General features: G+C 40.3%; 3 protein-coding genes, 1 long non-coding RNA gene and 2 pseudogenes across 8 annotated transcripts; 5 read left to right on the top strand and 1 right to left on the bottom strand.

Annotated features, from left to right (window-relative positions):
• Nucleotides 1–12568: 12568 nt before the first annotated feature.
• LOC136693725 (uncharacterized) lies at nucleotides 12569–15546 on the top strand. The gene is made up of 3 exons (XR_010802097.1): nucleotides 12569–12601; nucleotides 14210–14287; nucleotides 14849–15546. It is a non-coding gene; the product is annotated as an uncharacterized lncRNA (long non-coding RNA).
• A 2255-nt stretch (nucleotides 15547–17801) lies between these two features.
• On the top strand, nucleotides 17802–26009 carry LOC136694879 (uncharacterized; annotated as a pseudogene).
• A 25199-nt stretch (nucleotides 26010–51208) lies between these two features.
• On the bottom strand, nucleotides 51209–266417 carry LOC136693778 (zinc finger protein 420-like). Of its 2 annotated transcripts, XM_066666933.1 has the most exons (10): nucleotides 264394–266417; nucleotides 263673–264287; nucleotides 257913–258990; nucleotides 240612–241665; nucleotides 196174–196188; nucleotides 142207–143581; nucleotides 120204–120209; nucleotides 116507–116862; nucleotides 86368–86373; nucleotides 51209–52899 (listed from the first exon to the last, which is right to left on the bottom strand). In XM_066666933.1, the coding sequence occupies exons 3-10, from the start codon at nucleotides 258947–258949 to the stop codon at nucleotides 51643–51645; spliced, it is 5106 nt and encodes a 1701-aa protein (XP_066523030.1). In that variant the 5' UTR covers nucleotides 258950–258990; nucleotides 263673–264287; nucleotides 264394–266417; the 3' UTR covers nucleotides 51209–51642. The 2 variants fall into 2 exon arrangements, with proteins under 2 accessions (XP_066523030.1, XP_066523029.1); XM_066666932.1 differs by lacking the exons at nucleotides 86368–86373; nucleotides 116507–116862; nucleotides 120204–120209; ... (4 more) ...; nucleotides 263673–264287; nucleotides 264394–266417 and adding an exon at nucleotides 64183–64270 and having other exon boundaries at nucleotides 51209–53338.
• Nucleotides 212775–217751, top strand: LOC136693786 (zinc finger protein 135-like). Of its 2 annotated transcripts, XM_066666945.1 has the most exons (3): nucleotides 212832–212900; nucleotides 214287–214360; nucleotides 215121–217751. In XM_066666945.1, exon 3 carries the CDS (start codon nucleotides 215470–215472, stop codon nucleotides 216457–216459), a length of 990 nt encoding a protein of 329 aa, XP_066523042.1. In that variant the 5' UTR covers nucleotides 212832–212900; nucleotides 214287–214360; nucleotides 215121–215469; the 3' UTR covers nucleotides 216460–217751. The 2 variants fall into 2 exon arrangements, with proteins under 2 accessions (XP_066523041.1, XP_066523042.1); XM_066666944.1 differs by lacking the exon at nucleotides 214287–214360 and having other exon boundaries at nucleotides 212775–212900.
• A 4979-nt stretch (nucleotides 266418–271396) lies between the features above and the next one.
• On the top strand, nucleotides 271397–273782 carry LOC136694878 (HMG domain-containing protein 3-like; annotated as a pseudogene).
• A 4234-nt stretch (nucleotides 273783–278016) lies between these two features.
• On the top strand, nucleotides 278017–281942 carry LOC136693789 (uncharacterized). Of its 3 annotated transcripts, none has more exons than XM_066666952.1 (8): nucleotides 278017–279473; nucleotides 280368–280418; nucleotides 280521–280565; nucleotides 280658–280719; nucleotides 280835–280878; nucleotides 281114–281146; nucleotides 281298–281371; nucleotides 281473–281942. In XM_066666952.1, the coding sequence occupies exons 1-8, from the start codon at nucleotides 279465–279467 to the stop codon at nucleotides 281863–281865; spliced, it is 711 nt and encodes a 236-aa protein (XP_066523049.1). In that variant the 5' UTR covers nucleotides 278017–279464; the 3' UTR covers nucleotides 281866–281942. The 3 variants fall into 3 exon arrangements, with proteins under 3 accessions (XP_066523049.1, XP_066523048.1, XP_066523047.1); XM_066666951.1 differs by lacking the exon at nucleotides 278017–279473 and adding an exon at nucleotides 279725–280152 and having other exon boundaries at nucleotides 281301–281371; XM_066666950.1 differs by lacking the exon at nucleotides 278017–279473 and adding an exon at nucleotides 279725–280152.
• The last annotated feature ends 6416 nt before the right edge of the window (nucleotides 281943–288358 follow it).

Genomic DNA, 288358 nt, shown 5'->3' with positions numbered 1-288358 from the left:
CTACTAGTTGATAAAAGTTTCTCAAATTATGCAAATTAGCTCAGCATATATGTGGGCTGACCTATGATACAAATTGCAAGTTAGTTTGTCTTAAGACAAAGAATCAGAGTGAAAAAAAATCAAACCATCTTTAGGCCTTAGGGTGTATGAAATAGAGTTCAACATGTTACACTATGCTATAGTGCCACCATCAGACCAAGGAGTGTCATTTTCCTTGGCCGAGTCCTTTCACCTGCTGTACCTTGCTGCCAAGTGTGGTATTTCTGGACCTTACGGTCTTTGCTCCACATTGCATTTGGCATAATTATGGCGTTATTTTTGTGCCACAATTCTGCACGCGCGCGCGTGGATATTTCGAACGAGCAAGAAGGTTTCTGCGCGCGCGCGGATATTTTTGAGTGAGCAAGGTTTCTGCACACGCGCGGATATTTTTGAGTGAGCAAGAAGGTTCCTGCGCGCGCGGATATTTTTGAGTGAGCAAGAAGGTTCCTGCGTGCGCTCGGATATTTTTGAGCGAGCAAGAAGGTTTCTGCACGCGCAATGTCTTTGACCTGCGCGCTCGCTACACACTTACAGCCATTACAAAGTGCCTCAGATTCAGCCAATCAGAAACGTCAAATGACAAAGGTCATTTCTGATTGGATGGTTTGACCGCCAAGTGGGAAGGACATACAGGCCGGAGACCAGTAAATAGATGGATACCGGCGAGTGGAAGGTTATGGCTAGGGAGAAATCTGACAATGCCCTCTGAATGGCAACAGACCAGTGCACCACAGCCAGACATTTTATTTTATATTCATTGAATTGGCCACAATGTAGAGTTTTTATCCTTGTATTTACCTTGATTAACTGAGTCAGCAACGTAGCTGATGTGCTAAAAACAATGTACATAATGTAAATTAGTGCTAGCAACGACGGTAAATGGTATTGCAACGACTGTAGAAACTACTTTATTAGTAGAAGTACTAGTACTAGTACTATGCTATCTGGATCGGTAGTTACCAACATACAGGGCTAGCTGATTGTGTAATGCTTAAATCTAAACAACTTCCTAAAGGAAGTTTAATACTGCAATAAAGTTAGCTTGCGGTTTGCTATTTAGAACTCTGTTGGCTATAATTCTGTAATGTAGTAACGTACACCTGCATATATTAGTGTGTATTTGATTTAACTGTGGTTTAAAATTTATGTATAGCAAAATAGTATTTCAGTTTTTTGCCGTAAATATTGGCAATGTATGTAGACTTAATAACATACAGGGGAATGAAAGGAGGGTGAACTGAACCCACCTGGTCTGTGAAATCTTTCTGTATTTTTTTGGTCTTTTTATGATGAACTCAATAGAGCTTTCCAGAGTTTAAACCTATTTGTTCAGTGTTGTTTTGTGTGTGTGTAAAACTCAGGAGGGTTGCTCAGGTAGGTTGATTTAAACCTGCCTTCCTCTCTCTACATGAACAGTTTGAACTGCAGTATTAAGCTTCCTTTAGAAAGTTATTTACTGCTCTCCGGCCTGTATGTCCTTCCCACTTGGCTGTAAGTGTGGAGCGAGCGCGCAGGTCAAAGACATCGCGCGCGCAGAAGCCTTGCTCCCTCCAAAATATCCGCGCGCGCGCAGAAACCATGCTCCTTCAAAAATATCCGCGCGCGCGCAGAAACCTTGCTCACTCAAATATCCGCGCGCGCGCGCAGAAACCTTCTTGCTCGTTCGAAATATCTGCGCGCAGAATTGTGGCACAAAATTAATGCCATACACAATACCTCAGACCCAGTGTAGTTCAGCAGAGCAGTGTAGTCTTAGACTGCCATCTGCTGGTGAGAAGATTTTCACATATTCTTACTCAGCCATGAATGATAGATCTGCATATACAAAAACTTTTGAGCATGTCCTGCTATGTGGATATCTACCTAACATGGACATTTGTGGTATCATCTGAAGCCTAAGGACTTGAACTTAAAAAAAAAAATAAAAAATTCATAAGTTCAACTTGTGGCTTTCAGGCCCCTCCCAGTAACAGAAATCCAACATAAACACAAAAACAGCATATAACTAGTTATTGTACAATTGTAGCGCCTGCTTTTGGTGGATTGTAGTCATTGTCCCAATAAAGATACTTTTTACATTTCTGAGTTATAATGGGTATAAATTGCTTTATACCGATCTGGCAACCCGTTTGGCTGTTTCTGTACCCGTTTGGAAGCTGTTTTGATCGCTCGGGTTTTCCTGTTTACTCGTTTCCATTGTTATTTCTATATTTATATCTGTTTTTATAACCTACTAACCATCCATAGATCTATCTTTTAGATAGTCTCCGCAGGAATATTCATTACAGAGACACTAAAACTGCCACCGGACCCTGGAGTAACGTTCTTGGTGTAAGTTACTAAAATCCACTAAAAGCGGTAAGTACCTGCAATTCCATGGCAACTACTGGCTGTTTTGCCTGCTCAGAGTGTGGCATGTTTAGTTTAACCCCCTTTTCCACCTCTAGCGATAAAGATAGTGGTTGTATTTGCACTAAGTGTCAGCTAGTTAGCTCTCTGGTGGATAAAGTGGACCAGTTAGAAGTGCGCATCCGGAGCTTATTATTGTTGAGGGATAAACAGCGAGATTCAGTGTTAGCAACTCCGGGTGCCTTAGGGAGAGTTAGCACCCCCATGACTCCGGCGTTAAAGCCCTCACAGCGGGGTGAATGGGTGACGTCTCGGCGTCATAGCCGGAAAGCTAAGGCTGATGCTAACGCTGAGGCCAAAGCTAGCCCACCGGGACACCACGCTCCTCCGATTCGTGTGTCAAACAGGTTTGCCCTGCTCAGCGAAGCACCCGCTGAGGAGCCTGTTAAGAGTGCTCTGGTTATAGGAGACTCTATTGTTCGACACGTGAAATTAGCTACTCCTTTAGGGGCGCCGGCAGTAACAGTTAGCTGTTTATCGGGAGCCAGAGCGCCGGATATTAGTGGCAACCTTAGACTGTTAGCTAATAGGAGATATTCGAGGGTAGTCATTCATGTAGGGGCCAATGATATTCGTCTGCGGCAGTCTGAGGTAACTAAGGGTAATATTACAGAGGTGATTAAACTGGCCCAGACGATGTCCGATGCCGTAATCTGCTCTGGCCCCATACCAATGCGGCGTGGTGACGAAGCTTACAGCAGACTTTGGGCGTTAAACTGCTGGATGTCCAAGTGGTATTCCGAAAATCAAGTGGGCTTTATAGACAATTGGTTACATTTTGAGGGCAAGCCTGGTCTTATAGGTAGGGATGGTATCCACCCCACGCGGGAGGGTGCTGCCTTACTTTCTTGCAGCATAGCACATAGTCTTTTAGTTAGTCAGCAGAGTAGTGTAGATAGCTGCTGACAATCCAGAGCCGGGACCAGGCCGCAGACAGACAGGCTAAACCGACCGTCTGCGAACTGTCTTGAGGCGTCACCCAGGTTCAACTGTATTGAGACTGTGTCTTTCCCCCGAACTAAATGTAAAAGTAGAAAAACAAAATCAGCCTGTTTCAGCAACCTAATCAATATTAAATCATACACAACACCTAGCAGCAACACCTCAGAACTAAAATTTGGGTTACTCAACATAAGATCACTAAACTCAAAAGCACTCATCGTAAATGATATTATAAGTGATCATAAATTCAATGTTTTTTGTCTCACAGAAACGTGGGTTAGACCAAATGAATATTTAGCACTAAATGAAGCCACCCCCCTAGGCTATAATTATGCACATAGCCCAAGAATATCAGGCAAAGGAGGTGGAGTATGTGTAATTTACCAAAATACCCTAGAAATTAGTCTTAAACAATGTGACACTTTCTCTTCTTTTGAGGTTCTCTCCACTATTATTACAAATCCGGTCACAAAAAAGGACGCATTTTTATTATGCAACATTTACAGACCACCAGGGCCTTACTTAGAATTTCTGAAAGAATTCAGCGATTTTGCTACAAACCTAGCGGTGTGCAATCATAAAGTTATAATTGTAGGAGATTTCAATGTCCATTTTGAGAAGGAAATTGACCCACTAAAAAAGGCATTTACCTCAAACTTAGACTCTATTGGTATTACTCAAAATGTAACAGGGCCTACACACTACTGCAGCCACACTTTAGACTTAGTTCTGACACTAGGTCTTAACATTGACAAAATTAATATCTTACCGCAATCCTCAGCAATCTCCAATCATTACTTAATTTCATATGAGCTACGTTTTAGCCATAATATATGTAAGAACCCTCGCTATTCTACAAGGCATATAATAAAACCATCTACCGCCCTACAATTTATAGAAAACCTACCAGAACTATCGACCCCAGTTCCAACTCCATCAGACCAAATGGACCTAGATGTACTAACTGATTACCTAGAAAATACCTGTCGATCTACTTTAGAAAAGGTAGCACCACTTAAACATAAAAGTATAAGACAGAAAAAGCTCGCACCATGGTATAATGATAAGACCCGTACTTTAAAACAAACATTACGAAAACTAGAGCGGAAATGGCGATCAACCAAGCTTGAAGTGTTCCATTCTGCCTGGAAGGACAGCCTTATACAGTATAGAAATGCCCTCACTAAAGCTCGCTCAGCATATCTGGCCTCGCTGATCTCCAATAATAAAAATAATCCGAGAGCACTGTTTAGTGTGTTTTCTAGAATTACAAAAAATCAAGCAGGTTCTGAACAACTAATTCCAGCAACTCTCACCAGTAAAGATTTTATGGACTTTTTTAATAATAAAATTGAGAATATTAGACAACAAACTCAAGCCACAGGATCAAATCCATCCTGGCTGCCACCCGATGTGAATGATATAAAACATAATATAACTGTAAAAGAAAGACTTGAAACCTTTTACCCACTCCCACAATTAGAACTAGAGAAGATTATCACCTCCGCAAACTGTACAACTTGCACACTTGATGCAATTCCCACAAAATTGCTCAAAGAAGTACTACCAGCTATTATCGATCCTCTTTTAACTATAGTAAACTCATCCCTTAGCCTGGGCCATGTACCCAAAGCTTTTAAACTAGCAGTTATTAAACCTATGATCAAGAAACCAAATCTTGATGCTAGTACACTGTCTAATTACAGGCCTATTTCAAATTTGCCATTTCTGTCCAAGATCTTAGAAAGAGCTGTGGCCCAACAACTTAGTTCATATCTACATAAGAATAATATATATGAAAAATTCCAATCTGGATTCAGGCAACATCATAGTACAGAGACAGCTCTAGTCAAGATAACAAATGATCTTCTTCTTGCCTCTGATCAAGGCCACGTATCCCTGTTGGTGCTTCTTGACCTAAGCGCAGCCTTCGATACAATAGACCACAATATTCTCATAGAAAGGTTAGAAAACATGGTTGAAATCACAGGGACAGCCCTATTATGGTTCAAATCTTAATTAACGGAACGTTATCAATTCGTAAAAGTAAACAATCTAAATTCAAATTATTCTAAAGTAAGATTTGGAATTCCACAAGGCTCTATTTTAGGACCATTATTATTTACATTATACATGTTACCGCTAGGCACAGTTATAAGAAACCATGACATTAACTTTCACTGTTACGCAGACGACACACAATTGTATATTTCAGCCAAGCCCGATGACAAACACAGATTAAAGAAAATAGAGGACTGTGTAAAAGACGTGAAAGGCTGGATGTTGCGTAACTTCCTCCTTCTAAACAGCAACAAAACAGAGGTCCTGCTTTTGGGTCCAAAAGTGGCAAGAAATAAATTATCAGATTTAATTTTAAATCTAGCTGAAGTTAAACCTGGTTCAGCAGCAAAAAATCTTGGTGTCATAATTGACCCGGATTTATCATTTGATCAACACATAGGTAGTATCACTAGGACAGCTTTTTTACATCTTTGCAATATTGCTAAGATTAGAAATGCCTTATCCCTCCAGGACGCAGAAACATTAGTACATGCCTTTATTACTTCAAGGCTTGACTACTGTAACACACTACTGTCAGGATGCACCAGCAGCAATTTAAGAAAACTTCAACTAGTTCAAAATGCTGCAGCCAGGGTCCTCACTAAAACTAGAAAATTTGAACATATCAGCCCAGTTTTATCATCACTTCATTGGCTGCCTGTTAAATTCCACATTGACTACAAAATTTTGTTATTAACATATAAAGCTCTACATGGGCTTGCTCCTGAATATCTTCAAGATACAATTTCCTATTATGAGCCTCCACGTTCACTCAGATCACAGAATACTGGATTTTTAATTGTTCCCAGAATTCAGAAGGCCTCAGCTGGGGGAAGAGCCTTTTCTTATAAAGCCCCCAGACTCTGGAATGATCTTCCAGAAAATGTTCAGGACTCAGACACAGTCGCAATCTTCAAATCTAGGCTAAAAACACATTTGTTTAGTTTATCTTTTGGTAGCTAATGCTCCCCCATAGATAAAGGCGGCAGATCCGGGGGGTCCATGGACACAGGGAATTATAGTAAAAGTAAGTTAAAGCTGTCATAGTCAGATCTGCCGGAGTCATTAGCCACACTCTGGAAATTTTCATATTTTCTACTTTACAAACACAAAACAGTTCAAAACTAATTCCATCCCTTTTACATCTTTCCGAGTAAACGACTGCCCACCTGTCTGTCTGGACACTGATGGATGACTGTCGAGACCCTCCTCCACGCTTCAGACCAGCTGCCCACGCTCCAGCAACCACCAAGTGCCTTGAAGCTGTCCCTACACTGAAGTTCTCATGGACTACTATCATCACCAGTAGATTGACCAGAGGAGGATGGGTCACCCCTTGTGAGCCTTGGTTCCTCCCAAGGTTTCTTCCTCAGCTGGGGGAGTTTTTCCTTGCCACTGTCGCCCCTGGCTTGCTCACTTGAGGGTTTACATTTGTTTTTACATTTCATGCCAAATCTTTGTCTTACTGGAATTCTGTGAAGCTGCTTTGTGAAAACATCAGTTGTGAAAAGCGCTATATAAATAAATTTGATTTGATAAATAAATTTGATTTGACTTTATACGTGGTCTATTTATACTGTTATAGAGAAACAGTCTTGTGTTCAAAAAGTTAGGTTTTTGAGCTGTTTTTAATCAGATAGTAAAGATTACATATTACATTATAATTAATATAATTTTGGAGTAGTGTGTTCTACTGAATAAAAATGGTGTGTGTTTTGTGATACTGCCAAAAATGATATTGCCAAAATACCCTGAAATAGTGAGATTTTAGGATCATGTTGCCAACCCCTAAAGACCAACATGTGCTTAAATCTTTGTGATGACTAGACAAAGTAGCTATGAGTTAAAACAGTTTGTGAAATGCAGTATATTCAGGAGAAATTAACCATAATTACTTTCAAATCAAAAATTTTTATTATAAACAAGTAATAAAGGATTCAGTTATATATTCAAAGCAAGATATTTATAAAGGCGTAAATAACTTAATCAATGAACAAAGACACTATGGTGTCAACAGCTATATAGCAAAGAGGGAACAAAGTAAAATGTTTGTTATTAATAATAAAGACAATAACAAAATTGCTAATATCTGAGATGAACTAAAATGTTTTAAGTAGGTTAAATGTACTACATCAGACTTTGTAAAATTTTAAACCCTCACAGCTGTGTTAAGATTCTCAAGGTTCAGTTTTTTTTAATAAATAATGCACATGCAAACAAATGTTATATGGACAATAACATAAATATCACAACCGTGGAGAATATACTCAACCTAGGTAAAGCCTGTGTGCTATAAAACAAAGAATAAACACTGTTGCAGCATGATTCTGTTCAGTATGATTTTAACCCTATTTAGATTGGATAAAATTTACTGTTCCAGAAAGTCATATTAATATGCTTTTTTTACTGTTAAAATAAAGGGAAACATGGGGAAAAAAACACTGAAGGTTTGTTATATATTACAGAAATGTCCATCCATCCATTATCCACCGCTTATCCGGGTCCGGGTCGCGGGGGAAGCAGTCGGAGCAAAGAAACCCAGACCTCCCTCTCCCCAGCCACCGATGCCAGCTCCTCCGGGGCTATACCGAGGCATTCCCAGGCCAGTCGAGACATATAGTCTCTCCAGCGTGTTCTTGGTCTGCCCTGGGGCCTCCTCCCCGTTGGACATGCCGGGAACACCTCTCCAGGAAGGCGTCCAGGAGGCATCCGAACCAGATGCCCGAACCACCTCAACTGGCTCCTCTTTACAGAAATGTATCCAATCTAAATAGGGTTACTTGTTTTTGTATACAGTTCAGTTATCATGAAGGAGGTCTGAAAACTGTTGTTGTGCACAGCTGGCTGAGAAGCATAACATTTTTTCTTCTGGGGTTGAGAATGACTGACCAAGTGAATCAGCACAAGCTGCTAGCTCATCATAATTTCTTTGCTGTTCTTTTGTGGATGTTTCTGGGTCAGTGTCAAAGGTGAGGCTGTAGTCCTTTTGTGCTGGTGGTTCCACTGTCTTCCAGCGAATGAAATGAAGACAGAGGTTGACGTAGTGTGTGATCAGAGTCAGTTTTTTGAATGGCTGTAATTTGGTTGTTATCCATATATGTGACTGTTAAAATACCAGCACTGAGGAGCTTTTCTTCAATGTCCTGTGCGTCCATGACACCAAGAGGGCCATCTGCTTCTATTAATTTAGTTAGAACTGAATTTGTAATGGTCATTGTGACTTCACCTTCACTTGCGTGAAAGATGAGCAAACCACTGCATTTGGTGATGTAGCTGGTGGTTTTGCGAAGTATTTGGCAGCCTTTGCACATGTGGAAGACTTCCTTGGCACTGAAAGTCTGCTGCGCAGTATGACACCGGGGGCACTGTTTTTTGATGGTGATTTGTGCACCTACTATGTCCGATTGAAGATGTTTCAAGGACTTCAGAGATTCAAAGGTGTCTTCACTGCTTGAAACTTCAATTGATGTGTTCAGCTTGTGGATTGTGGTCTGTCGAGTTTTGGTTAAAGAGATGCGTCCATTAAAATCTCTTGTGGAGAGATTTGTAAAAGTGTATGAGTCACCTGGTTTGATCATTGAAATCTGGGAATCCCACAAAGACAGCTGGATCTTCCCTGTTGCATCTCCAATACAGCAGTTCAGCACTTCACAGGGTGTGTCTCTAATGTTGACTGTGGTTGATGAAGCATCAACACTGCAAACTGCAGCTTCCAGTGTGCTCACCTACAAGAATATATAGAATCAAGTGTTCAGGTGCACTCAGACTTGGTTACACACAAATTATTTATTTAAAAAGTTATAGCTTTTAGATTAGTTAAATCAACGATTGCCATGCTAATTATGAACTATAGCTGCATCTGAATTTATGTGAACCTTTTAGAATCTTTTATATTTCTGACTAAATTTGACATAACTAGATTGTTCACAAGTTCCAAACATGTATAAAGAGAAAAAGTAAGCAAACGGGAGAAAAATTAGACTTGTTAATTTATTTACTACTCTTATTTTATGATCTTTTGAATTCATGAGTGGTTTTGTGGACAAGGTCAGAGTGAGCAGGTTGATGCAATTAAAATGTTCACTGGAAGTACTGTACAAAAAGCATGATATTTATTAGAGATATAACAAGACCTTAAAAAAAAGAAAATTAGTTTAGATATATATTATAAAGTCATAAACAAGATGTAATATTTCCTATGCCAATCCATTAGAGCATAGGGCCCAGTATGCTTCCTACTTGCAGCCACAATATCCCCGTTGAATCCTACACCTCAACACTAAAGTTGCTGCAGCTGTTTCTGAGCCGATCAGCGACCAGCTACCCTTAACTATGGTTACTCATTGAGCCCAGCTCATGAGTAGCCAAACAACCCACTGCATCACTAGATACTTTTAGGACTTGTCTGAAAATCTGACAAAGGTCAAATTCATGCAGAAATATAGGGAAAAAAGGTTCAAGCACAATTGTATTAAGGTGAAAATGAGATACTTACAAATTGTCTTGTGCCCAGAGATTTGACATCAGCAACTTTTGAGGCAAGATGTCCTTTTGGGGGCTTACTAGCAAATTGCAGCTTAGTAACCTCAATCACTGTGCGTTTTGTGCACTGTATGTCATACCCCTGATGTTCTCTAAAGCCTAAAATGTAAATAGATTCAATGAGCTTTCAGCAGTAAACATGATGTTTTAAACTATAACAAGTCATCATTTACAAGTTCTTAAACTGTATCAGTCAGCATCAAGGACACATAACATTTATACACATCAGAAACAATAACCTCTCATAGGTTTTTATTGAGATTCCAGAATATTGTATGGGTGGCAGATATTAGGGCTGCTGTACACTACGTTACAAATTTTATGATACAGGAATAACATGAACTCAATATTTTTATCAGTGCATTAGGCATTTTTATAAATTTCAAAGTGTGGTTTGTAATTGGTACTTACTTAGTACTTTAGTTGCATTTTTCAGTCTAACCGGGGTACACCATTTCCAAGCCGTTGCCATACTATCGTGTTTCTCAAGTGAGAAACACACGATATGGTGGTATTCGTCTCTAGCAACCTGAAACACGGCGTCGAAATATTTGTTGTTTCTGGCTGAGGTTTTTATCGGGGACACTGTATGTAACCTGATATTTGTTCATCTCCTTCATCTGTTTTTCTCCTCTTAGGTTCCATGTTTTGTTCAAGAAAACTGCTTACAGGGTACAATTATCTGACCAAAAACATGAATCAATCTTACAACTTAGGAACAACCAGCATAGGCACAAAGACATTGTTCCCACTGCATTTATAAGACTTTTCCGGTGACGTCACCAATGAGCCTTTTAATCGGTTACACCTGTGTACGCTTAAGCAGGATCCTTAACACTAGAACTACCAGGGGGGGGGGGTGAACTGTGTTGACTGATAAAGCTCTGACAGTCACAGAAGGCACAGACTTTCAGGAGTTTAGTTCAGGGCAACTGTCTCAACAAATAAAAAATATTTTGGTACTTTGGCAGTTTTCTCAGCTGCTGATAATAATGACAATTATTATTATAATCTTTCAGAAATATGATGAAATAATACTTGTTTATTTAGAATACACACAATAAAGAATTATTTAAGCATTTTAGTTTATATTTGTTGATCTAATGCAGTATTATTTGATGTGAAACCTACAAAAACCTTGAGAAATATAAATAAATAAATCAGTTAAGTAAAACTGCTCAAAAATAGTATTTTATCTTAATTTGAGTCATATTTACTTGTCAAGAAAAAAAATTGCCAATGGGGTGAGATATTTTGACTTAAAACAAGACAAAATGTCCTGATAATATTCTTTTACTTTGGGTTTTAAAAAGTTTAAGTAAAAATGTCCTTTTTACAAGTAGCTGAGGGTTGTTTTTTTGTATAAATTTATGTAAAAATATCTTTACCTATTGGCAGTTTTTCAAAAGACAAAAACTACTTAAAAAAATAATGGTTAAAAAATCTGAACTTTAGCTATTTTGACCAATCATCAGTGAGAAAACAATCCAAAATTAGTACAAAGGAGGCAGACTTGAGATGTTTTGGAATTATAGATCAAATAATGTCTTTGTGTCAGTTTTAGAATAAAGAGAAAGATGACTGCAGATATAGGAAAACTTGTTAATAAAGTGCATGAACTTTATATAATAAACTGCACCAAAGTAAATAGCTTATCTGGCTACATGCTGAGTGAAATAAAATAGAATAAACCTTTCTCACTATAGTACAATATTACAAATATACACAATGGAGGTAACTGAGATGGGTTCTATATTTATTTAAAAAATGTTGTTGTTGCAGCCATTAGGTGGAAATATGCCAGTACCAGGTAACAGTGAACAGGGATGAGTGTGATGGGTGATAACGATTATGTGTGTATCAAAGGTGATTGCTCTAAGACTGCAAGGGAAGCTCAGCTTCCCCTAAAATGTCAAAAATGATTCAGAATCAGCTTCTTATCACTGGTAAAGACGCGGCTTTCCTCTCAATCATTCGCGCAGATTCACAGCGATTTAAACAGTGAGGACGCTGAGCGTCCACAGAGTTTAATAACAAAGCAGCGAAGTGCAGCAAAACGAGATGAGTCATTGGATAAATGCTGGGCTTTGTCCCGCCCATCGGACGCTCAGCGTCTCTGGGGGTCTATGGGGCAGTGGGCTGGCCTCGGCTGGCCCGGACGCTCAGCTTCTGCATGATGATTGGATGATCTGTCTGAGGCTGAATCCCTTTTTGATTGACAGCGAAATGAGCGAATCAGCGATCCTTTGGTTTAAAAAAAATAAAATAAAATAAAATAAAAAAAAATCAAACTGAAAGGAAAAAGATGAATCACCAAACTTATCTTTTTGAAAAACAGGACAAAGCATGATATTACTTTAGCCAAATATTTCACACAATTTTCTTCAGATGACATTTGTGTAAAGTGTTACTCCTTGAATTAAATAGTTACAGTATTGATTTTTTTATCGTATTGATGAATTTTTTAACATTTTTTCATGATTTTTTTTGTTTATTGAATTTTAACCAATTAACCTCTTCATATGGCTTTTATTATGTAAGTAATATTCAGTCAAGTATTGCTCTGCAGGAAGTTAAATTCTCTTTCTGATGAGAATTCATTGAGGTAGGGTGTGTGTGTGTGTCAGAGTGGTCTGATTGACAGGGTGTTTATGTAATTTTCTTTCAGGTTAGTCCATTTAAGTCACTAGGAGGTTGAACTGTAACAAGAATGAAGTTATGTAGTTGTTGTGGATTGTTAGTGTGATTTTTATCTGCATACTCGATTTCAGGAGTTGATTTTTTTTGTTAGAAAATAGCGGAAAAGTATTACTCTTTTGTCATGAATATGGTCTAAAATGTACTAGAGACAACGATGCAAAATTTCGTTTATTCACCAACATCTTATTCGGTCTTTTCGTTCCACCTTAAATGGCGCAGTAATTGCATGTTGACGCCAGTAGGTGGCAAAATAACCACTTCAATACGTGGAAAATAAATACACATTTGGCTTAATTCCTAAGTCTTTATCTCTTTATTGTTATGCACTCTCAGCTATCTAAGTCAGTCTCTTCTAAGTAGCATTTTACCTTCACCAAACAGGAAAACTATTTTATTCTGATTTACCTAGCAGTTTAATTCTGATGTTTACTCGGGTTTCTAAAATGGTTGTGTCCCTTTAAATGCCAGACGTGTTGGAAGGCGGCAGCTTCAGCTTGATTGGCTGTAGAGCGAAGCAGACTTCCTCAAATCCCCTACTATGTTTAAATGGTGTTAGTGGGAGAAAGGCGGCCAGTGAAAGAAATCTAAGCTTTGAAATCTAAGCCAGTGAAAGAAATCTAAGCATGTTTATTGTCTTGATTGTTATTTGTTAAGATTGTGGCTGCTAAATAAAATCCTTTGAATCGTTTCTCGCAGTGTGTGGGTTCGTTAAGCACTGAAACCTAATGCATGCTTCTGAAGCATGGGTATGTTTGTCCCTCCTCCTTGGATGCACATAACTTGGCTCCTGATTGGTGTACAGAAATGATTGTCATGTGGCCACATTTATTTTTATTTTAATATTACTAAAAAATTGGCCAAAATTTGGTAAACAATGTGAATAATTTTTCAAGTTGCACAATACTTTAAACTTGGATTCATTTATATATGAAATACAAATTAATTGTACATTTGGAAAACAAAATACATCTGAGGAAGGGTAGAGTATGAAATTGTATTAACTATGCTTAAATGGCTTTCAAATGTGTTTGTATTGCTTGAATACATGTATTAAATAGGGCGCAGCAGGTAGTGTCGCAGTCACACAGCTCCAGGGGCCTGGAGGTTGTGGGTTCGATTCCCGCTCTGGGTGACTGTCTGTGAGGAGTTGGTGTGTTCTCCCCGTGTCCGCGTGGGTTTCCTCCGGGTGCTCCGGTTTCCTCCCACAGTCCAAAAACACACGTTGCAGGTGGATTGGCGACTCGAAAGTGTCCGTAGGTATGAGTGTGTGAGTGAATGTGTGTGTGTGTCTGTGTTGCCCTGTGAAGGACTGGCGTCCCCTCCAGGGTGTATTCCTGCCTTGCGCCCGGTGATTCCAGGTAGGCTCTGGACCCCCCGCGACCCTAAATTGGATAAGCGGTTACAGATAATGGATGGATGGATGGATGGATGTATTAAATAAAAACAGTAAAGGGTGTGTTGGAATGACTGTCCTACATTTAAATGTTGAATGATGTCATTATTTCTTACGCAGAGTCCTTGGTTGGTCTTGTCAGGCTGGGAAGATCAGATTCTTTTATTTCTGTAATTTGGAGTACACTCAGAAAAAAAGGTATGGTACAATATTGTACAAAATTGGTAACTAAAAGTACAAACTGTGTAAATGTACATTTAAAGGTACAACAGTGTTTTACAGTCCAGTTTTGTTCTTTAAAGATACATTAAATTGTCTTCTCTAGAAGATGAGATTTTTGTAATCTGTCATTATAGAATTGTCATATAAAAACATAAGTCCTGGAGATGAAATAGCGTGTAATGAAATCAACACCATGTTCAAATCTTGGAGCTTAGTAGTAAAATTGCACAAAAGACAAATGGAAGCAAAAATTCTAAGTTAAAAAAAAATTATACAGAAAACATAATGGTTGCCCAGTCTGACACAGCTAGCTTAGTAGTTCAGCTACCCCTGGGCAATTTTGCATTGTGAGGTGAACTTTTAGCCAAAGCATTGTAAAATATAATATTTTACTCATTATGGTTAGACTGAGAAACAAAGCATGAAACTTTCCACCCAAACCTGATTACCTTTTAATGTTGGTTGTTATTTTTGATTTGCATGTTGGCAAACAAAAGTAAATAAAACTAAATATAGTTATTTGTATTATTTTTGTAGATGCCCCGGACAAAGTCATCCTTGCGGTCAGCAGCAGCCAAGAAGAGGCTGGCAGGCAGAAGTGATAGTGTTTCTGTCAGTCACTTCACTACTAACGATCAGGCTGCTGTTCCTTTCACTCTCTGTCCAACTGACAGTGTTCCAGACAATGACTACCCTACTACAGACCAGACTGCTACTCTTTTCACTCTCTCTGCCGAGGTTTTGACTTATCCTCCTATCAAAAAGGCTCTGACTGAGGTTTTGCCATCTCATGAAAAAAAAGCTTCAAATCACTCTAAGCAGAACCGGCTTGAAAACCGGGGCATAAGCACTGGCATAAGCACTGGCATAAGCACTGGCAAAAACTCTGAATGTTGCAATAAAAACCTTGTGTATTCACCTGTATCTGCTGAATATCCTCAGATTTTGAGATTGAGAGGCTCTTTCCATCAAGGATACCAAAAGTTCAGCAAAAATTCTAATAAACAATGTGTTGCTATCAGTGTTACAGCCATAATGATGTCTACACTAAAAAATGTGCTGACCTGGACCACAAGAGACCTTGATGACGTGTTGCTCTATGGAGACAGATTCTACAGTAATATTAGAGATGCAGGTATGATTCATGATACTTCAGGATACTTGTTTGTTCGAGATTTGCCTACAGAACATGCACTACATGGACATACGTTTGAACTGAATTGCAGTGAAGAAATGTTTACTGGGCTGTTTGGTGTTACTGAATATGGAGATATGCAGGAAGTGTTTACATCTCATGATGATGCATTAGTAAAAGTGTTATCACTATTTGATGCTTGTTTATTTACTGTGAAAGTGAATACATGTGCTATCATCAAACAGAATTCATGGTATGTGGTTATAGACTCCCATGCACGAAATATTAATGGACAGGTGGATGGAGATTCGGGTAAAAGCTTAGTAGCCTATCATTCTAACATTGAGTCTCTGTTAAACCATGTCACAATCTTGGTTCTGTCACTACAAGCGGAGTCACAGCAGTTTGAGGTTACTGGTGTTACTGTATATATAAGGGACAGAAGGGCAGTGCAAGAAGACATGGAAAGTAATTGTTCAGAGGTCCCTGGAGTCCAAACGACTGTCACCCATATGATGCAGGAAATTACACTCGCTGGTTCAATGATTTGCAGCATGCCAATTTTATCTAGTGATGCCATTGATTGCCAATACAGATCAAGTGATTCTGAGGAACAATCTGTAATAAATTGCGTGAGTGAAATAACTTATGGAGTAGAACACATGGATACGATTGCAGAAGAATCAGTCAGTAGTGAAAGTGACATCATGTTGGTTGGGCAGACACTAAGTGAAATCTTCAAGTTCAGTCCTCTGAAAGTGCAGCAACAAAAACGTCTTTGTATAAAACTGGATGTTTCATTCTGTGAGGATAATCATAGGGTTTTAAGTGTACCAGTTTTGTTGAGTGCTCCTTGTAAAACACAAGCTATCACAGGTGATGGTAACTGCTTTTTCAGATCACTTGCATTTGCAATTAGTGGCTGTGAAAAAGAGCACAGGAAAGTCCGACGTGCTGTGACCACACATATGGAGAGAAATGAGTCCAGGTACATAAATTGTCTCAGACAGGGTTATTCTACTGTTGCTAATTATATTGCTACATCACGAATGAAATACGTGGGAACCTGGGCCACTGAGGTAGAAATCCAAGCTGCAGCTGATGTTCTTGGTATGGATATTTTTACATACAGTAGAAATAGGTGGCTAAAATATTCAGCATGCAACAGTAACAGTCAGGATGCTGGTATATATCTTCAACATTGTAGTGAGTCTCATTATGAAGTAGTCACATGTGTTAAAGTGAATCATGGAGAAACCTGTGCTGCACTGTGCTTACATGACCATGATGTGGAAAAAATTTCAAACTATGTCCTGTCGTTATGAAATTCAGAAACGGAAAAAAAAAAGGAGGAAATTATTCACAAAAGTTTGAAACGGTATTATGATGATGAAAACTATAGAGACCGTGTGAAAAGAAGGAGCAACTCTGAATACACAAATAATGTGCAATGTAAAGAGCAAAGGAAACAACTCAGCATTAACAAATATGCCAGTGACATTGAACACAAGGAACGTGTCAAGCGTTAATAAATATGCCAGTGACAGAGAACACAGGGAACATGTCAAACAGTCAAGCATTAACAAATATGCCAGTGACAGTGAACACAGGGAACATGTCAAACAGTCAAGTGTTAACAAATATGCCAGTGACAGTGAACACAGGGAACATGTCAAACAGTCAAGTGTTAACAAATATGCCAACGACAGTGAACACAGGGAACATGTCAAACAGTCAAGTGTTAACAAATATGCCAGTGACAGTGAACACAGGGAACGTGTCAAACAGTCAAGTGTTAACAAATATGCCAACGACAGTGAACACAGGGAACATGTCAAACAGTCAAGTGTTAACAAATATGCCAACGACAGTGAACACAGGGAACATGTCAAACAGTCAAGTGTTAACAAATATGCCAATGACAGTGAACACAGGGAACATGTCAAACAGTCAAGTGTTAACAAATATGCCAACGACAGTGAACACAGGGAACATGTCAAACAGTCAAGTGTTAACAAATATGCCAACGACAGTGAACACAGGGAACATGTCAAACAGTCAAGTGTTAACAAATATGCCAACGACAGTGAACACAGGGAACATGTCAAACAGTCAAGTGTTAACAAATATGCCAACGACAGTGAACACAGGGAACATGTCAAACAGTCAAGTGTTAACAAATATGCCAATGACAGTGAACACAGGGAACATGTCAAACAGTCAAGTGTTAACAAATATGCCAATGACAGTGAACACAGGGAACGTGTCAAACAGTCAAGCGTTAATAAATATGCCACAAATGAAAGTTACAGAGAGGCTTTAAAAAAACAGTGTTTTGAAGAATATCATATGAACATGGTACATCAAGCAGCTAAGAAACTAAGGAGTACTGAGAGGTATGAAACAGACAGTAGTTATGCTAATGCAACTAAAATCAGAAGTATAGAAAGAAGAAAAGCAGAAAAAAAAATAAAAAAAAGCATTAACTATGTCATTGAAGGTTTCAGGAAGGAAATATCTAGCGGTCCAGAATATGTGTGTTCAGTTTGTCATCGACTGCTTTTTAAACATCAAGTTATAAAGTGCAGAAAAGAACAATATGTGAAAAAAGCAGAGATGGTTGCAGCCATAGCAGAAAAATGTATTACTGATACATACTTGCATACATGCAATGATGCATGTATTGATGACTGCAGTAAGAAAATTGGAATTGCTGGATCAATGTGGATTTGCTACACATGTCACAGAAAGATTATTAATGGTAAAATGCCAGAAGAAAGTGTTCTAAACAATCTTGCCCTGGACCCAGTTCCTCCTGCATTGCAGAATCTAAATTCACTTGAACAACATCTGATTGGGATGAACATTCCATTCATGAGAATAGTGTCTTTACCCAAAGGTGGGCAAAATGGTGTCCATGGTCCTGTTGTTTGTGTTCCATCAAACATTAAAGATGTAACAGAAATTCTGCCAAGATCACATAATGATGACCTTATGATCCGTATAAAACTAAAGAGGAAATTGACTTACAAGGGTCACTATGAATATAAATTTGTGAATCCAGACAAAATAAGGAATGCATTGCTATATCTAAAAGAGCATAACAAATTTTACAAAGATGTGCAGTTTAATAATGATTGGATTAATCCACTAAGTAAAATTGAAGATGAGCCACAAAAGCAAGCTGTTGCATGTCTGCAGAATGGAGATAAGGAAGACACTGAAGAGAATAATGAAGCTGAAGATGTACATTTTGATGATACATTGCATGACAGACAGCAGCATGGCATGTTTTTAGACACATGCTTATAACTTGTTGATATTGCTCAAGAGATGCTGGATCAGCACTTTGATGGAATAATGTCTGTGGCACCTGCAGAAGGTAATAATCCAATAAGGCTTTTGAATGATAACTCAAATGAGGCTAAATGTTTTCCGGTTCTTTTTCCGAAAGGCACGGGTATTTTTCATGATCACAGAACAGAGAAACTGACACTGTCCAGGTATTTGAACACAAGAATACTCAATGCTGATGGACGTTTTGCCAAAAACTTGGACTATATATTTTATGGTCAATATTTGTCTGAATTAAATCAAATTGTGTCAAGTACATCAATTGCTTTGCGCAAAGGCTACAGTGGAGGCATTAGACCTGGTATTACATCAGATATGCTGAAAAATAAAGAGTTTGTGCAAGAGATTTTGAATTATGATGATGTGAATTATGAATTATGATGAAAACCTACGTGGTTTTGCTCCTTTTCCTCTGCTGATCTCAGGTGGCCTGAATTTATGGAAAGCATTCTTAAACATGATGGAATAGAAACATCAGTTGATCAGCTGGATTGGTCAGAACGATGTGCACTGTTAAGAAGTAATCCTGTGACAGCAGCAAGATTGTTCGATCATCGATTCAAATGCTTCCTGAAAGATGTGATTATGTCTGAAGCACAACCTATTGGAAAAATCTTGGAATTTTTCTACAGAATTGAGTTTCAGCAGCGAGGTTCACCTCATGTTCATTGTTTGTTTTGGGTTGAAAATGCACCTCAAGTTGACAAAAGTGATGATGATGAAGTTGTAGCCTTTGTTGATCAGTATGTGACATGTGAAATGCCATCAGAGGATGACAAAGAAATGTATGAAATTGTGTCCAGTGTACAACGACACAGCAAAAGGCATTCAAAATCATGTAAGAAAAAAAAAGGAACACCTTGTAGATTCAAATTCCCACGTCCATCGAGCAGCAGGACATTTATCACCAGACACAAAACTGAAACCAATGAAAAAGACATTGAAGGAAAAGGTGATAATTCTCAGGAATCAGTGACAGTTCATGCCATTACTTCAATGGAAAGAGAAGTAGCTGAAGCTATTGTGAAGAAAGTAAAGGAAGCCTTATTAAACACTGAGGCCAACTTTCAAACTGTTGATGATTTGTTTGCTTCAATTGATATAAATCAAGAAATGTTTGAAGCTGCATACACAAGAATGTCCAAGAAAACAACTTTTGTTCTCAAATGAAAACCATGTGAAGTCTGGGTAAACCAATATAACAAAGATCTTTTACGTTGTTGGAATGCAAATATGGACATTCAGTTTGTAATTGATGCATATTCTTGCATTGTGTACATCATCTCTTACATTTCCAAAGCAGAGAGATGGGACTGCTGTTGGCACATACTCAGAAAGAAGCTACAGAACAAGGCAATCTTGATGCCAAACAAGCTTTACGGAAAATTGGAAGTGTTTTTCTGCATAATCGCGAAGTGTCTGCTCAGGAAAGTGTGTATCGTCTTACTAACATGAACCTCAAACAGGCATCTCGCAAAGTGCTTTTTATTCCAACTGGAGATAATATTGTAAGAATGAGTCTACCACTTCATAAAATCCAAACTTCAGCAGAACATGGTGAAGAGAGTAATGACAACATTTGGATGAACAGCATCACAGACAGATACAAGTGTAGACCATATACAGAAGAATGTATTGAAATGTGTTTGGCAACATTTGCATCAGAATATAGGATACTGTCCAAATCAGAGAGCTCATCTTGCGATGCCATAAAATTGGACAGAGGATTAGGTCATGTAAGGAAAAGGACACGGACAGGTGCTGCTGTTTTGCGATATGCTCGGTTTTCACCTACAAAGCATCCTGAAAAGCATTATCAAAGTATTCTGCAGCTTTTTTTACCCCATTATTTGGATAATCAGTTGAAACCACCTACTTTCAATATTTATGAGGATTTTTACAAGACTGGCTTTGTGAAATATTCTCAGGAACAATGTTCAGTGAAAACAATTGTAGACTTCAATATGTCGTTGTTCGAGAAAGATGCTGACACCATAGATGAGGCTGAAGAGCATTTAAAAAGAAATGGGTTGATGGAAGATGCGTGGGCACAGATCTGTCCAGAAAGTGAACGTGAACGTTTGGAGTGTGTAGGCATGAAAGAGACAACTGAAAGAGAAAACATATTTTTTGCTGGTGACATACCTGACCTACTACCAAATGAACCTCGCTGTGTTGTGACAAAGGAAGAAGCAATGTATGTGCTTCGTTCACTAAATGAACAACAGAAGGAAATATTTTATAAAATCCGAGACTGGTGTTTACAAAAGATACTAGGTGCAAATCCAGAACCTTTTCATGTGTTTCTTTCTGGTCCAGCAGGTGTAGGAAAATCCATGTTGATCAAAGCAATATATTATGAATCATGTCGCATACTATCTTGATTGTCAGAGAATCCAGATGAAACTCATGTCCTGTTGACAGCTCCAACTGGTGTCAGTGCATTCAACACTGATGCTGAAACAATTCACAACTGCTTCTCCATTGGAACTGATGTAAAGTTGCCATATCAGCCACTAGGAGATGAAAAAATTCCCTACGAGCTAAGATGGGAAATTTGCAAATAGTAATAATTGATGAAATTTCAATGGTTGATCACAAACTATTGGCATATGTACATGGAAGACTGAGACAGATCAAGCAACCAGGTGATTATTCTGCGTTTGGAAAGGCTTCTGTAATTGCAGTTGGAGATTTCTATCAAATTGCTCCGGTGAAAGGAAAAAGTCTGTATAATGAGTCTAACTATGTTAATCTGTGGCAAAATAACTTTGTTCTGGCTGAGCTCACATGCATTATGAGACAAAAAGATATGGAGTTTGCACAGTTACTCAGTCGGTTAAGAACACACAAAATACATGATAAATTGCTGGAAGAAGACATTAACATGCTGAAACAATGTGAAACAGGTGATGAACTGGATGATACTGCTCTTTATATTTATGCAACAAATGCTGAAGTGGATGTTCATAACACAAATATGTTGGAAATACTATGCTCCAACACTATCACCATTCAGGCTAAGGACTTTGAGAAGGTTGCTAAAACAGGTCGGCTTGAAAAAAATGAAGGGGCATCATGTTAACATTTCCCATTCATCTCTGTCTGAATCACTAATTATTAGAGTAAATGCTCGTGTTATGCTGATTAAAAACATTGATGTGGCCGATGGACTTGTAAACGGTGCATTTGGTACAGTAGCTGAAGTGTGTTTTGATGCTGAAAATGACTTTCCATCAAAGATATATGTGACATTTGAGAATGAAAGAACAGGTAGAAAGCTCAGAGCAAAAAGTCCATGCTTAAAACCAGGCCTTGAAAAAGCAACTCCAATCAAGCCAGAAGAAGAAAGAGTGACAAAAAGTGGTGGAATGCGACGTCAGTTTCCTCTGAAATTAGCTTGGGCTTGCACTGTTCACAAAGTACAGGGTCTTACTGTGGAAAAGTGTGTTGTTTCATTAAAAAACATATTTACAGCAGGACAAGCATATGTGGCCTTAAGCCGTGTTACTTTTATGGGAGGACTGAAAATAAAAGATTTCAAAGAAAGTGCCATTTATGCAAAACGATATATTGAGCTCTCATTACAAAGCATGCCTCTTTTTATTGAGCCAGTGAAAGAAGTACGACCATCCTTATCATCGTGTAAGATTCTCCTACACAATGTTGAAGGGCTAATATCTCATGTGGAAGACCTAAGACACGACAAAAGATATATGGACGCTGATATTATTTGTGTTACGGAAACTTGGCTGAAGTCAGATTACTGCATCGATGATATACAACTGTCTGAATTTTCATTTCACAGTAAACCAAGATCTCTGTCATATGAAAGAAGTCAACCCATGTTTCATGAGCTGAAGGATCAACAGCATGGTGGTGTTGGTGTGTATTATAAACATCATACTTATTGTAGTATTGTTGATTTACCTTTTATTAACATAGAATGCTTGCAATTTATTATATGTCAGATTAATACAATAGCAGCAGTTTTGTACCGACCTCCTTCCTACAATGTGACAGTGTTTCAAAATAATCTCATGAATCTGATTAGTCATATGGACAGTTATTCTGGAGGAAAAATTATCATGGGTGATTTCAATGAAAATGTTTTTGTGACAAATACAATTAGTGATATTATGCAGCTTCATGGATTTACACAGGTTGTGAAAGAAGCCACCACTGACAATGGAACTTTAATTGATCATATATATGTTAAAGGTGTGTGCATGGAGGATATCAGAATTTCTGTTGTGCCAACATATTTCAGTTGTCATAACTGCGTGGTACTGAACCATTTTTATTAATGTTCAATTTCAAGCTTGTCAACAGCGACAAAGTTGAAGGACCTTCATCTAATTTGGATTAAATGTATTGAGCAAGCAAGGCATGGGAATGAGAACTGTCCACCATTTGTGGAATGGGGGATACGTCTGCGTGGGATGAAGGTCTGATTGAGGTGCCAATGCTCAGAATCTCTGAAATTTAAAATGAGAGAGTGAATCAGCTATTGGATTGGAATGGCCAGGGATGTGAGTAGCCTTTAAAATGAATTGGTGCATAACTGAATTCCAAACGAGACGGCGGAGAAGGAACATGAGTGGAAGTGACTTTGAACGCCCTGTAGTGTATGTTGTGTATAGACTGTAGTGTTTATATATATATATATATATATATATATATATATATATATTGTATTTGTAGCGTTATTCTAACTTCTTCTAACTCTTCTGAGTAATGACGTTTTAACTAATGATAATAATTGTTATTGTTATGATCCATACTCCATTACATTCCCCCCTTTTTTCAGTTTTATGGTCCGGCAGGGAGCATGGAACTGAAAAGAACTTTTGCTGTGGAGGAAGGTGAGATCAGCAAGCATATTCAAACACATGCACCGCAAATGGGTGCATATGGAGTGTTGATGTTTGCATGCTGAAGGAATTCTAATTAAAGTGTGTTTGAAATAGAACCAAGCTATACCAAAGGTCAAAAGATATCCTAATCCTACCAGTGTAACTAGTAAGGTGTGTGGAGTGGACCATGCATGGGTGACAGGCTGAACTGGCCATAGGGGTTGAGACGACAGCTCTCTAAGAGTGTTATCAATAGGGGTTAGATCAATGACTTGGGTTCCCTCATATTCTAGGCGAGTTAGTGTTTTAGTATCTAGCTCGATGGTGTGTTTGGAGAAGAACCCTGAGATTTCTATGTCGCTCTTATATTGGTCAGGGTTCAGTTGATACAGGGCCAGGTCTCCTACATGTAGGATTGCGTTTACGGGGACGTCTACCCAGAAAGTCTGGCTAGGAAGGGGTACCCTTTCTGAGGTGTCATGTTGATCATAGATTAGTAGGGCCTCTCTAAAGGGGGTGTTAACCAACCAACGGTTTCCAACAATCTCAGCTTGGTTACTAGTTACCAAACGTCGGGGTGTGACGACTACCGGACATTGTGTATTACTCATCATAGGCTTAAAGCCACAAATCCCATTTGCGCTGTCACGAATAAAAGGTTTGCTAGGGCACAAGTAGTGGATGTCTTTAGTGAGTGTGCACATAAGCAAGTTGGGTACCAGATATAGGTCAGGGTTATCGTCTTGGTATGCTACAAGAGATGTTGTCTTTACACGAACACAGGCAGAATCTTGCCAGAAGCCAACGTTGACAACATCTTTCAAACGGTAGATGTTTTCAGGCACCATTATGGGAAGGTTAATGATGAATGCTAATTCTGTGTCTTGAGGATTGACATAAATTGGGATGGCGCTACCTAAGGTATAGGCTAGGTGGGCTTGGAGATCAGTAACTTCTCGAGTTGCTGTAGACAAAATCTCCTGTACTAAGGATAGAGGCACCAGATAGGGAGGAATTCACCCCATGGCTAAGCTATCCACAGAGGAACTGATTTCTTGTAGCATATCAGACAATAGCATATTCACAATCTGGATGTGGGCAAGGTCAAGTTGCACTACTGAAAGCATAGAGTTAACCGTCTGGAGCGTTTTGTTCAAAGCGACACTGTGAGCATTGAGTACTACGACTAATGTTTGGAATATCAGCTTGCAATTCTCCTATATTGACGGCGGACGTTCAGAGTAGCGATCCCACAGTTGCAGCTGCCATTAGCAATCCGCCTATGAAACATTTAGACCGTTTGTTAAAACCATTTAGTTCTGATTGCGTTACGGTAAACTTTTGTAGCTGGTGGAGCATATGAGTTACGTCAGCTTCGGCATGGCTGATAGCTTCCTCAGTCCATCTAACTCCATTCCGGCCAGTCTACAAGGTAGTTATCGGTAGGTTTTTACTACACGCTTCGGCGGGATTCAACCGTTCGAATACTCTCTGGGTATGGAGGCAGCAATTAGTGATTAGCAGTCCTGGCTGGTCTTTCAGTATTATTCCGGAGTCAGGACCCGGTTCAATCACTTCAGGGAGCACGGCGGTTCCTAGGGAGCCGACGATCAGGAGAATGAGCAGCGGGGCCATCCTACCGGGAGAGATGCTCATGGTTTGATTTAGGGTATTTACGGCGAGTTGTTTTAGACAAGTTTATAAAACTTTTCACTATACCCCCCTTTTGATAAAATTTTCCTAGGTTAAACACTCTACAATAATTGACGATGAGGGACTAGGGTCTTGCACCCTGAGTGTCCTCAGTCTGGTTAGAAGCTTGTTGCCTGCTAAAGAGTGAGAGGAAAATGGGAAAAGGGATAGAAGAACTTAACACAAGCGTTAGTATCCCCTACAAGTCCCATGGGGGTTGTGTGTGGTCTGATTTGGTTGCGGTGGACCCACTTGAGTTCGGTACTGCCCCGAACTTTGTTTATCTTGATCCTGTAAACAACGGGGGGAACGCTCTACCTGACCTGAGCTTTGAGGATGGTAGCTAATGTGAAGGCTGGCTTTTACTCCTAAGAGTTGCCAGAGCTGCTGCATGACCTCTGCTGTGAAATGTGTCCCTCTGTCAGAGTCGACACGGCTGGGTAGGCCAAACCGTGAGAAGACATGGTTCATCAGTAAGTATGCAGTGGTTAGCACTGTGTCAGTCAGTGCGGGGAGGCATTCTACCCATTTAGTGAATGCACACGTGACTGTGAGGAAGTACTTGTTACCTCTTACTGTTCGAGTGAGTGGTCCAACCCAGTCTATCTGGAGGTTTGACCAAGAGAAGGATAACCCTTTCTTTTGCAAGGGGGCTCTATGAAGAGGATTTGAGGGTTGAAATTGGCAACATACCAGACAGCCTTTAATGTAATCAGCCACATCTTTTACCATGTGGGGCCAATATGCCACCTGCCGGAGCGCATGGTGTGTTGCTTTGACCCATTTGTGTCCCGCAGATGGGGAGTCATGGGCGTGCATCAGCATCACCCCCCTGTGGCACTGAGGAACCACGAACGCAGGTGAAGTGTGCGAGTCAGTGGCATGAACAAGCAAGCCTTTGACAACTTGGAGGGACGTTCTGGCACCGTATAGGTCTTTAAGGCCTGGTATGGTGTCAAGATCTTGGGCTGAGATGGGACATGTAGATGGGTCAGAGACATGGCTAAGCATTTTAGAAATAGATGGGTCTCGAGCTTGGAGAGTAACTAAGTCAGCGTCAGAAAAAGCAGGGTTAATAGAGACAATGGTAGTTTTAGCATTGTCAGGCGATGCCTTCATTACAGTTTGAGACCGTGTAATAGCTAAGACTTCAATGTCGGGCAGGTTTGGATAAAGGGAGGGATCAAATGTCCATGATGTGCCTTCGCGGGCCCCTTGTTTGGCTAAGCTATCTGCTAGGTCATTGAATTCTTTGTCATCTCCCGGGACTCGGGAGTGACCCCTCACTTTCTTCCAGTAGATCTGCAGGTCATGTGTGTCTACCAAGTGTTCACACGCCGCGGAAAGCTCTTTGTGTTTGACTGGCTTTTTGTTTGACGTGGTGTAGTTGTTGGTTTTCCACAGTTTCAAGTGGCATGTGAAGCTTAGGCGCGCATAGTTGGAGTCTGTGCCGATCACCAACGTTTTTACGCTTTTCTGGACTGCAGACTGAATTGTGATGAGAATTCCTGCTATTTCAGCATATTGGGAGGACGGAGCACCCAATTTGAACCTTAGGGGTTCGTGAGGCCATCCGTTTATTCCGACAATACCCACCCCTGCCATTAGGGTGTGTTCTCGGTGGAATGAACAACCATCTACATATGCAGTGCCAAGGTCTTTGCATGTGTTAGGGTCGAAATAGTGGTGGTTAGCCACGGTAGGTAAGAGGGTTTCTGGAGCTTGTGGCACTTGGGAAGGAATGTCTCCTTCACATCGCCTGCAGGAAGCAAGGCCTGTGCCTAGGGGGCTCTTGTAGTTTTGTGCGTAACGTACCTCCAAATCAAAGCTTTGGAGAGCCATTAGCCAGGAGGCTACTCGAGCGTTAGTTACTACACCCTCTCGAATTCGTTGGTTGTTCAGGAAAGTGACTGGCTGATGATGAGTTTCAATAATCACCTTCTGAACACCTAGGTAGTTGGAGAAATGTTTGACTGCCCACACTGTTGCTAGTAGTGTTTTTTCGCAGTCACTGTATTTGTTTTCAGCAGCCAGGATAGTTTTACTAGCACAGGCTATGACACGTTTGTCTCTGTCATGTAATTGATACAGACCGGAGCTGAGACAGTGGTCAGAGAACCCTAATTCTAGGTAGAATTCTTTGCTACTGTCAGGGTAGGCAAGGCATGGGGCTGTGCACAGTTTCGATTTCAGTGCCTGCATGGCTTGTTCCTGGGCTTCGCCCCAGGTGAATGGAGTATCCTTTTTTAGTAGGTCATAAAGTGGATGAGCTAGATCCGCATAGTTTTCTATGAACTGGCGTGAGTAGTTGCATACTCCTAAGAAACTGCGGAGTTCCTTAAGATTGGTGGGTGCTGCGAGGTCTGTTACCCCTTGCACTCGAGTCACTTGTGGTTCAACACCATCAGTGCTTACGAGCAGACCGACGTAATTGACCTTTGTTCTGCACCACTGACATTTGGAGAGTGATATTTTCGCACCTGCTGTTGTGAGCTGGTCAAGAACATGATCAATCTCGTCAATGTGTGCCTGTAGGGAGTGGTTACGCATGAGTATGTCGTCCACATATATGAGGGTGCCTCGCTCGCGGGCATCAGGGCATGCTTTGTTCAAGAAAATGTTGAACTCTGCTGGAGAGTTGGCATACCCAAAGGGGCACCGAGTGAATGTGTACTGTCGGTTTGCAAAGGTGAAAGCTAGCTTGTGTTGGTCTTCTGCTTGCACCAGGATGGACCAGAAGCCAGAGGCTACATCGATGGTGGAAAAGTATTTAGCTTTTTGGACCGAGGGAAGTTCTTGCTCTAATTGTCATCGGCCACCGAGACCAGGGAACCTGTTGATTTAGTTTCCGATAGTCGATGGTCAGGCGCCATTTACCATTGGGTTTTATGACAGGCCATAATGGTGCCGAGTACATGCTGTTGCATGGTCGAATTATGCCCTTTTCCAGCAGGTCATCAACGATTTCTTGTACCGGTTCACAGGATGCCAACAAAATTTTGTATTGGCGTGAGTTTCTCACATTCTTCTTCGCTTTGGAGGGCATTGGCCTCCTTTAGAATTTGTTTGACTTGGATCAGAAATTCAGAATCAGAGAGTTCTTTCGAATTGCGTGAATTTGAAGTGTCTTCTCCCGCTTCGGGAAGAAGAGATGGTTCCCAGGAGGATTCCGGAGATGAATCTAAAGAAAGAACCATGACCGTCATTTGATCATCGTCAGCGAGATCTATTCTGCAAATGGCGTCTTTACCCATGTCCAGAGCTGAGAACAGAGCAACAGCTCGTGTCGGATGAGTAGAACACCTTTGATTCTGGATGATCAAAAAGCAGGGTTTCAGGCATTGGTCCTATAATCGGGATTCGCAACTCCAAGTCATGGAATTTCGTACTGACCAACCAACCCAGAGGAGATGAATGAGGAATTGTCAAGGGTTGAATGGTTTCATTTTGTACGAACAGATAGGTGGATCTGGCTCGTGTTTCCACCAAAGGTGTGGCTTCGAGGGTGAGCCCTAGTTCAAAGAACTGAGGTGACGGTTGGAAAAGTGCATGCGCGTGGCTTAAGTGTTGGCCAGGTCGCATGACCAAACGGATGGGTACATTTGCGGTGTTTGCAGGTACCACAAGTGAACCTTGGGTAGTAACCTGACATACCTCGGGAATAGTTTGTCCTGACCCTAAGTTGCTGGGATCTGAGGACCAGGTTTCTGTTGGAACATCAGTCAAGGACCACAGCACACTATTGAGGGTGTCTACGTGGACATCGAGGCGCACCAAGAAGTCACTTCCAATGTAAGTATCATACGGCAAGTTAGGGACGACCAAGAAATAATGGGTGAGTACCCTTTTGTTCCACTGGATGGTTAGAGCACAAATTCCCTCAGTGGGTGACATTACTTTTGATGTCAGGTCGAGAGGAAAGCAACAAGGACTGCTCACCAAAGGAATATTTGGTTGAGTGAGGCGCAGGGTGTCAAAGAGGGTTTGGCTTATGGCGGACTTGTCAGTCCACAGAGCCAGAAATACATTGTCCACATGATGGCCCTGCATTGTGAGACCATTCACAATGGGAAGGCCGGGAGTGTCTGTTGTGGCCGGCTTAGTGAAAGTACACAGAAATGTGCTCCGCTGTTCTAACATGGCATTAGGGGGCCAGGAAGAGACTGCAGTCTCTGGTGTGGCCGCCATGGGCTCAGTTTCCTCTTCCTCAAAGTGAGGGATCTGACTTGGTGGATCTCCTATTGATTCAGGCCGGATTTCAAGACGGCAACACTGAGCTTCCCGGTGGTGTGGGCTGCAGATGGGCAAAGGCTCACGCACTTGTGCCCAGATTTTTGACCTTTTGAAGTCAATCAGTGGTTCGAAGTGATTAAGGAGATCTTTGCCAATGAGGAAGGGAATTGTTCCAACAGGAGACACATGAACTGGATGCACTAAAGTCATTGGTCCAATGGCAAAGTGTATTAGTGCCATAGATTGCCATAGATTGGGTAAACATGTGTAAGTTGTTTCTTAAAATGTTCTGGGAACATTACCTTAACCTTATTTACACCAGTAATTTAACATTCTAGGAATGCTCTCTTGGAACGTTCTTAGAACTTTGCAAAATTATGTTCTGAGAACATTCCCATGATGTTCTGTTTTGGTTGCTTTGGAATGTTCCCTCAACAATAATCTGTACAATTTGCTTAATATTAAAGTTAGGATAACATTCCCAGAATATGATTGCAACTTCACTTGCACTGACAATTTTACATTCTAGGAACATTATCTTCGAATTTTTTGATTATGTGCAATGTAAAAAGCATCCATCCATCCATCCATTATCTGTAACTGCTTATCCAATTTAGGGTCGCGGGGGGTCCAGAGCCTACCTGGAATCATCGGGCGCAAGGCGGGAATACACCCTGGAGGGGACGCCAGTCCTTCACAGGGCAACACAAACACACACACATTCACTCACACACTCACACCTACGGACGCTTTCGAGTCGCCAATCCACCTGCAACGTGTGTTTTTGGACTGTGGGAGGAAACCGGAGCACCCGGAGGAAACCCACGCAGACACGGGGAGAACACACCAACTCCTCACAGACAGTCACCCGGAGCGGGAATCGAACCCACACCCTGAAAGTGAAAAGAAGTCTTTCCCCTGACCCCTCATCTTTCCCCCGACCCCTCATCTTTCCCCCGAATGCTACCTTAACATGATAAAGCTTTCTTGTTCTTTCTTATTCACTAATTGCAAGTTAGTAGAATGTATACACTATAACATCTTTTGTGCTCTGCAATGCAGAAATTATTTAGTTGTGTTTTTTTTTCACCTTGTGTCAGATACAAGAAACAGTCACCAGTGCAGTGTGAAATAATGGTCCTATTAACATTACATTAATTTTTCTCAGTATAGTTATGTGAATCCCCTTAACAGGCCTCAAACTTTCCTATTTGTAAAAAATAAGAAACCTTTCTCCAAATCACTCTGATTTATTGGTCTATTTCAATAATTAAACTAAGCTGATTCCCTGTGTCCACGTGGGTTTCCTCCGGGTGGCCCCCACAGTCAAAAAACACACGTTGGCGACTCAAAAGTGTCCGTAGGTGTGAGTGTGTGAGTGAATGTGTGTGTGTTGCGCCCCCTCCAGGGTGTATTCCCGCCTTGCGCCCAATGATTCCAGGTAGGCTCTGGACCCACCACGACCCTGAACTGGATTAGCGGTTACAGATAATGAATGAATGAATGAATGAATGAACTAAGCTGATATGATAAAGATATACTGAGGCAAAATCAGTGTAAGCTTAATGAATTTTAAAATGTTTATTATTATCATCAACATCGAAAACACAAACTTTTTAGGGGGTCTAACAGATTTATCAAGCATTTCTTTGTATTTATCAGTTTATATAAAGCATTGTTCCAATCTGCCCAAGCCATTTGGTGCAGCTAAAACAAAGCATTCTTGAAGTTATACTGCAGTTTTTAATGGATACCGCACTACACATCTATCTCTACAGACCTCATAAGCGAGTGAGACAGAGGGGGAGAAATAGAGGAGAGGGAAAAATGAAAGGTAGATTAAACTAGCTACCGTTACATTATGTTAGATAGGTTTTATAGTTAAAAACATTTAGAATGTTTCTTTCGGTGTGGCACATACTGCATAACAAATGGAGCCTGTTTAGATTCTACATAGAAGCTTTAAAATATTGCTGTCAAGGCTAATGTGTTCATTTTTAAAACAGATTAATCATATGACCAAATTTGACCCCAACTCACACATGTATTTGTTTTATTCCTCACCATATAAATTACTAGTATTTTAACTTGTGCCTTATCACAACCAGGCTGCAGACTATGTAACTGAATTTATGAAAATAAATAGTGTGTAAAATGTATTGTGTAGTGCATATATACTTCTTCACTATTTAATTAATTTTTGCTGCACCGGTTGGAGTGGGGGTGTGGGTGGGTTATGGAGGTATGTTTGGTGCAAAACCCCTGAGAACCTGTGAAAATGAAATTTGTAGTTGTAGAAAATAGTCACACATGTGTATCAGTAAATTTGTAGCCACAGAGCAAATCACTTCAGGAGTTGCAAACCTGTAAATTTTCTTCCTCTCCCACAAGTCCAGCTTGTTACACCTTCACAAATTATTCACTGCAGGTGCACAAGTCCAGTTCTACACACACAAGTACAATAAATATCATACACTCACAGTTGTGCTCCAGTTGGGGTGGTAAATATTAGTGATGTGTCGGTCGCGAACGAACCAGTTCAAAGAGCCGGCTCTTGTAAGTGAACGATGAGAGCCGGTTCCCGTCTAAGACCGAGCCATTTTTTTCTAAGGCTTGTCATTCAACCAATCAGAGAACAACAATCAAAGCTGAGACACTTAGTTTTTCTGAATGCCAATCTGCCTTCTAGGGCTGCAACAATTTATCGATTAAAATCGAGTGTTAAAATAGTTTGCAACTAATTTAATAATCGATTAGTTGGGTCTAAGTTATTATACACATAGGTACAGTTGCTACACGTGACGAACTCTGGAAGAAGGGTTTAAAAAATGGCGGAGGCGGTCACAGCAGAGGATAATGTTAGCACAAGCAGAGAGAAAAATGTACGACCCAAGTCATCAAAAGTATGGGAACACTTTACATTAACGCTTTCAAGGAACAGCGTTAGGTGCAACATGTGCACAGCTGATCTCGCATGGCACAGCAGCACAACATCACATCACTGCATGAGCACGGGAAAAGGAAGCCTGTTGGAGCTGTGTGTGAAAGAGATTAAGTATAGTAAGTTAATTCTACTTTTTCTCTCACTCAATGTTACTAGAGCCTGCTAGAGTAGTTAAACAACATTTGTTTTCTTAGTACATTGATATTACACTCGCGTTTAGCGAACAAGCCTTAGCATCTCCCGAGTTTTCTCTTCCACCTTAAATGTGTCAGCTCGACCAGCAGTTCCAAAACAGGCCGTAGTTTTAGTCAAGCTAATGTTAGCGACGTTAGTTTTTCTCTCACTCAATGTCACTAGAGCCTGCTAGAGTAGTTAAACAAGATGTCTGATTTTTAATAAATTTATATCACTCTTGTATTTAGCGAGTTTTCCGTTCCACCTTAAATGTGGCAGCAGTTAATTCAGAGTTAAAAAAAAAATCAATCCAAAATTTTATAAAATAATATATTTAAAGCCTTTTTCAAGGTCTTTTCTGACTGGCATTGCGTGTTAATGTTTGAGTATCACAGCCAAGTGTATATTACATTATAAACACTGTTAAATATTGATAAAAATAAAATTAATGTAACGGTTGGGTTAATTCTTCATGTAAACGCTAATTTTTAATAATGGTAGGTTGTGTGTTCCTTATACTATTACAACATTAGTTCTCTAAAATCTTAAATATCTTAACCATATCTGATCATGTGTTAGATGAAATTCCCTTTTATTCTCAGCACATGGCAGCATCACCCAATATCCATTTATATAATTTCAATTTGCCTGCATTTTAGATCAGTAGTTAACTTAAAAAAGATGCATGTTCATATCTACACTTTCTCTCTCACTTCAGATAAAAACAGTTTTGAAGAAGATCTGCACACTACAGCAAGCAGCTGTTCTCACTGATGGTATCCTGAATATGTTAGTAACAGACAGGAAACCAAATTTGGCTTGTCCTCCTTTTTATCCGATTAATAATCGATTAATCGAAAAAATAATCGACAGATTAATCGATTATCAAAATAATCATTAGTTGCAGCCCTACTGCCTTCCAAAAAATAGTAGAAGAAAATGTTAAATCAGTTAAATGTTTGTTGACAGTTGTGGTTGTTTTAATCACTACCGTTGAATGCTGCTGTTTTGCCCTTTGCAGAGTATTTGTTTATTTTATTACCCAGAAATGGATGATTATTTAATTTAATAAGCTATTTTGTAATACCTACATTTTGGGTTCCATTGGCTATATTTCAGAGTTTACAAGTGATCTTTTATTAAGGTGTTTAAATAAAAATCCAGTTATTTATACAATTCAATGTGTGAGTGCAATCAGTGAGTTATTACAAGACAAAACAATTGGCCATTTCAACACTATTTATTATTTTTAATATTGAACAATAATATTTTGTCCATATAGTCATGTAAAATGTAGGTAATATTGTTCTGTAAAAGTGGAAATAAGTGGTAAAACAAAGAGCCATTTAGGAGCCGAAAGAGCCGAAATTCCCATCACTAGTAAATATGGTGCAAAACACATTTGCACACACGTATAAAACTTGCACATTCTGCATAGTGCCACATACAAAAACATTTTTTCTTTTACCTCATGACTAATGCAGAGTTAGCTAGTGTGACAGCTAATGTTAACTAATGATAAATAGCCGTTAACTTATGTTTGCCCTCTTAAACTATATCAATTAGCTAAAATGTACTATATCCATGGGATTTATTTATAAAACGCTCTACAAACTGCACAAATCTAAACAAAAAAAAAACCAAAAACAAAAAAACATTATTTTATTCCTCACTTCTTATCTTATGGTACAGAGAGGGATGCTTAGGCCACAATCCTAAGATAATCACTCCCAACACCATATACACACTCTTGTGCTTACAGAACATTCAGGTATTTTAAAATGTTTTATCTAATATACCACGCCGTAAATTCACCAGTGTTATATCAACACTATTAGTGTTAAATTAACTGTTAGTATAATAATCTAGCACTCTGAGTTAAGTTAACATTTATAGTGTTGATTTAACACTGGTGAATTTACTGCGCATGCAACAATCACAGACCACACTTTCATTACTATTATTATTATTATTATTGAAAATGTTGTGCTCCAAAAAGATGCATTTATTTGTGAATATATTGAATAAAATCTATTAGCGTGTGTACTTAGTTTCTTACAGGTCTCTACAGTCTGGCACATTGTAAAACTGTTTACAGCAAAGCATCAGCAGACAGAACAGTAGGCATCCATATGGAAGTATTTCAGTGACAAAAATTTGGGGAAAAAAAAACAGGTTGAATTAAAGAAACTGAAGGAATACTTACTGAATTACAAATGGCTTATATTTCTATGCATGCAATTTAAACTGTTTGTATTTTCTAGAAGTTTGAGCTCTCTACCCATACCAGTAATGTCATCACTGTGATGAAAATCAATGTATTCAATAATCCATAATTTCCAAAGCACTGTTAAAAGAAAAACACATTTATTATTCCATGGATATTATTTCAGTCTCTTAATTTGACTTTAGAATTTCTGATGGTTAAATTCAGGTTGAAAAAAGAGAAGAAAAGGAAGAGGATTGTGGTTGAAATTTCAGAGTATTTTTATTTATAAAGTACTTTTTGCAGTTGGTGTTTGTAAAAAGAAGCTGCACAGAATTCTGGGTATTAGCACCAAGTGGGTGCTGCTGAGGCAAAAATGACAGGAAAAGATTGGTCAGAGCAAAAGGAAGAACCCTTGGAAAAAGTCAAAAAGGGAAATCCATCCTCCTCTGAAAGCCACCAGAGCAAAACAAACAAAGAGAACTGTTTACACAAGGAGCTTCCTATAAATAATGTGCAATTTATTATCCTTCCTCCACCCACAATAATGTAAAATAAATATAAACAAATATGTAAATATAATGTAAATAAATTAATAAATAAAGAACAATATAGACATATAGGAATGAAATAATCAAATAATTTTTGCCTTCAGTGCCTTAAATCTCCGTTGTATAACCCTTCATTGAAAAGAAACAGTATTGTTTTTGGCAAAACCATTAATCTCCGAGATCATGGCTAATACTTTCACAGCAGGCAGCCCTTATATTCATGATATCAATTTTATTTGCAAAATAAATCACAATATATTCTACTTATGTTGGCCAAATATCTGAAATTGAATTGAGGAATGCAAGACTGGGGTTTCTGAACAGTGGCAAATCTGTCCATGTTTTTCGCAAATACTGTGTAACCGCTGTACTATATTTTGTTATATTACAATGAGATCTGAAGCGAAAGCATCTTATTGGTTTAAGAGGTCTAAAAGACATCCTCACCCTCATTACATTACCATATTGAACTTATATGTCCAGATGTCTCATCATTAGTTATGTTAAAACACGTTTGCTGCCATTGATTTGCTGTTCTGTGTTTAAAATAGTCTGCTTATTTAGGACTCCTATAGTTGTCTTACACTCTAAGAATAATTTGTTACTGTTATTGTTAATCTTACATGAAATTATCTAATATGATTTTTACATATAACGTTCACTCGAATTAACTAAAGGTTGCATATGAATTACGACTCCGTTCACTTGAATTAACTAAAACGTTCATTTGAATTGGCTAAATTGTGTGCAAGAATTACTAATTCGTTCACTCAAATTAACTAAAACGTACGCACAAATTGCTATTCATTCACTCAAATAAATTTTTTTATTTTACCCACGTCTCCTCCAGGGCTCCGTATATTTTGGTGCTCAAGCTCCAATAATCTTTATGCACACACTTTTTTATTCTGTGTTAATCAAAATGTTCTCTGAAACGCACTCTGAAAAGGACTAGGGATCAGAGACGAGCTGCATTAGTTGGTCTGCGAATTCAAATTGTAAGCTGTAACTTCCTGCTGTGGCCACAAGGCTGTGCTCTTATTCAGAGAGACTTATAAAAGGGCTCATCATTACCTCAGAACACCCAATGCCGAATATTAGGTGCCTGTTTCTTATCAAGTACAAACTTGTGTATACTATTTCAGATTAAATTTTAGAAAAGCCTACAACCTGAATGCATTTTTATTACTTATTTTACAGTAAGCAACAATCATTAACTTTATTCTCAAACAAATGTAATCTCATTTACTAAAACAGTACACATACCTACCTTTTAGAAACAGAACTCATATCGCTGTACCACAAGACAGACAGACAAACTGGAAATCTGCATTGTGGAATATCAGACCGTCACAGTAGTGTACATCTGTTGTTTACAGTGTATGAACCGGATTCCAAAAAAGTTGGGACACTAAACAAATTGTGAATAAAAACTGAATGCAATGAGGTGGAGATGGCAACTGTCAATATTTCATTTGTAACAGAACATGGATGACAGATCAAAAGTTTAATCTGAGTAAATGTAACATTTTAAAGGAAAAATATGTTGATTCAAAATTTCACAGTGTCAACAAATCCCAAAAAAGTTGGGACAAGTAGCAATAAGTGGATGGAAAAAGGAAATTGAGCATATAACGAACAGCTGGAAGACCAATTAACACTAATTAGGTCAATTGACAACATGATTGTGTATAAAAAGAGCTTCTCAGAGTGTCAGTGTCTCTCTGAAGCCAAGATGGTAAGAGGATCACCAATTCCACCATTGTTGCGCAGAAAGATAGTGCAGCGATACCAGAATGGTGTTACCCAGCGTAAAATAGCAAACACTTTTAAGTTATCATCATCAACCGTGCATAACATCATCAAAAGATTCAGAGAATCTGGAACAATTGCTGTGCGTAAGGGTCAAGGCCGTAAAACTCCACTGGATGCTTGTGATCTCCGGGCCCTTAAACGTCACTGGACCTCAAACAGGAATGCCACTGTCAAGGAAATCATAGAATGGGCTCAGGAATACTTCTAGAAAGCATTGTCAGTGAACACAATCCACCGTGCCATCCGCCGTTGCCAGCTGAAACTCTACAGTGCAAAGAGGAAGCCATTTCTAAGCAAGCTCCACAAGCTCAGACGTTTGCACTGGGCCAGGGGTCTTTTAAAATGGAGTGTGGCAAAATGGAAGACTGTTCTGTGGTCAGATGAGTCACGATGTGTAGCTCTTTATGGAACACTGGGACGCCATGTCATCCGGACCAGAGAGGACAAGGATAACCCAAGTTGTTATCAACGCTCCGTTCAGAAGCCTGCATCACTGATGGTATGGGGTTGCATGAGTGCTTGTGGCATGGGCAGCTTGCATGTCTGGAAAGGCAACATTAATGCAGAGAACTATGTTCAGGTTCTAGAACAACATATGCTCCCATCTAGACGTCATCTCTTTCAGGGAAGACCTTGCATTTTTCAACAAGATAATGCCAGACCACATTCTGCAGCAATCACAACATCATGGCTACGTAGGAGAAGGATCCGGGGACTGAAATGACCAGCCTGCAGCCCAGATCTTTCACCTATAGAGAACATTTGGCGCATCATAAAGAGGAAGGTGTGACAAAGAAGGCCCAAGATGATTGAACAGTTAGAGGCCTGTATTAGACATGAATGGGAGAGCATTCCTATTTCTAAACTTGAGAAACTGGTCTCCTCTGTCCCCAGATGTCTGTTGAGTGTTGTAAGAAAAACGGGGGATGCCACACAGTGGTAAAAAATGGCCTTATCCCAACTTTTTTGGGATTTGTTGATGCCATGAAATTTTGAAACAATATATGTTTCCCTTAAAATGATACATTCTCTCAGTTTAAACTTTTGATCTGTGATTTGTGTTCTATTCTGAATATAATATTAGATGTTGGCACCTCCACATAATTGAATTCAGTTTTTATTCACAATTTGTTTAGTGTCCCAATTTTTTTGGAATCCGGTTTGTATTAAAAAAACAGTATTCTGTGATCTGAGTAAACGTGGAGGCTCATAATAGGAAATAGTATCTTGAAGGTATTCCGGAGTGAGCCCATGTAGAGCTTTATATGTTAGTAACAGAATTTTGTAGTCAATACAGGATTTAACAGGCAGCCAATGAAGTGATGACAGAACTGGACTGATAGGTTCAAATTCTCTAGTTTTAGTGAGGACCCTGGCTGAAGCATTTTGAAATAGTTGAAGTTTTCTTAAATGTTTGCTGGTGCAACCTGACAGTAGTGCGTTACAGTAGTCAAGCCTTGAAGTAATAAAGGCATGTACTAATGTTTCTGCGTCCTGCAGGGATAAGGGATTTCTAATCTTGGTGATGTTGTGAGGATGTACAAAAGCTGTCCTAGTGATTACTGCCTATGTGTTGATCAAATGATAAATCCAGGTCAATTATGACACAAAGATTTTTTGCTGCTGAACCACATTTAACTGGAAAGCGATAATGTCTGATTGTTTAGAGCATAATTGCAAAAAGTTATCCGGAGTCCCAAAAATAGTAACCAGAGGCGATGGTGTTATAGTAACCTTAATGATATTAGATATCACTTTAAAAATGGAGATCCAGTAAGACTGGAGTTTGTGACATGCCCAGAACATGTATATTAAATTAGCAGGTATACCACCACACCAATTACAGCTTTGATCTACTTGTGGGTAGATATTTGCAAGTTTAGCTTTACATAGATGGATTCTGTATAGGATTTTAAATTGAATGAGTTTAAGGCGAGCACAAGAAGCTGAAGAATGAACCCGACTTAAGGCCGTCTCCCACCACTCATCGTCAAACCTGGTATCTAGTTTCCCCTCCCATTTAGACCTCTGTTTTGACGCAAAGTCTTCACTATTTTGAGTCAAAATATGACTGTACAAATGAGAGATTAGACCTTTCTGGCTGTATGTGAATTTATCTAAAAAATGAATTGGGTCATCTTCAGGAAGAACTGGAAATGATGGGCAGTGGGTGTGTACAAAGTTTCTGACTTGAACGTATCGGAATAAGTTCCCCTGAGGAAGATTACATTTTTTACGAAGGTCAGAAAACGTGAGGAAAATTTTCGAATTCTCATCGAATAGGTCTCTGAACCTGACTAAGCCACAATTTTGCCAAGGTGCATAAGAAGAGTCCATAATAGATGGAAGAAAAAGATGGATGTTTCTAATAGGAGCATTTAAGGAAAAATGAGGGGCTTTGATGTGCGAAAGAAATTGGGACCATATTCCTAAAGTTGAATAGACTATAGGGTTGAAATTATTTTGCCCGATACTAAGTGGAGAGGGAAGTGAAGAGTGTACTAGGGCTGGATTTGAAAAATGATGGCATGAAGAGGCCTCAAGAAGGCACCAGTCAGCTTCAGGGGTGTGAAGCCAAAAGATGATTTTCTGGATGTTAGCCGCCCAATAGTAATAGAGAAAATTGGGTAAAGTTAAGCCACCTTGTGAGCGAGAATTTTGAAGAGCTTTTAAACTTATTCTGGGGGGTTTACCATTCCATATAAAGGAAGAAATAAGCTGGTTTAGGGTATAATATTAGGATATACACGTTTGGGTATGAATAAAGGAATACATTGAAAGATAAATAAAAATTTAGGTAATACTGTCATCTTCATCACATGTATTCTACATATAAGGGTAAGAGGGAGACCTTTCCATTTCTGGAGGTCTGATTTGTTTTAAGGATTAGTGTGTCTAAATTGGCTTTATGTAATTCAGAGAATTTAGGAGTAATGAAGATGCCTAGATATGTGAAGCCTGATTCAGAGATACAAAAAGGTAACGTAGATAGCTGAGAGGAGGGGACCTGTTGTGTGATGGGAAAATATTCACTTTTTTGATCATTTAATTTATAACCTGAGAAGGTACCAAATCTTTCGAGAATAGAAATTATTTTAGGGGTGGATGTCAGTGGACTGGAAACAATCAGTACAAGATCATCAGCATATAAAGACAGTCGGTATTCGCGATCATTTCTAAAAATACCACGGAAAATAGAGGATGTTCTTAAAACTATAGAAAGTGGCTCTAATCCAATTGCAAGTAATAAAGGAGACAACGGGCAACCTTGGCGTGTACCTCTAGTTAGCGAAAAATATTTTGATCTGTTGTTGTTGATGCAAACACTTGCTTGTGGAGAGGCGTATGAAAGTTGGATCCAATTAATTAAGTTGTTTCCAAAACCAAACTTTCTAAGGGTAGTAAACAGATATTGCCATTCGAACCGGATCTGCGCTGGGGGCAAGGATAGACTTTCCTTGTCGTGCCCCTGCCTCAGGGGATTATTCTGCCCCTATGTTGGTTGAGGCTGCTTGATCAGCCTCTTCTGAGGTGTTGTTTTTCCTTCAGTGAATGTTTGATGTTAGGTGTCGGTGTGGCTCTGCACTGTGTGAGGTGGTACCACTATAAGCCTTTACCCTTCAGCCGGACTGCACAACTGGTTCTCTCTGTCACCTGGTAGGGTCCTGTCCAGCGAGGTTCGTACCACTTCCGCTTGATGACCTTCAGGAGGACCCAGGGTGAGACTGTCACTTCTGGATCCTTCTCCTCCGTTTCTTCTCCTTCTCTCCTTTCCTGCACCTGTATAGAGAAATCTTTACAAACAGCTTTTAGTTCTTCATATAGCTGTCGGTACTCTGCTTGAGGTGGTTTCTGTGGGGACGCAAGCGCATTGTTGGGGCCCGGAAATGGCATGCCTCTCACTAATTCAAAAGGAGTAAATCCTGTAGTTCTATTTACTGAACTACAGACACTAATTAAAGCAATTGGAAGGGCCTCAAGCCAATTCATGCCCGTGGCCAGTTTAATTTTTGCTAATTTGGTTTTCAAAGTTTGATTCATCCTCTCCACCTGACCTTGTGAGGCAGGATGATACACACAACCATAGCTATGGCGCAGCCCCAACGACTGCTCCACCCACTGCAGTGTTTTACTCGTGAAATGACTCCCGTTATCTGGAAAAAATTTCCTAGGAAACCCATGGTTCGGAATCCAACAATTAATCAGAAACTTACAGACTGATTTTACATCTTCCCTCAGAGTGGGGACTGCCTCTACCCACCCCGAGAATCTATCTACAACGACCAGGACATATCTATATCTCCTAATGGGGTCAGTCATATCTGTGTAATCCATTTGAATCTCATGTCCATGATAATCTGGCAATGGAAACCTTCCTGGAGCTAGTTTAAATGCTTTTGCTACATTCTGAGTGTTACAAATCTGACATTTAGTGATGTAATCAACCACTAATGCTGACATGTATGGGTGCCACCATTGTTTTAGATTTTCCAGTGTTTTGTTGTTTTCCTATATGTGCCACTTCTAATGCTGAAATTACTGCTAGCAGTTCTGCGTTCCCCCTTTTTCTGAAACAGTACACCATTAATCACAGTGTCTGTTTCAGAAACATCCATGTAAAAACGTAGTGAATAGTCATGTCTGGCTAAGTCAACTGCAGCAGATAAGGTTTGTTTAACATCTATAAACGCCTGTTCTGACTCCACCGTCCAAGTGAGCTTACCAGACAAATTTCTCATCCCTAGAGATTTCACCATGTCCCTAAAAGGTTGTGTTCGTTCGACAAAGTCAATAATCTATTGTCTGCTGTAACCAGTCAGTCCTAAAAATGCTAACATGTCTTACACAGTCTCAGGTTTTTTGTTTATATTGGGGAATCCAAATTGGTTGTGTAATATTCATACAAAAAGATACGGGTGTCTGATTAGTGTATCCTACATCATCTGGTCCTGTGGACCACAATGTGTCAGGTAGTGATACTAATAATACCTCCATCTGTAGATAATCACAGTCCTCACAACCATGGTGTCTAGGCAGCAATTGATGGTGCAATGTGACTTGGATGGGTGAGTTATCAGTGATGTGGTATGTCTTTGTTGACTGTGAAAACATGACACCAGGCAGCTGGGTCCGGACCCAATCCGTGGCCTCATTTGCTCTTTTTACCATAGGGCCCAACTGCTTGGCCTCTTGTCCCGGATGAAGAGCTAGTGAAATGTGTGTTGCCGCCGTGTCAGACAGTTTGTACCAATTGCGTTGTTGTGGTGTTAGTGAGACAGGAGATGCCACCCCTTCAGGACCCACATAAATCCCTGTGGTATCAACCGACCACTCTGTACCCTCTAATTCTGTTTGAAAAGCTTCATAGTAAGTTAAATCTCCCCCTACATCATAAAACAGGGTGACATGGAATGGGTCGGGCGGAGGAACGTAGGGTGCCATGGCTGTAATCCAAGTCGACCAGTGGTGGAACAAGTCAATTAGTGGTGGTGACGGGTCCGTCTGTCCAGTCACTAAACCCCAATAAATGTCTACCGACTCATCCTGTTGAGGTCTCATCAGGTACATACCGTCAGTGTACCCCACCACTGCCACAGTTTTGTGTCCGTCCAACCACTTAAGTGTGATCCCATCTGGTTGGCATAAAATACAGACTCCCATTTTCATCAACAAGTCTCTACCACAAATGTTCAAAGGTGCTTGTGGTGCAATTAAAAATGAATGTGACACAGTCTGTGTACCAGTACTGACTGGCAAATGTCTTGTTTTTGGCAGTGATGTAGATGTCCCCGAGAAGCCCCTTACTTGCACAGTGTGTTCGCTCATCAGATGTGCAGGTAATACAGTGTTGATGGTTGACCATGTGGCTCCCGTGTCAACCAGAAAAACAATTTCGGAGGCCCCCACAGTTAATGACAGCATGGTTCTGCCCTGGCCCTGCTGTCCTGGTGCTCCTCTTGGCCCCATCAATGTCCACCCCACGGCTCCATGCTGTATTGACCAGCAGGAAGATGTGATGGCTCCGGTTTTGGTGCCGCCTGTGGGTGTGGTGCCTCACATTGTGCTACCCAGTGGTCCAAAGCTCCACATCTTAGGCACGCCCCGGTCCGACGGCGGGCCCTGCCCCTCCACCTACCATTACCACGCCCCCTGCCCCCAGAGTAGGGCTGATATGGGAAATATTTAGTTGTTTCATAATTAAATGGTGGGTTTTGTGGTGGCCCAGATTGAGTAGGCATGTATGTGTTTTTGTTCATAAATATTTGTGGTGATTGCATATGTGGCAGTGCAGTCATAGGCATCATGGTGTCAGACTTTGTTTGCTTTTTATTATCATTTACAGATTTCCTGGCTTCTGCTAGTTGAACAGTTAGTAGGTCTCTTTGTAACTTAAGTATCTCCTTGTCTTTATTATCAAATTTTTCCTTATATTTGTTCATATAGAAAAAATCATAGTTAGGTTTAGTAGATGTCTCAGCCTGTCTCTCTATTTCAGCTGCTTCCATAGAAGTAGTTGATCTTTTAATAATATTTCCAAAATCCCCAAGTGCTAAAGTCACGCCACCTGTCAGACTGTCCAGCTTTCTAATCCAAGCAGCCGCTCCACTACATAAAGGCAGAAGCTGATCGACCAAAGTCTGTGCATCAGTTAATGATAATTGTACATATTTATATGTTCCTGTGCTAGTGGCCACTAATGGAAGCATAGTATCAACGTTAGTGTCAGACGTATACCTGTCAGGCGGGTGTCGGGGTCTGGTGCTTCGTCTCAAAATGTCCGTTTTGTCTGAGGTGTGCATGTCGCATTCTAAAGTCTGTTTTTTTAAGTCCAATTGTCTCTGTTCTTCTAATATGAGTTTTTCCATGGCACGCAATGTTTTGTTCAAATCAGAAATCCGTCTACCACCACGTCGTTCATTCGCACTGTCCTCATCATCTGCTATAAGTCCCTCATCTTGGTCAGAGTCATCCGTTGTGACATGGCCCTCTAAATCAGCTTTAATCCTGATGTTTTGTTTATTTTTACGTGGCATCGGGTTCTTAAATGATGTTGTTATTGTTTGTTCATCCACAAGGCGCGGTTTATCCTGTTCTATATAATTTCCTGTGGTATCTATAATGTCAAAACAGTCAGTGTTAATATTTGTTTGTGTAATTAAAATTGACTCGTGTGGCTTTCGCAATTGGAATGGGTCGTCTGTGTGTGCGTTTGTGTGTTTGTCACTTTGAGCTGGCTGCTCACAAGCAAAATCCCGGCCTCTTGTGTCTGTCTGTACGCTCACTTTGCCGGAATCAACACTGAAAACAGGGAGGATATTATCAACTGGTGGGACATTATCAACTGGTGTGACGTGACCTATGTTATATGTGTGAGGCGGAGCTGTAGGAGCTGTAGGCTCCTCCCCCTTGTGGTTCGTATAGGCAATTTCCACTTCCGGCTTCACGGCAGTGAGTGATATAGCGCTCGAAGGTGACGGACCTGGTGTTTTCAAAACCACAAGCTGCGGAAGGAGACTGAGAAACGCCATTTTAAAATTTTGAAGCTCCGCAATGTCCGTTTTAGCTATTTTTAAACTTGTGTTTGCCTTAGGTCTTTGGAAAAGGCTAGCCTTACTAACCTCTGCTTCAGCCTGACGTAATATTACCTCCAGCTCTCTTTTCAACTGATTAATACCGGTGATTAAATAAGTTTTCTCCCGTGTGTATTTTTAGCCCACGTTTCAAATCTCTGTAGCACACTTTTGTGCACAATATCCCGCTTTTCCAAATATATTTCTCCCTGTTTTAATCCCTCATTTATTATTTCAATTTGTTTTACAAACAATTTCCATTCCCAATTCCCCACGCCGTAAATGACGTTTTAATTCATTATGTGAATCACTAGTAGTAGCCATGTTGTCTGTAAGAAGCTGATTAAAAAATTGGACCTTACCTGAATTGGTCTTCGTTCTAGTTCACCCTTTAATTGCAAATCAATTCAGAGTGAACCAAAACAGTTTCCCAGCACCCACGCAAATCGCCCACGCAGCCGCCGCTGCTCTCAGCACAGTCCGCCTTAGTTTATATAAAAGAAAAAGTCCAAAGTTTTACAGTCAAGTTTAGAAACTCAGCCAAGAAAAGCATGACCACCTCAGCCCTGTGTACAATTTCAGAGGTGGATAGAAAACATAAGCTTGTCTTCAAACACAGTATTTAATTTAAAAGCAAGTCAAGCCTAATTTGCATTAAGTATGAAACCGACCCACGGACCGAAAAAGCTTATAAGTCAGAAGCAAATAACACGCCAATATATGAAATAAAATTTTTACTCAACAAAAAAGCTAGGAAGACAGCACAGTGAGGTCACAACACATAATTAAACAAAAGACTATATGTAAGGTACGAAAACAATGTTCCAGAGACACTCAACAGGCCACAGTGAAATCACAAGATATATTATAGCAAGCAAAACAAAATTTTATTAACTACTGAATTTAGCAAGCAAGTTACAAAATATGTTATGATGAACGAAAAAATTGAAACCGAGGCAGAAAATAAATTTTTAGACGAACTACCATAGTTAAAAAATGCAAACTAAACCGGAAAAATAATATTCTTAGGACAATAAGCAGTAAACAAAACACAAAATATCTTTTATCCACTACGCGTCTAAATTAACAATATCAAAGAAACCAGATTCAAAATTAGAGCAAGTGTTCAATTAACAATTTTCCCTTTAATTCACATATTTAAACCTTACAGTTTCCCCAATGTATCCTATTAATTACTCAGCTTTACACCTTGCTCTCCTTTCTCCTATTCTCAACCTCTAAAAACGTCTTTCTGGAGCTCATTATCTATATTTTCTTAATGTATAGTCTCCAAGAAAGCTCATTTAATTTACTTTATATATTTTGTTTTAAAACGTCTTCCGTTCAGGCTCATTGTCATAGATAAACAAACCCCTCATTTTATTGAGGTTCATATTCTTTAAATAACTGTCCTTAAACGAAGCTCATAATTGTTACCATTACAAATTTCTTTCCCTATTAATTTCTAAATCTCTCTTTCTGACACTTTCCGTTCTCTTTAAACACACTCACATAAAATTTATGGCTCTGTACAGCACATGGAGATATCTCCACACGCACACACTCAAAAGCAACCGCAGAAGAAAAGGGGGTTGATCAGTCCCCCACTTTCTCCATTTTCTCCCAAAAAAAAATTATTTCAGCTGACACACACACACACACATACACAGCAAGACACTCCTCTATCGCCCTCTAGCGAGCAAAAACATACACGACAGTCACATAACAGCCTCTAAGAATAACAGGCAATCAAAACAGACATAAAACATCAATACACAATCAAATTTCATTAAAATAAACAACAAATTGTAGAGGGAACAACATCCGCTCTTTTAATAATATCGCGGGGACAACTTCCGCTGCTATTTTTAATATACTTCTGAGGAGACGAACTCTCACGGCCTACCCTTAGACCAGGCAATTAACACGAAACCTCGTCAGGTTCCGAGCTGAGGACGCCACCACTCTGTCTCAGATGGGCACAACATCCATCTATACCATTTTTAAATACCATGATGGGCACAACATCCATCTATACCATAACCAAGCAACCCCAAATGTATAAACCAATAAAAAATTATAAAAACATATTCAAAATAAATTGATTTGCTCAATACCCCACTCCGGACTACCTTCGGGGCTCCACACCACTCCAATTTAAAATGTCCAATATGCAGAATTTGAATAAAACAGGGTCTGCACACCCACCTTATTATATTGCGGCCGCGAGTGGAAAGGAGTCCGAAGTTGTCCGCCGTCTGGACCTCCCGCACGTCGGGGGTCACCAATTTGAAGATAAAAATGTTTCTTTGGACCGTTCTCAAAGTATTTAAAATTTACCAACTAATGAGAAAATAACAAAAAGGTCCAAAATACACTCTCCCTCTTCGGGGGAGGCATGTCCGTTACGAGAGAGTCGCAGACACCAGTCGAGTGAAGTTCAAAGCAAATCAAAGTATTTATTTACCAAAATACTGGATCCAGGAGAACTTACACATTGAGAACAGTCTAATACCCCTCCCAAGTGAAAATTCTGACCTCCCATCATCTGACTCAAAAAGTTATACCCATGATGACGTATAGCCTGTGGTGAGTCGTTTCTGGCTGATTAGCGTATATTAATATGCATGATTTCACGTGTTAGTACTCAGCTCTTCACTTGCAATATTCAGGTGCCTGTTGTGACCCTGAAGACATTCATTATCTGGTCAGGCTTACAATGGGCCTCTCTTCTCAGCACTTTTTTTTTTCCTAGGTTAGACGTTAAGAATTAAAACTGTGTGTCAATATCAAGTTATCATGCCATATAGTGAAGTTAGCTTATAATATATCTTTAGGAGTAATTATCACATGAGTTAGTAGTGCAGAATCAAGTAAAAATGTTTTAACTACATGTGTAAGTAATTCATAATGTAAATACTGGTTAGTCATTCATATAAATGCATATAGGGTACAGGATTTCACACCATGAGTATGCTAATTTAACTAATCATCATTTAAGGATATTTGTCAACAAACACAAAGTAATAAAATTGTTTTCTACAACACAGTGACATTCCGTTTCAGACGTCTCTTAACAGAAGGAACATTTTCCATCACAATTGTAAATATTCAGGTTGCTTCCTCTTGCTGTAAACATTGTAAATTCACCCCTTACTTTACTTTTAAAGGACTATCTCTTCTTATTTTTTTCAAAGCTCTCCCTGATTTTCTCGACATCCAGCAGAGATTAATTGCTACTGCAGCTTTCTTTCATCACAAGAGCAGCAGATCGTCTCAAAAGAAATTCAGAATACAGTTTCCAGAACACAAACTGATATTCAGTTGAAACAAGGTGGAAATCTGTGTTCTACGTGTTTGAGATCTGAGCAGAAGGAAGCTGAGACCACAGTCAAGTTAGAGTTATTTGTATAGCGCTGTTTACAACCTGGTGTCACATAGCTGCTTTACAGTATTGGCAATTTGTGAGCGGCCAAAGGTGACAGTGGAAAAGAAAATGTCTTGAGCTCTGTTGCAGAAAAGTTAATATGACATTAGAGCCACAATAAATCACACTGTGACGTATACCACACACTTTTTGCTCTTCCCCTACACACTCATAAATGATGTGGTGTGTCCAAAATGGCTCCCTACTCCCTATTTCATACATTGCTCACTATGCAGTACACTATTATAGAGGACTGAATTCAGGAGGGGTGGCACAGTGGTGCAGTCCTGCTCCGGGTGTTCTCTTCATGTCCGAATGGGTTTCCTCCAGGTGCTCTGGTGTGATGGAATTTGTTTATTGAAATGATTCATAATCAATAGAGGTGTTTTTAATCGTCAATGACCATGTATGATTGTGTAACTGAAATTGTTTTATTGCTCAATTCTCTGTGTGAACAGCAGGCTTGTGTGTGTGTTTCAAATAACAGCATATCGACACCTTTCGTTCAATCAACTCCTTTTGTCTCCGGGCCACAGAGAGGAGATAACCGAGACCAACTGAGTAGAGGGGGATGCACAGAATGCATCGGGAAAGGTGACTGATATGAAAAAGAGCGAACAAATGGTAACTTCAAAGGGCGCCATGGTAATAATGGTGGGGGAATTACAGGTATAAAAGACTCTAGTTGAGGAATGGTCAAGGAGAGAGGAAAATGTGCTACGTGTAGCATTCTCTCCAAATAAATTGTTCTTTCATTTGATACAGACTCTGAGATTTGGTTTTCGTATTTCTATCATAATTTTCTACCATACTGGTTTCCTCCCATGGTCCAAGGTGTGAGTGTGTGTCACCCTGTGAAGGACTGGTGCCCTCTCCAGGGTGTGTTCCTACATTGCGCCCAATGTTTCTGGGTAGGCTTCGGACCCACCACGACCCTGAACTGGATAAGGGTTACAGACAATTAAAGAAATCAGGAGGGTAGCGAGTGATTTCAGACATTACATAATAGTTTGCTCATTATTGTGCAATGGGAAATTTAGCATAAACACTATCTGCGTGTGACTACACATACAATAAGAGATTCCACGTTTCACAATGGACCTAATGTAAAGTAGCCTAATTAATTCTAAATTCAGCGTACATACTTATAGTACAGGCTTCAAAAAACTTCTGTTTTTTATTTATTCAATGAAACTGCTCACTGACCCACTGAAGTTTCTTGTCTTCAAATTTGAATCTGACCAGAGAGGAAGAATCCCGTACAAGAAAGGTTCACACACAAATACTAGTTTATTAAATGTAGTCTCCAACAAAGAATACTGATTATACATTCATATAATGAAACGGACTACAGCGATACATGAAGGAAGAGAGCGATTAATGTATGAGGTTACTTCTCTATAACTTCCCTAAACTCTAAAATAACTGTAGTTTATCCCAGCAAAGCATTCAGCACCAATCTCCTGAGCTTTGAACGAAATGAAACCATGTGACCATACATGTCCCTGAAGAGGAGTGGAGATGGCTTGTAGGACTTCCGTGCAGGGCTTTCTGAGCTCCTCACAGACATGAGCCTAGTAGGTGTGCAGTGCAACGGCAGCCCTTTCTCTTCTTCCATTGGGCTCTTTGTCAGAGACACAGCCTTGGACATGGTGACCACTCAGTCGGAGCAGGTAGGCATTCTGAGGGTGCATTTGATGATTGTCCTTCACAGGTTCTGCTTCCACGGGCAGGTGCGTCAGTCCTTGGCCACAGACTGGGGCCTGATGAAGCTCGTTACACACTTCAGGGCTCAGAGGTCTCTTCCATGCTCTGGGTATGACACAAAATTTTGCTAATGGAAATAAAATAAAAACTATGGCTGCAATTTTCTATTGCCTTGAGGCAATGACTCTAAACTCGATTCTCCCTTCATTTCTGCCTCACTTCCAAAATGGGAGTCCAAGTTTGCCAAGGGAAACTTCTTGTTCCTCTATTTTCCCATTTCCATTCTCTTCCTTCTGTTCTGTCTGCAGTTCAGAACAGCATTGCTTTAAACCCTCCAAACATCTCTCTCTACATTTCCTTTTTGAAAACCTTGACTTTCTCTCTTTGGAAAACCCTTCTCCCCACTAAAATGCTTCAACAGCAACAGTTTTAAAACCAGGTCTCAGGAACTCTGCCTTGAAGGCCTGATTGGTCCTCAGGGATTGAGAGTTGGAGCATTTCTTGCCTCTGAATGGATGTTCTTTTAGACTAGAACCTCCCTTAAATAGTGACGTCACACATAATTTACAACATTTGACAAGACAAAGACTCAAGAGAATGAATTCTGGAATCTACTGGTTGAGTGAGTTTCCAAGATTTCTGAATCATGATTTTGCAATTATTATCAAACAATATTCCTAATGCAATCATATTACACACATGAGCATATTGTTTCCAGACAGAGTGAGGCGATTACATTTGAGAGATTAATTAAAATGCAATATAAAACATTATATGTTAACACAAAGAAATGTCACTCATTAAAAACCATGTTTAAACCATGATTAAAAGTTCATTTTAAACACGAATATAATTCCATTTTTAATCGTCCAACTGGAATTAAATTTTGCAACGTTGTGTACCCTACGCAACTTGAAACTGTTTTAAACCAGTGGCAATTAAGGTTTAATTCCATGGTTTGTAGAGCTTCTGATTATGCAGTGTTACATAGCGCATAAGATGATCTTTAAATGAGTCTGTGTCTCTGCATTCTACTGAGGGTGGGAATCCTCCATAAAAATTTTGTAGGCTCTCTGAAGGCAACGGCAACTTTGTAGATCCTAAGGGTAGGTATAGAGCACCCAACGATCTTCTCTGGAGACCTCAAACTCCTCTGCAATTCTTTTTTGTGTGCTACAGTGCAGCTGGAGAACACACAGAGTTCATAAGTGAGGATGTTCTCTATGGTGAAACGGTAGGAGGACACTAGCAGTCTCTGATCAACGTTATATCTCGAGAATCCTTAAGGAGTAGAGTCTCTGCTCTGCCTTCTTTGATGTTCACACCCCAGGTTAGGTCCTCCTTGATGTGAATGCCCCGGAACCAAAAGTCTGTAACCCTTTCTACACAGTGTCCATTTCTGGGTTAAATGTCCTATCTCACCTTCCTGAAATCAATGATCATCTCATTTGTCTTTGCTGTATTCAGGTGCAGAGTGTTGTTAGTGCACCACAAGGCTGTCTCGTAGTCTCCGGAAATTACAGTGGAATCATCTGTGAATTTGACGGTGTTGCTGGTGTGAGTAGTGGTGCAGTTTTAAGACTTCCCTGTTGAGTAAAATTCTAACCACACTTTGAGCAGTGATACGGTTTCTTTAAATCCCCAAGAATGAGAACCAACTGATTTATTAAATCAAAATCTTTGACGATAATTTTTCATTTAGTTCTACTGCTTCTGGGTGAAGGCAGTGATGTTTCTGGACAGAACGCAGATCAGTAAAACTCTTCCCACACTCTGAACAGTGATACGGTTTCTCTCTTGTGTGAATGCGCTGGTGTGTTTGGAGATGATTCTGCTGAGTAAAACTCTTCCCACACTCTGAACAGTAATACAGTTTCTCTCCTGTGTGAATGCGCTGGTGTCTTTGCAGACGACCCAGTTCATTGAAACTCTTCCCACACTCTGAACAGTGATACGGTTTCTCTCCTGTGTGAATGCGCTGGTGTCTTTGCAGACGACCCAGTTCATTGAAACTCTTCCCACACTCTGAACAGTGATACGGTTTCTCTCCTGTGTGAATGCGCTGGTGTATTTGGAGACGATTCTGCTGAGTAAAACTCTTCCCACACTCTGAACAGTAATACGGTTTCTCTCCTGTGTGAATGCGCTGGTGTCTTTGCAGATGACCCAGTTCATTGAAACTCTTCCCACACTCTGAACAGTGATACGGTTTCTCTCCTGTGTGGATACGCTGGTGTCTTTGGAGACTACTCTGCTGAGTAAAACTCTTCCCACACTCTGAACATTGATACGGTTTCTCTCCTGTGTGAATGCGCTGGTGTATTTGGAGATTACCCTGTTCAGTAAAGCTCTTCCCACACTCTGAACAGTGATACGGTTTCTCTCCTGTGTGAATGCGCTGGTGTATTTGGAGACGCTTCTGCTGAGTAAAACTCTTCCCACACTCTGAACAGTGATACGGCTTCTCTCCTGTGTGAATGCGCTGGTGTATTTGGAGATCACTCTGGCGAGTAAAACTCTTCCCACACTCTGAACAGTGATACGGTTTCTCTCCTGTGTGAATGCGCTGGTGTCTTTGGAGATGACTCTGGCGAGTAAAACCCTTCCCACACTCTGAACAGTGATACGGTTTCTCTCCTGTGTGAATGCGCTGGTGGTTTTTGAGACCACCCCGTACAGTAAAACTCTTCCCACACTCTGGACAGTGATATGGTTTCTCTCCAGTGTGAATGCGCTTGTGTGTTAGAAGACTATGCCGGTGATTAAAAGTCTTCCCACACTCTGAACACTGATACGGTTTCTCTCCTGTGTGAATGCGCTGATGTATTTGGAGATAACCCTGTTGAGTAAAACTCTTCCCACACTCTGAACAGTGATACGGTTTCTCTCCTGTGTGAATGCGCTGGTGTTTTTGGAGATGACCCTGTTCAGTAAAACTCTTCCCCCACTCTGAACAGTGATACAGTTTCTTTCCTGTGTGAATGCGCTGTTTTAGAAGACTATTCTGGTGATTAAAACTCTTCCCACACTCTGAACAGTGATATGGTTTCTCTCCTGTGTGAATGCACTGGTGTGTTTTGAGATTACTTGGTTTAGTAAAACTCGTCCCACATTCTGCACAATCACAAGTTTTCCATTTGTGTTTACTTGTCTTAGATTTTCTGCCAGGTGTGCGAGTCTGGGGAGTAGCCAAGGACGCTTCCTGAGAACTGAAGCTTCTGCCTTCCATATCCTCACATGTAATCCCTCCTGATTTCAACATTGTGTGACGGAAATGTTTAGAAATGTCTCTTGATTAATGTGTAGAAAATCTGTGGGAATGACGTGGACAACAGGAGACGTTTAAGAGATGTTCTTCTGTCCTGGAAGACAATAAATATAGATAAATTAGTTAAATTCAATCCTCCCTGGCTCTCTATTGGTGACCAATATTCTCCAGAATTTATATTCAGTTCCACCTTTAGTGATGTAATTGAAACAGCAAAAATAAGTCAGTGTTATGGTGCAGGAATACAGCAACATTCCCATCTGTTTTCATATTATTCAACACTGTAAATGTTCACCGGTTCTATCTCCATGACCAGAAGGAATATTGTGGGTGGAGGAGGGATAACAAAATGCACATTATTTACAAGACGCTCCTTGTGTAAACAGTTCTCTTTGTTGTTTTGATGGCTTCCAGAGGAGGATGGGTTTTACTCTGTGACTTGGTTCTTCCTTCTGCTTTGACCAATCTTTTCATGTCACTTTTGCCTCAGCAGCACCCACTTGGTGCTAATACCCAGAATTCTGTGCAGCTTCTTTTTTACAAACACCAATTGCAAAAAGTGCTTTATGAATAAAAATGCTCTAAAATTTCAACCACTCTCTTCTTCTTCCTCTTCTCACTCTTTCTAGATCATTCTGCTCTGCAATAAAAAGCTAAAGATCCAGAGACAGAAACAGAGTTAATGTTAATATGGTATAAAAGTTGTGTAAAAGTCTCTCTGATCCTTATCCTTAGTAAAACATGGTATAAACCGTGTGTACACTAGGATTTCCTGTGTGCGCCTATATCGCGGTTTATGGTAGAAAGTGAGAACAAGAGGGACGACTCACAGAAAAACGCAGATATTTAAAATCCATAAGAAATGGAATTTAAAGCTTAATTCCACATAATTCACTACAGTTAATATTAAAAAAAGGCCTGATTGGCTAAAAGAACGGTTTGCAACCCTTAAAAAGTCCAGAAAGGTCCATAAAATGGAGGAACTTAGTTTCCCTGAAATTAAAATAAAAAAATCTAACTTAACAGAAAATTCCACTGTTGTATTGAAAAACATGTCCTCAGGTACACAGGGAGTAATATTTATGTGTATTTACTGTGGGAATTAGTAGTAACAGGTTTGAAATAAGATTAAATACCAAAAAAGGGTTAAATCAAACTGTTGCCACACCACCACTCCACTGCAGCCTTGAAGAACATGTTTTTAGGTACTCAGAGTATAATCTTCATATATATTTTACAGTAGGAATTTGAAGTAATATTATTTCAAAACTCATAAAAATTATGTTTAATTTAGATATACGGCATATTTTGGGTGCTATTAAAGGGTTAAATCAAACTGTTAACAGACCATTCCACTGCAGCCTTGAAGAACATGTTCTAGACTACCAAGATTATAATGGTCATACACTTTACTGTAAGAATGAGTAGTAATAGCATTACAAACTTCATAGGAATAACAACACAATTCCATAAAATGCAGAAGGCCATAAAGTGATTAAAGCAAACTGTTGCCAGACCACTTCACTGCTGCCTTGATGGACATGTCCTCAGGTACCAAGAGAACAATTTTCATACATTTTTACTGTATGAATTTTTAGAAATATCATTTCAAACCCATAAATATGATGTTAAATTTACATATATGGCAAAATTGTGAGTGCTATTAAAGGATTAAATGAAACTGTTATCAAACCACTCCACTGCAGCTTTTAAGAACATGTTCTGAGGTACCTAGGGTATAATTTTCATACATTTTACTCTAGGAATTTGTAGACAAATCATATCAAACTCAAATATTGTTAGATTTTCACATATTGCAATATTTTGAGAGCTATTAAAGCATTAAATCAAACTGTTACCCACCCATTCCACTGCAGCCTTGAAGACTATGTCCTCGGGTACCCAGATAATTATTTTCATACATTTTTAAGGGAGGAATTTAGAGTAAGAGCATTGCAAGGGTCAGTAAAAATTATGTTTAACTATTGTTATTATTTGTTTTGTTCTTGTAATAATTGGGTGTAACAGTCATTTGAATATCCTGAAAATTATGGTCTAATTGTGTAAATGTTTGAATCTGCAGGCAAATGTTTAAAACAAACTGTTCCCACAGAACTGTACTGCAGTCTTGTAGAACATCTACCCAGATACATATGGTCTAATTTTTAAGCAAATGCACTAGAGAAATTTAGTGTAATAGTAATTTAATATTCCTGGCACTATTCCATGCATGGCAGAGTCATAAATTCATAAAAGGGATACATTGAATATATTCTCCAAGGCAGAGGTGATCATTTCCATGAGTTTTTGCTTTATCCATTTAGAGCAAAGGTAATAGCATGACAAAATCATGAAAAATGATAATTGAATCTACTTTTTTCTTCAACTGGCTCTCAAAGCAAACTTACCTGTGGCAATGAGCTTTGGGTGGGTTTCTGGGTATACCCTTGATGATAGGATGAAGAGCCATCTGGGAGGAGCTTTCCTTTTATTATTACTCTAAATTCATTTTATGGCCTTCAGCATTCTGCAATTTATGGAATCATCATCATCATCATGGTAGCGACCTGAAACATGGTGAGCAAAGAAGCCCAGACATCTCTGTTCTCTGCAACTTCTACCAGATACCTCTGGGGGATCCCCAGGTGTTTTCAGGCCAGCCAGGAGATATAATCCCTCCAGTGTGTCCTGGGTCTACCCCAGGGCTTCCTTCCAGTTTGACGTGCCTGGTATACCTCCAGGAGGCATCTTTATCAGACGCCCAAACCACCTCAACTGACTCCTCTCAACATGAAGGGGTAATGACTCTGAGCTCTTCCGTAATCAGAGCTCCTCACACGATCACGAAGAGCACACCCAGCAACCCGTCTGAGAAAACTCATTTTGGCTGTTTCAGCCGCGATCTAGTTCTTTCAGTCATTACCAAGAGCTCATGACCATAGGTGAGAGTGGGTACTTAGACTGACCGGTAAATTGAGAGCTTTGCTTTATTTCTCAGCTCTCTCTTCACCATGACTGTCCGGTACAGTGACCGTATTACTGCAGACGCTGCACCTTACCTATGGTCAACTTCAAAATCCCTCTTCCCATCACCCGTGAACAATAACCTGAGAAACTTGAACTCCTTCCCTTGAGGTAGGTTTTCACCCCCTACCTGAAGGAAGCATGATATATGTTTCTGGGAGATAACCATGGCCTCTGACTTGGAGGTGCTGATCCACATACTGACAGCTTCACACTCAACTGCAAACTGCTCAAGTGAACACTGGAGGTCTATGTGCAAAGAAACCAGAAGAACAACATCATCCGTAAACAGCAGACGTGCCACCTCCCAAGCCCCTCGACAGAAACCTTTCTGTCTTAGGCTTTGCCTCACCACCCTGTCCATGAACACCAAGGAGTGGAGACAAGGCACAGCTCTGATAGAGTCCAATACCCACATTGAACAAGCTTGACTTACTGCCGGGGATTCAAACAACTCAAACTCTGAGAGTACGAGGCCCATACGGCTAGCCGGAGCGATCCTGGCACCCCACACTCACAAAATACCTCACACAGGATCTCTTGGGGAACACAATCATATGCCTTCACCAAATCCAGAAAGCATGTCTACAGTAGAGTAGCAAACTCCCATGCCCCCACAATCATCTGTGTGTGTATGTACCATGGCATAGACGTTCCCAGGGAGGTTGAGAAGTATGAAGCCATGATAATTGGCACAATTTTTCGGTCCACTTCTTGTAAAATGGGAACCATTTTTGTTTTTCCAGAACCTCTTTGTGGCTGCTTGGAAGTCATTTTCATGGCCTCTCCAGACTATGCTCTGGATTTCGCTTCTGCATGTGTCACAGCTGTAGCCTTTGTCACATGCCAGTTTCAATCCGCGGAATCGGCAGTTCCCCGAGCCAGCCAAGCTTGAAAAGTCTCCTCCTTCTGCTTGACAGCTTCCCTCACCTCTGGTGTCCACTAACAGGTTCTTGGTTTGCCACCATAAAAGGTACCGTCAAGCTTTTGACCACAGCTATATGCAGCCACTTCCACAATGGAAGTCTGGAACAGGGTCCATTCAGACTTCATCCCCCCTACCTCCTCTGGAACATGTGAGAAGTTTCTCTGAGGTTAGAGTTGAATTGCATCCAGACAGAGACCTCTGCCAGCTTTTTCCAGCACACCCTCACTATATGTTTGGGTTTACCAGGTCTGTCTTGCAGCTTTTCCCAACACAGGACCCAACTCACCACCAGATGGTGATCAGTTGACAGCTCAACCCCTCTCTTTACCCGAGTGTCCAAAACATATGGCCTCAGATCAAAGGACACGACCACAAGGTCAATCATTGACCTTTGGCCCAGGGTGCTCTCGTACCAAGTCCGCTCACCTTGTATTCAAACATGATGTTTTTTATGGACAAACCATGACTGGCACAGAAGTCCAATAACACAACACCACTCAGGTTCAGATCAGGCAGGCCGTTCCCTAACTCAATCACTCTTCTCCGGGTTTCCCAGTCATTGCCAACATGAGCATTGAAGTCCTCCGTAAAACAATAGAGTCAGTGCATGGAATCCTCTATAGAACTCCACTGACTACCTCCAAAAAGGCTGAATACTCTGCACAGCCAGGTGGGGACTTGTGAGTATTCCGACACGCGCATGGAGCCTCTCACCCTGTACAACTCCTGAGTAGGAGAGAGATAGTATACCCTATCAGCTAGTTTGGTTCTGGAGCCCACAATGTGTGTAGAGGTAAGCCCAACTATATTTAGCTGGTATCTCTCAACCTCCCATATCAGCTCCAGCTCCTTCCCCCACCAATGAGGTTAGGTTCCATGCGCCAAAACCCAGTTTCTGCTGCCAAGCTCCATGATGCCAGGGGCCCCTTCGCCCCCGCTCTGTGCCCAATGGGCATTTCACCACACCCCTACTCTGGATCTTGTGGATGGTGAGCCCACATGATCCTCCCATGTTGTCCATTCAGGCTGAGCCCGGCCGAGTCACGTGGGCTGCCTGGCCACCAGGCACTTGCTGTCGGACACCACCCCCAGGCCTGGCTCCAGGTTTAGGTCCCGGCAACCCTCTCCTGGGCAGGGTACATTAAGTTTTAAATGTTGTTCTCATGAGTATGCGATTTGGAACGTGTTTGTCAAGATCGTCATCCAGACCTGTTCGCATTGGAAGACCCTACTGGGAGCTATCAGCTCCCAAAGACATAGCCTTGGAAGTCATTAAACCACACAAACCCTTCCACCATAACAAGGCCCTAATTCAAAGGGAATTTATGGAACTGTATTGTTAATTTTTTTTTTAAGTTTGTGATGCTTTTACTCCACATTCTTACAGTATAAATGTATGAATATTATACTCTGAGTACCTGAGAACATGTTCTTCAAGGCTGCAGTGGAGTGGTCTGGTAACACTTTGATTTAATCCTTTAATAGCACTAAATTTTGCCATATGTAAATTAAACATTTTTATGAGTTTTTAAATACTACTCCAAATTCCTACAGTAAAATTGTATGAAAATTATACTCCAAATACATGAAAACATGTTGCAGTGGAGTGGTCTGGTAACAGTTTTATTTAACCCTTTTATGGAATTTAATATCTGAGTTTTTTCAATCCTATTACTAATTCCTACAGTAAATACACAAATATTATACTCTGTTTACATGAGGACATGTTTTTCAATACAACAGTGGAATCTCGTGGTAACAGTTTGATGTTTAATTTTAATTTCAGGGAAACTGAATTCCCTCCATTTTATGGACCTTTCTGGACTTTTTAAGGGTTGCAAACCGTTCTTTTAGCCAATCAGGCCTGTTTTTAATATTAACTGTAGAGAATTGTGGAATTAAGTTTTAAATCCCATTTCTTATGGGATTATTTTAAATATTTGAGCTTTTCTGTGAGTTCCCCCTCTCGCTCTCACAATTTCACCGTAAACCGCGATGTAGACGCACACAGGAAATCCTAGTGTGGATGGCATGACTGCGTTTTTGCAAAGTGCAGATGGCGTGACCGCGATGTATAAACGGTGTGTAAATGCCGCACCCTGCATATGGCCCATTTCCCGCTGCACATTGGAACTGTCGGCTTTCTGCCATCTGCGTGAATGCGGCACCCTTTATCTGGCCCAAGTCCGGCTGCACTTTGGCACTTCTGGCCAGTTGAGGCTCGACGTGAATGCAACACGCTGCATCTGGCCCAATTCTGGTTGCACGTGGGCAGTCGGCTGGCGAGGCGATTGCCATTGCAGTTAGCACACTACACTGATCAGAGCATTTTATTAAATACTGCGTATTAATCGTATGCGGCCCACGTCTAAAAATAAAAAGAATAATTATTTTAACTTGTTAAATGCCACAGTTATAGATATGCTTTGTTAATATTGTAATATTTTAGAATATTGATGTAATGACTGGGACACAAACCACAGAAATTATGATACATAGGGTTAATAAGTAGACAGTGCCATGCTGAAGGGAGGAAATTGTTATTTAAGTTTTTGAAGACGATTGGACCGACAACTTTAAAATGAATGAACTCTGAATGAGAAAACAGAAGGTGGCAGTTGCGAAGGGCTTTGACGACACAAGACAGTGAAGATTCGCGCTCTTTTCTGTGACCGCGGCATGCGAGCAGCTCTCACCAGCCTCAGGGAACAACTTTGTAGTAATTATGCCCCATGTTGCAGCGCCAAAATTAAATGTGTAGTGGAAATAGTATGCACACGTTGCGGTGGCATAAGCACTACATAGCGGAATCAATGATAATTAATTATCATTTTTAATAATTAATTATTTAATTCATTTTGCTAAGCTCCATGTTTGGGAGCCATTAACTAATATGTAGTGTCTTTACCCGTCTTAATTTCAGCTCAGACAAGTAGGTCATCTTCAGGTATTATACAGCAGAATTAGCTAGAAATAACTATTATTAATGAATTATGCTCATTGACCCGCCGTGGGTTCTTGACTCTGAAATGGAATCTAAACTAGAAGTTATAATTCCATACAAGAAAGGTGCACACACAAACAAATAACCAAGGATTGGTTTTATCACACAGCTGGTTTATTAATAATAATATCAAATAATGAATATTAATTAGACGTTCATATAATAAAATGGATTACATCGATATATGAGGGAACAGTGAAATTAATATATGAGGGAATTTCTCCATGATAATTATTATCCTAGGTTCTAAGAAAGGCTATTGTTTATCCCAGCAAACTTTCAGTACCAACCCATGAGCCATGAGAGACATGAGACCATGTGACCTTACGTATCTGGAGATGGACAGGGAGCATGCCGTCATTTGGTGCCACAGGTTTTTAACCACAGTTTAGAAAACCCTCCCCGAATACCTGATTCGTCCTCAATGAGGTAGAATTGAAGCTTTTCTTGCTCCTGATTGGCTGTTTCCTGTACCTTGATAGTGACATCACATAGAATTTATGACACTTGACAAGACAAAGACTTGACCATCCCTGGTGAGTGAATATCCCAGGATTCTGAATCATACTTTGCAATATAAAAGATTATATGTTAACACAAAGTAATATCATTAAGAAAAAGACAACCATGTTCTAATTATTAACCAACTAAACACATAGTATGTGGCTACCTAGGTTCTACATAAACTCATATAAACAAAACTGACTCTAAACACAGGTAAAATAGTTCCACCTATTTTGATTGTCAAAACAGGATTAATTTCAAACAGTTGTGCACATATGTAACTTCAAATTGTTTTAAACCAATGGGAATTAAGGTTTGTGATTGTTTTGTTTAACAATCTTTTAAAATGTGTGAGAACAGTTTTAATTAAGTTTGAGTCTGTGCGTCTCTCTGCATTTTGCAGAGATTCTCCTCTTGACCCTGGGACCTTGGGTCATAAACGTCCTGGAGTGAGGTTTTACAAGCCTGCTCTGGATGATAATCTCAAATTCCGATCTTAGTTAGAAATGTCTCTGAAAACTAGCGAAAGCTTGGGTGTTTAAAATCACATCTTCAGAAAGTCAAAATTTCTTATTAGAAATTAATACACATTTATCATATCCACTACAACTTCGTCCCATACATATTTCAAATTAACCATATTTTTTGGATATGTAAGTATTTTGGTAGTTAGCATCGTTAAAGTTATGTACGTTGTTCTATCAACTGCTATATGTTACATACGTTTTTTTTTTTCAAATGAAAAACTTTAGCTAACCTGTTTAACTCTAGCTAGCTCTTTTTCCCCTCTGACAGAAAACATTTAAATGACATGACAATCGCTCATACATGAGTATTTTAATTTGAGCAATTATGTGGTTTGATGGCGTAATTTACAAGACGGTGTGAGCATTTTTTTTTCAGGTTTTTATGTCACACAGAACCGCATACCTCAGTATAAGAAATAAAATTTTGGTGTAATGTAATGTTTTAAATATATATAATTCCACATACACTAATCCTTTGTTAAGGAGCAGCAGTTATTTTGGGCTAGTGATTAATGGGTTGAAGGAGGTTATATTGAAAACGATAGAAGCCTATTTACTGAGAGAAAAAAATAAACATTAGCATGTGAAGTAGTTTATTTTTGGAGCTGTGAAGTTAGTTGAACTTTTCAAAATTAACTATGAACATGAACTAATTCGTTTTCTTTATGTAATTATGTAAAGATGGACTGCAGTAAGAAAACTAGTGGTGCAGTGAGAAATGCAGGTGGGCAAAGAGAAAAAAAAAGAGAAAAGCACGAGGTTAATTTTATTTCTTTAGATGAGATGTTTAGCATCAGTTGTAGCATAGTCATTTGTATAACCGTTTGTACTATAACCTGATAATCTGTAAAGGATTTTCATTAAATATTTTTAAAGAAAATATATTTTAGAGAACAGAACACGTGCATAATCTGTATATGTTTATTTACAGAGCTGTATAAACGGGGTGTAAATATCTTAAACGCGTTTATCTTCAGTAAAACACAGTATAAACGGGGTGTAAATATCTTAAACGCGTTTATCTTCAGTAAAACACGGTATAAACGGGGTGTAAATATCTTAAACACGTTTATCTTCAGTAAAACACGGTATAAACGGTGTGTAAATATCTTAAACGCGTTTATCTTCAGTAAAACACGGTATAAACGGTGTGTAAATATCTTAAACACGTTTATCTTCAGTAAAACACGGTATAAACGGGGTGTAAATATCTTAAACGCGTTTATCTTCAGTAAAACACAGTATAAACGGGGTGTAAATATCTTAAACGCGTTTATCTTCAGTAAAACACGGTATAAACGGGGTGTAAATATCTTAAACACGTTTATCTTCAGTAAAACACGGTATAAACGGTGTGCAAATATCTTAAACGCGTTTATCTTCAGTAAAACACGGTATAAACGGTGTGTAAATATCTTAAACACGTTTATCTTCAGTAAAACACGGTATAAACGGGGTGTAAATATCTTAAACACGTTTATCTTCAGTAAAACACGGTATAAACGGGGTGTAAATATCTTAAACACGTTTATCTTCAGTAAAACACGGTATAAACGGGGTGTAAATATCTTAAACGCGTTTATCTTCAGTAAAACACGGTATAAACGGGGTGTAAATATCTTAAACGCGTTTATCTTCAGTAAAACACGGTATAAACAGTGTGTAAATATCTTAAACGCGTTTATCTTCAGTAAAACACGGTATAAACGGGGTGTAAATATCTTAAACGCGTTTATCTTCAGTAAAACACGGTATAAACGTTGTGTAAATATCTTAAACGCGTTTATCTTCAGTAAAACACGGTATAAACGGGGTGTAGATATCTTAAACGCGTTTATCTTCAGTAAAACACGGTATAAACGGGGTGTAAATATCTTAAACGCGTTTATCTTCATTAAAACACTGTATAAACGGGGTGTAAATATCTTAAACGCGTTTATCTTCAGTAAAACACGGTATAAACGGGGTGTAAATATCTTAAACGCGTTTATCTTCAGTAAAACACGGTATAAACGTTGTGTAAATATCTTAAACGCGTTTATCTTCAGTAAAACACGGTATAAACGTTGTGTAAACATCTTAAACGCGTTTATCTTCAGCAAAACACGGTATAAACGTTGTGTAAACATCTTAAACGCGTTTATCTTCAGTAAAACACGGTATAAACGGGGTGTAAATATCTTAAACGCGTTTATCTTCAGTAAAACACGGTATAAACGGGGTGTAAATATCTTAAACACGTTTATCTTCAGTAAAACACAGTATAAACGGGGTGTAAATATCTTAAACACGTTTATCTTCAGTAAAACACGGTATAAACGGGGTGTAAATATCTTAAACACGTTTATCTTCAGTAAAACACGGTATAAACGGGGTGTAAATACCTTAAACACGTTTATCTTCAGTAAATCACGGTATAAACGGGGTGTAAATATCTTAAACACGTTTATCTTCAGTAAAACACGGTATAAACGGGGTGTAAATATCTTAAACGCGTTTATCTTCAGTAAAACACGGTATAAACGGGGTGTAAATATCTTAAACACGTTTATCTTCAGTAAAACACAGTATAAACGGTGTGTAAATATCTTAAACGCGTTTATCTTCAGTAAAACACGGTATAAACGGGGTGTAAATATCTTAAACGCGTTTATCTTCAGTAAAACACGGTATAAAGGGTGTGTAAATATCTTAAACGCGTTTATCTTCAGTAAAACACGGTATAAAGGGTGTGTAAATATCTAAAACACGTTTATCTTCAGTAAAACACGGTATAAACGGGGTGTAAATATCTTAAACAGGTTTATCTTCAGTAAAACACGGTATAAACGGGGTGTAAATATCTTAAACGCGTTTATCTTCAGTAAAACACGGTATAAACGGGGTGTAAATATCTTAAACGCGTTAATCTTCAGTAAAACATGGTGTAAATATTTTAAACACATATTTACCTTCAGTAAAAACAGGTCTTGATTTCTCTCAGACACGCGGCTCTGTTCCCGCTTCTTCCTCAGACACACTCTCCGCTCCACAACACCCGCCCCCTCACACACGATGGACTGGAAAATCATAACAGCTGGTCTCCTATTGGACAGTCCCCACAAACCCCGCTCACGTCCAACCCCGCCCTCCCCTTACGTCAGACGCCACGCACGGATTCAGTCCTGTGTGTGAAACTGTGCCCTATTCACTACATAGTGCACTATTCTAAGGTAGTGTCCCAGATCAAAGTCCGTAATTTCAAAAGCTTAAGGTTATTTATATTACCCCTGTTCCCTGAAGAAGAGGAACATGGTACAATACAAACTCTATGGAGCTGGAGAAACTGGCAGCAGGGAGAGAGCTGCTTCCATACATTTTGTTAAAGTGCGAGGAGCTAGGGGAAGACCAAGAGGCAGAACGAGCCCCACAGAGGCAGGTGAACCAGCCTCATATTCCGCTCCGTAACACCCACATTTACCTATTAATTATCAATGCGGATAACCTCGTGAAGATGATCCAGAATGCTGCAGCGTGCCTGGTCTTCAACCAACCAAAAAGAGCACATGTCACGCCCCTATTAGTTGAGCAGCATTGGCTACCCTTAGCTGCTCGCATCAAATTTAAATCACTAATGATGGCCTTCAGAGTATTCACTGGCTCTGCTCCCATCTTCCTCAATAGACTCTAACATCTTCCTCTAATAGACTCTATCGCCAACCCCCCGTACAGGTCAGTTGAGGCTATTCTCATCTCTGGTACCACGCTGGTGGAACGAGCTTCCAAGCACTATCGGAGCAACAGGAACCCTCTCCGCATTCAAGAAATCCTTGAAGACCCAGCTTTTCTGAGAGTATCTCTTGCACTGAAAGTATTTCTTTAATGCACTTATTACTTCCTGGAATATTGCACTCAATGTAAGGTATTGTGTATAAATTGTGCTGTAGTTTGAATGTTAGATCCTCTTTTGTAAGTCGCTTTGGATAAAAGCATCTACCAAATGCATAAATGTAAATGTAAATGTAATATGGGCTTCTCCGTTCACTTTCTCGTTAAATAGTGGACACTATGGAGGACCGAAAGACAAGAAAGAGGTGTTTGGTGCATGGAGTGAAAGGATATATTAATTAATTCATTGTCTGTAACACTTCTCCAGTTTAGGGTCATGGTGGGTCTGGAGCCTACCCAGAATCACTGGGCACAAGGCTGGAACACAACCTGGAGGGGATGCCAGTCCTTCACAGTGTGACACACACATTCACTCACACCTATGGACCGTTTTTGAGTCTCCAGTACACCTGCCAACATGTGTTTTTGGAGCATGAATAAAGTATATATCGTTAATGCAGAATAGAAAAATAATATATCAAAAGAATGTTTTTAAAATATACTTGGTTTCAATTCAAGATGGCGGCGCGTGCACATGCAGTGGCTTCTCTCTCTCCCGAGTTTACAGTGTTTAACTCGGCGAGGAGCTGCAAATCCACAGCTTGCTCAGGACACCGGCACCATCACCGACCCACAACGCTGCGTCTCGCCCACGATAGAAGTGCCACAAGCGGAGCGAGAGGCTGCAGAAGAGGGGGAGACGCAGAGGTATCAGAGCGAGGCTAGCGGCTAGCCCACACAAGCCAGCCATCCCCACCATGACACTGGCTAATGTACGCTCGTTGGATAACAAACTGGTCTATATCCGTTTACTTCAGTCAACTCATAAGACCATGAGAGACTTTTGTGTTTGTGTGTTTTAACAGAAGCGACGGAGAACTTTAGTCCCTGTGTTTGAAAGGGCTTGAAAAATGGCGGGCGGGGTGTGGCTAGGTCCAAGAGGTGGCTTCAGAGAGCAAATCATTGACCAATGGAGATTCAAGGGGAATGCCTTCCTCTAAGACCCTCCCACACGTGAAATTTGTCTCAGAAATAAAATTAAAAATGAAGCAGAAACAAAGAGAGAATCCAGAAGAAAAAGACCTCACTGGGAAAAAAAAAACAATAAAAGCAAAGGCTGGCAAAATACAAACAAAGATCAGTATCAAATAACTACAGAGTAAAAAGATACCCAAGTATATTTTAAAAATATTCTTTTGATCTATTTTTTCTGTTTTGCCTTCACAATATATACTTTCTGCTCTTCGTTCTAGGAAATTTTATCTTGAAGATTTATTTTTGCTTTTGTAGAACTTTTGACACAAAATTCACTCCATATTGGTGCGTGGCATTACAAACAAACGCAAGTTAGTTTAGTGACATCATGTGTCTGCAGCAGTAAACAGTGTTACATCGGCTCATTAAACATCATCATTCACAAAAAATCATGATTTCTGATAATGTGAGCGAGGTTTTATTAGCACCAGAAAAGGCATTATGACAGTCTCTCTTTATATAGAAACCTGTGATTCTGTGTAAGTTACAGCTGTTTAGGCTCATAATTATCTATTAACTATTTCCAGCCCATAACAAATCAACTGTCTATTTATTATGGAGATTCATTTCTCATAATAATTAATAATTAACTATTATTAATAATTAACATTTACAAAAAAATACTTAAGAAAAGTTTAAAGAGAGCTTTGCAAATGATATGATATATTATATAAATATAGTATATAAATGATATACTAAGTTTTAAGAATCAAGATGCAGTGTTGAAAATTCTCGTGATCATTTTACTAGCATAGAGCACGCCCAGAGAAGTGTGTGAGAGGGGGGCGAACTCAGAAGGTTTGGGCTGGAGTTCGACGTGGCTCGGAGGCGTGTGCGTAAAAGCCGTGCCCTCCCCCCCAGGGCTTAAAGTGGTCAGAATGAAAAAAGGGGGGAGATGGGGTGGTGGTGGGCGCGATGTTGTTCGACACGGGGATGGAGTGAGACTGAAGAGGTATAAATAGAGCTGTGGAGAGGTAATTGGGGCATGGTCTAGCTCCCAAAATTACGTCACGTGGTGACTTCAATTTACTAGCATAGACCACGCCCAGAGAAGTGTCAGAGTGGGGGGGCGAACTCAGAATCTTTGGGCTTGAGTTTGAGGTGGCTCGGAGTGCCCCCAAAATTAAACAGTTGCCAATTGTTCATGGGCTGCGAGCAGATCATTGGCGTGGGTAAGGATGTATCTGTGGTAGGCTTGTGAGGACCAGCGGCCAAGGACCTGGGCGGTGTGGTCGGGAATTCCTTAGTGGGAGGCTGAGGAAGCCGCACGGGTAAGCGGGATTGAAACCACTGAGAGAAAGGATGCGACGGAGATGGAGGTGGTTTGGAAGTCAAAGCATGGAAAAGGAATGTTATGAAGTTGATGGAAACGTCTGAAGGTTAGCCAGCCGGTCCAGTATGTAGAAAGGGTGTTGGGTGCTACGGCCTGGAGGATGAGGTCTTGCGAGATGATTGAAAGATGGCTGGGATGAAGTGGTAAGATGATTTCTGAAAATGGATGCGTCTGCATGGGATGAAGGTCTGATTGAGGTGCCAATGCTCAGAATCTCTGAAATTTAAAATGAGAGAGTGAATCAGCTATTGGATTGGAATGGCCAGGGATGTGAGTAGCCTTTAAAATGAATTGGTGCATAACTGAATGCCAAACGAGACGGCAGAGAAGGAACATGAGTGGCAGTGACATTGAACGCCCTGTAGTGTATGTTGTGTATACACTGTAGTATACACTATACTACATACACTGTAGTGTTTCTAATATATATAAATATATATATATATATATATATATATATATATATATATATATATATATATATATGTATGTATATATTTATATATTGTATTTGTAACGTTTGAATTTATTCTAACTCTTCTGATTAATGACGTTTTAACTAATGATAATAATTGTTATTGTTATGATTGACTTAAATGATAAAATATTAACAAGTAGTTAGAGAGTGAATACTGTCATCACTACGTGAGTTCTTCAGGATTTTCAGACTTTTAATGAACAGACTCCACACACTGTTATTTCAAATAATGGAAATATTTTATTAAAAGAAAAGAGACTATTTACTAGACATAGCACGACCTTAGGAATTCTCACTAGATCAATGCAGGTCAAACTGGATATGACTTGACTAATGTGTTGCTAAATGAGATTTAATTAATGTATAAATTTATCAAGAGACTTAATTAGGCATCAGCTTCTGAAAAGTGAGTAAATTTTGCTTGCTTACTCTTTTTGCCTTTTTATCACAGAGCCATCGGGTCCTGCAGATTCAATCTCCGTTCTCCGGGTCTTTGCTTCTTATCCTCCCCGTGTCACTGAAGGTAGGCTCGCTGGAAAGGGGATTCCTTCCAGGGTGAGTCAGACACTCTTGGCCTTAGACGGTGTGACGTCAGTCGGGGGATTCCCTTCACGGAGAACTGCTGGCCTGGCTGGATTGTCCCCTGAGTGAGGGGGGCATCTCAGAGTCGTTCGTTCATTACTCGAGTCCCCAGAAGCGATGCCCTCAGAAGTCAGAGTACGCTAACATATCCGCTATCAACTAATCTCAGGGGTGATATCTTATTCTGGCCAAAATAAGTTTCACCTGCTTTGATCAGTCATGAGATTAAACTTAGATTGGGCGATAAAACATAAACACAATTAAACAAAGATTACTTAGAGTTACTCAACGTTACGCTGTAGTTTCTGTATCACACTGCTAACTAGCACAAGGCGTCCCCTGGAAGCTGAGTGAGGTCCTTAGAGTCTTTGCTGAGTCGTTCCTTCGGCGTAAGGGAGAATGAAGAGCGTCGCACTTGAAGTTGAGTGAGCGCAACATGAGAAGGTCGCTTGAGAGCGAAAGAAGAGCTCTGGGAAGAGCGGAAGCGAAGAGTGGGAAGAGCGGAAGCGAAGAGAGCGAAGAACGGAAGCCAAGAGAGCGGAAGCTAAGAGAGGGTGACGTGAGTCGGGCACTCTCTTTTCAGATGTGGCGCGGTCACGCCCATTTGGGAGGTATCCTTCCTTTGATTGGATCCTGGGTCTGAGGCTCACCTGACTTGTTTCACGTTTCAGAGAGAGAGAAAAGATTCACGTATACACAAAAATTACATACTTGTGGTATAGCACAATGAGTGTCCTGGATTATTAATATCAAACATCTATGTATGTATATCTTGGGTATTTTACGATTACATCCCACTACAATATTATGCTAGAAGTCAGATACTAATTCGTTTTCCTAATCAGAGACAGAAACTTTCCTTCATGATTGAAACAGTAATACACATCACTTCATTAGTTGGTAGACATTCACCTGAGGACAACAGAGAATGACATTCATACATATTGCATAAGCATATTTATAAACAGTCCTTTACCTATTTAGACGGCCGCAGGGCGAAACATGATTTCGCAACTGTCCACTTGGGGTCGCTGTTGGTCCATGCTATTCGTCCTGTGTGGATGGGTTTTCAGGAGTTCAGGGTGAGGTCAATCCTGTTGGCCATCTGTGTGATCTTGCATACGATAAGGTTTCCCACCTTGACGCCGAGAGCCATAAACTAGGTTCATTAATTCTGGTCTTCACCACTTTGTTTGATCTCCTTTTTGCCCAAAAGCGTCATAAACTGGCTTGTTATCTTTCATACATGGAGGAGAGGAGGGGGTCATAGACAGGCGTCCTTTGATGCAGACCTTATGTGTGTGCGTGAGGGGGTGTGTGTGTGTGGGGGAGTGCAGAGTCTTTGCACACACGCAGTCTGTGGAATGTAGGGTTCTGTCCCATGAAATCCTTATTCAGAGTGGAGAGTCTTTTCATTCAGAACTTTTCATTTCTTTTTTCGATCCACACTCCACTACATTCCCCCCTTTTTTCAGTTTTATGGTCCGGCAGGGAGCATGGAACTGAAAAGAACTTTTGCTGTGGAGGTGAGATCAGCAAGCATATTCAAACACATGCACCGCAAATGGGTGCATATGGAGTGTTGATGTTTGCATGCTGAAGGAATTCTAATTACTTAGAGGTAGGTCTTGTTCAAACACAACCTCGAGAGCTGGTTCTTTGACATGGCCTTCGGCTTCATATCTAAAGCTTGGGGGTTCACCTCTCTGGGCTCTCTTATGTCTAACGAATTTGACCATTTTATTAGACCAAGTTTCTAACCTGCTCTGTAGGGTTCGAGTGCGTTTAAAATAGAACCAAGCTATACCAAAGGTCAAAAGATATCCTAATCCTACCAGTGTAACTAGTAAGGTGTCTGGAGTGGGCCTCTCTAAAGGGGGTGTTAACCAACCAACGGTTTCCAACAATCTCAGCTTGGTTACTAGTTACCAAACGTCGGGGTGTGACGATTACCGGCCATTGTGTATTACTCATCATAGGCTTAAGGCCACAAATCCCATTTGCGCTGTCACGAATAAAAGGTTTGCTAGGGCACAAGTAGTGGATGTCTTTAGTGAGTGTGCACATAAGCAAGTTGGGTACCAGATATAGGTCAGGGTTATCGTCTTGGTATGCTACAAGAGATGATGTCTTTACACAAACATAGGCAGAATCTTGCCAGAAGCCAACGTTGACAACATCTTTCAAACGGTAGATGTTTTCAGTTGCCATTATGGGAAGGTTAATGATGAATGCTAAATCTGTGTCTTGAGGATTGACATAAATTAGGCGCTACCCAACGTATAGGCTAGGTGGGCCTGGAGATCAGTAACTTTTCGAGTTGCTGTAGACTAAATATCCTGTACTAAGGATAGAGGCACCAGATAGGGAGGAATTCACCCCATGGCTAGGCTATCCACAGAGGAGCTGATTTCTTGTAGCATATCAGACAATAGCATATTCACAAGCTGGATGTGGGCAAGGTCAAGTTGCACTACTGAAAGCATAGAGTTAACCGTCTGGAGCATTTTGTTCAAAGCGAAACTGTGAGCATTGAGTACTACGACGGTGCCACATAGGGTTTGCCCAATTGTTTGCAGGTGTTGCTACTGCTTGTTTAATTGGGTTTTAATGTTTGGACGGCGTTGACGGCAGATGTTCCGAGACTCAGTAGCGATCCCACAGTTGCAGCTGCCATTAGCAATCCGCCTATGACATGTTTAGGCCGTTTGTTAAAACCACTTAGTTCTAATTGCGTTACGGTAAACTTTTGTAGCTGGTGGAGCATATGAGTTATGTCAGCTTCGGCATGGCTGATAGCTTCCTCGGTCCATCTAACTCCATTCCGGCCAGTCTCCAAGGTGGTTATTGGTATGTTTTTACTACACGCTTCGGCGGGATTCAACCGTTCGAATACTCTCTGGGTATGGAGGCGGCAATTAGTGATTAGCAGTCCCGGCTGGTCTTCCAGTATTATTCCGGAGTCAGGACCCGGTTCAATCACTTCAGGGAGCACGGCGGTTCCTAGGGAGCCGACGATCAGGAGAATGAGCAGCGGGGCCATCCTACCAGGAGAGATGCTCATGGTTAGATTTAGGGTATATATATATATATATATATTTTGTAGTTTTCACGGTGTCCAACGAAGGATAAGAGCAAGAAAGAGTGAGAAATAAAGCTTCAAAAGACATCTGTATAATGCATGGCCATTATTTGTTGGACCAGTGTAGCTACAGGCATCCCAGTCTGATATACAAGATGAGGGACAGAATGTTTTGTTCTGATAAAGTACTGTACTGACTGTTTGTGAGTTCTGTTGACGATTAGAAATGAATATACAGACAAAACAAGCAGACAAGGTCTTTCAACAGAGACATAAACATTTCCATTACAATTGTAAATTATGGAGATGTAAATAGGGTGTCGTCTGTGTAGCAATGAAAGTCCAGTTAAAGGCAATGAATGATTTAAATCATACACAACACCTAGCAGCAACAACTCAGAACTAAAATTTGGGTTACTCAACATAAGATCACTAAACTCAAAAGCACTCATCGTAAATGATATTATAAGTGATCATAAATTCAATGTTTTCTGTCTCACGGAAACGTGGGTTAGACCAAATGAATATTTAGCACTAAATGAAGCCACCCCCCTAGGCTATAATTATGCACATAGCCCAAGAATATCAGGCAAAGGAGGTGGAGTATGTGTAATTTACCAAAATACCCTAGAAATTAGTCTTAAACAATGTGACACCTACTCTTCTTTTGAGGTTCTCTCCACTATTATTACAAATCCGGTCACAAAAAAGGACGCATTTTTATTATGCAACATTTACAGACCACCAGGGCCTTACTTAGAATTTCTGAAAGAATTCAGCGATTTTGCTACAAACCTAGCGGTGTGCAATCATAAATTTATTATGGTAGGAGATTTCAATGTCCATTTTGAGAAGGAAAGTGACCCACTAAAAAGGCATTTACCTCAATCTTAGACTCTATTGGTATTACTCAAAATGTAACAGGGCCTACACACTACTGCAGCCACACTTTAGACTTAGTTCTGACACTAGGTCTTAACATTGACAAAATTAATATCTTACCGCAATCCTCAGCAATCTCCGATCATTACTTAATTTCATATGAGCTACGTTTTAGCCATAATATATGTAAGAACCCTCGCTATTCTACAAAGCGTATAATAAAACCATCTACCGCCCTACAATTTATAGAAAACCTACCAGAACTATCGATCCCAGTTCCAACTCCATCAGACCTAATAGACCTAGATGATGGAACTGATTACCTAGAAAATACCTGTCGATCTACTTTAGAAAAGGTAGCACCACTTAAACATAAAAGTATAAGACAGAAAAAGCTCGCACCATGGTATAATGATAAGACCCGTACTTTAAAACAAACATTACGAAAACTAGAGCGGAAATGGCGATCAACCAAGCTTGAAGTGTTCCATTCTGCCTGGAAGGACAGCCTTATACAGTATAGAAATGCCCTCACTAAAGCTCGCTCAGCATATCTGGCCTCGCTGATCTCCAATAATAAAAATAATCAGAGAGCACTGTTTAGTGTGTTTTCTAGAATTACAAAAAATCAAGCAGGTTCTGAACAACTAATTCCAGCAACTCTCACCAGTAAAGATTTTATGGACTTTTTTAATAATAAAATTGAGAATATTAGACAACAAACTCAAGCCACAGGATCAAATCCATCCTGGCTGATACCCGATGTGAATGATATAAAATATAATGTAACTGTAAAAGAAAGACTTGAAACCTTTTACCCACTCCCACAATTAGAACTAGAGAAGATTATCACTTCCGCAAACTGTACAACTTACACACTTGGTGCAATTCCCACAAAGTTGCTCAAAGAAGTACTACCAGCTATTATTGATCCTCTTTTAACTATAGTAAACTCATCCCTTAGTCTGGCCAAAGCTTTTAAAATAGCAGTTATTAAACCTATGATCAAGAAACCAAATCTTGATGCTAGTACACTGTCTAATTACAGGCCTATTTCTAATTTGCCATTTCTGTCCAAGATTTTAGAAAGAGCTGTGGCTCAACAACTTAGTTCATATCTACATAAGAATCATATATATGAAAAATTCCAATCTGGATTCAGGCAACATCATAGTACAGAGACTGCTCTAGTCAAGATAACAAATGATCTTCTTCTTGCCTCTGATCAAGGCCACGTATCCCTGTTGGTGCTTCTTGACCTAAGCGTAGCCTTCGATACAATAGACCACAATATTCTCATAGAACGGTTAGAAAACATAGTTGGAATCACAGGGACAGCCCTATTATGGTTCAAATCTTACTTAACGGAACGTTATCAATTCGTAAAAGTAAACAATCTAAATTCAAATTATTCTAAAGTAAGATTTGGAATTCCACAAGGCTCTATTTTAGGACCATTATTATTTACATTATACATGTTACCGCTAGGCACAGTTATAAGAAACCATAACATTAACTTTCACTGTTACGCAGACGACACACAATTGTATATTTCAGCCAAGCCCGATGACAAACACAGATTAAAGAAAATAGAGGACTGTGTAAAAGACGTGAAAGGCTGGATGTTGCGTAACTTCCTCCTTCTAAACAGCAACAAAACAGAGGTCCTGCTTTTGGGTCCAAAGTGGCAAGAAATAAATTATCAGATTTAATTTTAAATCTCGCTGACTTTCCAGTTAAACCTGGTTCAGCAGCAAAAGATCTTGGTGTCATAATTGACCCGGATTTATCATTTGATCAACACATAGGAAGTATCACTAGGACAGCTTTTTTTACATATTCGCAATATTGCTAAGATTAGAAATGCCTTATCCCTTCAGGACGCAGAAACATTAGTACATGCCTTTATTACTTCAAGGCTTGACTTCTGTAACGCACTACTGTCAGGATGCACCAGCAGCAATTTAAGAAAACTTCAACTAATTCAAAATGCTGCAGCCAGGGTCCTCACTAAAACTAGAAAATTTGAACATATCAGCCCAGTTTTATCATCACTTCATTGGCTGCCTGTTAAATTCCGCATTGACTACAACATTTTGTTATTAACCTATAAAGCTCAACATGGGCTTGCTCCTGAACATCTTCAAGATACAATTTCCTATTATGAGCCTCCACGTTCACTCAGATCACAGAATACTGGATTTTTAATTGTTCCCAGAATTCAGAAGGCCTCAGCTGGGGGAAGAGCCTTTTCTTAAAAAGCCCCCAAACTCTGGAATGATCTTCCAGAAAATGTTCAGGACTCAGACACAGTCGCAATCTTCAAATCTAGGCTAAAAACTCATTTGTTTAGTTTATCTTTTGGTAGCTAATGCTCCGCCATAGATAAAGGCGGCAGATCCTGGGGGTCCATGGACACAGGGAATTATAGTAAACTGAGACGCTGGTGCTGTCGTCCTGCCGCTTCTCGCGATCACTCAGGTTTGTTGACGGTGGAGCGGAGGGATGCCAGTGTTTCAGGATGCTTCCGTGTCTGTATGTCCTCCTGGTTCTCTCCTTTTAGTTAAAGCTGTCATAGTCAGATCTGCCGGAGTCATTAGCCACACTCTGGAAATTTTCATATTTTCTACTTTACAAACACAAAACAGTTTAAAACTAATTCCATCCCTTTACATCTTTCCGAGTAAACAACTGCCCACCTGTCTGTCTGGACACTGATGGATGACTGTCGAGATCCTCCTCCACGCTTCATACCAGCTGCCCACGCTTCAGCCACCACCAAGTGCCTTGAAGCTGTCCCTACACTGAAGTTCTCACGGACTACTATTATCACCAGTAGATTGACCAGAGGAGGATGGGTCACCCCTTGTGAGCCTTGGTTCCTCCCAAGGTTTCTTCCTCAGCTGGGGGAGTTTTTCCTTGCCGCTGTCGCCCCTGGCCTGCTCACTTGAGGGTTTTACGTTTGTTTTTACATTTCATGTCAAATGTTTGTCTTACTGGAATTCTGTGAAGCTGCTTTGTGACAACATCAGTTGTGAAAAGCGCTATATAAAAAAATTGAGAGGTGACAGGATGATGTAAATAAAACCCAGCTCACTGACAAATAAGGCAAACGTTTGCAGAGATCATGAAGATTTTGAAGACGATGAGACGATTTAACACTGTTTACTGCTGCAGCCACATGTTGCCGCTCAACTAACTTGTGTTTGTTTGTAACACCATGACTATTTTTATATTTGTATAACTCTTTTTACAACCTGATGGTATCCATCATGGAATCCATCATGAATTCTACCGTGCATCAGAGGGTGTTTGAGGAACATGTGAGACCATCTGTGCTACTGAAGCTGAAGTGAAACTGGGCCCTGTAACATGATAATGACTCAAAACATTCCAGTAAATCCAAGGAATGGCTGAAAAGTAAGAAATGGCGAGTTCTGGAATGGCCAAGTCAAAGCCCATATCTTAATACCATTGCTGTGAGGTGATTACAAATGGGCTCCACATGCAAGGAACCCTCAAACATCACACAGCTGAAAGAGTTCTGCATTGAGGAGTGGGGCAAACCTTCCTCAGACCAATGTCAGAGCATGGTACATGGCTACAAAAGTGTCTCTCTGAAGTTATTTCAGCCAAAGGGGGTAACACTAGCTATGAGGGGGTAGGGTCTTCTAACAGTTAGAATATGCATATTTGTTCATATCTTTTGTTTAAATAGTAAAACAATGTTACCTTGTGGTTTACCTGCAATTAAATCACCTTCTTTTCCACAGGTAAATAAAAACAAGATTAGACATCATGTGAACATTTCTTAGTAGTGGGTACATTTGTACTAATACAAATATGAGTTAGTCTTTCTCTCTGTTGTTTATAGTTTTGAAAACCGAAATATTTACAAAGTGTGTTTATTTAAAACTCACATTATCAGTGTAGAACTGTTGTGGTAATATTTTTCAGTCTAAAACTAAACATGAAGAATGTTACAGTGAGATACAAACTCGTTTATCTATCATTAGCTTTGAATTTCAGCTTTTTAAACAAAACTTCTATCTTGTTGAAGCATGCTGTAAAAGTGAGCCCCATTGTGTGCTCCTCCACAGCAGTTCTGCAATAAAAAATACACAACAGACAGGTACTAAATACAGGGTCACCTCTGATTGTATGTGACAAATTAAATCAAATCAAAAACTGGAAAAACCAAAAGGAAAAAGGAGACAAGAGAAACACGGCAGAAAATATGGCACAAAGAGATGAAGAATGTTCCTGCTTCTGTTAGGAATATGAGAAATCTATACAATGTAATGAATGTACTGTCCACTGTCATCATTGCATTTAGTGAGAAAATGTGTGTGTTGTTAGTTTTATTATTGTACTGGTGGCTGGAGGCCGTCAGGGCTGGGACTAACAGGGGAGCTGACAGCGGGCACAGTGAGTTTTGTGCTGTTTTGGTGTTGTAGGGGTGGGTGGTTGTGGGGGGGTTGTGCTTTTTGTTGTTTTTCTGTGGTTTGGGACTTACAAGGTGAGACCTGTGGCCGTTGTCGTCACATACCATGCCCCAAATTCTGCCTTCCCACTTATTCTTGTTCACAACATCCCTCTTAGTGGCTTTAATAAAGAACATTAAAAGGCAGTGTTACTCTTTTTAATTCTCTATCTCCTGTAAAATTTTCTGAAATCCTGGTTTAACGAGATTCCTTTTAAATTAAACATAACTAATGTATCCCTTAATGAAGCGATGGTATGTTGTCTTTATAGTATTTGAATCGTGCTGTGACTCATTTCACATTTCAAGGATGTTGTGTGTTCTGTGCTACATTTTGTTGTATACATTTCACAAGTGAGTTTCATCAGTTTTTCTACATGAAAACATGAAATGTACAGTGCAGTAAAACAACAGTCAAAGCAAAGCTGCAGTATTTTATTCATCTGTTTATTTATGAACACAATCAATCCATCACATTGAAGTTTACTGAACATATTCAACAACTGATGAAGTGATGTAATGATGAACGTGTTTGTAAATGCAGAGCCAACTGCAGAAGATTACATTTAATCTAAAATCAAACAGGGCATAGAAACTCATTCTCTCAGCCCTACTGAGATCTCAGCTTCCAGACTCTGGATCACTGGGGCGGTGGTCTTTGCCGTCTTCATCGATCCAAACCCCTCCATCACTCTTTCTGAACTTGATCTCATTCTTGGCGGTCACAATGCAGCAGGCACCATGGGGTACTTTATAATTCAGAACGATGGTCTCGATGTACACCTCGCTGTCTTTTTCATCTGTAGCAAAGATGCTGGCGAAGCCTTCCTCCAAGCTGGGACATTCCAGGTGCTCATTTGGTGACAGGTTGATGAAGCCGAAGTCTGCATTAGGTTTGAACCTGGAATCTGCTTTTGTCAACACATCTTCAACCTTTATCTCTTCTTTATGGTAGAAAATTCTCAGCTTCTTTCCTGTTGCATTGGCCACGGAGCTCTTATCACTGCCGGGTGCACTGGAATAAACATTACCATAATGGCTGTACTTGTTATAATAGGTGTTGCTGCTGTTATGATTACCCATCTTCACTGAGAAAAATCTGAAATACAACAGATTTGTTAGACAATGTATCCATCATTATAGCTGGGCATTCAAAATGCAGAAGTAACTACATTGTACACGTGGTTTGTCAGTACACACACACACACACACAAACAAATTGTCTGTGAGGAGTTTGATGTATTCTCCCTGTGTCTGTATGTGTTTCCACTGGGTGCTCTGGTTTCAATTATGTAGGTTTATTTGAACCAGATAACTGCCTTGTGTTAACAAATAAAGAAATGTTGAGTGAACCTGAAATGAGGAATCATACACTCTGTGTTTTTCAACACAATGAAAATAAAACCTAAATTAATCTGAAGACTTAGCACACACAGATACATGGCATTTTGGTTACACATCGACTTAAAAGCAACACTGAATTAAAAAGATCAGTGTCTGAAAAGAGTAACCAGTGAAGACTGATCTAATCGTTTGAACTTTGAAAATTACCTTATGGAATGAAGAGAAGATTCCCCTTAAGCCCTGTGTCTGGTCTCTGAAGTTGATGAATTGTTGCTCTAGATGACTGACCAACCTGTTTAAATAGCAAGCGATGCCCCACCTCAGACTCCATTTGAGGAAGTTTTCACCTTTCTTTTACCACTTTTTCCAGGGAAGGAAGTCCTCCTAAGACTTCTGCAGAATTTCTACAGAAATCACAGTGGATTATTTCACCATCATTCAGAAAGTGTAAACACATTAATGAGCTGCAGAAATTTTCAGCTGGGCTGTGACCGACATCCTGTCATTTCTTTATGCTGCACAGAGACTAATTGTGCAGATCGTGTGTTTAATAGAAACAAACTAAAATAAAACAGTCATGACTGAAAAAGTCTAAAAACACCACAGTTTTAGTGCTGGAAATTTCACCTTTGATATCTATTTCCAGGCCGTCAGAACAAAGGAGTGAGTGGACTGTTGACCCACCACTTTAAGTACTGCCCCAGTTTGGACTGCTCATGGGTACAGAACCTTAGGAATGTGTTCTCCCCTGTGGTGGGTAAGAGCAAACTTCTACCCTTAAGAGTGAGTAAATTTGTACTAACAGGAACACGAGTTAGCCGTTCTGTCTTTTGTTATATTTTTGAAAGCTGAGGTATTTGAAAGGTGTGTTTTTTACATAGCTGTTTTTAAGTCTTCATTTAACTGGTCACCACATTATATGCCTCTCATTTAAAACACTTTAAGTGCCCAAGAGGGGAAGGGGAGGGGTCAGAACACATTCAGCCAATGTGTCATACCTGTGGAGACATGGAGATTGTTTGGGAGGGAGGGTAGTTGAATTGTCAGATAAATTGTGCAGCAAAACCTTACACTTTAAAAATGCTGAGTTATATTTTCTACCAAACTGCTGGGATGAGTAAATTGGGAGTTGTTTTTTATTTTTTTTTTTTTTTTTTTTGCGCGTGTGTTTAACCCACTGCTGGGTCAGTCCCTGTGGTTCCCTCCTCAGTGTGACTGTGAGCACCAAAGGACAACATATAGAGCAGCTCTGTCACGGATTTAAGGTAATTGCTTCTTATGTGCTGTGATACGTACACTCAACCAGGAACGACCGTCCACCTGGAGGACTGCACCAGACACTAGGGTGTTCACGAAGGATAGAATGGGCCGTATGTGAAGCTCTAATGGATTGGCATAGGATATTTTACATCTTATCTAGTGTATGGTTATATTAAAGATATGCTACATTACCAACATTCCATGGGAAAACTTGCCCTTGATCCAATATGGCAGCTTCCAAAATGGTGTCAATGTTACGGACACAGCCTAAAAGATAGGCCCCTCACTCGTTACTCCTCACTGGGATATTCAGATATGTCATTTTCCCTTTCGTTTGTGAAATAAAAGAGTGTCCTGAGACTTATGACTTATGACTCACCTTGTATATAGATCCATATCAATAATCTCTCTCTTATTTTTACTGTAAAAAGAACTGACTCTAAATTTGGGAGAGTGCTAACTTCATGAAAGTAAATACAGAGTGAAAGTGCTACAAAACTAAACAGCTAGAGATACAAATGAGTTTCTGTGGTAATTCAGTGAATAAAACCTTACAGACAAGTTACAATTCAGCCGCATACAAACAACAGTCATTGTTATCCTCAAACACACTGTTCCACCTTGAAAGACTTTGTACCACCTTCCAGATGGAAGCTGGTTGTTTGAAAGCAGTTTCTTTTTTAAAATATCACCTGGTGAGAGCCAGGGATGTCCAGTGATTTTCTGGGATGTGTATATTCTCTGAAAGTATTTCTATTGTTAAATCAGTCAGGAAAACCCAGACAGAGTTCAGGATTCAGGACAACTTTTCAAACTCCGGACTGTTCTGGATTTTTCAGGACATCTGGTCACACCACTGTGGGCAGTGAATTCACGGCACTCTGACCTCACACTCATCTGACCCTTGATTTATTCTCTCTGGAAAAACAACTGAATATCAGCCACTTGCACACAGACACAGAGGACAAGTTAGAAGTTGGTCATCATCTGTCCCATCTTCCATAATTCTGTGAATTTAATGAGCTGATACACACACAGACAGACCCAGTCCAGCACCTTGACTTTAATCAACACAGACCAATATCAGCAGCTTCTCTCACTCCAGTTCACACAGTTGACAGTAGCTGATCCACAACCTGTAACTTTAGTCTGACTGAATAAAAACTCAGATATCTAACTCCTAGTAATGCGAACATACAGAATGCTTTGTGAGTCAGTGCAGTAAAAATGAGAACTGCTGATAATGAGAGGTGGGGGCAGCCAAGTTAGAGAAGCAAGCCTGAGGCTGGAGGGACACAGGTTCAATTCCCCAGACCGACATTCACAGATGAAGTGCCCTTGAGCATAGCACCTAACTCCCAAACTGCTGAGGTGGTTGGCAGCCCCCTGCTCCAGTTGTGTGTGTGTTCACCGCCCATAGTGTGTATGAAGAATTGCTCACTAGTGTGTGTTTGTGTGTTCACTGCCATGGATGGGTCAAACTCAGAAAAGTAATTTCCCTAAAGGGATCAATAAAGGAGTTTCTTCTTTTTCTAGAAGAAGAAAAAGTGGATCGTACCGTTTGGGAGACAAGTAGAAATTGCTCTATTCTCACTGTTAAATCATTAGGTTTAATCATGTTATATATTTTTTCTTGAAATCAGAAACAGGCTTCCATTTATAACAGTAAAACAATAAAAAACAACAAAAAACAACAAAAACAATAAGTCTCTTATTTTTAGAGGTGCTGGGACTTTGTGTAGAGTGACCATATTTGAGTTTTCAAAAAGAGACACATGGGGTAGGTTCAAAAGCTTCCATAACCATGCAAATATGTTGCTGAAATTTAATACATACACAAGATAAATAACAAATATCGTTTTGGACAGATTCCCCTCCATTCAACATTTGACCCTAAGCAAAATTAATAAAGTAATATATTTGTCATTTCTTCACGGTTTATTATCATTGAAAGCCTGTTATTTTCTGTTCATACCACACTTCAAAACCGAAGCCCTGTGTTAAAACGACTGGTTTACATCAGAAAACTCATGATTATGACAGGAACTGATGAATTAACCTTTAAACTGTGATTTTTTAAACGTTACTAAAAGCAAGCACCACCTTTTATCAATCAGGAGTAATATAGACTTGATAAATGATCAGAGCTTCGCTGGGATCCACACATTTATGTAAAAACACTTATATTTCATATTCTATAAGGTCTGTCTGATAAAACGTGCTGTATGTGAGAGCTATAATTCAATCTCTCCCCTGGTCCGTATTTAATGATCCGGAGATTTGGCCTGTTTTCTTCTAAAGTTAATGTTAAACAGAAAAGCTGGACGGATGTAACTTGATTAACTCAGAAGGTCAGTAACGGTCAGGTGTGTGTCCGTGTATTTGTGTCGTTAAAGGGACAATGTGACGACTTTCAGTTTAGTAAAATATAGAGCAGAAAGTGGAAGGCTCGTGTCACACAGATACGCTTCTAAATACGAAAAAGAGAACAACTTTCTACACATTTCTGTTGGAGGCTCCAGTAAAACACTGTGATGTGGAGCTCGGCTGAAAGTGATGTAAGCACAAGAAGGTGCACGTGGCGAAGTGTGTCCCATTTCTGCTCTAAGCTCCGACCCCTAGAACACTTGATCCCGGCGCGCACCTTTTGCTCACCTACTACGTCGTCATACGTCATTGAAGTGCACACTTCAATGAAGGGATTAGGGCCTATTTTAAGAATTGGGACAGGGAGAAGACTGTGGACAGCAAAATCCCAGACAGTTTTGGAGATTTAGAAATCCTGGACGGATGCATTTTTCAGGTCCCGAGAAGAGGACATATCAGGCAAAAAGAGTGCGTCTGGTCACCCTAGGAGAATGGTTCCTGAGCTCTTGTAAAAAAAAATGGGGCATTTAACACATCTGTGGCAGTGAACATACACACACACACACTAGTGCACTAGGGGCTGTGAACACACACCCAGAGCTGTGGGCAGCCATCCCTGTTGCCTGGGGAGCGGTTGTGGGTTCGGTACCTTGCTCAAGGGCCCCTCAGCCGTGAATTGAAGGAGAAGGACTGTTTTGTGGGGTGTATAAGACCCTGTGGGTTGGGTGTAGTGTGTGAAGTGTGTTGCTGTGTCTGAGTCATTGCGAGGTCTGTCAGTTTCTGTGTGACGTGTGTCTGAAAGTCTGCATGTAGGGCATATAGGGTCTGTTGTCTGTAAGAAAGCCACAGGCCCCCCTTTAATTTTAAGCTATTACCATTATCACACGTATTAATGAAATCAAATCAAATTTATATAAATAGTTAGGAGTCTGTGAGAACTTCAGTGTAGGGGCAGCTCCAAGGCACTTGGTGGTGGCTGCAGTGTGGGTAGCTGGTCTAAAGCGTGGAGGAGAAACTCGACAGTCATCCATCAGTATCCAGACGGACAGGTGGGCAGTCGTTTACTCGGAAAAAGGTAAAGGGATGGAGTTAGTTTTGAACTGTTTACGTGAACGTAAAGCAGAAAATGTGAACATTTACATAGTGTGGCTAATGACTCCGGCAGATCTGACTATGACAGCTTTAACTAAAAGGAGAGAATCAGAAGGACACACAGACAAACCTGAGTGACAGCGTGAAGCGGCGGATGACACCAGCGTCTCAGTTTACTATAATTCCCTGTGTCCATGGACTCCCCGAATCTGCCGGCTTTATCTATGGGGGAGCATTAAAAGATTAAAAGATAAACTAAACAAGTTTTTAGCCTAGATTTGAAGAAACTCACTGACATGGGCTTCAAGAACAGTGCACTCTCCTGGTTTGAGTCTTATCTCACTGGATGATCCTTCAGTGTGTCATGGCTTGGACAAACATCAGCGCGACACAACCTCATCACAGGTATGCCCCAAGGCTCAGTGCTGGGACCCCTCCTCTTTGCCTTGTACACAACCTCTCTAGGCCCAATCATTCATTCGCACGGCTTCTCCTATCACTGCTATGCAGATGACACACAGCTCTATTTATCCTTTCCTCCAGGAGACACTTCAGTGGCAACTCGAATCTCTGACTGTCTCTCTGACATATCTACATGGATGAAGGAACATCACCTCCAATTGAATTTATCCAAAACTGAACTGCTGGTCCTCCCAGCCAAGCAAGCTATTCTCCACAACATCAGCATCAAGCTAGAGTCCCTATCAGTGGCTCCCACCAAGGTTGTAAGAAACCTAGGTGTCATGGTTGATGACCAGGTGACCTTCGCAGATCACGTTACCTCTGTAGCTCGATCGTGCGGCTTCTCCCTATTCAACATAAGGAAGATTAGGCCATACCTAACTCAACATACAACACAGCTCCTCGTTCAGACGTCAGTAATCTCCCGTCTTGATTATTGCAACACCCTCCTGACAGGTCTTCCGGCCTGTGCTGTGAGACCGCTACAGATGATCCAGAATGCGTCAGCACGCCTGGTCTTCAACCAACCAAAAAGAGCACAAGTCACGCACCTATTAGTTGAGCTGCATTGGCTACCCTTAGCTGCTCGCATCAAATTTAAATCACTAATGATGGCCTTCAGAGTATTCACTGGCTCTGCTCCCATCTTCCTCAATAGACTCTTAAAACCATACGTTAGCGCCCGCCCTCTCCGTTCCTCAAAGGAGCGCCAACTAACACGGCCAACCCCCCGTAAAGGTCAGTCGAGGCTATTCTCATCTCTGGTACCACGCTGGTGGAACGAGCTTCCAAGCACCATCAGAGCAACAGAAACCCTCTCTGCATTCAAGAAATAATTGAAAACCCAGCTCTTCCGAGAGTATCTTTTGCACTGAATGTCTTTCTTTAATGCACTTATTACTTCCTGGCATATTGCACTTAATGTAAGGTATTTTATATAATTTGTGCTGTAGTTTGAATGTTAGATCCTCTTTTGTAAGTCGCTTTGGATAAAAGCGTCTGCCAAATGCATAAATGTAAATGTAAATGTAAGATTGCGACTGTGTCTGAGTCCCGAACATTTTCTGGAAGATCATTCCAGAGTTAGGGGGCTTTATAAGAAAAAGCTCTTCCCCCAGCTGAGGCCTTCTGAATTCTGGGAACAATTAAAAGTCCAGTACTCTGTGATCTGACTAAACGTGGAAGCTCATAATAGGAAATAGTATCTTGAAGGTATTCAGGTATGAGCCCATGTAGAGCTTTATATGTTAGTAACAGAATTTTGTAATCGATACAGGATTTAACAGGCAGCCAATGAAGTGATGACAGAACTGGACTGATAGGTTCAAATTCTCTAGTTTTAGTGAGGACCCTGGCTTGTGAAATATTTTGAAATAGTTGAAGTTTTCTTAAATGTCTGCTGGTGCATCCTGACAGTAGTGCGTTACAGTAGTCAAGCCTTGAAGTAATAAAGGCATGTACTAATGTTTCTGCGTCCTGCAGGGATAAGGCATTTCTAATCTTGGTGATGTTGTGAGGATGTACAAAAGCTGTCCTAGTGATTACTGCCTATGTGTTGATCGAATGATAAATCCAGGTCAATTATGACACAAAGATTTTTTGCTGCTGAACCAGGTTTAACTGGAAAGTCAGTGAGATTTAAAATTAAATCTGATAATTTATTTCTTGCCACCTTCGGACCCAAAAGCAGGACCTCTGTTTTGTTGCTGTTTAGAAGGAGCCTTTTCATGTCTTTTACACAGTCCTCTATTTTCTTTAATCTGTGTTTTTCATTGGGCTTGTCTGAAATATACAAATAACAGTGAAAGTTAATGTCATGGTTTTTTATAACTATGCCTAGAGGTAACATTCATTCATTATCTGTAACCCTTATCCAATTCAGGGTCGTGGTGGGTCCAGAACCTACCTGGAATCATTGGGCGGGAATACACCCTGGAGGGGGCGCCAGTCCTTCACAGAGCCATAGAGATAACATGTATAATGTAAATAATAACAGCCCTAAAATAGAGTCTTGTGGTACTTTAGAATAATTTGAAGATAAATCGTCTACTTTTATGAATTGATAATGTTCCGTTAAATAAGACTTGTCCCTGTGATTCCAACCATGTTTTCTAACATTTCTAGGAGAATATTGTGATCTATTGTATCAAAAGCTGCACTGAGGCCAAGAAGCACCAGCAGGGGATACGTGGCCTTTATGTTTTGTGTATCTCTATATGTTAAATGTAACTGACTGTAGCTGCAGCACACTGCACCCCCCTCTGCAGGAGTGTTGGATGTACTGCATGTTGTTCTGTATGACATCAGTGTGTGTGTACATGTATAAGAGTAAAATGACTGTAAAACAAAGCTGTAGGGTTTATGTATTTGTTTATTTAAAAACAAAATCAATCACATTCCTGTTTACTGAATAACTGAAGTGATGTAATGATGAATGTGTTTGTAAATACAGAGACTACTATAGAAGATAACGGTTAAACTAAAATCATGATCTGAAGCATTAAACAGGGCACAGAAGCTCATTCTCTCAGCCCTACTGAGATCTCAGCTTCCAGACTCTGGATCACTGGGGGCGGTGGTCTTGGTCGTCTTCATCGATACAAACCCCTCCATCACTCTTCCTGAACTTGATCTCATTCTTGGCGGTCACAATGCAGCAGGCACCATGGGGTACTTGATCATTCAGAACAAAGGTCTCGATGTACACCTCAATGTCTTGTTCATCTGCAGCAAAGACACTGGCGAAGCCTTCCTCCAAGCTGGGACATTCCAGGTACCCCTTTGGTGGCAGGTCGATGAAGCCGAAGCCTGCATTAGGTTTGAATCTCTTGGTGTCACTGGAATCAGCTTTTGTCAACACATTTTCAACCTTTATCTCTTCTTTACGGTAGAAAATTCTCAGCTTCTTTCCTGTTGCATTGGCCACGATGCACTTATCACTGCCAGGTGCACTGGAAAATACGATGACTGGGGCATTAATTTGCACACCTCTTGAAACTGTGGCTAAACATACTCTGGTCAGCACCCATCGTCTCTCAGTGGATCCAAAAACAAACTGAAGTGAAATAATCTGCCATTAAAGTATTGCATTTTTAATGCAGTAGACAACGTAGCTTACATTTACATTTATGCATTTGGCAGACGCTTTTATCCAAAGTGACTGACAAAAGAGGATCTAACATTCAAACTACAGCACAATTTATACAAATATACCTTACATTGAGTGCTATATGCCAGGAAGTAATAAGTGCATTAAAGAAAGTCTTTTAGTGCCAAAGATACTCTCGGAAGAGCTGGGTTTTCAATGATTTCTTGAATGCGGAGAGGGTTTCTGTTGCTCTGATAGTGCTTGGAAGCTCGTTCCACCAGCGTGGTACCAGAGATGAGAATAGCCTCGACTGACCTTTACGGGGGGTTGGCCGTGTTAGTTGGCGCTCCTTTGAGGAACGGAGAGGGCGGGCGCTAACGTATGGTTTTAAGAGTCTATTGAGGGAGATGGGAGCAGAACCAGTGAATACTCTGAAGGCCATCATTAGTGATTTAAATTTGATGCGAGCACCTAAGGGTAGCCAATGCAGCTCAACTAATAGGGGCGTGACATGTGCTCTTTCAGGCTGGTTGAAAACAGACGTGCTGCAGCATTCTGGATCATCTGTAGTGGTCTCACAGCACAGGCCGGAAGACCTACACCTTCGAGCTACGTAGCTATTTTTTTTTTAAATACAGGTAAAAATTCAGATGAAACAATGCAAAGAAAATTAAAATAGAAAAAGAAAACAAATGATTCCATCAGTTCCATACATAACCCTTCAAATCAGTTACTTTAAGCATATGTAAATATATAAATACTGTCACCCTGCAGTTAAATAAAATATATGAAAGCAACCCTGCTCCCAGTTCCACACACACGAGCACTATACATTTACAGAATACAAAATATAACATATTCTATAAAACACCAATGTGCAATATATTGTAACATGCAATACTTTTTTTCTGTGCAATTTTAGAAAGAAATATTCTTGTGATATTTATTAATATAACGTTAAACTGTTACTATTTTGTTTGCTACTCATGTCCCTTTCTATCCATCTGCTGTTGTTACACTATATTACTCTGCTCTGGGACTTTTCAAGGATTATCTTACACTAGGCTACAGCTAGTATAAGAAAATACATTTCCAGAGGTACAAGGGAGAATAGAAATTATATCTTAAATGAATCTGAAGACACCTTTAATATCAGCTCCTGAATAAACAGGTGAAGACAGATGAGTGAAATTACCTTCAGGAATGAAGAGGATTCCCTTTAACCCCTGGTCTAGTCTGGTCTCTGAAGTTGAGAAAGTGTTGCTCTGGTGGAGTGAGTGACTGGGTTTTATAGCAAGTGATGCTCCACCTCAGACTTCATTTGAGCAATTATTCACCTTCTTTCACAACTTTTTCAGGGGAAAGTATCCTTCCAGAGAATTTCAGTTGAACAGGGTGGAACTTTATCGTGAGTTGCAATATAAGATCAAAATACATCTTATTACTAGTACACCTGTGAAATTTTTTAACTTCACAAGCCCCCTCAAGTAAATCAACTGCCTGCTATTGTCTTGAGCTGCATCTTAAATAAATAAATTCCCCCAATTGTGTCGCCATTGGAGATATCCCTTCACTATGTTTTAGACAGTTGTCTGAAGTTTATTTCCAGTGAATTTCAATAATAATAATAATAAAAACGCATGATTCCAATATGTGTGTGTGTGTGTGTGAAACTATCCACAGCTGTGTGTGTGTGTGAAACTGTCCACGGGTGTGTGTGTGTGTCTGTGTGCAACTGTCCACAGGTGTCTGTGTGTGTGTGTTTGTGAGAATTTGTCCACAGATGTGAGTACAGTTTATCTGGAATGTATTCACAGCATTTTCCACTTATTTATTATGTCATATTATATTTATCCATCCATCCATTATCTGTAACCGCTTATCCAATTTAGGGTCGCGGGGGGTCCAGAGCCTACCTGGAATCATCGGGCGCAAGGCGGGAATACACCCTGGAGGGGACGCCAGTCCTTCACAGGGCTATATATATATATATATATATATATGTAAAAACTTAAAAAATAAAAATAAAAATATATATTTTTTTAAGCTTTATTTATGGATTTTTTTCAGAGAACACTTTACAGTAAACATAACATTAACAACCCAACCCACCCCACCTTACCCATTGCACAATGTATACACACACACATCTGGATGGAGGAAAAAAATAAAAAATAAAAATATATATATATAATCCCTCTTTTCTCTTTTCTCTTTAAATAGGTAAGTACTAAACAGCTGTAAAATGTATATTTATTCAGAAAGAGGGGAGAGTTGTCAAAGATTCAATATAGTCAATAAAAGTGCTCCAGTAGGAGTAGAAGCCATCCGTTGAGCCACGTAGGGTAAACTTGATTTTCTCCAGCTTCAGAAAAAGCATCATATCTGTGAGCCAGGAGTTGAAAGAGGGAGGTTTACGAGATTTCCATAGTAGCAGTATTCTGCGTCTAGCTATGAGAGAAGTAAAAGCGATAATGTCTGATTGTTTAGAGGATAATTGCAGAGGGTTACCCGGAGTCCCAAAAATAGTAACCAGAGGCGATGGTGATATTATATATCACTTTAAAATGGAGATCCAGTAAGACTGGAGTTTGTGACATGCCCAGAACATGTGTGTTAAATTAGCAGGTATACCACCGCACCAATTACAGCTTTGATCTACTTGTGGGTAGATATTTGCAAGTTTAGCTTTACATAGATGGATTCTGTATAGGATTTTAAATTGAATGAGTTTAAGACGAGCACAAGAAGCTGAAGAATGAACCCGACTTAAGGCTGTCTCCCACTACTCATCGTCAAACCTGGTATTTAGTTTCCCCTCCCATTTAGACCTCTGTTTTGACGCAAAGTCTTCACTATTTTGAGTCAAAATATGACTGTACAAATGAGAGATTAGACCTTTCTGGCTGTGTGTGAATTTATCTAAAAAATGAATGGGGTCATCTTCAGGAAGAACTGGAAATGATGGGCAGTGGGTGTGTACAAAGTTTCTGACTTGAAAGTATCGGAATAAGTTCCCCTGAGGAAGATTACATTTTTTACGAAGGTCAGAAAACGTGAGGAAAATTTTCGAATTCTCATCGAATAGGTCTCTGAACCTGACTAAGCCACAATTTTGCCAAGGTGCATAAGAAGAGTCCATAATAGATGGAAGAAAAAGATGGTTGTTTCTAATAGGAGCATTTAAGGAAAAATGAGGGGCTTTGATGTGCAAACGAAATTGGGACCATATTCCTAAAGTTGAATAGACTATAGGGTTGAAATTTTTTTTTGCTCGATACTAAGTGAAGAGGGAAGTGAAGAGTGTACTAGGGCTGGAATTGAAAAATGATGGCATGAAGAGGCCTCAAGCAGGCACCAGTCAGCTTCAGGGGTGTGAAGCCAAAAGATGATTTTCTGGATGTTAGCCGCCCAATACTAATAGAGAAAATTGGGTAAAGTTAAGCCACCTTGTGAGCGAGAATTTTGAAGAGCTTTTAAACTTATTCTGGGGGGTTTACCATTCCATATAAAGGAAGAAATAAGCTGGTTTAGGGTATAATATTAGGATATACGCGTTTGGGTATGAATAAAGGAATACATTTAAAGATAAATAAAAATTTAGGTAATACTGTCATCTTGATCACATTTATTCTACATATAAGGGTAAGAGGGAGACCTTTCCATTTCTGGAGGTCTGATTTGTTTTAAGGATTAGTGTGTCTAAATTGGCTTTATGTAATTCAGAGAATTTAGGAGTAATGAAGATGCCTAGATATGTGAAGCCTGATTCAGAGATACAAAAAGGTAACGTAGATAGCTGAGAGAAGGGAACCTGTTGAGTGATGGGAAAATATTCACTTTTTTGATAATTTAATTTATAACCTGAGAAGCTACCAAATCTTTCGAGAATAGAAATTATTTTAGGGGTGGATGTCAGTGGACTGGAAACAAACAGTACCAGATCATCAGCATATAAAGACAGTCGGTATTCGCGATCATTTCTAAAAATACCACGGAAAATAGAGCATGTTCTTAAAACTATAGAAAGTGGCTCTAATCCAATTGCAAATAATAAAGGAGACAACGGGCAACCTTGGCGTGTACCTCTAGTTAGCGAAAAATATTTTGATCTGTTGTTGTTGATGCAAACACTTGCTTGTGGAGAGGCGTATGAAAGTTGGATCCAATTAATTAAGTTGTTTCCGAAACCAAACTCTCTAAGGGTAGTAAACAGATATTGCCATTTGAACCGGTCAAAAGCCTTTTCGGCATCTAATGAAATTACAGCCTCAGAATCGTCTGACTGTGAAAAGGTGTAAACTATGCTTATATCAGGATATTATGACATCAACCTTGTCCTAGAATCCGACAGTGCCTTGTGTTGCTCACATCAGCTGACGTCTCAATCTTGTGGCTTTACATCAGGAAGCATCTGTAAAGATTCATCTTAATTTCCTCAAAATTACAAAGATGGTCAGCTTTTAATTCCCCAGCTACTTATTAGAATTTTCCTATTCCACGTTAAATGGTGCAGGTGCTGGCAAGTAACTACGAATGGAAAAAACAGCACTGTAAGAAGAGCAGAGCTAAAACAATGAAAGAATCTCTGGATGCCGTAAACAGTGCTGTACTCACATCAAACACATGGACATTAAGAGCCACAGAGGCTTATTTAACAGTTTCATGCCACATTATTGGTAAGAACTGGCAAATGCAAGCGTATGTCCTAGAGACCTGTAGTTATTCAGGACAAGAACACTGACAATATTTGATAGAATTAAAAATCAGTGATGAACAGGGCATATGTGCAATTTAGATGTATACATCACTACTTTCATGTTTTTTAGTTTTGAATTATATTAACACAATGCTCATATTAGTGTTATGGTGGAATTCTTTATACTATAATTGGAAGAATTCAAATAGAGTCAGGAGGTGAATTTGTAAAGAGTAGAATAGGTTTATTGCTCCGCCGGCAGAGACATGACAACATGAAAGTTACAAGCTCAAGGAATACTGATAAAAGTTCACAGCGAACTTTTATACAGCTCTAACTCGCCCCCCACCTTCTTCTGTTATGCTCAAAGAACACTCTCTTCTCAAAACTATCCTAAACCAGAAATTTGTGATAAGAGAAAAATAGGTGCTGTGAAGTCGCAGTGGAAACTTCACAAAATGTTTATCGCAAATATAATACAACTTCTAGCTGCACATGCAGTTTGGAGTTTCAGTGACATTCCGTTTCAGACGTCTCTTAACAGAAGGAACATTTTCCATCACAATTGTAAATATTCAGGTTGCTTCCTCTTGCTGTAAACATTGTAAATTCACCCCTTACTTTACTTTTTCAAAGCTCTCCCTGATTTTCTCGACATCCAGCAGAGATTAATTGCTACTGCAGCTTTCTTTCATCACAAGAGCAGCAGATCGTCTCAAAAGAAATTCAGAATACAGTTTCCAGAACACAAACTGATATTCAGTTGAAACAAGGTGGAAACCTGTGTTCTACGTGTTTGAGATCTGAGCAGAAGGAAGCTGAGACCACAGTCAAGTTAAAGTTATTTGTATAGCGCTGTTTACAACCTGATGGTGTCACATAGCTGCTTTACAGTATTGGCAATTAATGAGCGGCCAAAGGTGACAGTGGAAAAGAAAATGTCTTGAGTTCTGTTGCAGAAAAGTTAATATGACATTAGAGCCACAATAAATCACACTGTGACGTATATCACACCCTTTTAGCTCTTCCCCTACACACTCATAAATGATGTGGTGTGTCCAAAATGACTCCCTACTCCCTATTCCATACATTGCCCACTATGCAGTACACTATTATAGAGGACTGAATTCAGGAGGGGTGGCACAGTGGTGCAGTCCTGCTCCGGGTGTTCTCTCCATGTCCGAATGGGTTTCCTCCAGGTGCTCTTGTGTGATGGAATTTGTTTATTGAAATGATTCATAATCAATAGAGGTGTTTTTGATCGGCAATGACCATGTATGATTGTGTAACTGAAATTGTTTTATTGCTCAATTCTCTGTGTGAACAGCAGGCTCATGTGTGTGTGTGTGTTTCAAATAACAGCATATCGACACCTTTCGTTCAATCAACTCCTTTTGTCTCCTGGCCACAGAGAGGAGATAACCGAGACCAACTGAGTAGAGGGGGATGCACAGAATGCATTGGGAAAGGTGATTGATATGAAAAAGAGCGAACAAATGGTAACTTCAAAGGGCGCCATGGTAATAATGGTGGGGGAACTACAGGTATAAAAGACTCTAGTTGAGGAATGGTCAACGAGAGAGGAAAAGGTGCTACGTGTAGCATTCTCTCCAAATAAATTGTTCTTTCATTTGATACAGACTCTGAGATTTGGTTTTCTTATTTCTGTCATAATTTTCTACCATACTGATTTCCTCCCATGGTCCAAGGTGTGAGTGTGAGTGTGTGTCACCCTGTGAAGGACTGGTGCCCTCTCCAGGGTGTGTTCCTACATTGCGCCCAATGTTTCTGGGTAGGCTTCGGACCCACCACGCCCCTGAACTGGATAAGGGTTACAGACAATTAAAGAATTCAGGAGGGTAGCGAGTGATTTCAGACATTACATAATAGTTTGCTCATTATTGTGTGATGGCAAATTTAGCATAAACACTATCTGCGTGTGACTACACTTACAATAAGAGATTCCACATTTCAGAAATGACCTAATGTAAAGTAGCCTAATTAATTCTAAATTCAGCGTACATACTTATAGTACAGGCTTCAAAAAACGTCAAAGTTTTTTTATTTATTCAATGAAACTGCTCACTGACCCACTGAAGTTTCTTGTCTTCAAATTTGAATCTGACCAGAGAGGAAGAATCCAGTACAAGAAAGATTCACACACAAATACTAGTTTATTAAATGTAGTCTCAAACAAAGAATACTGATTATACATTCATATAATGAAACGGACTACAGCGATACATGAAGGAAGAGAGCGATTAATGTATGAGGTTACTTCTCTATAACTTCCCTAAACTCTAAAATGACTGTAGTTTATCCCAGCAAAGCATTCAGCACCAATCTCCTGAGCTTTGAATGATATGAAACCATGTGACCATATGTGTCCCTGAAGAGGAGTGGAGATGGCTTGTAGGACTTCCGTGCAGGGCTTTCTGAGCTCCTCACAGACATGAGCCGAGTAGCTGTGCAGTGCAACGGCAGCCCTTTCTCTTTTTCCATTGGGCTCTTTGTCAGAGACACAACCTTGGACATGGTGACCACTCAGTCGGAGCAGGTAGGCATTCTGAGGGTGCATTTGATGATTCTCCTTCACAGGTTCTGCTTCCACGGGCAGGTGCGTCAGTCCTGGGCCACAGACTGGGGCCTGATGAAGCTCGTTACACACTTCAGGGCTCAGAGGTCTCTTCCATGCTCTGGGTATGACACAAAATTTTGCTAATGGAAATTGAGGTATATTTATCAGACAGCCTCATAAGACAGTATTAAGGAATGTTCAGTGTGTTCAGCCATATGAACATATGTATGTGCGCTACAGAGAGAGATGTTTAGGATAAGCTGTCAGTGAGAGTAAAAAACTATAAATTATACCCCTCCCTTAGAGCAAGCAAATGTAAACTGTCCTTTATGTTTGCCTTATTTGGAGAGGTGAGAGAAGGATATAGACGAAAGGATTCGAGCCAGGAGGAGAGAAGACCCGAGCTCGGAATTGAACACCCTCTCACGGGATCCTTAAGAACCCGTAAGACACTGTTTTGGTAAATAAAGATGTATTTAGTCTTTTAACCGTGTCTGCGGAGATTCTTTTCCATCACCTGTCTTCACAACACAGCAAAAGTTAACAACAAAAATTTGGCGACGAGGATGGGATTGAGCTGTGACCTCTCTGCTTCAGATGACCCCTGCATCCGAACTACCGCTTAAAAGCCGGCAAATAGAAGGTGAGATTTTCACAAATTTGAGCGCTGGTTGGGTGTTTGGGCTGTCTGATGCAGAAAAGGTTGCACTCATAAATAGACTCAATAGTGTATGTAGTGTTGTGTTGATGGTGTTGGATAAAGTTCTCTGTTCTAAATTTTTAACTATAGTCATTGTAATAAAGAAAGGAAATAAAAGGAATAATTAATAAGAGTAAAAAGGAAAAATAAAAAGGAAAGGAAATGTTGAAGTATAAGTGTAGAATAGCTTAATTAGTAACGATAAGGTGAGCTGATGATGACATGCACGTTTGGGTAAACAGGGCCCTATTTTTGCTTGAAACTGTAAGACATGAATCACAGTCATTGCGTGAAAGTAAGCTTTGAGTATTTTGGAATTGGATGATATTGAAATAGTGAGAAGCCCTGGGCCCAGTGGCATTTGGTTAAAATTTAAGGTTTTAAGGTTTTAAGGATAATGATATGGAAAATAGAGGAAAAGAGAGTTAAATAAAGAAAGGAAGCCGCAGATTTCGGATTTAAGCCCTCTTTTTAGAGGCGGGAATAGCCCGGCCGCAAATCCTGAAAAATTCACTAGGTGATTTTTTGGGTCAGTTTGATGAGAAACTGGAGGTGTGATGCAGAGATTTAATTAGGGGTGCCCACTCGAAACACTGTTGACGAACACTGTATTGATGCTGCCTCTTTTTGAATTATTACACCTCATAAGGTAGCATAAATTAAAAATAAGGAATAAAGGAATAAGGAAATAAGGTAAGGGCGGCAATAAAAAGCATGCTGTTAATGTGTGAATGGGTCGACTATGAGAAATTGTGTTGAAAATGATGAGTGTGTGTAAGCGTTGTTTGGATGATGAGTATGTGTGTGTGCCTAGTGAGTTAAGAAAAAAGGAGTGTCTTGCTGTACATGTGTGTGTGTCAGCTGAGTGTGTGTGACTCACCCCCTCCCTTCTGTGGTTGCCTTTGAGTGTGTGTTTAGAGAGAGAGAGAGAAAAAGGAGAAAAAGGGGGAGTGATCAACCCCCTCCCTTCTGTGGTTGCTTTTGAGTGTGTGTGTGAGGGTGAATTGGTTTCTCCCTTGCGCTGTAAAAAAGCCATGATTTTTTCTGTGGGTGTGTTTAAAGAAAAAGGGAATGTGATAAAGAATAAGAGATTTAGAAATTAATAGGGAAAGAAATTTGTAATGGTAAAAATTATGAGCTTCGTTCAAGGACAGTTATTTAAATGAATATGAACCTCAATAAAATGAGGGGTTTGTTTATTTATGACAATGAGCCTGAACGGAAGACGTTTTTAAAATAAAAATATATAAAGTAAAAATAAATGAGCTTTCTGGGAGACAGTAAATTAAAGAAAACAGTAGAAAATGAGCTCCAGAAAGACGTTTTTATGAGCTTTCTTGGAGACTATACATTAAGAAAATATAGACAATGAGCTCCAGAAAGACGTTTTTAGATGTTGAGAATAGGAGAAAGGAGAGCAAGGTATAAAGCTGAGTAATTAGGGTACATTGGGGAAACTGTAAGGTTTAATTATGGGAACTAAAGGGAAAATTGTTATTGAAGAAAAAGGAGAAAAATTTTGAAATCTCCATATGATGGCTTTTATTGGGAGAAAAAATTGTTCATGGGTCTGGTTCCTCTTATTTTGTTGAATTTTTGAGATCTTATGCTTTGCGGAGGGGTCTCTTTCTGCAAGTGTGTAAGGCCTAGAATTCACTCTTGAAAAAGAGAAAAATGGCAGGACTTTGATTTGTGACGTACTGATAAAAGCCACGTTGATTTGATTTAAATAGAAACTAATAGTTATTGGGCAAATTAGAAAATATTGATGTATAGTGCTGTGCAGGGGTTTGGAGCTCCTGAGAATGGGTGCGTTTGAACTGAATTTTTTATGGGTGTGGTGCTTGTTATGATCTAAAATAAAAGGGAAAAGAGGATTAATTTAACATAGTGGGTGAGAGTGAATTGGGGGAGCAGTAATTTGTTTGTGTTCTCTTTGAATGCAATAGTTTGATGAAATTGAGATACATTGAATGGGGTAATTGTTTTAGGCCAGTGGAACTGAGGAATGGCCTTATATGGAGGGAGCTGCATTAAGGATGAACTTATTGCCATCAACCACTTTAGACCCTTTTAAGGGGGGTTGAGATTAAGGTCGTTTGGGCTTCAAGCCAATGAAGAGATTTGTTGGAGAAGTTTACAATATTGAATGAAGGGTAAAAATGTTATGAATGAACTAAATGTTGGTAAATAAAATACAAATAAGCATATTGAATGTTTAATTACTAAGAAGTAAGCTGAATGTATTAAATTTCTATTTGTCTTTTTATCCTGTGGGGTGTGTGTGTGTGTGTGTATGTGTGTGAGTTGTCTCAAATTTTAAAGGAGGCGTGAGAAGAGGACCGAGAGGAAAAAAGGGGGGTCATATTTGCCCAGAACAGAGCAGACTGCATAAGGCTAGTCGTTTTATCCACAAACTTCTTTCAAAAACACCTGCATTGATACATTTAGATTAAATCATTAATAAGTCTCATTATTAAAAAGTAATAATTGGAAATTCATTGATTTGTTTATCTATTTGCATTTAGTCCATTATTGGTGCTATAGTACATGACATAGACTTCTTCAAAGAAAGCTTGGCAACAGGTTGTTCATTTTTAAGATAAAAATTTGATTATAAAGAATCAACAACGTGGTTTATGAAGAAAAATTATTATTTGAAAAGGGATTTCTGATCTAAGCTTTGCTATAAGTGTATGGGGTTGCAAATATTTAGTGGTAATCATATTTAGAAGTGTTTGTTGAGTATTATATGAGTTTGTATATTCTTTAATTACAAGATAGTTACTGAATGTTTAATAAATCTAGGTTTATGGTGCACTTAGTAGTTATATCACTTAATAAAGGGGATTTAGTGGTGTGAATTGTATTGCATATTAAGGTTTGATTTCTCTGAAGTTGGCAAATTCAATTGGGGATTAATTTTTATTGATTGTAGTAATATAGTGGCATATAAACAGAAAAAAGGGAGAGAAATAATTAATAAGTGTAAGTTGGGAACATATTTAGTCATTATTATGCCAAAAATGGGTACTAATGTTTCAAAAGGGGTTACTCCTGTTGATATAGTTAAGAAAAATAATCCTTTAATAAAAGGCATTGCAAGAATATCAGAAAAATTTTATAAGCGATGGCCTGACATAGACCAACCATGGCCGGTAGAGGGGACACTTAACCCAGATGTAATTAAAACAATAGAGGTACTTGTATCAACATATAAAGCAGGACAGAAGAAAGGGCATCAAGGAGAAAAGCGAAAGGAAAAAAGAGAAATAGAGCTTGGCATTCTCCAGTTATTTGAACAAGAGAGTCAGAAACTGATGAAGGCAGCGAAGGACAAGAGGGAGAAGAGTGTAGACGCGATTAACCAACTTACGAAAAAAACCGAAAGACAAATGGCCGAAGTTAATGTGTCTTTTTCACATGTGGACTCAGTTAAGACACCACCACCTTATGAGAAGGAAGTGAAAAGTGAAAAAGCCTATCCTCAGCTTCCAGTGATTAATCAAGGAGGAAATTATCACATTGAAGACGAAGATGAATGCATCATTGAAACAGGACAAGCAGAGACAACGATAAAACTGTATCCGAGTTCCAAAAGCAAGAAGAAAACTCGACGTCTGCAGACTAGAGGTGAACTGAGAATGAGAAGGAGGACCATTGGAGATGAGGATCTGAGTGACCAGGAGGAAGCCATGGGTGGATACGACCCAGCCATCAGACGAATGCTGGCTAAAGCAGAAAAAAGAGGAGATGTGAGTAGAAGGAAAGAGGACTCAAGAGATGGAAGTTTTGATGAAACAGAGAATGAAGAAAGTGATGATGGATGGAAGAGTAAGGGATCTTTCTCTGAAAGAGGATTATTTCCTGAAACATCCAGCACAAAAGGAGAAGACAGACGAAGAGCTTTGAGAGAAGTAGAAAAAAGTATAGACCAATGTTTATTGAACTTAGATAATGCTTCTAGCTCACTGGAGACACAACTGAAAGAGTTGCAGACATATGAGGAGGATCTGAAAAATGAAGACACTAAAAAATCTGAAAAACAATACACTCTGCGTCCAAGGAAAGGGAAATCACTTGAAAAGATATGTCCAGTGATAGTCCGAGGACGGAATTTGGAATACAAGCCTTGGCAAAATACAGATATGTCAGATATCATGGAAAAGTTGCCTACTTTGCAAGAAGGAGCACATCCTTGGATTTCAAAATTAGAGGAGCTTCTGGTGGGAACGCAGCCAGCAATAGGTGACATAAAGAGACTTTTAGCAAATCTCCTGGGAGTTCCAGCCATGGAAGAAATTCTACAGAAAGCGGGCCTAGAACGATATGTAAGAACTGCTGTTAATGATCCAGAGCTGTTTGCTGCAATCAGAGGTCGAATGTGGAGAGCATTGAAAGATTCATTTCCAACCAATGTGCATCCTGACAATATCCTGATTGAGCCTTTGGGAGAAGAAGAGAACCCGAGAGCCTATGTGTCAAGAGTCCATCAGGTATGGAGAAATGTCACAGGAAATGATCCAGATTTAAATCAGATGGAACAGTCAATTTTGCGAGCCAAATTACAGAAGGGACTACCCTTACCAGTGAGAAGTAAACTGGCAGAAGTAGTGGGTCTTGGAAGCATGGCAAAGAGTGTCTATACAGATCATATAGCCCATCAAGTGGAGCTATATAGAAAGAAGGAACATGATCAGAAAATACAGGATGAAGAGACCCTCAGAAAGCTGAACCAAATACAACTGGTGGACAACAAGAAAAAAGAAAAGAAACAAGCTGTAGTCATACAAAGTCAGCCTCCTAATCAGCCAGGACCGCATCTGGATCAGACTCAACCTCAAGTGAGCCAGTCAGCATCAGTTGCTCCAGTGACTCCCTGGCCGCAGCCAGTGTTTGGTCAGGTGCAGACATGGAGAGGAAGAAGTCAAGGAAATCTAGGAAGAGGAAGACCAGGAAGATTCAATCTGAACTTTCAGCAGCCTCCTGAAGTGTGCTATAATTGTGGACAGTTTGGTCATTTTGCTCGTGAATGCAACCGGCCAGGAGGAAACTTCAGGGGATACTTTAGAGGAGGATTTAGAGGAGGATTCAGAGGACAACCAAGGTCAATCAAGGGACCTGTGAACCCTTATAGGGGCCCGGAACCAGGATTCTAGGGATGCCCAGAGAACTCGTGTGGGAGGTGTCAGCTGGTAGCAATAGGGCCAGAGACAGATCCAACAATAGAGGTGAAAATAAATAATCGACCATTGACAATGATGGCAGATAGTGGAGCTGCTTTCACCTGTATTCGGCCTGAAGATGCTATACACCTCCCCAGGTCTGGTCAGATGATTCGGACAATCGGGTTTGAGGGAGTAAAACAGCTGATTCCTCTCACAGAACCAATTGAGCTCTGCTATAAACATCTGAAGACTACAATACCCATACTGGTATCAGAACATACACCTATTGCACTTTTGGGAAGAGATGCTTTGTGCAGACTGAACTGTACAATAAAATGCACACCGGACGGCTGCCTGGTGGAAGTGCCGAGTGAAATGATTGATCAACTGATGATGAAAACAGAGACTGATGCTTCTTCAGTATTTTGGATTGGAAATCTTAGCGAAGAATTCTTGGAACCAGCCAAGATGTGGGAGAAGTTTATTGTAGCGAACATGCCTGATGCAAAGACTCCAGAGTATCCATTTCATTGTACACTGAAATACTTTAAGGATGCTGAACAATCAGATGGAGAACAATGGCTGAATCATCAACCAAAGCAAGTTGAATTACGTTCATGTTGCATAATTTTGGGACCACAAGGAGCTGCTATGAAGATAGACAAAAATGATTACTTGCATAAAGAGTTTGAGATGGGAAAAAGTGTACCACATGTGACTTTGCTGGTGTCTGAAGATTGTGAGCAGAAACAAATAGGTGAAATGATGGCAGAAGCAGAAGAAGTTGTCTTTAAACCGATTAAAGAGAATCTTTCCATCTGGAGCAGTGAAGATCAGCGATTTATTAAGATTATGATTACTGCTCAAGGACAAGGACAGCCACAAGTCGTCAGGATGACACATGAATCACTTTACAATGAGAAGATGGATTCAAACTCTTTGAAAGAGGAAATGCTGCGATATGTTCCAAAATGTTTATGGTCACAACATAGCACTGACATTGGATTTGTGAAGTCAGCTCAACCAGTGAAAGTTGAACTCCGACCAGGAACAAAACCTCCGTGGAAGCCTCAGTATCCTTTGAATGAAGAAGCAATCAAAGGGATCGAACCACAAATTGAAGGTCTTGTGAAGGCAGATGTTCTGAAGATAACACAGAATCCGCAGAGTAATACACCTTTGTTGCCTGTGAAGAAGCCAGATAACTCTTATCGTTTAGTACATGATTTGAGAGCAGTAAATGAAGTAGTCACAGACTTTCCAGCAGAAGTGCCAGATCCACATGTTTTGTTAGCCCAAATTCCTCCGGATGCAAAGTATTTCACAGTATTAGATTTATGTGGTGCATTTTTTAGTGTTCCACTAAGTGTAGAAAGTCAGGGTTTATTTGGGTTTACTTACAAGGGACAATTCTATGAGTATAAGAGATTACCACAGGGATATAAACATAGTCCTCACATTTTCAATAAAGTATTGAAAGATGATTTAGTTGGGGTAGATCAGAAGTTAAAAAGTACTGTCATTCAATACATGGATGATATTCTTCTCTGTGCACCAGATGAGGAAACATGTCATAAGGATTCAATTACTTTGTTACAGGTGCTGGCAGAGAAGGGGCACAAAGTCTCTCAGAAAAAATTGCAGTATTGTCAGGAAAGGGTAGTTTATTTAGGGCAGACCATAACACAGGGACACAGATGTATTTCTGATAAGCAGTTAGAAGCTATTTGCAAAGCTCCCAAACCCAGAACAGTTAGAGAAATGATGACGTTTTTGGGTATTGCAGGGTATTCCTCAGCATGGGTAGAGGACTATGCTAGTTTAACAAGACCTTTGAGAGCTATGATTAAAGATACAGGGAATGCTCAACTTTATTGTAATCTTTCCTGGACACAGGATGGCCTTTTAGCGTTTGAGACAATAAAACAGAGGTTACAAGAGGCTCCAGCATTAGCTCTGCCAGATTATTCTAAGAATTTTTTGTTATACGTGTCCACTTCTACTGGAGGAAAATATGCATGTGCAGTTCTTTGTCAGCCAACAGGTACGGGAACCAATCCCCAACCAATTGCTTATTATTCAACTGCTTTTTCAGAAGTGGAATTGGGGTTACCAAGTTGCTACAGAGCAATGGTGGGAGTGTATTTAATGTATGAGAAAGCATCATCTGTCACGATGGGTTATCCAGTGACAATTCTTACACATCATAGTCTTAGAAATCTTCTAAATTTTGGTAAATATACTCTAACTATGCCTAGAATTAGAGATTATCATAGGCTCTTAGAACAAGAAGATGTCACCCTAGCAAGGTGTGTAACAGTAAATCCAGCTGAGAACTTGCCAACTCCAGAGGATGGTGAACCACATGACTGTGTACGAGACGTAGAGAGGTATTCGAGACTTAGATCTGATTTGCAAGCTATTCCGTTGAGTGAGGCTGAAGTGGAGTATTGGACTGATGGGTCCTGTTATCGTGTAGGAGATAAATTGAGGGCTGGCTATGCAATAGTAAGAGCACAGGGGACCGAATTTGTTGTTGAAAAGGCTGAAGTGATTCCACAGCCTGCATCTGCACAACTTGCTGAACTTGTGGGGTTAACAGAAGCATGTTTGTTGGCTGAAGGTAAGCGAGTGAACATATACATAGATTCGGCGTATGCCCATAATGTGTGTCATTTGTTTGGATCAGTGTGGAAAAACAGGGGGTTTAAGAAAACTGATGGGTCACCAATACAGCATCATGCTCAAATAATGAAACTGTTGCATGCTATGATGAAACCTAAAGAAATAGCAATAGCTAAATGTGCAGCTCATAAAATGGATGCATCAAGGGTCTCTCAAGGGAATAGAGCAGCTGATGGAGCTGCCAAAGCCATTACAGGAGCGGACAAACTCGGGGAAGTGTTTTTGGTAACTCATGAAGTGGACTTCGAAGAGAAGGTGACACTTAATGATGTACTTTTAATGCAGGAAGCTGTTCCTGAAATAGATAAACAATTGTGGTTAGATCGAGGTGCCAGCAGGGATTCTACTGGTCTTTGGAGAAACCATGAGGGGCTGATAGTAGCACCCCCGGACTTGTTAGGTCTGATGATTCAAGAGGCACATGGGTTAGCTCATGTGGCTAGGGGAGAAGTTAGGAGGAAGATTACAAAGGAGTATGGTTTTTGGGCACCATATTTGCTTGAACAGATTGATTACGTAATTGGCAGATGTATAATTTGTTTGAAAAATAATGTTCGCAGGGGGTTGATGGTTCCGCCTGGTTACATTCCAACACCAAGGGGTCCTATGCGTGAGTTAGTTGTGGACTTTGTTGACATGATAAAACCAGTTGAAGGTAAGAGGTATATGCTGGTTGTTGTGGACAGGTTTTCACGATGGCCTGAGGCATGTCCAACCAAGCGTAAGGATGCTCAGTCGGTTGCCAAGTTTTTGTGTAGAGAAGTCATAAGCAGGTGGGGACTTCCAGATCGAATATCCTCAGATAATGGGAAAGAATTTGTGGATAAAACGGTGAAATTAATTTTGCAAAAATTAGGAATTAAACAGCGTCTGGGAGCTGTGTACCATCCGCAAAGTCAAGGGATTTGTGAAAAAATGAATGGTGTTTTGAAAAATCGGATTGTTAAAATCTGTCAGCACACGGGGTTAAATTGGATAGCAGCACTTCCATTAGCATTAATGGTGTGTCGCTCAAGTGAGCTGCGTGATTTACACATGACTCCTCATGAGTTGATGACAGGCAGACGAATGCCAACGCCATGTTTGCGTACAAGTGGGAAAGGTCCAAGTTTAGCTCTTTTAGAAGATGACATGAGAGCATATGTTTCATACTTAGCTAATTTACATAAAAGAATATCCACATACGTTTCAGAAAAGCAAAGAAAAGAGGAGGAGCAGGAGAGACTGGATGAGCAAAGGAAGAATACAGTGCAGCCTGGAGACAAGGTGTTTGTAAAGGTATTTAGAAGAAAATGGTATAACGAACGCAGAGAAGGACCTTTTGAAGTTGTTCGCAGTACTGGAACGGCAGTTCAAGTCAAGGGGTCTCCAACGTGGTATCATTTATCTCACTGTGTTAAAGCACCAAGTGAAGAGGAGCCTTTCTCAAAGGGAGGAGAGGTTGCAGGTTCAGGAGAACCAAAAGAATATGAGGGAGAAGAGGTTGAAAATAACATGCAAGAAACAAATCAGAGTAGATCTCCTGAAGAGGAGATTGTCCCTGGTTTGGATGATGCTGATGACTCTGTGTATATTTCTGACGATGCCAGACATGACACAGCAGATTGTAAACGAGACAAAAGGTTTGGAGAAATTGAATTTCAATATGTCCCAGGAACAGCAGGTCCCATTCCAGAAAGCAGTAATTCCATTTCAAAACAGTTCAGAGACTTGGATCAAGAGAAGAGTCCAAGACCAGTTCGGAAAAAGGTTAGACCTAAACGGTATGAGAACTAAAGAGAATGAAACTTTAAAGAACTTTACTTTTTCAGTGTCGAAAGTTAGTGAGGGGGTAAATGGATCACATCTAACCACACTAGTGCCTTTGATAATTTCAACAACGTCATCACCTTTCAAGACAGTGGTTAAAGCTAAATTAGGTAAAGCAGTTCATCTTCCCTGTAAATGTGGAAGATTTAATACAGGGGGTAATAGTCCTCCTGAGTGGAAAAATAGTCGTGGTGAAAAAGTGGTGTTAACAGGACCTGAAGTTGATCATTTGCCTCATGACCAGAGAAAGTATCTTTTGTTTAATGCCTTTAGGTGGTTCAGGGTTAGAGATGATTGTTCAATTCTTTTACGTAATGTTACATGGGAAGATCAAGGGGAATATACTTGTACTTATTTGGAACCAGAGCTTAAGTTTGTGCCATTTCAAAATGTGTGGAGAGAAGGGTACATAACTCGTACAGTGATAGTGATGATAAAGGACCAGAGTCCTATTGAAGTTTTTACATCTATTAAAAGAGTTCAGGACCAAACCACTATGGCAATGACTTTAAAGGTTACTAAAGAACAAATTAAGCCAATTACTTTAGCTCCAGAAATAAGTAAAGGAAATAATGTAACTAATCGGATTACTACTTTAGATATGCCATTAAAGGAGATGAATAGCACTACACTGCCAATGATGACTTCTGCTTCGGGTACATCTGAATCTAGCACAACTGTTGAAAAGGGAAAAATAACAAGATCACATAATGTTGTAAAAGTAACCCAGACTCCAGAAGTAATGTTCTTTCCATTGCAGAAGGAAGTAAACATAACACAGGGTCCAGAGTTAAATATGGAGCATGAAGTGAATATCAGTCAAGTGACTTTTGAAGCTAGAAACCCAATGGAAGACATGGATTCAAAGGGTTTAGTAACCACTGAGAAAATAACTTTAGAAGGGCAGAGAGAGTTTTTTGATTCTGACTGGACATCTGAAGAAATGACTGACCATTACCATGCATTACAGAAAAGAGAAGCAAAATGGAAAGCATATGGATTTGATTCTTCAGTGTTACAAATTACAGACCCATGGGCATCTAGAAATTTATGGTTTCAGCAAATAACCCATTCCGTAAGAATGAGTACGATGTTGACTGGTCCATGTGTGGTGAAAGTTCCATCACCAAGCACATGGCCATCAATTTTAGAGACAATACCAGAACCACTGCATGCTATGTGTCAATCTTATGCTTTATCGTGGTTAATATATCAGCAAAACTCTGAAGAAGATATAATAATGGCTTTATCAGTGCATTTGTTTAGACCTAGATTAAATTGTACTTGGTTGATGAAGTTGCCATATGTGAATTTCCTTAATCGGCATGAAAATATACTGACAGCACGGCCTGATGCGATGGAAGTAAAATCTGTGGAGACTAAAGACTGTTTTTGTTCCAATGATACTCACAATGGACAGGGGATGTTTATGGGAATATCTGATTGTGCTCGTTATAAGATTAATTTTAAAGAGCCTAAACCTAAGGACGTTTTGTTTAAAGTGAATTTTCATACACCAGATAGCAAACAGAGTAGAACATTAATGGTGCAGTATGACATTTTGCCTGTAAATGTGACTATAGGAAATTTTAAGGATATTTGGTGGGTTTGTGGAGATAAAGCATACATATTTCTACCATATGGGTGGACAGGCTGTTGTTATATGGCAACATTAAAGCTTCCTTATGAGGTTTATACTCTCCAAAAAGTTGAAGCAACTGATGAAGGGAATTCTGAAGGTAATTCTGTGAGAAGAAACAAAAGGGAAATGGCTCAGTTTCATAACTTGGAAGCATATCATTGGAGAATCAGTATAGGAGAAAAATGGGGTATAGGATTATTCCCATGGTATGGTGTGACATTTTTAGCAGATCATATAGATAATATTACGTACACTTTACAAGGGTTTGCTAATGAAACAATAAGAGGGTTTCAGTTTTTGTCAAATACTCAAAAAAGTCACAGATTAACTTTGTTGAAACATGACATGGCTCTGGATTACATTTTAGCTAAGCAAGGGGGTTTATGTGTAGCTTTGAATCTGACAGGGGATGCCTGTTATACTTTGATTCCGGATAATTCTGATAATATGAATAGTGTTATAGAAGCATTGAAGCATATAAGGGAGGCGTTTGGTCCATCAAAAGGAGCTGGATGGTCTGTGAATGCTTGGTTATTGGAGAAATTAGGACCACTAGGAGCAATGTTGGCTCAAGTTTTTGGAGCAGCTCTTTTAGCAGTGTGTATAATGTTTTGTTTTTGTACACTGTTGTTAACTTGTGCGAAAGCTATGATTTTGAAATGGGTTGGAGTTGTAATGCCTGGAAATCAAGTACAGATGCCATTATTAAGTAGAACCGACTCAGACAAACATGAGGAGGAAATGTTGGAAAATAACCTGGTAGAAAGATATCCATTTTGAATATCCACTATTATATATTTTTCATTCACTTATGATATTATCTTTTATTTTGTTAGGTTTATTATTTAGTAATCAATTATAAAGATTGTAGGATGAAGTATACACTGTAGCTTATAAAACGTATTAATCCATTAATGTTACTATTATTAAAGTTTAATTTGATGTTTATTTGCATATGTCATTTTTGCAAAAGATACTGGCTGTTGTTTCTTTCTTCCAGAAAGAAAAAGGGGGGAAGAACACTGTAAGGGAGGATGGTTGTTCTAGATTCCTGAAATGCTACAGGGATCCAAAAACTCAAAAGAGGACAATAAAACAGAAGGACTTTGAAACAGAATGGTGAAGACTTGCTGAAGCTCAATATGTCATCAACATCACATCAGAAGACAAAATTGCTGAAAAGATAATATTATGTCATATGTTTCTATTGAATTGTTTATTATTAGTAATCTTTGATAGTGATAAACCATTATATGAGTGATATTAAAAATTGTAACAACTGTGTATTATGAAGATTTATAGACTGATGAAATGTAATCTGTGTAAGTGTATTGAAATCTCAGAGTTTTTGTTTGTTTTATCGATGTTAGGGCCAAGGGGTATGTCAGGTAGGGACAGGTCCACTGGAAGGTCCGATGGGTTGACCAGCCTGAATTTGGACATTGGTTTGATTTTATTTTCTGAGATTTTCATATACATTTACTTAAGTCAACTCCCTACACATATAGAATAAATTTAATTGGATTGGAGTACAATTTTTTGTGATCGCCGGGCAGAGGGATCGTAGAGGGAATTTTTCCTGTCTAAAATGTTTGAAGGATTTTCAAGAAAGATTGCTGCCGGACAGGTTTTTTCGCCCTCACACTCCATGAAATTTTGTTAAATCATAATGCAAGTGATGTTAAAACTGTATATAGGAAGGTATCAATTATTTGTTATGACATTTACATGTATGGGTTGCTTAAATTTTTACGAGACTTTAACAGTCTCGAAGGGAGGAAATTATGAGGTATATTTATCAGACAGCCTCATAAGACAGTATTAAGGAATGTTCAGTGTGTTCAGCCATATGAACATATGTATGTGCGCTACAGAGAGAGATGTTTAGGATAAGCTGTCAGTGAGAGTAAAAAACTATAAATTATACCCCTCCCTTAGAGCAAGCAAATGTAAACTGTCCTTTATGTTTGCCTTATTTGGAGAGGTGAGAGAAGGATATAGACGAAAGGATTCGAGCCAGGAGGAGAGAAGACCCGAGCTCGGAATTGAACACCCTCTCACGGGATCCTTAAGAACCCGTAAGACACTGTTTTGGTAAATAAAGATGTATTTACTCTTTTAACCGTGTCTGCGGAGATTCTTTTCCATCACCTGTCTTCACAACACAGCAAAAGTTAACAACAAAATAAAATAAAAACTATGGCTGCAATTTTCTATTGCCTTGAGGCAATGACTCTAAACTCCTCTCTCCCTTCATTTCTGCTTAGCTTCCAAAATGGGAGTCAAGGGAAACTTCTCTTGATCCTCTATTTTCCCATTTCCATTCTCTTCCTTCTCTGTTCTGTTTGCAATTCAGAACAGCATTGCTTTAAACCCTCCAAACATCTCTCTCTACATTTCCTTTTTGAAAACCTTGACTTTCTCTCTTTGGAAAACCTTTCTCCCCACTAAAATGCTTCAACAGCAACAGTTTTAAAACCAGGTCTCAGGAACTCTGCCTTGAAGGCCAGATTGGTCCTCAGTGTTACGTCTGGTGACTTATTTGTGTTGTTTCTCTATCCTGAGTAAATGCCACAGGTGCTGCTGCTGATTTGCTGCTGGAACCGTGCTCCGGTTGGCTGACAGGATTAAGGCGGAACAGATTTAAAGCCCTGCTGGATGACTGAAAGGAGCTCCTCCTCTTCCTCCTGGTCATTGCTTCTTCCTGCCAGACTAAAGCTTGTGTGTATGTGCATCTGTGAACATACTATTGTTTGTGATTCAGCTCATGCTATTGTGTGTGAGTCAGCTGTCTAATGTGGTGTTAACCTCATAGTTCTCCTACTCATTTGGAAGCTGTAGGGGGTGTAGCCTTATTTATTTTCATTAAAGGGGTTGAATTGCATTCTGTTTGTTAGGGAGTTAGGTAATGTTTTTGTATTTTCTTTCTTTATTGATTTGGGTAGGTAAGTTATATATGTTGGGTGGAATGGGATTTGTTTATTTTAGGCTTAGACCACTCCTGAAGTTTTGCTTCCATTGTCATCTTGGAGTAAATAAAACATTTGGAGACTGAATTCTGGTGAACCTGTCGTTTCCTTGGTCTGGTGGGACTGAAGTGTGAGGAGTTGGGGGAGACATATATACTTTTTTTTTTTTTTTCCTTTTTACTTTATGTTGCGGCCTACCTAGACAGGCTGTAACATAAATTGGGGGCTCGTCCTCTTTGGGTTTTTTTTGGCAGGGGGAGCTTTCTGCTTTTCTTGTTGTGGTCTGTCGGACTGTGTCTGTCTGGCTGGTTTTTTTTTGGTGGGGGTGAACTTCTATGGTTTGAGGCTTCAGTATGGATGTGGCTGATTTTGTTAGGTCTCCTTCTCGTGGGAAATTGGATACTTACCGTAGAAAGGATCTAGTCTCGATTGCTGAGGCTTATCAGGTGTCTGTTCCTCGTCATGGTAAGAGGGAGGAGATTAAAACTGCTTTACTTGAGAAATTGGTTGCTTTAAAGGTGTTGCCAGATGGAGAGGTGGCAGTCAGTGCGCAGGTTGCAGGTGAGGGTGCAGGTGCTTTCTCACTGGTTGTGGAGGAGTCCACTATCAGTGCGGTATCGCCTAGTACGGGATCAAAACCATCTGATCCTCTGATAGCAGTGCGCCTTAAGGAGTTGGAATTGGAGACACGACGGCAGGAGCGTGAGATACAATTTCTGAAGGTGAGGGCTCTGGAGATTGAAGCTGAGAAGGCTCTGAGGTTATACCAGTTGCAGACTGGGCCTTCAGGTGCAGGTACTGCAACTGGTGACCCTTTGCTACTACCGCTGGGTGCTTCTTCAGAGACTACCGATAGGAGAGCTTCTGGCCCTGTTTCCATTCTTCCTGGTCCTACTTCTACTCCTTCTGGCCCTGCTTCCACACCTTCTACCCTGTTTATTCCTTTGCCAGCTGCTGCTCATTCTTCTGTGACATCACCAGAACCGGTTGCTGCATTTGATGTAGGTAAGCATATTAAGCTAGTACCTCATTTTAGAGAATCAGATGTGGATTCTTATTTTCCTGCTTTTGAACGAATTGCCTCTGTTTTGCATTGGCCTAAGGAAGTCTGGCCTCTGTTGTTGCAATGCAAGCTGGAGGGAAAAGCTCAAGAGGTATGCGCAGCGTTATCTTTAAGTCAGAGTTTGGATTATGAGGTAGTGAAAAGCAGTATTTTACATGCATATGAGCTTGTGCCTGAAGCTTACCGCCAAAACTTTAGAATGAAGGTGAAAACCGCCAGCCAGACATATGTGGAGTTTGCACGTGAGAAACGGACTTTATTTGAGAAGTGGTGTAGTTCCTCTAATGTTACCAGTTTTGAACAGTTACAGGAACTCATTTTATTGGAGGATTTTAAAAATGCTGTTCATGAAAATATTGTGGTTCATCTAAATGAGAAGAAAGTTATTTCTCTGGCAGATGCAGCGGTGTATGCAGATGAGTTTGTGTTGACTCATAAAACTGTTTTTACATCGCCTGTACGGTCTGACCGTGTGGTAAGAAAGGATTGCACATTACCACATGCTGCGTTTGTTGCTCCAGAAAAATGTGAGGTACCACCTAAAGTGTTTCAAAAGGGTCATAATGATGGTGAGACACGTGTTTGTTTCTTTTGTTGTAAACCTGGACATTTGATCGCTGAGTGTAAAGCCTGGCAAAAGAAAAGAAACAAACAGCATCTCAAAAGTGTGGGTCTGGCAAAATCGGATGCCTTGTCGTCTTTGCAAAGTTCCAAACCTTGCCTGGATGACGGGTATAAGCCTTTTTTATTGAATGGGTGGGTTTCAATTGTAGAGCAGGATCATGATTTACATCCTGTTAAAATATTACGAGATACCGGAGCTGCTCAGTCGTTTATTTTAGAAAGTGTGTTGCCCTTCTCCGAAAAGACGTTTTGTGGGTCTTCTGTTTTGGTACGGGGTATTGAGATGGGTCATCTGCAAGTTCCCTTGCACACGATTTATTTGAAATCTGGGTTAGTTAAAGGTCTTGTGAAGGTTGCTGTGCAAGATAGGTTGCCAGTTGCAGGTGTCTCCCTCATTCTTGGGAACGATTTGGCTGGAGGAAAAGTGTTTCCTTTGCCAGAAGTGAGTGTGATGCCTGAAACTGGTGACATCGATCCAAAAATTTTATCTTTGTTCCCTGGTTGTGTGGTAACAAGGGCTCAAGCTCGTAAAACTCCAGAGGTACCCCTTTTAGGGACATTTATGGCACCTCAAGGTCCACCAGTTGTGAAGGAGACAAAAGCAAGTGGTGATAAAAAAATTTTTGGGGAAGTGATTATGACAGGGTTAAAAATTGGGAGAAAGCAGCTGATTGAAGCTCAGCAAGGTGATGCATCTTTAGCCTTGTGTTTTGCTAAAACTGTTCCGGAGGGGGATATAAATAAATTAGCGGTTGCTTATTATGTCAGTGAGGGAATTTTGAAACGAAAGTGGACACCTACAGGAACCTCTGATTTGGGTTGGAACACTATCCATCAGATTGTTATTCCAGAGGCTTATAGAGGTCCTGTTTTGAGCCTAGCACATGAGAATGCATTTTCTGGTCATTTAGGAGTTACTAAGACTTATGACCGTATTTTAAGACATTTCTTTTGGCCGGGACTCAAGAGTGATGTTTCAAATTTCTGTCGTTCTTGTCATGTATGCCAACTAGTAGGTAAACCTAATCAGTCAATTCCGTCAGCTCCCCTTCATCCAATACCGGTGATGGGGGAGCCTTTCGAGAAAATCATTTTGGATTGTGTGGGTCCATTGCCAAGGACAAAGGCAGGACATGAATATTTGTTAACAATAATGTGTTCTGCTACTCGTTATCCTGAGGCCATTCCCTTACGCACCATCAGCTCTAAGGCAGTTGTCAAGGCTTTGGTGAAATTCTGCTCTACATTTGGGTTGCCCAAGGTTATTCAAACAGATCAGGGTTCCAATTTCATCTCTAAGATTTTTTCTCAAGTGATTAATGAGATGTCAATTAAACATCAAGTAGCTAGTGCCTATCACCCAGAATCACAAGGGGCATTGGAGCGATTTCACCAAACATTAAAATCTATGCTGCGCAAATACTGCTTTGAATCAGGACGTGATTGGGATGAGGGAGTCCCTTTTCTTTTGTTTGCTTTACGGGAGGTAGTTCAGGAATCTCTTGGATTTAGTCCTGCACAGTTGGTGTTCGCACATACAGTTCGGGGACCACTTAGAATGCTCCATGAGCAATTGAGTGCTGAGCAGTTGTCAGAAAAACACAATGTGTTGGAGTATGTGAGTGCGTTTCGTGAACGTCTGCATAACGCTTGTAAAATAGCTATGGCTTCATTAACTGCTGCTCAAGTTAAAATGAAACGTCGTTTTGACAAAAGAGCAAGGTGTCGTGAATTTCTTCCTGGAGATAAAGTTTTAGTATTTCTGCCTATCTCTGGTTCAGCCTTACAGGCTAAATTTTCTGGTCCTTACGTAATTGAATCCAAACTTAGTGAAACAGATTATGTGGTTAAAACCCCTGACCGGAAAAGGAAAAGTCGCGTCTGCCATATCAATATGTTAAAGGCCTATGTATGTCGTGGTCCTGTGGGAAGTTGTGAAGTGTTGCCTACTGCTAAAACCACTACTTCTACTGTTGCTGTTATCCCGCTTGTGTATAACCCTGAAGAAGATGGGTTAACATTGCGTAGTGTACCTTTTGTGCCAGCACGTTTATCCAATTCAGAGATATTAGCTGATTTACCATCACACTTAATGCATTTATCTGAGAGTGATCGTGAGGATGTGATAAGTCTTATTCAGGGTCACATATCTTTGTTTTCAGATATTCCATCTCAGACGTCCCTTGTGCATCATGACATAGATGTTGATAATCATAGACCCATTAAACAAAATGCGTATCGGGTTAATCCAGTTAAAAGGAGTTTGATGCAAAAGGAAGTAGAATATTTGATGGACACAGGGTTTGCTGTTCCCAGCACAAGTTCTTGGAGTTCTCCATGTATAGTGGTGCCGAAACCTGACGGGTCAGTGCGTTTTTGTACAGATTACCGGAGAGTTAATTCTATTACTACACCTGATTCGTTTCCACTTCCTAGAATGGAGGACTGTATTGATAGAGTTGGATCTGCAAAATTTGTTACAAAACTAGATTTACTGAAAGGTTACTGGCAAGTGCCATTAACCCAGCGTGCTTCTGATATTTCTGCTTTTGTAACTCCTGATAGTTTTCTACAATATACAGTTCTTCCTTTTGGACTTAGAAATGCTCCTGCTACTTTTCAACGTTTGATGAATCATGTGTTAGTTGGTATAACTAATTGTGATGCATATTTGGATGATATTGTCATTTATTCATCTAAATGGGTTGACCATTTGCAAACTCTTTCAGAAGTGTTCAGTCGGTTGCAGAATGCTTCTCTTACATTAAATTTAGCAAAATGTGAATTTGCTAAAGCTGTAGTGACTTACTTGGGTCGTGAGGTTGGCCAAGGTCAAGTCCGGCCTGTACAGGCCAAGATTTCTGCCATTTTGGATTTTCCTGCCCCCACTAACCGGCGTGAGTTAAGGAGATTTTTAGGAATGGCTGGGTTTTATCGTGCGTTTTGTAGAAACTTTTCTAGTCTAGTGTCTCCTCTTACTGACCTACTTCAGAAGGGACAGCTATTCATGTGGTCTCCAGAGTGTAAATTAGCTTTTGACGCCATCAAAGCTGTTTTGTGTAACTCTCCAGTCCTTACTGCACCAAATTTTGAGATACCTTTTAAACTTGAAGTAGATGCAAGTGGGACAGGTGCAGGGGCTGTATTGCTACAGGAAGATCACCAAGGCATTGACCATCCTGTTTGTTATTTTTCAAAGAAATTCAACAAACATCAGTTAAACTATAGTACTATCGAAAAGGAAACGTTAGCTCTTTTGTTGGCTTTGCAACATTTCGAAGTTTATGTTGGATCAAGTTCAGTGCCGATAGTGGTTTACACTGACCACAACCCACTGGTCTTCCTTAACCGAATGAGCAATCATAATCAACGTCTTTTGAGATGGTCATTGTTGGTACAATCTTTCCCACTAGAGATGCATCATAAAAAGGGAAGTGAAAATATAGTTGCTGATGCTTTGTCACGTGTTTAATTTTATAGTTTCAAACATGTTGTTTGATTCTGTAGGGTGGGGGTGTTACGTCTGGTGACTTATTTGTGTTGTTTCTCTATCCTGAGTAAATGCCACAGGTGCTGCTGCTGATTTGCTGCTGGAACCGTGCTCCGGTTGGCTGACAGGATTAAGGCGGAACAGATTTAAAGCCCTGCTGGATGACTGAAAGGAGCTCCTCCTCTTCCTCCTGGTCATTGCTTCTTCCTGCCAGACTAAAGCTTGTGTGTATGTGCATCTGTGAACATACTATTGTTTGTGATTCAGCTCATGCTATTGTGTGTGAGTCAGCTGTCTAATGTGGTGTTAACCTCATAGTTCTCCTACTCATTTGGAAGCTGTAGGGGGTGTAGCCTTATTTATTTTCATTAAAGGGGTTGACTTGCATTCTGTTTATGTTAGGGAGTTAGGTAATGTTTTTGTATTTTCTTTCTTTATTGATTTGGGTAGGTAAGTTATATATGTTGGGTGGAATGGGATTTGTTTATTTTAGGCTTAGACCACTCCTGAAGTTTTGCTTCCATTGTCATCTTGGAGTAAATAAAACATTTGGAGACTGAATTCTGGTGAACCTGTCGTTTCCTTGGTCTGGTGGGACTGAAGTGTGAGGAGTTGGGGGAGACATATATACTTTTTTTTTTTTTTTCCTTTTTACTTTATGTTGCGGCCTACCTAGACAGGCTGTAACACTCAGGGATTGAGAGTTTAAGCATTTCTTGCCTCTGATTGGATGTTCTTTTAGACTAGAACCTCCCTTAAGTAGTGACATCACACATAGTTTACAACATTTGACAAGACAAAGACTTAAGAGAATGCATTCTGGAATCTTCTGGTTGAGTGAGTTTCCAAGATTTCTGAACCATGATTTTGCAATTATTATCAAACAATATTCCTAATGCAATCATATTACACACATGAGCATATTGTTTCAGGACAGAGTGAGGTGATTACATTTGAGAGATTAATTAAAATGCAATATAAAAGATTATATGTTAACACAAAGGAATATCACATTCAAAACCATGTTTTACATCATTTTTCACCAAATAACTCACACACAGTATGTAGAGATCCTTGTGGTTCCTGATTAAAAGTTCATACAAAAGGTCATTTTAAACACAAATATAATTTCATTTTTAATCGTCCAACTGGAATAAAATTTTGCAACATTGTGTACCACACGCAACTTGAAACTGTTTTAAACCAGTGGCAATTAAGGTTTAATTCCATGGTTTGTAGAGCTTCTGATTAAGCAGTGTTACAGAGCGCATAAGATGATCTTTACATGAGTCTGTGTCTCTGCATTCCACTGAGGGTAGCTGGTCCCGTCATAAATAAGAGTAGTGTCAATTTTACAATTCCTGATACAGACGTTTAGGCACCAAAATGTTATCTGGATTGAGATCCTGGGAGGAAGGGAGTGAAATAAGTGACTGCAAGTGAAATGAGGTCACTCATAGGGACCAGGCTAAATTTCTGCAAATTAAGTCCCACAAAATAACATTTCTTATTAGAAATGAAAGGTAATTAACTCACTACAGTGATATACTGTCTGCCTGAGAGTTAAAGATTGTATCTTGGGTGGGAACCCTCCATAAAAATTTTGTAGGCTCTCTGAAGGCAACGGCAACTTTGTAGATCATAAGGGTAGGTATAGAGCACCCAACGATCTTCTCTGGAGACCTCAAACTCCAGAGAAGTTCTTTTTTGTGTGCTACAGTGCAGCTGGAGAACACACACAGAGTCCATAAGTGAGGATGCTCTCTATGGTGAAACGGTAGGAGGACACTAGCAGTCTCTGATCAACGTTATATCTCGAGAATCCTTAAGGAGTAGAGTCTCTGCTCTGCCTTCTTTGATGTTCACACCCCAGGTTAGGTCCTCCTCGATGTGAATGCCCCGGAACCAAAAAAAGTCCGTAACCCTTTCTACACAGTGCCCATTTCTGGGTTAAATGTCCTATATCACCTTCCTGAAATCAATGATCATCTCATTTGTCTTTGCTGCATTCAGGTGCAGAGTGTTGTCAGTGCACCACAACAGCTCCACCTTGTCTCAGTAGGCTGTCTCATAGTCTCCGGAAATTACAGTGGAATCATCTGCGAATTGGACGGTGTTGCTGGTGTGAGTAGTGGTGCAGTTTTAAGACTTCCCTGTTGAGTAAAATTCTAACCACACTTTGAGCAGTGATACGGTTTCTTTAAATCCTCAAGAATGTGAACAAACAGATTTATTAAATCAAAATCTTTGACGATAATCCTTCACTTAGTTCTAGTGCTTCTGTTCTGGGTGAACGCAGTGATGTTTCTGGACAGAACGCGGATCAGTAAAACTCTTCCCACACTCTGAACAGTGATACGGTTTGTCTCCTGTGTGAATGCGCTGGTGTACTCTGAGATTACTCTGCTGAGTAAAACTCTTCCCACACTCTGAACAGTGATACGGTTTCTCTCCTGTGTGAATGCGCTGGTGGTTTTTGAGACTACCCAGTACAGTAAAACCCTTCCCACACTCTGAACAGTGATACGGTTTCTCTCCTGTGTGAATGCGCTGGTGTAATTGGAGATGACCCTGTCGAGTAAAACCCTTCCCACACTCTGAACAGTGATACGGTTTCTCTCCTGTGTGAATGCGCTGGTGTATCTGGAGATGACCCTGTTGAGTAAAACCCTTCCCACACTCTGAACAGTGATACGGTTTCTCTCCTGTGTGAACGCGCTGGTGTATTTGGAGATGACCCTGTTGAATAAAACTCTTCCCACATTCTGAACAGTGATACGGTTTCTCTCCTGTGTGAATACGCTGGTGTCTTTGGAGATGACTCTGTTGAGTAAAACTCTTCCCACACTCTGAACAGTGATACGGTTTCTCTCCTGTGTGAATGCGCTGGTGTGTTTGGAGATGATCCTGTTGATTAAAACTCATCCCACACTCTGAACAGTGATACTGTTTCTCTCCTGTGTGAATGCGCTGGTGTTTTTTGAGATTACCCAGTACAGTAAAACTCTTCCCACACTCTGAACAGTGATACGGGTTCTCTCCTGTGTGAATGCGCTGGTGTATTTGGAGACTATTCTGGTGATTAAATCTCTTCCCACACTCTGAACAGTGATACGGTTTCTCTCCTGTGTGAATGCGCTGGTGTGTTTTGAGACTACTTGGTTTAGTAAAACTCTTCCCACACTCTGCACAAGCATAAGTTTTCCGTTTGTGTTTACTTGTCTGAGATTTTCTGCCAGGTGTGCGAGTCTGGGGAGTAGCCAAGGAAGTTTCCTGAGAACTGGAGCTTCTGCCTTCCATATCCTCACATGTAATCCCTCCTGATTTCAACATTGTGTGACGGAAATGTTTAGAAATGTCTCTTGATTAATGTGTAGAAAATCTGTGGAAATAACGTGGACAACAGGAGACGTTTAAGAGATGTTCTTCTGTCCTGGAAGACAATAAACAAAGATAAATTAGTTAAATTCAATCCTCCGTAGCTCTCTATTGGTGACCAATATTCTCCTGAATCTGTAGTCAGTTCCACCTTTAGTAATGTAACTGAAACAGCAAAAATAAGTCAGTGTTATGGTGCAGAAATAGAGCAACATTCCTATTTGTATTCATATTATTTAACACTGTAAATGTTCACTGATTCTATCTCCATGACCAGAAGGAATATTGTGGGTGGAGGAGGGATAACAAAATGCACATTATTTACAAGACACTCCTTGTGTAAACAGTTCTCTTTGTTGTTTTGATGCCTTCCAGAGGAGGATGGGTTTTACTTTGTGACTTGGTTCTTCGCAAGGTTTCTTCCTTCTGCTTTGACCAATCTTTTCATGTCACTTTTGCCTCAGCAGCACCCACTTGGCGCTATTACCCAGAATTCTGTGCAGCTTCTTTTTACAAACACCAACTACAAAAAGTGCTTTATGAATAAAAATACTCTAAAATTTCAACCACTCTCTTCTTCTTTCTCTTCTCACTCTAAGTCATTCTGCTCTGCAATAGAAATCTAAAGATCCAGAGACAGGGTTAATGTTAACATGGTATAAATGTTGTGTAAAAGTCTCTCTGATCCTTACCTTCAGTAAAACATGGTATAAACGGTGTGTACACTAGTATTTCCTGTGTGCGTCTATATCGCGGTTTATGGTAGAATCTGAGAACGAGAGGGACGACTCACAGAAAAACGCAGATATTGAAAATCCATAAGAAATGGAATTTAAAACTTAATTCCACATAATTCACTACAGTTAATATTTAAAAAAGGCCTGATTGGCTAAAAGAACGGTTTGCAACCCTTAAAAACTCCAGAAAGGTCCATAAAATGGAGGGATTTAGTTTCCCTGAAAAAAAAAAAAAAAAAAAAAAAAATCAAACTGTTAACAGAAAATTCCACTGTTGTATTGAAAAACATGTCCTTAGGTACACAGGGTATAATATTTGTGTATTTAGGAGTATTAGGAGTAATAGACTTGAAATAAGATTAAATACCAAAAAAGAGTTAAATCAAACTGTTGCCACACCACCACTCCACTGCAGCCTTGAAGAACATGTTTTTAGGTACTCAGAGTATAATTTTCATACATTTTTACTGTAGGAATTTGAAGTAATATTATTTCAAAACTCATAAAAATTATGTTTAATTTAGATATATGGCATATTTTGGGTGCTATTAAAGGGTTAAATCAAACTGTTAACAGACCATTCCACTGCAGCCTTGAAGAACATGTTCTAGACTACCAAGATTATAATGGTCATACATTTTTACTGTAAGAATGAGGAGTAACAGCATTACAAACTTCATAAGAATAACAACACAATTCCATAAAATGCAGAAGGCCATAAAGTGATTAAAGCAAACTGTTGCCAGACCACTTCACTGCTGCCTTGATGGACATGTTCTCAGGTACCAAGAGAACAATTTTCATACAATTTTACTGTAGGAATTTTTAGAAATATCATTTCAAACCCATACATATGATGTTAATTTTACATATATGGCAAAATTGTGAGTGCTATTAAAGGATTAAATGAAACTGTTACCAAACCACTCCACTGCAGCTTTGAGGTGCCTCAGGATATGATTTTCATACATTTTACTCTAGGCATTTGTAGACAAATCATATCAAACTCAAATATTATGTTAGATTTTCACATATTGCAATATTTTGAGAGCTATTAAAGAGTTGAATCAAACTGTCACAAAACCTCTCCATTGCAGCCTTGAAGAACATTTTCTCAGTTACTCAGGGTATGATTTTCATACATTTTTACTGTAAGGATTTGGAGTAATATTTTAAAACTCATAAAATGATGTTAAATTTACATATGGTATATGCCAAAATTCGAGTGCTAGTAAAGAGTTAAATCAAACTGTTGCCAGACCACTCCACTGAAGCCTTGAGGAACATGTTCTCCGGTACACATTGTTTTTTAACTATTGTTATTATTTGTTTTGTTCTTGTAATAATTGGGTGTAACAGTAATTTGAATATCCTGAAAATTATGGTCTAATTGTGTAAATGTTTGAATCTGCAGTCAAATGTTTAAAACAAACTGTTCCCAGAGAACTGTACTGCAGTCTTGAAGAACATCTACCCAGATACATATGGTCTAATACTCCTGGGGGATCCCCAGGTGTTCTCAGGCCAGCCAGGTGATATAATCCCTGCAGTGTGTCCTGGGTCTACCCCAGGGCTTCCTTCCAGTTTGACGTGCCTGGTATACCTCCAGTGGGAGGCGTCCAGGAGGCATCTTTATCAGATTTCCAAACCACCTCAACTGACTCCTCTCAACATGAAGGGGTAATGACTCTGAGCTCTTCCGTAATCACTGAGCTCCTCACACAATCATGAAAAGTACACCCAGCAACCCATCTGAGAAAACTCAATTGGGCTGCTTCAGCCGCGATCTCGTCTTTTCAGTCATTACCCAGAGATCATGACCATAGGTGAGAGTGGGTACTTAGACTGACTGGTAAATTGAGAGGGTTTGCTTTATTTCTCAGCTCTCTCTTCACCACGACTGTCCGGTACAGTGACCGTATTACTGCAGACGCTGCACCTTACCTATGGTCAACTTCAAAATCCCTCTTCCCATCGCCCGTGAACAATAACCTGAGAAACTTGAACTCCTTCCCTTGAGGTAGGTTCTCACCCCCTACCTGAAGGGAGCATGATATATGTTTCTGGGAGATAACCATGGCCTCAGACTTGGAGGTGCTGATCTACATATCGACAGCTTCACACTCGGCTGCAAACTGCTCAAGTCTACGTGCAAAGAAACCAGAAGAACAACATCGTCCGTAAACAGCAGAGATGCCACCTGCCAAGCCCCTCGACAAAAGCCTTTCTGTCCTAGGCTATGCCTCACCACCCTGTCCATGAACACCAAGAAGTGGAGACAAGGCACAACTCTGATGGAGTACAATACCCACATTGAACAAGCTTGACTTACTGCCGGGGATTCAAACACAACTCAAACTCTAAGAGTACGAAGCCCATACGGCTAGCCGGAGCGATCCTGGCACCCCACACTCACAAAATATCTCACACAGGATCTCTTGGGGAACACGATTATATGCCTTCACCAAATCCAGAAAGCATGTCTACAGTAGAGTAGCAAACTCCCATGCCCCCGCAATCATGTGTGTGTGTATGCACCATGGCATAGACGTTCCCAGGGAGGTTGAGAAGTATGAAGCCATGATATTTGGCACAATTTTTCGGTCCACTTCTTGTAAAATGGGAACCATTTTTGGTTTTCCAGAACCTCTTTGTGGCTGCCTGGAAGTCATTCTCATGGCCTCTCCAGACTCTTCCCATGCTCTGGATTTCGCTTCTGCATGTGTCACAGCTGTAGCCTTTGTCACATGCCAGTTTCAATCTGCGGAATCGGCAGTTCCCCGAGCCAGCCAAGCTTGAAAAATCTCCTTCTGCTTGACAGCTTCCCTCACCCCTGGTGTCCACTAACAGGTTCTTGGTTTATAAACCATAAAAGGTACCGTCAAGATTTTGACCACAGCTATATGCAGCCACTTCCACAATGGAAGTCTGGAACAGGGTCCATTCAGACTCCATTCCCCCTACCTCCTCCGGAACATGTGAGAAGCTTTCTCTGAGGTTAGAGTTGAATTGTATCCAGACAGAGACCTCTGTCAGCTTTTTCCAGCACACCCTCACTATACATTTGGGTTTACCAGGTCTGTCTTGCAGCTTTTCCCAACACAGGACCCAACTCACCACCAGATGGTGATCAGTTGACAGCTCAACCCCTCTCTTTACCCGAGTGTCCAAAACATATGGCCTCAGATCAAAGGACACGACCACAAGGTCAATCATTGACCTTTGGCCCAAGGTGCTCTGGTACCAAGTACGCTCACCTTGTATTCAAACATGATGTTCTTTATGGACAAACCATGACTTGCACAGAAGTCCAATAACACAACACCACTCAGGTTCAGGTCAGGCAGGCCGTTCCTCGCAATCACTCTTCTCCGGGTTTCCCAGTCATTGCCAACATGAGCATTGAAGTCCTCCGTATAACAATAGAGTCAGTGCATGGAATCCTCTATAGAACTCCACTGACTACCTCCAAGAAGGCTGAATACTCTGCACAGCCAGCCGGGGACTTGTGAGCATTCCGACACGTGCATGGTGCCTCTCACCCTGTACAACTCCTTAGTAGGAGAGAGATATTATACCCTATCGACTAGTTTGGTTCTGGAGCCCACAATGTGTGTAGAGCTAAGCCCAACTATATTTAGTTGGCATCTCTCAACCTCCCGTATCAGCTCCAGGTCCATGCACCAAAACCCAGTTTCTGCTGCCAAGCTCCATGATGCCAGGGGCCCCTTCGCCCCCACTCTGTTCCTGACGGGCATTTTACCACAACCCCTACTCTGGATCTTGTGGATGGTGAGCCCACATGATCCTCCCATGTTGTCTATTCAGGCTGAGCCAGACTGAGTCACGTGGGCTGCCCGGCCACCAGGCACTTGCTGTCGGACACCACCCCCAGGCCTGGCTCCAAGTTTAGGTCCTGGTAACCCTCTCCTGGGCAGGGTACATTAAGTTTTAAATGTTGTACTCATGGGTATGCGATTTGGAACGTTTTTGTCAAGATCGTCATCCAGACCTGTTCACATTTGAAGACCCTACTGGGAGCTAACAGCTCCCGAAGACATAGCCCTGGAAGTGATTAAACCACACAAGCCTTTCCGCCATAACAAGGCCCTAATTCAAAGGGAATTTATGGAACTGTATTGTTGATGTTTGAAGTTTGTGATGCCTTTACTCCACATTCTTACAGTAAAAATGTATGAATATTTTACTCTTAGTATATAGAGTGGTCTGGTAACAGTTTGATGAAACCATTTTATGGCTTTCATAAGAATAACAACACAAAATTGCAGAATGCTGAAGTTTGTAATGCTATTACTCCACATTCTTACAGTAAAAATATATGAACATTATAATCTTGATACTCTGGATTATGTTCTTCAAGGCTGCAGTGAAATAACAGTTTGATTTAACCCTTTAACAGCACTCACAATTTTGCAATGTATGCAAATTTAACATACGAGTTTGAAATGATATTTCTCCAAATTCTGACAGTAAAAATGTATGAAAATTATTCCCTTGGTACCTGAGAACATGTTCTTCGAGGCTGCAGTGGAGTGGTGTAGTAACAGTTTGATTTAACCTTTCAAAAGCACTCACAATTTTGCTATATGTGCAAATTAAACATCATATTTAAGAGTTGAAAATGTATTACTCCAAATTCCTACAATAAATGTGTATGAAAAGTAATCTGGGTACCTGAGAACATGTTCTTCAAGGCTGCAGTGAAGTGTTTTGGTTACAGTTTGACTTAACCCTTTAATACCTCTCAGAATCGTGCAATTTCCAAATTTGGAAATAAAACCATTTTTACTTAAATTTGCAATGTTCTTACTCCAAATTCCTACAGTGAACATGTATAAAAAGTATAATCTGTGTACCTAAGAACATATTCTTCAAGGTTGCAGTGGTCTGGTAACACTTTGATTTAACCCTTTAATAGCACTAACAATTTTGCCATATGTAAATTAAACATTTTTATGAGATTGAAATAATATTACTCCAAATTCCTACAGTAAAATTGTATGAAAATTATACTCCGAATACCTGAAAACATGTTGCAGTGGAGTGGTCTGGTAACAGTTTTATTTAACCCTTTTATGGAATTTAATACCTGAGTTTTTTCAAGCCTATTACTCCTAATTCCTACAGTAAATACACAAAAATATTATACTGTTTACCTGAGGACACGTTTTTAATACAACAGTGGAATTTCGTGGTAACAGTTTGATGTTTAATTTTAATTTCAGGGAAACTGAATTCCCTCCATTTTATGGACCTTTCTGGACTTTTTAAGGGTTGCAAACCGTTCTTTTAGCCAATCAGGCCTGTTTGTAATATTAACTGTAGTGAATTATGTGGAATTAAGTTTCCCATTTCTTATGGATTTTCAATATCTGCGCTTTTCTGTGAGTCCCCCCTCTCGCTCTCACAATTTCACCGTAAACCGCGATGTAGACGCACACAGGAAATCCTAGTGTGGATGGCGTGACTGCTTTTTCGCAAAGTGTAGATGGCGTGACCGTGGTGTATAAACGGTGTGTAAAAGTCTCCCCAACTAGCAAGGTAGATCTGGACCAATTCTGGCTCAGGCTCGGCACAGTTGGCTGGCTGTGACTCGACATGAATGCGGCACCCTGCATGTGGCCCAGTTCCCGCTGCACGTTGGCACTGTCAGCTTTCTGCCGTCTCTGCATGAATGCGGCACCCTTTATCTGGCCCAAGTCCGGCTGCACGTTGGCACTCTCAGCCAGGTGAGTATCGACATGAAAGCAACACGCTGGATCTGGCCCAATTCCGGTTGCACGTTGGCACTGTCGGCTGGCGAGGCGATTGCCATTGCAGTTAGCACACTACACCGATCAGAGCATTTTATTAAATACTGCGTATTAATCGTATGCGGCCCATGTCTAAAAATAAAAGAAAATACTGGTAACTGTCTCGAAAACATTGTAAAAAATGTTAAATAAATAGAATAATTATTTTAACTTGTTAAACGCCACAATTATAGATATGCTTTGTTAATATTGTCATATTTTAGAATATTGATGTAATGACTGGGACACAAATGACAGAAATTATGATAAATAGGGTTAATAAGGAGACAGTGCCATGCTGAAGGGAGGAAATTGTTATTTAAGTTTTTGAAGACGACTGGACTGAATGAACTCTAAATGAGGAAACAGAAGGTGGCAGAAGCAAACCGCTGTAAAAACACAGAAGACGACAGTGAAGATTTGCGCTCTTTTCTGTGACCACGGTGCGAGCAGCTCTCACCAGCCTCCTCAGGGATCAGCTTCATCACGTAAGTATTTCAAGTTAACCATATATTTTTGGATACATAAGTATTTTGGTAGAGAACATTGTTAAAGTTATGTACGTTATTCTATCAACTGCTATATGTTACATACGTAGTATTTATTTATTTTTTTCAAATGACAAATTTTAGCTAACCTGTTTAACTCTAGCTAGCTCTTTTTTCCCCTCTGACAGAAAACATTTAAATGATATGACAGTCGCTCATACATGAGTATTTTGAGTAATTATGTGGTTTGATGGCGTATTTTACAAGACGATGTGAGCATTTTTGGGGGTTTTTATGTCACACAGAACCGCATACCTCAGTATAAGAAATAAAATTGCTTAAACACATTAAGACAACATAAGGTACTAGCTAAGTAGGTTAAAATACATTCTCAATCTCAGTTCTGGATTTTGGTGTAATGTAATGTTTTAAATATATAATTCCACATACACTAATTCTTTGTTAGGGAGTAGCAGTGATTTTGGACTAGTGATTAATGGGTTGAAGGAGATTATATTGAAAATGATAGAAGCCTATTTACTGAGAGAAAAAAATAAACATTAGCATGTGAAGTAGTTTATTTTTGGAGCTGTGAAGTTAGTTAAACTTTTCAAAATTAACTATGAACATGAACAGTTCATTTTCTTTATGTAATTATGTAAAGATGGACTGCAGTAAGAAAACTAGTGGTGCAGTGAGAAATGCAGGTGGCAGGGAGAAAAGCAGATAGGAGGTTAATTTTATTTCTTTAGATGAGATCTTTAGCATCAGTTGTAGCATAATCGTTTGTATAACCGTTTGTACTATAACCTGATAATCTGTAAAGGATTTTCATTAAATATTTTAAAGAAAATATATTTTAGAGAACAGAACATGTGCATAATCTGTATATGTTTATTTACAGAGCTGGAATTCAACAAGAAGTACAACTGAGGTGACTACACTTGAGCGTTCTTTCACTACACTGCATCCTGAAGGTACTTGTTGTCCAGGCTGCCAGAGATGAGGATACAGCTGATATTTCCATCATTGTTGAGGGCAATGAGGTATTGACAAAGTGTGACAACACAGCAGAGGCTTGCAAACTGTTGATCGAACTGATGTATGCCATGAATCTGAACCTAAGTGTCAAATGTGTTGAAGTAACTCAAATTGTTGTAAAGTACCCTTCTGCCATGCAGTAACTCATAGGCCATGTAGTAAAGAAACATTTTTTAAAAATTTATTGAACTGTTTCTGTGGATTTTTAAGCTTTTTGTTATTTGGTCTGATGGGCTTAGTTCATTCATTCATTGTCTGTAAGCGCTTATCGAGTTCAGACCTGATTGTACCCTTTTCTGAGGGAAGGGAGGGTGGTGGGGGTGGGTTTTGTGTGTGTGTTTGGGGGGGGGGGGTCATTTGAGCCGTACCTCAACCACAACACTCTACCAAGTCTGGGTCGAGAGTTTCCCAGACTCGGGTCAGAACTATGGGCCCACTCTATGGCCGCACATCACGGCCGAGACAATGCCGACTCCGCGTGCTGGCATCGGGCCGAGTGTTTTTGTTCCGGCGTGCGTGACTCTGCCCAAGTGTGGGCCGATACAATTTTGCTTGCTGGGCTCTCTCTGATCTTTGTCTTCAGTAACCCAGTAAACAAGGAACATCCCTGGACGTTCAAAAAAGGTCTAAAAGTAGTCGGTCCGTCAAGGACATATTTTAAACGTCAATGGACGTCCAAAATTAATTGAAAATAAGTCAGTTATTTCAGGACCAATTGATAACGTCAATGGACGTCCGAAATGCGTTGAAAACAGGTCCATTATTTCGGGACTAATTGAAAATGTCAATGGACGTCCAAAATGCATTGAAAACAAGCCAGTTATTTCGGGACCAATTGATAACGTCAGTGGACGTCCGAAAGGCGTTTAAAACAAGTCAGTTATATTGGGACAAATTAATATTGTCAGTGGACGTCCGGAATGCGTTTTAAATCAGTTGAGAGAGAGAGAGACACAGAGAGAGAATGTGTGTGTGCTTGAGAGAGAGAGAGCCCCTCCCCTTCAGATAATGGTTACTCTGAGTTTGAATACAGCGTCAAAATAAGTTTCAGTGGATGATTTTTCAACGGTTTGTGGAAGCAGGCATTACTAAAACAGCGGAGGAGGCTCGTATATTCAGAGGTAAGTGATATTTAATCTTAATAAAACTTTAGTTTCACTCATTCTGGTAAAGTATAAGTATTTAAAGAGCTCTAGCAAAGCAACAGCTATGCTAGGTTAGCATCTCAGTGAAGACAAGTGAAGGAGTAGAGGAGGATAATAGTTAACCCATTCTGTATAAAAAATTAAAAGTAATATTACATTATTAACAGTAATGTTTTTGACCTTTATTTTCAGCAAGTCTGGGTTGCAGTTACATGCAAGCCACCTTGCTAACAATGCGAATGTTAACCAAATATCAAAAGTGCTGGGCTGGAAAGTAAAATCATACAATACCATTTGCGCAGGCCACATTTGTGCTTTTCCAAATATGTGAAAATCATCAGATGAACGGTACTTTTATCTGAAGTTGTGTGTAAAATATCGATGTATTGTACTCTGTTATTACTTTTACTTAGAAAATCAATGCATATAATTTTATTAGGTGCACCAAAACATTTACATATGATACAATATTTTGATAGACTGACAATTTTTTTCCCACTCAGGTATCCAACTAACTTGGAGTATGTTCATGTTCCCAAAGGTTTAACTGTGAAATATAAATGTTGTGGGGAACACTAATGCAAGTATGTATTTTATTATATTGTAGAATTAGTAATAATATTTTAAATCTTATAAGCTGTGATCTGATTATTAATGAAAGCATACATGTTTTGAGTCAATACTGTCCATCCTCCAGCACACCTTGCATATGTCACTCAAGCAAAAGCTAGAAAATGTGCCACTTTTCAATGTTGCAGAGATCTAAAGGTTTCTGTAATTTTATCGGACAAGGAAGTCAACAGATGCATCAACAGCATTGTCACCAAATGCCCAGTGCTGGTAGCAAGTGAACCAACATCATATAAGTATTATTGTATCTTTTATAATTCTGAAGATATTATATATAATATGTATAATATTATTCATTCATTCATTTTCTGTAACCGCATATCCAATTCAGGGTCGCGGTGGGTCCAGAGCCTACCTGGAATCAATGGGCGCAAGGCGGGAATACACCCTGGAGGGGGTCGCCAGTCATTCACCAGGCAACACAGACACATTCACGCACACACCTACGGACAATTTTGAGTCGCCAATCCACCTACCACCTACTGTTTTTGGACTGTGGGAGGAAACTTGAGCACCCGGAGGAAACCCACACAGACACGGGGACAACACACCAACTCCTCACAGACAGTCACCCGGAGCGGGAATCGAACCCACAACCTCCAGGCCCCTGGAGCTGCGTGACTGCGACACTACCTGCTGCGCCACCGTGCCGCCCTATAATATTATTATATTTATAATATAATAATACTAGGTTTATATTAGTTTTTTTTACTGCAAGACCATTATTAATATTCTATTATATTAATATTTGTCTAATATCGTTTCCTATTTGCGCTACACTATTGTCTTTATTAATATAATTTATTGGATTATTATAATAAAGCTTTCATCTATTGTGTTCTGCTTTGTTTTTACAGTTGTCTGATGAGGTTGATGGAATCCATACTCTAACAGTGAACAAAATTCACCAGTTCAGCAATGGATTTACAGCTGTACTCCCTAAAATACACATCGCCACACTGACGTTGAGACAAGAGAGGACTTCAAAGCTTACAGGTTTGATTTAAACATTTGACCTAAATAATAATTTAACAATTATTGCATCAATGTGGCTTCTGGGCTTTCATTAATTCATGTATTCATTCATTGTCTGCTTGTCCAGTTCAAGGTTGTGGTGGGTACAAAATATTTACATACTACCTGGAGTCACTCTGCGCAAGGTGGGAACACACCCTAGACAGGGCACTAGTCCTTCACAGGGCACCACACACCCACAATTTCACTCATGCACTCACACAATGGACACTTTTGAGTAACCAATCCACCAACCAACATGTGTTTTTGGACTGTGGGAGGAAACCGGAGCACCCGGAGGAAGCCCATATGGACACGGGGAGGACACACCAACTCCTCACAGACAGTCACCCGGAGCAGGAATCGAACCCACAACCTCCAGGTCCCTGGAGCTGTGTGACTGTGCCACTGTGCCGCCCATTATGAATATTTGTGTTAATAATTCTGGTACACTTTAGTCACCACAGGGTACAAAATGGTTTGTCACTGGGGTGGTATATATAAAGCTAATGGTAATGATACATTTTAGCCTCTTATGGTTCCAAGTACATTAACTAGTACAAAAACATGACTACATAAAAGAACACTGAAAGGTACTGTATTGTACCTAAAAGAGGTACAGCCCCAGTGACAAGCTTTTGTACACTCTATACTTTGTTCAAATCTGTACTTCATTTTCTCAGTATGCAAATTTTTGTTTCATTTACATGTGTAATTGAATACAGAATATATATATATTTTGGGCTAATTAAAAAATTTGCCAATATGTTGATAAATATTTTGCTTTTACCTATGGGTGTAATGTTTTTTCCAACCGGGATTGTGAACTGACAAGTACAATTAAATACTAATAGAAGTGTTACATAATGGAAACTATTAAAAGAAATAATGGATAAAGTATTAGGAACCATTAGGAGCTAATGGGTTACATGATGAAAACTATTAGATGTAGAGACCATTAACACCATCTCATTTATATTCCTAACAACCAGTGAACCAGTCATATATTGTTAGGAATATAAATGAGATGACACAATGTTTTGATATTAAATAATTGACACACTCAGGTGCTGTACTATCATTGTTACAAATTGAAACTGGTGTGTAATAACAAGAGTACTCCATTTAATAACAGTTTAAACATAAAGGAAATACAACAGTTAATTGTCATTTACATGGCTGTTGTTCTGGCATTACTAACCAGAATGACCTGATATTAAAGGCATATTCAGGTGTTGTACTATCATTATGAAGTGAAAATGGTGTATGCAAACTAATTATTTTCTTTTATTAATTATATGAATTTGGAACTAAATTTACAGAAACGGGAAAATTCAAAGGGCCTGTATTTTGAAATGACACGAGAATGACTTCATATTCAGTAAATGACAATCAGTTGTTGTACTATCATTATGAAGTGAAATTGTTCTGTGCAAACTAATAGTTTCCTTTTAATAATTATATAAATTTGGAATTAAATTTATAGAGATGGGAGAACACAAAGGGCCTTTATTTTGAAATGACACATCAGAATGACTTGATATTCAGTGAGTGACATAATCAGGTGTTGTACTATGATTATGAAGTGAAATTGTTCTGTGCAAACTAATAGTTTCTTTTTAATAATTATATAAAATTGGAAATAAATTTACAGAGATAGGAAAATACAAAGGGCCTTTATTTTGAAATGACACATCAGAATGACTTCATATTAAGTGAGTGACATAATCAGGTGTTGTACTATGATTATGAAGTGAAATTGCTCTGTGCAAACTAATGGTTCACTTTTAATAATGTTCTAAATTTGGAAATAAATTTACAGAAAGGGGACAATTCAAAGGGCCTTTATTTTGAAATGACACATCAGAATGACTTCATATTAAGTGAGTGACATAATCAGGTGTTATACTATGATTATGAAGTGAAATTGTTCTGTGCAAACTAAAGGTTTCTTTTTAATAATGATCTAAATTTGGAATTAAATTTAGTGATAGGACAACACAATGGGCCTTTATTTTGAAATGACACATCAGAATGACTTGATATTCAGTGAGTGACATGATCAGGTGTTGTCCTATGATTATAAAGTGAAATTGTTCTGTGCAAACTAAAGGTTTCCTTTTAATAATTATATAAATTTGGAATTAAATTGACAGAAATGGGACCGTTCAAAGGGCCTTTATTTTGAAATGACACATCAGAATGACTTCATATTAAGTGAGTGACATAATCAGGTGTGGTACTATGATTATGAAGTGAAATTGTTCTGTGCAAACTAATGGTTCACTTTTAAAAATAATCTAAATTTGGAATTAAATTTACAGAAATGGGACAATTCAAAGGGCCTTTATTTTGAAATGACTCATCAGAATGACTTCATATTCAGTGAGTGATATAATCAGATGTGGTACTATGATTATGAAGTGAAACTGTTCTGTGCAAACTGAAGGTTTCATCTTAATAGTTATGTAAATTTGAAATTAAATTTACAGACATGGGACAATTCAAAGGGCCTTTATTTTGAAATGACACATCAGAATGACTTCATATTAAGTGAGTGACATAATCGGGTGTTGTACTATGATTATTAAGTGAAATTGTTCTGTGCAAACTAATGGTTCACTTTTAATAATGATATGAATTTGGAAATACATTTACAGAAATGGGACAATTCAAAGGGCCTTTATTTTGAAATGACATCAGAATGGCTTGATATTCCTTGAGTGACAATCAGGTGTGGTATTATGATTATGAAGTGAAATTGTTCTGTGCAAACTAAAGGTTTCATTTTATTAATGATCTAAATTTGGAATTAAATTTACAGAAATGGGACAATTCAAAGGGCCTTTATTTTGAAATGGCACATCAGAGTGACTTGAGTGTCATGTCCTAAAATCCTGTCATTGACTTTTGGCTTTTATATTGAAATTTGTTCCTCTGCACGCTCTTACCGCAATGTTCAGAATACTAAGTTCCACCAAAACTAAGTGGGGGCTGGCTTGACCAAGCTTTTCCAAGTGGAGGCTGGCTTGACTCCAGTGTAAAACGTGTGTAAATACCTTAAACACGTTTATCTTCAGTAAAACACGGTATAAACGGTGTGTAAATACCTTAAACACGATTATCTTCAGTAAAACACGATATAAACGGTTTATAAAAGTCTCTCTTTATCTTCAGTAAAACACGGTATAAACAATGTGTAAATACCTTAAACACGATTATCTTCAGTAAAACACGATATAAACGGTTTGTAAAAGTCTCTCTTTATCTTCAGTAAAACACGGTATAAAGGGGGTGTAAATATCTTAAACGCGTTTATCTTTAGTAAAACATGGTGTAAATATTTTAAACACATATTTACCTTCAGTAAAAACAGGTCTTGATTTCTCTCAGACACACTCTCCGCTCCACAACACCCGCCCCCTCACACACGATGGACTGGAAAATCATAACAGCTGGTCTCCTATTGGACAGTCCCCACAAACCCCGCTCACATCCAACCCCGCCCTCTCCTGACGTCAGACGCCACCCACGGATTCAGTCCTGTGTGTGAAACTGTGCCCTATTCACTACATAGTGCACTATTCTAAGGTAGTGTCCCAGATCAAAGTCCGTAATTTCAAAAGCTTAAGGTTATTTATATTACCCCTGTTCCCTGAAGAAGAGGAACAAGGTACAATACAAACTCTATGGAGCTGGAGAAACTGGCAGCAGGGAGAGAGCTGCTTCCATACATTTTGTTAAAGTGCGAGGAGCTAGGGGAAGACCAAGAGGCAGAACGAGCCCCACAGAGGCAGGTGAACCAGCCTCATATTCCGCTCCGTAACACCCAGATTTACCTATTAATTATCAATGCGGATAACCTCGTGAAGATGATCCAGAATGCTGCAGCACGCCTGGTCTTCAGCCAACCAAAAAGAGCACATGTCACGCCCCTCTTAGTTGAGCTACATTGGCTACCCTTAGCTGCTCACATCAAATTTAAATCACTAATGATGGCCTTCAGAGTATTCACTGGTTCTGCTCCCATCTTCCTCAATAGACTCTTAAAACCATACGTTAGCGCCCGCCCTCTCCGTTCCTCAAAGGAGCGCCAACTAACACGACCAACCCCCCGTACAGGTCAGTTGAGGCTATTCTCATCTCTGATACCACGCTGGTGGAACGAGCTTCCAAGCACTATCAGAGCAACAGAAACCCTCTCCGCATTCAAGAAATCCTTGAAGACCCAGCTTTTCCGAGAGTATCTCTTGCACTGAAAGGATTTCTTTAATGCACTTATTACTTCCTGACATATTGCACTTAATGTAAGGTATTGTGTATAAATTGTGCTGTAGTTCAAATGTTAGATCCTCTTTTGTAAGTCGCTTTGGATAAAAGCGTCTGCCAAATGCATAAATGTAAATGTAAATGTAAGATTGCGACTGTGTCTGAGTCCCGAACATTTTCTGGAAGATCATTCCAGAGGTGGGGGGCTTTATAAGAAAAAGCTCTTCCCCCAGCTGAGGCCTTCTGAATTCTGGGAACAATTAAAAATCCAGTACTCTGTGATCTGACTAAACGTGGAGGCTCATAATAGGAAATAGTATCTTGACGGTATTCAGGTATGAGCCCATGTAGAGCTTTATATGTTAGTAACAGAATTTTGTAATCGATACAGGATTTAACAGGCAGCCAATGGAGTGATGACAGAACTGGACTGATAGGTTCAAATTCTCTAGTTTTAGTGAGGACCCTGGCTGAAGCATTTTGAAATAGTTGAAGTTTTCTTAAATGTCTGCTGGTGCATCCTGACAGTAGTGCGTTACAGTAGTCAAGCCTTGAAGTAATAAAGGTATGTACTAATGTTTCTGCGTCCTGCAGGGATAAGGCATTTCTAATCTTGGTGATGTTGTGAGGATGTACAAAAGCTGTCCTAGTGATTACTGCCTATGTGTTGATCGAATGATAAATCCAGGTCAATTATGACACAAAGATTTTTTGCTGCTGAACCAGGTTTAACTGGAAAGTCAGTGAGATTTAAAATTATAATTCTGATAAAATCTGATAAATTTATTTCGTGCCACCTTCGGACCCAAAAGCAGGACCTCTGTTTTGTTGCTGTTTAGAAGGAGCCTTTTCATGTCTTTTACACAGTCCTCTATTTTCTTTAATCTGTGTTTTTCATTGGGCTTGTCTGAAATATACAAATAACAGTGAAAGTTAATGTCATGGTTTTTTATAACTATGCCTAGAGGTAACATTCATTCATCATCTGTAACCCTTATCCAATTCAGGGTCGTGGTGGGTCCAGAGCCTACCTGGAATCATTGGGCGCAAGGCGGGAATACACCCTGGAGGGGGCACCAGTCCTTCACAGGGCCCTAGAGGTAAAAATGATAATAATTGATAATGTTCCGTTAAATAAGACTTGAACCACGATAGGGCTGTCCCTGTGATTCCAACCATGTTTTCTAACCTTTCTAGGAGAATATTGTGATCTATTGTATCAAAAGCTGCACTGAGGCCTAGAAGCACCAGCAGGGGATACGTGGCCTTTATGTTTTGTGTTTCTCTATATGTTAAATGTAACTGTCTGTAGCTGCAGCACACTGCACCCCCCTCTGCAGGAGTGTTGGATGCACTGCATGTTGTTCTGTATGACATCAGTGTGTGTGTACATGTATAAGAGTAAAATAACTGTAAAACAAAGCTGTAGGGTTTATGTATTTGTTTATTTAAAAACAAAATCAATCACATTCCTGTTTACAGAATAACTGAAGTGATGTAATGATGAATGTGTTTGTAAATACAGAGACTACTATAGAAGATTACATTTAAACTAAAATCATGATCTGAAGCATTAAACAGGGCACAGAAGCTCATTCTCTCAGCCCTACTGAGATCTCAGCTTCCAGACTCTGGATCACTGGGGGCTGTGGTCTTTGCCGTCTTCATCGATCCAAACCCCTCCATCACTCTTTCTGAACTTGATCTCATTCTTGGCGGTCACAATGCAGCAGGCACCATGGGGTACTTGATAATTCAGAACAAAGGTCTCGATGTACACCTCGATGTCTTGTTCATCTGCAGCAAAGACACTGGCGAAGCCTTCCTCAAAGCTGGGACATTCCAGGTGCTCCTTTGGTGGCAGGTCGATGAAGCCGAAGCCTGCATTAGGTTTGAATCTCTTGGTGTCACTGGAATCAGCTTTTGTCAACACATTTGCAACCTTTATCTCTTCTTTACGGTAGAAAATTCTCAGCTTCTTTCCTGTTGCATTGGCTACGGTGCTCTTATTACTGCCAGGTGCACTGGAAAATACGATGACTGGGGCATTAATTTGCACACCTCTTGAAACTGTGGCTAAACTTACTCTGGTCAGCACCCATCATCTCTCAGTGGTTCCAAAAATTTAAATACATATATATATATATAATTATAATAATAATCATATCAGAATAATATATTTTTTAAAGCTTTATTTATGGATTTTTTCCAGAGAACACTTTACAGTAAACAAAACATTAACAACTCAACCCACCCCACCCCACCCATTGTACAATGTATATACACACACATCTGGATGGAGGGAAAAAAAAAAAAAAAATATATATATATATATATATATATATATATATATATATATATATATATATATATAAATAAAATAAATAAATAAAAATAAAATCCCTCTTTTCTCATTGAATAGGTAAGTACTAAACAGCTGTAAAATGTATATTTATTCAGAAAGAGAGGAGAGTTGTCAAAGATTCAATATAGTCAATAAAAGTGCTCCAGTAGGGGTAGAAGCCATCCGTTGAGCCACGTAGGGTAAACTTGATTTTCTCCAGCTTCAGAAAAAGCATCATATCTGTGAGCCAGGAGTTGAAAGAGGGAGGTTTACGAGATTTCCATAGTAGCAGTATTCTGCGTCTAGCTATGAGAGAAGTAAAAGCGATAATGTCTGATTATTTAAAGGATAACTGCAGAGAGTTACCCGGAGTCCCAAAAATAGTAACCAGAGGCGATGGTGTTATAGTAACCTTAATGATATTAGATATCGCTTTAAAAATGGAGATCCAGTAAGACTGGAGTTTGTGACATGCCCTGAACATGTGTGTTAAATTAGCAGGTATACCACCGCACCAATTACAGCTTTGATCTACTTGTGGGTAGATATTTGCAAGTTTAGCTTTACATAGATGGATTCTGTATAGGATTTTAAATTGAATGAGTTTAAGACGAGCACAAGAAGCTGAAGAATGAACCCGGCTAAAGGCCGTCTCCCACCACTCATCGTCAAACCTGGTATTTAGTTTCCCCTCCCATTTAGACCTCTGTTTTGACACAAAGTCTTCACTATTTTGAGTCAAAATATGACTGTACAAATGAGAGATTAGACCTTTCTGGCTGTGTGTGAATTTATCTAAAAAATGAATGGGGTCATCTTCAGGAAGAACTGGAAATGATGGGCAGTGGGTGTGTACAAAGTTTCTGACTTGAAAGTATCGGAATAAGTTCCCCTGAGGAAGATTACATTTTTTACGAAGGTCAGAAAACGTGAGGAAAATTTTTGAATTCTCATCGAATAGGTCTCTGAACCTGACTAAGCCACAATTTTGCCAAGGTGCATAAGAAGAGTCCATAATAGATGGAAGAAAAAGATGGATGTTTCTAATAGGAGCATTTAAGGAAAAATGAGGGGCTTTGATGTGCGAACGAAATTGGGACCATATTCCTAAAGTTGAATAGACTATAGGGTTGAAATTTTTTTTTGCCCGATACTAAGTGGAGAGGGAAGTGAAGAGTGTACTAGGGCTGGAATTGAAAAATGATGGCATGAAGAGGCCTCAAGCAGGCACCAGTCAGCTTCAGGGGTGTGAAGCCAAAAGATGATTTTCTGGATGTTAGCCGCCCAATACTAATAGAGAAAATTGGGTAAAGTTAAGCCACCTTGTGAGCGAGAATTTTGAAGAGCTTTTAAACTTATTCTGGGGGGTTTACCATTCCATATAAAGGAAGAAATAAGCTGGTTTAGGGTATAATATTAGGATATACGCGTTTGGGTATGAATAAAGGAATACATTGAAAGATAAATAAAAATTTAGGTAATACTGTCATCTTGATCACATGTATTCTACATATAAGGGTAAGAGGGAGACCTTTCCATTTCTGGAGGTCTGATTTGTTTTAAGGATTAGTGTGTCTAAATTGGCTTTAGGGCGGCACGGTGGCGCAGCAGGTAGTGTCGCAGTCACACAGCTCCAGGGGCCTGGAGGTTGTGGGTTCGATTCCTGCTCCGGGTGACTGTCTGTGAGGAGTTGGTGTGTTCTCCCCGTGTCCGCGTGGGTTTCCTCCCGGTGCTCCGGTTTCCTCCCACAGTCCAAAAACACACGTTGCAGGTGGATTGGCGACTCGAAAGTGAATGTGTGTGTGTCTGTGTTGCCCTGTGAAGGACTGGCGTCCCCTCCAGGGTGTATTCCCGCCTTGCGCCCGATGATTCCAGGTAGGCTCTGGACCCCCCCGCGACCCTAAATTGGATAAGCGGTTACAGATAATGGATGGATGGAAATTGGCTTTATGTAGTTCAGAGAATTTAGGAGTAATGAAGATGCCTAGATATGTGAAGCCTGATTCAGAGATACAAAAATGTAACGTAGATAGCTGAGAGGAGGGGACCTGTTGAGTGATGGGAAAATATTCACTTTTTTGATAATTTAATTTATAACCTGAGAAGCTACCAAATCTTTCGAGAATAGAAAGTATTTTAGGGGTGGATGTCAGTGGACTGGAAACAAACAGTACCAGATCATCAGCATATAAAGACAGTCGGTATTCGCGATCATTTCTAAAAATACCACGGAAAATAGAGCATGTTCTTAAAACTATAGAAAGTGGCTCTAATCCAATTGCAAATAATAAAGGAGACAACGGGCAACCTTGGCGTGTACCTCTAGTTAGCGAAAAATATTTTTATCTGTTGTTGTTGGTGCAAACACTTGATTGTGGAGAGGCGTATGAAAGTTGGATCCAATTAATTAAGTTGTTTCCAAAACCAAACTTTCTAAGGGTAGTAAACAGATATTGCCATTTGAACCGGTCAAAAGCCTTTTCGGCATCTAATGAAATTACAGCCTCAGAATCGTCTGATTGTGAAGAGGTGTAAACTATGCTTATATCAGGATATTATGACATCAATCTTGTCCTAGAATCCGACAATGCCTTGTGTTGCTCACATCAGCTGACGTCACAATCTTGTGGCTTTACATCAGGAAGCATCTGTAAAGATTCATCTTAATTTCCTCAAAATTACAAAGATGGTCAGCTTTTAATTCGCCAGCTACTTATTAGAATTTTCCTATTCCACCTTAAATGGTGCAGGTGCTGGCAAGTAACTAGGAATGGAAAAAACAGCACTGTAAGAAGAGCAGAGCTAAAACAATGAAAGAATCTCTGGATGCCGTAAACAGTGCTGTACTCACAACAAACACATGGACATTAAGAGCCACAGAGGCTTATTTAACAGTTTCATGCCACATTATTGGTAAGAACTGGCAAATGCAAGCGTATGTCCTAGAGACCTGTAGTTATTCAGGACAAGAACACTGACAATATTTGATAGAATTAAAAATCAGTGATGAACAGGGCATGTGTGCAATTTAGATGTATACATCACTACTTTCATGTTTTTAGTTTTTAGTTTTGAATTATATTAACACAATGCTCATATTAGTGTTATGGTGGAATTCTTTATACTATAATTGGAAGAATTCAAATAGAGTCAGGAGCTTAGTTTGTAAAGAGTAGAATAGATTTATTGCTCCGCCGGCAGAGACATGACAACATGAAAGTTACAAGCTCAAGGAATACTGATAAAAGTTCACAGCGAACTTTTATACAGCTCTAACTCGCCCCCCACCTTCTTCTGTTATGCTCAAAGAACACTCTGTTCTCAAAACTATCCTAAACCAGAAATTTGTGATAAGAGAAAAATAGGTGCTGTGAAGTCGCAGTGGAAACTTCACAAAATGTTTATCGCAAATATGATACAACTTCTAGCTGCACATGCAGTTTCGAGTTTCAGTGACATTCCGTCTCAGACGTCTCTTAACAGAAGGAACATTTTCCATCACAATTGTTAATATTCAGGTTGCTTCCTCTTGCTGTAAACATTGTAAATTCACCCCTTACTTTACTTTTAAAGGACTATCTCTTCTTATTTTTTTCAAACCTCTCCCTGATTTTCTCGACATCCAGCAGAGATTAATTGCTACTGTAGCTTTCTTTCATCACAAGAGCAGCAGATCGTCTCAAAAGAAATTCAGAATACAGTTTCCAGAACACAAACTGATATTCAGTTGAAACAAGGTGGAAATCTGTGTTCTATGTGTTTGAGATCTGAGCAGAAGGAAGCTGAGACCACAGTCAAGTTAGAGTTATTTGTATAGCGCTGTGTACAACCTGGTAGTGTCACATAGCTGCTTTACAAAATTGGCAATTTGTGAGCGGCCAAAGGTGACAGTGGAAAAGAAAATGTCTTGAGTTCTGTTGCAGAAAAGTTAATATGACATTAGAGCCACAATAAATCACACTGTGACGTATATCACACCCTTTTAGCTCTTCCCCTCAACACTCATAAATGATGTGGTGTGTACAAAATGGCTCCCTACTCCCTATTCCATACATTGCCCACTATGCAGTACACTATTATAGAGGACTGAATTCAGGAGGGGTGGCACAGTGGTGCAGTCCTGCTCCGGGTGTTCTCTCCATGTCCGAATGGGTTTCCTCCAGGTGCTCTTGTGTGATGGAATTTGTTTATTGAAATGATTCATAATCAATAGAGGTGTTTTTAATCGGCAATGACCATGTATGATTGTGTAACTGAAATTGTTTTATTGCTCAATTCTCTGTGTGAACAGCAGGCTCATGTGTGTGTGTGTGTTTCAAATAACAGCATATCGACACCTTTCGTTCAATCAACTCCTTTTGTCTCCGGGCCACAGAGAGGAGATAACCGAGACCAACTGAGTAGAGGGGGATGCACAGAATGCATTGGGAAAGGTGATTGATATGAAAAAGAGCGAACAAATGGTAACTTCAAAGGGCGCCATGGTAATAATGGTGGGGGAACTACAGGTATAAAAGACTCTAGTTGAGGAATGGTCAAGGAGAGAGGAAAAGGTGCTACGTGTAGCATTCTCTCCAAATAAATTGTTCTTTCATTTGATACAGACTCTGAGATTTGGTTTTCTTATTTCTGTCATAATTTTCTACCATACTGGTTTCCTCCCATGGTCCAAGGTGTGAGTGTGAGTGTGTGTCACCCTGTGAAGGACTGGTGCCCTCTCCAGGGTGTGTTCCTACATTGCGCCCAATGTTTCTGGGTAGGCTTCGGACCCACCACGACCCTGAACTGGATAAGGGTTACAGACAATTAAAGAATTCAGGAGGGTAGCGAGTGATTTCAGACATTACATAATAGTTTGCTCATTATTGTGTGATGGCAAATTTAGCATAAACACTATCTGTGTGTGACTACACTTACAATAAGAGATTCCAAGTTTCATAAATGTCCTAATGTAAAGTAGCCTAATTATATCTAAATTCAGCGTACATACTTATAGAGTACAGGCTTCAAAAAACGTCAAAGTTTTTTTATTTATTCAATGAAACTGCTCACTGACCCACTGAAGTTTCTTGTTTTCAATTTTGTATCTAACCAGAGGAAGAATCCAGTACAAGAAAGATTCACACACAAATACTAGTTTATTAAATGTAGTCTCAAACAAAGAATACTGATTATACATTCATATAATGAAACGGACTGCAGCAATACATGAAGGAAGAGAGCGATTAATGTATGAGGTTACTTCTCTATAACTTCCCTAAACTCTAAAAAGACTGTAGTTTATCCCAGCAAAGCATTCAGCACCAATCTCCTGAGCTTTGAATGATATGAAACCATGTGACCATATGTGTCCCTGAAGAGGAGTGGAGATGGCTTGTAGGACTTCCGTGCAGGACTTTCTGAGCTCCTAGTAGCTGTGCAGTGCAACGGCAGCCCTTTCTCTTCTTCCATTGGGCTCTTTGTCAGAGACACAGCCTTAGACATGGTGACCACTCAGTCGGAGCAGGTAGGCATTCTGAGGGTGCATTTGATGATTCTCCTTCACAGGTTCTGCTTCCTTGTGTAAGCCACAGGCAGGTGCGTCAGTCCTGGGCCACAGACTGGGGCCTGATGAAGCTCGTTACACACTTCAGGGCTCAGAGGTCTCTTCCATGCTCTGGGTATGACACAAAATTTTGCTAATGGAAATAAAATAAAAACTATGGCTGCAATTTTCTATTGCCTTGAGGCAATGACTCTAAACTCCTCTCTCCCTTCATTTCTGCTTAGCTTCCAAAATGGGAGTCAAGGGAAACTTCTCTTGTTCCTCTATTTTCCCATTTCCATTCTCTTCCTTCTCTGTTCTGTTTGCAGTTCAGAACAGCATTGCTTTAAACCCTCCAAACATCTCTCTCTACATTTCCTTTTTGAAAACCTTGACTTTCTCGCTTTGGAAAACCCTTCTCCCCACTAAAATGCTTCAACAGCAACAGTTTTAAAACCAGGTCTCAGGAACTCTGCCTTGAAGGCCTGATTGGTCCTCAGGGATTGACAGTTGGAGCATTTCTTGCCTCTGATTGGATGTTCTTTTAGACTAGAACCTCCCTTAAATAGTGACGTCACACATAATTTACAACATTTGACAAGACAAAGACTTAAGAGAATGAATTCTGGAATCTTCTGGTTGAGTGAGTTTCCAAGATTTCTGAACCATGATTTTGCAATTATTATCAAACAATATTCCTAATGCAATCATATTACACACATGAGCATATTGTTTCAGGACAGAGTGAGGTGATTACATTTGAGAGATTAATTAAAATGCAATATAAAAGATTATATGTTAACACAAAGAAATGTCACTCATTAAAAACCATGTTTAAACCATGATTAAAAGTTCATTTTAAACACGAATATAATTCCATTTTTAATCGTCCAACTGGAATTAAATTTTGCAACGTTGTGTACCCTAAGCAACTTGAAACTGTTTTAAACCAGTGGCAATTAAGGTTTAATTCCATGGTTTGTAGAGCTTCTGATTAAGCAGTGTTACAGAGCGCATAAGATGATCTTTAAATGAGTCTGTGTCTCTGCTTTCTACTGAGGGTGGGAATCCTCCATAAAAATTTTGTAGGCTCTCTGAAGGCAACGGCAACTTTGTAGATCCTAAGAGTAGGTATAGAGCACCCAACGATCTTCTCTGGAGACCTCAAACTCCTCTGCAGTTCTTTTTTGTGTGCTACAGTGCAGCTGGAGAACACACACAGAGTTCATAAGTGAGGATGCTCTCTATGGTGAAACGGTAGGAGGACACTAGCAGTCTCTGATCAACGTTATATCTCGAGAATCCTTAAGGAGTAGAGTCTCTGCTCTGCCTTCTTTGATGTTCACACCCCAGGTTAGGTCCTCCTCGATGTGAATGCCCCGGAACCAAAAAAAGTCCGTAACCCTTTCTACACAGTGCCCATTTCTGGGTTAAATGTCCTATCTCACCTTCCTGAAATCAATGATCATCTCATTTGTCTTTGCTGTATTCATGTGCAGAGTGTTGTTAGTGCACCACAAGGCTGTCTCGTAGTCTCCGGAAATTACAGTGGAATCATCTGTGAATTTGACGGTGTTGCTGGTGTAAGTACTGGTGCAGTTTTAAGACTTCCCTGTTGAGTAAAATTCTAACCACACTTTGAGCAGTGATACGGTTTCTTTAAATCCCCAAGAATGTGAACAAACAGATTTATTAAATCAAAATCTTTGACGATAATCCTTCACTTAGTTCTACTGCTTCTGTTCTGGGTGAAGGCAGTGATGTTTCTGGACAGAACGCGGATCAGTAAAACTCTTCCCACACTCTGAACAGTGATACGGTTTGTCTCCTGTGTGAATGCGCTGGTGTATTTGGAGACGATTCTGCTGCGTAAAACTCTTCCCACACTCTGAACAGTGATACGGTTTCTCTCCTGTGTGAATGCGCTGGTGTCTTTGCAGATGACCCAGTTCATTGAAACTCTTCCCACACTCTGAACAGTGATATGGTTTCTCTCCTGTGTGGATACGCTGGTGTCTTTGGAGACTACTCTGCTGAGTAAAACTCTTCCCACACTCTGAACAGTGATACGGTTTCTCTCCTGTGTGAATGCGCTGGTGTGTTTGGAGATGACTCTGTTCAGTAAAACTCTTCCCACACTCTGAACAGTGATACGGTTTCTCTCCTGTGTGAATGCGCTGGTGTGTTTGGAGATGACTCCGTACAGTAAAACTCTTCCCACACTCTGAACAGTGATACGGCTTCTCTCCTGTGTGAATGCGCTGGTGTCTTTGGAGATGACTCTGGCAAGTAAAACTCTTCCCACACTCTGAACAGTGATACGGCTTCTCTCCTGTGTGAATGCGCTGGTGTCTTTGGAGATGACTCTGGCAAGTAAAACTCTTCCCACACTCTGAACAGTGATACGGTATCTCTCCTGTGTGAATGCGCTGGTGTATTTGGAGATGACTCTGGCAAGTAAAACTCTTCCCACACTCTGAACAGTGATACGGTTTCTCTCCTGTGTGAATGCGCTGGTGTGTTTGGAGATGACTCTGACGAGTAAAACCCTTCCCACACTCTGAACAGTGATACGGTTTCTCTCCTGTGTGAATGCGCTGGTGGTTTTTGAGACTACCTACTCCAGTAAAACTCTTCCCACACTCTGGACAGTGATATGGTTTCTCTCCAGTGTGAATGCGCTTGTGTGTTAGAAGACTACGCCGGTGATTAAAAGTCTTCCCACACTCTGAACAGTGATACGGTTTCTCTCCTGTGTGAATGCGCTGGTGGTTTTTGAGACTACCCAGTTCAGTAAAACTCTTCCCACACTCTGAACAGTGATATGGTTTCTCTCGTGTGTGAATGCGCTGGTGTGTTAGAAGATTACGCCGGTGATTAAAAGTCTTCCCACACTCTGAACAGTGATACGGTTTCTCTCCTGTGTGAATGCGCTGATGTATTTGGAGATAACCCTGTTGAGTAAAACTCTTCCCACATTCTGAACAGTGATACGGTTTCTCTCGTGTGTGAATGCGCTGGTGTTTTTGGAGATGACCCTGTTCAGTAAAACTCTTCCCACATTCTGAACAGTGATACAGTTTCTCTCCTGTGTGAATGCGCTGGTGTGTTTTGAGACAACTCTGTTCAGTAAAACTCTTCCCCCACTCTGAACAGTGATACGGTTTCTCTCCTGTGTGAATGCACTGGTGTGTTTCGAGATTACTTGGTTTAGTAAAACTCTTCCCACATTCTGCACAATCACAAGTTTTCCATTTGTGTTTACTTGTCTGAGATTTTCTGCCAGGTGTGCGAGTCTGGGGAGTAGCCAAGGACGCTTCCTGAGAACTGAAGCTTCTGCCTTCCATATCCTCACATGTAATCCCTCCTGATTTCAACATTGTGGGACGGAAATGTTTAGAAATGTCTCGATTAATGTGTAGAAAATCTGTGGGAATGACGTGGACAACAGGAGACGTTTAAGAGATGTTCTTCTGTCCTGGAAGACAATAAATAAAGATAAATTAGTTAAATTCCATCCTCCCTGGCTCTCTATTGGTGACCAATATTCTCCTGAATTTATATTCAGTTCCACGTTTAGTAATGTAACTGAAACAGCAAAAATAAGTCAGTGTTATGGTGCAGGAATAGAGCAACATTCCCATCTGTTTTCATATTATTCAACACTGTAAATGTTCACTGGTTCTATCTCCATGACCAGAAGGAATATTGTGGGTGGAGGAGGGATAACAAAATGCACATTATTTACAAGACGCTCCTTGTGTAAAAAGTTCTCTTTGTTGTTTTGATGGCTTCCAGAGGAGGATGGGTTTTACTTTGTGACTTGGTTCTTTGCAAGGTTTCTTCCTTCTGCTTTGACCAATCTTTTCATGTCACTTTTGCCTCAGCAGCACCCACTTGGTGCTAATACCCAGAATTCTGTGCAGCTTCTTTTTACAAACACCAATTGCAATAAGTGCTTTATGAATAAAAATGCTCTAAAATTTCCACCACTCTCTTCTTCTTCCTCTTCTCACTCTTTCTAGATCATTCTGCTCTGCAATAAAAAGCTAAAGATCCAGAGACAGAAACAGAGTTAATGTTAACATGGTATAAAAGTTGTGTAAAAGTCTCTCTGATCCTTATCCTTAGTAAAACATGGTATAAACCGTGTGTACACTAGGATTTCCTGTCTGCGTCTATATCGCGGTTTATGGTAGAATCTGAGAACGAGAGGGACGACTCACAGAAAAACGCAGATATTGAAAATCCATAAGAAATGGAATTTAAAGCTTAATTCCACATAATTCACTACAGTTAATATTAAAAAAGGCCTGATTGGCTAAAAGAACAGTTTGCAACCCTTAAAAAGTCCAGAAAGGTCCATAAAATGGAGGAATTTAGTTTCCCTGAAATTAAAATAAAAAAATCTAACTTAACAGAAAATTCCACTGTTGTATTGAAAAACATGTCCTCAGGTACACAGGGAGTAATATTTATGTGTATTTACTGTAGGAATTAGGAGTAATATGCTTGAAATAAGATTAAATAGCAAAAAAGGGTTAAATCAAACTGTTGCCACACCACCACTCCACTGCAGCCTTGAAGAACATGTTTTTAGGTACTCAGAGTATAATCTTCATATATATTTTACTGTAGGAATTTGAAGTAATATTATTTCAAAACTCATAAAAATTATGTTTAATTTAGATATATGGCATATTTTGGGTGCTATTAAAGGGTTAAATCAAACTGTTAACAGACCATTCCACTGCAGCCTTGAAGAACATGTTCTAGACTACCAAGATTATAACGGTCATACACTTTACTGTAAGAATGAGTAGTAATAGCATTACAAACTTCATAGGAATAACAACACAATTCCATAAAATGCAGAAGGCCATAAAGTGATTAAAGCAAACTGTTGCCAGACCACTTCACTGCTGCCTTGATGGACATGTCCTCAGGTACCAAGAGAACAAACTGTTTCAGCCGCGATCTTGTTCTTTCAGTCATTACCAAGAGCTCATGACCATAGGTGAGAGTGGGTACTTAGACTGACCGGTAAGTTGAGAGCTTTGCTTTATTTCTCAGCTCTCTCTTCACCATGACTGTCCGGTACAGTGACCGTATTACTGCAGACGCTGCACCTTACCTATGGTCAACTTCAAAATCCCTCTTCCCATCACCCGTGAACAATAACCTGAGAAACTTGAACTCCTTCCCTTGAGGTAGGTTCTCACCCCCTACCTGAAGGAAGCATGATATATGTTTCTGGGAGATAACCATGGCCTCTGACTTGGAGGTGCTGATCCACATACCGACAGCTTCACACTCGGCTGCAAACTGCTCAAGTGAACACTGGAGGTCTACGTGCAAAGAAACCAGAAGAACAACATCATCCGTAAACAGCAGACGTGCCACCTCCCAAGCCCCTCGACAGAAGCCTTTCTGTCTTAGGCTTTGCCTCACCACCCTGTCCATGAACACCAAGGAGTGGAGACAAGGCACAGCTCTGATGGAGTCCAATACCCACATTGAACAAGCTTGACTTACTGCCGGGGATTCAAACACAACTCAAACTCTGAGAGTACGAGGCCCATACGGCTAGCCGGAGCGATCCTGGCACCCCACACTCACAAAATACCTCACACAGGATCTCTTGGGGAACACAATCATATGCCTTCACCAAATCCAGAAAGCATGTCTACAGTAGAGTAGCAAACTCCCATGCCCCCACAATCATCTGTGTGTGTATGCACCATGGCATAGACGTTCCCAGGGAGGTTGAGAAGTATGAAGCCATGATAATTGGCACAATTTTTCGGTCCACTTCTTGTAAAATGGGAACCATTTTTGTTTTTCCAGAACCTCTTTGTGGCTGCCTGGAAGTCATTTTCATGGCCTCTCCAGACTATGCTCTGGATTTCGCTTCTGCATGTGTCACAGCTGTAGCCTTTGTCACATGCCAGTTTCAATCCGCAGAATCGGCAGTTCCCTGAGCCAGCCAAGCTTGAAAAGTCTCCCCCTTCTGCTTGACAGCTTCCCTCACCTCTGGTGTCCACTAACAGGTTCTTGGTTTGCCACCATAAAAGGTACCGTCAAGCTTTTGACCACAGCTATATGCAGCCACTTCCACAATGGAAGTCTGTAACAGGGTCCATTCAGACTTCATTCCCCCTACCTCCTCTGGAACATGTGAGAAGTTTTCTCTGAGGTTAGAGTTGAATTGCATCCAGACAGAGACCTCTGCCAGCTTTTTCCAGCACACCCTCACTATACGTTTGGGTTTCCCAGGTCTGTCTTGCAGCTTTTCCCAACACAGGACCCAACTCACCACCAGATGGTGATCACTTGACAGCTCAACCCCTCTCTTTACCCGAGTGTCCAAAACATATGGCCTTAGATCAAAGGACACGACCACAAGGTCAATCATTGACCTTTGGCCCAGGGTGCTCTCGTACCAAGTCCGCTCACCTTGTATTCAAACATGATGTTTTTTTATGGACAAACCATGACTGGCACAAAAGTCCAATAACACAACACCACTCAGGTTCAGATCAGGCAGGTCATTCCCTAACCCAATCACTCTTCTCTGGGTTTCCCAGTCATTGCCAACATGAGCATTGAAGTCCTCCGTAAAACAAGAGTCAGTGCATGGAATCCTCCATAGAACTCCACTGACTACCTCCAAGAAGGCTGAATACTCTGCACAGCCAGGTGGGGACTTGTGAGTATTCCGACACGTGCATGGAGCCTCTCACCCTGTACAACTCCTGAGTAGGAGAGAGATATTATACCCTATGAACTAGTTTGGTTCTGGAGCCCACAATGTGTGTAGAGGTAAGCCCAACTATATTTAGCTGGTATCTCTCAACCTCCCATATCAGCTCCAGCTCCTTCCCCCACCAATGAGGTTAGGTTCCATGCGCCAAAACCCAGTTTCTGCTGCCAAGCTCCATGATGCCAGGGGCCCCTTCGCCCCCGCTCTGTGCCCAATGGGCATTTCACCACACCCCTACTCTGGATCTTGTGGATGGTGAGCCCACATGATCCTCCCATGTTGTCCAGACAGGCTGAGCCCGGCCGAGTCACGTGGGCTGCCTGGCCACCAGGCACTTGCTGTCGGACACCAACCCCAGGCCTGGCTCCAGGTTTAGGTCCTGGTAACCCTCTCCTGGGCAGGGTACATTAAGTTTTAAATGTTGTTCTCATGAGTATGCGATTTGGAACGTGTTTGTCAAGATCGTCATCCAGACCTGTTCGCATTGGAAGACCCTACTGGGAGCTAACAGCTCCCAAAGACATAGCCTTGGAAGTCATTAAACCACACAAACCCTTCCACCATAACAAGGCCCTAATTCAAAGGGAATTTATGGAACTGTATTGTTAATTTTTTTTTAAGTTTGTGATGCTTTTACTCCACATTTTTACAGTATAAATGTATGAATATTATACTCTGAGTACCTGAGAACATGTTCTTCAAGGCTGCAGCGGAGTGGTCTGGTAACACTTTGATTTAATCCTTTAATAGCACTAACAATTTTGCCATATATGTAAATTAAACATTTTTATGAGTTTTTAAATACTACTCCAAATTCCTACAGTAAAATTGTATGAAAATTATACTCCAAATACATGAAAACAGGTCTGGTAACAGTTTTATTTAACCCTTTTATGGAATTTAATATCTGAGTTTTTTCAATCCTATTACTAATTCCTACAGTAAATACACAAATATTATACTCTGTTTACATGAGGACATGTTTTTCAATACAACAGTGGAATTTCGTGGTAACAGTTTGATGTTTAATTTTAATTTCAGGGAAACTGAATTCCCTCCATTTTATGGACCTTTCTGGACTTTTTAAGGGTTGCAAACCGTTCTTTTAGCCAATCAAGCCTGTTTTTAATATTAACTGTAGAGAATTGTGGAATTAAGTTTTAAATCCCATTTCTTATGGATTTTCAATATTTGAGCTTTTCTGTGAGTTCCCCCTCTCGCTCTCACAATTTCACCGTAAACCGCGATGTAGACGCACACAGGAAATCCTAGTGTGGATGGCATGACTGCGTTTTCGCAAAGTGCAGATGGCGTGACCGCGGTGTATAAACGGTGTGTAAATGCCGCACCCTGCATATGGCCCATTTCCCGCTGCACATTGGAACTGTCGGCTTTCTGCCATGTGCGTGAATGTGGCACCCTTTATCTGGCCCAAGTCCGGCTGCACGTTGGCACTTCTGGCCAGTTGAGGCTCGACGTGAATGCAACACGCTGCATCTGGCCCAATTCTGGTTGCACGTGGGCACTGTCGGCTGGCGAGGCGATTGCCATTGCAGTTAGCACACTACACTGATCAGAGCATTTTATTAAATACTGCGTATTAATCGTATGCGACCCACGTCTAAAAATAAAAATAAATAGAATAATTATTTTAACTAGTTAAATGCCACAGTTATAGATATGCTTTGTTAATATTGTAATATTTTAGAATATTGATGTAATGACTGGGACACAAACCACAGAAATTATGATAAATAGGGTTAAATAAGGAGACAGTGCGGTGCTGAAGGGAGGAAATTGTTATTTAAGTTTTTGAAGACGATTGGACCGACAACTTTAAAATGAATGAACTCTGAATGAGAAAACAGAAGGTGGCAGTTGCGAAGGGCTTTGACGACACAAGACAGTGAAGATTCGCGCTCTTTTCTGTGACCGCGGCACGCGAGCAGCTCTCACCAGCCTCAGGGAACAACTTTGTAGTAATTATGCCCCATGTTGCAGCGCCAAAATTAAATATGTAGTGGAAATAGTATGCACACGTTGCGGTGGCATAAGCACTACATAGCGGAATCAATGATAATTAATTATTATTTTTAATAATTAATTATTTAATTCATTTTGCTAAGCTCCATGTTTGGGAGCCATTAACTAATATGTAGTGTCTTTACCTGTCTTAATTTCAGCTTTGACAAGAAGGCCATCTTCAGGTATTATACTGCAGAATTAGGTAGAATTAACTATTATTAATGAATTATGCTCATTGACCCGCCGTGGGTTCTTGACTCGGAAATGGAATCTAATCTAGAAGTTATAATTCCATACAAGAAAGGTGCACACACCAACAAATAACCAAGGATTGGTTTTTTCACACAGCTGGTTTATTAATTGTAATATCAAATTATGAATATTGATTAGACGTTCATATAATAAAATGGATTACATCGATATATGAGGGAACAGTGAAATTAATATATGAGGGAATTTCTCCATGATAATTATTACCCTAGGTTCTAAGAAAGGCTATTGTTTATCCCAGCAAACTTTCAGTACCAACCCATGAGAGACATGAGACCATGTGACCTTACGTATCCGGAGATGGACAGGGAGCATGCCGTCATTTGGTGCCACAGGTTTTTAACCACAGTTTAGAAAACCCTCCCCGAATACCTGATTCGTCCTCAATGAGGGAGAATTGAAGCTTTTCTTGCTCCTGATTGGCTGTTTCCTGTACCTTGATAGTGACATCACATAGAATTTATGACACTTGACAAGACAAAGACTTGACCATCCCTGGTGAGTGAATATCCCAGGATTCTGAATCATACTTTGCAATATAAAAGATTATATGTTAACACAAAGTAATATCATTAAGAAAAAGACAACCATGTTCTAATTATTAACCAACTAAACACATAGTATGTGGCTACCTTGGTTCTACATAAATTCATATAAACAAAACTGACTCTAAACACAGGTAAAATAGTTCCACCTATTTTGATTGTCAAAACAGGATTAATTTCAAACAGTTGTGCACATATGTAACTTCAAATTGTTTTAAACCAATGGGAATTAAGGTTTGTGATTGTTTTGTTTAACAATCTTTAAAAATGTGTGAGAACAGTTTTAATTAAGTTTGAGTCTGTGCGTCTCTCTGCATTTTGCAGAGATTCTCCTCTTGACCCTGGGACCTTGGGTCATAAACGTCCTGGAGTGAGGTTTTACGAGCCTGCTCTGGATGATAATCTCAAATTCCGATCTTGGTTAGAAATGTCTCTGAAAACTAGCGAAAGCTTGGGTATTTAAAATCACATCTTCAGAAAGTCAAAATTTCTTATTAGAAATTAATACACATTTATCATATCCACTACAACTTCATCCCATACGTATTTCAAATTAACCATATTTTTTGGATATGTAAGTATTTTGGTAGTTAACATCGTTAAAGTTATGTACGTTATTCTATCAACGTTTTTTTTTTTTCAAATGACAAACTTTAGCTAACCTGTTTAACTCTAGCTAGCTCTTTTTTCCCTCTGACAGAAAACATTTAAATGACATGACAATCGCTCATACATGAGTATTTTAATTTGAGCAATTATGTGGTTTGATGGCGTAATTTACAAGACGGTGTGAGCATTTTTTTTTCAGGTTTTTATGTCACACAGAACCGCATATTTCAGTATAAGAAATAAAATTTTGGTGTAATGTAATGTTTTAAATATATAATTCCACATACACTAAGCCTTTGTTAAGGAGCAGCAGTTATTTTGGGCTAGTGATTAATGGGTTGAAGGAGGTTATATTGAAAACGATAGAAGCCTATTTACTGAGAGAAAAAAATAAACATTAGCATGTGAAGTAGTTTATTTTTGGAGCTGTGAAGTTAAACTTTTCAAAATTAACTATGAACATGAACTAATTCATTTTCTTTATGTAATTATGTAAAGATGGACTGCAGTAAGAAAACTAGTGGTGCAGTGAGAAATGCAGGTGGCAGGGAGAAAAGCAGATAGGAGGTTAATTTTATTTATTTAGATGAGATCTTTAGCATCGGTTGTAGCATAATCGTTTGTATAACCGTTTGTACTATAACCTGATAATCTGTAAAGGATTTTCATTAAATATTTTTAAAGAAAATATATTTTAGAGAACAGAACACGTGCATAATCTGTATATGTTTATTTACAGAGCTGGAATTCAACAAGGAGTACAACTGAGGTGACTACACTTGAGCGTTCTTTCACTACACTGCACATCCTGAAGGTCCTTGTTGTCCAGGCTGCCAGAGATGAGGATACAGCTGATATTTCCGTCATTGTTGAGGGCAGTGAGGTATTGACAAAGTGTGACAACACAGCAGAGGCTTGCAAACTGTTGATCGAACTGATGTGTGCCATGAATAAGTGTCAAATGTGTTCTTCCACACATTTGAGTAAACTCAAACTGTTTTAAAGTATCTTTCTGACATTTGTTTCCCTTTTCCAAACCTACTGGTGGAATATTTTTGTATTTTAAGCGTTTTAAGTTCTGTTATATGGCCTTAGCATCTGGGGGGGAAAATACAACAGAGGACAATGAATGTAAATCAATCAGAGATAATGATCTGATCAGTTTCTCCTGTGAGCTACAAATGTCCTCTGGAAAACTAAAAGAAACATTATGACATGATTGCAAAGGTGTGTGTGTGGTGTGTATGTATATATATATATATATGAGAGACAGAGAGAGATTAGTCTCAAAATACTTTACAAATGCATAAGTGTTTCCATCATTGTTGAAGGCAGTGAGGTATTGACAAAGTGTGACAACACAGCAGATATCTGAGCTTACGTGTTGAAGTAAATGCGTTGACGTAACTCAAACTGTTGTAAAGTACCCTTCTGCCATGCAGTAACTCATAGGCCATGTAGTAAAGTAACATTTTTTAAAATTTATTTAAAAAATAAAATTACTGTTTCAAACCTACTGATGAAATGTTTATTTTGGTATTTTTAAGCTTTTTGTTAATTGGTCTGATGGGCTTAGTTAAATTCATTCATTGTCTGTAAGCGCTTATCGAGTTCAGGGTCCGGAGCCTACCTGGAATCACTGGGTGCAAGGCAGGGACACACCCTGGAGGGGGTGCCAGTCATACACTCACACACCCACGCCTAAGTACATTTTTGAGTCACCAATTCTCCAATAGTATTTGGATGTTAATTGGATTTAGGAAATCATGACACTGACAATTTCAAATTTCAATGCCAGTTACAAATGTATTTTCTATTTATTGATTTTTATGTACTGTTCGTATACATTGCAATTGCTGTATGTTTACACTGTTTCTATAATCTCTATAATGAAATACTACAAACATGTCTCTCCCACTGGAGAAAAGAATGCAATGTACCTTTAAGGAACAAAATTGGACTTTTAAACACTTGTACCTTTAGTGACCAATGATGTACCTTCATTTTTCTGAGAGTGTAAGTTATTTAATTAAGCAGTAATTTCACCGTGGTCTGGTTATCGCAATTTAGTTATGGTTTGCCGGACTAGGGCCGAGTCATTTCAGCCGTACCTCAACCATAACGCTCTGCCGAGTCTGGGTCGAGAATTTCCCAGACTCGGGTCAAAACTATGGGCCCAGTCTACGGCCGCACATCACGGACAAGTCAATGCGACTCTGCATGCCGGCATCGGACCGAGTGTTTTTGTTCTGGCGTGTGATTCCGCCCGAGTGTGGGCCGATACAATTTTGCTAGCTGGACTCTCTCTGATCTTTGTCTTCAGTAAAACACGGTATAAACGGGGTGTAAATACCTTAAACGCGTTTATCTTCAGTAAAACATGGTATAAAGGGGGTGTAAATATCTTAAACACGTTTATCTTCAGTAAAACATGGTATAAAGGGGGTGTAAATATCTTAAACACGTTTATCTTCAGTAAAACACGGTATAAACGGGGTGTAAATACCTTAAACACGTTTATCTTCAGTAAAACACGGTATAAACGGTGTGTAAATATCTTAAACACATTTATCTTCAGTAAAACATGGTATAAAGGGGGTGTAAATATCTTAAACACGTTTATATTCAGTAAAACACGGTATAAACGGGGTGTAAATACCTTAAACGCGTTTATCTTCAGTAAAAAAAACACGGTATAAACGGTGTGTAAATACCTTAAACGCGTTTATCTTCAGTAAAACATGGTATAAAGGGGGTGTAAATATCTTAAACACGTTTATATTCAGTAAAACACGGTATAAACGGGGTGTAAATACCTTAAACGCGTTTATCTTCAGTAAAACACGATATAAACGGGGTGTAAATATCTTAAACACATTTATCTTCAGTAAAAAAAACACGGTATAAACGGGGTGTAAATATCTTAAACACGTTTATCTTCAGTAAAACACGGTATAAACGGTTTGTAAAAGTCTCTCTGATCTTTATCTTCAGTAAAACACGGTATAAAGGGTGTGTAAATATCTTAAACACATTTATCTTCAGTAAAAAAACACGGTATAAACGGTGTGTAAATACCTTAAACACGTTTATCTTCAGTAAAACACGGTATAAAGGGTGTGTAAATATCTTAAACACATTTATCTTCAGTAAAAAAACACGGTATAAACGGTGTGTAAATACCTTAAACACGTTTATCTTCAGTAAAACACGGTATAAAGGGTGTGTAAATATCTTAAACACGTTTATCTTCAGTAAAACACGGTATAAAGGGTGTGTAAATATCTTAAACACGTTTATCTTCAGTAAAAAAACACGGTATAAACGGTGTGTAAAAGTCTCTGATCTTCATCTTCAGTAAAACACGGTATAAACGGGGTGTAAATATCTTGAACACGTTTATCTTCAGTAAAACACGGTATAAACGGGGTGTAAATATCTTAAACACGTTTATCTTCAGTAAAACACGGTATAAACGGGGTGTAAATACCTTAAACACGTTTATCTTCAGTAAAACACGGTATAAACGAGGTGTAAATATCTTAAACACATTTATCTTCAGTAAAACACGGTATAAAGGGTGTGTAAATATCTTAAACACGTTTATCTTCAGTAAAACACGGTATAAACGGGGTGTAAATACCTTAAACACGTTTATCTTCAGTAAAAAAACACGGTATAAAGGGTGTGTAAATATCTTAAACGCGTTTATCTTCAGTAAAACACGGTATAAACGAGGTGTAAATATCTTAAACACATTTATCTTCAGTAAAACACGGTATAAAGGGTGTGTAAATATCTTAAACACGTTTATCTTCAGTAAAACACGGTATAAACGGGGTGTAAATACCTTAAACACGTTTATCTTCAGTAAAAAAACACGGTATAAAGGGTGTGTAAATATCTTAAACGCGTTTATCTTCAGTAAAACACGGTATAAACGAGGTGTAAATACCTTAAACACGTTTATCTTCAGTAAAAAAACACGGTATAAAGGGTGTGTAAATATCTTAAACGCGTTTATCTTCAGTAAAACACGGTATAAACGGGGTGTAAATACCTTAAACACGTTTATCTTCAGTAAAAAAACACGGTATAAAGGGTGTGTAAATATCTTAAACACGTTTATCTTCAGTAAAACACGGTATAAACGGGGTGTAAATACCTTAAACACGTTTATCTTCAGTAAAAAAACACGGTATAAAGGGTGTGTAAATATCTTAAACGCGTTTATCTTCAGTAAAACACGGTATAAACGGGGTGTAAATATCTTAAACACGTTTATCTTCAGTAAAAAAACACGGTATAAAGGGTGTGTAAATATCTTAAACGCGTTTATCTTCAGTAAAACACGGTATAAACGGGGTGTAAATATCTTGAACACGTTTATCTTCAGTAAAACACGGTATAAACAGGGTGTAAATATCTTAAACACGTTTATCTTCAGTAAAACACGGTATAAACGGGGTGTAAATACCTTAAACACGTTTATCTTCAGTAAAACACGGTATAAACGGGGTGTAAATACCTTAAACACGTTTATCTTCAGTAAAAAAACACGGTATAAAGGGTGTGTAAATATCTTAAACGCGTTTATCTTCAGTAAAACACGGTATAAACGAGGTGTAAATATCTTAAACACATTTATCTTCAGTAAAACACGGTATAAAGGGTGTGTAAATATCTTAAACACGTTTATCTTCAGTAAAACACGGTATAAACGGGGTGTAAATACCTTAAACACGTTTATCTTCAGTAAAAAAACACGGTATAAAGGGTGTGTAAATATCTTAAACGCGTTTATCTTCAGTAAAACACGGTATAAACGGGGTGTAAATACCTTAAACACGTTTATCTTCAGTAAAAAAACACGGTATAAAGGGTGTGTAAATATCTTAAACGCGTTTATCTTCAGTAAAACACGGTATAAACGGGGTGTAAATACCTTAAACACGTTTATCTTCAGTAAAAAAACACGGTATAAAGGGTGTGTAAATATCTTAAACACGTTTATCTTCAGTAAAACACGGTATAAACGGGGTGTAAATACCTTAAACACGTTTATCTTCAGTAAAAAAACACGGTATAAAGGGTGTGTAAATATCTTTAACGCGTTTATCTTCAGTAAAACACGGTATAAACGGGGTGTAAATATCTTGAACACGTTTATCTTCAGTAAAACACGGTATAAACGGGGTGTAAATATCTTAAACACGTTTATCTTCAGTAAAACACGGTATAAACGGGGTGTAAATACCTTAAACACGTTTATCTTCAGTAAAACACGGTATAAACGAGGTGTAAATATCTTAAACACATTTATCTTCAGTAAAACACGGTATAAAGGGTGTGTAAATATCTTAAACACGTTTATCTTCAGTAAAACACGGTATAAACGGGGTGTAAATACCTTAAACACGTTTATCTTCAGTAAAAAAACACGGTATAAAGGGTGTGTAAATATCTTAAACGCGTTTATCTTCAGTAAAACACGGTATAAACGGGGTGTAAATATCTTAAACACGTTTATCTTCAGTAAAACACGGTATAAACGGGGTGTAAATACCTTAAACACGTTTATCTTCAGTAAAAAAACACGGTATAAAGGGTGTGTAAATATCTTAAACGCGTTTATCTTCAGTAAAACACGGTATAAACGAGGTGTAAATATCTTAAACACATTTATCTTCAGTAAAACACGGTATAAAGGGTGTGTAAATATCTTAAACACGTTTATCTTCAGTAAAACACGGTATAAACGTTGTGTAAAAAGAGATCTGGTAGAGATCTGGCAACCCGTTTGGCTGTTTCTGTACCCGTTTGGAAGCTGTTTGATCGCTCGGGTTTTCCTGTTTAATCGTTTCCATTGTTATTTCTATATTTATATCTGTTTTTATAACCTACTAACCATCCATAGATCTATCTTTTAAATTGTCTCCGCAGGAATATTCATTACAGAGGCACTAAAACTGCCACCGGACCCTGGAGTAACGTTCTTGGTGTAAGTTACTAAAATTCACTAAAAGCGGTAAGTACCTGCAATTCCATGGCTACTACTGGCTGTTTTGCCTGTTCAGAGTGTGGCATGTTTAGTTTAACGCCCTTTTCCACCTCTAGCGATAAATATAGTGGTTGTATTTGTAGTAAGTGTCAGCTAGTTAGCTCTCTGGTGGATAAAGTGGACCAGCTAGAAGTGCGCATCCGGAGCTTATTATTGTTGAGGGATAAACAGCGAGATTCAGTGTTAGCAACTCCGGGTGCCTTAGGGAGAGTTAGCACCCCCACGACTCCGGCGTTAGAGCCCTCACAGCGGGGTGAATGGGTGACGTCTCGGCGTCATAGCCGGAAAGCTAAGGCTGATGCTAACGCTGAGGCCAAAGCTAGCCCACCGGGACACCACGCTCCTCCGATTCGCGTGTCAAACAGGTTTGCCCCGCTCAGCGAAGCACCCGCTGAGGAGCCTGTTAAGAGTGCTCTGGTTATAGGAGACTCTATTGTTCGGCACGTGAAATTAGCTACTCCTTTAGGGGCACCGGCAGTAACAGTTAGCTGTTTATCGGGAGCCAGAGCGCCGGATATTAGTGGCAACCTTAGACTGTTAGCTAATAGGAGATATTCGAGGGTAGTCATTCATGTAGGGGCCAATGATATTCGTCTGCGGCAGTCTGAGGTAACTAAGGGTAATATTACAGAGGTGATTAAACTGGCCCAGACGATGTCCGATGCCGTAATCTGCTCTGGTCCCATACCAATGCGGCGTGGCGACGAAGCTTACAGCAGACTTTGGGCGTTAAACTGCTGGATGTCCAAGTGGTGTTCCGAAAATCAAGTGGGCTTTATAGACAATTGGTTACGTTTTGAGGGCAAGCCTGGTCTTATAGGTAGGGATGGTATCCACCCCACGCGGGAGGGTGCTGCCTTACTTTCTTGCAGTATAGCACATAGTCTTTTAGTTAGTCGGCAGAGTAGTGTAGATAGCTGCTGACAATCCAGAGCCGGGACCAGGCCGCAGACAGACAGGCTAAACCGACCGTCTGCGAACTGTCTTGAGGCGTCACCCAGGTTCAACTGTATTGAGACTGTGTCTTTCCCCCGAACTAAATGTAAAAGTAGAAAAACAAAATCAGCCTGTTTCAGCAACCTAATCAATATTAAATCATACACAACACCTAGCAGCAACACCTCAGAACTAAAATTTGGGTTACTCAACATAAGATCGCTAAACTCAAAAGCACTCATCGTAAATGATATTATAAGTGATCATAAATTCAATGTTTTCTGTCTCACGGAAACGTGGGTTAAACCAAATGAATATTTAGCACTAAATGAAGCCACCCCCCTAGGCTATAATTATGCACATAGCCCAAGAATATCAGGCAAAGGAGGTGGAGTATGTGTAATTTACCAAAATACCCTAGAAATTAATATTAAACAATGTGACACCTTTTCTTCTTTTGAGGTTCTCTCCACTATTATTACAAATCCGGTCACAAAAAAGGACGCATTTTTATTATGCAACATTTACAGACCACCAGGGCCTTACTTAGAATTTCTGAAAGAATTCAGCGATTTTGCTACAAACCTAGCGGTGTGCAATCATAAAGTTATAATTGTAGGAGATTTCAATATCCATTTCGAGAAGGAAAGTGACCCACTAAAAAAGGCATTTACCTCAATCTTAGACTCTATTGGTATTACTCAAAATGTAACAGGGCCTACACACTACTGCAGCCACACTTTAGACTTAGTTCTGACACTAGGTCTTAACATTGACAAAATTAATATCTTACCGCAATCCTCAGCAATCTCCGATCATTACTTAATTTCATATGAGCTACGTTTTATCCATAATCTATGTAAGAACCCTCGCTATTCTACAAGGCGTATAATAAAACCATCTACCGCCCTACAATTTATAGAAAACCTACCAGAACTATCGACCCCAGTTCCAACTCCATCAGACCCAATGGACCTAGATGTACTAACTGACTACCTAGAAAATACCTGTCGATCTACTTTAGAAAAGGTAGCACCACTTAAACATAAAAGTATAAGACAGAAAAAGCTCGCACCATGGTATAACGATAAGACCCGTACTTTAAAACAAACATTACGAAAACTAGAGCGGAAATGGCGATCAACCAAGCTTGAAGTGTTTCATTCTGCCTGGAAGGACAGCCTTATAGAGTATAGAAATGCCCTCACTAAAGCTCGCTCAGCATATCTGGCCTCGCTGATCTCCAATAATAAAAATAATCCGAGAGCACTGTTTAGTGTGTTTTCTAGAATTACAAAAAATCAAGCAGGTTCTGAACAACTAATTCCAGCAACTCTCACCAGTAAAGATTTTATGGACTTTTTTAATAATAAAATTGAGAATATTAGACAACAAACTCTAGCCACAGGATCAAATCCATCCTGGCTGCCACCTGATGTGAATGAAATAAAACATAATATAACTGTAAAAGAAAGACTTGAAACCTTTTACCCACTCCCACAATTAGAACTAGAGAAGATTATCACCTCCGCAAACTGTACAACTTGCACACTTGACGCAATTCCCACAAAGTTGCTCAAAGAAGTACTACCAGCTATTATTGATCCTCTTTTAACTATAGTAAACTCATCGCTTAGTCTGGGCCATGTACCCAAAGCTTTTAAACTAGCAGTTATTAAACCTATGATCAAGAAACCAAATCTTGATGCTAGTACACTGTCTAATTACAGGCCTATTTCTAATTTGCCATTTCTGTCTAAGATCTTAGAAAGAGCTGTGGCCCAACAACTTAGTTCATATCTACATAAGAATCATATATATGAAAAATTCCAATCTGGATTCAGGCAACATCATAGTACAGAGACAGCTCTAGTCAAGATAACAAATGATCTTCTTCTTGCCTCTGATCAAGGCCACGTATCCCTGTTGGTGCTTCTTGACCTAAGCGCAGCCTTCGATACAATAGACCACAATATTCTCATAGAAAGGTTAGAAAACATGGTTGGAATCACAGGGACAGCCCTATTATGGTTCAAATCTTACTTAACGGAACGTTATCAATTCGTAAAAGTAAACAATCTAAATTCAAATTATTCTAAAGTAAGATTTGGAATTCCACAAGGCTCTATTTTAGGACCATTATTATTTACATTATACATGTTACCGCTAGGCACAGTTATAAGAAACCATGACATTAACTTTCACTGTTACGCAGACGACACACAATTGTATATTTCAGCCAAGCCCGATGACAAACACAGATTAAAGAAAATAGAGGACTGTGTAAAAGACGTGAAAGGCTGGATGTTGCGTAACTTCCTCCTTCTAAACAGCAACAAAACAGAGGTCCTGCTTTTGGGTCCAAAAGTGACAAGAAATAAATTATCAGATTTAATTTTAGATCTAGCTAACTTTCCAGTTAAACCTGGTTCAGCAGCAAAAAATCTTGGTGTCATAATTGACCCGGATTTATCATTTGATCAACACATAGGTAGTATCACTAGGACAGCTTTTTTACATCTTCGCAATATTGCTAAGATTAGAAATGCCTTATCCCTCCAGGACGCAGAAACATTAGTACATGCCTTTATTACTTCAAGGCTTGACTACTGTAACGCACTACTGTCAGGATGCACCAGCAGCAATTTAAGAAAACTTCAACTAGTTCAAAATGCTGCAGCTAGGGTCCTCACTAAAACTAGAAAATTTGAACATATCAGCCCAGTTTTATCATCACTTCATTGGCTGCCTGTTAAATTCCGCATTGACTACAAAATTTTGTTATTAACATATAAAGCTCTACATGGGCTTGCTCCTGAATATCTTCAAGATACAATTTCCTATTATGAGCCTCCACGTTCACTCAGATCACAGAATACTGGATTTTTAAATGTTCCCAGAATTCAGAAGGCCTCAGCTGGGGGAAGAGCCTTTTCTTATAAAGCCCCCCAACTCTGGAATGATCTTCCAAAAAATGTTCGGGACTCAGACACAGTCGCAATCTTCAAATGTAGGCTAAAAACTCATTTGTTTAGTTTATCATTTGGTAGCTAATGCTCCCCCATAGATAAAGGCGGCAGATCCGGGGGGTCCATGGACACAGGGAATTATAGTATACTGAGACGCTGGTGCTGTCGTCCCGCCGCTTCTCGCGATCACTCAGGTTTGTTGACGGTGGAGCGGAGGGATGCCAGTGTTTCAGGATGCTTCCGTGTCTGTGTGTCCTTCTGGTTCTCTCCTTTTAGTTAATGCTGTCATAGTCAGATCTGCCGGAGTCATTAGCCACACTCTGGAAATTTTCATATTTTCTACTTTACAAACACAAAACAGTTCAAAACTAATTCCATCCCTTTACATCTTTCCGAGTAAACGACTGCCCACCTGTCCGTCTGGACACTGATGGATGACTGTCGAGATCCTCCTCCACGCTTCAGACCAGCTGCCCACGCTCCAGCAACCACCAAGTGCCTTGAAGCTGCCCCTACACTGAAGTTCTCATGGACTACTAACTATCATCACCAGTAGATTGACCAGAGGAGGATGGGTCACCCCTTGTGAGCCTTGGTTCCTCCCAAGGTTTCTTCCTCAGCTGGGGGAGTTTTTCCTTGCCACTGTCGCCCCTGGCTTGCTCACTTGAGGGTTTTACATTTGAGGGTTTTACATTTGTCTTTACATTTCATGTCAAATCTTGTCTTACTGGAATTCTGTGAAGCTGCTTTGTTTGCAGCAAATTTGATTTGATTTGATTTGATGATAAATATCTTAAACACGTTTATCTTTATTAAAACACGGTATAAACGGTGTGTAAATATCTTAAACACGTTTATCTTCAGTAAAACACGGTATAAACGGGGTGTAAATATCTTAAACACGTTTATCTTCAGTAAAAACACGGTATAAAGGGTTTGTAAAAATCTTAAACACGTTTATCTTCAGTAAAACACGGTATAAACGGGGTGTAAATACCTTAAACGTGTTTATCTTCAGTAAAACATGGTGTAAATATTTTAAACACATATTTACCTTCAGTAAAAACAGGTCTTGATTTCTCTCAGACACGCGGCTCTGTTCCCGCTTCTTCCTCAGACACACTCTCCGCTCCACAACACCCGCCCCCTCACACACGATGGAGTGGAAAATCATAACAGCTGGTCTCCTATTGGACAGTCCCCACAAACCCCGCTCACATCCAACCCCGCCCTCCCCTGACGTCAGACGCCACGCACAGATTCAGTCCTGTGTGTGAAACTGTGCCCTATTCACTACATAGTGCACTATTTTAAGGTAGTGTCCCAGAATCGTTCACTACACTCCTAAACTGGAACATAGCTCACAGTCACCCCATGAGACGAGAATTTCAAGTGGAAGCAGTATGGAGAGAGATTAGTCTCAAAATACTTTACAAATGCGTAAATGTTAATCCACAAATAAAACACAAGTCACAAATATGTTTCACTGTTCACAAATGAATACATCACACTCTGTGTCTCACAGTCTGCAGTTTGTACAAATGCAGTCACATTCATAAATACATGTGTTTGGTTTCCATAGATATATTATAATTGTATGCAAAAATAAATGCATTTGTTTAAATTTACATTGCAAATATTTGTAAAGTCGACATCTCGAATATAACATTTATTTGTAAAATGTAGAATCTGCATTTGTGAATCAATTCACTCACGTGTTTTCCATGACGTGCATTTGTTCATTTCCTCTCGGTTTTTGGATTTTGAGATTTTCCTCTCGCATTTCACCCGCTCCACACACAGCTGCCCCCAAGCCGCTGAATTCAGCTTCATATCACAGACAGTTAGGAGGGGGATCACTGTGGAACACTTTTGAAGGTGCCCTAAATTTAACAACGTTAAAATCCAATGGAACTTCCCTAATTTCGCTGCAGACTAGGGTTATCAAATAAAATACGTTAAAATCATCCCGTATTTGGACTAAAACCTGTGTTGTTTATTGGACTGATACGGGACTGATATGTTTCGTAATTTTGAGATTGGATTGTTAAAATGGGTGATTTGTTTCAGACAGATGCTCTCCCTCAGCTGGAGGGAGGGGCAGATACCCCACGGCTCCGAAAAAGAATATGCACTTCTCATTCGTCATCAATTTTATTTAGCCAATCAGCAGCCAGAGTTAGCTGTCTATCATTTACTGCGGCAGCCAATGGAGTCATAGTCCTGCCTACAGGGGGTTGGTTTAGTTGCAGCCCTGAGAGTAACAGGTCAGTTCTGAGACACTGGGGGAAACGACAGTGACACCTCGTGGTGGCTTGTTCGCCTGCTGACCACATTTGTGGATCAGGCTGCATTTGTATTTGGATTGGGGTGAAATGCGAGAGGAAAGTCTCAAAATCCAAAAACCCACGAGAGGAAATGAACAAATGCATGTCACAGAAAACACGTGAGTGTCTTGATCCACATGAGGTATATTTATCAGACGGCCTCATAAGACAGTATTAAGAAGAGATGTTCAGTGTTTTTTATGTTCAGCCATATGCTCTATGTATGTGCGCTACAGAGAGGGATGTTTAGGATGAGCTGTCAGAGAGCAGGAAACTATCAATTTTACACCCTCCCTTTAGAACATGCAAATTTAAACTACCCTCTATGTTTGCCTTATTTGGAAAGGAGAGAACTATATAGACGAAAGGGTCCGGGCCAGCGGGGGGTGATGATCTGAGCTCGGAATTGAACACTACCTCTCACGGGATCCTTAAGAACCCGTAAGACACTGTTTTGGTAAATAAAGATGTATTTACACTTTTAACCGTGTCTGCGGAGATTCTTTTCCATCACCTGTCTTCACAACACGGCAAAAGTTAACAACAAAGATGGCGACGAGGATGGGATTTGAGCATTCGAACTCCCGCTTAAAAGCCGGCAAATAGAAGGTGAGATTTTCACAAATTTGAGCGCTGGTTGGGTGTTTGGGCTGTCTGATGCAGAAAAGGTTGCACCGAAATAGACTCATTAGTGTATGTAGTGTTGTGTTGATAATGGTGTTGGATAAAGTTCTCCGTTCTAAATTTTAACTATAGTCATTGTAATAGAGAAATGAAGAAAATAAAAGGGAATAATGAAGTAAAGAGTAAAGAGGAAAAAGAAAAGGAAATGTTGAAGTATAAGTGTAGAATAGCTTAATTAGTAACGATAAGGTGAGCTGATGATGACATGCACGTTTGGGGTAAACAGGGCCCTAACTGTAAGACATGAATCACAGTCATTGCGTGAAAGTAAGCTTTGAGTTATTGTGGAATTGGATTGTATTGAAATAGTGAGAAGCCCTGGGCCCAGTGGCATTTGGTTAAAATTTATTTAAGGTTAAAAGGAATTTAAGGTTTTAAGGATAACGAAAAGAATAAAAGAGGAAAAAAGACAATAAGAGAGTTAAATAAAGAGAGGATGCCGCTGATTCGGAAAAGCCCTCGTGGAGGTGGGATTAGCCCGGCCGCAAATCCTGAAAAATTCACTAGGTGATTTTTTGGGTCAGTTTGATGAGAAACTGGAGGTGTGATGCAGAGATTTAATTAGGGGTGCCCACTCGAAACACTGTTGACGAACACTGTATTGATGCTGCCTCTTTTTGAATTATTACACCTCATTAGGTAGCATAAATTAAAAATAAGGAATAAAGGAAATAAGGAAAGGGCGGCAATAAAAAGCATGCTGTTAATGTGTGAAAGAGTCGACTATGAGAAATTGTGTTGAAAATGATGAGTGTGTAAGCGCTGTTAGGATGATGTGTGTGTGTGTGTGCCTAGTGAGTTAAGAAAAAAGGAGTGTCTGGCAGTGTATGTGTGTGTGTCAGCTGAGTGTGTGTGTGCCTCACCCCCTCCCTTTTCCCATCTTATAACTTTGTCCCTTAGTCTGTAACTATGTGTGTGTGTGTCAGCTGAAAGAATTTTTTTTTTGGGAGAAAAAGGAGAAAGTGGGGGAATGATCAACCCCCATATTGAGTGTGTGTGTGGAGAGAACTCTCCCTTGCGCTGTAAAAGAGCCATGAATTTTCTGTGGGTGTGTTCAGAGAAATGGGGAAAGGACACCTCTGCCCAGAGAGTGTCAGAGAGAGAGTGTGTTTAAAGAAAAAGGGGAAATGTGATAAAGAATGAGAGATTTAGAAATTAATAGGGAAAGAAATTTGTAATGGTCAAAATTATGAGCTTCGTTCAAGGACAGTTATTTAAAGAATATGAACCTCAATAAAATGAGGGGTTTGTTTATTTATGACAATGAGCCTGAACGGAAGACGTTTTTAAAGTAAAAATATATAAAGTAAAAATAAATGAGCTTTCTGGGAGACAGTAAATTAAAGAAAACAGTAGAAAATGAGCTCCAGAGAAACGTTTTTAGAGCTTTCTTGGAGACTATACATTAAGAAAATATAGACAATGAGCTCCAGAAAGACGTTTTTAGATGCTGAGAATAGGAGAAAGGAGAGCAAGGTGTAAAGCTGAGTAATTAATAGGGTACATTGGGGAAACTGTAAGGTTTAATCATGGGAACTAAAGGGAAAATTGTTATTGGGGAAAGGAGAACATTTTTTGAAATCTCCATATGATGGGTTTTATTGAGAGAAAAAAGGGATCATGGGTCTAGTTCCTCTCATTTTATTGAATTTTTGAAATCTTATGCTTTGCAAGGGTCTCTTTCTGCAAGTGTGTAAGGCCTAAAATTCACTTTTGAAAAAGAGAGAAATGGCAGGACTTTGATTTGTGACGTACTGATAAAAGCCACGTTGATTTGATTTAAATAGAAACTAATAGTTATTGGGCAAATTAGAAAATATTGATGTATAGTGCTGTGCAGGGGTTTGAAGCTCTTGATAATGGGTGTGGTGCTTGTGTTGTGCTTATGATCTAAAATAAAAGGGAAAAGAGGATTAATTTAACATAGTGGGTGAGAGTGAATTGGTGGAGCAGTAATTTGTTTGTGTTCTCTTTGAATGCAATAGTTTGATGAAACTGAGATACATTGAATGGGGTAATTGTTTTAGGCCAGTGGAACTGAGGAATGGCCTTATATGGAGAGAGCTGCTACAAGATGGAAATTAGAATTGAATTAATAAAGTGTGTTGGAATGGTGTTATTTCAGTTGCTCAGAAAAAGGGGGTGAATTTTATAGTCTATGGTGTTGAGATCTCTGTGAAGTACTGTTACTTTATATGAGAAAAATAATAATTTTTAGCTGCCAACTGATAAATGAAAAATACTGCCGATGTGTGAATATTGGAAAACTCTGAGTGTTTGACATTGGTGCTTTCTGGGGTTTAAACATACCACTGCGATGTTTATATGTGAAAAGTACAACATAGTACATTAATCTTATCTTAATATATACATCTTAGGAACCAAGATGCAGGGTTGGAAATGTACTATCATGTGGTCATAGAATAGTATGTGAAATGTTTATGCTAAACTGGTTAAGCCGAACCAGATGTTAAAGGGAGCTGCATTAAGGATGAACTTATTGCCATCAATCACTTTAGACCCTTTTTAGGGGGGTTGAGATTAAGGTCGTTTAGGCTTCAAGCCAATGAAGAGATTTGTTAGAGGTGTTTACAATATTGAATGAAGGGTAAAAATGTTATGAACGAACTAAATGTTGGTAAATAAAATACAAATAAGCATATTGAATGTTTAATTACTAAGAAGTAAGCTGAATGTATTAAATTTCTATTTGTCTTTTTATCCTGTGGGGTGTGTGTGTGTGTGTGAGTTCTCTCATCTGTGAGGAGACGGTGAGAAGAGGACCAGGAGGAAAAAAGGGGGGTCAAATTTGCCCAAAGGTTCCAAGAATTTGCACAAAGGCCAGTCATTTTATCCACAAACTTCTTTCACAAACACCTGCATTGATACATTTAGATTAAATCATTAATAGGTCTCATTGTTAAAAAGTAATAATTGGAAATTCATTGATTTGTTTATCTATTTGCATTTAGTCCATTATTGGTGCTATAGTACATGACATAGACTTCTTCAAAGAAAGCTTGGCAACAGGTTGTTCCTTTTTAAGATAATAATTTGATTATAAAGAATTAACAACGAGGTTTATGAAGAAAAATTATTATTTGAAAAGGGATTTTTGATTTAAGCTTTGCTATAAGTGTAATGGGGTTGCAAATATTTAGTGGTAATCATATTTAGAAGTGCTTGTTGAGCCTTATATAAGTTTGTATATTCTTTAATTACAAGATAGTTATTGAATGTTTAACAAATCTAAGTTTATGGTGCACTTAGTAGTTATATCACTTAGTAAAGGGGATTTAGTGGTGTGAATTGTATTGCATATTAAGGTTTGATTTCTCTGAAGTTGGCAAATTCAATTGGGGATTGATTTTTATTGATGGTGGTAATATAGTGGCATATAAACAGAGGAAAAAAAAAAAGGAGAGAAATAATTAATAAGTGTAAGTTGGGAACATATTTAGTCATTATTATGCCAAAAATGGGCACTAATGTTTCAAAAGGGGTTACTCCTGTTGATATAGTTAAGAAAAATAATCCTTTAATAAAAGGCATTGCAAGAATATCAGAAAAATTTTATAAGCGATGGCCTGACATAGACCAACCATGGCCGGTAGAGGGGACACTTAACCCAGATGTAATTAAAACAATAGAGGTACTTGTATCAACATATAAAGCAGGACAGAAGAAAGGGCGTAAAGGAGAAAAGCGAAAGGAAAAAAGACAAATAGAGCTTGGCATTCTCCAGTTATTTGAACAAGAGAGTCAGAAACTGAGAAAGACAAGAGGGAGAAAAGTGTAGAAGCAATTAACCAACTTACGAAGAAAACCGAAAGACAGATGGCCGAAGTTAATGTGTCTTTTTTACATGTGGACTCAGTTAAGACACCACCACCTTATGAGAAGGAAGTGAAAAGTGAAAAAGCCTATCCTCAGCTTCCAGTGATTAGTCAAGGAGGAAATTATCACATTGAAGACGAAGATGAATGCATCATTGAAACAGGACAAGCAGAGACAACGATAAAGCTGTATCCAAGTTCCAAAAGCAAGAAGAAAACTCGACGTCTGCAGACTAGAGGTGAACTGAGAATGAGAAGGAGGACCATTGAAGATGAGGATTTGAGTGACCAGGAGGAGGCCATGGGTGGATATGATCCAGCCATCAGACGAATGCTAGCTAAAGCAGAAAAAAGAGGAGATGTGGGTAGAAGGAAAGAGGACTCAAGAGATGGAAGTTCTGATGAAACAGAGAATGAAGAAAGTGATGATGGATGGAAGAGTAAGGGATCTTTCTCTGAAAGAGGATTCTTTCCTGCAACATCCAGCACAAGAGGAGAAGACAGACGGAGAGCTTTGAGAGAAGTAGAAAAAAGTATAGACCAATGTTTATTGAACTTAGATAATGCTTCTAGCTCACTGGAGACACAACTGAAAGAGTTGCAGACATATGAGGAGGATCTGAAAATTGAAGACACTAAAAAATCTGAAAGACAATACACATTGCGTCCAAGGAAAGGGAAATCACTTGAAAATAAGTGTCCAGTGATAGTCCGTGGACGGAATTTGGAATACAAGCCTTGGCAAAATACAGATATGTCAGATATCATGGAAAAGTTGCCTACTTTGCAAGAAGGAGCACATCCTTGGATTTCAAAATTGGAAGAGCTTCTGGTGGGAACGCAGCCAGCAATAGGTGACATAAAGAGACTTTTAGCAAATCTCCTGGGAGTTCCAGCCATGGAAGAAATTCTACAGAAAGCGGGCCTAGAACGATATGTAAGAACTGCTGTTAATGATCCAGAGCTGTTTGCTGCAATCAGAGGTCGAATGTGGAGAGCATTGAAAGATTCATTTCCAACCAATGTGCATCCTGACAATATCCTGATTGAGCCTTTGGGAGAAGAAGAGAACCCGAGAGCCTATGTGTCAAGAGTCCATCAGGTATGGAGAAATGTCACAGGAAATGATCCAGATTTAAATCAGATGGAACAGTCAATTTTGCGAGCCAAATTACAGAAGGGACTACCCTTACCAGTGAGAAGTAAACTGGCAGAAGTAGTGGGTCTTGGAAGCATGGCAAAGAGTGTCTATACAGATCATATAGCCCATCAAGTGGAGCTATATAGAAAGAAGGAACATGATCAGAAAATACAGGATGAAAAGACCCTCAGAAAGCTGAACCAAATACAACTGGTGGACAACAAGAAAAAAGAAAAGAAACAAGCTGTAGTCATACAAAGTCAGCCTCCTAATCAGCCAGGACCGCATCTGGATCAGACTCAACCTCAAGTGAGCCAGTCAGCATCAGTTGCTCCAGTGACTCCCTGGCCACAGCCAGTGTTTGGTCAGGTGCAGACATGGAGAGGAAGAAGTCAAGGAAGTCTAAGAGAGAAGTGTGCTATAATTGTGGACAGTTTGGTCATTTTGCTCGTGAATGCAACCGGCCAGGAGGAAACTTCAGGGGATACTTTAGAGGAGGATTCAGAGGAGGATTCAGAGAACAACCAAGGTCAATCAAGGGACCTGTGAACCCTTATAGGGGCCCGGAACCCGGATTCTAGGGATGCCCGGAGAACTCGTGTGGGAGGTGTCAGCTGGTAGTAATAGGGCCGGAGAGAGATCCAACAATAGAGGTGAAAATAAATAATCAACCATTGACAATGATGGCAGATAGTGGAGCTGCTTTCACCTGTATTCGGCCTGAAGATGCTATACACCTCCCCAGGTCTGGTCAGATGATTCGGACAATCGGGTTTGAGGGAGTAAAACAGCTGATTCCTCTCACAGAACCAATTGAGCTCTGCTATAAACATCTGAAGACTACAATACCCATACTGGTATCAGAACATACACCTATTGCACTTTTGGGAAGAGATGCTTTGTGCAAACTGAACTGTACAATAAAATGCACACCAGACGGCTGCCTGGTGAAAGTGCCGAGTGAAATGATTGATCAACTGATGATGAAAACAGAGACTGAAGCTTCTTCAGTATTTTGGATTGGAAATCTTAGTGAAGAATTCTTGGAACCAGCCAAGATGTGGGAGAAGTTTATTGTAGCAAACATGCCTGATGCAAAGACTCCAGAGTATCCATTTCATTGTACACTGAAATACTTTAAGGATGCTGAACAATCAGATGGAGAACAATGGCTGAGTCATCAACCAAAGCAAGTTGAATTACGTTCATGTTGCATAATTTTGGGACCACAAGGAGCTGCTATGAAGATAGACAAAAATGATTACTTGCGTAAAGAGTTTGAGATGGGAAAAAGTGTACCACATGTGACTTTGCTGGTGTCTGAAGATTGTGAGCAGAAACAAATAGGTGAAATGATGGCAGAAGCAGAAGGAGTTGTCTTTAAACCAATTAAAGAGAATCTTTCCATCTGGAGGAGTGAAGATCAGCGATTTATTAAGATTATGATTACTGCTCAAGGACAAGGACAGCCACAAGTCATCAGGATGACACATGAATCACTTTACAATGAGAAGATGGATTCAAACTCTTTGAAAGAGGAAATGCTGCGATGTGTTTCAAAATGTTTATGGTCACAACATAGCACTGACATTGGATTTGTGAAGTCAGCTCAACCAGTGAAAGTTGAACTCCGACCAGGAACAAAACCTCTGTGGAAGCCTCAGTATCCTTTGAATGAAGAAGCAATTAAAGGGATCAAACCACAAATTGAAGGTCTTGTGAAAGCAGATGTTCTGAAGATAACACAGAATCCGCAGAGTAATTCACCTTTGTTGCCTGTGAAGAAGCCAGATAACTCTTATCGTTTAGTACATGATTTGAGAGCAGTAAATGAAGTAGTAGCAGACTTTCCAGCAGAAGTGCCAGATCCACATGTTTTGTTAGCCCAAATTCCTCCGGATGCACAGTATTAGATTTATGTGGTGCATTTTTTAGTGTTCCACTAAGTGTAGAAAGTCAGGGTTTATTTGGGTTTACTTACAAGGGACAATTCTATGAGTATAAGAGATTACCACAGGGATATAAACATAGTCCTCACATTTTCAATAAAGTATTGAAAGATGATTTAGTTGGGGTAGATCAGAAGTTAAAAAGTACTGTCATTCAATACATGGATGATATTCTTCTTAGTGCACCAGGTGAGGAAACAGGTCATAAACTAAGTCTAAGGATGCACAAACGGTTGCCAAGTTTTTGTGTAGAGAAGTCATAAGCAGGTGGGGACTTCCAGATCGAATATCCTCAGATAATGGGAAAGAGTTTGTGAATAAAACGGTGAAATTAATTTTGCAAAAATTGGGAATTAAACAGCGTCTGGGAGCTGTGTACCATCCGCAAAGTCAAGGGATTTGTGAAAAAATGAATGGTGTCTTGAAAAATCGGATTGTTAAAATCTGTCAGCACACGGGGTTAAATTGGATAGCAGCACTTCCATTAGCATTAATGGTTTGTCGCTCAAGTGAGCTGCGTGATTTACACATGACTCCTCATGAGTTGATGACAGGCAGACGAATGCCAACGCCATGTTTGCGTACAAGTGGGAAAGGTCCAAGTTTAGCTCTTTTAGAAGATGACATGAGAGCATATGTTTCATACTTAGCTAATTTACATAAAAGAATATCCACATACGTTTCAGAAAAGCAAAGAAAAGAGGAGGAGCAGGAGAGGCTGGATGAGCAAAGGAAGAATACAGTGCAGCCTGGAGACAAGGTGTTTGTAAAGGTATTTAGAAGAAAATGGTATAACGAACGCAGAGAAGGACCTTTTGAAGTTGTTCGCAGTACTGGAACGGCAGTTCAAGGGAGAACCAAAAGAACATGGAGGAGAACAGGTTGAAAATAACATGCAAGAAACAAACCAGAGTAGATCTCCTGAAGAGGAGACTGTCCCTGGTTTGGATGATGCTGATGACTCTGTGTATATTTCTGACGATGCCAGACATGACACAGCAGTTTGGAGAAATTGAATTTCAATATGTCCCAGAAACAGCAGGTCCCATTCCAGAAAGCAGTAATTCCATTTCAAAACAGTTCAGAGACTTGGATCAAGAAAAGAGTCCAAGACCAGTTCGGAAAAAGGTTAGACCTAAACGGTATGAGAACTAAAGAGAATGAAACTTTAAAGAACTTTACTTTTTCAGTGTCGAAAGTTAGTGAGGGGGTAAATGGATCACATCTAACTACACTAGTGCCTTTGATAATTTCAACAACGTCATCACCTTTCAAGACAGTGGTTAAAGCTAAATTAGGTAAAGCAGTTCATCTTCCCTGTAAATGTGGAAGATTTAATACAGGGAGTAATAGTCCTCCTGAGTGGAAAAATAGTCGTGGTGAAAAAGTGGTGTTAACAGGACCTGAAGTTGATCATTTGCCTCATGACCAGAGAAAGTATCTTTTGTTTAATGCCTTTAGGTGGTTCAGAGTTAGAGATGATTGTTCAATTCTTTTACGTAATGTTACATGGGAAGATCAAGGGGAATACACTTGTACTTATTTGGAACCAGAGCTTAAGTTTGTGCCATTTCAAAATGTGTGGAGAGAAGGGTACATAACTCGTACAGTGATAGTGATGATAAAGGACCAGAGTCCTATTGAAGTTTTTACATCTATTAAAAGAGTTCAGGACCAAACCACTATGGCAATGACTTTAAAGGTTACTAAAGAACAAATTAAGCCAATTACTTTAGCTCCAGAAATAAGTAAAGGAAATAATGTAACTAATCGGATTACTACTTTAGATATGCCATTGAAGGAGATGAATAGCACTACACTGCCAATGATGACTTCTGCTTCGGGTACATCTGAAACTAGCACAACTGTTGAAAATGGAAAAATAACAAGATCACATAATGTTGTAAAAGTAACCCAGACTCCAGAAGTAATGTCCTTTCCATTGCAGAAGGAAATAAACATAACACAGGGTCCAGAGTTAAATATGGAGCATGAAGTGAATATCAGTCAAGTGACTTTTGAAGCTGGAAACCCAATGGAAGACATGGATTCAAAGGGTTTAGTAACCACTGAGAAAATCACTTTAGAAGGGCAGAGAGAGTTTTTTGATTTTGACTGGACATCTGAAGAAATGACTGACCATTACCATGCATTACAGAAAAGAGAAGCAAAATGCAAAGCATATGGATTTGATTCCTCATTGTTACAAATCACAGACCCATGGGCATCTAGAAATTTATGGTTTCAGCAAATAACCCATTCCGTAAGAATGAGTACGATGTTGACTGGTCCATGTGTGGTGAAAGTTCCATCACCAAGCACATGGCCATCAATTTTAGAGACAGTACCAGAACCACTGCATGCTATGTGTCAATCTTATGCTTTATCGTGGTTAATATATCAGCAAAACTCTGAAGAAGATATAATAATGGCTTTATCAGTGCATTTGTTTAGGCCTAGATTAAATTGTACTTGGTTGATGAAGTTACCATATGTGAATTTCCTTAATCAGCATGAAAATATACTAACAGCACAGCCTGATGCGATGGAAGTAAAATCTGTGGAGACTAAAGACTGTTTTTGTTCCAATGATACACACAATGGACAGGGGATGTTTATGGGAATATCTGATTGTGCTCGTTATAAGATTAATTTTAAAGAGCCTAAACCTAAGGACGTTTTGTTTAAAGTGAATTTTCATACACCAGATAGCAAACAGAGTAGAACATTAATGGTGCAGTATGACATTTTGCCTGTAAATGTGACTATAGGAAATTTTAAAGATATTTGGTGGGTTTGTGGAGATAAAGCATACATATTTCTACCATATGGGTGGACAGGCTGTTGTTATATGGCAACATTAAAGCTTCCTTATGAGGTTTATACTCTCCAAAAAGTTGAAGCAACTGATGAAGGGAATTCTGAAGGTAATTCTGTGAGAAGAAAGAAAAGGGAAATGGCTCAATTCCATAACTTGGAAGCCTACCATTGGAGAATCAGTATAGGAGAAAAATGGGGTATAGGATTATTCCCATGGTATGGTGTGACATTTTTAGCAGATCATATAGATAATATTACGTACACTTTACAAGGGTTTGCTAATGAAACAATAAGAGGGTTTCAGTATTTGTCAAATACTCAAAAAAGTCACAGATTAACTTTGTTGAAACATGACATGGCTCTGGATTACATTTTAGCTAAGCAAGGAGGTTTATGTATAGCTTTGAATCTAACAGGGGATGCCTGTTATACTTTGATTCCGGATAATTCTGATAATATGACTAGTGTTATAGAAGCATTGAAGCATATAAGGGAGGCGTTTGGTCCATCAAAAGGAGCTGGATGGTCTGTGAATGCTTGGTTATTGGAGAAATTAGGACCACTAGGAGCAATGTTGGCTCAAGTTTTTGGAGCAGCTCTTTTAGCAGTGTGTATAATGTTTTGTTTTTGTACACTGTTGTTAACTTGTGCAAAAGCTATGATTTTGAAATGGGTTGGAGTTGTAAAGCCTGGAGATCAAGTACAGATGCCATTATTAAGTAGAACCGACTCAGACGAACATGAGGAGGAAATGTTGGAAAACAACCTGGTAGAAAGATATCCATTTTGAATATCCACTATTATATATTTTTCATTCACTTATGATATTATCTTTTATTTTGTTAGGTTTATTATTTAGTAATCAATTATAAAGATTGTAGGATGAAGTATACACTGTAGCTTATAAAACGTATTAATCCATTAATGTTACTATTATTAAAGTTTTATTTGATGTTTATTTGCATCTGTCATTTTTGCAAAAGATACTGGCTGTTGTTTCTTTCTTCCAGAAAGAAAAAGGGGGGAAGATCACTGTAAGGGAGGATGGTTGTTAGAGATTCCTGAAATGCTACAGGGATCCAAAAACTCAAAAGAGGACAATAAAACAGAAGGACTTTGAAACAGAATGGTGAAGACTTGCTGAAGCTCAATATGTCATCAACATCACATCAGAAGACAAAAATTGCTGAAAAGACAATATTATGTCATATGTTTCTATTGAATTGTTTATTATTAGTAATCTTTGATATTGATAAACCATTATATGAGTGATATCAAAAATTGTAACAACTGTTTATTATGAAGACTTATAGACCGATGAAATGTAATCTGTGTAAGTGTATTGAAATCTCAGAGTTTTTTTTGTTTTATCGATGTTAGGGGCAAGGGGTGTGTCAGGTAGGGACTGGTCCACTGGAAGGTCCGATGGGTCGACCAGCCTGAATTTGGACATTTGTTTGATTTTATTTTCTGAGATTTTTATATACATTTACTTAAGTCAACTCCCTACACATATAGAATAAATTTAATTGGATTGGAGTACAATTTTGTGATCGCCTAGGCAGAGGGATCGTTGAGGGAATTTTTCCTGTCTAAAATGTTTGAAGGATTTTCAAGAAAGATGGCTGCCGGGCAGGTTTTTTTGCCCTCACACTCCATGAAATTTTGTTACATCATAATGTAAGTGATGTTAAAATTGTGTGTAGGAAGGTATCACTTATTTGTTATGACATTTACATGCATGGGCTGCTTAAATTTTACGAGACTTTAACAGTCTCGAAGGGAGTAAATTATGAGGTATATTTATCAGACGGCCTCATAAGACAGTATTAAGAAGAAATGTTCAGTGTTTTTTATGTTCAGCCATATGCTCTATGTATGTGCGCTACAGAGAGGGATGTTTAGGATGAGCTGTCAGAGAGCAGGAAACTATCAATTTTACACCCTCCCTTTAGAACATGCAAATGTAAACTACCCTCTATGTTTGCCTTATTTGGAAAGAAGAGAACTATATAGACGAAAGGGTCCGGGCCAGCGGGGGGAGATGATCTGAGCTCGGAATTGAACACTACCTCTCACGGGATCCTTAAGAACCCGTAAGACACTGTTTTGGTAAATAAAGATGTATTTACACTTTTAACCGTGTCTGCGGAGATTCTTTTCCATCACCTGTCTTCACAACATGGCAAAAGTTAACAACACACAAATGCAGATTCTACATTTTACAAATAAATTTTATATTCACATAAGGCCCACCCATTCTCTTCCTACCAGGAGCCCCACAATTTCCATTGTTCCAATCCTACAGCTACACCCTATGATTGCTGTGGCCGTTTATGATCCGATCACCAAGAAGCTCTCCTTTACAACTACGGTTACTCATTGAGCCCATTACCTGAGTACTCAAACCACCCACTGCATTCACAGAGGTCATTAGGTAGGCACCTCCCCTCGTCAGTGTTTCGCTGAATTAAGTCCACAACACCTCCAGAAGGCTCAACAGTGAAGTCTGGCATCCCAGACCCACCCCCATCCAAGCTAGATTTACAGTCATTACTTACCCTTAACCCTCAGCAAATGTAAATCCACACTGGCCTCCCTGGTGACTAAGGCTGTACATAGCCGCACCATTAATGCATGCTCAGTGCCACCAGTTCCATGTTATCTTTACGTGCTACATTACCAACCATCACAACAGCACATCTACAGTGCATTTCCCTAACTAGTCTGTGTTCTCCTTATCCACAACCACTGACTAGACCTTTCAGCTGTTTTTGATAACTCCTTCTTAACTGCCCTTAGTTTCTGGCCCTTCCGGGGGGGTGGGGGTGGGGGGTTGAACCAGATTGTGCAACAGTATGTCAGGATGCTCTTGATGGTGGCTCTGTAAAAGTTCACCAGGAAGTTTTGAGGGAGGTGGGAGTGCTTCAGCTGCCTGAGGAAGTAGAGTCTCTGTTGTGCCTTCCACACTAGGTGTTGGGTGTTGAAGGCCCATGTGAGGTCAGCAGAGATGTGTACTCCAAGGAACTTGAAGTGCTCCACTCTCTCAACCTCCACTCCATTGATGAGGAGGGCCGTGGTCTCTGTGCGTGTGGATCTTCTGAAATCAACGACAATCTCCTTGGTTTTATTTGGGTTCAGTTTCAGGTTGTTGTTCTTACACCATACTGTCAGATGCTGGACCTCCTCCCTGTAGGCTGACTTGTTGTTGTTTGTAATCAGTCCTACAATGGTGGCGTCATCAGCAAACTTGATGATGTTGTTGGAGGTGTGAATGGGGGAGCAGTCATATGTAAAGAGTGAGTAGAGGAGGGGGCTGAGGACACATCCCTGTGGGGTGCCTGTGTTCAAGATGAGAGTTGAGGATGTGCGGTCTCCCATCCTGACATATTGGGGTCTGTTGCTCAGGAAGTCCAATATCCATAAGCATAGTGAACTGCCTAGGCCCAGATCGCCCAGTTTTTTGACCAGGTTTTGTGGAATGACTGTATTAAAGGCTGAACTAAAGTCCACGAACAACATCCTTACATATGAATTTTTCTGTTCTAGATGAGTGAGGGCTGAGTGGAGAGCTGTGATCACAGCATCCTCTGTCGACCTGTTGGTTCTGTAGGCAAACTGATGTTGGTCAAGGTCAGCTGGGATGGCAGATCTGATATAAGGCATAATGAGTTTCTCAAAGCATTTAGAGATGGTGGGAGTTAGGGCGACCGGGCGGTAGTCGTTTAGGCAGCACACTGTTTTTCTGTGTTTTCCAATTTTTCTGTAACCCTAAGCTGGCATTAAGTTCATAATAGCTGGTGTGTTCTCCTTGTATCCTCGTGGGTTTCCTCCGGGTGCTATGGTTTCCTCCCATGCCAGGGTGTGTTGCTGCTTTGCGTTCAGTGATTCCAAGAAGGCTCCGGACCTGAATTGGATAAGCATGTATGAATGAATGAATGTTTCATGAGATCAACTGCTAGATTTTTAACTTAAAATGTATTCACCAAATTTGCATTTGCACTCAATGACAGTGCATTTGAAATGTGATTTCCAACTCACTACCATGGCTAAATTCAAAAGTTCAATTGTTTTTATTTTTTTTAACATTTTCATATTCAAAAATATTTTAAATGTTTATTTTATTTACATTATCACTGCAACTGTACTCCGCCTGTGGCAAATGATTCCGAAAATGCAAACCAAGAAAGTTGTATTTCTATGTTCAGAGCCTTCAGCTTCATTCAGCCAATCATTATGGAGCCAACATCACACAAGTTGAGTTAACCTTAAATTAGCAGAGTAAGTGAAGGAGAGAAATATAGCCACTAGTGATCCCTATGTCTTTATACATGTCTCTATGAGAAAGTGTTTAATGAACTGTGTGGCCATATGTTTATCAAACTGCTTGTTAAAAATGAGGATCCGTGTCTAATTTTCCACTTAACCTTAAAAAGTTCATCACAAAGAAGCTGAGCCTAATTTTTCAACTCCTCAGCCTTTTGGTTTTGTCCAAAAAAAAAAAAAAGACAGCTTCTTTTTTTAATCCACCTTAAACAGTGCAGTTTCCCGGGATTTGAACTGTTTAAGGTGGAATGGAAAATTTTTAAACTAACTTTTAAGTTTCTCAGCCACCATGTTTTTGTCCACTAATTATGTTGTTGGTGTTGCGCAGAATGGATGACTAAGGTGGAAGGCTGTAAAAAGGTTCCTCAGGTTTGCATTTAATTACTATTTTGACACAGTTGTTAAAAGGATCACTTGAAACATGTTAATTCATTAAAATAATAACACACAACCATTCAAATCTCAGTTTTAATAAAATATCAATATAAGTCTACAAAATAACTAATGTAAATGAAATTATTCATTAATTAATTAATTGTCTGTAACCACTTATCTAATTCAAGTTCGCGGTGGGCCTGGAGCCTAACTGGAATCGCTGGGTGCAAGGCACTGGGCAACACACACTCACACTTTAACACCAATGGACACTTTTGAGCAGCCATAATTTCATTCATTCATTCATTATCTGTAACTGCTTATCCAATTCAGGGTCACGGTGGGTCCAGAGCCTACCTGGAATCATTGGGCGCAAGGCAGGAATACACCCTGGAGGGGGCGCCAGTCCTTCACAGGGCAACACACACACACACATTCACTCACACACTCACACCTACGGACACTTTTGATGTGGATTGGCAACTCAAAAAGTGTCCATAGGTGTGAGTGTGTGAGTGAATGTGTGTCTGTGTTGCCCTGTGAAGGACTGGCGCCCCCTCCAGGGTGTATTCCCGCCTTGCGCCCAATGATTCCAGGTAGGCTCTGGACCCCCGCGACCCTGAATTGGATAAGGGTTACAGATAATGAATGAATTAATATTTTCTTTCAAAGTCAAGCAAGTCTTGGACATTAATCTACACATATTTGACTACTGAAAAATGTTGATTTGAGTGAGTGAAGAACTTCTATTTATTTACAGTTAGCTAAGATTTCCAATATTGTAATTAAAGTGGCCGGAAGTTAGGGTAATTACATTAAGAAAGTAATAGTCTATATACTCCAGTCAATGGCATTGGATAAATATTTGATCTTTTTAAAAGACGATGGCTGATACTGTCTGATAAGGACAATCGAAAAGTCCTTTAGTCCACTAAGCTAGACAACTAAAAGTTTAAAATTACCGGCAAGCAGTGGCAGCAAAACGTGCCAGCGTTCAATATGTCTTGGTTGCCCCGGTTTTCTGTTTGTATTTGTCAAGTTAATGTAACAGTGTTGTACTGTGGCACTGGGGTGTTTAAGCAAGAACTGTTGAAATTTTGAAACTGTTGAAATGTTGAAACAGATCTGCTGAAACACAATATATTATTATATTTTGAAGATTTTGTATGTTTTTTTTTATTTTGATTGTGTTATGTTAGGTGACTTTATTCAGAAATGAAACTGTTTCTGTTTCTATATCAGGCACAGGAGCTATGTGCAAACACAGCTGAAGTTTAATATCCACAATGAAACTCTTCACTGCTAACTTGCAGTTACTCCTGTTCTGTCTCAAATCACATCATACTCCCTATATAGTGCACTACTAAAAACATCACAAAACTCCTAAAACAGTGATGTTAAATAGAGAATTGTCTACCTCACCGCTAAATTTAAGTTAAGTTATTTTAGATCAGCACTATTTGGGTAGAAGTACTGCTATTTCATGACCTACACAGCACTACATAGTGATGAGGTAATTTTATATGGGGCATAAAGAGTAAACACTGTTAACATTCTCAAAGTGAAAGAATGTAATGTTATTTCAAGATTTAAATGTATTTATTATAACAGTTAACAGTATACGATAACAAATGCAATTAATATGTGCAGGCAAAGGATGTGTACCTTAAGAGAGAATCAAATCAAATCAAATCAAATTTATTTATATAGCGCTTTTCACAACTGATGTTGTCACAAAGCAGCTTCACAGAATTCCAGTGAGACAAAGATTTGACATGAAATGTAAAAACAAATGTAAAACCCTCAAGTGAGCAAGCCAGGGGCGACAGTGGCAAGGAAAAACTCCCCCAGCTGAGGAAGAAACCTTGGGAGGAATCAAGGCTCACAAGGGGTGACCCATCCTCCTCTGGTCAATCTACTGGTGATGATAGTTAGTAGTTCGTGAGAACTTCAGTGTAGGGACAGCTTCAAGGCACTTGGTGGTTGCTGGAGCGTGGGCAGCTGATCTGAAGCGTGGAGGAGGATCTCGACAGTCATCCATCAGTGTCCAGACAGACAGGTGGGCAGTCGTTTACTCGGAAAGATGTAAAGGGATGGAATTAGTTTTGAACTGTTTTGTGTTTGTAAAGTAGAAAATATGAAAATTTCCAGAGTGTGGCTAATGACTCCGGCAGATCTGACTATGACAGCTTTAACTAAAAGGAGAGAACCAGGAGGACACACAGACACAGGAGCATCCTGAAACACTGGCATCCCTCCGCGCCACCGTCAACAAACCTGAGTGATCGCGAGAAGCGGCGGGACGACAGCACCAGCGTCTCAGTTTACTATAATTCCCTGTGTCCATGGACCCCCCGAATCTGCCGCCTTTATCTATGGGGGAGCATTAGCTACCAAAAGATAAACTAAACAAATGTGTTTTTAGCCTAGATTTGAAGATTGCGACTGTGTCTGAGTCCCGAACATTTTCTGGAAGATCATTCCAGAGTTTGGGGGCTTTATAAGAAAATGCTCTTCCCCCAGCTGAGGCCTTCTGAACCCATCATCAAAGCTGTTTCTCTTGGGGAGGATGATGAATTTCTTATCAAGGAGAACATGGTAAGTTAGTATGTGAATATGTTTAGCTGCTACAAGTACTGAACCACTTTTGCTTTTGAGAAAGAGGGCTGATTTTATTATGCAATAAGTAATTAGAGGAACTTGAATATGAACAAGGGTGGCACAGTGGCGTAGCAGTTAGTGCCACAGACACATAGCTACAGGAACCTAGAGATTGTGGGTTCAAGTCTCGCTTTGAGTGATTGTCTGTTAGGTGACCATATTTATGAGTGTGTGTTGCCCTTTGAAAGACTGGTGCCCCCTCCTGGGTGCATTCCCAGTGAATCTGCATAGGCTCTGGACCCTAACCTGGATAAGTGGTTACAATGAATGAGTGTGAACACACTTATTACTGAACAATAGATTGTTTTATTTGTAGGACATCCAAGGTGTCATCTTGCAAGACCAGCGCAACACCAAAATGTGCATTTATGTCCTCAATCCATTCATCAAGTTTTTCCCCCACATCACATCCTCCTCAGAATGAATTTTAATAACATTGGTGATTAGATCAAAATTTCAGTTTGTCCAATACTTTAGTTCATGGCTAAATATTAAAGGCTTTCCCATCAGCCTCAGCTGAACTTTATGTTTAGTGTTAGTAAGAATTTGATCATTAAACTCAAAACACCACAATGACTATGTACAGCCTAACAGAACTATCAGCAAATCAGTAGCTTCTTCTTCTTGTTATATTTAGATACACAATAAAGAAAAAGAACCTGACTATTCTAAATAACACTGACATATCCATTGGAAGCCCATTTCAACATCAATCAGACTTTCATGGAAAGTTCAGCACAGGAAAATGTAGTGGGATCCAGATCTCTTGATGTAAGTTATGACCCAAGGTTAATGACCTTAAAGCCAAAATCAACATTATTTTGATTTTTCAATGTGAGTTATAACTCAAATCAAATCAAATCAAATTTTATTTATATAGCGCTTTTCACAACAAAAAGGCGTCACAAAGCAGCTTTACAGAGATCCAGGTCCAAGCCTCCTAGGAGCAAGCCAGGGGCAACAGTGGCAAGGAAAAACTCCCTCAGCACACGAGGAAGAAACCTTGGAAGGAACCAAGATTCATATGGGGAACCCATCCTCCTCGGGTCGACACCGGAGACACAACAGAGAACAGAACAGAAGTAAAAGTGAAATGATGACAGATGAAGGGGTTATAGTAATGTGAATGTAGTATATTAGTGATGTATGAGTCTGAGGAAAGAGAAGGTGATCAGTGAATCTGTGTGGGTTAAAAGTAGGTGCAGAGCTAATCTGAGATAAAACAGCATGGCCAAGCATGATAGTGTAGATGAGACAAGGCCAGGATCTTGTACAGGATACACAGGGGCTGGATCAGGCTCCTGGAGAGCAGCAGGACATCTCAAAGCATGAGAGAGACGGGAGAAAGAAAACCAGACAAAGGGAACAAATAAAAATACAGAGGTTAGTAGGGTCATGGTAAAGAACAGGCAAAATTGTCCTGTGAAAAAAGCTTTTATGGGTCAGGCAGGAGAACCCAGCCACAGACAGCGTGTTGGCGGTTACTAGAAAGCTAACTAAAAAAGCTGTAGCTATGGTAGTATGACAGGGTTAATACAGAACAGTGATAATATGAAAACCAGCTCTAACACTAATAGAGAAGGAGTAACCTGAAAGTGAGTGATTAACCAAAAGCTTGTTTGAAAAGGTAGGTTTTAAATCTAGATTTAAAGATTGAGAGTGTGTCTGAGCCCCAAACAGTAACCGAAAGGCTATTCCAGAGTTGAGGAGCTTTGTGAGAAAAGGCTCTTCCTCCTGCAGTGTTTTTCTTAATGTGAGGAACAAAGAGTAGATGGGCGAAGTATACCTTCTGGTCAGATGACACCGTTTTCCTTTGGTCAGTGTGTCGAGATCTGGTTTTAGCTCTTGTGCTGTGGTGATCCGCAAAACAGCGTGGAGGTTGTCATCAGTGATGCGTGATCTGTGTTTGGTTTTGTTCAGATTCATGACTGAAAACATCTGTTCGCACAGATAGGTGCTCCCAAACATAGATAGTACACAGACAGCATGAAGTCGAAGCTGTGGCATCACACCAGGGGGCAAAAGACAGTAAAAGTCCTCGATTTCAGCATCCTGGAACTGGCTCTCAGGCCACTGTCACTTTGAAGTTCGATTAACTCCATCTGAAGGTGATGGTGATGAGGATTTTGCTCCTACTCAGCCACCGCACTTCTGTATGGTACGGCATGAGAGGTCTGACTTTACGCCTCTAATAAAAATAGACAGCTGTGCCATGTCCATGTTTTCTGTGCTTTCATCAACAGCTAATTCTGTGACTCTTCGGCCAGCTGTGTGAACAAGTTTCTGCTAGCTCCTTGACTGGGTCCGCGATGGTGTTTCTTGACAAACTGATATTTTTTAAAGTCTCTGTCTGGCCGGAGCACACATGCTCACACACCTTAAGCATACACTGCTTCAAAATTGTGGACACTGCGATACAGTGGCAGGATGCTGTCACCAAAGAGCTTCTGGCCATCACTTCGTGGTTAACATAATCAACGTGTATTGTGGGAAATGTAGTTTGTGATCAAAACACAATTTAAAGCAGAGAATAGACCTATTTTAAGCCTGTTTTTTACAATCCATTAAGCACTTGCTAAATGTGACCTAGACACACAAGTTGCATGTAATCAAGTGGGAACTCAGATACCATTCCCAGGGACGTCCTTTCTAAAGGTGAAATGCCATGGTGGTGATCTGAATCTATTTTGTCTCTGAAAGTTTGATCTGTCCTATGTGGCAGGTTGGTTCTAGGATAAGTCTATTGGTTTAGCACAAAAACCCCTTCCTGTGTGAATTTCTCACACCCATGATACCCTGTGTGACCTTTCATACACTTAATAAAAGCAAGGGCTGGGGCATCACAGACCATTGAGGACAGCTGCAAAGTTAACCTGAATCTCTCAAAGTCAAAGCCATTAGCAAGTTTGGCTATTTCCAATGCAAAGTCATTAAGAAAATCATTTAGTGTATTTGGGCTTTCTTTTACCACAGAACAGTCCAACTGTGACTGGCTCATGATGGGGTAAATTTATAATTGTGCCAAGGATGGGCAACAGCTGTGTTGGTGAGCTTTTAAAAAGTGGCAGCCCATCAATATTAACTTGAAGTTTTAAGCATTGTGTATTGGTCAATAAAGCCTTGTTTTTCTGCAGTGTGGGTATAATTGATTGGAGCACAAAAAGTAGCGGCACTAACCACCAACTTCTTCTTGATTTAAAAAAGATCCTTTGATCTCACAGTACCCAGCAGCGTTCTGGCATCTTTTGGCAAGATTTGGTGATACTTCACAAGGACATTTAGAAGTGCATTTACTGCTCTGTGTGTGATGTGGTGCTGAATTGCCTATTTTGATCATTCATCATGTAAATTATCTTATTCTGAATCAAATTCTGCAAAATCCTCACAGTTGAAAAATAAATCATTAGTAATGGAACTCTTTATCTATAGTTAACTATAGTTAGTTTATTATATACCTTTGTTGAATGTTTTATCTATCTTGTAAGGGAGCCTGAATATTAGATGAAAGCTGTAATTGTGTGAAAAAAATGTTAATATGATAAATAATCCAACTGTAACTTGATTGCATTCTATATGTTAAATTGTTGCATGCAATTTCAACTATGACACAGTTTTATTCAATTTTTAGAATATTTTTGGGATTGACAAGAATTGTTGAAAAGATACATCAGGACAAGTATTACTTTAGTTTAGATCTGTTTACAGTGATTTATTTATTTTTGTCAGGTTTTATTCCTTTGAGATTTGATCATCATGTTTGTGGGGACAAAACATGGTATTCTTTATGAGTTGTATTACACATTTGCAGCTTTTTTATTATTGAGGATATGTAGTGGAGAATGGATCCAGATCAAAAAAGGAAAAAAGGTCATTTAGCAGTGCATTTACTGCTCTGTGTGTGATGTGGTGCTGAATTGCCGATTTTGATCATTCATCATGTAAATTATCTGATTCTGAATCAAATTCTACAAAATCCTCAGTCGAAAAATAAGTCATTAGTAATGGAACTCATGTCCCCTCATATGATGAGAAACGGAATAAAAACGTGTCCTTTCGTTAGTGCTGCGTTTGTGCCGCAAAAACCATAGTTTGTGCTGGTACCATTTTTATAGAATTAGACATATCTTATTACCTGTTACGTAAGGCAGCCCCTCATTAGTGGCCAAATCGCTCCAAAGTGGTCTCATTCGTTCGTGCCTCGTTCGTGCTGGTTTGTGCCATTAAAAGTAACGCTAGTACCATTTTCCTTCCTGAGTTATTCAGCCATAAAATTTGAACGAGTGACATCACTCAGCCCCTCATCAACGTCCAAATCGCTCCAAAGTGGTCTCATTCGTTAGTGCCTCGTTTGTGCCGTTAAAAGTAACGTGCCATTTTCCTTCTTGAGTTATTCAGCCATAAAATTTGAACGAGTGACGTCACTCAGCCCCTCATCAACCTCCAAATCGCTCCAAAGTGGTCTCATTCGTTAGTGCCTCGTTTGTGCCGTTAAAAGTAACGTGCCATTTTCATTCTTGAGTTATTTAGCTATAAAGTTTCAACGACGTCACTCAGCCCCTCATCAACGTCCAAATCGCTCCAAAGTGGTCTCATTCGTTAGTGCTGTGTTTGTGCTGGTTTGTACCGTTAAAAAAAATATTTGTGCTCATTTATGTCTTGAGTTATAGGCTAAGAAATATTTATATAAACCGGTGATGTCACTCAGCCCCTCATCAATGTCCAGTTCACACCAAAGTGGTCTCATTCGTTAGTGCTGCATTTGTGCTGGTTTGTGCCATTAAAATAAACATTCGTGCCAATTTAATTCTTGAGTTATTCAACCATGAAGTTTTAACTAGCGACGTCACTCAGCCCCTCATCAATGTCCAAATCGCTCCAAAGTGGTCTCATTCGTTAGTGCTGCGTTTGTGCCATTAAAAAAATATTTGTGCTCATTTACTTTTTACTTTTACTTTACTTTTGAGTTATAGGTGTTGCCCCCCTAAGACTCACCTCAGGGAGCATGTGATCTGAGATAAAGGATAAAGAGAGCACACGTGTTGAGCTAAACTTCACAACAAGAGGATTTATTCTTCCAACATGAGTTCAAACTTTCAATTATCTAGCACTTATCTCAAATTCTATTCATGTTAGTCGGCTTCAGTTCAGTCCAGCACAATCATGGCCGAAGCTTTTATAAGCTGTAATAGTCATGACTCCAAGAGCAGACCAATATGTATCAGGTATAGTGATCAACTAACACATCTTATATTTCCTATATATTCTCTTGCCTTGTATAGAACCTCAGATAAAATAACATTTTAAATCATGTTTTTTACTCCCAATGCATCAAACTGTTTTCATTTGATTCATGTTTGGTTTTACATTTCTACATAAAATCAATAACTGACTTTAACATGTCATAAAAGTTTTTTTGTTTTTAACATGTACAAATATATATATACATATACAGTATTGAATATACTGGACTCCAATAACATTTTCTGGTGATGGGAAATAACCCAAAATATGTACATCTAGTAACAATAACCAGTAATAGTCAATTTAGATGAAAAAGTTTCATAGATTAATTATTTAATACTCAAAAGGTCATTATCCATTGACTGGTTTAGACGAACTTGTCTCACCATGTATTCCTATGCACTGCCGCTAGCATTAGCAGGTTAGCTCACACTTACTTACTACATGGTGCGCAGTTCTATTCTCTATCAATTGCGTATCATACGCCCCCCTTTGGCAGACATAGGTAATAGCCTTTACTCCTTTACACTCAGACAAAAAGAATAAAGGTACATTATTAGTCACTAATTCCTCATTAAGATGAAATCACTAACGAAAGAGACCACTTGGGAGCGATTTTGACGTTGATGAGGGGCTGAGCGAATTCACTTGTGTAGTGTAACATATATATATTAATTTATAATTTGTTTTATAGCGTTGACCTTATTCAAACTCCTCCAATCTCTGATATTTGACTTAATGAAATTAATTGAAGTTTATAATTGGCTTAAGCAATTAAAATGTTAATAATTAGTTTGAGAATGAATAATAATCACGCTAAGTGAGTACGTCAGGATTTTCAGAAATTCTAATGAACAAACTGCACACACTGTAATTTCAAATAATGAAAGTTTTATTAACAAAGAGAAGGGTATTTACTGAACATAGCGTGATCTTGAAATCTCACGGCATCGAAGCAGGGGAAGCCTATTCGATTGCGGCGATACGCTAGGCGCTCTAACTTGTGACTAATGTGTTACTAACTAAGGTTTAATTAATACAAAATTTATCAAGAACTTAATTCGAATTTCAGCTCTGGAAATGCATAAGTTAGCTTACTTTTTCGTCGATTTTCACCACTCGTTTGGATGCAGAGGCTCTTTGAGGTCCTGGGAGTGAAGGCGTCTCACTTAGACTCGCGGTTCTTACCGCAGAAGCATCCAGGCTGAGTTAGCGTGGAGGTCTTTCTTCGTTGATTGAGTTGTCTCGGGCGTACCCGGAGTGTGATGACGCAGGCGGCAGGATCCTCTCTTCGGCCTTCGGTCCGGAGTGGGAGAGTCCAAAGTATGGAAGTCTTGGACGAAAGGTTCGCTAGTTACTACAGCTCCAGAACTGAAAATCGTTTCAATAAACTCACTTATTCTCAGACTTTCTGGTATCTCGGCAGTGTTTCCTTACTCTGGCCACGAATAAGTTCACCTGCTTCGATCAGTCGTGAGATTAAACTTAGATTGGGCTATAAGACATAAACACGATTAAAAGAAAAGAATATATTCAATTTACTCGACGTATTAGTAAAACTTCATACTCTTAGCTGATTTCAAGACGTCTCTTGTGAGCTTTTTCTGAAGTCTTGAGATTTTTCTTTGTTTCGTTGTCGGCGTGGAGAAGAAAGCGTTTCTTTGTTGTTTCAAAATTTCTCGGATCTTCTCGTTGTTATTGTCGTTGGCGTCCTCTCCTTTTCGCTTTCTTTCGTGGTCCGTTACTTCGGTCGAGCTCTCGGGACTGAACTCTCGTAACTGCTGTCGAGCTCTCGTGATTCTTCTTCTTTTCTCTCTGCTTAGCTGCTGACTGATCTCCGTTGAGCTGCTCTGTGTTTTCAAAGCTAGATCGGTCACGCCCTAACGGGAGGTGTCCTTTTCCTGATTGGGCACAAATTCAGCCTCACGTGACTGACTTCATGAGGCAGAAAAGAGGGAAGGCTGAATAAAAGATTTTAAGCAATAAGTAATAAGATAGACATTTCCCGTATCGAAATTTCCTATTCATATTAGTAACATACAACAATGAGTATACTGGATTATTAATATCAAACATTTACATAAGGTTTCATCTTTATGTCCCATTTATGACGATACGCTGGAAAGGAATATTAATCCGTTTTCTCTTATTCAGAGGTAGGACTTCTTTTCATGATAGAAACAATCCACAATATACAACATTTCATTGGGAGGTAGGCATTCATCTGAGGGTACAGGAAGTGACATTAATACATTTGTTTATACGCAAATAATCAGAGTTTGACTATTTTCGTTATTGTTTAGACGACCCCGAGCGAGGCGTGGTTTCGCCAGTGTCCATTTGGGGTCGCTGTTGGTCCATGCGTTGGTTAACGAGAGGTCAACCCGAGTTCAATCAGTTTGACCATCTGGGCTGTCTGTTTAGTGGTTCGAGATAAGGACTGAGACATTGAGGTGCCACTTCGTCATAAACGGGATTATAACCCTTCCTTTTGTTTGATGTCCTTTTGGTCTAAAAGTATCATAAAGTGGATTTGTTATCTGGGCCGTAAACAGGCGTCCTTTGATGTAGGCTTTAAGTGGGTGTTTGTGTGTGTGTGTGTTTGTGGGGGTGCAGGGTCCTGGCACCCCTGTGGTTCGTGGAGTGCTGACTTCGGGACCAGACGAAAGTCCTGGTCAGAGTGAGAAAGGTTTGATTCAAAGCCTTTCATTTCATTATTTCTTCATTGTCCGGTATTCATATTTGGCCCATACTCCACTACACTTGTTCAACTTTATGGCTGAATAATTCAAGAATTAAATTGGCACAAATGTTTATTTTAACGGCACAAACCAGCACAAACGCAGCACTAATGAATGAAACCACTTTGGTGCAAATTGGACGTTGATGAGGGGCTGAGTGATGTCACTGGTTGAAACTTTATGGCTGAATAACTCAAGAATTAAGTTGGCACGAATGTTTATTTTAACGGCACAAACCAGCACAAACGCAGCACTAACGAATGAGACCACTTTGGTGCAAATTGGACGTTGATGAGGGGCTGAGCAACATCACCGGTTTAAATAATTATTTCTTAGCCTATAACTCAAAAAGTAAATGAGCACAAATATATTTTTAACGGCACAAACCAGCACAAACACAGCACTAACAAATGAGACCACTTTGGAGCAATTTGGACGTTGATGAGGGGCTGAGTAACGTCACTCGTTGAAACTTTATAGCTAAATAACTCAAGAATGAAAATGGCACAAACGTTACTTTTAACGGCACTAACGAATGAGACCACTTTGGAGCGATATGGACGTTGATGAGGGGCTGAGTGACATCACTTGTTGAACCTTTATGGCTGAATAACTCAAGAAGCAAAATGGTACTAGCGTTACTTTTAATGGCACAAACCAGCACAAACGATGCACGAACGAATGAGACCACTTTGGCGCGATTTGGCCACTAATGAGGGGCTGCCTTATGTAACAGGTAATAAGATATAATGTCTAATTCTTCTAAGATTCTCAAGAAGACTCTTAAAAGACCGATCTTCATGCGAATTAACGGGACGCCTTGGGTCAGTTAGCATTGCTCAATATAGAAGTTAAAACAGAGAAAAAGTCGATTAGCTCTGTCAGTAACTTTCAACTCATCTTTTATTTGTGTTCATCGTTTTTTTTTGTAGCCCAATCAATGTTTAATTTTTTAACTGATCAAAGCAGGTGAAACTTAGGATTAGGATTAGTTACTGACTTCTGAGGACGTCGCTTCTGCGAATCAAGGCAATAGAGAGCTTTTATTCTGACGCCTCTTCCTTCCGGAAGTGAATCCCAATCAGGACAACGAGCCAGAAGAAATTCTTCAACTGACGTCACAACGCTCTGAGGGCGCCTGAAGCAGCCTGCCCCGTAAGTGACGACTCCTGAGCGAACCCAGCCTCAGCGCTTCCACTGAGAGGACTGCAGGAGCCAGGCTTGGCCTCTGTACTGTCACCACAACGTGCTGCTGTACCCATCGGTTGGTTGATTTGTGACAAGATTAAGCGAGCTCATAAATTCCTCATTTTCAGAAGCTCATGTCTAATGAAGTCTCTTGATAAATTTACATCTTAACTAAATCTCATTTAGCAACACATATTAGTCATATAGCCTAGCCAATTAATCGTGATAATTTCACCTGCGTTGATCCTATTGAGATTTTGATAATTTTGCTATGTTTTTCAGCTTATTATTCCTTTTAATAAAATATTTATTGATTTGAAATAATACGGTGTGTATTCCTAAGAGTCCTATTCCTAAGAGACTGAAAATCCTGAAATTCACCCCTAGCGTTGACAGTATTTCAATCTCTGATAAATTATTACTATTGTTGTTATCTAAATTCAGTAATAATAAGAATAATAATTATAAGTGATAATCACAATTAAACATAACGAATTCAAATACTGTTACTACGCTACATATACATAAAAATTTTTGCCGCCCACGCGAGGCAGGAGAAAGACTCTTATGAACGGAATATTTACACTGAAAAATTATCTCAGCTTGGGTTAAAAATCCTTTCCGTTGTATCTGTTACAGTTGAGGTTCAAAAGCTTGATGTGGACAATCTCGAGTTGTTTGTGTGTTACTGTTGAAAATCTGTTCTGTGGTATATACTGTTGAAAATAAGCTTGGTTGCTTTTTAAAATTCACGTGTCCCGCAGTGGTAAATTGGTACGGTTCAAACCTAGCCGCGGAATCTGGCTTGAAGGACTAATTGACCCAAACTCCTCTGCTCGTTTTAAGACTGGGTCGCTCCCAGAGTTAAAAATGAATCGCGCGCTAGGCGATTGGAGGTTACTGAGAACAGCCACAGAGAAAACGTGAGCTGAATGGCGTGAAAAATATGGCTCGTTGAAATTGCTCTATTGTGAATCAGCTCGGTCTGCGCTCTTCAGTTTCTCTCTTAAAACTGATCTCAGATTCAGGAAACGAACAACCCCTTTCAAGGGGCGGAGCTAAAACAAAGGATGGAAATTCAAAACGCCCCAAAACAGAGGAAGCCTAACTCCCTCTCGTGGTTAAAATACGTGATTACAGGGAAATCACTTCATAACTAGCGCGAATTGAAGAGAGTATTTTCCCGTGCCCTTGACGTTTTATTCCCCGTACACCCCCTAGTGGTTTGGAGGTTGTCCGCTGAGACAACCTGAAGTGTTTGTCAACCCTCTGGTGTTTAAAAGGTGTCATTACAACCAAAATCCTTTTAATGTACCTTAGTGTTTGAAATCTGTGTTCCCATTTTAAATTTTTTCCTGGTAACGCCCTCTAGTGTTAAAACTTCCCGCTACAGTGGAAATTCCCATTCATGTTGAATGGTGTCTGCTCCTGCTGTGGTTATTTGAATCCCCAGCAGCTGACTGATGTTCATTGTTTACCATTGCATTATAAACTTGCTTGTCGCCCTCTGGTGTCCCGGTCTGGTGTTGCAATTTAAGTTCAAATCCGATGCTGAAGCTTGCTGTTGCCATTTAGATTTCCTTTCAGTGCTCTCTAGTGGAGAAAGTTGTTTGATTATTTCCCATTCACAAACCTGGTACTACAGTTTTAGTGGCTGTCTCCAAACTCTGCATATATGAATAACTGCGAATCAAGGTTTTGAAACACAGTAAGCTGATACAGCTATAACATACAGTGTGCAGTAGTTAAAGATTGTCGTTTTAACTTGATACCAGTTCATAAGCACATTTTAATTTGATATTTTTAAAAATAATTCTTGAAAAAAAAAAAAAAAAAATATCCTTTTTGGCTCACTTGCATATAGCAACTTCCCCTCCGCACTCTACCACTAACAGTCTTCCTTTAGAGATTCACAAGTGAACTCGAACACCATACAGACCAGCATTTATTCTTAAGGTACTCAGTACAGGTGGATTTTAATTCAGGTGAATTTAAAAGGGATTAACGGGATTAATCCTAATTAAATAGAATTTAAGTACACCTTTGACGTGCTTTGCCAAGCATTGGAGGAAGAATTCTCCAATTACCTGTCACAGACAGGACTGGCCTCTGCTTTGAATGTATAACGGCAGCGCCAGGAATCCCCTCAGCAGTATTATAACAGACTCAGACAGGCATATTTTGGACCTAGAAATGACTCAGAAATTGAGAAACTTTTTACTTTTTAATTTTAAATCATTATTCATCCGCCCGGGACCCTTCACCAACTCCATGGTCCAGTGAGAGGCCGAAATCTCCTTTACCCTCACACCACTACAGATGCTACCCTCCTCGCAGGCCAGACAGAAATTGCGGCAAAGATTTCTGGAATCCTCTGGACAGGTCTGGGTATGATCGTGACTATTACCCTACAGAAAACCGTGGTGTGGCCTGTGGAAAACCAGCATATCCCCATAAGGGATATGAGCGAACAGCTCAGAACCAGCCTTCTGATTCGACTAACGAAAAGAAGGAAAAATACTGGTATCAAAATAAAGAAAATCATGCCAAAGACAAGTCTAAAGGCAAGGAATCCGTTGAATGCTTGCAATAATTTGCAAAGAGAAAAAAAAAAACTGACGTTCTCTCTATCACCTCTGTGCCATCTGACCTAGAGCCATCCTCTAACACCTCAGAAATGGTAGAGAGTTATGTAGGAGCGGTGACAAGTGAAACGCCGTCTTCTAGTGTACTGTGTGATCTACTTGTAACCCAGACAAGCAATGAGGACAAAATGGTACAGGAGGGTGACTCACAAACACCCTCCAGTGCTGTCTTGGTTGTTCAGTTAGACAACAGGGAAGGTTTAACGCCAGATGACCCTTCGGTCATCGAAGGCGACACGACAATTCATGGAACACTTAACTGAAAAAGGGGTTGCACGCAAATTCTATTTGTCCACCATTGTGGAGGGAAAGTTAGTGCATGAGGCCCTGCTGGACACTGCATCAGATGTCACCCTTATATCTTCCACCTTGTTCCACCAGGTCCGAGCCGTTGCACGGCGTGAAAATCATGAGCTACAGCTTCAAAACTGTTCTCTTAAAATTCAGCTGTACTCACATGCAGGCCTCACAATTCAATATATGGCGCTAATACACCTAGCCATCAGACCAATGACTTTAGTGCATCCAGTTCACGTGTGTCCTCTTGAAACAATTCCCTTCCTCATTGGCATTTCCATAATCGATTTGAACCACTGATTGACTTCAAAAGGTCAAAAATCTGGGCACAAGTGCGTGAGCCTTTGCCCATCTGCACCCCACACCACCGGGAAGCTCAGTGTTGCCGCCTTGAAATCCAGCCTGAATCGATAGGAGATCCACCAAGTCAGATCCCTCACATTGGGGAGGAGGAAATTGAGCCCATGGTGGCCACACCAGAGACCGAAGTCTCTTCTTGGCCCTCTAATGCCATGTTAGAACAGCGGAACACATTTCTGTGCCCTTTCACTAAGCCTTCCACAACAGACACTCCCAGTCTTCCCATTGTGAACGGCCTCACAATGCAGGACCATCACATTGACAATGCCGTTCTGGCTCTGTGGACTGACAAGTCCGCCATAAGCCAAACACTCTTTGAGACCCTGCGCCTCAATCAACCTAATATTCCTTTGGTGAGCAGTCCTTGTCACTTTTCTCTCAACCCAACGGCAAAAGTAGCGTCACCCACTGATGGAATTTGTGCTCTAACCATCCAGGGGAACAAAAGGTTACTCACCCATTATTTCTTGGTCGTCCCTAACTTGCCACATGACACTTACATTGGAAGCGACTTCTTGGTGCGCCTCGATGTCCATGTAGACACCCTCAATAATGTGCTGTGGGCCTTGACTGAAATTTGGACAGAAACCTGGTCCTCAAACCCCAGCAACCTAGGCTCAGGACAAACTATTCCTGAGGTATGTCAGGTTGCTAACCAAGGTTCCCTTGTGGTACCCACGAACACCGCTAATGTACCCATCCGCTTGGTCATGCGGCCTGGCCAACACTTAAGCCACGCTCATGCCCTTTTCCAACTGTCACCTCAGTTCTTTGAACTAGGTCTCACCTTAGAAGCCACACCTTTGGTGGAAACGCGAGCATGATCCACTTATCTGTTCGTACGAAATGAAACCACTCAACCCTTGATGATTCCTCATTCATCTCCTTTCGGTTGGTTGGTCAGTATGAAATTCCATGACTTTGAGTTGTGAATCCCTATTATAGGACCAATGCCTGAATCACCCAGAAACAAAGGTGTTCTATACTCAACTAACACGAGCCGTTGCTCACTTCTCGGCTCTGGACATGAGCAAAGAATCAATGACATTTGCAGAATCAATCTGGCTGATGATAATCAAATCACGGTCATGGTTCTTTCCTTGGATTCATCCCTAGAATGCTCCTGGGAACCATCTCTTCTCCCAGAAACAGGAGAAGACACTATGAATCCCCACAATTCAAAAGAACTACCTGACTCTGAATTTATGATTCAAGTCAAATAAGTTCTAAATGAAGCAGATGCACTCCAAAGCGAAGAAGTACGTGAGAAACTCCATGATGTGTTTCATAAGTATCAAAAATCTTTTGCCAAAGATTCAACAGACTCTGGTCTTAGTGACATTCACTCAGTGCACATTCCCACTCATCCAGGAGCACCACCCACATTTGTCCGCCAATACAAAATCCTGTTAGCATCCTATGGACCGGTACAAGAAATCATTGATGACTTGCTGGAAAAGGGCATAATTCGACCCTGAAACAGCACGTACTCTGCACCATTATGGCCTGTCATAAAACCCAATGGTAAATGGTGCCTGACCATTGATTATCGAAAACTAAATCAACAGGTTCCATTGTCTCGGTGTCCGATGACACAATTAGAGCAAGAACTTCCCTCAGTCTGAAACGCTAAATACTTTTCCACCATCGATGTAGCCTCTGGATTCTGGACCATCCCGGTGCAAGCAGAAGACCAACACAAGCTAGCTTTCACCTTCGCGAACCGACAGTACACATTCACTCGGTGCTCCTTTGGGTACACCAACTCTCCAGTTGAGTTCAACATTTTCTTGAACAAATATATGTGGATGATATACTCATGCGTAACCACTCCCTACAGGCACACATTGATTGATCATGTTCTTGACCAGCTCATGACAACAGCAGGTGCGAAAATATCACTCTCCAAATGTCAGTGGTGCAGAACAAAGATGAATTAAGTCGGTCTGCTCATAAGCACTGATGGCATTGAACCACAATGTCGAGTGCAAGGGGTAACAGACCTCGCAGCACCAACCAATCTTAAGGAACTCTGTAGTTTCTTAGGAGTATGCAACTACTCATGCCAGTTCATCGAAAACTATGCAGACCTAGCCTGTCCACTTTATGACTTACTAAAAAAGGATACCCAATTCACCTGGGGCGAAGCCCAGGAACAAGCCATGCAGGCACTGAAATCGAAACTGTGCATGGCCCCATGCCTTGCCTATCCTGACAGTAGCAAAGAATTCTACCTAGAAGTGGGAATCTCTGACCACTGTCTCAGCTCCGGTCTGTATCAATTACATGACAAAGACAAACGTGTCATAGCCTATGCTAGTAAAACTATGCTGGCTGCTGAACACAAATATAGTGACTGCAAAAAAGCATTACTAGCAACAGTGTGGGCAGTCAAACACTTCTCCAACTACCTAGGTGGTCAGAAGGTGATTGTTGAAACTCATCATCAGCCAGTCACTTTCCTGAACAGCCAACGAATTCGAGACGGTGTAGTGACTAACGCTCGAGTAGCCTCCTGGCTAATGGCTTTTCAAAGCTTTGACTTGGAGGTACGTTACGCACAAAACTACAAGAGCCCTCTAGGCACAGGCCTTGCCTCCTGCAGGCCATGCGAAAGAGACATTCCTTCCCAAGTGCCACAGGTTCCAGAAACCCTCGCCCCTACCATGGATAACCACCACTATTTCGACTCCAACACATGCAAAGTCCTTGTCACTGCATACGTAGATGGTTGTTCGTTCCGCCAAGAACACACACTGATGGCAGGGGTGGGCATTGTCGTAATAAACGGGTGGCCTCAAAAACCCCTAATGTTCAAATTGGGTGCTCAGTCCTCCCAATATGCTGAAATAGCTGGAATTCTCATCACAATTCAGTCTGCGGTCCAGAAAAGCATAAAAACATTGGTGATCTGCACAGACTCCTACTATGCGCGCCTAAGCTTCACATGCCACTTGAAACTGTGGAAAATCAACACACCACATCAAACAAAAACACTTGGTAGTCACACATGACCTGCAGATCTAATGGAAGAAAGTGAGGGGCCACTCCCGAATCCCAGGAGATGGTAAAGAATTCAATGACCAGGCAGATAGCTTAGCCAAACAAGGGGCATGCATAAGCATTTTGGACATGGACGGGTCCAGAACCTGGAGAACAATAAGTTGGCGTCAGAAAAAGCAGGGTTAATGGAGACAATGGTACTTTTAGCATTGTCAGGTGAAGGCACATCATGGAAATCCGATCCCTCCCTTTATCCAAACCCACCCGACATTCATGTCCTAGCTTTTACACAGTTGAACTGTAGCGACAGCGTCACCTGACAATGCTAAAAGTACCATTGTCTCCATTAACCCTGCTTTTTCTGATGCCAACTTAATTGTTCTCCAGGTTCGGGACCCGTCCATCTCCAAAATGCTTATGCATGTCTCTGACCCATCTACATGTCCCATCTCGAATCAAGATCTTGACACCATACCAGACCTTAAAGACCTATACGGTGCCAGAGCATCCCTCCAAGTCGTCAAAGGCTTGCTTGTTCATGCCACTGACTTGCACACTTCACCTGCGTTCGTGGTTCCTCAGTGCCACAGGGGGGTAATGCTGATGCACGCCCGTGACTCCCCATCTGCGGGACACAAAGGGGTCAAAGCAACACACCATGTGCTCTGGCAGGTGGCATATTGGCCCCACATGGTAAAAGATGTGGCTGATTACAGTAAAGGCTGTCTGGTATGTTGCCAATTTGAACTCTCAAATCCTCTTCATAGAGCCCCCTTGCAAAAGAAAGGATTATCGTTTCCTTGGTCAAACCTCCAGATAGACTGGGTTGGACCACTCACCCGAACAGTGAGAAGGTAACAAGTACTTCCTCACAGTCACGTGTGCATTCACTAAATTGGTAGAATGCCTCCCTGCACAGAATGACACAGCACTAACCACTGCCTACTTACTGATGAAACATGTCTTTTCATGGTTTGGCCTACCCAGCCGTGTCGACTCTGACAGAGGGACACATTTCACAGCAGAGATCATGCAGCAGCTCTGGCAACTCTTAGGAGTAAAAGCCAGCCTTCACTTTAGCTACCATCCTCAAAGCTCAGGTCAGGTAGAGCGAGTCAACAGAACAGTTGTTAGCATACTGAAAAAGTATGTAGCAGCAAACCAGCGAGACTGGGATGACAAGCTACCCCTTGTACTGATGGCCATACGTGCGACACCACACAATGCAGTCGGGGTCTCACCCTCTGAGTTGATGACAGGGAGACAGATGACTCTACATCTATTATCTGCCAGGTGAAGCTAGCATAGCAGTAGCCTACACCACTCATCAGTATATGGAGGATCTGTGGAAACACTTCAAAGCCACTTTCACATTTGCCCAGCAGAAACTGGAAAAAAGTGCAGAAGGTCACAAAGCGTACTATGATCACAAGGCATCCCATAACAAACTCCAAATAAGGGACAAGGTGGGGTACTACACCTTTGTCCAACCTGTTGGAAGGTCACGAAAAACGGGGGAATCTGGCCCGCAAATTCCTACCCCGATGGTCAGGTCCCTATGAGATCACTGACAAACTCAAAAATCAACCAAGGTCAGGGCAGTGTTGAGCTCAAAAGGGTCCACCGCAACCTAATCAGGCCACACAAAACCCCCATGGGACTTGTAGGGGACACTAATGTTTGTGTTAGGTCATAAACAATAGAACCAAAGGCAAGAAGGGTGTTGGTTAACAAACATCTACAGCCTTCTACTCCCAACCTTAGTTCTTCTATCTCTTTTCCCCTCTTCCTCTCACTCTTCAGCATGCAACAAGCTGAGGACACTCAGGGTGCAAGATCCTAGTCCCTCAGCATTAGTTACTGTAGAGTGTTTATCCTAGATATAAACCTTTATCAAAAGGGGGGGTATATGTTATGGCAAATCTAAAATTAATCTACATATAACCAGGAAGGAAGATCGAAAGATCAATGCTCAAAGAATTATTTGGGGAGAACAGAGGAATAAGACATGCAGTCAAAGATTTTCTCTTATCTCTTGAGTTTATTGAACAAAACCAAGTCATATATATATATATATATATATATATATAGGACCCCAGTCACGTACACCATCATCATGTTTCATTCCATCAACCCAAACATTCCCTTATTTGTGCCTCATTATCTCCAACTTTATAGTTGCCAGGGAAAATGGTGAGAGATGTCCTTCAGTTGTTGACTGCCTTCCTTCTAATCTGCTCAGCGCCTTCCTCCCACAGGTCACCGTAACCACACAACGCAATAAGTCCCTTCACCTTCAAGCACTAAGGCCTACATAATTTAGTAAGAATTAACCAAGATTAATCAAACCCAATATATTATGTCATTAGTTATTATTAATCATTACTCATCAGTGTTACTCTGCATTTTTCCATCACATTATAGTGGTAAATTTTTCTAAAAAGCGACTCGCTGTAAGTACCCAAATCTAATCATGAGCATTTCTCCTGGTAGGATGGCCCCACTGATTCTCCTGATCATCGGCTCCCTAGGAACCATTGTGCTCCCTGAAGTGATTGAACCGGGTCCTGACTCCGGGATAATACTGAAAGACTAGCCAGGACTGCTAATCACTAATTGTCACCTGCATACCCAGAGAGTATTTGTACGGTTGAATCCCGCCATTTGTACAGAAAACCTACCGATAACCGCCTTGCAAACTGGCCGGAATTGAGCTAGATGGACTGAGGAAGCCATCAGCCATGCAGAAGCTGACGTAACTCACATGCTCCACCAGCTACAAAAGTTTACTGTAGCGCAATCAGAATTAAGCGGTTTTAATAAACAATCTAAACGTTTCATAGGGGGATTGCTAATGGCAGCCGCAACTGTGGGATCACGACTGAGCCTTGGAACATCCGCCATCAATGCCGTTAACTTGTCAAATGTCAAGTAGGGGAATTGCAGGCTGATATTCCAAACATTAAAACCCAATTAAACAAGCAGAAACAGCACCTGCAAACAATTGGGCAAACCCTACAAGGCACCGTCATTATACTCAATGCTCACAGTGTCGCTTTGAACAAAACTCTCCAGATGGTTAACTCATTGCTTTCAGTAGTACAACTTGATCTTGCCCACATCCAACTTGTGAATATGCTATTGTCTGATATGCTACAAGAAATCAGCTCCTCTGTGGATAGCCTAGCCATGAGGAGGATGCCTCCCTATCTGGTTCCTCTATCCTTAGTACTATAATGGCGCCTGAAAACCTCTACCGTATGAAATATGTAATTTCTTGGGTTCTGGCAAGATTCTGCCTATGTTCGTGTAAAGACAACACCTCTTGTAGCATACCAAGATGATAACCCTGATCTATACTTGGTGCCTAACTTGCTTATGTGCACACTCACCAAAGTCATCCACTACTTGTTCCCTAGCAAACCTTTTATTCGTGACAGCGCAAATGGGATTTATGGCCTTAAGCCTATGATGAATAATACTCAGTGCCTTGTGATCGTTACACCTCAAAGTTTGGTAACCAGTACCCAAGCTGAGATTGTTGGAGTTCGTTGGTTGGTTAACACCCCCTTTAGAGAGGCCCTACTAACCAATCAAATCAATCAATCAATCAAATTTTATTTATATAGCGCTTTTCACAACAAAAAGTCGTCACAAAGCAGCTTTACAGAGATCCGGGTCCAAGCCTCCTATGAGCAAGCCAGGGGCAACAGTGGCAAGGAAAAACTCCCTCAGCACACGAGGAAGAAACCTTGGAAGGAACCAAGACTCATACGGGGAACCCATCCTCCTCGGGTCGACACCGGAGACACAATAGAGAACAGAAGTAAAAGTGAAGGGGTTATAGTAATATAAATGTAGTATATTAGTGATGATGGAGAAGTAGAAATGAAAATGGTGAGGATGATGATATTAGTGATGTATGAGTCTTAGCAAGGCCAGGATCTTGTACAGGACACGGGCTGGATCAGGGCAAAACCTGGAGAGCAGCAGGACATCTCAAAGCATGAGAGAGAGACAGGAGAAAGAAAGCCAGACAAAGGGAACAAATAAAAATACAAAAGGTTAGTAGGGTCATGGTAAAGAACGGGGAAATTTGTCCTGCGAAAAAAGCTTCCACTGATCAGGCAAGAGAACCCAGCGACAGACAGCGTTGTTGGCAGTTACTACAAAGCTAACTAAGAATGCTGTAGCTATGGTGATATGACAGGATTAATACAGAACAGTGATAATATGAAAACCAGCCCGAACACCAATATAGAAGGAGTAACCTGAAGGTGAGTGATTAACCAAAAGCTTGTTTGAAAAGGTAGGTTTTTAATCTAGATTTAAAGATTGAGAGTGTGTCTGAGCCCCGAACAGTAACCGGAAGGCTATTCCAGAGTTGAGGAGCTTTGTGAGAAAAGGCTCTTCCTCCTGCTGTGTTTTTCTTAATGCGAGGAACAAAGAGTAGATGGGCATCCTGTGAACGAAGTGTACGTGACGGGCGATAAGGTATGAGAAGTTCAGTAAGATACTGCGGGCCTAAACTGTTTAGAGATTTATAAGCTAAGAGGAGTATTTTATAGTCAATGCGAAATTTTACAGGTAGCCAGTGTAGGGACGAGAGAACTGGGGTGATATGTTCAAATGTTCTAGCTCTAGTGAGCACCCTGGCTGCTGCATTTTGAACTAACTGAAGCTTGTGTAACGCTTTGCACGAGCTCCCTGCCAGGAGCGCATTGCAGTAGTCTAGACGTGAAGTTATAAAAGCATGCACTAGTTTCTCTGCATCTTTTAATGATAAAATATGCCGAATTTTGGCAATATTGCGTAGGTGGAAGAAGGCGGTTTTGACTGTATTGGATATGTGGGTATCAAATGTGAGAGTCGAATCAAAGGCTACACCTAAGTTTTTAATGATGGCATTGTGTTTTACTGTTGAATTATCAAGATTAATAGCAGCATTTCTGAGTGAATATATCTGAGTATCTGTACCTAGTAACAAGACCTCAGTTTTATCAGAATTTAACATGAGAAAGTTTTGCATCATCCAGTCTTTAATTTCAGTTAGACATTCTGTTATTTTACGTAGACAAGCAACATCATTGGGTTTGGCTGATATATACAGTTGTGTGTCATCAGCATAACAGTGGAATTGAATCCCATGCTTACGGATTAGTCTACCCAGTGGCAGCATGTAGAGTGTGAACAATACAGGGCCAAGCACTGATCCTTGTGGGACACCATATTTAACTAAAGTATGATTAGAGGATTTATTATTCAGATAAACAAATTGGTAACGATCAGATAAATAAGATCTGAACCAAGAGAGGGCAGATCCTTTTATTCCTACCAGATTTTCCAGCCTATCAAGAAGCATCACATGATCTATTGTATCAAATGCTGCACTAAGGTCAAGCAGCACCAGAATAGAGATATAGCCCTTATCATGTGAAAGGAGTAAGTCATTAGCTACTCTTGTTAGAGCCGTTTCTGTGCTGTGATTTGGTCTAAATCCAGATTGAAAAATGTCATGAATGTCATTGTTTTGTAGGTAAGAGCACAACTGCTGTGACACGACTTTTTCTAGAATCTTAGCAATAAAAGGGAGGTTTGATATTGGCCTGTAGTTTGCGAGTACAAGAGGGTCAAGATTGGGTTTTTTAATAATTGGTTTGATTACCGCTAGTTTCAGAGGTTTTGGTACATATCCAATGTTGAGGGATGAGTTTATTATTGTGAGCAATGGTCTAATGACTTTAGGTAAAATTTGTTTAAATAATTGTGTTGGTACAGGATCCAGTAAGCATGTAGTTGATTTAGATGAGCTAATTAAACTAAGCAAGTCATTTTCATCGACAGAATTCAAGTAGTCTAAGTGCACCTCAGAGCTGGCAGGGGGTTCATCTACGAGAGCCGATGTGACTTTGGACTGATTTTGGATTTTGAGGCGAATGCAAGCAATTTTATCATTAAAAAACCTCATAAAGTCATTGCTACAGAAATCAGAGGGAACAATGGGGTTGATTTCCTTTTTGTTTCCAATTAGATTTGATACAGTGCTAAAAAGGAATCTAGGGTTGTCTTTGTTGTTTTCTATAAGGGAAGAGATGTACTGTGATTTGGCTTTAGATAAGGCATGTTTGTAGTCGGTGAGGCTGTGCTGCCATGCAATTCGGAAACATTCTAGTTTTGTGTGTCTCCATTTACGTTCATGGTTACGAGCAGCCAGTTTTAATGCACGCGTGCTGTCACTGTACCATGGAGCAAGCCTTTTCTCTCTAAATTGTTTGGTCTTGACTGGTGCAACACTATCTAGGTTTGTACACAATAAGTGGTGTAGGTTGTTTGTAATGAGCTCCAGGTCATTTGGGTGAGTTGGAAAAGAAATGGTGGTAAGGTCTGGAAGGTTGTTGATAAAATCACTAACTGTTGAGGATGTTATAGTGCGCTTTCTAATATAGCGTGGTTGTGGACAAATATCAAAGTTTAACGCAATTTCATATGTGATTAGATGGTGATCAGAGATGGTCTCATGTAGCGAGAGATTGGATAGATTCTTTATCTCAATGCCCCGTGTTAACACTAGGTCCAATGTGTGTTTGCATTGATGAGTGGGCCCAGTAACATTCTGAGTGAACCCTAGCGCATCCAAAATTGATTCAAATGCAATTTTAAGTGGATCATGGTCCTTCTCAAAGTGAATATTGAAATCACCAACAATTAAGGCCTTTTCTGATACGATAACTACACTTGAGAGGAAATCAGCAAATTCACAAAGAAATCCTGTATAAGGGCCAGGAGGACGATAGATTGTGATGAGCATAAACGAGTGCTGCCTTTTTGATGCAGTGACTTTAAGAGTAAGTACTTCAAAGGATTTAGTATCATAACTAGATTTTTGTGTTGTGTCAATGGTAGGGTCATAAATTGTGGCTACACCACCACCACGACCAGATGTTCGTGGGCAACTGTAATAGCTGAAGCCAGGGGGAGTGGACTCATTTAGGGCAATGTATTCATTGGCTTTAGCCCATGTTTCGCAGAGACATAATGCATAGAGTTTGTTATCAGTAATAATATCACAGACACTGAGTGCTTTGGATGTTAGAGATCGTATATTTAAAAGCCCTAATTTAATGCTGGAAGTGCTGAAATATTGCGTTCGCTGCAGTGCCTTGGTGTTAATTCTAATTAGGTTGTTAAAACTGATTTTTGGGCGTTTGTGATAACAAGCTTTGCGGGGAACCTACACAGTCTCAATGCTGAAAAATTTATTAGCGTTAATCAGAGTGGGTGACATGGACATGCTACTCATCATACTAGCAGTAGAGAGATGGTCAGGAGGAACATTAGGAATTTTAATATTACTTACCTGCTCGCTATCCATTCCACCTACCTGACTGATGTGACTGGGAATGACCAGTCAGTTCCGGCGCAGAACCACCTCAATGTTCTCAGAGAGAACTGCGGATCCTAGACGGCTCGGATGAAGCCCATCCCAACGATACAGGGCCGGACGCTCACGAAAGCACTCCAGTTGTCGACGTAGTCCACGCCGACAGTGCCGCACCAATCCAGGAGCCAGGAGTGGAGCCCGAAGAGCCTGCTAAACGCCTCGCATCCTCGACGGTAGGTGGGCAGGGGGCCAGAGACGATGATCCTAGCATCCGTCTTCTTCCGAGCGGTATCCAGAAGCGAACGGTAGTGCTCCTTCAGGACCTCGCTGCGGCGGGCGGAGATGTCGTTCGTTCCCACGTGGAGAACGACGGTGCCGAAGTCCTCACGCTGCCGAAGCGCCGACGGAAGACGCCTGGCAACGTCCAGGACACGTGCGCCTGGGAGACAAGACACGGTTGCATTACTCTTTATCCCCGGCACTTTTAAATGTCTAACTATTGAATCACCCATAATAAGAACACCGTCCTGTTTAGTCTTCGGCGCTGGAGCAGGTGAAGGCCAGGAGCTGAGCACCTCAAACCGGTTGGCAGAAGTGAAGACTGGCTGCGGTGGAGGGGGGGACGGCCTCGGCTTCCCACGCCCACGCTGGCGCTCCCATCCCGGTGCAGGCGTGTAGATGGGTACCCCCGCAAACCGCCGCGGCAGAGGAGCCGGAGAGGCGACGGCCACGTAGGAGGCGTCGCGGGCTGCCTCGAGTCTCGTCTTCTCCCGCTGGAGCTCCGTCTGCTTCTCCAAGAGACGCTGAATCCGGCGACCGAGCTGCTCGAGCTCCGCGCCGAGCTCAGAAAGAGCTCGTTCCTCGGCAGGCGCCATGAAGAGAGAAAAATAAACAATGAGAAATAATATGTACGAAAAAACCTATGATCAACATGACACCTCAGAAAGGGTACCCCTTCCTAGCCAGACTTTCTGGGTAGACGTCCCTGTAAATGTAATCCTACATGTGGAAGACCTGGCCCTGTATCACCTGAACCCTGACCAATATGAGAGCGACACAGAAATTTCATATTTCTTCTCCAAACACACCATCAAGCTGGATACTAAAACACTAACTCGCCTAGAATATGAGGGAACCCAAGTCATTGACCTAACCCCTATTGATAACACTCTTAAAGAACTGTCGTCTCAACTCCTATGGCCAGTACAGCCTGTCACCTATGCACGGTCCACTCCAGACACTTTACTAGTTGCACTGGTAGGATTAGAATATCTTTTGACTTTTGGTATAGCTTGGTTCTATTTCAAACACACTCAAACCCTACAGAGCAGGTTAGAAACTTCGTCGAATAAATTGGTCAAGTTTGTTAGACATAAGAGAGCCCAGAGAGGTGAGCCCCCAAGTTTTAGATAAGCCGAAGGCAATGTCAAAGAACCAGCTCTCGAGTTTGCGTTTGAAAAAAACTTACCCATAAGTATTTAGAATCCCTTCAGCATACAAATAACAACACTCAATATACACCCATACACTGATAGGAAGTCAGCTCTGAAAATGTATTTGAATGTGCTTGCTGATCTCACCTCCCTTCACAGCAAAATTCTTTTCAGCTCCATGCTCCCTGCCGAACCATAAAACTGAAAAAGGGGGGGAATGTAGTGGAGAATGGATCCAGATCAAGAAATGAAAAAATGCTAAGATTCAAACTTTGACTTTCTTTATCAAGATCTCACATTCCACAGAATGTATGTGCTAGCAGCCATGCACACAATTAGTCTGTCGAAGGTTGAAAGACTATAAAATCCCCTTCTTCAGTGACCCTGAGATGCTCACAAGAAGGATTCATATGGACACTAAGTGGTTTCCAAATTTTTTGATTCCTAGAGAACACTATTAAGCCTAAAAGATCAATCAGAGCCTTGGAGACTGGATTATAAGCGCTCCCGGGAAGGGAGGGGACCCCGGAACCCCAGTGTTTTATTACCCTTCAGCGTCGGACTGTCGAACGCTTATGTTATTGCAAAATCGGCAGATGGCCCCCAAGGAATGCGCTAAGAGTGAACCCTCTACCCGAGTTCAACAGAGACAAACAGCATGGACCAACAGTGCCCCCAAGTGAACATTTGCGAAATCATATCCCACCTGAAACATTCTCTTTCTCTCTCTCTCTCTCTCTCTCTCTCTCTCTCTCTCAAAAGAGAATTATATCTGACACATTTTCTGCTGAATCTAATCATGTATTATGCAATGTGTTATTAATATTATCCTCTGTTATTCTCAGGTGACTGTCTACTAACTAATCGAGTGACGTGAATTAATGTTTTAATCACAAAGAAAGATTCCTGTCTCAATTTAAAATAATGTTAATTAATCTCTAATAACTAGAATAATTGGGGTAACTACATCAGTATACTCAAAATGTTATATTCAAGTATACATACGAAGTATTAATTCTAGGATGTTTGATTTTTGCCAAAACGTAAGTAATCTTTATTTTTCTGGGAACTTGAGATGATCACGTGTACTCCCCAAACCCGGGAAACAATCAGAGAACGGCAACCTCCCAAGTGGGCATAACGGCGCCTACATATGAAACCAGGAGTAGCTCTTTTCTCGTTCTTCGCTCTTCTAGACTTCAACCTCTTCGCTCTTCCTTTTTCTGAAGCTGATGGAGCCGACTCTCAAGAAGACTCTTAAAAGACCGATCTTCATGCGAACTAACAGGGGACGCTTTGGGTCAGTTAGCATTGCTCAATATAAAAGTTAAAACAGCGAAAAAGTCAATTAGCTCTGGCAGTAGCTTTCAACTCATCTTTAATTTGTGTTCATCGTTATGTTTTTTTGTAGCCCAATCAAAGTTAAATTTTATAACTGATCAAAGCAGGTGAAACTTATTTTGGCCAGAATAAGAGCCACTGCTGAAATTAGTTGAAAATCTGAAATTAGGATTATAGGTAATTTATGCCAGAGTTAGACAATTGCAATTTTACGTACTGACTCTCCAGTAGAGGAATATGTTGATGGTTGTGTTGTGCCAAATGTTTTGCAGTGGTATCCTCCATCTTGAATAGAAAAATCTTTGTGGGCAGTGTCAGTGTCGTTGGGGAGGGCAAAACAGTCATGGGCAGGTAAAAAATTTCCACAGGGTGAGACTGACCTGCACACTCTTCTGCCCTGAACGCGAATGTAATGCCCTAAGCAGAGCAGAGTGTGACTTCCTTCTCTGCTCAGGTCACCTTAACTCCTCTACACTTTTACAATGAAATGAGTTGTTTGTTTGCTGCTATATTAACATGCAAAATTTGGGATAGTTCATCTGTAATCTGTTCAAAGGCATATGTTTCCTTAAAACACTATTGGTACTTGGGTATTTAAATAAAGTGATGTTTAAAGTCTTTTTAACAACTGAAAGTCTGCTTTGGGGAACAACAAAAATGTTTTTGGGATGTCATGGTGTAGAAATATAATCTGACTTGTTTAACGGGTTGAGGGCTCAGGGTGTGTACACACTGCTTCCTCATTGTTGACAACTTTCCAAGAAAAATCGGAGTCACTAGTGATGGGAAATTCGGCTCTTTTTGGGGAGCCGGTTCTTTTGGCTCCTAAATGGCTCTTTGTTTTACCACTTATTTCCACTTGTACAGAACAATATTACCTACATTTTACATGATTATGTAGTGTATGTTGTGTATACACTGTAATATATATAAATATATATATTATATATATTTATATATTGTGTTTGTAGCGTTTGACTTTATTCAAACTCTTCTGATTACTGACGTTTTGACTAATGATAATAATTGTTATGATTGACTTAAATGACAAAAACATTAACAAGTAGTTAGAGAGTGAATACTGTCATCACTACGTGAGTTCTTCAGGATTTTCAGACTTTTAATGAACAGACTCCAAACACTGTTATTTCAAATAGTGGAAATATTTTATTAAAAGGAAAAAGAATATTTACTTAACATAGCATAATCTCGAAATCCCACGGCATCAATGCAGGTGAAGCCGATTCGAATTTAAAGATAAGCTAGGCGATATGACTTGTGACTAATGTGTTGCCAACTGAGATTTAATTAACGTATAAATTTATCAAGAGACTTAATTCAATTTTCAGCTCTGGAAGTGCGTAGTTTTAGCTTACTTTTCGTCGATCTCAACCACTCGACGGGTACAGGGGCTCTTTCATGTTATGGAAGAGAGGACTCCCGCTTAGTTCCCGCAGTTCTTCCGTGGAAGTTTTCAGGCTGGGTCAGCGTGGAGTTAGTCACCCGCGAGTCAAGCCGCCTCGGGCGTACTCAGAGCGTGGTGACGTAGACGAAAGGATTCCCTCTGGCTCACTGTCCTGAGTGGGAGGTTCCAACCATATGGACGCTTTGGACGAGAAGTTTCGCTGGTCCTTGCAGTCTCCAGAACTGAAAATCGAGTCAATAGGCTTATACTTATTTTACGATTTTCTTCTATCTCGGCTGTGTTTCTTACTCTGGCCATGAATAAGTTTCACCTGCTTTGATCAGTCGTGAGATTAAACTAGATTGGGCGATAAAACATAAACACGATTACACAAAGATTACTTAGAGTTACTCGACGTTACGTTGTAGTTTCTGTATCGCACTGCTAACTGGCACAAGGCGTCCCCTGAAGCTGAATGCGGTCCTTCTTAGAGTCTTTGATGAGTCGTTTCGTCGGCGTAAGGAAGAATGAAGAGCGTCGCACTTGAAGAGAGTGAGCGCAACGTGAGAAGGTCACTGGAGAGCGGCAGAAGCGCTCTGAGAAGAGCGAGAAGAAGAAGCGAGAGAGGAAGCCAGAGAGTGCGACGTGAGCCGTGCGAGAGAGCGCGGTCACGCCCAATTTGGGAGGTATCCTTCCTTTGATTGGATCCTGGGTCTGAGGCTCACGTGACTTGTTTCACGTTTCAGAGAGAGAGAAAAGATTCACGTATACACAAAAATTACTTATACATATTTGTGGTATAACACAATGAGTGTCCTGGATTATTAATATCAAACAACTATGTATATATATCTTGGGTATTTTACGATTACATCCCACTACAATATTATGTTAGAGGTTAGTTACTAATTCGTTTTCCTAATCAGAGACAGAAACTTCCCTTCATGATTAAAACAGTAATACACATCACTTCATTAATTGGTGGACGTTCATCTGAGGACAACAGAGAGTGACATTCATACATATTGCATAAACATATTTATTAAAATTTGATTAAGTCCTTTATGTATTTGGACGGCCTAAGGGCGAGACGTGATTTCGCAAACGTCCACTTGGGGTCGCTGTTGGTCCATGCTGTTCGTCCTGTGCGGATGGGTTAACAGGAGTTCAGGGCGAGTTCAATCCTGTTAGCCATCTGTTGATCTCGCATATGATAAGGTTTGCCATCTTGACGCCGCTCGTTATAAAACTGGATTGTTAATCCTAGTCTTCACCACTTTGTTTGATTTTCTTTTTGCCTAAAAGCATCATAAACTGGGTGTGTTATCTTTAGGGGGGTCATAGCCAGGCGTCCTTTGATGCAGACCTTAGGTGTGTGCGTGTGTGTGTGTGTGGGGGGGGAGGGGAGCAGAGTCTGTACGCACACACACAATTCTGTGGAATGTGGGGTTCTGTTCCAAAAAATCCTTATTAGAGTGGAGAGTCTTCAGAACTTTTCATTTCTTTATTCGATCCATACTCCACTACAATTATATGGAAAAAATATTATTGTTCAATATTAAAAATAATACATTGTAATAACCCATTGATTGCCCTCACACATTCAATTGTATAAATAACTGGATTTTTATTTAAACACCTTAATAAAAAATCTCTGAAAAAAAAACTCTGAAATATAGCCAATGGAACCCAAAAGGTAGGTATTACAAAATAACTTATTGAATTAAATAATCATCCATTTCTGGGAAATAAAATAAACAAATACAAAGTGCAAAACAGCAGCATTCAACGGTAGTGATTAAAACAACCACAATTATCAACAAACATTTAACTGATTTAACATTTTCTTCAACTATTTTTTGGAAGGCAGATTGGCATTCAGGAAAACCAAGAGTCTCAGCTTGGAGGGGTTGATCCGGCCACCCACCCCTCCCCTCCCTGCTTGGTGGTATAACTCTTCGCTGATTGGTACCTTTGCTTGTTGTTCTCTGATTGGTTCAATTACAAGCCTTAGAAAAAAAATGGCTCGGTCTTAGACGGGAACCGGCTCTCATCGTTCACTTACAAGAGCCGGCTCTTTGAACCGGTTCGTTCGCGACCGACACATCACTAGGAGTCACAGAGCAGCTTAATAGGGGAAACTAATGCCCGACACACTAGCTGTTTAAACACAAGTCCAAGATTCAGTTAACATTACTTTATTTTGTATCAATCTTCAAATATCCAAACATTAAAAGAATCAATGAATCGGTCCACAGACACCAATGATCCACAAACGGCATAAAATCCAAATTCAGGCAGTAGTTCACTGGCAAAATCTTCATATCAGCAAAGGCTACAGCGTATTTAAATGGTCAGCAAAAAGTAGGCTGATATTACAAATCATTACAGCCGCCAACACCATGTGAACCATTTAGTGCATGTCATCCCTTAGGTGCACAAGCCCCTCCCCACCACCCAAAAAAAAAACAAAAAAAAAAAACAAGCCTATGCCTATCCTGTTTGTTTTTGCCTGAAAACTATAGGAATTTCTGAATAAAGCTACTGCTATGTTCTGGCTCTTGTTATACAAACTGTAGATGCTAAATGTGACTTAGAATTTTCATTCAGAAAAAAATATTATTGCTTTAATTTTAATACCAATTTATGCGGTTCTTATAAGGAACCTATCTTAATAGGGCTGACTGATGTGTATACACTGATCAGCCATGACATCAACACCTCCTTCTTATAAACTCTGTCCAATCTTTCAACTCCACTGACCATAAAAGGAGCATTATAGTTATACAATTGAATAATGCAGTCAATCTGTATATTTACATGTTTTGCTTTCACACTTTCATCTTGTTTGTCAATGGTAAGGACCACAGAGCAGGTATGTTTTGGGTGGTGAATCATTCCCATCGATGCAGTGACACTGACATGGTGGGGGTTATGTTGTGGAATGAGTAACTTCAGCAGCACTGCTGTGTCTGATCCACTCGTACCAGCACAACACTCACACCACCAGGTCAATGTCACTGTAGCGCCGAGAATGATCCACATCCCAAATCATACCTGCTCTGTTGGGGTCCTGTGGTGGTCCTTACCATTTGAAAAATGAGGTGAAACGAGACTAACAAAATAGAGAAATGTATGAACTGCAGACTGTAACTGTAGAACTAGAGTGCTCCTTGTGTGGAGCTGATAAACAGACAGTGAATGTAGAATCTAGGTGATTTAATGAAGAGGCTGGCCAGTATACATAGTTCAGTCCAAAAATGGTAGGGTCAGGATTTGTTTTAGCATCAAGGTTAGGATTTTATGTAGACCATAAGCTTAGTGTGAGGTTTAACATCAACATTTTGCTGCAGCACACACAATGCACATAGTTATAAGGACACTTCCTTCAAATTATAAAACAATTAATTTTATACATTTGTTTTGTTTTCTAAATCTTATTTCTGTTTATAGGTGACTACAGATGTATGTGTTGCCTACAGTAGCCATGCCTGGAATTTGGGTTATCTTGAAGTATCCTGATGAGTCTTGTTAACTAGGTCTCCATCTGCTGCACCTGAACCACACTGGTTATCACCACAGATAATTTTACAAATTTTTTTTTTTACAATTTTTGCTAATGCTATCATTTAATGCACAATTAATTCAATTAAAAAAGTTTCAATTTATTAATTTGACAATTGCTGAATTTTAAATGTGTGTATATTACAATAAATATGCTTACCTTGAAAGGTGTTGCTTCTTTTTCATTTTGTGATGTTGAATATGGTCCATCAGGTCATCAAACACCAAATTCAGTGTTCCAAGGTTGTGTATCAATTTTCTAATAATTACTTTAGTGTGAAATGTAAAATGATCTTGTCCAGCTGCTGTTGATTGCCCCTTTTCAGCGCTTAGGCTTAGGCACATTAATGCAGGCTAGTTATTTCAAATGAATGATATCACCTCCTACATAATTAGGCAATCACAATTGCAGTAGACTCTGCTTGGTTAAGTTGTTTTCCTAGGTGTGACAATTGAGAATATATGAATATGAGATGTATATATAGTGCAGACTGACCAATTAAATGTTTACAGAGAAGGTTATCGATCAATAACAGTAGCTCTACAGTCAGACCGTGCAATCAGAAGATTTTAAGCTACTTCACCATGCCCCCTTCTCACTCAAGCGAACCAAACGATGTAGGGGAGGACGGGACTAGTTTGTGAACGAAACGCTTCTCGAAATTCTATGTAAGCTCTAGAAAAACAAAATCCCGGACATTTGTGAAATTCTGCCTGACATTTTTTTAAGTCTAAACAAGAGGACATGTCCGGGTAAAAGAGGACGTCTGGTCACCCTAATGTTTCATACTCGAGAATGCAGTTAATGTAGCTTTTCAGTCCTTTTAACAGAACGGTTGTAATCATTGTAAAGTATAAATATTTTCCCTAAGGTAGGTCACGTCTCACTGCCTGTGTGAATTGATGACACTGGGACATCGACGAATGATCCGAGTGCTTCACAAAGTGAAGCTCAGATACAATTTCCTGCATAATGCAGGTATCGAACAGACCGATATTAGTGTACGTTCGATGTCTGCAACACGGCAATGATGATAAGATCTATTTAAGATCAGATCGAATAGAACACGACGCATTTAAGATGCTCCGACCTTTTCCAGACGTCTTGGAGACGTTCGTGTGTTATCAGGGTAGGCTAAATTTGCTTATTTTACCCAGGTCATTGCATATAAATAAGGTATATAATGCACAGAAAGCATTCAGAGGATCATGGGCTGGTTTGCGTACCTTATTGACAGCGAGCAGTATGTCATGTTTTTAATCAGGCGTAATGTCTGCTGCCCAGAGGTCCTTGGAAAGGGGAATCAAGACGGGGATGTACAATTAGGAGACAATTCTGGGACACTACCTTAAAATAGTGCACTATGTAGTGAATAGGGCACAGTTTCCGGCACAAGACTGAACCCGTGAGTGGCGTCTGACGTAATGAGACGGCGGGATTGCTTGTGAGCGGGGTTGTGGGGACTGTCCAATAGGAGACCAGCTGTTATGATTTTCCACTCCATCGTGTGTGAGGGGGCGGGTGTTGTGGAGCGGAGAGTGTGTCTGAGGAAGAAGCGGGAACAGAGCCGCGTGTCTGAGAGAAATCAAGACCTGTTTTTACTGAAGGTAAATATGTGTTTAAAATATTTTTACACCGTTTGTCCCGTGTTTTATTGTATATAAACGTGTTTAAGACATTCACAATGTTTATACCGTGATTTACTAAAGACAAACGTGTTTAAGATATTTACAGCGTTTATACCGTGTTTTACTGAAGATAAATGTGTTTAAGATATTTACACCCCGTTTATACCGTGTTTTATTGAAGATAAACGCGTTTGAGATATTTACACCCCGTTTATACCGTGTTTTACTGAAGATAAATGTGTTTAAGATATTTACACCCCGTTTATACCGTGTTTTACTGAAGATAAATGTGTTTAAGATATTTACACCCCGTTTATACCGTGTTTTACTGAAGATAAATGTGTTTAAGATATTTACACCCCGTTTATACCGTGTTTTATTGAAGATAAACGCGTTTGAGATATTTACACCCCGTTTATACCGTGTTTTACTGAAGACAAACGTGTTTAAGATATTTACACACCGTTTATACCGTGTTTTACTGAAGATAAACGTGTTTAAGATATTTACACCCCGTTTATACCGTGTTTTACTGAAGATAAACGTGTTTAAGATATTTACACCCCGTTTATACCGTGTTTTACTGAAGATAAACGCGTTTGAGATATTTACACACCGTATATACCGTGTTTTATCTAAGATAAACATTAGAGAGACTTTTACACACCATTTATACCGTGTTTTATTGAAGATAAGTGTTTAAGACCTTTACACACCTATATATATATATATATATATATATATATATATATATAAACTTATTTTTTTGATGGTTTAATTAATTTTTCTATAGGGTTTTCTTGTAAAAATTGTAGATAAAACATTTTAAAACTACATTTTCTTCAAATTAAGTGTCATGACGGTAATCACAGTGCTGTTCTGGTAATGACATAATGTTTTGGTGATGACATCAGTTTAATATAATGCAGGTTTATACAGTACAAAAGAAGGGAAAATATATCCCCTTTGTTTTCAAGATGTAAATCTAACAATAACAATATTAAACAGCAGAAACATCCAAACAAAGCACAATAAACAGTGCTCAGCAAAATACAATTTCAAACATGACACTGAAAAAGTGAAAATGTGAGAGGTGCGGTTGAGATATGGAGAGAGATGGTATGTGCAGAGAGCAATTTTAATTGGGAGAGAGAGTGCATGGAAACCTTAAAAGGAGTGTTTTTGTCACTGTTGCTGTATTTCCTGTCTTATCCTGTCATTGGCTCTTTTATTTATTTGATTAACTTTCCATTGTCTATGTTTGTGTCTTTGTTCTGAAGTGTATTGTATTGTCCATACATGCACAGTGTGTACAGCACATTGGAACGCCTTAAACTCCATATGGTCTTTGTCTGTGTCCCTTAGAAGGAAATGTTTGTATCTTGAGAGGACAGGAAGCCCCTCACTCTTTCTCTCTCGGCCCCAGAGCAGGAGATGATGTAAATAAAAGCCATATCATTACCTTATTTAAAAAAAAAACACAACATGTATAATAACTAAAATTTATTCGTACTAACATTTGAGATGCACGTCACAGGCTTAATACTGGACCTAATGGCCATGACCTTATCAGCAACAAACGAGAGAAATATGGATCTTAATCAATGACAAGAATTTGTATCTGAATTTTTAATGTTTTAATTATATTAGACTGAATTTTGAATATCTGAATTTTATTTTTCTGAATTTTTAATATTTGAGTTATATTTGTCTGAATATATTAGATCTGAATTATTTTTGTATGTCATTTGATAAACCTTAAAATTTGAGGTGTGAAATATTCAGATTTGTAAAAGTCACATTAAAAATATTCTGATTGCTAAAATTCTGAGTAAAAAAAAATCAGACTTAAAAAGACACATAAATTCTTGACAAAACTAAGATTGCAAAAATACGAATCTAGGCCAGAGGTCAACCAGTGTGCTTCTCAGGAAAAAGTAAACTTATTCGTGTGTGAAGGTGTTTCTGTGACACAAATCTTTTATTTTCTGATGGAAAGTCAGCTTCTCTGTCCATAGACTTTCAAATGCACGAAATCAAACAAGCATGTTGTTCTGCGCCATAAGATGGTAACACTGACTTATTTTTGATGTTTGTTACATTATTTAAGGTGGAACTGACTTCTATCTGGGAGAATAATGGTCGCCAGGAGAGCGAATTTAACTAATTTATCTCATTCTTCTTTGTCTTCCTGGACAGAAGAACATCTCTTTGGATATTTCCTCTGGCTCCTGTTGTCCACGACAGTTCCACAGTTTTTCCACACATCAATCAAGAAACATTTCCAAGAGGAATATAACATGATGTTGAGATCAGGAGAGATTAAATGTGAGGATATGGAAGACAGAGGCTCCAGTACTCAGGAAACATCCTTGGATACTCCCCACAATCAAACATCTGACAGGAAATCTCAGACAAGGAATCACAAACAGAAAACGTATGATTGTTCAGTTCAGACTGTGGAAAGAGTTTTACTAAACAGCGAAATCTACAAACACACCAGTGCATTCACACAGGAGAGAAACCGTATTACTGTTCAGAGTGTGGGATGAGTTTTACTGAACATTGTAGTCTCCAAAATCACCAGCGCATTCACACAGGACAGAAACTGTATCACTGTTCAGAGTGTGGGAAGGGTTTTACTCGACAGGGTGCTCTCCAAATACACCAGCGCATTCACACAGGAGAGAAACCGTATCACTGTTCAGAGTGTGGGAAGAGTTTTACTGAACTGGGTAGTCTCAAATCACACCAGCGCATTCACACAGGTGAGAAACCATATCACTGTTCAGAGTGTGGGAAGAGTTTTACTCAACAGAATATTCTCCAAACACACCAGCGCATTCACACAGGAGAGAAACCGTATCACTGTTCAGAGTGTGGGAAGAGTTTTACTCAACAGAATAGTCTCCAAACACACCAGCACATTCACACAGGAGAGAAACCGTATCACTGTTCAGAGTGTGGGAAGAGTTTTAGTCACCAGAATAATCTCAAAACACACAAGCGCATTCACACAGGAGAGAAACTGTATCACTGTTCAGAGTGTGGGAAGAGTTTTACTCAAAAGGGGCATCTCCAAACACACCAGCACATTCACACAGGAGAGAAACCGTATCACTGTTCAGAGTGTGGGAAGAGTTTTACCCACCAGAATAATCTCAAAACACACCAGCGCATTCACACAGGAGAGAAGCCATATCACTGTTCAGAGTGTGGGAAGAGTTTTACTCAACAGAATAATCTCAAAACACACCAGCGCATTCACACAGGAGAGAAACTGTATCACTGTTCAGAGTGTGGGAAGAGTTTTCCTCACCAGAGTAGTCTCAAAACACACCAGCGCATTCACACTGGAGTGAAACCGTATCACTGTTCAGAGTGTGAGAAGAGTTTTACTCACCAGAGTAGTCTCAAAACACACCAGTGCATTCACACTGGAGTGAAACTGTATCACTGTTCATTGTGTGGGAAGAGTTTTACTTGTCAGAGTTCTGTGTGGAAACATCACTGCGTTCTTCCAGGACAGAAGCAGTAGCATTGAGTGAGGGAATATCCTCTGTTTTCCAGAAGGCCCTGAAGTTTGTCTCAATGGTCTCAGATAGAGGAATTCAAGGTTCAACCTATGCTCTCTGTTAAAACTGCTTAAACCAGATGTTCTCAAACCTTAATTCCCATTGGTTTAAAACAGCTTTAAAATTACGTTTTTGTATGAACTTATGTAGGAATTAATGTCGTCACATACTCTTGTGTTGTTTGGTTAAGAATGATATAAAACATGGTTTTGTCTTAAAGATATTACTTTGTCTTAACATCTAATGTTTTATATTGCAAAAGCATGATTCAGAAATATTGGATAATCGGTCAACAGTAATCTTACTTAAGTCTGTGTCTTGTGAAGTGTCATGAATTGTATGTGATGTCACTACTAAGGGAGATTCTAGTCTAAAAGAACCATCAGAGGAAAGAGATGCTCCAGTCCTCAATCCTTGAAGACCAATAAGGGGGAATTCCTAAACCTAGTTTAAAAACTACTGGTGTGGAAATTCATACTCTCTTAGGCTTGGCTCTCGCTCGCCAGCTCTTCAACATTTCAGCCCAGGCAGAACAAACCCAGAACAGAGAAAGAAAATGTAGAGAGAGAAGGACAGAGGAGGGGTGGAATGAAGGAGGAGTTTAGATTCACCAAAGGGTGAATCTGCTTGCAGTCTGGAAGCTCAGCTAAGAAAGTCCAGTAATTCCAACATAAGTTTTATCTTTATTTCTAGTAGAAATATTAGAAAGCTATAGTTTAAATCCAGCAAAGCTCAATGCCATGCCCCGAACATGAAAGAAACCTCAAAATGGTGATAAGAGCCACAGGATCTGCGACGAAGGAGAAGGCCACTTCCTCCCTCAGAATGTTCATCTACTAAGGTGGTGTCTCTGAGCAAAGATCCAGGAGAGACATGTATGGACATCTCTCTCAAGGAGGAAGATCAGTAGTAAAGGAGAATTCCACATGCCTGTCAGAATGCCACTTGCTCTGACGGAGTGTTTGCCGTGTTCAAGGCTGTGTCTTTGACCAAAAGCCCAATGGAAGAAGAGGTGCAATGCTACAAGGCCAGTGTCTGCGAGAAGAAAGCCCGGTTCATCTGTGAAGTCCTGAAAGCCATCTCCATTTGTCTCCAGAGATATGCAAGGTCACTGGTTACATTTTTTCTAAGCTCAGGAGACTGGTGCTGAACGCTTTGCTAGGATAAACTATAGGCTTTTTAGAATTTAGGTTAGTTATCATAGAGAAATGTCCTCATATATTAATCTCCCTGCTCCCTCATGTATCGCTGTAATCCATTTCTTTATATGAACGTCTAATATTCATTATTTGATATTACATTTAATAAACCAGTTGTGTGATAAAACCAGTCTTTGGTTATTTGTGTGTGTGTGCACCTTTCTTGTACTAAATTATTACTTTTGGGTCAGATTCAATTTCGGAGCCAAGAACCTACAGCGGGTCAATGAGCATAATTCATTAATAATAATTCTAGCTAATTCTGCTTTATTATGTGTAATGTCGCTCAGCATTATAGCAAACTTGTTCATGCTGAGACTGAACAGGTAAAGACATTTACATGTTACTTAATGGCTCTCAACCATGGAGCTTAACTAAATGAATTAAATAATTAATTATTAATCAAATAGTTATCACTGACTGCTACGACTGTGCAGTACTAGTTAATATTCTATTACAGTATATGGATATTTAACATTTAATACCTAAATTAAAATAAACAAATTACTCACAAATACAAAGCAAAATAATACTTATGCTGTACTTAAATATTATTTATACAACAAATTAAAAGCTTTTATGGCCATAGTGCTTAAACGGATAAATCACAGTTGTACAAGCTAAATGACTAGAATGGTAAAATTGGTCATAACAGAAATAAGATTAAATCATATTTAGTGCTTGAAATTAAGTATTTATTAAACATCACAACATATTTAGTGGGTTATAAGATAAATACCATCTGTATTCACTTTCATTTTATGCGTTTCATGCGGTCTGACGTGCAGTTACCTGCTGTGTACAGACCCCACAAACTGTTTCATGACATTTGTCACAAATAGCCTGAGTTTTTTTACTTGCAGTGTCTATTCACTTGGCACTGCTTCCTTTTCTTCAGTCTACTGCTGTGATACCCTGGGACAACGAAGCCCTGTTTGTGATTCACACAAAATCATGCCCTATCTTTTTTTAGCTAATTCAGCAGTGCAAAGTTTTTACAGGATGCTTTCCCCTACAAAAAAGTCCTGTAGGAATTTGAACCTTTGTGAAGGAATAGTGAAGGTATCCTGTAAGAATTCTGCAGGGAATAGAAATTCCTGTGGGTAAGACCCAGATCCAGATACGCCTACATGAGTATGACATGTACTGCAGGATTTTAATAATTATGCAGGCTTATATATATTCATTGAGAGGACTTGCAAGACTTAATCTTTCATAATGCGTTTATTCTTGTAGGAAACTCATTAAGGTCTGGATTCCCAGTGACTACCTGCAGGATTTGGATACTGCAGAATGCTAGCATTTCTAGAGCAAGAACTAAACCAGCTAGAATTCAGCAAGTTATTTAGAAATTACTTTTATTTACAGTTACTTTTAGAGTGTCATTATTTATGATCATACACAGGGTTATTAATAGATGCACAGTGCTACCATTTCCGTAATAACTTTGTGCTACATCACCAACAACCAGAACAGCACCTCTACAATACATATCCATTTACTTTTAGTACAGCACCATGTCTGGCCTCCGTGTAGTTAATGCAATGCACTCTCGGCCCTGCAGTTTTTTACCTATATCTACCAGCAATTTCCAATGTCATGCTTTAAGATGTCATGTTCATGCTTTAAGAGCGTTGAAGAACATGGTGAAAGGGGGCGCAAACAGTACGCAGAGCAACAAATGGATTACAGTTTGTAATTGTAGAACTACAACGTACTCCTGTGGAAAGTGGAACTGAGAAAATGAAGTAATGGAAGAAGTACAGCTAGTGCACTTGCAGGATATTGTTTTTGGTAATAGCAACATCTGACAATTTTAGCCAGAGAGCAAATGTTTTGTAGACAATTAATTCATTGCTCTTACAGGATTCATCCAGAGTATAAAAATATATACACACCACATATGTTTATTACAGCTCATTGTATCTACACTCATTGCTTTGGAGTCAATCTGTTTCTGTGCATATTTATCATAATTATCCTGTTCATCAATTGTCAGGTCCCCCACCTCAGTGTCATTGCAGTGCTAAGAGTGATCCACCACACAAATAATACCTAACCTGTGGTGGTCCTGACAATTGAGGAACAGGAAACAACGTATGTAGAGAAACAGATGAACTACAGTGAAATTATAGAACAACAAGTTGTTCCCATATGAAAAATGAGTGTAGATACAAGGAGGTGTTCCTCAGTGAGTGTATGCGTATTTAAAGAGGTGTATATGCATGTATAAATAGGTAGGTAAAGAATCATACTTAGGACAGGATAAGTATCAAGCATACAGGACCTTTCTGAAGTTATACACAAAAGCCCAAAAACAAAAGCATAAAATATGAGAAGATACAAAACAGGAGCCATGTCATTATTGGAATGTATGACCTATGGCAGTAGTTTTGGATCATGCAAATAATATTATGGTTATTCTTTTTCTGTCTGGGAACATTATTTCCCATGAGAGAGAGAGACACTAAAGAAATACAAACAAACAAACTTACATCAAGTCAAATAAAACCCAATAGACTGATCATATTCTAATCAACTTCCCATTGAATGGGTTGAATAGAAAAGTAATTGCCATCAATGTCTGGTATGTTTTTCAAATACACACAGGTCGTTTTGATGTCTGAGCACTTAATGAGTTGTACATTGTGAGAGACGGCAATCTATTTAACCAAACCAGATGTGACCACTACCCCAAGTTACAGAATCAACGAATACATAGCCAACTCTAAAAGCTTGTTCTAAATCAACAAATTATTAAATTAACACTACCAACCCTTGTTTTGTAACAACGGCATGAGTCAGTCTTCTATTCAGTGTTTTGTTTGTTTTGGAGTGTACTTTGTGTCCTCTGATAACTGTACGAGCATAAAATGCACATTTCTGCTTTGACGTTAATCCCATACTTTGGATAAGGAAGGTCTCTTGGTGTTGGCAATCTAATTAGAGGGTAACCAAGGAAAAACACATCTTGCTTAATGCAACAATGTTTTGCAAGAACACATTTATTATCTGATCTGCAACAGCAGTGTCCCATTGTGACCCTCAAACACAAAAGCACTTTGGCACCATAATGGACCCCAATTTCTTACAGAAGGTGCAGCATGAAGCAGTATATGGGCATTGTATTATACACTGCACTTTCCATATAATCTTTTAAAACAGTCAACAAATGTAAACAGCAGCATCTCTGCATTGTTGATATCGTCCAGTGTAAGGTCAGCATTCAGCAGCAAGTATGTGCCTTGAACTAAAAGGAGTAGATGTTTGAGATGTGGTTGTGATAAATACCTTTTAAAAATGGAAGACTATAAAAACAATAGAAAGTGCCTGAACTCTGAGGCTTTCTAGTATTTTCTAATGCTAATGGAACGTGGGTGTCTTGTTATACTGATTGGAGTTTCGATGGACAGCAGGCTTTTATTAACTTTTCCAAGCTCTTGCCCAAACACCAGAAGTCTTGGTGGTATTTAGAATCAAACCACAGGGTTACAAGTTGCCGTGTTACCACTAGTAGAGTAGCATGCATATAACCAAAAGAAGCAATTGTGTTAAAAAATGTTAGAAACATCAGTGGTGATGGTCCTTTAACACCTCTTACATACATGCCTGATGATACTGCTTGTGTTTCACCTTCAAAATGCTTGGTATGATCTCGTTTTTCTGTCTCTTGTGTTAATGTATACACAAGAGTAAACCCATTACCCTTCTCAACTTCCCCTTTTGCATAACACGAACTGCATCCATACTCTCCATTGAACTGTGTAGTGTTCTGTACATTACACCAAGCCACAGAATCACACATACAGAGCTAATTATAAACATGTACATGTGCCTCTTTTCCACTGCATTGGACAGAGAAGCCTTCTTTCTCAAGATGAGAACACTCATCAACAAAAGGCTGCTTAAATGAATTCATTGCAGGCCTCTTTTCTCCAAATCAGATTCCTCCAAGAAGCACGTTTCCCTCTCCTATCTGGGGGCAATTCGTTAATTGTAAACTGCAGTGGCCATATGTGATATGGGGATGATCTGAAAACGGGGACACCATCTACATTCCATGACAATGAAAGGTTCATAGATCTAAGGTCATTGAGAGCCTCTATTGCTCTGTACATTGTACCATAATATATGCCACTTATTGCATCTGCACTGCTTTTGGGCCTTATCCACTTGCAATTTAATGATTCTACAAATGTTTTTGGATGGACAATTTGATAAATACAGATCCACATTTGACAAGGGTTTTAATATCCCCTGGGGCAGTGTCACAGGAAGCACAGACAGTGGGAATTTTATCTCCAAAGAAGTATTTACAATTTGGATAGATATATATATACAGTTTCCAAAAAAGAATTGTCACCCAGAGGTTTCATAAACTGATAAAGGCTTGATGGCACACCATTAGCTCCTTCTGGACAATGCAGATTTATCAATTCTAATAGATCACCAATTGCAAATTTTGTTGTTCTTTGTCTCTTTGTGAATTGCCAACACGGACTCATCTTATTTTAGTTTGGCATTTGGGTACATTTTATCTGAGGTTTTTTTTCCAACTGTCTTTCTCTTCATTGGTTCCCACATCCATTACCTTCAAGAGAGTGGATACAATATGTTTGGAATTAGATCAAACACGGAAGTGCATTTTGCAAGTACAGTATGCGTTTTCATAATTACAAGAATGTATGTGTATCTACATTACCATAGCAGAAAGAGTAGTAGTTTCAGGGCTACTTTTTTGCCATCCTCACCCTCACTTTTAAATTCATTGTCTTGTGAACACTTAAAACACACAGAGCTAATTTAATTAATCAAAATTTGCCAAATACACACACACACATATATTGTGTGTGTGTCTATGTAAATATAATTAAGTATTATTTTTTTAAACATTAATATGTGCATATGTATTTATACATTTTATATATAAAGTCATAGCCTTTTTAATCATTTGTATATGACTTAATTGAGGAGCCTCTGTCCGTAACCAAAACTTGTAAGGTTTCCTTTTTTTTTGTGATCTGTGAGAAGCATGTAGCTACTAGTTAGCTTCTTATATAGCTAGCAAGCTGATCATTATATTGGTTTTAGCAAACAATGATAACAGAGATGCTTACCACCAAGTTTCCAACCCCATCTTCTTCTAGTAACTGCTGGTACAGGCTTGTTTATCTGTAGATATGTTTTGTATACCATCTCTTTGAACAAACTAAACAAAAACAGCTATGAATATCTACGTCTGGATACTGTTGTGAGTTTCTTTTTTAAAATGTGTACTCTTCAGAACATTGAGATGTTGGAAAACCTTATATTTAAATGGTAAAATTTGCTATTTAGAGGTCTTTTTTCATACTTTAGACCTATATTTATTAGTCCTTTATTTGTTGACATAGTTAAAATAATTAAGTAAAATCGTCACACGTCGTAGTTAGGTGACTGCCTTCCTTGAAGCTGTGTAGCCTACCATTATCGATAGCTAACCGGTTAACGATAACTATTAACTGGCTACGTTAACTGATGTGAAGGGAAATTTTAAATGTGGATGTTTCTTTTACAAACATGTGCTCATTGAATCACTAGTATTTAGTAGAAATCACTGATTAGTAAAGGTTTTTGTTTTTTATAAAGATGAGCTGTTTTATGAAATGTATGTTGCATTATTCTGTCTTCAGACTGTTTCACTAACTGAGTCTTTTGTAGAAAATGAATTTGATGGGAGTACATGGGAGTGCAACTTGAAAGAGTTACACTCCTGCATCCAAGGTATCAAGGATGTTTTTCATTCTAACGAGCATGAGATGTAGCTGATTCTTAGAACTTAGTTTCTGCACAAAACTGTTATATCTTTCTTCCCTTATAGGTAGCTCAGTTACAAAATAACTCCTGAAGAAGTGCTTATCTGGGTGTGTAGGTATAAAGCAGAGCAGAGTAGAGTAGAGGGTTAGTGCATGCTTTAACTGCGCTCAATAGAGTTTACGCTAAGATCACTTTCAGTCTCATTTTTTATTAGTTGATAATTTCCATGACACTGCCTAAAGATATGCTTCACATTTTTCTTTTCTAGTGTGTTGTGGATATTTTCTACAGTAAGCAGTTAATTTTCTAATCTGCAGTTACACTAGGTGACGACATGTGAGCTCTTATTGAGTGGTGTGAAGAGGGTTGTCCTTTGGACATCATCAATACTAAGGACATTTTACAAAAGACATACGTAGAAGGAGACAAAGTTAATGTAAAATACAAAGATGAGAGCTCCCTGGCCCTCATTATGAAGCTCGACTGTAAGTAGTCATCCTTAAAGGGGAATTCCACAAAATTTCCAAAATCTATTAATTTAATCAGTTCTGTATGTAAGCACAGTCATTCTGAGTGGTTTGACGACAAATCGTTCATTTGAAGTGGAATTTTACTTTAACTGACTTTATTTACTACCGATTTTCTAGTTCAGGTTTGCGGTGAGTTTGGAGCCTACCCTGAATCTCTGGGTGCAAGGCTGGAGCACATCCTGGAGTATTAATATAAATGTCTTATAAATATATATATATATATATATATATATATATAAACTATCACAATTTGTGTAATTATGATTTGTAAGCACTGGTAAATTGTACATTAAACTGTACATTAAATCAAAGTACAGTTTATAAGGGTAAATAATATGAATACTGAAATAAAATCTGTTAACAATTTTAGCAGAGTCAGGAAGGAAACAAAATATATGTAACACTGATACGTAATCAGGAAGAAGGTAACAATTCGGAAATAGAGGTGCTAAAAGGTCTTTCAGATAACTGTTATGTTTTAAAAAATAAGTCAATTCCTGGCAGCATTATGTTAAATTAAAAGGTATTATGTGTGACTGATGTGAAGCTCCTCTATTTCTTATCTCCACAATCTAGCGGAATATCAGGATAAAAAGGGTGGGGGGCAAAAAGAACAGCTATAGGCAAGAAGAACAGCTCTAGATTTTGCAGGCAGCTGTAGGCATTAATATTCAAGAACAGCTTATTTCTTACGTGCTGTGTTAGTAGAGGCAGATTTTGCATGTGTAATGGTGGAGAGCCCCACAGTGCCACACAGCACATCATTTATAGACATGTTTATCATTTTCAATTTGTTTACTTTAAAACATCTTTTAGTTCAACTTTATACGCATGTGTTTCCCCTTTTAAGAAATACTGGTAATAGGGAGTGGCACAGTCACACAGCTCCAGGGGCCTGGAGGTTTCCCGCTCCAGGTGACTGTCTGTGAAGAGTGTGGTGTGTTCTCCCTGTGTCTGCATGGGTTTCCTCCGGGTGACTGTCTGTGAAGAGTGTGGTGTGTTCTCCCTGTGTCTGCGTGGGTTTCCTCCGGGTGACTGTCTGTGAGGAATGTGGTGTGTTCTCCTTCTGTCTGCGTGGGTTTCCTCCGGGTGACTGTCTGTGAGGAGTGTGGTATTAGAGAATGGTAATAGGGATTTGCCTGTTACATAAGCATCAAACAGACGGTGTTCTAGCAGCTTTCTAGTTTTAACAGCAGACATGTGAAGCTCATGAATATATATATATATATATATTTTTTTATTTTTTTATTTTTTTTTTCTTCATAAGAAGTCTTAGACAAGTTGCAAATGTTGCCTCAGCACACATGCCAGGCACAAATAGTTATGCCCCAGCCTTTGAGCCAGCAACAACATTCGGCTCAGGCTGAAACTGCCTTTCTCCCAGCGCCGATTTCTGTAAGACTGCAAGGGAAATGTCAAAAATAAATGATCAAATATATAGTGTTGAGTGTACATGTCATTGAATAAATATGCACTACAACGCGCTCAACTTTTGTTCAGAATCAGCTTCTTATCACTGATAAAGATGCAGCTTTCCTCTCAATCATTCCCGCAGTTTCACAGTGCTTTAAACAGTGTGGACACTGAGCGTCCACAGAGTTCAATAGCGAAGCAGCGAAACGAGACGTGCCATTGGATAAATGCTGGGCTTTGTCCCGCCCATCGGACGCTCAAAATCTCTGGGGGTCTATGGGGCATTGAGCTGGCCTCGGCTGGTCCGGACGCTCAGCTTCTGCATGATGATTGGATGATCTGTCTGAGGCTGAATCCCTTTTTGATTGACAGCGAAATGAGCGAATCAGCGATCCTTTGGTGTAAAGATCTGTGGGAGCACAGGTGGGGACACTTTACATGGGCCAAGGCCGTTTAAGCAGCCTAGCTCTGCTGGCCATTGAGAGGATACTAGTCGCCTTGTTGGTACGACAGGGTCACGGATCATTTTCTTAAAAAGGAACAGAGGGTAGAATTTACGTATAAATAAACCGACACATTTTATGATGTAGGCCAAAATTGAGCTTCCCCTCCTTGAAAGACCAGCATCCGCTACTGCTTTCTCCAGCACCTGAGCCAACAGCAGCCTCAAACAGCACTGAGCCAGCCACAGCCTCAAATTCATCCCCAGGTTCCAGACATGCCCTAGACCCTGAGCCAGCCACAGCCTCTGAACTTTCTTCATAATCCAAGTCTGTCCCAGGTGTGATGAGTAATGGCTTCTACCTGTCAATATCTGTTTTTCTAAACTTTTTCTCCATTTTGTTACTGATATTCTTATTTTTATAGATTAAAACATCAGCCCAGAGTCAGCCATGGTTAAAGATTTGGCTGTAGCAGTTTTGGGAAGGGAACAACTGGCCACGCATGGCCTGTCTGGTAAACCATGCAATGCAAATAAAGGATCAAATGCTAAGCCAGCTCTCAACCAAGATGAAGTTAAAATAAAACTGGGTATGAATATATACAGTTATCATTCATGACATGTGTTAACATATCAATGATTTTGCATATTTCCTGTTTGTATTATTGTTTTTGTAGACGCTGTGTAGTGGAAATAGTATGCACACGTTGCGGTGGCATTAGCACCACATAGCGGAATCAATGATAATTATTATTTTATTAATAATTAATTATTTAATTCATTTTGCTAAGCTCCATGTTTGGGAGCCATTAACTAATATGTCCTTACCTGTCTTAATTTTAGCTTAGACAAGTAGGTCATCTTCACATATTATACAGCAGAATTAGCTAGAATTAACTGTTATTAATGAATTATGCTCATTGACCCGCCGTGGGTTCTTGACTCTGAAATGGAATCTGAACTAGAAATTACAGATCCATACAAGAAAGGTGCACACACAAACAAATAGACAAGGATTGGTTTTTATCACACAACTGGTTTATTAATTCTAATATCAAATAATGAATATTAATTAGACATTCATATAATAAAATGGATTACAGCGATATATGAGGGAACAGGGAGATTAATATATGAGGGAATTTCTCTATGATAATTATTACCCTAAGTTCTAAGAAAGGCTATTGTTTATCCCAGCAAGCATTTCAGTACCGAGCCATGAGAGACATGAGACCATGAGACCTTACGTTTCCGGAGATGGACAGGGAGCATGTTGCTGATGGTGCCTTCCGGCACGACTTCCTGGAGGATTGCAGATGGGGGGCCTTGTAGGTTGCAACCGCGGGTGTTTCTTTTCTCCCGAGGCTTTCAGACGCAGCTGGTGGTGTTCTGAAGGTCTCTGTGGGGATTCTTCATCATCGCTGACCTGCCGCCTTGTGAGAGAGAAACAGGTCCATGCAGGTCTCTCCTTGGCAGGTTTCTCCTCATCTCAGAAGGTCATTCTGAGGGTGCGTGCGGCCGTCTTCTTCGTCGTTGCTGGTCCAGAGGCTTTGTCGTCCTTTTGAGGGTCAGAGGTCTAAGATTTTCTTCAGGCTCTGGGTGTGGCGTTGAAATTTTGCTAGGGTTAAACTATAGCTTTTCTTAATCTGTAGTTTCTATCTGGACCACACTTTAAAGGTCCAAGACTGTTTAAGAAAGCCATGAGTCTGACGCCTGCAGAGTCATTTCCAAAACACAGGTCATTTTACTCTTTTAGCCTTGAAAAAGGCTAAAAGAGATATTGCCCCAAGTGTCTGGAGCCTTCAAGTGAAGAGTCGAATAGCGGAGAAAAAGGGGCAGAAGCCCAAAAAGCCCCAAAAGCTCAAAAAGCTTGTGTCATTTGGTGCCACAGGGTTTTAACCAGAGTTTAGAAAACCCGCCCCGAATACCTGATTTGTCCTCAATGAGGGAGAATTGGAGCTTTTCTTGCTCCTGATTGGCTGGAGCAGGTTTCCTGTACCTTGGGAGTGGCATCACATAGGATTTATGACACTTGACAAGACAAAGACTTTACCATCCCTGATTGAATACTTTGACATATAAAAGATTAAATGTTAACACAAAGTAATATCATTAAGAAAAAGACAACCATGTTCTATATAATTGTCAGGATCGCGGGACGGACTGACAGAGCGGACGCATTCGCTAAAGCACAGATACTCTTTAATTTACAAATAATAACAAAACAAAGAGACATTAACAAAAGACAAGAAACGGGGAGCCAAACAGGCTAAACGGGACACGAGGAGCAAATCAGGGCAAACGGGACAGACAGACTAAAGAACGAAACGACAGGAAATGAAACGACAACGTGGAAACTTACAGAGACAGACTTGATAACACGACTGACATGACAAAGAACGAGAGAACAATGACCAACAAACAGGAAGTGCAGGAAAGGGACTTAAATACAAGACACTGACGAGACGCACCTGAGACAGATAACGAGGAGGACGGGTTAACAGATGACACGGACGAGGAGGCGGAACAGAGGTGGGACAAGGGAGGAGACAAGGACATAAACAAAACATGGCCATGTGCTTTTAGCACATGGCCAGGGACAACAGACATGACAGGACGAAGGCGTGACAGATGCCCCCCCCCATGAACGCGCAACTCATGGGCACGTACTCCTAAACCCCCCAGGAGCTGGCACAGGAGAGGGCAAGGAAAACAAGACAGGACAACAAACCAACGGGTGACAGGACTCAGGACAATACCTCAACAGACACTGGAGCTGGGAACACAACAGAACCGAATATACGAGACGGGACATGGGACATGACAGGTGACTGACAAAGGGAGGTAACAAAAGACTGGAACGGACTGGACATGACGGGAGTGGACACATGAGACTTAACAGGGTTTTTGACATAGGACATGACACTGGATGGAAACAGGGACTGGACAGAAGACGGGACAGGTGACAGGACTTGGTGCTGGGACTGGACGGGAGCAGAGACTGGTGACAAGACACTGGACAGGGGTACGTGACTGGACAGAAGACAGGACAGGTGACATGACACTAGACTGAAACGGAGACGGGACTGGAGACTGGACAGGGGATTGAAAGGGAAACTGGACCGGAGACAAGACAGGTGACTGGACATTGGACGGATACGGGAACTGGACGTGAGACAAGACAGAGGGTTGAAACGGGGACTGGACAGGACTAACGGGACTGGACAAGAGACAAGACAGAGGGTTGAAACGGGGACTGGACAGGAGACGGGACAGGGCTGACAGGGGACTGGACTGGACTTGACAGGGGAACAGGGACCAAGACATTCAGGGGGACTGACACGAACACAGTGACCGGGACAGGGACAGAGACAAAGGCTGACACGGGCACAGGGACAAGGACAGAGACAGGAACCAAGACAGGGACAGACAGGGGAACCAATATAACAGGGTGTTGCCCAGGACTGGCTAATGTCTGTGGGGCAGTCTGAGGAACCAGCCTGGGCACAGTTCTGGGGATTGGCCCCGAAGTCCTTCGGGCCGACCTACGGACATGGACAGGAGCGGTCTTAGCCACAGTCACGGGGACAGGAGCGGCCGTAGCCACAGTCACGGGGACAGGAGCGGCGGGTGCCGCCATCACGGAGACAGGAGCGGCGGGTGCTGCCATCACGGAGACAGGAGGCCTTGCAGCGACGTCCACGGAGGCAGGGGAACCTGCGACGACGTCCACGGAGGCAGGGGAACCTGCGACGTCGTCCACGGAGGCAGGGGAACCTGCGATGTCATCCACGGAGGCAGGGGAACCTGTGACGTCGTCCACGGAGGCAGGGGAACCTGCGACGTCGTCCACGGAGACTGGATAAAGTGCGACGACGTCCACGGAGGCAGATGAATCTGCGACTTTGTCCACGGAGACTGGAGACAGTGCGACGACGTCCACGGAGGCAGAGGAATCTGCGACGTCGTCCACGGAGACTGGAGAAAGTGCGACGACGTCCACGGAGGCAGATGAATCTGCAACGTCGTCCACGGAGACTGGAGAAAGTGCGACGACGTCCACGGAGGCAGAGGAATCTGCGACGTCGTCCACGAAGACAGGAGAGGCGCGCACCGCGCTCACGAAGCTAGGCGCGGCTGGAGGCGCCGCGTTAATGAAGACAGAGGTTTGTGCTGCTCGCCGGGCTCGCGCTGGAGCTGTGAAGGGTTTAGGGGGTTTCACAGGCGCACCCATTAGATCCCCTCGAGGTGCGCCCCTGTTAGCCTCACCTCCGTAGCTCTGAGGTCGGAGGCTAACAGCCCCTACCCTTAACGCCCCCCCAAAAATTTCCCCGGAACTGAGGGGGTAATCCCCCAGCGAGGGGGGGACTCCAGCACGCTTCTTCCGCCGACTCTTTCGACTCCCGCTGGCGCAACTACTCGATTCATGAGCTGCCTCCTCCTGTAGGCATTGGTTAACGCTGGCGTGTATCTGCCGGAGCCGGCTACTCCATATCACAGCCCTGTCGAACATACTGTCTGTGCTAGCTGCGTCCATATATAGGTTGGTCATTCTGTCAGGATCGCGGGGCGGACTGACGGAGCGGACGCATTCGCTAAAGCACAGATACTCTTTAATTTACAAATAATAACAAAACAAAGAGACATTAACAAAAGACAAGAAACGGGGAGCCAAACAGGCTAAACGGGACACAAGGAGCAAATCAGGGCAAACGGGACAGACAGACTAAAGAACGAAACGACAACGTGGAAACTTACAGAGACAGACTTGATAACACGACTGACATGACAAAGAACGAGAGAACAATGACCAACAAACAGGAAGTGCAGGAAAGGGACTTAAATACAAGACACTGACGAGACGCACCTGAGACAGATAACGAGGAGGACGGGTTAACAGATGACACGGACGAGGAGGCGGGACGAGGGCGGAGACAAGGACATAAACAAAACATAGCCATGTGCTAAAAGCACATGGCCAGGGACAACAGACATGACAGGACAAAGGTGTGGCAATAATTATTAACCAACTAAACACTTAGTATATGGCTACCTTAGTTCTACATAAATTCATATAAACAAAAATGACTTTAAACACATGTAAATTAATTCCACCTATTTTGATTGTCAAAATGGAATTAATTTCAAACTGTTGTGCCCATATACAACTTGTTTTCCATGTAAGAACTTTGGGATGTTTGAGTCTTTTTAGAGTTAACAGTCTTTAAAGGTGGAAGGGTCCATTGTGAGTTTCAATCAAGATTGAGTCTCTGTGTCTCTCTGCATTCTTTTCTTGACCCTGGGGGTCCTTAAGTCATAAAAAGGGTCTTTGGAGGGGGTTTTACGGGCCTGCTCTGGAGGTTTATCTCACCTTACATTTGCTAGTGAGGAGATGTCTCTGAAACGAGCTAAAGTTTGGGTATATCAAATCACATCTTCAGAAACTCACAATTTCTTATTAGAAATTAATACACATTCATCATATCCACTACATATCCCCCCTTTCAGATCATGCTTTCTTTCTAGAAGCATTGAGCTTATAATGCAGAGATGAATGTGAACAGCAAGGTCAGGAATCATTCATTCATACACTCAGGGTTGATACCTTTCTGGGATCATTTAATATGAGACTAAACCTTTATTGGACTTGAACCAATATGCTGGTATGAGTGTTCCTCTTTTACTTTAAAAATAAAGTAATAAAGGAAATGTTCAAGGGTAGTTATTCATGCAAATACTTAAAAACATATTTTTGCCTTAGTGAAAATTACTGGATAAGCAGGGTGTTCCTCTGTAGTTAAGCTAACTACTAAGAACTCTGATTTAACATGACTAGTGGGCATAGGCCTGTTAGGCATTGAATGTGAGCGTTATCACCTTAGATTGCTGAAGAAACAAAGAAAAATAAGTTTTCCAGAGGAAAAAATTATTTAATTTTTTAAAAACAGTACTGTGTGCTGACTGCGTCACCCCCCTTTTGAATCGTTCGTCGTGGCTTAATGAATTAGCTGTGCATAGTGACGGACAGATGAAAGTTTTTTTTTTTTTTTTTTTTTTTTTTTTTTATATTCAGTTGTGGAAGCTGACGATTAATACCATTAAAGGTCTTCTGGGTGTCTGCTGCTCTTTTATGACTTAACAAGGGTGTTGTTGTTCCCTACAAGCATGGTGATTTGGTGAGGTTCCATCTGGTTGTGAGGAACCCATTTGAAGTCAGCACTTTGCTAATATCTATTCACATTCCTGAACAGAGGATGAATGGTGGGGGAAAGATTTAGGACCTTGTGTGGGTCTGACTCATGTGGCGGGAGCGTATGAGCCTGTTTCTCACTTTTCATGAACTTTTGGGTCAGTTTAATTGAGTTGTACTTTTGCAACTTGTCCCCCCTTTTATTAGCCTTTCACAGAAAACATTTTGGTCATAACCATTTTTGCATCCCCTTTTTGCTCTTTTCCAGCCTTTGTTGGTTGGCTGCAAATGCGGCTCTGATGAGTTTTGCAAACTGTCCCTATCCTGCTGTATGTATTTTGTTGGACTATGTGATGTTTCATTTTGGTCCCTTTTTGTCCTGCACTTGAGAATTGAATGGAATCAAAATCACATGGGAGGTTTTTGTGGCTACCCAGGTTTGTCAGGTCTTTTAATTTATCTCTTTCTGGAGGCCATTTGGGATCCAAATGGGTGTTAGCGAAAGGGGCTGTTATTGTGTGGACAGTCATTTGTTCATCATGAGCTGACATTCTCTGGCTCATTGCATCCTTTGTCATTGTTGGAGTGTGAAAGGTGTTGATAGTCTCTGTGTACCTGGTATTTAGGTGACAGGACTGAGCTTCAAGGTGATGTGAGTGTGAGATGGGCAGGGGTTTGTGAACCTGGGCCCAGATCTTCAAACACTTGAAGTCAATCAGTGGCTCAAGCCTGTTGAGCAGGTCCTTGCCAATTAGGAAGGGAATGTTTTCAATAGGAGACACATATACAGGGTGAACCAGACTTATGGGTCCTATTGTTATGAGCACTCTTGCCACAGACCTTATGCTGATACCAATGCATGAATAAGGCACAATTTGGAGGGAACAGTTTTGTAACTGTAATCTCCGTGGGGCGTGGTCTGCTGCAGCCCACACTTCATCAAAGGGTGTGGATGACATCAGAGTGATGTTTGATGCAGAGTCCAAGAGAGCTTCTTGTACAAGCTTCTTTTCCAGGACTGTGGTCAGATTTAATCTACGAGCACCCCCCTTTTCTGTTAAATGGCCAAGGAACTGTGGTGCAGGTGGATCACATTGAACAAGCATGACATTAAGAGGAGTCTGATTTTCACCCTCATTAAACTGGTCAGACGTGCAAGTCTTGGGTCCTTGGGACATGCTCGGTTTCACCTGAGGTGTCTGAGAAGATGTCAAGCTGTCTGACGCTCCTCTTTACACAGGTGCGAAAACACCTGTTCAGTGGTTACTGGAATTTCAGTGCTAATTCCAGATACTTCAGACTCATTCGCATCTTCTGAGCTTTCACACTGGTGCCAGTTCTCATCCCTGTTCTCGTTAGTCGAGTTAGGACAGGGGCTTTTGTCTAGGGTTCTGTTGCCTGTGTGAGAGTTTTGGTGCCATCCGTGGTCCAAAATATTTTCCTTGGGTGCTGGATTCTCATGCCTACTGCCGGGGAATTTATTCTGAGGGTGCCCTGACATTAACTGATTAACACAGGGGTTTGGGTGATGTTGGGTTTCACCTGACCAGTGAGGACTGGAGTGAGAACTCCTATTGGATTGTAATGGTTTATTATTCTCCTGATTTTCTGTAAGCCTGTGAGATGGAGCGGGTTTTGGATACCATGGTTCAGCCCTAGAGGCTTCGTCTAGCTCCATGGGGGAAGGCTGGGTGTAACAGCTAAATTAAATATTTTGTGGCATTTCTGGCTGTTGATTTAAAGTTTGCTGGTCTTTTAAAAAGCCTTTGAGTGCTAAGTCACGCAGCTGTTTGCTAGACAAGGTGCGTGGACATGCTGCAACCCCTAGATAATAACTAGTGTTGGAGTGGAGATTTAGGACAAACAGTGTTTTGAAATCCAACTCTTCTTCCATTCCCGGTTCATTCGGGGCCCGAAATAAGCTTGTCTAAGGCGGTGATAGTACTGATCGGGTGACTCCTGCCTGTGTTGTTTAACTTGCAGTGCTGTCATCAGTCCTGCCTGTGACAGCTGATTGGAGAACTCCTTCTCCAAAGCGTCACAGAGCACATCATATTGTCTCCTGACCTAGTTAGGTTGCCGTTCAATGAAACTGCTGACTTCCCTGCTGGATGTCATTCTGATCAGGTAGATTCTGTCATCTACCGTGGCTCCGGGGAACCTTTGCAAAAAGAAATCTATATCTCTTAGGTACGAATAGATTTCATTTGAGCCATTAGGCTTTGGCTCGAAACGCGTTATGTGGTGCACGATTCTGTCCAGGTCCCTGTAGGAGGGAGTCTGGTAATGTGCTGGGGGCACATAGCTAACCTGAGAGAACCTATGTTCACCTGTGTTTGGGAGGACTCCGTTAGCCTCCAGTGGTGAAGCTGGTGTAGGGGCTGTTGGTGCTGGGAAAGGTGACTCAGGGATACCTTTGGACTTTGGATTCTGCAGCTCCCTATGAATGTGAGTGGTTCTCTGTTGGTTGGCAAATAGCTGTGAGCGTGCCTTCTCTAGCTCTGCTTTAACAATGTTTAGCTTGCTTTATGTCTCTGACTGCAGGTGCTGAGACAATTGGAGTTCATCTTTGACTGCAGCAAGTTCTGCTGTTTTTGCATGCAGTGCCATTAAATGATAAGGCTCTTTGCGAGCATTTCTGATGTTCTCCATTTCTGGGCTCATCATTTGTGTTTTCACTGCTTCTAAGTCTATGTCCTGGACAGTGTGTTTGAGTTTTTCTATTGTTAGTGTAGCCATTTGGCTGGTTACCTTCATTAAGGCCTCGTCTTTACGTTTCTCTATTAAATGGAGGGCCATTAATTGTGACATCAGATTTGCCATGTGAGAGGGCTCAGCGCTGTGGATCATGGCTCTATATTCTGACACTATGGCTCCTGTTGAGCTTGCTAATTACAAATACACCTCAGTCAGGGGTCTTACCACTGATGCTTGGTGACTGGGTTGTGTGTCAGATTTAATACTAACTAATGTTTAATTATTGCAGTTTTATTTTATTTCACCTCAACCAATATAGATTTTATAATCAGTAATTGGTTACTTCCACTTATGGAAGAATGAGTAAAGGATAGATGCAGTACAACAAATTTGACTTACAATTTATATGTGAATTTACTATACTCTATGAAAATGAACTTGCACTTACACAAGTCATACACAAGAGTGCACCAGAGAAATTTTACATGCAGTAGTGCAAGTCATACGAAAGGGGGCACCATAAATTGACTTCAGTTGCAATAGCACAAGTCAGCCACAGGGCTCCTGGTGTTTCCAGGGCTGGGTCAGTGGCGACACTTTATTTACTTAACTCCTCCCCCTGGGGGTAAGTTCACTGGTTTGGCATAATTTAAACAATTCCAGTTCGGAAACTGAAGGGAAAACACACCATTGCCAGTCTTAAAACAAAACAGGGACCTTTGTTTGGGCCGCTTTAGAGCGAGTTCACTATTCACATTGTTTTACAAATTCAAGGCACAAGATTCTGCGTGCAATTATGAGCGCGGGATTCGCGGTCTCACTACTTATGGGTTGAATCAACGCTTTTCACAAACAATTCCTGCATTTATGAACGTATTTTAACAAGCCGTATATCAGAGGTACAAAATTTGCCGATCAAAAGCTGGAATTCCCACTTTTGGGCGATTCAGAACACATACACGGAGATTCGCGCGCAGTGATTACGTCAACCTCTCATGGGTGTGTCATACGCTTTTCATGCAGGCGATTACAGTGACGCAGCACAGCTGATAAACCCACAGTATTACTTCACAATTAGGCGCACAGCGGCAGCCTAATAATTTCACGAATGAAAAGCGTGATCACACTAATCATTAAATCAAAACAACAGTGAAATGACAATCATCGCTCACATTCAAGGCTTAATTTAGGAACAGGTCCTAGTTATGAATTAGAGGTGGGAGGAACCAGTTGTGAGGCCCGTATCTCTTAAACTGGCCGCTCTTATCGCTGAAGCACAAGGCTGTGCTTAACTTGGTGGTGTGCGATTTTTTTCTTGTAAAGGAATCATAACTCCTAAACACGATGAACTGCGACACTTGTAAATGTGACACAGGCGAGGTCGACGAAGCCCTTCCTATGTGGACGTTTTGGTAATTGCGGCCACGTTGGTAATGTCAGGAACAGGAAACTGTAGTATAAACGGCGGTACGTTTGCCAGGCACCGCCTTGGTAATGTGGGTTCGGTAATAAATGGTGGTACCTATGCCAGGCACTGCCTTGGTAATGTGTGTTCGGTACTGCCTGGACGAACATTACCAAAGTGGCCCTATGACACTGAGGTAATGTTTTCCCCTAACTCCTAAACACGATGAACTGCGACACTTGTAAACGTGACCCAGGCAAGGTCGAAGGAGCATTTCCTATGTGGACGCTTTGCCGATGTGGGCTTATCAAAACATTACCTCAGAGTCCTGGGGCTACTTTGGTAATGTATGTCAAAAATGGTCGGTAAAGGTGGATCTACTCGATTCCACCTTAACTGAGTTAGGAGTTAGGGGAAAACATTACCTCAGAGTCCTGGGGCCACTTTGGTAATGTATGTTAAAAAACCGCTTGTTAAGGTGGATCTACCCCGGTCCACATTAAAAGTGGACTTCCACCTTGAGAGCCATTGAAAACCACTTGCATTACCAAACTGGCCCCATGACTCTGAGGTAATGTTTTCCCCTAACCCCCTAACCTGCCTAACGTCCGGCACGCCCATAGAGACAAAAAACACTGAATAAACACAGAACACAACAGCATTAAGGAGAACACAGATACATTTAAAAACATTGAATAAACTCAGAACACAACAGCATTAACATTAACAACTTTGACTTGTATTATACTGGAGCATAATTTAGTCTAACATTGTTTTGAAATTAATATTACAAATCACAGATGTGTTCTGAGCACATAAACAGACCCATTCCAAAAAATTTAAATATCATGGAAAAGTTTATTATTTTCTATGATTACTTTCTGTTAGGTAGTGAAAGAACCGTTCCCACGGGACTGAGTGGAAGGACAGGAAACTGGGTCCACCAATCAAGGATCACTCCAAACTCCAAAATTATTTTCACCCCAAGCGCTTAACTTTATTTTATTTACTCCAAACACAAAAATAAAAAAAGAGAAATAAATAAAAAGATCATACAAAAATAAAACAATAGGCCTATTTTCTTAGAGTACCACACACTGACTTCACAGCAATCAGTAAATTAAGGTTTGCCTAGCCCTCGAGGACAGCTCTTTCCAGCTCTCCCTAATGACTCTCCTTCTCTCCCCTTTATAGGTTTCGACACCGCCCCTTAATTAACTTGAGCCAACCCATTCTCCACATTCAGGTAGTACCTCATTAAAACTAATTTCCATTATCCTCATACCTAAGATCTAATTCCTAAAAATAAACATACGTACGACATATATTTAATCTTACCGGTAAGTATACTCAATCTCATTCCAACTGTTCCCTTCTTTCCTCTACAGGTACCATACTAGATCACCTATCCCCCTTTTTCTAGTCAACCAAGGGCCCTTCGGTTTCTAAAAAAAAAGGAAGTTGGATGGACCTCTCCTCCTCTAACCACGCTACCTGAGGGACAAGCAGAAATAGGTAAACACTTAAAACATATACATTTTTAACACAAGATCTACTACGTGTTACAGATTTAGTGATGAGGCAGGCCTTCACCTCATCACACTTTCAAAAAGTTAAACTTTCATAGATTATAGATTCAGGGCCCAGAATTTAAACGATTTCAAGTATTTATTTATTTTCACATAATTTGGGCTTCCAGCTCATAAAACCCACGAAAACAGGATTTCAAAAAAATTTAATACTGTGGAGAAATCAGCCCAAATTTTGCAATGCTTGAATGTTTTAAACTGAGTGTGACATACTAATCATCTACTAAACTCTAAGCACCTGCGCAGATTTACCCATGTGTCTTTAAATTGCTTCAGTTTGGTTTAATATGGGGAAGATTGCAGACATCACAACTGGCCAGAAGACCAACATTAATACCCTCCATGGGATTGGTAAGCCACAAAAGTTCATATCTAAGGAGGCTGGCTGTTCACAGAGTGTTGTATCCAAGCATACCAATGGAAAGTCTAGGGGAAGGACAAAATGTGGCAGGAGAAGATGCACCAGCAAAAGTGATGACTGTTGGCTTCAGTGGTTTATCAAAAAGAGAAGGTTCAAGAATCTGGCAGAGATCCAGATAGAGTGGAATGAGGCAGGAGTCACAGCTTTAAAAACCACCACATTCAGACACATCCGGGAGATGGGCTACAACTGTCGGGTTCCTCGGGTCAAGCCACTTCTGAACCTGAACCAACAAGGAGAAGAAGGGCTGGACCGTTGGCCAATGGTCCAAGGGGATTGTTTTCCAATGAAAGTAAAGTGTGTCTTTAATTCGGGAATCAAGGTCCAAGGGTTTGGAGGAAGACGAGTGAGGAAAAGGACCCAAACTGCTTGAGGTCTAATATGAAATATCCAGTCAGTCATGATTTGGGGTGCAATGTCTGGTGCAGGTGTTGGTAAAGTCTGCTTTCTTAAATCCAAGGTCACTGCAACAGTCTACCAGAATGTAGACTTAGAGGACTTCATGATTCCTTCTGCTGAAGATCTGTATGAAGATGCAGATTTCATGCCCATGCCGCCAGAAGCACCAAAGCCTGGTTTGATGCCCATGCCATCACAGTGCTTGACTGGCTAACCAACTCGCTGGACCTAAACTCCATTGAGAATCTATGGGTTATTCTCAAGAGGAAAATGAGGGCCGCCAGACCCCACAACAAAGAAATGCTGACAGCAAGGAAATCTGGGCTTCCATAACTCTCAGGCAATGCCACAGGCTGATTGCCTCAATGCCACGTCGCATCAAGGCAGTAATGAAAGCAAAGGGTTTCCCAACCAAGTACTGAAGATTGACATATCGTTTTTAAAGTACCACATTTTTATTGATTTGATGTGATCCTAATTTCTTTTTTTCTGCAAAAATTGAGTAGTAGTTTGGGCTGATTTCTCCACAGTATTCAAATTTCTTGAAATCCTGTTTTCGTGGGTCTTATGAGCTGGAAGCCCAAATTATGTGAAAATAAACAAATAAATACTTGAAATCGTTTCAATTGTGGGCCCTGCATCTGTAATCTATTCATGTTTAATTTTTGAATGAAATTATGGAAATGAATCAACTTTTCAATGATATTCTAATATTTTGGAATGGGCCTGTACCTCGAAAAGACCAGATAATTTTGACCATTTACATTGAGTGGTCTTGGCTCCCCAAGCTAGCTGTTTTTACCACTCTTCCAGCGCATCAGTCGTTACCCTGTCAATGCAGCTACAGTTTACCTCAGAAAGAAAGCATCCTGTAAAAACTTTGTGCTGCTGAAATAGTTACAAAAGAAAGCAAATCACTTCGTGCGAATCACAAGCAGTGCTTCATTGTCCCAGGGTATAACAGCAGCAGACTGAAGAAAAGGAAGCAGTGCCAAGTGAATAGACACTGCAAGCAAAATAAAACTCAAGACTATTTGTGACAAATGTCATGAAGCAGATTGTGGGGTCTGTACACAGCAGGTCAAAGTTACACGCGTTGACTGAGAGTAGTCTAACTGCACATCAGACCGCATGAAACGCACAAAATGAAAGTGAATACAGATGACATTTACCTTATAACCTACTAAATATGTTGCTATTTTTAATGAATATTTAATGTAATTTCAAGCACTAAATATGATTTAATCTTATTTTTGTTATGACCATTTTTACCATTCTAGGCATTTAGCTTGCATTTTAGCCATTTAAACACTATGGATAATAAAGCTTTCAACTTGTGTAAAACATATGTAAGTACAACATAGTATTTACAAGCAATTTTTTATTATTCTTTTTTTTATTTCACAGAAAAGCTCATTTAGATGTAAAACATATCCATATATGGCAATAATATATTAATTAATGCTGCACAGTGATGAACAGGCTTGGCCTTCATGACAATCAGAATGAGGAAAACGGTCTGTCTGGGTGTGTGCTGAGGTCCTGGTAGCACAGGCATGGCTCCTGCACTCAGTGAGACTGATTGCTCCACCTACACTGATTGCACCTATGAGGAGTGGTGATGATGGAGGCAGCCATCAGGACTGTCCCTGCCCCAGCTCAAGTCCCCATTCCCAGCTGCACTCCAGAGCGTCCCAATGCCCCTGCAGAACCTCCTCAGAGTTCGTTGTCTGTCTCGGTCTGACATTCTGCAACTAGGTCTGACTGTGACAACATGAGAGTCTGTCAACTCCACACTGTACTCATGTACACATTTATGAGAACAATAGTAGGGAAGAAGAGGAGCTGCTGTATCTGACACCAGTGGGAGGTAGAATAAAAATGTAATGTCCTCTGGTAGTCCTGTGATCTGCTGCAACCCATAAGTTTCTTGTAAATGGAGGACTTACAGCTCGTCTCTCAAGGCTATCTCCCATAGCACACTGTCAAAGTGTTTGCAGTCTGTTCTGGGTAAATGCAGTTATGTTTCCACACAGAACTCTGTTGAATAAAGGTCTTCCCACACTCTAAGCAGTGATACGGTTTCTCTCCTGTGTGAATGCGCTGGTGTTTTTTGAGACTACCCTGTTCAGTAAAACTCTTCCCACACTCTGAACAGTGATATGGTTTCTCTCCTGCGTGAATGCGCTGGTGTATTTGGAGACTACTCTGGTGTGTAAAGCTCTTCACACACTCTGAACAGTGATACGGTTTTTCTCCTGTGTGAATGCGCTGGTGTATTTTGAGATGAGGCTGTAGAGTAAAACTCTTCCCACACTCTGAACAGTGATACAGTTTCTCTCCTGTGTGAATGCGCTGGTGTATTTGGAGACTACTGTGGTGAGAAAAACTCTTCCCACACTCTGAACAGTGATACGGTTTCTCTCCTGTGTGAATGCGCTGGTGTATTTGGAGATGACCCTGTTGAATAAAACTCTTTCCACATTCTGAACAATAATATGGTTTCTCTCCTGTGTGAATGCGCTGGTGTCTTTGTAGATTACACTGCAGAGCAAAACTCATCCCACACTCTGAACAGTGATACGGTTTCTCTCCTGTGTGAATGCGCTGGTGTCTTTGTAGACTACTCTGTTGAGTAAAACTCTTCCCACACTCTGAACAGTGATACGGTTTCACTCCTGTGTGAATGTGCTGGTGTTTTTGGAGACTACTCTGTTGAGTAAAACTCTTCCCACACTCTGAACAGTGATACAGTTTCTCTTCTGTGTGAATGCGATGGTGATATTGGAGTTTCCACCGTTGAATAAAGCTCTTCCCACACTCTGAACATTGATACGGTTTCTCTCCGGTGTGAATGAGCTGGTGTGTTTGGAGACTACACTGCAGAGCAAAACTCTTCCCACACTCAGAACAGTGATACGGTTTCTCTCCTGTGTGAATCCGCTGGTGGTTTTGGAGATTACCCTGTTGAGTAAAACTCTTCCCACACTCTGAACAGAGATACGGTTTCTCTCCTGTGTGAATGCGCTGATGGTTTTGTAGATTTCTCTTTTTAGTAAAACTCTTCCCACACTCGGAACAATCATAAGTTTTCTCTTTGTGTTTACTTGTCTGAGATTTCCTGTCAAACATGTGAGCGTGGGGAGTATCCAAGGATGTTTCTTGAGTACTGGAGCTTCTGTCTTCCATATCCTCACATTTAATCCCTCCTGATCTCAACATTGTGCTGAATCCCTTTTGGAAAAGTATCTTGACTAATGTGTGGAAAATCTGTGAAACTGTCGTGGACAACAGGAGCCAGAGAAAATATCCAAAGAGATGTTCTTCTGTTCTGGTAGACAAAAAAACAAACAAAGATAAATTAGTTAAATTCACTCTCCCCTGACTCTATTGGTGACCAACATTCTCCTGAATTTTTAATCAGTTCCACCTTAAGTAATGTAACTGAAACAAGTGTTACTAAGTGTTACTAAGTGTTACTAGAGCCGCTAGCGGCTATCTGCGGGTTCAAGCACTAACTGGCTTAATATGGCAGTCAAGTCAAATCTGACAACTCCTGTAGTATGAATTGATCGGGAGAGGATGTATTGACATTTGTGGCTATGGCAAAATTGTTAGACATTGAGCCAAGTAGGTATGTGCAGTGTCAGATTATTTGTAATAAGTGCTTGTGTTTGTGACTTGTGTTCTACAGTCTCTGAGGTGTGTTTGTTTCTGAGTGATGTGTGTGATGTAAGAGGGTCTTTGTGTGAGGTATATAATGTGTGAGCAGTGCTTACTATAAACTTGAATATTACAGGTGTTGGTCATAAAATTAGAATATCATGAAAAAGTTGATTTATTTCCGTAATTCTATTCAAAGAGTTGAACTTGTATATTATACTCATTCATTACTCACAGACTGATATATGTCAAGTGTTTTTCTTTTAATTTGATAATTATAAATGACAATTTATAATTTGAATTTTGTGAAAAGGTTCAATATTGAAGACAACTGGTGCGACACTCTAATCAGTAAATTAACTCAAAACACCTGCATAGGCCTTTAAATGGTCTCTCAGTCTAGTTCTGTAGGCTCCACAATCATGGGGAAGACTGCTGACTTGACAGTTGTCCAAAAGATGACCATTGACACCTTACACCAGCAGAGCAAGACACAAATGGTCATTGCTAAAAATGCTGGCTGTTCACAGAGCTCTGTGTCCAAGCACATTAATAGTAAGGAGAAGGGAAGGAAAAGATGTGGTAGAGGATTGTTAAATAAAACCCATTCACAAATGTCAGGGAGATTCTCAAAGACTGGACTGCAGCTGGAGTCAGTGCTTCAAGAACCACCACACACAGATGTATGCAAGACATGGGTTTCAGCGTCGCATTCCTTGTGTGAACCCACTCTTGAACAAGAGACAGCATCAGAAGCGTGTGGCTTGGGCCAGTGTAAAGTTTCAAAAGTTAGTGATGGTTTGGGTTGCCATGTCATCTGCTCGAGTTGGTCCACTGTGTTTTCTGAGGGCCAAGATCAATGCAGCCTTCTACCAGGATGTTTTAGGGCATTTCATGCTTCCTGCTCTGACCAACTTTATGGAGATGCAGGTTTCATTTTCCAACAGGACTTGGGACTTGCACACAGTGCCAAAGCTACCAGTACCTGGTTTAAGGACCATGGTCTCACTGTTTTAATTGGCCAACAAACTCGCCTGACCTTAACCCCATTGAAAATCTACAGGGTATTTTGAAGAGTAAGATGCAATACGCCAGACCCAACAATGCAGAAGAGCTGAAGGCCACTATCAGAGCAACCTGTGCTCTGGACAGGCCACTATAGAGTAGTTATATATAAATCTAAAATATTTAAATGCAGGTGGGCATTTAAATGCAGGAGGCGGTGTGGGGGAGGAGGTTGCCTCGCACTACAGCCAATCAGAGTGCAGCTCTTGCCTTTTAACATGTCAGGCATTAAATGGGACACTCTGTGAGAAACAAGTATAAACATCAGAAACTCAGTACATCAGAATAAAACACACAATAACAAAGGGTACTATCTGACTGGCGAGGGTAAATGGCCACTTGAAGAGGTATAGGAGATTTTATAATTTTTAATTATGATAAATATTCATATTCATATGGTATGACCATTAACCTTTGCAGGTGAATAGGATCTTAACCTCCATATAGATCAACAAAACAATATTTAGTTTTGTAGTTCTATCTGGTGGTGAAAGAATTTACTACTGTAACATAGTGTTGCTAAACAGTTACAGTCTTTCATGTTAGAACTGTTTAAGGGAGTACTACTCTATGGATATTTTCCTAACATGGACATATGTGGTATCAGTGGAATCCTAAAGACCTGGCCTATAGTAATTATCAATAAAATGTTGAACCTTCATCACTATGTGGCTTACAGGCCCCTCCAAATAATAGAGATCCAGCATGAATTCTAGAAATCACAAATGCACCTATAACTCAAAAAAGCTTTCCCCAAAAATTTCAGAACTGCACATGCTTGTATTAGTATTTTGTATTTGTACAAAATACTAAAAATGCACCTTACATTCATTTTTATGTTTTCAGTGTCATGTTTGAAAATTACAATATTTTGCTGAGCATTGTTTAGTGTGCTTTCTTTGGATAGGTTTCTGCTGTTTAATATTGCCGGGCGGCACGGTGGCGCAGCAGGTAGTGTCGCAGTCACACAGCTCCAGGGGCCTGGAGGTTGTGGGTTCGATTCCCGCTCCGGGTGACTGTTTGTTATTAGTGTGGTGTGTTCTCTCTGTGTCTGCGTGGGTTTCCTCCCACAGTCCAAAAACACACGTTAGTAGGTTTAGTTAGTTAGTTAGTTTAGTTAGTAGGCGACTCAAAAGTGTCCATGTCTGTGTTGCCCTGTGAAGGACTGGCGCCCCCTCCAGGGTGTATTCCTGCCTTGCGCCCAATGATTCCAGGTAGGCTCTGGACCCACCGCGACCCTGAACTGGATAAGCGGTTACAGATAATGAATGAATAAATGTTTAATATTGCCATTTTTACATTTACATCTTGAAAACAAAGAGGATGTATTTTCCCCCTATTTTGGACTGTATAACCTGCATTATACAGTCTGGAACACCACTGTCATGATTCTTTATAGCAAAAGTACTTTATCTACAACTTTGTGATTTTACATGAAAACCTGTCTCTGACGTTTATCTTCAGTAAAACACGGTATAACGAGGTGTAAATATCTTAAACGCATGTATCTTCAGTAAAACATGGTATAAACGGTGTGTAAATATTTTAAACACGTTTATCTTCAGTAAAACACGGTATAAATGAGATGTAAATATCTTAAACGCATGTATGTTCAATAAAACACGGTATAAACGGGGTGTAAATATCGTAAACGCGTTTACCTTCAGTAAAACACAGTAAAAACGGGGTGTAAATATGTTAAACACGTTTATCTTCGGTATAAACGGTGTGTAAATATCTTAAACGCGTTTATCTTCAGTAAAACACGGTATAAACGGGGTGTAAATATCGTAAACGCGTTTACCTTCAGTAAAACACGGTAAAAACGGGGTGTAAATATCTTAAACACGTTTACCTTCAGTAAAACACGGTAAAAACGGGGTGTAATTATGTTAAACACGTTTATCTTCTGTATAAACGGTGTGTAAATATCTTAAACGCGTTTATCTTCAGTAAAACACGGTATAAACGGGGTGTAAATATCGTAAACGCGTTTACCTTCAGTAAAACACGGTAAAAACGGGGTGTAAATATGTTAAACACGTTTATCTTCTGTATAAACGGTGTGTAAATATCTTAAACGCGTTTATCTTCAGTAAAACACGGTAAAAACGGGGTGTAAATATGTTAAACACGTTTATCTTCTGTATAAACGGTGTGTAAATATCTTAAACGCGTTTATCTTCAGTAAAACACGGTATAAACGGGGTGTAAATATCGTAAACGCGTTTACCTTCAGTAAAACACGGTAAAAACGAGGTGTAAATATGTTAAACACGTTTATCTTCGGTATAAACGGTGTGTAAATATTCTAAACGCGTTTATCTTCAGTAAACACGGTATAAACGGGGTGTAAATATTTTAAACACGTTTATCTTCAGTAAAACACGGTATAAATGAGATGTAAATATCTTAAACGCATGTATGTTCAATAAAACACGGTATAAACGGGGTGTAAATATCGTAAACGCGTTTACCTTCAGTAAAACACAGTAAAAACGGGGTGTAAATATGTTAAACACGTTTATCTTCGGTATAAACGGTGTGTAAATATCTTAAACGCGTTTATCTTCAGTAAAACACGGTATAAACGGGGTGTAAATATCGTAAACGCGTTTACCTTCAGTAAAACACGGTAAAAACGGGGTGTAAATATCTTAAACACGTTTACCTTCAGTAAAACACGGTAAAAACGGGGTGTAAATATGTTAAACACGTTTATCTTCTGTATAAACGGTGTGTAAATATCTTAAACGCGTTTATCTTCAGTAAAACACGGTATAAACGGGGTGTAAATATCGTAAACGCGTTTACCTTCAGTAAAACACGGTAAAAACGGGGTGTAAATATGTTAAACACGTTTATCTTCTGTATAAACGGGGTGTAAATATCTTAAACACGTTTACCTTCAGTAAAACACGGTAAAAACGGGGTGTAAATATGTTAAACACGTTTATCTTCTGTATAAACGGGGTGTAAATATCTTAAACACGTTTACCTTCAGTAAAACACGGTAAAAACGGGGTGTAAATATGTTAAACACGTTTATCTTCTGTATAAACGGTGTGTAAATATCTTAAACACGTTTATCTTCAGTAAAACACGGTATAAACGGGGTGTAAATATCTTAAACACGTTTATCTTCGGTATAAACGGTGTGTAAATACCTTAAACACAAATTTACCTTCGGTAAAAACAGGTCTTGATTTCTCTGACACAGTTCTTCTTCTGCTTCCCTCTCAGACTCACTCTCCGCTCCACAACACCCGCCCCCTCAACACACGATTGGCTGGAAAATCATAACAGCTAGTATCCTATTGGACAGTTCCCACAACCCCGCTCACAACCAACCCCGCGATCTTATGACGTCAGATGCCACGCATGGGTTTAGTCCTGTATCCGAAACTGTGCCTTATTCACTACATAGTGCACTATTTTAAGGTAGTGTCCCAGAATCGTTCACTACACTCCTAACACCCCATGAGACGAGGGCATCAAGGGGAAGCAGAAGTTAACTGAAGAAGTACATCACTCCTTATGTGGGTGACTAAAAATAATGAGATTTTAAATCTATAATCAGAAACCCTTCGTTCCACTGTTGTCAGTTTTTTTGCTGGATACACAAATGCCATATAATGTGTGAATAAATATGAGTAGTGTAGTAGATATGTCCTACGTTAGAAATGCAGCTCAAAGTGCTTTAGAGATCAGACTTAGAGTAAAAAATAAAAACAAAAAGAGAGTGGATCTGTAAAACCCAGCAGGAAATACAAGTCATTTAAAAATATGAAGAATTTAAAAGTACAGGATCAAAACATAATGAAAGACAAAGCAGATCACTACTGTGCCTGTGTTTCCTTGTCTTCTTGCACTATTTTATTTGTTTCAGGAGTCTAATGAGTGAAGTTCAGTCCTGTCTTGGAGTATTTGAAGGTAAACAGAGTCTGCTGTTCCCCTACAATCAGAGAGCTCTAGAACAGGATCGATTTTACACAGCAGGAAAACTGGTAGCTTGGTCCATTACGCACGGAGACCCAGGCTTTAAAGCTCTTCATCCCACATTATACATCCTCTGTTAAGAGTGTCACTTTAAAATCTGAAGTAATATGGTTTGAGAAGTTCTGTATTAGTAAACAAACAATGTGTTGGTCCAATCAGCAGAGAAAGAGTCACTGCTGACTTCTGAGGATCTTCTGGTGCTGATTCGATGCCCCCACTGGGTTTTTCCTAAAAAAGCGGAAGCAGATGGATGCAGAAGAATTCCTTATCCATCAACTTGTTCAATGGTGCTCTTCTGGCCAAGGGGTGTACAGGATGAGGCAGATCTTGAAGACTTGCTACTGAAGCAGTAAAAGATTCAATGGGGTTTGGAAAAGTTTAGGTTTGATGTCTGTGCCCTTGCGTCTGTCAAATAAACATAGCAGAAAAAATAAGGGAATTTGTGTATAAAATTAAATCTGGTGCATCATAAGAGATGGTGTTTTCCCTGTCTCTGTTTCCCTATCTGCCTAATGACTACATTTAGAGAGACAGTGCAGAACCCAGTGAAAGCCTGTTACAACAGACACCTAGCCACAGCACGGTCTGTGTTGAAGAGGACATTTGGCATGATGAAGAGCCAGTGGAGGTAAATGGGATAACAAGTCTAAATAGTTCACATTTTAGATGCAACCATTCCAGATATTACTATTGAAAGCTGTAGTTTGACTTGTGAAAAGAAAAGAAAAGAAACACTGTGCACCAGTGCTGGTGTCCTGTTGTGTGTTCCTGCACAATCTGTGCCTCTACAGCGGTGTGTGACACTGTGGAGCCAGTATAAGACGACCATGAAGATGAAGATGTGGAAAGTGAAGGTGGAGCGGCTGAAGAACAAGCAGCAGTAGTACAAACAGGAGACACCTTCACGATACCATATGTACCAGTGTAGTCCTAATGAGCTTACCACTGAAGAACAGGGTGAAAGGGGGTAATGTATGCAGAGCAACAGGTGAACTACAGTTTGTAAAAGTAGAATTAAAAATTGCTGCTAAATGTTCAGTGGAGCTGAGAGATGGACACTGAGTGTAGAGACAAATATGTGGTCATAATATTCTGATACGACTGCACATGTTACATTATACACAAGGAATCACGTCTCTGCAGACATATAAACAATAAACTAGCATTTTGTTCTAGACGATATGAAAGAATAAACATGTAGTCATCACATAGTTAGCTTCAATAGACGGGATTAGTTTTACATTAGTTTTAGGAGTAATGTCATTTTTCCAGAAGACGTCAGTAATGTTTATAATGAATTTGCACTGGATAAGAAATCACAGTGAAAATAACAGAGATGGGAGGGGCTACTGAATTCACGCACTGCCGTCACACAGTGTGGATCAGACACAGCAGAGCTACTGCATGTTTGGTGTTGCACCTCCCGGTGAACAACGCCTTGTTGGCTGAACACCACTTGATAAGATAACCTTGTGGAGGGGGCCAGTAACACTTCTGGACAACTGTCAAGTCAGCAGTTTTCCCCATGATTGTGGAGCCTACTGTACCAGACTAAGGGACTATTTTAAAAGCTTACGAAACCTTTGCAGGTGTTGTGTGTTGATGATTCTAATTTCTGACATAATAACCTTTGGTTTTCACTGGCTGTAAGCTATAACCATGAACATTAAATAAAATAAACACTTAAAATACATCTGTTTGTAATGTATCAATATGAGTTTTACTTATGAACTGAATTAATGAAATAAATTCTAATTAAATTTACTGATTAAATTCGCCTGTGTTTACTACAAACACCACATACTCACCACACACTACACAATCACCACACACTACACAAGCACAGCACAATCATCACACACTGCACAAACACTATACACCACACTACACAAACACAACACAATCACCACAATAAACTATTTTTTTTTAATGTAGCCCAAAAACCCCACATACAATGGTTGACAAGTTATTAAAATATATTTAAAACATAAGAAAAAAAATAACAAGACAGCATTAGAAATATCTAAGGAACATCCTGAACTTTGTACCATAGACGAACTGTGAAAGTCAAAAGGGGCCTGGGAAATTATTCTCTCTTCTATGCAACACAGTTTAAAAAACACAAAAAAATATTAACAAAATGAAAAGAAAAACAATAAACCATTACAGTGCACAAATGTTTGCTCTAAACAGCCTAATTACAGGGGATTCTTGCCCTGGCAGTTCAAAAACTACAGTCAACATCTGCCCCACTCAAGCACACTGTTGCTGGATATTGGAGATCAAATACAGAAAATGTTTGAAGCAAACGTCCACTGCTCTCAGGAGTGTCCTCTGCTCCAGAGCTTCTCCATTGAGAATTATGAAAACTTGAGAACAATGATTGTCGTCCCTGTTATGGTAATATCTAAGTATCACCAGGAAGGAAGATTGATGCTCAAAGAATTCTTAGGAGAAATCAAAGAATAAAGACACGGAGTCAAGAATTCTCTCCAATCTCTAGGTTACTGAACAATTTCATGCAGTGTTTATAGGACCCCAGTCACGTACACCGAATGGTCATGTGCCCCTTCTGCATGTACACCATCATGTGTATTACATCATGTCTCATTCCATCAACCCAGACATTCCCTTAATTGGTATTATTTGCCATGCATATATTCATTATCTCCCATTTTATTACTGTCAGCAACAGGGTTGCAGACGGTGGGGGGGCTAGGTTCACGATGTACAGGATATTCTTCAACTCATTGACTCTCAACTGCCCTTTTCCATTCTATCTCTGGACCTAGTTCCCCATTCTAAACCACATCATTACCTCTAGGCCTACATCTTTAATCGAGTGAGATTTAATCAAGACTAATAAATACAATTACTCCCTGAATATACTGTGTCATTAGTTGTCATTAATCATTTATCATTGGTGTTAATCTGCATTTTCCCCTCACAGTCCCCAAGCATCAGAACAAACAGAAAATGTCTGTTGTCCTGAATGAAGGAATGAATGGATGAACACCACAAAGTAACCCACATATGGAATTCCGGGGGAATCCAACATTTTATAAATTGTTAATTAAAATTTAAAATGCACAAAAGAGGTAAGAATAAAAGTCACACACAAATATGCCCTAAGGCTAAAGCCATCAAGTGGCACTGTTTCATCTGTTACACGTACTGTTTTATATGATATATATTCTTGAGTCAGTGTGACTGGATACCATGACACAATGTGATCTTAGCACAAGAAGATGTGTGTTTGGTAGATTGTGTCTTTGTTATAACAATGCTTCTTGGCAATAATTCTGGAGCCTGTTAATGACCCTTTTAAATGGTGCCACATTTGTAAGGAACATGCTTTTGTGGGATGAGCAGTAGAACTGAGTATGTGGGGCTTATTTTTGCTTTTGCTATTGACACTTATTTTGAGCTTCTGGTTCCCCCAGGTGCTGATCAGCAGCATATAGGTTTAAAATAGGTTTCATATATTACATCTTACATGTTGCAGCAGTTATATTCCTGTGCATTTCTATTACACGTTAAAGGCAACTTCATAGATTCAATGAACACATTTCTGTGTAAATATGTTGATTATGGCACATTCAAAAGTCAAAATCAAAGTCAAAGTGAACTTTATTGTCATTTAGACAACACACAGCATTCCGAGATTCCGGTTCTCTAACCTCCAATGTACTATGCAAAATAAGACAATACGTAATTTAAATAGACATACTCACATCAACTATAGACAATACAACTACACAGAATAAGGCACTATATCTATGAAATTAAATAATAGCAGCAAGTAATGCCAGTGTGTATAAATAAACAGGTATACGCATTGAATGTAATATACATATGAAGCAGAAAAATATTGCACATGAATATTGTACATCAGGTATATAAATGAATGTAGGTGTGTTATACGTCACAGCAGTGGTGGATGGTGGTCTTTCAAGAAGGGGAAGCTCATTTGCGGCTTACATCATAAAGTGTGTTGGTTTATTTATACATAAATTCTACCCTCCGTTCCTTTTCAAGAAAATGATCTGTGACCCTGTCGTACCAACAAGGCGTCTTTTCCAGGGACTTGACTAGTGTCCTCTCAATGGCCAGCAGAGCTAGGCTGCTTAAACGGCCTTGGCCCATGTGAAGTGTGTCCGCCTGTGAGTGCTTTGTGACTGTGGAGGGGCTCAGCAGCACCCGCTGGACAGAAACTGCAATAGAAGTCAGAAAGAGTGATAGAAGTCAGTCTCTAAACACAAGCAGCCACAAAAAACCCACCTGAAATAGAAGCTCGATTTGTCGCTAGTCGTTTTTAACAAAGAAAACGCCGCCAAGAGGATTAAGTCTCCGGTTCAACTCAAAACAGAATGAAAATGTAATGCTCCCACGGATCTCTACACCAAAGGATCGCCGATTCGCTCATTTTGCTGTCAATCAAAAAGGGATTCAGCCTCAGACAGATCATACAATCATCATTCAGAAGCTGAGCGTCCGGGCCAGCTGAGGCCAGCCCACTGCCCCATAGACCCCCAGAGACACTGAGCATCCGATGGGCGGGACAAAGCCCAGCATTTATCCAATCACTCGTCTCATTTCGCTGCTTCGCTATTGAATTCTGTGGACGCTCAGCGTCCGCTCTGTTTAAGTCAATGAGGCTTTGATTGAGAGGATTGAGAGGAAAGCCGCGTTTTATCAGTGATAAGAAGCTGATTCTGAACAAAAGTTGAGCGCGTTGTAGTGCACATTTATTCAATGACATGTACACACAACAGAATATATTTGATCACTTATTTTTTGACATTTTAGGGGAAGCTGAGCTTCCCTTGCAGTCTTAGAGCAATCGCCTATGCGTCACAGGTATGTCACTTCCGGCTGACCGGTCGTGTGCTCGATTTGAAATTGTTTGCTGTTTGTCGCTGTTTATCTTCACTTCTGCCAAACGGTTTGAGGTGCTCAGCTCCTGGCCTTCACCTGCTCCGGCACTGAGGACTAAACAGGACTGTGTTCTTATTATAGGAGATTCAATAGTTAGACATTTAAAAGTGCCGGGCATAAAGAGTAATACAACTGTGTCTTGTCTCCCAAGCACACGTGTCCTGGACGTTGCCGCAGCGAGATCCTGAAGGAGCACTACCGTTCGCTTCTGGATACCACTCGGAAGAAGACGGACGCTAGGATCATCGTCTCTGGCCCCCCTGCCCACCTACCATCGAGGACGCAAGGCATTTAGCAGGCTCTTCTGGCTCCACTCCTGGATTGGTGGGGCACTGTCAGCGTGGACTACGTCGACAACTGGGAGTGCTTTTGTGAGCGTCCGGTCCTGTATCGTTGGGATGGGCTTCATCCAAGACACCTAGGATCCGTAGTTCTCTCTGAGAACATTAAGGTGGTTCTGCACCAGAACTGACTGGTCATTCCCAGTCACATTAGTCAGGTAGGTGGACAGGATAGCGAGTAGGTAAGTAATATTAAAGTTCCTAATGTTCCACCGGACCATCTCTCAGCTGTTAGTATGATGAGTAGCATGTCCATATCTATCTCTAGTAACACAATGTAACAAGTCCCTTCAGGTCCACACACTAAGCTGCACACTAAGGCCTACATAATCTAGTAAGAATTAATCAAGATTAATTAATACAATTACTTCCCTGAATATATTGTGTCATTAATATAAATCATTAACCATTACTCATTGGGGTTAATCTGCATTTTCCCATCACATTCCTCCCCTTTTATGATTTAAAAAACATATATGAAAACTTTTAATCATAATATTGTTAAAAGAAAATGCAAAAGATTAGTTTTGTCTCTTGCTCTTGTGGGAGGCGGTCGCATTTTCTCCTTCTCTGCTCCTTATCTTTCCTGCTCGCTTCTCTGGTCTTGTCTACCCTCAGAGTCTCTCTAATGCTGCTCTTCGAATTAAAATTAGAAATGGAATTGATCAGCTGGTCTCTCAACGCCATTGACACCATCTTCTCAAGGAGAAGCTTGGGCACGGGGGAGCCTACCTGCCCTGATGGAATGACACTGGCTGGATATGCCATGAACCGATGCGAGAAGTGGCACCTGGTATGTCTGGTGCCTCTCTCCATTGAGGACATTGAAGATGTATACCTATTTGAATTTTAATAATAAAATTGAGAATATTAGACAACAAACTCAAGCCACAGGATTAAATCCGACCTGGCTGCCACCCGATGTGACTGATATAAAACATAATGTAACTGTAAAAGAAAGACTTGAAACCTTTTACCCACTCCCACAATTAGAACTAGAGAAAATTATCCTCTCCGCAAACTGTACAACTCGCACACTTGATGCAATTCCCACAAAGTTGCTCAAAAAAGTACTATCAGCTATTATTGATCCTCTTTTAACTATAGTAAACTCATCCCTTAGTCTGGTCAAAGCTTTTAAACTAGCAGTTATTAAACCTATGATCAAGAAACCAAATCTTGATGCTAGTACACTGTCTAATTACAGGCCTATTTCTAATTTGCCATTTCTGTCCAAGATCTTAGAAAGAGCTGTTGCCCAACAACTTAGTTCATATCTACATAAGAATCATATATATGAAAAATTCCAATCTGGATTCAGGCAACATCATAGTACAGAGACAGCTCTAGTCAAGATAACAAATGATCTTCTTCTTGCCTCTGATCAAGGCCACGTATCCCTGTTGGTGCTTCTTGACCTAAGCGCAGCCTTCGATACAATAGACCACAATATTCTCATAGAAAGGTTAGAAAACATGGTTAGAATCACAGGGACAGCCCTATTATGGTTCAAATCTTACTTAACGGAACGTTATCAATTTGTAAAAGTAAACAATCTAAATTCAAATTATTCTAAAGTAAGATTTGGAAATCCACAAGGCTCTATTTTAGGACCATTATTATTTACATTATACATGTTACCACTAGGCACCGTTATAAGAAACCATGACATTAACTTTCACTGTTACGCAGATGACACACAATTGTATATTTCAGCCAAGCCCGATGACAAACACAGATTAAAGAATATAGAGGACTGTGTAAAAGACGTGAAAGGCTGGATGTTGCGTAACTTCCTCCTTCTAAACAGCAACAAAACAGAGGTCCTGCTTTTGGGTCCAAAAGTGGCAAGAAATAAATTATCAGATTTAATTTTAAATCTCGCTGACTTTCCAGTTAAACCTGGTTCAGCAGCAAAAAATCTTGGTGTCATAATTGACCCGGATTTATCATTTGATCAACACATAGGCAGTTAACACTAGGACAGCTTTTTTACATCTTCGCAATATTGCTAAGATTAGAAATGTCTTATCCCTTCAGGACGCAGAAACATTAGTACATGCCTTTATTACTTCAAGGCTTGACTACTGTAACGCACTACTGTCAGGATGCACCAGCAGCAATTTAAGAAAACTTCAACTAGTTCAAAATGCTGCAGCTAGGGTCCTAAAACTAGAATATTTGAACATATTAGCCCACTTCTTTCATCACTTCATTGGCTGCCTGTTAAATTCCACATTGACTACAAAATTTTGTTATTAACATATAAAGCTCTACATGGGCTTGCTCCTGAATATCTTCAAGATACAATTTCCTATTATGAGCCTCCACGTTCACTCAGATCACAGAATACTGGATTTTTAATTGTTCCCAGAATTCAGAAGGCCTCAGCTGGGGGAAGAGCCTTTTCTTATAAAGCCCCCAAACTCTGGAATGATCTTCCAGAAAATGTTCGGGACTCAGACACAGTCGCAATCTTCAAATCTAGGCTAAAAACTCATTTGTTTAGTTCATCTTTTGGTAGCTGATGCTCCCCCATAGATAAAGGCGGCAGATCCGGGGGGTCCATGGACACAGGGAATTATAGTAAACTGAGACGCTGGTGCTGTCGTCCCGCCGCTTCTCGCAATCACTCAGGTTTGTTGACGGTGGAGCGGAGGGATGCCAGTGTTTCAGGATGCTCCCGTGTCTGCGTGTACTCCTGGTTCTCTCCTTTTAGTTAAAGCTGTCATAGTCAGATCTGCCGGAGTCATTAGCCACACTCTGGAAATTTTCATATTTTCTACTTTACAAACACAAAACAGTTCAAAACTAATTCCATCCTTTTACATCTTTCCGAGTAAACAACTGCCCACCTTTCTGTCTGGACACTGATGGATGACTCCTCCTACTTGAGATCCTCCTCCATGCTTCAGATCAGCTGCCCACGCTCCAGCAACCACCAAGTGCCTTGAAGCTGTCCCTACACTGAAGTTCTCACGGACTACTAACTATTATCACCAGCAGATTGACCAGAGAAGGATGGGTCACCCCTTGTGAGCCTTGGTTCCTCCCAAGGTTTCTTCCTCAGCTGGGGGAGTTTTTCCTTGCCACTGTCGCCCCTGGCTTGCTCACTTGAGGGTTTTACATTTGTTTTTTACATTTCATGTCAAATCTTTGTCTTACTGGAATTCTGTGAAGCTGCTTTGTGACAACATCAGTTGTGAAAAGCGCTATATAAATAAATTTGATTTGGTTTGAATTTATGATCGTGGGCTTTCTGCTGATTGGATTAGGCGGTGCCCTGGTTTATCTGAAAATTAAAAGAGTTGAGTCAGTTGTAAACAGCCCAAGGAATCTGACCAACATGATTGATGGGATGGGCAGAGCCGTTGGTGCACAGACTGGGACAGTGAGTAGAAGCGTCTTTGGGTACATGTGGAAGCAGTGCAATTTTCTGACAAGCTCAGGCACATAAATAAAACATCACAACCTGATAAATGATCTACTTTCTGCTTTACTACCATCTCAGATTGCAGTTGTTATATGCATGGCAAACACCTCAGCAGATAATTTTGTCAGCAAAGGAAATGCTTTTGAAGACCATGTAGCTAAAAACACAGCTTGCACTACCCCGGTTGCCGCCATTCAATTTTCTGTGACAGGCCAAGAGAAACCAACCCTGCGGGATATTCAGTCCACCACCTCCAGAACAGAACAAGCTCAATGGTCTAAATTGGGGTGTACTAAGCAAAATGATGTATGGGTCCACAGTTCCACGAACAAAAAACATACATGAAAGGGCTGATTGCTATTGTTCATGGAAGATTTCACATGAGCAAAGGGGGGATTATAGGGATGATAGCCAAACAACCGTTATAGCAGTCAGTGATAATTAATTGTGTGATTAATAATTATTTATTTAGCTAAGCTCCATGGTTGGGAGCCATTAAGTAACACGTAATGTCTTTAACTGTACAGTCTCAGCTTGGACAAATAGGCTATAATGCTGAGCGACTTTACACATAATATAGCAGAAATAGCTAGAATTATTATTAATGAATTATGCTCATTGACCCGCTGTAGGTTCTTGGCTCCAAAATCTGACCCAAAAGTAATAATTCAGTACAAGAAAGGTGCGCACACGAAGAAATAACCAAGGACTGGTTTTATCACGCAACTGAATTATTAAATGTAATATCAAATAATTAATGTTGAATATACACTCATATAATGAAATGGATTGCAGTTACATGAGGGAGCAGGGAGACTTATATATGAGGGTTTTCTTTATGATAACTAACCTAAATTCTAAAAAGCCTATAGTTTATCCCAGCAAAGCATTCAGCACCAATCTCCTGAGCTATGAAAGAAGTTAACCAGTGACCTTAGTTATCCCTGTAGAGGGGTGGAGATGGCTTTCAGGACTTCACAGACTAACTGGGCTTTCTTCTCACAGACACTGGCCTTGAAAAATTTCACCTCTTCTTCCATTTGGCTTTTGGTCAAAGACACAGCCTTGAACATGACGACCACTCTGTAGGAGCAGGTGGCATTCTGAGGGGCATGTGGGATTCTCCTTTACTACTGATCTTCCTGCTTGAGAGAGACACGTCCATACATGTCTCTCTTGGGTCTTTGCTCAGAGACACCACCTCAGAAGATGATCATACTGGGGGAGGAAGTGACCTTCTCCTTCGTCACAGATCCTGTGGCTCTTATCACCACTTTGAGGGTCTGAGGTTTATTTCATGTTCGGGGCATTGAGCTTTGCTGGATTTAAACTATAGCTTTCTAATATTTCTACTAGAAATAAAGATAAAACTTTTGATGGAATTTCTGGACACTCTTAGCTGAGCTTCCTGACTGGAAGCAGATTAACCCTTTTGTGAATCTAAACTCCTCCTTCATTCCATTCCTCTTCTTTCCTTCTCTGTTCTGGGTTTGTTCTGCCTGGGCTGAAATGTTGAAGAGCTGGAGAGTGAGAGCCAAGCCTGGTTCCTACATAAGTTCATACAAAAACATAATTTTAAAGCAGTTTCAAACCAATGGGAATTAAGGTTTGAGAAGATCTTGAATAAGCAGTTTTAACAGACAGCATAAGTTGAACCTTGGAGTGTCCCTGCCATCACAAAACAATTCTCAGACTTTGAGACAAACTTCAGGGTCTTCTGGAAAATAGAGGAAGCTCAATATCCATAAATAATACAATCCAATACATTAATTAAATCAAAATCTTTGAAGATATTCCCTCACTCAGTGCTACTGCTTCTGTCCTGGATGAATGCAGTGATGGTTCCGGACAGAACTCTGACGAGTAAAACCCTTCCCACACTCTGAACAGTGATATAGTTTCTCTCCTGTGTGAAAGCGCTGGTGTGTTTTGAGATTACTCTGACAAGTAAAACTCTTCCCACACTCTGAACAGTGATACGGTTTCTCTCCTGTGTGAATGCGCTGGTGTATTTGGAGACTATTCTGGTGATTAAAACTCCTCCCACACTCTGAACAGTCATACAGTTTCTCTCCTGTGTGAATGCGCTGGTGTGTTTTGAGATTACTCTGGTGAGTAAAACTCTTCCCACACTCTGAACAGTGATACGGTTTCTCTCCTGTGTGAATGCGCTGATGCCTTTGGAGATTATTCTGGTTGTTAAAACTCATCCCACACTCTGAACAGTGATACGGTTTCTCTCCTGTGTGAATGCGCTGGTGCCTTTGGAGACTATTCTGGTGAGTAAAACTCATCCCACACTCTGAACAGTGATACGGTTTCTCTCCTGTGTGAATGCGCTGGTGTATTTGGAGACTACTCTGTCCAGTAAAACTCTTCTCACACTCTGAACAGTGATACGGTTTCTCCCCTGTGTGAATGCGCTGGTGTATTTTGAGACTACTCTGTCCAGTAAAACTCTTCACACACTCTGAACAGTGATACGGTTTCTCCCCTGTGTGAATGCGCTGATGTGTTTGGAGACTACCCTGTTGAGTAAAACTCTTCCCACACTCTGAACAGTGATACGGTTTCTCTCCTGTGTGAATGCGCTGGTGTGTTTTGAGATTATTCTGGTGACTAAAACTCTTCCCACACTCTGAACAGTGATACGGTTTCTCTCCTGTGTGAATGCGCTGGTGTGTTTGTAGATTTCGCTGTTTAGTAAAACTCTTTCCACACTCTGAACAATCATACGTTTTCTGTTTGTGATTCCTTGTCTGAGATTTCCTGTCAGATGTTTGAGTGTGGGGAGTATCCAAGGATGTTTCCTGAGTACTGGAGCCTCTGTCTTCCATATCCTCACATTTAATCCCTCCTGATCTCAACATCATGTTATATTCCTCTTGGAAATGTTTCTTGATTGATGTGTGGAAAATCTGTGGAACTGTCATGGACAACTGGAGCCAGAGGAAATATCCAAAGAGATGTTCTTCTGTCCAGGAAGACAAAGAAGAATGAGATAAATTAGTTAAATTTGCTCTCTCCTGGCAACCATTATTCTCCCAGATTTGTAGTCAGTTCCACCTTAAATAATGTAACAAACAGCAAAAATAAGTCAGTGTTACCATCTTATGGCGCAGGAATAGAACAACATGCTTGTCTGTTTTCATGTTTTTGAAGGTCTATGGGTTATGGACAGAGAAGCTGACTTTCCATCAGAAAATAAAAGATGTGCGTCACAGAAACACCTTCACGCACGAATAAGTTTACTTTTTCCCCGAGAAGCACACTGGTTGACCTAGATTAGTATTTTTGCAATCTGAGTTTTGTCGAGAATTCATGTGTTCTAAATATTTCACCACCTCAAATTTTAAGGTTTATCAAATGACAATACAAAAATAATTCAGATCTAATATATTCAGACAAATATAATTCAAATATTAAAAATTCAGACAAATAAATTTCAGATATTCAAAATTCAGTCAAATATAATTAAAATATTTAAAATTCTCTGGTTTGTTGCTGATAAGGTCATGGCCATTAGGTCCAGTATTAAGCCTGTGACGTGCATCTCAAATGTTAGTATGAATAAATTTTAGTTTTCCTCTCAAGATACAAACATTTCCTTCTAAGGGACACAGACAAAGACCAAATGGAGTTTAAGACGTTCCAATGTGATGTACACACTGTGCATGTATGGACAATACAATACACTTCAGAACAAAGACACAAACATAGACAATGGAAAGTTAATCAAAGAAATAAAAGAGCCAATGACAGGATAAGACAGGAAATACAGCAACACATAGTGACATAAACACTCCTCTTAGATTTCCATGCACTCTCTCCCAATTAAAATTGCTCTCTGCGCATACCATCTCTCTCCATATCTCAACCGCACCTCTCACATTTTCACTTTTTCAGTGTCATGTTTGAAATCATATTTTGCTGAACACTGTTTATTGTGCTTTGTATGGATTAGTTTCTGCTGTTTAATGTTGTCATTGTTAGATTTACATCTTGAAAACAAAGGGGATGTATTTTTCCCCTCTTTTGGACTGTATAACCTGCATTTTTTTTTAAAACTGATGTCATCACCAAAACATTAGGTCATTACCAGAACACCACTGTGATTACCGCCATGATACTTACTTTAAAGAAAATGTAGTTTTAAAATGTTTTATCTACAATTGTGCTTTTTACATGAAAAACCTAAAGAAAAATTAATTCAACCATCAAAAAAATAAATGATATACAAACCAGATTCCAAAAAAGTTGGGACACTAAACAAATTGTAAATAAAAACTGAATGCAATGATGTAGAGGTGCCAACATCTAATATTATATTCAGAATAGAACACAAATCACAGATCTCAGTTTAAACTGAGAGAATGTATCATTTTAAGGGAAAAATATGTTGTTTCAAAAATTCATGGTGTCCACAAATCCCCAAAAAGTTGGGACAAAGCCATTTTTTACCACTGTGTGGCATCCCCCCTTCTTCTTACAACACTCAACAGACGTCTGGGGACAGAGGAGTCCAGTTTCTCAAGTTTAGAAATAAAAATGCTCTCCCATTCATGTCTAATACAGGCCTCTAACTGTTCAATCGTCTTGGGCCTTCTTTGTCGCACCTTCCTCTTTATGATGCAGCAAATGTTCTCTATAGATGAATGATTTGGACTGCAGTCTGGCCATTTCAGTACCCGGATTCTTCTCCTACGTAGCCATGATGTTGTGATTGCTGCAGAATGTGTTCTGGTATTATCTTGTTGAAAAATGCTCTTCCCTGAAAGAGATGACGTCTAGATGGGAGCATATGTTGTTCTAGAACCTGAACATAGTTCTCTGCATTAATGGTGCCTTTCCAGACATGCAAGCTGCCCATGCCACAAGCACTCATGCAACCATCAGTGATGCAGGCTTCTGAAGGGAGCGTTGATAACAACTCGGGTTATCCTTGTCCTCTCTGGTCCGGACGACATGGCGTCCCAGTGTTCCATAAAGAACTTCAAATCGTGAGACATCTGACCACAGAACAGTCTTCCATTTTGCCACACTCCATTTTAAAGCTTGCTTGGAAATGGCTTCCTCTTTGCACTGTAGAGTTTCAGCTGGCAACGGCGGATGGCACGGTGGATTGTGTTCACTGACAATGCTTTCTGGAAGTATTCCTGAGCCCATTCTGTTATTTCCTTGACAGTAGCATTCCTGTTTGAGGTGCAGTGACGTTTAAGGGCCCGGAGATCATGAGCATCCAGTAGAGTTTTATGGCCTTGACCCTTACGCACAGCAATTGTTCCAGATTCTCTGAATCGTTTCATGATATTATGCACGGTTGATGATGATAACTTAAAAGTCTTTGCTATTTTACGCTGGGTAACACCATTCTGGTATTGCTGCACTATCTTTCTCCGCAACAATGGTGGAATTGGTGATCCTCTTACCATCTTGGCTTCAGAGAGACACTAACACTCTGAGAAGCTTTTTTTTATACCCAATCATGTTGTCAATTGACCCAATTAGTGTTAATTGGTCTTCCAGTTGTTCGTTATATGCTCAATTTCCTTTTTCCAGCCACTTATTACTACTTGTCCCAACTTTTTTGGGATTTGTTTACATTGTGAAATTTTGAATCAACATATTTTTCCTTTAAAATGTTACATTTACTCAGATTAAACTTTTGATCTCTCATCTATGTTCTATTACGTATAAAATATTGACATTTGCCATCTCCACATCATTGCAGTCACTTTTTATTCACAATTTGTTTAGCGTCCCAACTTTTTTGGAATCCAGTTTGTATTTATCGTATATCGGTGACTAAATGTCTTAAACACGTTTATCTTCAGTAAATCACGGTATAAACTGTGTAAAAGTCTCTCCCCAGTAAACATTTAGCCGTTGATTCAACGTTGAAATAACGTCCTTGACTGTCATCTAATCAACGTTTTCTTAAGGTTGAAAATGAAAGTTGAAAAGACGTCCAAACAGACGTTGAAAAGACGACTAAAAGTGTCACATTAAAGACGTCCTTTTAAAGCCGTTATTTCAACGCTGAAATCACGTACCTAAATGTCGTTCAATCAGCGTTTTTTTAAGGTTGAAAATGAAAGTTGAAAAGACGACTAAAAAAAAGTCACATTAAAGACGTCCTTTTGAAGCCGTTACTTCAACATTGAAATCACATACCTAAATGTCATTCAATAAACACTGAATTAAAGTTGAAAAGTCATCCAAAAATAAACTTTGAAAAGACGAGTAACAGAGTCACATTACAAATGTACTTTCAAAGTACAGTAGGTTCCATTAAGAATTTAATGGTTCAGACTGGATTTTAATGGTGTCTACATCTAATAGTTTTCAACATGTAACCCATTAGCACTTAATGGTTCCTAATAGTTTATCCATTATTTATTTTAATAGTTTCCATTATGTAACACTTCTATTAGTATTTAACTGTACCTGTCAGTTCAAAATCCCAGTTGGAAAAAACATTACACCGATAGGTAAAAGCAAAATATTTCTAAACGTTTTGGCAAATTTTGTAATTAGCCCAAAATATGTGACTCATACATGGCATGGCATACATGTATAAATGCATAAAAAATAGGAAAGAAATTATATATATATAATGAAAATATTAAAAAAAATTATATTCTGTATTCAATTACACATGTAAATGAAACAAAAATTTACATACTATGAAAATGAAGTACAGATTTCAACAATGTACAGAGTGTACAAAAACTGGGGCTGTACATCTTTTAGGTACAATACAGTATCTTTCAGTGTTCTTTTATGTAGTCATGTTTTTGTACTAGTTAATGTACTTGGAACCATAAGGGGCTAAAATGTATCATTACCATTAGCTTTATATATACCACCCCAGTGACAAACAAGTTTGTACCCTGTGGTGACTAAAGTGTACCAGAATTAACACAAATATTCATAATGGGCGGCACGGTGGCGCAGCAGTTAGTGTCACAGTCACACAGCTCCAGGGACCTGGAGGTTATGGGTTCGATTCCCGCTCCGGGTGACTGTCTGTGAGGAGTTGGTGTGTCCTCCCCGTGTCCACGTGGGTTTCCTCCGGGTGCTCCGGTTTCCTCCCACAGTCCAAAATCACACGGTAGTAGGTGGATTGGCGACTTTCCATAATCAACAGTGTACGAAACAATTACTTATGTAAAAAGGCAAAATCAAAAATATAGCAATTTTTAAATTAATAAAAATCCACCTGAAGAGTAAATACGCAAAACTGACATTTTAATATATACATTCAATTTTACCTTTTTTTTTTTTTTTTAAATCTGTTTAACCCAATACATTTAATAAATAAAAATATGACAGTGGAAGGAAAATTATTGCTTGTGTTTTCAGTACACATCTTCTGTTAGAATGAAACTTGAAAATAGTGTACTGTCAGTCATAAACCACAGGTTATACTGTACATGTCCACGCACAGGCCAATGTGTTGTTTGAGTTTGGCAAAGGTAAACTTTCTATGCAGAAATTGTGTGCATTGTTTCAGTGGAGGTATGAAAGGTTTAGTACAGGAGGTTGATCACTCGAGTCACACTCTGCAACTCCATGTTTAAAATGCATCTCTGGAGAAATGTTATGATGTTTTCAGGTGTGCAGGGTATTCAATTTTGAAGTCGTGATACATACAGGAGTTTGTGAAGAAGGCCTCATCTTCTGCACTATGACAGCAAACCTCAACTCAGCTTTCACCACACTCTGGCTTCCTCTGGAAACACTAGTTTCCCAGTCCTGATCTTTCAGCTGAATTATCAGATATAATGTTGTAGGTTCACTCTACAGAAAAACAGAAATAGACTTGGCATGACACACTAAGACATAATACTGACTTTCCATTGACTGTGACTGTTTCAGTTGGTGTGGCAACAGTTTAATTTTTCATACTTAATGAGGGGTCAGAGTTGTAAGTCAAGAAAAACAAGTTTATTCTTGAAGTCAATGCCTATACATCATGAAGAAAAATGCTTTAATAATGATCCCCTACCTATTAACTATTAATTTATATTGGTGCCCCCCTCTGGAGTTTGGTGTTTTCTTACTGTGTCTGTATGGGTTTCCTCCCATGATCCAAACACACGCAGGTGGATTGGCTACTCAAAAGTGTCCATTGTGTGAGTGCATGAGTGAAATTGTGGGTGTGTGGTGCCCTGTGAAGGACTAGTGCCCTGTCTAGGGTGTGTTCCCACCTTGCGCAGAGTGACTCCAGGTAGTATGTAAATATTTTGTACCCACCACAACCTTGAACTGGACAAGCAGACAATGAATGAGTACATGAATGAATGAAAGTACAGAAGCCACATTGATGCAATAATCGTTAAATTATTATTTAGGTCAAATGTTTAAATCAAACCTGTAAGCTTTGAAGTCCTCTCTCATCTCAACGTCAGTGTGGACATGTGTATTTTAGGGAGTACAGCTGTAAATCCATTGCTGAACTGGTGAATTTTGTTCACTGTTAGAGTATGGATTCCATCAACCTCATCAGACAACTGTAAAAACAAAGCAGAACACAATAGATGAAAACTTTATTATAATAATCCAATAAATTATATAAATAAAGGCAATAGCGCAAATAAGAGAATAAGGAAATGATATTAGACAAATATTAATATAATAGAATATTAATAATGGTCTTACAGTAAAAAAACTAATATAAATTTATTATTATATTATAGTATTATATTATAAATATTATAATAATATTATACATATTATATAGAATATTTTCAGAATTATAAAAGATACAATAATACTTATATGATGTTGGTTCACTTGCTACCAGCACTGGGCATTTGGTGACAATGCTGTTGATGCATCTGTTGACTTCCTTGCCTGATAAAATTACTGAAACCTACAGATCTCTGCAACATTGAAAAGTGGCACATTGTCTAGCTTTTGCTTGAGTGACCTGAGTGGGGAAAAAAAATTGCCAGTCTAACAAAATATTGTATCATATGTAAATGTTTTGGTGCACCTAATAAAATGATATGTATTGATTTTTTTAAGTAAAATTAATAACAGAGTACAATACATCGATATTTTACACACAACTTCAGATAAAAGTACCGTTCATCTGATGATTTTCACATATTTGAAAAAGCACATATGTGGCCTGCGCAAATGGTATTGTATGATTTTACTTTCCAGCCCAGCACTTCTTTTGATATTTGGTTAACATTCGCATTGTTAGCAAGGTGGCTTGCATGTAACTGCAGCCCAGACCTGCTGAAAATAAAGGTCAAAAACATTACTGTTAATAATGTAATATTACTTTGAATTTTTTTATACAGAATGGGTTAACTATTATCCTCCTCTACTCCTTCACTTGTCTTCACTGAGATGCTAAGCTAGCATAGCTGTTGCTTTGCTAGAGTTCTTTAAATACTTATACTTTACCAGAATGAGTGAAACTAAAGTTTTATTAAGATTAAATATCACTTACCTCTGAATATACGAGCCTCCTCCACTGTTTTAGTAATGCCTGCTTCCACAAACCGTTGAAAAATCATCCACTGAAACTTATTTTGACGCTGTATGCAAACTCAGAGTAACAGTTATCTGAAGGGGAGGGGCTCTCTCTCTCTCTTTTAACTGATTAAAAACGCATTCCGGACGTCCGCTGACAATATTAATTTGTCACAAAATAACAGACACATGTTGGACGTCCACTGCCGTTAACTGGTCCTGAAGTAACTGACTTGTTTAAAACGCATTTTGGATGTCCACTGATGTTATCAGTTCGTCCCAATATAACTGACTTGTTCTAAACGACTTTCGAACGTCCACTGACGTTATCAATTGGTCCTGAAATAACTGACTTGTTTTCAATGCATTTTGGACGTCCATTGAGGTTGTCAATTGGTCCTGATATAATTGACTTGTTTTCAATTAATTTTGAACGTCCTCTGACGTTTAAAATATGTCCTTGACGGACAGACTACTTTTAGACCTTTTTTGAACGTCCAGGGACGTTCCTTGTTTACTGGGTCTAATGTTTATTTTCAGTAAAACATGGTATAAACGGGGTGTAAATATCTTAAAAATTTTTATCTTCAGTAAAACACGGTATAAACGGTGTGTAAATATCTTAAACACATTTATCTTCAGTAAAACACGGTATAAACGGTATGTAAATATCTTAAACACGTTTATCTTCAGTAAAACACGGTATAAACGGTGTGTAAATATCTTAAACACGTTTATTTTAAGTAAAACACGGTATAAACGGTGTGTAAATATCTTAAACACGTTTATCTTCAGTAAAACACGGTATAAACGGTGTGTAAATATCTTAAACACGTTTATCTTCAGTAAAACACGGTATAAACGTTGTGTAAATATCTTAAACACGTTTATCTTCAGTAAAACACGATATAAACGGTGTGTAAATATCTTAAACACGTTTATCTTCAGTAAAACACGGTATAAACGGGGTGTAAATATCTTAAACACATTTATCTTCAGTAAAACACGGTATAAACGGGGTGTAAATATCTTAAACACGTTTATCTTCAGTAAAACACGGTATAAACGGTGTGTAAATATCTTAAACACGTTTATCTTCAGTAAAACACGGTATAAACGGTGTGTAAATATCTTAAACACGTTTATCTTCAGTAAAACACGGTATAAACGGTGTGTAAATATCTTAAACACGTTTATCTTCAGTAAAACACGGTATAAACGGTGTGTACATATCTTAAACACATTTATCTTCAGTAAAACACGGTATAAACGGTGTGTAAATATCTTAAACACGTTTATCTTCAGTAAAACACGGTATAAACGGTGTGTAAATATCTTAAACACGTTTATCTTCAGTAAAACACGGTATAAACGGGGTGTAAATATCTTAAACACGTTTATCTTCAGTAAAACACGGTATAAACGGGGTGTAAATATCTTAAACACGTTTATCTTCAGTAAAACACGGTATAAACGGGGTGTAAATAGCTTAAACACACATTTACCTTCAGTAAAAACAGGTCTTTATTTCTCTCAGACGCACGGCTCTATTCCCGCTTCTTCCTCAGACAAATCTCCGCTCCACAACACCCGGCCCCTCACAGACGACTGGCTGGAAAATCATAACACCTGGTTTCCTATTGGACAGTCCACAAAACCCCGCTCACAACCAACCCCGCCCTCTCATTACGTCAGACGCCACGCACGGGATCAGTTCTGTGTGTGAAACTGTGCCTTATTCACTACATAGTGCACTATTTTAAGGTAGTGTCCCAGAATCGTTCACTACACTCCAAACACCCCATGAGACGAGGACCTCAAGGGGAAGCAGAAGTTAACTGAATAAGTACATCACCCCTTATGTGGCTGACTAAAATAATGAGATGTTAAATCTGTAATCAGAAACTCTTTGTTCCACTGTTGTCAGTTTTTTGCTGGATACACAAATGCCATATAATGTGTGAATAAATATGAGTAGTATCGTAGATATGTCCTACGTTAGAAATGCAGCTCAAAGTGCTTTAGAGATCAGACTAGAGTAAAAAATAAAAACAAAAACATAGTGGATCTGTAAAACCCAGCAGTAAATACAAGTCATTTAAAAATATGAAGAATTTAAAAGTACAGGATCAGAACATAACTAAAGACAAAGCAGATCACTACCCAGTAAACAAGGGACGTCCCTGGACATTCAAAAAAAGTGTAAAAATAGTCGGTCCGTCAAGGACATATTTTAAACGTCAGTGGATGTCCAAAATTAATTGAAAACAAGTCAGTTATTTCGGGACCAACTGACAACGTCAATAGACGTCCGAAATGCGTTGAAAACAAGTCCGTCATTTCGGGACCAATTGATAACGTCAATGGACGTCCGAAATGCGTTGAAAACAAGTCAGTTATTCCGGGACCAATTGATAACGTCAATGGACGTCTGAAATGCGTTGAAAACAAGTCTGTTATTTTGGGAGTAATTGACAACGTCAATGGATGTCCGAAATGCGTTGAAAGCATATGCGTTTATGCGTTTAGCATATCACAGAATCTTGCTTATAAAGCCTCCTTGTACAGTTTAGCAGTCAGTGAAGGTTGTAAAGATGTATATTAATGCCAGGTAACCATACCAATCATGAATGCTTACTCTGCAGAACTACTAATAACTTGTAAATATCAAACAAGTGAACATATTAGTAAACATGTTTATTCATATTGATGACTTCACCCAGTTATATTCTTTGTCATGTTTTTTTCAGGGTCATGTCTCAGTTAAGTTATTGAAAGAGATCCTAGAGGCATACCAATGCAGTAAATGTGGTGGATTTCACTGTCCTCTATGTCCGACAGATAAAGTAAAATTTGATACACATCTGAAGTCAACTGGCCACCTTCAGTCCCACTGGTCTTGGGTGGATTTTCATAGACGTGAGTAAATTTTAGTCACACAATTACATATTTAAAAATGTAACTTACAAAAATAAGACTCAACTGTGAAAAGACGCCCTTGTACATGTACTTCAGTATGTGGAATGATTTTTTTTTTATTATTTATTTATTTTGCGCTTTATGTTGTTTCATTGCAAAGATGAAAAACAAACAAAAAAAAGTGAGTTTCAAAATATTTGTGATTTCATCAGTATTCTGGGAGAAGTGGTACATTTCTGAGAAAAGTGCAGGGGTGCCAACATTTTTGGCCAAGACTGTTTCTAATTTAACTGGTATTTTCTAGTTAAATGCCCAAAGCTTTTACATTTTTAAGTGTTAACACGTCCTTTTTGTTACTCGTTTCAGGATTTAAAATATTCAAATGCCACCTCACCTGCCGTGATAAGCCACATTATCATTGTCCTACCTGTGGTCAAACAGTTATAAGAAAGTCAGACTTTATAAAACACAATCTCAAACATGACAAATTCCACCTGCAACATCCCACCCCAGGCCAAGATTTGACTGTCCCCTCAACATACAACTCTAAACCAAGATTTGACTGGCCCACACCATCCCACCCCAGGTCAAGATCTGATTGGCTGCAACATCCCACCCCAGGTCAAGATCTGAGTGGCCCGCAACACCCCATCCCAGGTCAAGATCTGACTAGTCCGCAACATCCCGCCCCAGGTGAAGATCTGAGAGGCCCACAACATCCCACCCCAGGTGAAGATCTGAGTGGCCCGCAACATCCCATCCCAGGTCAAGATCTGACTGGCCCGCAACATCCCACCCCAGGTGAAGATCTGAGTGGCCCGCAACACCCCATCCCAGGTCAAGATCTGACTGGCCCGTAACATCCCACCCCAGGTCAAGATCTGACTGGCCCGCAACATCCCATCCCAGGTCAAGATTTGACTGTCCCGCAACATACAACTCTCAACCAAGATCTGAGTGGCCCGCAACATCCCACCCCAGGTCAAGATCTGAGTGGTCCGCAACATCCCACCCCAGGTCAAGATCTGAGTGGCCCGCAACATCCCATCCCAGGTCAAGATCTGACTGGCCCGCAACATCTCACCCCAGGTCAAGATCTGAGTGGCCTGCAACACCCCATCCCAGGTCAAGATCTGACTGGCCCGCAACATCCCACCCCAGGTGAAGATCTGACTGGCCCGCAACACCCCATCCCAGGTCAAGATCTGACTAGTCCGCAACATCCCGCCCCAGGTGAAGATCTGAGAGGCCCACAACATCCCACCCCAGGTGAAGATCTGAGTGGCCCGCAACATCCCATCCCAGGTCAAGATCTGACTGGCCCGCAACATCCCACCCCAGGTGAAGATCTGAGTGGCCCGCAACACCCCATCCCAGGTCAAGATCTGACTGGCCCGTAACATCCCACCCCAGGTCAAGATCTGACTGGCCCGCAACATCCCATCCCAGGTCAAGATTTGACTGTCCCGCAACATACAACTCTCAACCAAGATCTGAGTGGCCCGCAACATCCCACCCCAGGTCAAGATCTGAGTGGTCCGCAACATCCCACCCCAGGTCAAGATCTGAGTGGCCCGCAACATCCCATCCCAGGTCAAGATCTGACTGGCCCGCAACATCTCACCCCAGGTCAAGATCTGAGTGGCCTGCAACACCCCATCCCAGGTCAAGATCTGACTGGCCCGCAACATCCCACCCCAGGTGAAGATCTGACTGGCCCGCAACATCCCATCCCAGGTCAAGATTTGACTGTCCCGCAACATACAACTCTAAACCAAGATCTGACTGGCCCGCAACATCCCACCCCAGGTCAAGATCTGACTGGCCTGCAACATCCCACCCCAGGTCAAGATCTGAGTGGCCCGCAACATCCCACCCCAGGTCAAGATCTGAGTGGCCCGCAACATCCCACCCCAGGTCAAGATCTGACTGGTCCGCAACATTCCACCCCAGGTCAAGATCTGACTGGTCCGCAACATTCCACCCCAGGTCAAGATCTGACTGGTCCACAACATTCCACCCCAGGTCAAGATCTGACTGGTCCACAACATCCCACCCCAGGTCAAGATCTGAGTGACCCGCAACATCCAACTCTAAACCAAGATCTGAGTGGCCCACAATATCACACCCCAGGTCAAGATCTGAGTGGCCCACAACATCCCACCCCAGGTCAAGATCTGAGTGGTCCGCAACATCCCACCCCAGGTCAAGATCTGAGTGGTCCGCAACATCCCACCCCAGGTCAAGATCTGAGTGGTCCGCAACATCCCACCCCAGGTCAAGATCTGAGTGGTCCGCAACATCCCACCCCAGGTCAAGATCTGAGTGGTCCGCAACATCCCACCCCAGGTCAAGATCTGACTGGTCTGAAACATCCCACCCCAGGTGAAGATCTGACGGGCCCGCAACATCCAACTCTAAACCAAGATCTGAGTGGCCCACAACATCCAACTCTAAACCAAGATCTGAGTGGCCCGCAACATCCCACAACAGCTCAAGAAAGCTATCCTCTGGTGGATAATGAGGAAGCTGCACTGAAATTTATATCCTTAAAAAGAAAGCTCAAAGTAGTAAAATGTCCACACTGCAATCTCTCATTATATTTCAGAAATTTACATAGACATATAAAAAGAAAGCATAAAGGTGTTGAAGTTGACATAACAACAGAGCATCATCTTCCCAGCCAGTGTATTGATCCTGTGAATGGAATTTTTGCAGTTGCTAAGACATTCCGTGGCCCACCTGTCCCAGTGCATGTGAAACACAAACTGAAAGGCTTGAGTGATTGCGAAGTGGAAGAATGTTGTTTATACTACAGTGTAGCTGGTAGGAGCGCACAGACATCATATAGATGTTTCCATTTAAGGTCATTAGATTATTGTTCAAGTCTTTCAAACACCTGTTGCCTTGCAGAGGAGACTCTGACTGAACTGGTAAAACAGAGATGGTTTGGGGAAGAGAAAAAACAAATGTGCCTTGCATGTTTAAAAGAGGCTAGAGATGCAAGTGCACCCCTTGCTGTGGCTGTTAATATTGCACCACCAAAAAAGCACTATGTGTCAGTTTTTGAAAAAAAAAGGTATCATACTACAGCAGGCTTGGCCGAGTAATGGTAATGTATGATGCCCAAAGAATTAGCTGGCATTGCCCCTGTGTAAGTGGACGAAGGTCCTGTCCTCATAAGTACATAGCAAAGTGGTTTCTCTTTCAAGCAGACAGACAGCTTTTCAGATCTGTTAAGTCAACCGAATCTGTTGAAGATATTTTGGACAAAGAACAAGAGAAAGAGGAAGAAGTTGCAGAAGAAGACTTAAGCAGGAATAGAAAGGAACAGTTGCAAAGAGCATTGCAATACACACTACATAAAAAGCACTACCCAGCCAACCTGCCAGAGAATGTTTGCAAAGCAACATTTGATACAGCCCCATCAAAACATCTCGTTCCTTCTGAGACATTTTGCTGTGAATGCAACTTGAAAATGCCACTCAGTGATCCTATCCTTATTACTTCAAAGGCAAATATTGTAACTTTAACCTGTGTTTTTGAAGGTAAGTGTTAGCTTTAAGTTATTAAATGCAACACCATTTGAAGTATTGGACCCGTGAAGCCTATATTACAAATTTGTTATATTTCTCCAGGAATAAGTACATATTCGAAGACTTGTTTGAGCTGTGGAATGGAGTACCGTTACCAAGAGTGGGATCAGGGAATGCACAATTTTGACAATTACATCCTAATGGGCGTTCATTTCTGTTTATATCTAAGGGCTTCTCTTCAGGTAATACTACAAAATAATTAGGGTTTTCTGGTCTTTATTTTTTATTTTGTTTTCTCCAGTGTGAGAAATTCTGTTTACTTTTTTATTAATAGACCCATAATGCATTAAGCAGTGTTTGAGGCAATGCAACTCTCATCTGGCATCAAGCTACCTCCACACAACAGGCTTCTTCATGGTTACTTATGCTTTGAAGCATTAACAAGGCACGACTACAATTTTTCATGCATTAATTGTGGACTCCATCCTCCAGTTGTGATTATGGACCTTCATAAAAAGGGTGTTTTCAGCATGGCAGGTGAACAATTATAAATGCCTGTTAATAGTTTAATCTCATATTTATTTTGTATTATAACACCAGTATGTTATGATTTCTTTTTCCAGTGGGTGAGGTGTGTAAACCAGTAGATTACAGTGGGACAGTAGATGTCAACAAATTTTGGGAGGCCATTTTTTTGGAGATTCTTTCACATGGATTCATCAAAAGTAAGAAAAACCTTATTGATTAGTAGCTGCAGTTATATGATAAAATATGTGAAACTTAATTAAACTAAGAATTTGTCTTATGTTTTGTCTCATGTAGTAGGTCAGAAGAATTCATTTGTTGTGCAGCCATCATTTGAATTTTGGGCACCATGAATAGGACCTGGGACAAGAAAATCACCTGTACTCATAAACACAGAGTGGGAGAAGGTGCATTGTCCAGTCCATACAACAGAAAGGGCAGATGTTGATATAACTGAGGACAGGCTTCTTGAAGAAGTGATGAAAATGAAGTTAATGATTCAGTGTGAATTCATAAAATAATTTTAAATAAAACATTTTTGGAAACTTCATTAAACTGTTTTCTGTCCAAAACAGACCTCATCCTTAGACTTCACAAGGAGATCAAAAGTAGGAGTTCCTACGATAAAATATTTGACAAAGTCTGGGGTGCATCAGGTAAGCTCACAAGATTTAGTTGTTTTGCATATTAAATATTTTTCTGAAAACAAATAATTAGTACTTTATTTACTTTCATTTTAGGAGGCTGGGCCACCATTATGTGCCCATGTGGAATCATATACAGCCTAAAATTCAACATGAGGGCAGAGAGTCCTAGAGACTACATGGATATTTTACTTTCTTGGGCTCACTTACCAAATGTAACAATTTATGATTTTGCCAGAGGACTGACAACACATGGAAATCTTAGGCAGCCAACTATATTGCCATTTTCTCCCAATGAGGGAAGGTTGTTAAACCCTACAAAGGAAAATATTTCTCTTGCCAAGGAGGGGAAAGTGAAAGTAAGCCTACCATGGTTAAATGAACCCAAAAAGAATCCAGACATTAATGGACACCCCCTTACAGGAAGCTCTGAACATTATGTGCTTTATGACAGACTGCACCAATGTAACACCAAAGACCCCAAAGACATTCTAAGGAGGATTGATCTGGTGCCCGAACTGGCTGGGAGAGTAAACAGCCAAGTTGTAGAACAATGTTTTGCCAAAATGGAAAGAAACAATTATTTCCTCAACATGATGACATCAAGTTCCAAGATTTTTCTTATTCGGAACATAGTTCACCATCACAACACTCAACTTAATGTATCAAGACTGGAAAGTATAAAGAAGTCAATGGGGGCCAGAGGAACTTCCATCAATAAACATGGGCAGCTTGTCATTGGTAAAATATTCTTGCTGATATATGACATAATGGGTTATGATATGAAAAGTGCTAATATGTTTTGTTGTGTTTACCTGTTAGGTCATTCTGTTGTATCTGCTGTTACAGCAAATGCTGATACAGATACTAATACTAAAGTGTCACATATTAGTGCCAGTAGCAGATGCTGGGGACAGCCTTTGAATGCAGTGCTTGAAGAGAAGGTATTTTGTTTTTATTACTTTAAGAATTTGACAAGTTTTGTTATATATTGTCACTCATGTATATATTTGTGTGTGTGTGTGTGGGTGTGTGTGCGCACCCAATTTGTATCATTTTAGCTTTTGTATATACTTGATGAGACCAAGGATCGTAAAGAACACATTGTACGTGCTTTTGGTGAAACCCTTACACGTGAGGACTTCTGGTCACTGGGACTGCAGAGAGATGTAGAAGGCACGGTATGGTGATGATGATGTGGTAATTTTCATGTATCTTATGGCTGACTTTTAATATGTTTGGTCAGTGATGGCTCTCTTCTGCAGATTCTCAATACCTGTTTAAGACTTATTGGACAAATTGGATCCACTAAGGTAACATTTTCATATTGTATGCAATTCTTTGCATTTAAGGTTTAGACTTAGTATCATATCTGTTTACTCATTTAGAAATGCATAAATGCTTTTTTTTAATTATTATTATTATAGAACAAGCAAGTCTGGATCACCAGTAGTTACATAACTGTGACCTGGTTGCCTCCAATCTCTGCTGATCCAATGGTTCATTTCTCAGTAGGTTTTACCACTTTTAAATATAAATTAGAAAATATGTTATGATATATTCTAGGTATGTGTTGTCACGGATCACGGGCGGACTGACGGAGACGGACGCACTTGCTAAAACACAGAAAACGTTTAATTATAACGAAAGAAACAACTACAGGCGACAGTTAATACAACAAAACACGAAATGAAATGAAACTAACACATAGACAGACTAGACTGGGGAACGAAACAGTGAAAGGAAACGAAACAACTGGATTAGAAACAACTAAAGTCAAACTGCAGAGACAGACAGACAAACTAAATAACACGACTGATACGACTAAGGACAAAGGAGAATAGGAAATTAAACGACGACGGAGGAAACTTCGGAGACAGACGGAAACAGACAGATAACATGACTGACTAGAAAGATACACCACGACAGGACACGGAACATAGTAGAAACACGACTTGACTGTGAAACTAACAATACAAAGAGAAGTGAAATGTGAAATGAACGACAAACAGGACGTGAGACAAGAGGGTTTAAATGCTGACACAAACGAGACACACCTGGACAGATAACGAGGAGGACGGGTTAACACATGACACGGACGAGGAGGCGGAACAAAGGCGGAGACTCAAACATAAACAAACATAGCCATGTGCTCTCTCTCAGCACATGGCCGGAAAAACAGAGGTGACAAGACGAAGGCGTGACAGATGCCCCCCCCTGAACGTGCAACTCCCGGGGCGCGTACACCTACACCCCCAGGAGCTGTCACAGGAGAGGGCACGGAAAACAAGACAGACTAAGACCGGACACCGTGGGAGACAGGACTCGGGTCAGGACGGGAACAGACACAGGAGCTGGGGACATGACAGGAGACCGAAAAAAGGGAAAAGGAGACAGGACTTGGGATTGGACGGGAACAGACAAAGGAAATTGAGCTGGAAAGTTGACAGGAGTGGAAACTGGGGGCTGGACCGGGGACAGGACAGTAGACTGACCAAGTGGGGTGACAGGAGACAAAACAAGAGACTGGAGCAGACTGGACAGGACGGGAGTGGACACATGAGACTGGACAGGCGACTGGACAGGGTTTTTGACACTGGACGGGAACAGGGACTGGACAGGAGACGGGACAGGTGACAGAACGCGGGATGGATACGGTGACTTGACATGTTTGGGGACAGAGGACTGGACATGATTAACAGGGGACTGGACATGTTTGGGGACAGAAGACTGAACATGGGCAGGTGACAGAACAGGGGACTGGAGTGGAGACAAGACAGGTGACTGAACGCTAGACGGATACGGGGACTGGACAGATGACAGGACTGGGTGCTGGGAATGGACGGGAGCAGAGACTGGTGACAAGACACTGGACCGGACAGAAACGTTAGACTGGAAAGGGGTCTGTGACTGGACAGAAGACAGGACAGGTGACATGACACTAGACTGCAATGGGGACTGGACTGGTGACGGGACAGAGGGTTGAAACAGGGACTGGACCGGAGACGGGACTTGAGACTGGACAGGGGTTTGAAACAGAGACTGGACAGGGTTGACAGGGGACTTGACTGGACTTGACAGGGGAACAGGGACCAAGACATTCACAGGGACTGACACAAACACAGTGACCGGAACTGGGACAGAGACAAAGGCAGACATGGGAACAGGGACAAGGACAGAGACAGGAACCAGGACAGGGACAGACAAGGGAACCAATATAACAGGGGGGTGCCCAGGACTGGCAAATGTTTGTGGGGCAGTCTGAGAAGCCAGCCTGGGCACAACTCTAGGGATCGGCCCCGAAGTCCTTTGGGCCGACCTACGGACATGACCAGGAGCGGCCGAAGCCACAGTCACGGGGACAGGAGCGGCCGTAGCCACAGTCACGGGGACAGGAGCAGCCGGGGGGGCCGCGCTCACGGGGACAGGAGCGGCCGAGGGAGCCGCGCTCACGGGGACAGGAGCGGCCGAGGGAGCCGCGCTCACGGGGACAGGAGCGGCCGAGGGAGCCGCGCTCACGGGGACAGGAGCGGCCGAGGGAGCCGCGCTCACGGAGACAGGAGCGGCCGAGGGAGCCGCGCTCACGGAGACAGGAGCGGCCGAGGGAGCCGCGCTCACGGAGACAGGAGGCCCTGCAGTGACGTCCACGGAGACAGGAGGCCCTGCAGTGACGTCCACGGAGACAGGGGAGCCTGCAGTGACGTCCACGGAGACAGGGGAGCCTGCAGTGACATCCACGGAGACAGGGGAGCCTGCGACGACGTCCACGGAGACAGGGGAGCCTGCGACGACGTCCACGGAGACAGGGGAGCCTGCGACGACGTCCACGGAGACAGGGGAGCCTGCGACGACGTCCACGGAGACAGGGGAGCCTGCGACGACGTCCACGGAGACAGGGGAGCCTGCGACGACGTCCACGGAGACAGGGGAGCCTGCGACGACGTCCACGGAGACAGGGGAACCTGCGACGACGTCCACGGAGGCAGGGGAACCTGCGACGACGTCCACGGAGGCAGGGGAACCTGCGACGACGTCCACGGAGGCAGGGGAACCTGCGACGACGTCCACGGAGGCAGGGGAACCTGCGACGACGTCCACGGAGGCAGGGGAACCTGCGACGACGTCCACGGAGGCAGGGGAACCTGCGACGACGTCCACGGAGGCAGGGGAACCTGCGACGACGTCCACGGAGGCAGAGGAATCTGCGACGTCGTCCACGGAGACAGGAGAAACTGCGACGACGTCCACGGAGGCAGAGGAATCTGCGACGTCGTCCACGGAGACAGGAGAAACTGCGACGACGTCCACGGAGGCAGAGGAATCTGCGACGTCGTCCACGGAGGCAGAGGAATCTGCGACGACGTCCACGGAGGCAGAGGAATCTGCGACGTCGTCCACGGAGGCAGAGGAATCTGCGACGACGTCCACGGAGGCAGAGGAATCTGCGACGTCGTCCACGGAGACAGGAGAAACTGCGACGACGTCCACGGAGGCAGAGGAATCTGCGACGTCGTCCACGGAGACAGGAGAAACTGCGACGACGTCCACGGAGACAGGAGAAACAGCGACGACGTCCACGGAGGCAGAGGAATATGCGACGTCGTCCACGGAGACAGGAGAGGTGGGCGCCACGCTCACGAAGACAGGAGAGGCGCGTGTCGCGCTCACGAAGACAGGAGAGGCGCGCGTCGCGCTCACGAAGACAGGAGCGGCTGACTGCACCGCTTTCGTGGAGGCCTCCAGAGGCCTCCAGGAGGTCAGGAGGGAGTGCATAGAGGTGCTTGGAAACTGGGGCCCTTTCGACGACGTCCATGGAAACAGGGGGCCCTGCAGTGACGCCGTCCACGGAGACAGGGGCGGCCGTCTGCGCCGCGCTCACGAAGACAGAAGCGGCTGGAGACGCCGCTTTCAAGGAGACCGGAGCGGCCGTTGGCGCCGCGCTCTCGGAGAAAGGTGTGGCCGTAGGCGCCGCGCTCATGAAGACAGGCGCGGCCGGAGGCGCCGCGCTCACGAAGACAGAAGCGGCTGGAGACGCCGCTTTTACGAAGACAGGGGTTTGTGCTGCTCACCGGGCTCGCGCTGGAGCTGTAGAGGGTTTAGGGGGTTTCACAGGCGCACCCATTAGATCCCTCAGCGGTGCGCCCCTGTTAGCCCCACCTCCGTCGTCCTGAGGATGGAGGCTAACAGCCCCTACCCTTAACCCCCCCCCAAAAATTTCTCCGGACCTGAGGGGGTAATCGACCATCGAGGGGGTGACTCCAGCACGTTTCTTTCGGCGATTCCTTCTACTCGCGCTGGCGCAATCACTCGATTCTGGAGTCGACTCTATTGAAGTCCTTGACTCGATTAGAGACTGGATTATATTCGCCTGGACTTCTTTTAGCTTCTCGCTAAATATAATGGAATAATCCATTGAGTCTCGAATCGAGTCCTCCGTTGGAGGGAAAGGAACCGCGCCGGACATGGGCTGAAGCCGTGGACTCCATTCTGAGGCTGTTCTTAAAGCCTCCTCCACTGGTTTTTTAGGGCTGGTTCGAAATGGAGTCCGGCGAATAGCACCCCTCCTCACAAAGTGGTCTGAGTTAGCTGCGTCCTTTTGGTCGTTCATTCTGTCACGGATCACAGGCGGACTGACGGAGACGGATGCACTTGCTAAAACACAGAAAACGTTTAATTATAACGAAAGAAACAACTACAGGCGACAGTTAATACAACAAAACACGAAATGAAATGAAACTAACACATAGACAGACTAGACTGGGGAACGAAACGGTGAAAGGAAACGAAACAACTGGATTAGAAACAACTAAAGTCAAACTGCAGAGACAGACAAACTAAATAACACGACTGATACGACTAAGGACAAAGGAGAATAGGAAATTAAACGACGACGGAGGAAACTTCGGAGACAGACGGAAACAGACAGATAACATGACTGACTAGAAAGATACACCACGACAGGACACGGAACATAGTAGAAACACGACTTGACTGTGAAACTAACAATACAAAGAGAAGTGAAATGTGAAATGAACGACAAACAGGACGTGAGACAAGAGGGTTTAAATGCTGACACAAACGAGACACACCTGGACAGATAACGAGGAGGATGGGTAAACACATGACACGGACGAGGAGGCGGAACAAAGGCAGAGACTCGAACATAAACAAACATAGCCATGTGCTCTCTCTCAGCACATGGCCGGAAAAACAGAGGTGACAAGACGAAGGCGTGACATGTGTGCAGGTTTGAATTTGGTTCATGTTCTTTTAAGACAGATATTTCTAACAAAGATGTGATTTTACTTCCGTCCTGGAAACCTGGCCACTGGATGATTGCTGTAAGTTAATTCTATGTTAATATACTGATATTTGCTGAATACTTATGATGATGTGTATTGTTTTGCAATGGGTATTTAAGTTTATTTAAAATTAACCATATATTTTTATTGTAAGACATTACTAACAGTTTTTCTTACATAAGACTTAGTATGTTATTGTTTTTTCGGATTAAGGTATCTGTGAATATTTTAACATTTTGCAGATTTTGAAGCCCAAGCAAAGAATCCTGTACTTGCTTGACTCACTTTGCATTTCTGGCTTCAGTGATGCCAGATACATTCAGATATACAGGTTTTAAGATAATTCAAGAATTAAACTGCAGTATGTTAGTTCTGTTTTAAATCATACTGCTTTTGTTTGGCAGTGGTTTTACAACAGTTTTGGAAAACATGCATGTCCAAACACAAACTACTTTATTTGGATTTAAATATCTGTATGATGGTTCTTTTTAGATCATATAGCATTTGCATTTTTGTTTTCATTTTATTTACTAGTCCTTGCATGCAACTAACTTTATGGTTGGGATGTTGACGTTCAAGCCCAAGCTGAATATTTCATTCTTACTGTTTAATAATTTATGAACCTATCTTGCCTACTCTAATATTTTGAACTAAAAGGAGACTTTCCCAGCGTATAGCACCAGGAGCTTGGATGGAAGTTTTCTGTAATGACATTATGGTATGATTCTTTGTTACACAATGTTTGTCAGCACTCTGTTTGTTGTACATAAATATATATTTCTTTTTTGAGAATGATTTCACAGTGGCTGTGGAGTATTCGAGTGGTATATACAGAATGCAGTATTTTAAATTTAAAATTATTATCAGCATTCAATTTCACTCTATTTCTGCTATGAAAGAGTGTTATATTTGACAGTTTTAATTTGTCCCTAGGGGATGCCAAGGCCAAATTCATCTAATAGCTGTGGAGTGTTTGTCCTGATGGTGAGTGCATATTGTTATTGTTCATACGTCATGTATTCCCAGTGTCTAAAATGTTTCCTTTCTTTACCTTTTTCTTCTTCATATTCTTTTTGCTTATTTTAGTATACACTCTACATTGTCCTTGGGAATGAGTTTGACTTCTCTGAAGTAAGTAATAATTTTTTAGTAAAAGAATAATTTGAATAGAAAAGAAATTGTTATGCATTAACTGAAAACGTCACTTCATTTTCTACTGATAGAGCGACATTGCACAAATTCGAAAATGGTGGTGTGGCATACTTGTGGACAATTTCACCTTGAAGTAAGAGCTGTCTATATAAACACAATCTTGATTTATTATATTTTGTACATTATTTTATTTAGCATTTTGAAAACATGCAATCAAAATAAGTTTTATCATTTATGTTTTCTCAAAGACAATCAACTACTGGGCAACAGAAGAAGAGGGCCAATACAGATGGTATTTTATATTTCTTGTAATATTATATATTAAAGTTGTATTTAAGATCATGACCAAACATACCACCACTTTTTACTTACATTTCCACCCCATATACTAAAACAAGGGTAGATGATAAATATGGTTTTAGCTGTTTAAATGAGTTAGGTGCCATACTGAGGTTTCTAAAAAGTATATTACTTCGCCATTTCTGTGGAAAATCTAAGAAGTTAAACATTGTGATATTATTTTCCAGTCTTTTTATCACCAGCCAAAAGACACTGCAAAGGTATGGTAATATATTTATAGCAATTGAAAACTCAATTCATTAAATAATTCTATAGGAATCTGTCCCTTGCTCTATGCCACTATTTTGGCCTTTGAACAAACATGCTATGAGAATGTATGTATGCCTGTGTATGCTACATATTTCTTCTTAGCAGCTACTTCTCCAGCAAGTCCCATGGCTTTGGATCTGGCAGCTCCTATCATCATGCCTCAAACAACTGCTATGGTATGTATGCAACTCTAACATTCTGTTTATTTTCATTCAGACTCAGTGAGGCTGAGACTCAATTTGATTATCACTCAAATATTCTTCTGCCCCTCATGCAGGAACCAGTCGTGCGAGATCTACTCATTGCTATGAGGGATCTACCCATTGTTACACAGGAACCAGCAATATTGAACGATCTACCCATTGCTATACAGGAACCAGCAATTGTCTGGCATCTACCCATTGCTATACAATGGATAGATCAAAATTCTGCACTTTTTCAGGGGCAGATAACAGGGCCAAGATTTTTGAATATGAATGAGGAGGACCGCATGAAGGCTCTGGATGAGGTCATGTATGGAGATGACCCAGAGGCTAAAGAACCCTTTTTATTTATTTTTGAATACAGGGATGATATGGAGCTCTTTCTGAAAGCTTGTGTTGATGAGCAGGGTCTCAGGGTCAATGCAATGTTTGTTGTTACACCATGCCCCTCACCCCAGAATTTTTAAGGCATGGAAACTGGACTGTAGCTGGCCCGTAATTCTCAAGTTCTTTGGGACATTGTGTTTTGTTTTTAGTGTTAATATTGTACCTTGTAAACATTGAATACATTATGTGATTTACAGACTTGTTTGTGGTTCACTTAATATGTGAAATTCTTGCAATAAATAAAGAGAATAATTGAGAATAACATTTAACTGAGACCACATGAACTGAGAATGATAATGTTTGCTTACACATAGGCTACTACTCACTTCCTAACAAGAGACATGACAGTAAATATGGGTTCATCAGCACAGCCCAGTGCTGGAGTGATATATTTTCTTCACTGGCATTAGGTTCATGTTTCTCAACTCCAGAGAATCCAATTCTATTGTCAGTGTTTCTCTACAGGGATCAGAGAGGCAGTGTGTGCACATCTGTGTTAGTAACGGGTGCAACTTAATGTAGAATACATTCATTACATATTTGTACATATGGTGTGTTTCTGAAATAACTGTAACTGAATAAATTAACTGTATTAAAATAAATTGATAGCCCTTTGGGCGGCGCGGTGGTGCGGCAGGTAGTGATGCAGTCACACAGCTCCAGGGACCTGGAGGTTGTGGGTTGAGCCACACTCCATGTGACTGTCTGTGAGGAGTTGGTAGGTGGATTGGTGACTCGGCGAGAGTGAATGTGTGTGTCACCCTGTGAGGGACTGGTGTGTTCCTGCCTTGCACCTAGTGATTCCGGTTAGGCTCTGGACCGGACCCACCGCGACCTTGAATTGGTTAAGCAGTTTCGGACAATGAATGAATGAATGATAGTCCTTCTAAAAATTCACATGCACAATCCAGGTAATAATAAAGGAAGTCTTTCTGACAGTCTAAGCCAGTGTTATCCAACTCTGATCCTATTCGACCTGTTCAAACAAACTCGATTCAACTAATTTTGTGAGTAGGGTGTTCCAGGACCTGGTTCTGATGCCAAATCAAAGCATGTGTGATCATCTGAACACAAAGAGTAACACACAATACTCTACAACAAGGACATACTTCTATAAAGAATCATTTAAAACCACACAAAGGAACTAAATGAAGGACAGTGAACTTCTCTGAATGTCTGTTTATATTCTTAGTTTTAAGTTGAGCCACATTTCCTGAAAGGTTTCACCACTGTCTCAGAATTCATTAAACCATAACTACATTACAGTGAATTTCCATCTTATTAAGTTCACCTCACTTGTAGCTACATGCACTGACTCTAGTGTCATATACACCCACTATGACTGAGTGCTCATGGTAGATTTACTGAATATTATGATTATTTGCAAATTATTAGCACCATTTCTACCATGTCCATTAATGTAAAGGAGCTGCTTAAATATTTATTTGAATAGTGGGCCATTCTCTAAAGTGTTACTTAAGGGTTTACACATTTAAACTGATTATAATCCAATACTGTGCTGAGTACAAAACAAATAATACAGTCCTATAATTCTGTAATCAAATTAAAATTATGATTGTAGACGAGAGACCCAATGGATTTCATAAGTTTGCAGTTCACCCCATAATCAGATCAACAACAATATATCATTAAAATATCAGGAGTGCTATGTATTTCGTTTTCAATGAAAACGATAACTAGTGGAGGTGCCTAGTTCTGTTGGAGAGAAACTATGCCCTTTTTTCAAATCAGAAAGGCTGCTTTTCCTATGTTCGCCTTCCCACAAAACATCTAGATCCCCCACTTGCTGGTTTCCGCCTACTTGCGGGCCTCCGGCCTGCAGAGATATCTACTTGCGGGGAGGACACACCAACTCCTCACAGACAGTCACCCGGAGCGGGAATCGAACCCATAACCTCCAAGTCCCTGGAGCTGTTTGACTGCGACACTACCTGCTGCGCCACCGTGCCGCCCATTATGAATATTTGTGTTAATAATTCTGGTACACTTTAGTCACCACAGGGTACAAAATGGTTTGTCACTGGGGTGGTATATATAAAGCTAATGGTAATGATACATTTTAGCCCCTTATGGTTCCAAGTACATTTACTAATACAAAAACATGACTACATAAAAGAACACTGAAAGGTACTGTATTGTACCTACAAGAGGTACAGCCCCAGTGACAAGATTTTGTACACTCTATCCTTTGTACTTTGTTTAAATCTGCACTTCATTATCTTAGTATGCAAATTTTTGTTTCATTTACATGCGTAATTGAATACAGAATATTTTTTTTTATATTTTCATTTTATATATATATATATATATATATATATATATATATATATATATTTATATACATGTATGCCATGCATGCCATGTTTGAGTCACATATTTTGGGCTAATTACAAAAATTTGCCAATATGTTTATAAATATTTTGCTTTTACCTACGGGTGCAATGTTTTTCCAACCGGGATTGTGAACTGACAAGTACAATTAAATACTAATAGAAGTGTTACATAATGGAAACTATTAAAAGAAATAATGGATAAACTATTAGGAACCATTAAGTGCTAATGGGTTACATGTTGAAAACTATTAGATGTAGACACCATTAAAATCCAGTCTGAACCATTAAATTCTTAATGGAACCTACTGTACTTTGAAAGTACATTTGTAATGTGACTCTGTTACTCGTCTTTTCAAAGTTTATGTTTGGATGACTTTTCAACTTTAATTCAGTGTTTATTGAATGACATTTAGGTACGTGATTTCAATGTTGAAATAACGGCTTTAAAAGAACATCTTTAATGTGACTTTGTTAGTCGTCTTTTCAACGTCTGTGTTTGGACGTCTTTTCAACTTTCATTTTCAACCTTAAGAAAACGTTGATTAGACGACAGTCAAGTACGTTATTTCAACGTTGAATCAACGGCTAGATGTTTACTGGGTACTGTGCCTGTGTTTCCTTGTCTTCTTACACTATTTTATTTGTTTCAGGATTTCAAGCGGAGTCCGCTTTTCCCCTACAATCAGAGAGCTCTAGAACAGGATCGATTTTACACAGCAGGAAAACTGGAAGCTTGGTCCATTACACACAGAGACCCAGGCCTTAAAGCCCTTCATCCCACATTATACGTGATGTATGGACAGGACCTGGAACTGTGAGACTGACACCACCTGCTGCACCACCGTGCCGCCCTCACTGAAGATTAGAGCAGGGAAGTTGCCAAAATGTTCTTAGGTAAGCATTTACTTGTAATGTTCTGTATTTGGCTTTGTGCATAGATAAAATATATTCTACACAGTTATGTGGTTTAGTGATACGTGTTGTGAACGAACATCTGGATATAAAAATGCATGAACCATTAGTGCACATAGCATTATGCCCTGTTTTTTTTTTTTTTTTTTTTTTTTTAATTTGTATAATTTCAGACCTGCCAACATGATTGTCCAGTTCAAAGCTGGGATAAATTCTTGTTGGGAGAAACCACTTTCAAGAAGTGTGTTTAAAGATATTATCATCATCAGCTGGAGTGAAGGAGGTACCCATAACAGAGAGTATGAAGAGGAAACCATCTTCTCTCAGGAGTGTTTACTTAACAGCATTCAGGGTAAGAGTAGAAAAACTACTTATGCACTCTTGTACATCCTCTGTTAAGAGTGTCACTTTTAAATCGGGCGGCACGGTGGCTTAGTGGTTAGCACGTTCGCCTCCCAGCGCTGGGATCTTGGGTTCAAGTCCCATCTGGGTGGAGTTTCCATGTTCTCCCCGTGTCTGCGTGGGTTTCCTCCGGGGGCTCCGGTTTCCTCCCACAGTCCAAAAACATGGAGGGTAGGTGAATTGGCTTCTCTAATAACTGTCCTGGTGTGTAAATGAATGTCTGTATGTGTGAGCCCAGATATGGATTGGCACTCTATCCTGGGTTAAACCCTAGTGCCCGATGCAGTCCTCCAGGTGGACGGTCGTTCCTGGTTGAGAGTACGCTGTGCGCGTTTGGCTGCCGCTTCTCACCAGTGTGTGTGTATGTGTGGATTGAGCGTTCTGAGCAGTGTGGATTGTAAAGCGTCCTTGGGTGTCTAGAAAGGCGCTATATAAGTGTAAAGATACATACATACATACAAATCTGAAGTAGTATGGTTTGAGGAGTTCTGTATTTGTAAACAAACAATGTGTAAGTCCAATCAGCAGAGAAAGAGTCACAACTGACTTCTGAGGATCTTCTGGTGCTGATTCGATGCCCCCGCTGGGTTTTTCCTAAAAAAGCGGAAGTAGATGGATGCAGAAGAATTCCTTATCCATCAACTTGTTCAATGGTGCTCTTCTGGCCAAGGGGTGTACAGGATGAGGCAGATCTTGAAGACTTGCTACTGAAGCAGTAAAAGGTTCAATGGGGTTTGGAAAAGTTTAGGTTTGATGTCTGTGCCCTTGCGTCTGTCAAATAAACATAGCAGAAAAAATAAGGGAATTTGTGTATAAAATTAAATCTGGTGCATCATAAGAGATGGAGGTTCTCTCTGTCTCTGTTTCCCTATTGGCCTAATGACTCCATTTAGAGAGCCAGTGCAGAACCAAGTGAAAGCCCGATACAACAGACACCTAGCCACAGCACCTGTTCTAAAATGAAGTCGGCATTTGCACCAGTGCTGGTGTCCTGTTGTGTGTTCCTGCACAATCTGTGCCTCTACAGCGGTGTGTGACACTGTGGAGCCAGTATAAGACGACCATGAAGATGAAGATGTGGAAAGTGAAGGTGGAGCGGCTGAAGAACAAGCAGCAGTAGTACAAACAGGAGACACCTTCACGATACCATATGTACCAGTTTAGTCCTAATGAGCTTACCACTGAAGAACAGGGTGAAAGGGGGTAATGTATGCAGAGCAACAGGTGAACTACAGTTTGTAAAAGTAGAATTAAAAATTGCTGCTAAATGTTCAGTGGAGCTGAGAGATGGACACTGAGTGTAGAGACAAATATGTGGTCATAATATTCTGATACGACTGCACATGTTACATTATACACAAGGAATCACGTCTCTGCAGACATATAAACAATAAACTAGCATTTTGTTCTAGACGATATGAAAGAATAAACATGTAGTCATCACATAGTTAGCTTCAATAGACGGGATTAGTTTTACATTAGTTTTAGGAGTAATGTCATTTTTCCAGAAGACGCCAGTAATGTTTTTAGTGGATTTGCACTGGATAAGAAATCACAGTGAAAATAACAGAGATGGGAGGGGCTACTGAATTCACGCACTGCCGTCACACAGTGTGGATCAGACACAGCAGAGCTACTGCATGTTTGGTGTTGCACCTCCCGGTGAACAACGCCTTGTTGGCTGAACACCACTTGATAAGATAACCTTGTGGAGGGGGCCAGTAACACTTCTGGACAACTGTCAAGTCAGCAGTTTTCCCCATGATTGTGGAGCCTACTGTACCAGACTAAGGGACTATTTTAAAAGCTTAGGAAACCTTTAACCTTAAACTGGTTTCTTGCTTGTTTGCTCAGTTTTCCTCAAACTGACACCCAGCTTGAGCTTCACTTCTTGGGAGGAGGGGGAGGAGGAGGAAGACAGCTCTCTCTACTGTTTTGAAACTGTATTATAGTTCAAAATTTAAACGCTTGGTGTTATTATTACATATTGCACCTTTAAGGAGAACATAAATGCATTAATAAAGCTGCATGAACTCAAAACACAAACAGCATTAACACTAGAAAAGGAAGAGAGTCATTTTGATCTTCTTGAAATTGAGATATAACAACTCTCATAATAAACCCCCCCATGTCCAAAGAGCTGTGACTTTTATATTAGAGCATATTTTAGTGTAAGATTAATTTGAAATTAATATTAAAAATCACAGACGTGTTCTGGGCAAATTATACCTCGAAAGACTAGGGGTCTCATTTTTAAAACTCTGCATGGATTCTGGAGTTAAAGTGCACATGCACCGGTGACTTGCGCAGGTGAACCAGCCCTATGTTCCACCACCATAACTCCACATTTACCTTTAAATGGACAATGCAAATAACCTCATGAAAATTTAAATATGGGCCTCTCTGTTCATTTTTGCGTGAGATAGTGGAGTAAATGGTGGAGTGCAAAACAAAAATGAGAAACTCTGGAGACTTCCTGGTAAAAGTTTGAGGCGTTGGTAAAATGTGTTGTTTGGTGGCCTCAATCACAGCATTACACACAAATACAAGTTAGTTGAGCGACAACATTTGGCTGCAGCAGTAAACTGTGCAAATCTACTCATTAAACAGTCATTGTCCGCAAAAAAATCATGGTGTCGCCTTATTTGTCAGTGGGCTAGGTTTTAGTGGCACAAAAAAAGTCTTCAGGTCATTTTGACCGTTTGAGTTATGAGCCGTCTCTCGTCTCCCCAAGCCAGCTATTTTTATCGCTCTTCCAGCACGTCAGTCGTAACCTTGTCAACACAGGTACACTTTACCTCAGAAAGAACCCTTACAAAAAAGTCCCACAGGATTCCTGTTACAAATGTGAAGGTAATACCTACAGGAACAGCATGAAGGATATCCCTGCAGGACTATAGGATTC

Source organism: Hoplias malabaricus, chromosome 4 (assembly GCF_029633855.1).
Source record: "Hoplias malabaricus isolate fHopMal1 chromosome 4, fHopMal1.hap1, whole genome shotgun sequence".
NCBI lineage: Eukaryota > Metazoa > Chordata > Actinopteri > Characiformes > Erythrinidae > Hoplias > Hoplias malabaricus.
This window is presented reverse-complemented; position numbering and strand designations above follow the sequence as displayed.

What these genes read in the sequence shown, in the direction of transcription:
- LOC136693789 (XM_066666950.1), top strand. Translation starts at nt 280,126, where the DNA reads ATGGAAGTTTTCTGTAATGACATTATG. An exon ending in AGCCAAAAGACACTGCAAAG is followed by an intron (nt 281,147 to 281,297) that starts GTATGGTAATAT and finishes ATTTCTTCTTAG; the next exon opens with CAGCTACTTCTCCAGCAAGT. An exon ending in TGCCTCAAACAACTGCTATG is followed by an intron (nt 281,372 to 281,472) that starts GTATGTATGCAA and finishes CCCCTCATGCAG; the next exon opens with GAACCAGTCGTGCGAGATCT.
- LOC136693786 (XM_066666944.1), top strand. Translation starts at nt 215,470, where the DNA reads ATGAGTTTTACTGAACATTGTAGTCTCCAAAATCACCAGCGCATTCAC.
- LOC136693778 (XM_066666933.1), bottom strand. Translation starts at nt 258,949, where the DNA reads ATGACAGTTCCACAGATTTTCCACACATCAATCAAGAAACATTTCCAA. An exon ending in TTTCACACAGGAGAGAAACT is followed by an intron (nt 241,666 to 257,912) that starts ATATCACTGTTC and finishes CAAAGAGAAAAC; the next exon opens with TTATGATTGTTCCGAGTGTG.